The sequence below is a fragment of the Notamacropus eugenii genome, chromosome 5, assembly GCF_028372415.1.
Source record: "Notamacropus eugenii isolate mMacEug1 chromosome 5, mMacEug1.pri_v2, whole genome shotgun sequence".
Taxonomy (NCBI): domain Eukaryota; kingdom Metazoa; phylum Chordata; class Mammalia; order Diprotodontia; family Macropodidae; genus Notamacropus; species Notamacropus eugenii.
The window spans coordinates 318,527,934-318,816,291 of NC_092876.1; the positions used below are offsets into that span (position 1 = coordinate 318,527,934).

At 39.4% G+C, this 288,358-nt stretch overlaps 1 protein-coding gene across 5 annotated transcripts; it reads left to right on the forward strand.

Moving 5' to 3' along the window:
- The first annotated feature begins 214,465 nt into the window (after positions 1-214,465).
- TEX51 (testis expressed 51) lies at positions 214,466-218,873 on the forward strand. Of its 5 annotated transcripts, none has more exons than XM_072613416.1 (7): positions 214,466-214,694; positions 214,796-214,870; positions 215,265-215,354; positions 217,807-217,824; positions 217,907-218,008; positions 218,180-218,261; positions 218,396-218,873. In XM_072613416.1, exons 1-7 carry the CDS (start codon positions 214,496-214,498, stop codon positions 218,748-218,750), a joined length of 921 nt encoding a protein of 306 aa, XP_072469517.1. In that variant the 5' UTR covers positions 214,466-214,495; the 3' UTR covers positions 218,751-218,873. The 5 variants fall into 5 exon arrangements, with proteins under 5 accessions (XP_072469517.1, XP_072469519.1, XP_072469520.1 ...); XM_072613417.1 differs by having other exon boundaries at positions 214,467-214,694; positions 217,925-218,008; XM_072613418.1 differs by lacking the exon at positions 215,265-215,354.
- The last annotated feature ends 69,485 nt before the right edge of the window (positions 218,874-288,358 follow it).

The window sequence follows — 288,358 nt, forward strand, 5'->3', positions numbered from 1 at the left end:
TGCATTACATCTCTAAAGCCAGGAATGTATTTGTTACCTTTCTTGATATCCCCCAACTGCTAGTGCCTCTCCCTTGGAAAAAAAAACTTCTTTGAATCTATTGTGTGTGTGTGTGTGTGTGTGTGTGTGTCTGCATGTCTGTGTGTATAATTTCTGAACTGACTACACCGGTAGCTCCTCAGGGGAGGGGCAGGGACTATTTCACTTTTTTCTTTCTATCCTCAGTACCCTCCACAATTCCTGATACATAGTAGGTACTTAATAAATGCTTGCTGATTGATTCTCTCACTTACTACTCATCATCTCATACTTGGACTATTGAAATAGCCAGCTGGTTGGTCTTCCTGCCTCAGTTCTCTCCCTAGTCCAGTCAATCCTCCATTCAGATATCAAATAAATCTTTCCGAACCATATGTCTGATCATGTTAATCTCCCCAGCATTCATTAAGTTTCAGTGGCCCCATATTATCTCTAGGATCAAATATAGAATCCTTTTGACATTCAAAACCTTTAAAACCTGGCCCCCTCTTATCTTTACAGTACTCTTACAACTTATCCCCACATGCTCTATGATCCATATCCATATACTATATGGTCTCCTTGCTGTTCTCCCAACAAAGCACGCCATTTCCCTACTCTGAACATTTTCACTGGCAATCCCCAATGCCTGGAATTTTCCCACTTGTAACATTTACCTCTTGATTTACTTGACTTCCTTCAAGTCCTAGCTAAAAACTCTTCCACAGGAAGCCTTTCCTATCCCCCTTAATGTAACCACCTTCTTTTTGTTGATTATCTCTAATTTATCCTGCATATGACTTATTTTACATAATTGTTTTCATATTGTCTCCTCCATGAGACTGTGACCTCTTTGAGGTCAGGAATTGTCTGTTGTTTTTCTTTTCTATTCTCATTGCTTAGTACAATGCATGGTACATAGTTGGCACTTAATAAATGCTTGTTGACGACTTGAATGAAATAAATAGGTAAGATTCCTGGATTTCCCTTACTTTTAAATCTATATTTATCCCCTTTAAAAAGAGAGCAACAGAGTGAATCTTTTTACTCCAATATTCAATTTAAGAAATGCTGGGAGGGTGTCACAAATGATATTCCTTCAAGTAAACCATTCACCTCCAGCCAATGTAAGCCTGCAGATGCCTGACACAGCAATCACCAAAGCACAATTTTCCCATCTTCCAAAGCATTCCCCAATGAGCCAGGAATAGTCCAGGAACCAGGGGTCTCAATGCCATTAATGTGACTCAAGCAAGGAAATGGTGAGTTGCCAGCCAGTCTACTGAGCATCATTGCCAAAAACAGCAGCCCTGAGGTTCTGGGCCACAGGAAACCAGATTAAAGAAGTGAACACACCCCTATACTCTCTGGGGGGAAAATAACTCTACTCAGAAACAGGATCCCAGGAGAAGCAGTGTAAATCTTGCTCACTGACTTGTTCTGGTCATTTCACAACCAGGCAAGGAAAACTCCTGCGGTGATGACAGGAGGATGTCATTGGGCATTTCTGGGCGTGCCTGGAGGAGGAGATCAGCACCAATGTGCTTTTTCTGGCTTTTATTGCATTGATTCAAGTATATTACAAACATTTTTTTAGTGAAACTCCTAAACCCATGCAAGCATTTTACTTCCTGAAGGTAAAACTTAAAAGGTTGTAGAATTGAACTTAATCAGACTGCTCTCCTCTTAGCCAAGATCAACCAAACTGAAAAATATTTCCATCACTTATGAGGCAGGGAACAGGAGTAAGGGGTAAGTGGAGAACAAAGCATATGGGATACAGAGGACAGGACAAACCCACATGTAACACCATGGTTCAGGGGCTTTGAGTCATTGAACCATTAAGGCAGAGAGGGACTGCCTGAGTGGGGAAGAGGATTACAGAAAGAGAGGTGGAAACTCATACGACTTTGCTTTCTTCACACATTTTCCCTGGGCCAACACTGCCTCTAGACATAAATTGGACCTTGTGTGTGTATATTGGTAGTGGGGTGAGGGGTACATATTAAAAGATGCTAGGACCCAACCATGCCTCATTGCTCTGCAGGCAGTTTCCCAGGGCAGGAGGCTCTTTGAGGTTATTTATTTGGGAGAGGGTTTACCTAGACACTTTCTTGCTCTCCTTGCTGGTTATTGAACCCCAAAACTCTACTCACTGAGTCATTTGACCTTCCTGAATTCTTGAGTCAGCATCGTCCTCAAACCCTAATAAGCTGCCTTCATGACTCCCCTGCCTTTGCCACTATTTCTGAAACCACTTTCCTGACACCCACTTTCCACATAACTTTCTACCTCTGGTTACCTTTTTACATTTAGTGCCTTTGTACACCCTGGACTATAAGAGGGATGTTTTCCATGGCTTGTTTAGAGGGGGAAAGAGAACATGGAATTTAGAAATAATACAAGGTAAAGTAAAGAAGCACCATATTATAATTAAAAAAAAGTCTGGTTCTGACATCAGAAAGCTCTGGGTTCAAGTAGCAGTTCTGATCCTGGTTTTATGACCATAGCTAAATCACTTAACCTTTCTGTGGTGTCCAAGCAACTCTATAAGACTGCAAATTATGATAGAATAGTGCAAGGATATATTGGTGGATTGTCCGCTGCATAAAGCTTTCCTCACATCCCCATGTACACATACCATTGAAATCAAAGTACAGATTTTAGAAAATGAAAATTAGAAATAAACCTACTTAATTCCGGATCAAACAGTCTTGAATCTCCTAAACTATCCTGTACTTAAGATTCACCAGGCCTTTAGTAGCCAGGTTGATTTCCCCTTAGGAAGAGTGGTGTGTCCCTTCATCCACATCCCTTGGGCCTTTGAATAAGAGTGGCATCTTCTCTTCCAAACACATAAGATCTGAATTTGTGACTTCACTCACCTCTGGTCCAAGATTATGGACCTATGATAGAATCACTGAGTTCAGATTTCCACAGCTATCAGACGTTGCCTGGTCTTGTCAGTATAAATGAGAATCTTGTCTTTGACATCAGAGACAAGTAGTCATCCAAACTTCACTTGAAGAATAAAAGGAAAACATACTACATCTTGAGGCAGTCAATTCCAATTCAGATTATGCCTAATCATTAGAAATTTTCTTTTCATGAAGGCAAAATCTGCATTTCTGCATCTTTCATACTTTACCTGTGTCCAAGAGAAACAAGTTCAACCTGAAAATCTAAGATTGCTCTCAGGAAATTGGGAAGCTTTCTGATTCCAAATCATTTGACTAACTAGATATCCAGATTTATTTTCCTACCAAAGAATAAACTGCTACCATAATGAGGAAGGCAAGGAAATTGATATATAGGGAAGGAAAGAGGCAGGTGTAGTCAATAATAATCCTGAGGGTACCAGGTTCTGAAGCTTCCTGTAACAAAATTATAATAGCAGAGTTACCCTAGGTTTGGGGCTGGTTCTTCTAAATCAAGACCACTAGATGGTGCAGTGACTAGGGTGCTGGGCCTGACATCAGAAGACTGGAGATCCAGCCTTGGCAGGTCTCCTCTCTCTGTCTCAGTTTCCTTAAAAATAAATAAAAGGTAATAATAGCACCTACTTCACAGGGTTATTTTGAGGATCAAAGGAAATTATATTTGTAAAAACATAGCCCAGTACTTGACACCTAGTGCATAGATATTTATTGCCTTCCCTTCATACTACAGAGCTGTGTTGATAAGAGTTAGCAACACAGCCTGGGCATCCCTCTGGGATGCGGAGCAGAGCCAGTCAGCTGAAGGGTGGTGAGGGAGCGAATGTAATTACCTAGACAGTTTTCCAGCATTGTCTGGCTTTGTGCTCCCCTGTGTCATGTGTATCCTGAGGAGGGCAGAGTCATATAGTGAGCTGAAACTTGACCAGCTGCTATGTCAGAGCATACACCAATAGGTCTGTGCACTAACAACGCTGTTATCCAAGGTCAGAAACAATTCCATGACTGAAAATCTCTTCTAAGCTTTCCCCTGTTTTCTCAAGTATTCCTGTGCCTGAGGTCAATGAAGAAATACAAGTAAGTATATAGAATAGTTTGCAACATCAAAATCAAAAAAATTCTACCAACCACATAAGACAATTCTAAAAGTTCAGTAGGAGAGAATTGTCAGCAAGCTCATAGAAATCCAAAATAAGATTGGGGCGGGGGGGAAGATAAAATAAAGAACTCAAGGACTGTGGGTGTCCTGGACATCTGGAGATCTGTTCCTGGTAGTGCTTAATGTTTAAAAAAAAAACCTAAGGACTTGCACTCAAAAACATTTTAGAATATATGGCAACATTTTTAAAATGGAAAATGGGCTTGTTTTTCTGTTATTTACAATTTGCTTTGGCATTTTCATTTACATTTTAAGATTGACATAAAAAGCATTAATACAGCTCTATTTTCAACATAATCAGACCTTGTTAGAGCAGTAAAAGGAAAGCTAGCTTAAGAACATACAAAAATTATATTGATCATAAATTGAATGAAATTATAAATATGAAGTCAAATAAGCAAACGGCAATCATGAAATGAAAAATCTTGACAAAATATTTTCCACATAAGAATATTATCATAAGAATAGCCTCACATAGAAAATATAATGATAACACAAAGAAAAATAGAAAAGAGTAGAAGGAAAAGAGTTATTTCTTGAAGTCATACAAGGACAAACAACAAATATAGATGGAAAATTGAAGTAAGATGGGGTCCCTTACCTTACAGAGTTTATATTCTACTCTCATAGATGAATAACCATAATACAAAATAATTCATTATGTTGTATAAGAGGGATGAGATCAGAAGCTGGAAAAGGTAATTGCCCATTGAAGGGGATGGGTGAAGCCTTCCTTGAAGAGAGAGCACTTGAATTGGGCTCCAAAGGATGGGTAGAAATTAAACCAGCTCTCAGGAGCTGAGGAAGATATTCCACACATGGAAAATTTTGTAAACAAAGGCACACAGTGGCAGGAAACTCAGGGCAGGGAACAAAGAATACTTCTATTTAATTGCAAAGTGTGTTCATCCTTTGTTACCAAAGTAGAGCATGCCATCAGAGAAATAATGACATGACTTGCATTTGACTTTGTTTTGAGTGAGGGAGGGCTGTGCAGGTCACCAGCCTCACTTCTCCTCCAGCGTCATCTGAATCCAGCGACCAGATATTCATCAGGATGACTGGAGATGATCCAGGATGAGGCAATTGGGGTTAAGTGACTTGCCCAAGGTCACACAGCTAGTGAGTGTCAAGTATCTGAGGTGAGATCTGAACTCAGGTCCTCCTGACTCCTGCCCTGGTGCTCTATCCACTGTACCACCTAGCAGCCCTTAATTTCAAAATAGAGAGTATTTGGTGAACCATAAGTTGAACTGATACTAGACATATAGGTAGTAACAGATTTGGGAGTCTATTGAATACCAGGCCAGGGAGTTTGAACTTTACTCAGATGGCAAATAGGGAGTACCTGAAGGATTTTTAGCAGGGGTGTGACATGATCATATCTATATATAAGGAAAACATACTTAGCTTTCATATACAATCCCTTCTTTCCTCTGACACTGCCACCACCATGGTATAGGCCTCATCGCCTTGTGCCTCTACTGTTGCAATAGCCTTCTAGTTGGTTTTCCAGTCTAAAGTCTCTCTCCATTCCACTCAGTCTCCAGCCAGTTATCAAATTAGGCTTCCTAAACCACAGGTCTGACCATGTCACCGAATTCCTCCATTCAATAAACTCTACTGATTCCCTATCACCTCCTAGATCAAATATAAACTACTATTTGGTATTCATAGCCTTTCATAACCTGGCTCCCACCTACTTTTCCTGTCTTGTTATTTCTTACTTCCCTCCAGATATCCCATGATTCAGTGGCACAGGCCTCCTTGCTGTCCTGTGAACAAGACACTCCATCTCCCAGCTCCAGAAATTTTCACTGATTGAATTTCCATGACTGACTTGCTCATCTTCCTCACCTGCCTCTCCTTCCTTCCCTGGCTTCCTTCAACTTTTAACCTTTTTTTCCACTGGAAAACTTTTACCAGTCCTTCTTAATCTAAATGCCTTTCCTCTGTTAATTATTTCTAATTCATTCTGTTAAAAAGCTTGTTTTATCTGGTTGTTTGCATGTTTTCTCCCATTAAACTATAAGATCCTTTAAGAACAGACTGTCTTTTGGCATATAGCAGGTTCTTAATAATTAATTCTTGACTGCCTGACTGAAAGATCATAGGGAGAGGAAAGTGGAGGGAGAAAGACCCATTAGCAGTAAAATGTGGCCTAGAAGCTAAAAATTTGGGTTTACATGGCCTGGGTTCAATCTTGGAGACTTTATTAATAATCTTGTCCTTTGGGGGTTCATGGCCCTATCCATGTTGTCCCTGAGAACATTAGAATTTGGTTAGTGTCTAGGTCTCTACATATCAGGCTTGCCAAAACAGGATAGAACCAGGGGTGAGAAATATGTATATTGCTATACATAAAGGCAAAAATGCTGAGGAAACATTGTATCAGGCCAACAATAATTTCACCATTCTTGGTATTATACCACCTAGATCTGCTTCATGACTTGAAATTTCTCTCAACACCCAACCACCTGCTTTTGTAGCAGTGTCTTAGACTTCATTATTTCCCAGAAACACAGGTTCTTCAACAAACCTCACCTTTCATTTAGATTCATAGATTTAGAGCTAGAAGGGACCTGAAGGGTCCATTTCATAAAGGAGAAAACTGAGACACAATAGGTTAGTTGATTTGGCCAAGTTCATACAGCTAGTAAAGAGCTGAGGTAGGATTTGAACCATTTCTCTGACTCCAGAGACAGAATTCTCTGTTATTCTATACTGCCTTCAGGTTTATAGAAATTAGGACTTAGATTCATGTCTTTTCCCCCAGAAGGGATTTCTTTCATTCCCAGTGATGATCCTGATCACCTGGACATCAGCCCCCACAAGGGGAATAGAGAGCTAAAAGAAAAAAAGGGAAAGAAGAGAGAAGAGAACCTGCATAGGTGGGAGGGGGGTGTGGGGGTAGAGAACAGAATGGGAGGACTCTTTAGAGGGATGATTTACAGTATGGATCCACTAACTAAAGGGAGGAGAACAGCTGCCTAGCAAGAGCATGTGGTAGATGTTGTTGGGTAATTCGATTGGGATGAGCCCGAGGGACATAATTACTACAAGTTTCAGGAAGCAAAGAAATTAATGTAAGTTTCGAATCAGCAAAAATTAGTCAAGTTTAATAGCCTTCTACCAGCACTTCTATTCCTCCACCTCTCTTCAGCATTTCTTACTAGTATTACCACTCTCCCCCCTTGGCTTTCGTAATAATAGCTCACATTTCTATACTTTAAGGTTTACAAAATGCATTCCTCCTTGACATTACACTCTTGCCTCCTCGTTGTCCTCCTCCTGTCCTCCTCCTCCTCCTTCTTCTTCCTCTTCTTCTTCTTCTTCCTCTCCTTCTCTCTCTGCCTCTGTCTGTCTCTGCCTCTGAATCTGTCTTCTCTCTGTGTCTGTCTCTGCTTCTCTGTCTCTGTCTGTCTGTCTCTTTCTCTCTCTCCTTCCCTCCCTCCTCACCCCCATACCCCCCTTGCTGGCTCCTCTTCTTCCCCCTGTCCCTGAAAATTAGGCATCCATTATCCCTACCCATGAGTTCCTCTCATGTCTGTCATACCTTCTATGGGTTGTTCCTTGAGAACCCCATATCTCTCTATAGCTTCAACTGTCTCATCTATGCAGCTAGCTATAGATACTAATAACTAACATTGATATAGTGTTCACTATGTTCCAGGCACTTTGTATGGTAAGTGCTTTTTGATTATTTTCTCATATGATCCTCAAAACAACCCTTGAAGGAAGGTGCTATTGTTATCCCCATCTTACAGATGAGGGAAGTGAGACAAACAGAGGTTCAGTGACTTGCTCAAGGTCACGTTGCTCCTATGTGTCTGAAACTGGATTTGAACTCGTCTTCCTGACTCCTGTCTCAGCACTCTATTCACTGAACCACCTAGCTGCCTTGATATTTATTAAATACTGGTTGATGGATTTCATCTGTTTTTGGAGAACTAAACTGTGATTTATGGAGAACTGAGGTATCTATGGAATTTCTTTTTCTTTCTTCTTTAGTGTTTGCTTGCTGGTTTGGGAAGTTGCACATAGATGATGTATTTAATTCTTCTTGAAATAAGAGAACCCATAAGGTTCAAATGAGTCCCTTGTCCTCTTCAAAAGAATGAAGTTATACCCAAAGGTGAAGCATTAAGTAAAAAGGGACAAGAGCTTTCAAACTTTTCAAGAGATTGTACTGCATTGTGAAGGCACAGTGACAAGAACCGAAGGCAGAGAGTGAATGAAAAAGTGAAACTTAGAAAGGGGGGATGGAGAAAAGCAGACACAGAGTTCATTAACACTCTAGCCTAAGGCCAAATGTATTATTGGCCTAGCCTAATTTCTTCCATGCCTTAGTGTAGGACTTCCTAACCTATTTTGTGTAATGAGCATTTCAGTAGTGTCATGAAGCCTATGGACCTCTTCTCAAAATCATGTTTCTAAAAGCATTTTTTAAAAATGCATAGAATTACAAAGAAAACTAAAAGTTAGTGAAAATAAAATGCCACTTCTTTCCCTGCCCAAATTCCTGGACTCCCTGAAATCTATTCACAGTCTTCTTTAGGGTTGATGGGCCCCAAATTAAGAGCTCATACCTTCACATATAGTCTCGTAGAATTTGGAACTGAAAAAGACATTGGCAACCATCAAGTCTCATCCTATCATTTTTATTCTCAGGGAGGGCAATTGACTTACCCAAGGTCACATAGCTAGTTAGTGACAAAGCTAGAACTAGAACAACAAGGTATGTTCTTCTTTCTCTTGCCTAACGCTGCACATATTAAAAAGGATTTTCTTAGAGAGAGTTAGGTGGCACGGTGCATAGAATGCTGGACTTCAGACACTTGCTAGCTGTGTGATCCTGAACAAGTCACTCAACCTCTGTGTACCTTAGTTTCCTCACCTGAAAAATGGAGATAATAATAACACCTTCCTGGATGCTGTGAGGATCAAATGAGATAATACTTGTAAAGCATTTAACACAGTGCCTGTCTACCAAAGGAGCTTAAAAACATTTCTTTTTCTTAACTGAATTAATAAACAATTATTAAGCACCTACATAATCCAGGCACTATGCAAAAAACCAGGACTACAAAAAAAGGCAAAAGACAGTCCCTGTCCTCAAGGAGCTTGCAATTTAAGGAACGAAACAAAATGCAAAAAAAGCAAGTTACATACTAGATAAATAGGAAATAATTAACAGAGGGAAGGCACTAAAATCAAGGAGACTGCAGAAAATTCCCAGTAAAAGATAAAATCTTAGGATTTAAAAGAATTCAGGGAGGTCAGTAGGTGGAGGGGAAGAGAAAAGGCACCTCAGGCATAGGAAACTAAGGGAATGTTACAGGTAGAAAGGAGGAGAAAGTAATCAGTAATAAAAACCAATGACTAGTTCTCCCTACCTGAAACAACACAATGTAATGGAAACAGCATTAGATTTAGAGATCAAGTCCCTTGCCCAAACACTTAGTAGGTCTATATTTTCTCCTTCTCCTTGACCTCTGTGCAACTTTTGACACTATTGATCAGTCTCTCCTCCTTGGCACTCTATTCTGTCTAGATTTTCAGATCACTCTCACCTGCTTCTCCTCTTACTTATCTGACTGTTCCTTCTCTGTCCCCTTTGCTGGGTTCTCCTCCAGACTGTATGTACCCTCTAACCACCAGTGCCCAGCAGGTTTCTGTTCTGGACCCTCTTCTTGTCTCCCTCTATACCAGTGCTTCTTAAACTTTTTCTATTTATGACCCCTTTTCATGTTTAAGCAGCATTAGCTGGCATCATGCGTCCTGAGAGCATGCACAGTGCAAAGTGTGTATGCTTTGTGTTCAGAATCAAGGCTACAGTGAAGTTACATGATACAACATGGAAAAGTGCTGTCAGAAACACCTCAGATTCACTATGTGTATGATTTTTTTTTATTAATTTTTTGGTCATTGCATGTTCAGAAACCTTGTACTGTTGCCAAATATTTCTCCATCCCATATGGGGTCAAGACTCAAAGTTTAAGAAATGATGCCTTATATTACTTCACTTGGTGATCTCATTAGCTCTCATAGATTTAATTATAACCTCCATGGCACCTAGGTGGTGCAATAGATAAAGAAGTCAGGGAGACCAAATCCAGAAGTTCAGATCCAGCCTTAGACAGTTACTGTGTGACCCTGGGCAAGTCATATAACTCTGTTTACCTCAGTTTCCTCATTTGTTACATAAGCTAAAGAAGGAAGTGACAAATCATTCCAGTATCTTTCCCAAGAGAACCCCAAATGAGATCACAAAGAGTTGGATATGAGTGAACAAAAACAAAAACATGCAGACCTATCTACCCTGTCCCAGATTTTCTGCTGGCCTCCAATCTCTCATCTCCAACTACCTTTTAGACATCTCAAACTGGTTTTCCAGTATACATCTTAAAGTCAATATATCCAAAATGGGAACTTGTCTTTCCCCTTAAGCTTTCCCCCAACCTTCCCTATTATTGTAGAGAGCAATATTATATTTCCTGTCCCTCAATCTCACAACCTACAAGTCATTGTGGATTCTTTACCATCCCTCAGTCCCTGCCCCCTTGTCTTATCCGCTCCCAAGGTCTGTTAATTTCACCTTCACAACATTTTTCCAATATGTCCCTTTCTCTCCTCTGATGCTACTGTTCCTTTGTTACAGGTCTTCATTATCTCACTCCTGGACTATTGTAATAGACTGCAGATGGGTCTATCTGCCTCGGGTCTCTTCCCTCTCCAATCCATCCTGCCAATCCATCAGTCACTAACATGATTTTCCTAAGGCGCAGATCCAATCATGTCACTCCTATTCAATAAACTCCAGTGACTTCCTTTTGCCTCCAGAAGCAAATCCAAATGTTCTGTCTAGCATTCAAAGCCCTTCATAACCTAACCCCCCTCCTACCTTTCCAGTCTTCTTACACCTCATTCCCTTACACATCGTCTTCCAGTGATGCTGGGCACCTGACCATTTCACAAATATGACACTTCATGTCTCCACTCCAATCATTTTCCGTGGCTATCCTTCATACCTGGAATACTCTCCCTTCTCTGTTCCAACTACTGATCTCCTTTAAATTTCAACTAAAATCCCACCTTCTACAGGAAGCCTTCCCCAAGCTCTCTTAATTCTTAATTACCTTCCTTCTGTACATAACTTACTTTGTATATATTTGATTTCAAGTTGTCTCATCCATTAGACTTCAAGTTCCTTGAGGGCAAGGACTTTCTTTTGCCTCTTTTTGTATCACCAGCACTCTTAGCACAGTGCCTGGCACACAGTAGGTGCTTAATAAATGTTTATTGATAGATTGATTGATTTTGCCAAGTCATTACTTTCTCTAGGCAATTAGGTTACACACTGAATAAAGCACAGACTTGGAGTCAAGAAGAACTTCGTTTAAATCAGCCTTGGACACTCATTAACCACACAGCCTCAGTATCCTCATGTGTAAAATAAAGATAGTAGCACCTCCTTTGATGTAAGGATAAAATGCAATAATATTTATAAAGTGCTTTGCAAACCTTAAAACACTATATAAATGCTAGCTATTATTATTTTCCTTGGACCTGTGTTTCATTATGAATTCAAGTCACCTTGTTCCCTTTCCCAGGGACATCTGCATTTTATGTCATTAATTAAATCTAGCAAATATTTATTAGCACCTACTATAGTTTTTCCTATAAAAAGTAGGGGGGGGGGAATAAATTAGGAAAGATCTCTAGGTCCCTTACTGCTCTAACACTCTAAAATATAATGATCTATTTTCATTTTCTATCTCTCTACCACCTTGATCCAAGGAATGGGTCCTATAAACCATCTTTGCTATCTCTGCTCCAGGTTCTTAAGATATTCAAACCATCCTGCCTTTCCTAACCTAGAAGAAAACCAATCTCCTTTCATTATAGTTCAGTCCAAGATTATAATCTTGGTCCCTTGCAAAATGTAAGCTCCTTAGGGGAAGGGACAGTTGAATTCTGTTCTTTCTGTACCCAAAGCACATAAATGGCAGTTAATGAATGGAATTTTAGTGGAATTGAAAAGGATCTTTCTTAGGAAAACCAAGGGGGAGGGCAGAAATTATAAGATAAAGGGGGGCAAATTTGCAGAGTCTAAGGACCCTATAATAACTGAATTCTACCCATGGATTGGTTGACCCTGTTAGAGTCATACAGATAGCTCAGCCAAGTGTTTTTCCTTCCCTCAGTCCTAACTGAGTTTAATGTTACACAGAGTTCTCAGCCTCCAAGCTAGAGAGGATAAAGGTAGATGTGGATGCTAAAACCGTCCTCCTAGTTTTTCCTACAGGTGTGGGCTCCCAGGACACATCCTTCTGACCCTTAGCTAAATTAGACTTCTACTGTGCACCAGCCATTGCTCCTGTGACCACTTTAAGGTCCCTGGAGGATGACGAAGGTGCTTAACCCACAGAGTGAGGCACGTACTATATAGAACACTATTTCTTCCTGTTTATTGTCATTATTATCATTACTGTTACCAACGTGGGAGTCATTTCAGAATCAATTGCCCATATACACTCATATCATTGACTGTTCAAGCAGAGGTCAAAAGTAAAAACTAATTAGGGAAAAATGCATAAAGATGGAAAGATGTTGGGCAAAATTAAAACAGATCTACCCTGAGCTATTTCAATAAGCTATTGACCCTGAAAAGTGGATAAAGGCATTTATAGGACAAGAATATTTAGAGCTGTAAAAACTTTAGTAATTATCAAGTTCAAATCTCCACTGTTACTAATAAGGAAATAAATAGCCCCAGAGAAATTATGTACAATGTTAAGTAGTCAAGTTTAGATTTGATCTTCTGAATATAAATCCATAGAACACTATTACTTAGTGGAGATTGACTCTTATTATGCCCTCTACAATCCAGCCAAGGTAGACAATTAGTTGTGCCCTAAACTTGACATCTCCAATCTCTGTGCTAGTGAACAAGCCACCCAAACCTCATCCTGTGGCTGGAATGTATTCTGTCTTCTTCCTCACCTTTCAAATGGAAGGCTTAGATCAAATTCCACCACTTCAGAGAGCCATTCCTCGCTGCAGGAGTTATTCATGTTCTCTCCCTCCTCAATCTGCCCTGTATTTATTTATTTGCATATACATCATAACCCAAGGTAGAATTTAAGCTTCTTGAGGGTAGGGACTATTTTGTTTTTGTCTTTATATATCAATCATACAGTACCGTGTTCATAGGAAATGTACAATAATTTGTTTTCTTCTAATTCAGTTGAAGACTGGTAGTGCCAATTCCTCTGAGAAAGGGCAACTTCTATATGCAGCAAACCTTTTCTGAAAACAGGTTTAGAAAGTTTATATGGAGGAATAAGGAAGAGGATCCCAGAAGTAAGAGAAGAGTTTGTTGCAGCAAAGAAGGAGGAAAGAGATGCAGAAAGGGAGGTTTAGATGTAGAGTGTGGTAAAGATCACCTTATCCCACTTTACAACATCCTCATGGGTCAGTTCTACCTTGGGCCACGTATCCATCTTCCTATTCTTTCAGCCCAGGACTTCCCTGCATGGCCTTATGCTTTCTACTCAAGCTGCATTCAATCTCCACCAAAGTTTAACCATGTAAAAGTTCTTAAATCCTCATCCCTTAGGGTCTGTTGCTCTCTTCCAGCAGCCAGCTGACTCACTGAATCAATTGGATCACCACAAAGTGAAGATTTATGCCCCAGACTGCCTGAAAACCTTTCCCTGAGACAATGGCTTCTTTTCACTTAAGACAGACACTGCTTTAAATCTATGCCACTACGCTTTATTAAGGGCCAGGTTTGCTGTGCCATTAAAGGGGGAAAAAGAGAGAGCATTTTAAATGGAGTGTGAAATAAGGTAAAGAAAAGTTTAATGGGGCTAAAATCAATTCAGCGAAGTACCTTTATTAATAGTTATTTTATTCGTCGTCACATTGCTTATTAAATACCGTGCAGCTCAAAAACCTGGCCGCTCATGGCTGCAGGATGATTGCTCCCTATCTGGTGACTAAAGGGCTATTTGCTTCCAATTACGAGCTGAATCCAACAGTACCAGCCTAGACTTTGTTTTCTCTTTTCCTGTGGCTTCGCTTCTCATTCACCAGGTTGTTGAATCAAGTCACTTCCTATGCCTCCTTTTCTCTGTTTCTCAGTAATGGCTGGCTTACCACCCACATGCAATGGTACAGTGGGATCTTTCTATAGTATATACATGTATATATATGTATGTGTGTGTATGTATATGTACATACATATGTGTATGTATATATATGTATATGTATGTGTATTTATGTATATGTGTATATATATACATATAACAATCAACTTGTTAGATGGATATAGATAAAAAAGTAGACGTATATGTATACATATGGTATGTATGTATAGTTGGTTGGTTGTTGTCCTTTGCTCTTGAAGAGGACCAAAATGACATCACCATGATGAACTGAAGTTTCAGTGTGTCCAACTGGCTGATCAGACCAATATGAGCTCGAAATGCTCTACCACAGGTTGGGCACAGATAGTCCGTGTGAATATGTGAGGTGGACACTCCAAATTTGCACATCTTATGTTTCCTTTGTGCTGTCTCAATTCTGCTTTGCTCATAGAGCACAGCACCTCTTCTGATGTGGGCATAGCATGCTGAGCAGTCCTATGCCAGTGTATGTCACATCACACAGTCAGATCCAAAGTTCTTGAGAGAGACCTTGAGAGTATCCTTGTATCACTTCTTCTGACCAACATGTGATCACCTGCCCCATGCGAGTTCTCCATAAAAATAGTCTTTTTGGCAAGTGTGAATTTTGCGTTCAAACAACATGGCCAGCCCATCGAGTTATGCTCTCTGAAGCATAGTTTGAATGCTTGGCAGTTCAGTTCAAGCAGGGACTTCAGTGTCTAGTACCTTGTCCTGACAGGTGATCCTCAGAATCTTCCAAAGACAGTTCAAATGGAAGTGATTCAGTTTCCTGGCATGGTGCTGGTAGACCAGGCAGCACAACGGCTCTGTAGACCTTCAGTTTGGTAGTCAGTCTAATATCTCTTCTCTTCCAAACTTTTCTTCAGAGCCTCCCAAACACTGAGTTAGCTCTGGCAATGCATGTGTCAACCTCATTGTCAATGTGTACATCCCTGGAAAGTACTACTAAGGTAGGTGAACTTATCCACAGTCTTCAAAACTTCTTCATTTATTATAACCTATGGTTCCACATATGGATGGTGTGGTGGTGGCTGATGGAGCAACTGTGTTTTCTTGGTGTTAATTGTTTGGCCAAAATTGGAACAGGCAGCAGAGAATTGGTCCATACTTTATTGCATCTCAGCTTCAGAGGCTTCATTGAATGCACAATCATCTGCAGATAGACAATCATGCACCAACACTCCCTCCACTTTGGTCTTGGCCTTTTCAAATTGAAGAACTTACCATAAGTGGGGTAGTTGACCTTGATTCCGTGTTCATCCTCACTGAAAGCATTTGACAAGATGGCTGAAAACATCATGCTAAAAAGCATGGGAGTACACATACAGCCCTGTTTCACTCCGCTGGTGACTGGGAAGACACGAGAGCATTGCCCACTACCCAGAACTCAGGCAAACATCCTATCGTGAAACTGATGTACGATACTGATGAACTTCTCTGGGCAACCAAATTGACATAATTTTCCACAACTCCTCACAACTAATGGTGTCAAAGGCCTTGGTCAGATCTACAAACTTGTATACAGACCTCGGTTCTGCTTCTGGCATTTCTCCTGGAGCTGTTGGGCAGTAAACACCATATTGATTATTCCTCAGCCCTTTCTGAAGTCACACTGGCTCTCAGGTAGATAACCATTCTTGCACGTGAAGGATCAGCCTATTAAGGAGGATTCTAGCAAGAATTTTGCCAGCAATGATGAAGAGAGAGACCCCCTGTGATTGTCTCAGCACACACATGCACACACACACACACACACACACACACATATATAATGATAGACATATATTGTAATGTGGATTGTTAATGTATTTTCATATATGAGATTTTAATTTTACACAGACACATATCACATATATCTCTATATAACAGAAAGGCAGTGTGTTGTAGTAGAGAGCTGACCTCAAAGCTAGGAAAACCTAAGTTCAAGTTCCACTTCTAACACATTCTATGTGACCCTGGATAACTCACTAAACCTTTCAGTGTTCTAAGCAACTCTCTAAAACTGTGAGTTGAAGAGAAACTGCCAACATATATTGTGGAAGAAGTTTCCTCATCCAGTAGTTCCCTGTATCAATGAAATCACAGATCTATTTATCTCCTATCCTTTTCTATGTGACACCCACAAACTGGATCTCCAGAGGCCATGTCTAAGTTCTCCTCCCTATGTAAGTTGATTCACTCACTAAGTTCAAACTCACCATCCATCATATCTAGCAGGTCCCAGACTATTCTTCACATCCCATGCATCTAGCACAGCCTAGACTTCAGCCCACATTTCTCCTACCCCTTTCTGTCTCTTGTGAAAGAAAGAAAAGAAAGGAAGGAAGGAAGGGAGGAAGGAAGGAAGGAGAAAAAAAGAAAAAGGTCACCATTGCTTATGAAATGTCATGACACTAGCTGTTCATGGGTTTACTCACCATCTCTGTGACTGTCAAGGCTAAAACTCCCTTCCCTAGCCACTAACCCCCAGAGGTGTGAGTACTTTTGTATTTACACACACACATACACACACACACACACACAAATAAATCTACCTAGCACAGCACCTATTACATAGTATACTGGTACTTAATATCCAGTCTTTGGCAGGAAGAAGAGTTGTGAAATGAGGCCTCCCCTCTCACCATCTGATCTTGTGCCTCCTGTTTCATATTGCACCTGCCTCCAGTCTGATATCCAACCTCTAGCCCTCCACTCATTGATGAACATTCTCACACCTGGTCATCCTTTCACATCATAGTGATTCTGAATTCACATATCTCATCATCCAAACCCATTCCCCACCCCCACCACCCAATTCCTCATTTTCATCCCCCTCTGCCTTCCCACCCCAAAGTATCAATCAAACATCATCCAGCCCTTACACAATGCCCTCTGGAATTTCTGTTCCAACAGCAACAAACTTCACATCATCTTCCTCTCCACTCTTTCCATCTACTAGCTATTACTGAAACCTGGCTTTCACCCAATAGCATAGCTTCCCTAGCTTTAAAAAAAGTAACACTTTCTAGTACTGGCTGCAACATCACTAATTCTCCCCAGTCCAGTTGTTGAGATGGGGGAATTGGAATACTCATTGCTCCCCATTGTCACTTTCAGGATCCCGCCCCCAACCTCCATCACTCAGTAACCTCTTTTCCTCTGAGGTTCCTACTATTCATATCTTCTACCCAGTCAAAATCTCAGTAATTGTTGTTCACAGATACACATAGACACCCAGGACATCTTCTTTTTCCCTCAGTGACTTCAGTGTCTAACCCAATTTTTCTCTCCTCCAGAATCCTTGCCCTCATACTAGGGGACTTCAATATATATATATATATATTCTCTCCTAAACAGTCTAATCACTTAGTTCTTCAGCCTGCTCACTTCCTATGAGCTACTCCTCCATCCATCTCAACCACACACAAAGATGATCAGACCCTTGATTTTACCATCATCCACAGATATGTCATCTTTATGTTCAAGAATTCTGAAATTCCCTTATCCAACCATAGTCTGTTGGCTTTTCACTTTTCCCTCTGATTCCCTTACAGTACCTTGTTCTTTAACCATTTTATGATCTCTGATTCCCTGACCCCCTCATTTCTCTCCCAAACCATCTCCCCTACTTTGCATTTTTGACTAGCTCCTCTCTCTTCTCCTCATTTTGACCATTTGGTGAACCAATTCAATTCTACACTATCCGCCTCTCTTGAATCCCTAGTCCCCTTATATCACCAATTGTGTCCAGACAAGTCTCAGTCTTGGACAACTCCCACAATTCACTGCCTTCATTCCTACTTACTTGCTGCTAAACAAAGATAGGGAAATCATTCAACTGCTCTTATTGGGTCCACTACAAATTTTTGTTACTCAGCCTCAACTGGGTCCTTTCTGCTGCTAGACATTTCTACTATACTTCTCTAACCAATTCCACAGCAACTCTTCCAAATCTTTTCATCCCTCCTCTGACCTTCCATGGCTCTCTCTCCCCCCTACTCTCTCCACTTAGAATCTTGCATCATGTTTCACAGGGGAAAATTAAAGCTATTTGCTAGGATCTCTCTTCTCCCTTCTTCATCTCATCACTCAGAGGCTTTCTGCCACTATCTTCTTTTTCATCCATCTCTGATGGTCTTACTCTTTTCCTAGTCTAACCCCTCTACTTGTTCAAACTATCTTATTCCATCCCATCTGCTCCAACAGAATGCCCCACTTGGTCATCCCTATTCTTCCACTTATTTTCAATCTTTCCCTATCTAATGAGTCATTCTCTATTGCTTATATGCAAACCCCAAAAAAGTGATTTTCCTGAAGTGCAGACCTGAACATGTCACTCTCCTAGTCAACCTTTCACTTAACCCTTCTAGTCCTTCTATCATCTTATATCACCTTCTGCCCTTTATATCTAAACTCCCTGAAAAGGCTATATAATAGATGGCTCCACTTTTTTCCTCTCACTCTCTTATAACCCCTTAAAATCTGGTTTTCAATCTTATCCTTCTACTGAAATTTTTCTCTCCAAAGTTACTAATGTTCTTTTTATTGCCAAATCCAATTGCCTTTTCTCAAGCCTCATTCTCCTTGAAATTTCTGCAGCTTTTGACACCTTTGCCCACTCTCTTCTCCCTGATATTTTCTTCTCCCTAGGTTTTCAGGACACCACTCTCCTTTGTTCTCCTTTTACCTATATGACTATTCCTTCTCTGTCTCCTTTTCTGGATCCTCTTCCACACCATGCTCCATAACTGCACGTGTCTGGGACCCTCTTCTCTCCATACATTACTTCACTTGGTAATCTCAATAATTCTGATAGATAGAGATGATAATGATTCTTAAATCCACCTATCCTGTACCAAACTCTCTGCTGACCTTCAGTTTCACACTTCCAACTGCTTTTCAGACATCTCAAGCTGGATATCCATTAGACATCTCAAACTCCACACATCTAAAACAAAATTCATCATCTTTCTTCCTAAACCCTCCCAATCTCTCTACCTTCCCTGTTGATATGAAGGGTAACACCATCCTCCAAGTCCCTCAGGTTCACATCCTAGAAGTCATCTTTGACTCTTTGCTAACTCTCACTATCCCACCTCACCCCCCCATCCAATCTATCACCAAGACCTGTTGATTTCACCTTTGCACCATGTCTTCAATACAACCCTTTCTCTCCTCTGACATTGCTACCACTCTAGTGCAAAGGCTTGTGCCTGAATTATTGCAATAACCTGCAGGTAGGTCTGTCTGCCTCAAGTCTCTCTCCTCTCCTATCTATCCTCCTTTCAACCATTAAAGTGATCTTCCTGAAGCACGTATCTAACCATGTCACACACACACTGCCTCCCACTCCATTCAATAAACTCCAGTGGCTCCCTATTGCCTTCAGGACCAAATTCAAAATGCTGTTTAACCTAACCTCTTTCCAGGCTTTGGGACTGGATTAGAATAGATTATAAACTCCTTGAGGGCAGGGACCATATTTTGTCTCATTTGTATCCTTAGTAATTAGCAGAGTACCTGACACATTGTAGGCATTTCATGTTTATTGAATGATTGATTACTTTTGTATCTGTATCCTAACACTTGGCATAATGCCTATCACATAATATGTTTAATGATTTTTAATTAATTCTTGGTTATATATAACTCCAAATTCATGCAACAAGGCACCATAATTGGTGTGTGTATATACACACATGCATGAACATATTACATGTTTGTGTATGTATAAGGGGTAGTGCTGCATAATGTTCAGACAGTCTTAAAGTAAAGAAGTCTCAAGTTCATGTCCAGTTCATGTAATGTACAAGCTATATGACTATAGCAAGTCATTTCACATCTCAGGGCTCCCTGCCAACACATCTAAGACTACAAGTTCAAGAAAAGTTGGTACTCTATTTGGTGAATGAAGTAAATAGAGCAGGAAGAATCCTATTAATGACTATTTATTGAAGGACTACTGTGTGTTCATCCTCATATTAGGCATGATAGTAATAATAACTTATTCTTATATATGGCCTTAAAATTTCCAGAACACCTAGTGAACCAGTTCTAACTGGAATTTAACTTAAAGCAGTTGGGTGGTAGAGTGGATAGAGAAATTAAGTTAGAATTGGGAGAACCTGCCTCAGACATTCACTATGAGACATATGATCAAAATGTTTGGAGAGATTTGAAGAGGGAAAAGTCACTATCTCCCAGAAGAGTCAATAAACGCGTTGTAGAGAAGGTATCATTTAAGATGTACCTAGAAGTGAGAGAAAGACACCAATTATCAGACATGGAGATAAGAGTCTGATATAAAGATGAAAGACATGACAGAAGAAAAAAATGGAAAGGAGATGGAGCAAGATAAGAATAGGGGACAGAGAAAAGTCTGATTTGCCTAGAATGTAGAATATATGAGAGAGAATAATAATAATAGATAAGATGGAATAAGAAAAGTAAAGCCAAATTGTCTTGGTTTTACTTTGGAGGGCTTTGAATGTCAGGATCAGAAGCTTAAATGTTATGCCATAAGTAAAAGACAGTCACTGAAGGTTTTTGAGTAGAGGAGTGACATAAAAATTTACTTCACAGAGTTGTTATGAGCATCAATTTGATGGAAGAAAAAAATAGTATTTGACTTGATATGGGAATGTTTACTTCATTTTATTATTTGTGACTTAGGTCATTTCTCCGGCAAATTTTGGATATTCATCTTCTACAGCCAAAACCTGTCCCATGGGATGAAAAATTTTATTTAGCATCTCAAATATTTTTAGCTAAGAAGCCAAAGAAAGAATTTCAATTGTTTCTGCCTCCTTGGTAACATGTAAATCTTCCTCCTCAATCACTCTGTTTTTGAATTCTTTAAATGTAGTTTAATCTGTAACCTGACAATTTACCTGTAGAGTTTGTTTGATGACATGTATTTCCTTTAGGGATGTATGAGATTATGACTATGTTTAACTAAATTTTTTCAACTTTTATCACATGGAAGGAAGTATAAGATTATAGATCTATCTCTAACTATTATGGCCTAAGAGGGATGTACAAGATTGCAATGTGTAAAAGAATTATTCCTCTGTCATTCAGACCTAATTTTGCCTATAAGAGGATTTGTGAAAGTCTTAATCAGGGTTCAGAATTTCTCTGAAGGCTTAATCTATGCTTGGGCATAATAATAAAACCTAGGGTTTTATCTCTATAATTTCTGTATTGCAGCACATATAAATTTGGCAGCAGTTAGCTACTACATATAAACTCAGAGAGGAGATATTTCTCCCATAACAATATTATGGACTAATTCTTAATATTCATTGTTAAATATATAGCAAGTGAATGCACAAAAGTTGACTCTGCAAGTTTATAAGAATACAAGTCATTTTCCAATTGTTAAATGGTCAAAGGACATGAATAGACATTAGAGGAGATTGAGAAGGCTTCTTGTAGAAAATGGGAATTGCAGCCAGGGCTTGAAGGAATCCAGTGTGTGGGGATGAAGAGGGAGAAAATTCTGGAGATGGAGGACATCAAATGAAAATCTATAGAGTTGGAAGATGGAGTATCTTGTGCAAAGAATAACAAGGAGGCCAGTATTACTTAACAAACCAAAGGGACTATAAGTATCACATACATGTCTCGACTGCTAGATCAGTGCTCTTTCCACTATACCAAGAATTTCCAGGAAAATCTAATGAAATCAAGCCAATCAGGGCTGTGGGCTATAACTCCAAAAAGGGCAAGAAAATCTAACTTTTAGGACCAAGAAAGAATGGCTTTAGAAATGCCTCAAAGTTATTTAGTTTTTATACATCTCTCTACCTAAAGACTGTGCTTAGAGTTGGCCAGATAAGAAAGTCCCATCAGTCCCATCACCCTACATTCGATAGTACTGTTGTTTCTCTCTCCCTCCCTCCCTCTCTCTCTCTCTGTCTCTCTCTCTTTTTCTCTCTGTCTCTCTGTCTCTCTCTGTCTGTCTGTCTGTCTGTCTCTCTCTCTCTCTCTCCCTCTCTCCCTCTCTCTCACCTTCCTTCATCCCTCCCTCCCTCCTGACTTCTCTCCCTCCATCCCTCCCCTAACCTTATGGTAAACTACCTCAGAAGACAGAGAAAAATGGCACAGTTTTAATGAAGAAGAAGAAGAGAGCACAAAGCAGTTTAGTAAATTTCAGGCTGGCATTTAAACCTACTCGTGTGGTTCAAACTCATTTACTTCCTCTGAAGTTTGGTGACAAGAACATATATTTTCCCCAAAATGTAGCCCATGAAAACCATTGTAAATAAGCAGTATGAAAAATAGCACTTTTATTTACATGAAGATTTACCAGGTTCCTAGTCTTTCACCTTGGTTGGCTGAGTCCTTCGCTCATTGTGGGACTTGGTGTGAAGGAGTCATTCAACCCTATCTTTGACCAACCCTCAGCTCACACATCTCCCTTCTAGATCTGAAGACAGATAGTAAACCACCTCCTTTATGTTTGGTTTATATCTGATCCTTATGGGGGAGGGGGGGGTAAAAAAAAAAAAAGAGGTTGACAATAGCTCCTGGGAAATTTTGAGAACTTCTAAAATATCCAAGGGGGTATCAAGGCCATGTGGTGTAGTGCAAAGGGAGCTGGACCAGGTGACAGAAAATTGGAATTCTATTCTTAGTCCTACCACTATACCAGATGTATGACCTTGGCCATGTTATTTTACTTCTTTGTGACTCAGGTTTCTCACCTGTAAATGGAGATAAGAACACTGACCATTTCTACCTCAGCAACATCTCACAGAGCTTAAATAAGATCATGGATATAAAAAGATGTTAAGTATAAAGATGTTCTACAAAAGTTAGCTATTAATAATAAATATTACATTAAAAAAATAAGCCAGGAAATTCCTAAGGGATGGACACTGGCTTATTTTCTGTATAATATTGTCTGCACATACATATATACATGTATGTGCAGATAATATTATAGAAAAAGTAGGATTTGTGTGTGGACCCCCACAAGACAACCTGAGAAAAAACATAATGCAACATATCAACAAATACCTAACAATCTACTGCCTGTTGAATATGTGAATACTGACAAGATGCAGAATAAAGACATTATCGTGGTTGTGACGAACATGGCCAGTTCAGAAGAGTTTTCCAGAGAAGGTGTATCAATAATTAGTTATTGCTGGGGCTCCTAACTTTATCCCTTCTTTATCATTCCCCCTCCACTCCAGATTCTGGTCTCCAAGAACCAGGAGAGTGTCCAGGGAACAGGACAATAAATTGCTAGGCACAGAACATATTCTTCCTTATCACTCTAGAAAATATGGACTTCAGTATAAAATGTTGACTCCTTTAGCATTTAAAACCCTTCATAAGCTGACTCCAACTGACCTATCCAGGCTTATTATATATTTCTTTTCACAAACTTGACATCCCAGGAAATTGGCTTACTTGTTATTTCTCATACATAAAATTCCACCTCCAATCTCTGGACCTTTGCACAGACTTTCCCACATATCTAGAATGCACTCCCACTTTACCTACCTCTTAAAATCTTTAGCTTCCCCTTTGACCTAACAATATTGTTTCTCGGGCTGTATCCCAAAGACATCATAAAAATGGGAAAAGGTCCCACATGTACAAAAATATTTACAGCATCTCTTTTTGTGGTGGCCAAGAACTGGAAATCAAGGGAACGTCCATCAATTGGGAATGGCTGAACAAGTTATGGTATATGAATGTGATGGCATACTATTGTACTATAAGAAATGATGAACAGACTTCAGAAAAACATGGAAAGACTTATATGAACTAATGCTGAGTGAAATGAGCAGAACCAGGAGAACATTATACACAGTAACAGCCACAGTGTTTGAGGACTGTTTCTGATAGACTTAGCCCTTCACAACAAAGCAGGGACCTAAAATATCCCCAAAGGACTCTTGAAGAAAAATGCCATTCACATCCAGAGAAATAGCTATGGAATCAGAATGCAGAATGAGGCAGACTCTTTTCTCATCTGCTATGTTTCATTTTGTTTTGTTTTGTGTCATGGTTTCTCCCATTCATTTTAATTATTCTATGCAATATGACCAATTTGAAAATGTGTTTAATAAGAATGTATGTGTTGAACCCATATAAGATTGCATGCCATCTTGGGGAGGGAGAGGAGAGAGAGGGAGAGAAAATTTAAGACTTATGGAAGTGATTGTTGAAAACTGAAAACAAATACAGTAATTAATTTTTTTTTAATCTTTAGCTTCCTTTAAAGTTCAGCACATAGTCTCTGAGATCTTTCCTGGAAGGACAATCTTAGTCAAAGTTTCATGAGAAATCTGGATCCCCTGTTCACTAGCTCCCACCTATTGGCTACCCTAAATCTTCAAGTCATTTTCCCTCCTTTTACCCCTTTTTATAGATTTGGAACCTGAGGCCCAGAAAATTTAAATGATTTTTCAAGGTCACACAGTAAGTTATTGAATGAGAAGCACGATAGAATCTAGGTCTCCTCAGCACCAATTTCTTTCCTGTAAAACACTGGCTGATGGTGGTCCAAGGGTTTTGTGTGTGTGTGAACATATTTGCACATATTATATATAAAATATGCATGCGTATATATGTATAAATGTATATGTGTATACACATACATACATATATGCATATGTGTATGTATATGTGTGTATATGCATACATATGTATGCATACATATATAATGGCACCTTAAGCTAGAAAAAAATTGCCCAATCATGTTACAAATATATTTCTCTCTGTGACAACAAACATGTGCATATTTAAAACAATGTAGGTTTGTTTCTGCAGTAAAATGTCATGATCATGTGCACAAAAATTTTGGCCTTTCTTTTAAAGCAAATTCTGACCCCTATTAAGTGCAAGATATTCTTGTAGTTCTTCAACCTGTCTTCAAATTGTTTCCAAACCACAAAGGTTGGACATTTGAGCACAAACCAGTTCTCAAGGGATGGTTACATACTTTCATTTGTGTTCTGTAGGCAGCACTAGAGTAGCTCCTTCTTTCTATACTATTACCCTGAAATTGTACCTCATCAACTATGTTATCATGTGACAAGCTGTTATAAAAATATGTATTCATGCAGCACAAATGTCAGGCTAGATGAAAACCACAATCACTGGGTATGTGCATTATAAGTCATCCTGATACCATCCTGGACCATCACAAATGTTTTACAGAAACAAATCTGATATTGCCTCTCACTGTAGTATTAAAGCTATTTTATGATTTAATCTTATGCTCCACTTATGTGACTCTTCTTCTATCTGGCAAATTTTCAAATGAACTGGTTGACAATACTAGTTATTTGTTCAATAGAATTCCTGTGAAAGTGTGCCAATTTTAGAAGAGAAAAGGTAACATTTGAAGATACCTCTTTCCTTATAAAGACCAGTTTATGTATAAATGTTAAAATGAAGCAATATACATAATTGAAATCTAAGTACACGGCTCATTTAATGTAGAACTTATCATTAGCTATTAGGAAATGAAACATTTTGTATTGTAACTAGTTATTCATTTTTGCCAATTGCCTAGGTAGGTAAATATTTTTAAAAAAGTAATTTCTGTCTCTCAAGAAGAGAACTTATAAAATTCTCCTATCATTTGCTCCCACATATTTGTGTGAGGGAGGATTTTCATTCTATTCTTGTTTTAAATCAAAATACATAAATAAACATGATGAAGAACTAAGTTTAAGACTGTATTTATCTGAAGTTGAGTCAAATATTACAAACCTTTGTTCAACTAAAATAGTCCACCCTCAAAATTAAGTTTATATATGATTATATAAAACATCTTCCAAGTTGTAACTTAGTTCATTAAAATGTCATTATTTTCAACAAAATTTTTAAAATGAAAATATCATATGAAGTTTTTGAGATAATAGTAAGTACATGAAATCTTGCTGGATTATTTCTTTTACTTCTTAGAGAATATCCCACATAAAATATTTATAATTATTTTTATAGTTAGAGTATTATAATTTCATATTTAGAGTTTTCATAATCATAGGTAGAATAAATATCTATTTAAATTTTAATTCAGAGTTTCTTTGGGCAAAATTTTTCATTGTAGTTATTGTTGGTGCTTAAGGACTAAATCTAAAAGACTATCATGAGTAGTATATTAAAATATCCTGGAGGTTCACAACACATTTTGTGATTGTTGTTGAAAGGGGTTCAAGAAATAAAAAATGCTGGCAACCACTTCTCTATGGCAATATGGCGTTGCCTAAGTTCATCATCTCTTAGTAATAGTTTGACTCTTTACAAAGCTTCTTCCTCAATATACCATTGAAGTATATACCAATATACCTCAACATGCCATTGAGGCAGGTAGTACAGGTATCATCATCCCTATTTTACAAATGAAGAAAATGATACTATGAAATATGATATGACCTCTCCTAGTTTAGTTTTACTAAGATGATTTTGGTCCAAAGCATTTCTGACCCAAGTCATTTCCTTAAGTCAGTACACTCTGGTGGCAGCTTATCGCCTCTAGGATAAAAAGTAAACTTCTCTGCTTGACTCTTAAATCTATTCATGACTTGGCTCCAACCTATCTTTGGATTATTCTACTTCCTACAATCTACAATCCAACTAAATCTCTGTGGGGCATGTGCAGCACTATATCTCCCATCTCCATACCTTAGTATTGGCCATTCCCCTGCCTAGAATATACTTCCTCTCCACCTACACCTCATAGAAGTCCTAACTTCATAATTCAAGAGCTATCTTCAACATAATACCTTTCCTGATCCACCCAACTGCTAGTGCTCTCCCTCACTAACTGTATTCTATTTACCTTATATTTGTTCTGTACATATTTCATTTGCATATACTTATCTCCCCTGGCAGAATGTAAGCTTATCAAGAGCTGAGACTGCTTTATGTTTATCTGTGAGATGCATTGTTTAGCATAGTACCTGGTGCTTAACACATGCTTTATGGTAGGTTAATGGGTTGGTTATTTAGAATTCAATTCTGATTCCAAGTCTAGTGTTCAAGTCACTGTATCATATTACGTCTTTTTTGTTTCATTCCTGATGGGACATCCATTTAAGATGGTGAGGGGGAGTGGAGTAAAACATGCCAGATATTAGCATCTACAATAATCATATAAAAGTCTGGTCTTTGGCTCCCAAGTCAATTGTGTTCCTATGGATAATACAAAGTCTTTGCTTATAGCTACAGGTTGGCTAAGGACCAAATTCTATCTAATGTCCAAAACTGGGCAAGACAATGTAACAGCAAGGACTCCAGCATACACAGGAGGACCTGCTATGTATGTTCTTAGATGTTTTTCTAAAAGAAAAGCAACTTTTTGGGGAGGTCAATAATCTACTTTAATCAAACACATATATCATTCACTTAGTTCAGGAGAAAAAGTCAGCATGCTGAACTTCAGAGAAAATACAAACAGAGAAATAAAAACCAACAGACAAGGCTTCCAACTGTCTGAACATAAGCAATACATACATCACAGATCAACAGACAGATCAACAATTATCTGGTCATTATATGCATACATAGTTACCAGAGGGAGAAGTAACAACATCTGGGTTTTCAAAGCTGGGGGGGAGGGTGCTCCTTAGCAGCTTCCCAGAATCTCCTGGCACACAAAGCTTCTTCCAAAAACTAAGCCTCAGAGTCTTTATGCACTTTTTAGAGCCATGGGGCATCATATCCCTTGAGAACCAATGCCTCATTAACAAAAGGTGTGGATCTTCCTACAAATCTTCCCAAGCCCAACAATGGGTGGGAAAGATCCTCGTCAATCACATTAGTTAGAGGCATTATACTTCTTGGTATAAATAAAAACAGCAAAAGATCCTACTTTGCTTGCCCTCACAAATGCAAACATACTACAGGGAAGACAGGGCTACTTGAGTATTTAGCCTAGCAATCTAGGGGATGTTTTAGCCTACAAAGTCATATCACAGTTGAGGAGTGATTCTCTGCCATCATCTCTACCACTTGAACCAAATACTTACATCTTATTTCATGGGCAGGTGGCAGAGTATGTATAAAGATTCCCTAAACTTAGAGTTGGGGCAATTAGATGGCACAGTGGATAAAGTGCCAGTTACAAGGACCCGAGTTCAAATATAGTCTCATACACTTACTAGTAATGTGACTGGGCAAGTCACTTAACCTTATTAGCCTCAGTTTCCTTATTTGTAAATGCACTGGAGAAAAAAATGGCAAACCACTGTGGTATCTTTGCTAGGAAACCCCAAATGGGTCATGGAGAGTCAGACATAACTGAACAACAACAAAATTAAAACATAAGGGAAGTAGATTCTTCCAGTCACAATGTAATCTTAGGCAAGTCCCTTCACCTCTAGAGTGTCCGTTTCCTTATCTATAAAATAAGAAGGAAATAGTATACTATCAAGGGTTCTCATCCTGGAGTTTGCTAACTTGGAATTTCAATATCACTGGTTTTCCTTCTAATCCTAGGTATTTTATTTTATACATTTAAAATAATTATTCTGAGATGGAGTTCATAGGCTTTACCAACCTTCCAAAGGTTCCATGACACAAACAAAGTTAAGAACCCCTATGCCAGATGATCTCTAAGTTTCCTTGCAGTCCTATTATTTATGACTAGGACTTACTTCAATGTCAAGTACACATAAGATCCCAAGGGAGCCAAATGTCACTATATAAATGAGACAATTCTAATTCCTAATTCCCATTCATCATTAATATCCACAGTATACAAACATACACACACAGCAGGTCTAATAACAAATTCATTAACCACTGGTCAATAAAGACCTAAAATGAAAGCACGAATCTCAAGTAAATAAAGAGGGGGCAGTCTGGCCAATCTGTTCCTTCCATCCTAACTTAATTGACTGCATCTGTATATATTAGTTAATTGTTGAAATGAATCTGAGCTGTGCTTCTTCATTTCCAAGAAATAGAAAGAACTTTAGACTTGGAGTCAGAGGGCATGAGTTCGTCCTCTGGCTCAACTGCTAAATTGATAATGTGATCTTAGACAAGTCGTTTAGAATCACAAAAAAACAGGGGAAAGAGGTAGAAACACTACTAAGGTCAATAACAATACCACATGCACAAATACACATACACACGCACATCACGCACACCATACACACAGAGCTGATGGAAGAACAATTTCACTTCCTAATTGTCAATAAAGGCAAATAATTAATCAATAATTAATTTGTCTGATGAATAACTGAAGGGAATTCCTTTTAATCTAATCTAAAGGTCTTCTAATCTATGACCCTAATTTTAAAGATGAGGAAACTGAGGCTCAGAAAGAGAGAAGTGAAGTTCTAAAAGCCTGGGTTGCCTCATCTATGTGATGAGAGGGTTTGGTCTAGATGCGCTCCAATATCCCTTCCTCCTGCACTTTGTTGGGATGCCCCTTGCTCCCTTTCATTTCTTCCCTTTCTCAGTTAGGTGTGGTGGTGCCTAATGGTTTTTCTGGGAAGAAACAAGCTTGTGTACCCTTGCTCACTTCAGGAGATGTTTCTGGTAGGCAGGCCTACGTTCTTGCTCAACCCTTCTGAGTCTACTGCATTATTAGACATTTCCAACTGTCCTTTTGGTGGATTTTTGCTTAATTAGAAAATAGATGATTTTTGGATAGCATGATGGTGTTAGGCTGGCTGGCTTCTGCTTTTCCATCCTTCACAATGTAACCATGAGGTTTGAGTAAAAACTTATGGACAAAATCTTGGAGCATAGCGATTCCTTCTGATACCTGCCTGTTCACCACAATTCCAAAGTCATTCTTTGCACATAAATCAGCTCTGACCACACTTCCCCCAATAGCATCACCTCCCTCAATCCCAATTATGTATTCAGATGTTTATATGTTGTCTTTTCCATTAGAATATACACTCACTGAGGGCAAGAACCATGTTTTTGTCTCTCTGTCCCCAGTGCTTAAAACACTGCCCAACCTATAAATGCTTGTTGAGTCCTTCTATACCTTTTCATTGTATTGGTATAGAAATTGGGATTTGGAGTCAGAAGACCTGGATTTAACATTCTACTCAACCACTAATCTTCTTGGGATCTTGGGACAGTTGTTGATTGGGAAACCAGCAATCTTTGGGGAAACTGACTTGACTTTAGTGGGTCTTGATTTCATCACCTGCAAAATGTAGATAATGGTAGACGATCTACATAATAAGCATGTAACAAAGACCAAATGTTATCAGGGACATAGGAGCAGTCTGGAAACTTAGAAGAACTATGCCAAAGTAAGAGAGGACTCAACTGTAAACCTATTCAACGCTCTGTCCCATTTGTTGATGTGTCCAGGACCTGAAGCTACAGAAGCAATGGAGGCTGAAATGAGGAGAGGAACTTCAGAATACTTTCAGTTCTCTATTCAGAGCAGGGGAAACCACATCAATTCTCCTCCCCTAGAGAGAAACTTCAAGTTTAAAATTGGGTGAATATCCGCATTTCATGGTCTGTAACCCTGCTAAAGATGGAGAGGCAAGTGAAAAGAGAGCAGGTCTCCATTCAGGCAAGAGAACTGGTTGAGGTTTAGGACAGGGGAAGTGGGACAGATAGCATAGATGGGAAAGGTTGGAAAATTGTCCACACTCTGTTTATTGACGCAATAAGGGCATGAATCCAATATGATGAATTATTCCCTTTATCTATATAGACATGAAAAGAATAATAGGATTGAGTCCTATATTTTGAAACTATGATAGCTGGGTTCATATCACACCTCTAACACGAGTTCCAGGGACAAATCATTTCACTTCTCTGAGTTTCAGTAAAGTCTTTACTACTTATACACTAATTTACACATGAATTATCATCTATGATCTATGGGGATAAATATCAGGATCCAAGAAGCCTCAGAATAGAGTCTAGTTTGAACCTGATCCTACCCTTTTCCTCTCTATTCTTGATTTTTTTTATAGAAATCTAAATATTGATAAGGAAAATTTTCCATTTCATCTTAGCCCAGAATACATGGTGGCATAGTCCATGCAATAAGACTAGAATCGGTGTCTAGTTGGACTTCAGGGTTCTGTAGTCCTTATCTTTACTCATCAATCAACCAAAAAGCATCTTTTTGAATGCCTAGTGCATATTCAAATTTGTTTTTGATATTGTGGGGGATAAAGAAGAGTACAAGTCCTATCTTCAAAGGGCTAACTGTCTTTTCTGAGAGAACAAATGGAGTAACAGGAAATCTAACAATACAAATAGAGTTTGCCCCCTCAGATCTCATCCAACACTGTTTTGCCTAGTGCCCTGCACATAGTAAGTGCTTAATACATGTCTGTTGAATTAAAGTGAATTGAATGACATAGAATACTTCTATAGATCTTTAGTAGAGGGAGGGATTGCCATGGACTGGGGTGGACGATTCAGGTTTCATAGAAAGTAAGATCTGATCTGAGTCTTGAGGGACTGATAGAATTCTGACTAAGAGAAAGGAGTTTGTAGGGTGTTCGAGGCAAGAGAAACAGCATGAGCAAAGGTATTAAGGCAACGATACAGAAGGTATACTGGTTGAGGAGGTGGACAGGAGATCAGGCTGGTGGGAGCAAAGGTTTCCCTTAGGGAATTTTCAAAGTATAATTCTCAATTAATAGAGAGGCTAAAGCTGGTAGCTCTCTGGACCTCAGTGAGTTACTATGGGCTACACTGATCAGGTGTCCACACAAAGTTTGCCATGCATATAGTGAGTACCCAAAAGTAGAGGCTGCCTAAGGAGGGGTGAATTGGCCCCACTTAGAAACTCCCTGCTTAGAAACAGAGCTAGTCAGAGTCAGCTGCTAAATGGGATGCGATTAAGTTGAATATCCACTGAACTTTTGACCCAAATGACATCAAGAGATGGTCTCCCTTTTTTTTTTTAATCAATTAAGAAAGGAGAGGAAGTTAGAGCCACGTTTGTAGCCCATCTTGAATGCCAATCCAGGGAATTTCACAAAGTGATCAACAATCCTCAGTTGGGAGAAACTACAGAAGGAAAGATTATTACAATGTTATGAAAGTTCATAATTCAACCAGAGTTGCAAATTACAACTTAATCGCATCATCAATCATCCGCCACAGCAGAGAGAAAGCAGCTTCCTCACTTCCTTGAGGGTTTTCTTTCTCCCAAGAGACAGGGATGGGAGACCAGAGCCCCTTCTGACAGAACACCTCTGCTGAGGAGCATACAATACCAGAACGCATTGTTCCTCTTCCATCAGGGCTCCTAAAGGATTTTAGGAACAGCTGGCTCCTTGCCCTCCTAGAGGTTTGTACATCTGGACTGAGCATCACCACCAGCAGGGAGGAGCATCTCTGCTGACCTCACTGTCATGAGTTTGGGATCTGTTCAGGAACATGCAACTGAATCATCCATTTCTCTGGCTGGACTTTTAGATGTTTGATTGGTTTCAGAAAATCAAGTATTTATTGAGCACTTACTACAAGTTAAGAGCTGTGATAGATACCAAATATCTTTTTCTGTGAATTGTTTATGAATGTGTGAGTGTGTGTGTGAGTGTGTGTGTGTGTGTGTGTGTGTGTGTGTGTGTGTGTGTAAGTTAGACAGTCCTTGCTTTACTATATCATTAGGGAAAAAGACTAATATAAATAGAACGTCTAATACTACCAAGTGTTGTGTGCTAAGGGCTGACTGATTACGATAGATCATAAGTATTAAAGGATTTTGTTGTTGTTCAATCTGTCATGACCAGCTCTCCATGGCTGCATTTGAAGTTTTCTTGGCAAAGATACTGGAATTGTTTGCCATTTCCTTCTTCAGCTTATTTTACATATGAGGAAATTGAGGAAAACAGGGTTAAGTGACTTGCCCAGGGTCACACAGCTAGTAAGTGTCTGAGACCAGATTTGAACTCACAAAGATGAGTCTTACTGGTTCCAAGCCCTGTGCTTTATCCACTGTCATATAGCTACCCCAATGAGATTTCAGAGAAATGCAAGTTTGCAAGGGGAAACATCTGGAGTCCAAAAAATTACAGGGAGTTACACAAACTCCCATGTGAGAAAAGGTAGATACAGAAATGTGGGACTATTGTGTAGGCAGAACTCCCCTAATACATGTTAATTGCTGTGCATAAAATGAAATCCAGTGATTTTCTTCTATCTCTGCTCTGGCTCTTCCAAACTGAATTTGCTCTCTAAACCTAACTGAGAGCATTAGTAAACATTTTAACTTTTTCTTACATTTGTTTTCAGTTGCTTCACAGATGCAGTAATTGCATATAGCTATACTGGGCAGCTGCCTGAGCTTCTGACACACTTGGGCACTGGATTTGTACATTGGCAATTTCATAGTTTGAGTAGATCCTATGCAAAGACAGTTCTCTCTTCCATTCCCCACCCCACCCCCAGCTTGTCTACCTGAGCCATTAATAGGGATGGGATCCATTTGTAAAGACTATGAACTTGTATTTACTAAACAGATATAGAAGTATGCTTAAATCCTCTTTTTAGTTTAAGTGAAAATATGAATACATATTTGTCCTGTTTAAATTCCTTTCCAGACTGAGCTGAAGAAGCCAATTTTATTAGTACTTAGCCAAACTTCTCAGGAAACAACTTGCTCTGCTAAATCTTGTTTGTATATAATTGTTTGAATGTGGGTTCCCCCATTAAACTATGAACTTCTTGAGATCAAGAGATTGTCTTTTGCCTCTCTTTGTATCCCTAGGACTTAGCACATTGCCTTGTATTGAATAGGCACTTAATAAATGCTTGTTGACCGCCTGAGACTTTCTTTTAGAAAAGTGATTAAAAAGTAAAAAATGAAAGCTAAGAGCCCAGAAAATGAACTGTGAGTGGTAACCAGCCTTAGAATGAGGAATACCTCATGTCTCCTAAAGATATGGTCTTCTCCCAATCTTTTAAGGGATGAGAGTTATTTGATAATTTCAGGCCCAGTGACCAGTTGGGCAGAGAACCCTGGAGAGGAGAGGTCAAAGGACAATGATTCTTTAAGGGTTTTCATGAAAGATTAAGAGACTATTATTCCAACAACATCATCAGTTTTTAAAGTTTTTTGTCTCAGGACCTTTTAACACTGAAAAGTTATTGAGAATACTTACAAAGTGCTTTAATTTCTATGGGTTAAATCTGTTAGCATTTATTTTATTAGAAATTAAAATGTCTTAGTATTCTTATGAAAACAGAGGCAACGAAGTAGCACAATGGATCAAGTACTGGGCCTAAAGTCAGGAAGACCTGAGTTCAAATCCAACCTAAGAATTTACTAACTGTATGACCATGAGCAAGTCACTTAACTTCTGTCTGCCTCAGTTTCCTCATCTGTAAAATGAGGATAATATTACCTACCTCTCAGAGTAAGCATGAAGATAAAATGAGATATTTGTGAAGTGAAGGGAAAACCTTAAAGCTCTATATAAATGTTACCTATTGTTATTATGACTGCTAAAATGGTTTTGCTGTGGTGGACTCTCAAAGGTTCCTTTACCATACTTTTTTTAAGCTCTTAGCAAAGACACTTACTAATAAGGTATAGTAGAAAACAGAAGTCATAAAACATTCCTTCCCCTCAAAACCCAGAGTGAACTGTCTCAAAAATACACATGGCATCTGTAAGAAAAGCAGGCAAGAATACAATAGCAGGCAGGCACACACAGAAGGAACACATGCCAGAGGAAGTCACAACTCTGCATTTTTCCTCTTCCTCTTTCTCTCTTTACATAATTCATTTTCTCTCCCAACATCTGACTGCCAGAATTAGTTGTACTACGGGCCATAGCTAATTTGCCTCTATACTGTCAGGAGATCAACTCTTTTTTCTTTGTAATCTGTCAATTACTTTCTTTTTTTATTTTTATTGTCAGTTACAAATTCTCTTCCTCATTTAAGTTCCTCCCCCATTCATTGAGGAGGCAAGAAATACAATAACTATTATACATGTGAAGTCATGCAAAGCATTTCCTTGTTAGCTATTTTAAGAAAAGAAGAAAAAGAAAGTGAAAAATATTCTCCAATCTACACTCAGAGTTCATCTGTTCTCTCTCTGGAGGTCAATAGTATTTTTCAGCATGAGTCTTTTGGTATTCTTATGGATCATTTTATTGATCAGAGTAGCTAAATGTTTTACAGTTGATTCTTATTACAATATTATTCTTACTGTGTACAGTATTCTCCTGGTTCTGCTCATTTCACTTTGCACCAATTCGTAGAAGTGTTTCCAGGTTTTTCTAAAACTATCTCTTTAGTCATTTCTTATAACACAATAGTCACAAAAGTATTACATCACAATTCTATACTGCAACCTATTCAGCCGTTCCCCAACTGATGAGCATCCCTTCTATTTCCAAGTCTTTGCTACTATTAGAAGAACTGCTATAAATATTTTTTACATATAGGTCCTATTCCTTTTTCTTTACTCTCTTTTGAATACATACTTAATACCATTATTGCTGGGTCAAAGGTATACAGAGTTTTGTAGTCCTTTGGGCAGAGCTCCAAATTGTTCTCTAGAATGGTTAGACCAGTTCACAGCTCCACCAACAGTGCATCAGTGTATCTATTTTTCTACATTCCTCCCAATATTTGTCATTTTCCTTTTCTGTCATGTTAGCCAACATGATAAGTGTGAGGTGCTCCTTGACCATACTTTAAGAACTTCAGTATTAAAGGAAGTAGAACATTAGCCCTGTATAACCATATTTTATCATATTCCAAAATTTTCCTCATTCAAGATTCCTATAAATTCTTGTCTTATCACAAATAAAACAGAAAGTCAGAGTTTGACTCTTTTGGCTTAGACACTTCTCTATCAAGACTTATGCTTGGATATTTAATGAAAACCATTTCTGGCAGATATGTGACTATTATTCAAAGGTCAATATTATTAGATTTTCATCAATACTGGGTAACTGAAGCAGTGAGGCTAGAACCCTGAAAATGGCTACCTTTCTCTTTTAAAAACATACATGAGTATGTATATTTGTTATTATTTTTGGTAGTGGTGATGATTATGAGGTATAAGTCAAACAGAGACATGAGGTAAATAAATGACATGATCTTCTCATTCCAAGGCTCCAATGGATTTTGTCAAAGTCAAGATGATTTGAACTCTGAGGCCTCTCCCATACCTGTTAATCCCATTTAGTTTCACATTTAGTAAGGAAGGAAGAAGTAGCATTTGTATAATTCTCCTTATGTACCAGGCCCTGTGTTAGGGACTTTATAATAATATATTAATTTATCCAATAATAGTAAACAAAAATCAAAGAAGATATACAAATAAGACTATATACCTGATATTGTATTCATCCTTCATTGCCGAAGAAGACCATGCCATCTGAGAAATGATGACATGACTTGCACTTCACTTTGTTTTGAGTGAGGGAGGGCTGTGCTGGTCACCAGCCTCACTTCTCCTTCAGAGCCATCTGAAGCCAGTGACCAGATATTCATCAGGATGACTGGAGATGGCCCAGGATGCACTGGAATACCTTGGACCCTTTAGGCCAATGTCTATTCAGGTTCTCACTTAGGGTGAGGCAACACCCATTTATTGAATAGGCCTGTTTCAGAAGTAGCCAGGGCATGGCCCCTTTAATGAGGCCAGGAAAAAGGAAGACATCAGGCTGGGAAGGAAACAGCAACAGTTACTATTGATAATACATAGAGTGAATAAAACATTAGAACTGACAGAGCACATTGTAGCAGTTGACATTATGGAGCATTTTGTAGCTTGCAATGCCCTTCCCTTACATCTTATGAGCAAAGTAATGTAAATACAGTAAAATCTTAGTTTGTAAGTAATTTGGTTTATGTATGCTTCATTGGATGAGGAAAAATCTTTCGCAAAATTTGTCTTGTAGGACAAACAAAAATTTGCAGTACCAACATCATGTTTAGACTTGAACAACTCATGAAGGAATGATGCTCAACTAGGGCAATGGTTTGGTTTTTTTTTGAACCCATATAAGATTGCATGCCATCTTGGGGAAAGAGGGGGAGAAAATTTAAAACTTATTGAAGTGATTGTTGAAAACTGAAAACAAATAAATTATTTTTTTTTAAAGTCAAAAACAGAGGGGCGGAGCCAAGATGGCGGAGTAGAAAGATGCACATACACATAGCTCCGAACCCACAACCCATAGAACAGCTACAGGGAAATAACTCACGACGAATTCTGCACCCAGAGGCCACGGAATATTGGAGCGAGGGAGATTTCTGTTCCAGAGAGACCTGCAAACCTCTCGCGGGGGGTCCTTCGCGCTGCGGACTGGGCGCTGGGACTGGGAGCTGAGTGCAGCCCTGCCGCAGCCGCGGCACTGAGAGGAAAAGATCTGAGCGGGCTTCAGGGATGGGATCTCCAGCTGCCACGCGGGTCCCTCCACCCACAGAGGGACCTGCAAACCTCTCACAAAAGGTCCGTCGCGCTGCAGACACGGAGCAAAGCCCAGACCTGCTGCGGCCGCGGCCGTGGCACTGAGAGATACAGATCCGAGCAGGCTTCAGGGACGGGTTATCCAGCGGCCCCACAAGTCCCTCCACCCACAGGTGACGGGGGTAGGTGAGAGAGTCTCTTTAGTGGGTCGAGAGGGGAGTGGGGTGCCCCCATAATTCAGGCCCCCCCGGGAGGTAGAAGCTGAGAGGCTGCTGCAGACAGGGGCTCCCCAAGCGGGCGGGAACCTGGATCCATTGTGGAAGGTATGTGCATAAACCCCCTGAGGGAACTGAGCCTGAGAGGAGGCCCTACCCCGACCTGACCACCTGAACTTAATCTGACACTGAATAGCAGCCCTGCCCCCGCCAAAAGCCCTAAGGCTGGAAGCAGCATTTGAATCTCAGACCCCAAACGCTGCCTGGGAGGATCAGGAGGCAAGGTGGGTGTGAGGAGAATAGTCAGAGGTCAAGTCACTGGCTGGGAAAATGCTCAGAAAAGGGAAAAGAAATAGGACTATAGAAGGCTACTTTCTTGGAGAACAGGCATTTCCTCCCTTCCTTTCTGATGAGGAAGAACAATGCTTACCATCAGGCAAAGACACAGAAATCAAGGCTTCTGTGTCCCAGCCCACCCAATGGGCTCAGGCCATGGAAGAGCTCAAAAAGAATTTTGAAAATCAAGTTAGAGAGGTGGAGGAAAAACTGGGAAGAGAAATGAGAGAGATGAAAGAAAAGCATGAAAAGCAGATCAGCTCCCTGCTAAAGGAGACCCAAAAAAATGTTGAAGAAATTAACACCTTGAAAACTAGCCTAACTCAATTGGCAAAAGAGGTTCAAAAAGCCAATGAGGAGAAGAATGCTTTCAAAAGCAGAATTAGCCAAATGGAAAAGGAGATTCAAAAGCTCACTGAAGAAAATAGTTCTTTCAAAATTAGAAGGGCACAGATGGAGGCTAATGACTTTTTTCAAAACCAAGAAATCACAGAACAAAGACAGAAGAATGGAAAAATGGAAGATAATGTGAAATATCTCATTGGAAAAACAACAGACCTGGAAAATAGATCCAGGAGAGACAATTTAAAAATTATGGGACTACCTGAAAGCCATGATCAAAAGAAGAGCCTAGACATCATCTTTCATGAAATTATCAAGGAAAACTGCCCTGAGATTCTAGAACACGGGCAAAATAAATATTCAAGGAATCCACAGAACACCGCCTGAAAGAGATCCAAAAAGAGAAACTCCTAGGAACATTGTGGCCAAATTCCAGAGTTCCCAGGTCAAGGAGAAAATATTGCAAACAGCTAGAAAGAAACAATTCAAGTATTGTGGAAATACAATCAGGATAACACAAGATCTAGCAGCCTCTACATTAAGGGATCGAAGGGAATGGAATAGGATATTCCAGAAGTCAAAGGAACTAGGACTAAAACCAAGAATCACCTACCCAGCAAAACTGAGTATAATACTTCAGGGGAAAAATTGGTCTTTCAATGAAATAGAGGATTTTCAAGTATTCTTGATGAAAAGACCAGAGCTGAAAAGAAAATTTGACTTTCAAACACAAGAATGAAGAGAACCATGAAAAGGTGAACAGCAAAGAGAAGTCATAAGGGACTTACTAAAGATGAACTGTTTACATTCCTACATGGAAAGACAATATTTGTAACTCTTGAAACATTTCAGTATCTGGGTACTGGGTGGGAGTACACACACACACATGCACACACGCACACATATATAGAGACAGAGTGCACAGAGTGAATTGAAGAGGATGGGATCATATCTTAAAAAAAAAATGAAATCAAGCAGTGAGAGAGAAATATATTGGGAAGAGAAAGGGAGAAATTGAATGGAGCAAATTATCTCTCACAAAAGAGGCAAGCAGAAGACTCATTAGTGGAGGGATAATGAGGGGAGGTGAGAGAAAAACATGAAGTCTACTCTCATCACATTCCACTAAAGGAAAGAATAAAATGCACACTCATTTTGGTAGGAAAACCTATCTCACAATACAAGAAAGTGGGGGATAAGGGGACAAACAGGGTGGGGGGAATGATAGAAGGGAGGGCATGGGGAGGAGAGGCAATTCGAGGTCAACACTCATGGGGAGGGATAGGATCAAAAGAGAATAGAAGTAATGGGGGACAGGATAGGATGGAGGGAAATATAGTTAGTCCTATACAACACAACTATTATGGAAGTCATTTGCAAAATCACACAGATTTGGCCTATATTGAATTGCTTGCCTTCCAAAAGGAAGGGGTGGAGAAGGAGGGAGGTAAAGAAGTTGGAACTCAAAGTGTTAGGATCAACTGTTGAGTAATGTTCTTGCCACTAGGAAATAAGAAATACAGGTAAAGGGGTATAGAAAGCTATCTGGCCCTACAGGACAAAAGAGAAGATGGAGACAAGGGCAGAGAGGGATGATAGAAGAGAGAGCAGATTGGTCATAGGGGTAATTAGAATGCTTGGTGTTTGGGGGGGGGGGGGAGGGTATAAAAGGGGAGAAAATTTGTAACCCAAAATTTTGTGAAAATGAATGTTAAAAGTTAAATAAATAAATTTTTTAAAAAAGTCAGAAACAAGTGTGGTCAGATTCCTAGTCGGAAGCAAACATAAAGAAAAAAACCAGCAAGTCAAAACATGAAACAGACTCTAAAAACTAAAAAATAAGTGAAGGCAGTAGTGTTGGTCTTAGTGAAAGCATAAGAGAGAACACTCCCAACACTGAAATCCCTGTTGTTCTCATAGAAAGAGATTGTCCTTCCCAGCAATAACCCTTCCTCCTCCTCCTCCTCCTCATCTCCCTCACACCAGCCATGACTCTTCTCAAAGGTAAAATGCAGGCTAATTTATTTTATTTTCAGTTTATATTGTGTACTAATCATTGCTACTGTACTTCAGGCACATTAAGGACAAAAAATTTACTTAAAATTATAATTATTTTTATATGAATATTTTGGGGGAAGTGGTACCAATCATCCAACTTTACATTATTTCCTATGGGAAATTTCACTTTGCAATGCAAATAAATAATATGACAAACAGAATCTTGGAAGAAATTAAATTCATAAAACAATGTTCTACTGTACTATCTTGATTTTATAAATAAGGAAATTAAGGCTTATAGAGATTACATGATTCACCCAAGATTACTCAGCTAGTAAGGGGTAAAGGTGAGACTCAAACCCAGGTTTTATAAGTACTGGGTACGCATTTTGTTTTGTCTGTGAAAGGTTGTGTGTCTACACAGGTTTGTCCACATGTGGTTCAAAGGGACACAGAAACAGATATCTCTAGAGTCTGTGCCACCCACTCTTCTCTAAAGGAGACGTCAATTCCTGACAGTAGGAGATTGAGGCTAGAGGTTGGTCACTCTGTTCTCCTCAGAGGAAGGAAGAAGAGGTACCAGTCTAGATTTATATCTATCTGCCCCCTAAATATTATTAGCCTAGTGGAAAAGTTTTCTAGGTTTATGATGAGCTCTCTATCACTTTCTCATAATGCAGAGGGTGTGTCCCAAGTTAAATATCCCTTCCCACCAAATGCTAGTTCTATAATGGAAGAAAGAAGGAGGAAGAAGAAAAGAGGAGGAATGAGGAAAAAGGAGGAAGGAGAGAGAAAGAAAAGGGGGGAGGAGGAAGGAGGAAGAGGAGAAGAAGACAAAGATCATCATCATCATGCCAACTGCTCTACACGTCAGGTTCTTCCCAGAGTCTTTCTCTGCCTTCGAGCATCCAAAGAAAGTCTGGAAGTTTTTCATCTTTCTCAAAACTGGAAACCAGAAGACCAGGGTCTCTTCTCTTCCAAGTTACTACCAAATCTTTCCCACATTCAGGGTTGGGCACTGAATCATAGTAAGTTGTAAGCAACTGCTCTTGAAACTGATGAAGCGTGATCACCCATTTACATAGTCCATGATTAATATCCTCTGAAGTGCATTTATAAACTATTGTGATTTGCTAACTCACAAAAGCACAGCATCTGACTCTTCAACCAGATCCTCCCTGCTTAGAACCAGTTTAATAATCATGTCAGTTTTTCCACCAACAAGTGTGATCACTTGTTCAAGGTTAGCCACTTATTAAATCTTTCCAAATTTACCACCATGAAAGAAAAAATCCATCTCAGGACTTAGGTGAATCTGTCCGCCTTTAGCCTTTCTCCTCTCCAACCCATCCTCTATTCAATCACCAAAGTGATTTTTCTAAAGCATAAGTATAACCATGTCACACACACACACCCTCCTCAATAAACTTCAGTGGCTCCCTATCATCTGACGGAATAGGTACAGAATCCTCTATTCATAACCAAGCCCTTCACTAGCCTTTCCCAGGCTTACACCTTACTCTCCCCTTTGTACTATTCAATATAGTAATGCTGGCTTCCTTTTTATCTTAAAAAACATCATCTCAGCTTCAGGCATTTCTTCTACCTGTGTTTCATGACTGGAACATTTTCCTTCCTCATCCCCGCCTTCTGGATTCCCTGGCTCCCTACAAACCCCAACAAGAACGATTTCTACAAGAAGCCTTTCCCAACACTTCTCAATCCTAATGCCTTCCTTCTGTTAGGTATTTCTTATTAATCCTGTAGATGGAATATTTGTAAATATTTGCTTGCTTGTGAAGTTGTAGGCTTTTTGTTCGCTTGTTTTCTCCCCCATTAGATCGTGAGCTTCTTGAGGGAGGGACTACCTCTTTTTGTATGCCAGAACTTCACACAGTGTGTGGCACATTGTAGGTGCTTAGTAAATGTTTATTGACTGACTAAGTAGTAAATAATAGTAAATACTAAATAGTAATTGTTTCTCTTTTACCCAGGAATCCTGAGGATCTTCTCCTCTCAGTTTTCTTTTTGTTAAAGGAGCCATCCCTTGAGTAACTACTTAAAGAAGCCTATTCATTGAATGGGTGTATCTCACTCAAAGTGAGAATATGATAAGACCTTAGCCTAAAATGGCCAGGGTACCACATTGCATCCTAGGCCATCTCCAGTCATCCTGATGACTATCAGGCCACTGGACCCAGATGGCTCTGGAGAAGCACAGCCCTCATTCACTCAAATCAAAGTCAACTGCAAGTCATGTCATCTTCTTGATGTCATGGGCCTCTCTGAGAACAAATGACAAACACAACAGCAACAACTGACTAATTGAATTAATTTAGACTCTTCTTCTGGAGGGTCCTGGTAGAGATGATGTTCAGTTCCTTTTAGTATATATAACTTTTCTAGGATCAAGACCCATCACAGTAGAGTTTTATGATGCTAATCGACCCATCCCCAGTTTGAGAAGCAGGACAGTTGAAAAGGAAAAGGAAAGATTAAGGAGAGCTTGGAGCTGAAAAATTCCAACCTAGGTAGGAATCAAAACCAAAATGTTTTAACAATCCAAGATCAAGAAGAAAGCAGAAATCATTCTGGTAAATCATCAGGAATTATACTAGGAAGGTAATGCATATCCTTTGATGCAGTGATATTATGCTCAGGTGCATACTGCCAAGGTCAAAGACAGAGGTAAAGTTTTCATACATGCAAAAAGTATTTAGAGAAACACTTTGCAGTAGCAAAGAAATGGAAGGAAAGCAGGTGCTCATTTACTGAAGAATGGTTGAACAAATTATGGTATGTGAATGTGACTTAAAAAAAGCAGCTATTACACCATAAAAGACCATGAAATAAAAAGAATTTAGAGAATTTGGGGAAGACTTTTATGAAGCTGTTCCTAAGCAGAATTGTGGTAAGCAGAACCAGGAGAACAATTTACACAATAACCATAAAAATGTAAAGTACTATGTTTTATCATAAGGAAGGGTTCTTTAGGAATGAGAGTGGGAAATGCCAAAATTTTTTTAAAACGAAAGAAAGAATGTCATTAAAACCAGAATAACAACCAGACAGACGTCATGGAATTGAAAAGGCCAGATAAAGGACAAAGTATCTAAAGCAACTAGGGGATACCGTGGAAAGAGTGCTGAGCCTGAAGTCAAGAAGACTCACCTTCCTGAGTTCAAATCTGGCCTCAGATTTGAGACCTGTGTGACCCTGGGCAAACCACTTTGCCCTGTTTGCCTCAGTTTCCTCCTCTATAAAATGGCAAAAGGTAAATCACTTTAATATCTTTGCCAAGAAAACCCCAAATGGAGTCACAAAGAATCAGACATGACCAAAATGACTGAACTATAAGAAGAAGGCACCAGGGTTCAGGATGAGCTAGTGCAATACCAAGAAAGTGACAGCATCAGGTTATACAAAGAATCCTTCAATTTTCTATACTTGGTTTGTGGGTGTGCTCTTATTTTTAATTCCTCATCTTGTGTGGCCAAACCCAACATTTAGCTTCTTTTCAAGTCCCTTTGGCTAGAGTCTCCCCCTGTTGTTACCTTCTTTGCTCTTCAAGAAAACAGCCAAGTTCAGACAGGATAAGACAATTAGTTATATGCTAAATGATCATCTGTGTTTTCCCCTCACAAGTCCCTCATTGTAGTCTGTAGTTATCCTGTGAGGTGACAGAGGCTTCACAATTTATTAGAGAGGTAAAGGATTATGGCACAGTACCAAGGGCAACATCCTAATTGGAGTTTGAACTGTGCTCTGAACAATCCTTCATGGGCAGTTAGGTGACATAATGGATAGAACACTGACTTGGTATCTGGTATCAGGTATTCCTGATTTTTTTTCCTGATTTCAAAACCAGCCTCAGACACTAGCTTTGTGACCCCAGGCAAGTCACTTAACCCTGTTTGCCTCAGTTTCCTCATCTGTAAAATGAGCTGGAGAAGGAAATGGAAAACCAGTCCAGTATCTTTGCCAAGGAAACTCCAAATGGGGTCACAAAGAGTCAGAAATGACTGCAAAACAACTGAACAACAACATTCCTTCATACATAAAGGAATGACCAACACCATGATATGAACTTTGACTGTTTTCCTATATGAGGTATGGACTGAACATATATACTCTCATATATACCCTTCCTTCTGTACATCACCACGTATTGGGGAAATGGTTGGCCAGTGTAGGAGTCAATCTACATTCCAAGTCTGTGACCCATGGCAAGGGATCATTCTGTAGACACATTTGGGTATCAACATTTGGCAGTGGAGCAGCAAACCTAACTAGTCCATATGGGAACTAATGTCATGCATGACCTTGGTCTCAGCTCTGTGTTCTAGCCAATGGAGTCGGCTAGCCTCCTATCATATCATAACTAAGGGTTAACCTTTGGGTCCCCAGGAGACCCAGCAGATGGTATATAGAGGAAGTTCTGGAGTTTTCTCTGAGCCCTGCTGAATTTGAGACTATACAGAGTTCTGTAGTATAGAGAACTGACATCACATGTCCTGATACCTCACGCCTTGCGGCTGTTGGAAGCTCACTTCCTCTGGGCAATCTAGTAGGAATTGTTCTGCAAAGAATTCCAGAGACAATCCCAGAATAGTCTCAAGATGATCTAGTTAAGATAAAGATTCTTTTGTATAGTACTTTAAATTCCCTTCTATTTATATCTCATACAGTAAAGCATGTTGGTCTAAGAAGTAGGGAGACATGGGTTCAAATCATTCAGGATCATTTAGGATTATAGGTTAAATGAGTAGTAACTTGCAGAACTGAATTCTCAATCTTAGTCATAAGATTGTGGCATCATAGGAACTGGAGAAGATTTTAGAAGTCATCGAGTGTAATCCCTTCATTCTGCAAATGAGAAAAACAACGCTTGGAGAGGTTGTGTGATTACCCCATAGTCATACAGTTAGAAAGTAGCAGAGTTGGGATTTCACAGCATGAGCTTGAAATTCAAATCAAGTTCTTTTCCCACTGTGCCACACTGGTATTTTTTCAACTGCATGTGGTTCAGGCAACCCCCAAGACTTTTCTTCTAAGCAACAGACTCACTTGATATGTGTTAATGAGGAAAATACCCACAGCAGGAATTTCCTATACTGACAAAATCACATAATTTTAGTATTAGATTTTCTTAATAAGCCTGGGAGGTAAATAGATCCAAGATCACTAGGCCCATTTTTACAAATTTGAAAATCCAAGATCAGAGAAATGAAGTGACTTACCAGTGGCCAAACATATAGTCAGAATATAAAGTACAAAAGCTTCGATTAAAACCCAGCTCTCTTGACTCCTATTCATAACTTGTAAGTTCTACCCACCACTGCACCCTCACCTTCTAACTATATTCACCAGAAGGCAAGATTTTTGCCTCACCTTCATCTTCCCCAGAAGAAAGGGAACATCGCAGTCTCTCCAGGGCAGCCATTTCATCCCCTTCTAGCATCAACTCTGGCCGCCTCCAACTCCTCATAAGTTACCTTGCCTACCTAAGAAGGAAGGGAAACTCATACCCTCCCTGGGGCCAACCATTCCATTTGAATCCCATTTCCATTTACATAGTTCTGTCTGTGGTCTTGGAACAACTCTACTCTTGAGGACAAACTTGTAAGGACCATGATAACCTACCTGAATTCATTCCTGAACACACTCTGATGTCATGCTACTCTCCCCATCCCAGTGATTCTGAATTTCTGTCATTGTTCAAACCTCGTTCTCCATTCTCGTGCTTCTGGCCTAGCCCTATGACCATCATCCAGGGAAGCAACTTCTATGGTGAAGGGACTAACTCTCCCCACCAAATGTCAGCCCACTGTCACACACAGAGAAGGCAAACCATCATAGCTGAAGCAGCAAAGCAACCTGAGGGAGAAATAGAAGGCAGCTTAGTCCTGGCAAGTCAAAGCACCACCACTACTGCCTTGACCACCATCTCTCCACAGACTCTGGTGAAGACAGCCTAGGTCCCTGAACCCAGCAACATTGGGAAGAGCATTGCTTCCAGCCCACTGCCTCAGCCTTAATCCTAGGAAGCAATAACTATGAACACACAGCCTAGCAACTGCTCTTTAAGGTGTTGTAGCCATAGCTACTATATATCCAGAAAATAAAAGTCTTTCAGCCCAAGTCATTGTCAAATGACTCAGCATTTGGAGCTAACAGGATTTTATCAGTAGAAATTACATTAAGCAAAGGCATTACCATCTGCTTTACAACTATACTCTAAGGACCACAGGACAGTTCCATATGTGTTGTCCCCACCCCCATCCCCTTAAATTGTGAACTGCTTGACAACAGGGACTATTCCAATACTGATACCACTTTCAGTCCTACCCCAAACTCACTGGTAGTGGTAAAGAAGTTAGAATAGGGGCAGCTAGGTGGCATAGTGGATAGAGTATCAACCCTGGGAGTCAGGAGGACCTGAGTTCAAATCTGGTCTCAGACACTTGACACTTACTAGCTGTATGATCCTGGACAAGCCACTTAACCCCAATTGCCTCATCAAAAAAAATTAGAATATTCCTTCTTCCCCATTGCCACTTCCAGATTCTCCCTCTACCACTATCACTCAATAAGTAACCTTTCCTCTTTTGAAGTTTATTCAATCCAAATTTATGAATCACCATTGTGCTATTGTTTTCTACTCACCTCCAGGACACTTTCTTTCCTTTCTCAATGAGCTCAGCATCTAGCTCACACACTTTCTCTCCTCCTCAACTTCTGCCCTCCTACTAGAGGGCTTCAATATACATATTCATATTCCCTCAAACATCCTTACTTTCCAGGACTTATTCATTTTCCATCACCTCCCCTCCAACCAAATCATCTACAGATGGAGATGGCCATAACCTTGACCTTGCCATCACCCATCATTGTTCTTCCATGTACATGACCTCTAACCTTTTTTATCATAATATTTTGCCATTCCATCTCTCCCTCTAGATTATAATTTCTTACCTTGTTCTTCATCTTCACCATGATCTCCAGGCCTTCTACCCCTCAATTCTTTCCCAGGCCATCACCATGCACTGACTGTACTGTCCTCCCATTACCACCTTGACCCTTTGGTGAACCAATTCAACTCTATAGTGTTTTCTTCTCTTGAGTCTCTTTTCCTTTTATCCTACTGCTAATACTCAGCATTGTATGACTCCCATCATTCCCTGTTTTTACTCTTATCCAGGTGTTGCTGAACAAAGCTGGGAAAATATCACAAAACTGTACTTACTGGGTCCCACTACAGATTTTTGTTACATTATCTCAGTTGGACCCTCACTACAAGAAGATGATCTTTTTAAACCTCTCTGACATATTTACTTTTCCACTGGGGCAGCTAGGTGGTGCAGTGGATAGAGCACCAGTACAGGAGTCAGGAGGACCTGAGTTCAAATCTCACCTCAGACACTTGACACTCACTAGCTGTGTGACTTTGGGCAAGTCACTTAACCCCAATTGCCTCATCCTGGGTCACCTCCAGTCACCTTGATGAATATCTGGTCACCGGATTCAGATGACTCTGGAGGAGAAGTGAGGCTGGTGACCTGCACAGCCCTTCCTCACTCAAGCCAAAGTCAAATGCAAGTCATGTCACGATTTCTTTGGTGGCATGGTCTTCTTTGACAACAAAGGATGAACACACTTTTCCACTGATCATAGTAGCTTATTCAAACCTATTCATCCCTTCTTAAATGTCTCAACAATCCCTCTCCCCTCACGCTCTCAGCTGAAAATCTTGCCTCATGTTTCATTTGCTGAGAGTTCCTTTTTCTTCCCTTCTCTCATTTCACATTATTCAAATGACTTCTACCACTATCTTCCCCTTCACCCTTGTCTCCCATGAAGAGGTGATCCTTCTCCTTGCCAAGCAAGTTCCTCCACATGTTCAAGAGATTCCATTCCATCCCACCTTCTCCAACAGAATTCACCATTCATCCCTACTCTCACTAATCTGCAAGCTTTCTCAGTCCATGGCCATTTCCCTGCTACTTACAAACACCCCTATTTCCCCCCATCCTGAAAAAATCCTCAGATGTTCTGTCCACCACCACTTGCTATCATCCTGTATCTCTTTCCTTTCTGTGACTAAACTCCTTGAGAAGGTCATCTGTAATAGATGTCTTTGCTTCCTTTGCTCTCACTCTCTTTACTTTCTACTTTCTGACTTCTGACCTCACCATTCAATTCTAGTGCCCCTCTTCAAAGTCGTAAATGATCCCTTAGCTCCCTAACATAAGGACCTCTCAATCTTTTTTTTAGACCTCCTGTAGCCCAGTAACCATGGATGCCCCTCCATGCTTCTACCTCAAACCCTGTTCTCTTCTTCTTCTATACTATTTCACTTGGTAATCTTTTCAGCATCCATAATTCCATCATCATCTCTATGTGGATGATTCTCAGATCCATCTATCCAGTCTTAGCTTCTCTCCCAACTTCTAGTCTCCCATATTTGACCGTCTATTGTAATCTTGAATTCAATATCCTATAGATTAGTGGTGTCAAACTAAAATAGAAACAGGGCCATAAAACTGAGCATAATGATTCCTGAGAGCAGCATATGGATTTAGAAAACCACATATTAATATTATCTATGTTTCATTATATTTTATTTTGTTAACTATTTCTCAATTACATTTATTGTGGTTTAGGCAGCACTTGGGAATATTATGAGCCACAGGTCATATGTTTGACACCTCTGCTGTAGATGTCCTAAACTCAACAAATCCAAAACTGAGCTCATTATCTTTCCCCCAAAATCCTCCCTTATTCCTAACTTCCTTATTACTGTCAGGGGCACCACCCTCCTCCTTCCAATTACTCAGGCCTGCAAGCTTGATGTCATCCTCAGTTTCACAATTTCATGCTTCCATATCCAATCAGTTGACAAAACCTGTTGATTTTACCTTGTGACATCATACACACACACACACACACACACACATCCCCTTTTCCCCTTCTGTCCTATAACACTGCCACCACTCTGGTGTAGGTACTCATCTCCTTTTGCCTGGATTATTACAACAGATTTCTGAATAAAGCCCCTACTTCAAGTCTCTTCCCACTCTCATCCATCCTCCATTAAAATACCAGATTGATTCTCTTAAATTGTAAGTCTGCTCATGTCACTATTCTATTCAATAAATACCTCCCTATTACTTCCCAGATGAAATATAAAATCTTCCATCTAATTTTTAACGTTCCCCATAACTTAGCCTACCTACCTTTCCAGTCTTATGCCTTACTTAGTGATCCAATGATACTGACATCTATAGTTCCTTATACATGACATTCTATCGCCTGATTCCATGCATTTTCCTCATGCCTAGAATTCTCTCCCTCCTCACTTCCATCTCTTGGCTTCCTGGGATTTGTACATTCTTGTTGTTTAGTCATTTTCAGTTGTGTCCAATTCTTCCGGACACCATTTGAGGTTTTCTTGGAGGAGGCAGTGGAGTGATTTGCCATTTCCTTCTCCAGCTCATTTTACAGATGAGGAAAATGAGGTAAGCAGGGTTAAGTGACTTGCCCATGGTCACATAGCTAGTAAGTATCTGAGGCCAAATTTGAACTCAGGAAGTGAAACTTCCTGACTTTAGGTCCAATGCTCTACCTGGTTATTCAAGTCCCTGCTAAAACCTACCTTTCTCAAGAAGCTTTTCCCAATCACCCTTAATACTAGTACTTTACTCTGAGATTAGCTCCAGTTACTCCTCTATATATCTTGTTTTTCATAGTTCTTTATATATTGTTTTCTCCGTAATTTGTGAATTCCTTAAAAGCAGGGATTGGTTTCTTTTTTGGTCTTTCTTGTATCCCCAGAACTTAATACAGTGCCCAGCATATAATAGGAATTTAATAAACATTTATAGAATTGACAACCAGGTAACACTCATAGAATCATAGACTGAAAGACAAAAAGGATAATAAGGTTATCTAGTTATAGGATCAAATATCTAGATTAAACTTCAGAGTTTAGCTAGTTCAATGCTCTCATTTCCAAATGGGGAGCCTGAGGCTGGGTAAGGTTACACAGGTAGTGAGTGGCAGAGCAAGGATTGGCTCCTGAACCAACATTCTTTCCATATGGCAAACATGCTGCCTCTCAGCAAACAAGGCAGTTTGATGGCTGTTTTAATATAGTGCCCTCCCCCTACCTCAACCACCTTCTCTTTGTTTTAAATTGTGGGAAGAGTGCAGATGAGATGAGCTTAGGGAGCCCCCAAATCCCCACTGTGTATGAGTGACCTAATTTTCACAACAGGTAATTTTCATTAAAGGTAAGATTCTCTCCTTTTAGGGGACCAGAGTTTGACCCACATATATATATATATATATTTTGTTAATGATAACTCAGCAGGGATCATCATCTTTTCTCCCACTATTTTATTAAAACAATTAGTCACAAGCCTGTTGCTGGCAGATATCTTTGGTTCACAGGTCTGCATGGTCCTCTTCAGTTCCCTACCTTAGCTAGCCTGAGAGGCTGTGACCAGATGGGGCCCAAACAGAAGGTGCCTAATGAAACTCTCCATTCCAGATTTCTGCCTGCAGTACCAGCTCTGTTAGATTGAGGAAATAAATAAGAAGGACATGTTGAGTTGTAAGTAATCTCCTTGATAAACAAATATAGGAGTTAGGACTGGCACAGGAAGATCCCTGTTCTCCAAATGAAAATCTGGTCAAGTAACTCATTTATCAAACATCGTCTGAAATGAAATCTTCACCAAAAAATTCTTTCACTGTGAAATGGGGAAAAGATGATGGGGAGGGAGCAGAAACAAAGGAGATTGTCTTTAAGGTATATGGTAAGAAAAGCATCATGGAAAGTGGGAAGGACTTTAATAAACTGGGAATACCCAAAGGAGGTCATGGTGACTCGTTGTGTGTGTAGACTGGTTGAAAAAAAAATGGGAGGTTTAGAATGGAGAAGTATTTGCAAGGGATAGAGAGGAATGAAAGGTTTCTTCAAGTATATTAGGGCCAGTTTCCTACAAGAAAGATTAGATTGGTTTTAATTCCAAGGAAAAAGCAGAACTGAGAGTAATTGGTAGAAGGTGAAGAGGCAAATTTAGGATAGAAAGAAAAACTTAGAGGCTTTTCAAATTCAGAACTTGTTATCCTCCAGATAGACACACCTCTACCCCCACTCTCCTTCACTGGAGGTCTTCAAGCTGTAACAGGACTTTTCACATCCCCAGATCACCTAAGAGGGAGGCACCTATGTGGGAGACACTAGAGATCTGCTTCTAGGAGACTTCCTATGTTACCGTACCCCATGGGTAGTGGATGCTTAGCCAGAACAGTTGATATCTTAAAAACTAGCATACTGGAACAGTCAGTCTCCTTTTCATTAGTGTCCAGGGGTCTGAAAGTCCTATTCACTCAAAGCATGGGCACCATGCACTGAACTGGATGTGGGAGACATTTTCTCTTCCCCTTCTCCCCTTTAGTCCCTGGATTCTCAAGAATTGGACTTGGGGATTTGGTCTGTTTCATTTGCTATTTATAGTCCTGGGCACAGGCTTTTTGCTACCTCTTCCCAAGAAGGTTTCCTATAATGACAGTTTGTGTAACAGTTCACTTTATGCTCTCCATGAGCCCTCCTTCCTCAGCTGCGTCTGTACTGTTGAAAACCTAAGCTTGAAAACCTAAGTTCCATCCAGCCCTGCTCTCAGGAAAAGTTCTAATCAACTCAGACAAATTGAGGCATTCAGGGTTCTCTCTTCCAGGAAGATGGTTATCTTATCAAAAAATAATACCTTTTAGAATGCAGATACCAGCAAGTGTATGAGACATCTTCTTTTGATGAGAACAGTCTTGCCCTCTGTCCCTTAAATGGCTCAGTTACAATGGTGCTACCCCACACATCCTCCCAGCCTGCCTGATTTACCTCATTATTCTATGCCTGTAAACCTGAACAGTACACCAACACCATGCCAAGAAACTGAACCGCTTCCCTTTGAATTGTCTTAGGAAGATTCTGAAGATCACCCGGAAGGAGAAGGTACCAGACACTGAGGTCCTGCCTTGAACTAAACTGCCAAGCATTCAAACTCTACTGTAGAGAATGCAACTCTGATGAATTGGCCACATTGTTCAAATGCCAGATGTGTTTACCTAAAAGATTTTTCTACGGAGAATTCATGCAAGGAATGATTTCACAGTGGGCTCAGATGTGATACAAGGATACTCTCAAGGTCTCTCTGAAGAACTTTGGAACTGATTGTGTGATATGGGAGATGCTGGCCAAGGTCCACTCAACATGGCTTGCCCACATCAAAGAAAGCATTGTGTTCTATGAGCAAAGCAGAATTGCAGTAGCTCATAAGAAATGTGAGACACACAAATTTAGAGAATTTACTCCAAATGTTCACATAGACTATTTGTGCCCCACCTCTGTGGTAGAGCATTCCAAGTTCATATTGGTCTGATCAGCCACAGTCTGACACACTATAACTTAACTCTATGTCATTTTAATCCTCTTTTAGAACAAAGGACAACTGATCTTTTTCTCAACATTCTGACCCATTCTCCTTCAGTCCTAAAACTTTTTGAGTATTCCAGGAGGGAGGGTCAATTTTCTAAAGAGCAAAGGGTTCTCACCAGCAAATGTATATCTTATATGTAAGATGTATATTTTATATATATGTGTGTGTGTGTGTATGATGTCTATTATTATATAGAAGATATGTCTTATATAAGATATGTATCTTAGAGGAAAGAAGGGAGGGAGGGAGGAACCCTGGGAAGGCTATCAGCATCTCTGAAACAACATATAAATCCTAGCTCAGTACTTTAGAAAGGACCTGGTGCCCATGCATCTTGTCTTCCTTTTGCTCCCCATACCTACATAAATGATCATCTCATTACTATGGCAATCTTACAACAGAAAGCAAAGTCTCTCTCTTCTCTGAGTTAATTCTAATCATTTGGGGTATTCCATATTTCTAGGAGTCTCTAAGCTCCTCCAAGTAATGATAATCCTTCACATCTCGCAAGGACTCCAGTCTTCAAAAGTTTAATAAGAGTTTTAGCTGGAGGATACCCTAACAATCCAATTCAGGCCCCCATTTCACAGATGGAGCAGCAGAGGCCCAGAGAGGGAAAGTGATTTGCCCAGGATTTGTCCAGAAAAATAGAGCTAACTAATCCCCTTGATTTTCATTCTAATAATCTTTCTGTTAGAGTATTCTTTCTATTATATCACAGTTGTTAAAAAAAAAATACTTTCTTGACTTGGCTTCTCACACCTAATTCAATTTCACTCCACTTAGCAAGTAAATATTAAGCACCCCTCTACATGTATGGCACTGTGGTAGGCTCTGAAGTCACAGAGACAAACAATGAAATACCCTTCAAGGAGCTGAGTGAATATGACATGAAGCGATGGGCTGCGGACCAAGAAAGCAGAAAGACAGACTCAAAGGAATTTAAAGCTGAAGGGGCCCTCAGAGGTCATCTTCATCACACAGATGAGGGAACTGAGGTCCAGTGAGATGATTTATCTGCTGCCATATAATTAGCAAATAGTAAAGCCTAATTTTGAGCTCAGATCCTCTAAAGGTAAATCAGTGGGGGGGTTTTCCACTCTACCACACTTGTTCATATATGTTAATTGAAACTTGAAGCATTTTTTGTGCTATAAGAAAGGCTATTTACCATAAAACATTACAATTCTTTTTCCCACCACCATCACTTCTCCATCCTCATTTTAAATACCCAATCTTATCCCAGTTCTCTATTAACACAATGAACTGAGATGAATTCTTCAGTTCCAAGTTTTGTATACAAGCTGTTTCTGGTCTCCTTCCTCACTGTGACATTGCAGTGTAGAAAGATTTGGTGCCACACTGGGATCCCCCAAACCACTCCAATAGAAATTAGTCTGACTTCCAAGCCTTGAAACATCAGGTTATAATTATGCCAAGTTGACATTGGGTGGATGTTGGGGGTGCTCTGAATTTTTTTTGTAACTTCCCACCCCCAGCACCTTCCAAAGCTCACATCTAATTAATTTCCAAGGTTGAATCTCATTTTATTGTTTTTGGCCCATTTTCATAACCTCCGAGATTCAACTGAATATTTCTTTATTCTCGCTGGTGTTTATGCTATCTCCTGATTTAATATCTTCTCTGAATTTAATTAGCATTCTATTTATCCAAATCATTAAAAAGGATGAGAGCAAAAGCTGTCAGCAAATACCAGGAGACCCCTTCCTACCATCACCCCAGTTTGTTCATTACTATTTCTTTTTTGTCCCCTAGGAAACTCCTCAGGTTGGACTTCTGACCTCCTTACTTTGTTCCTACCGGTCCCATGACTTGGTTTCCTCACTGTTGATTTTCTCGGATGAGGCAAGCATTACAGCTAAGGTACAGTCATCTCCAACTCTCTCTATATCTAGCTCTGTCGGTGCTATAATGAGCAATGTGGGCACTGCTCTGAGCCTTAGTTTCTTCTCATGGAAAATCAGAATATTAAAGGACATGACCACTAAGATCTTGTCCAGTTCTAATGTTCTAGAATATACCTTCCTTTCGGCTCTTCAGTTTGAAGCTGGAAGGGACCTTAGAGGTCATCTAGGCCAACACTCTTATTTTATAAATGAGGAAGCTGAGGCACAGAGAGGTCATATAGGTCAAAATGGCAAAGCCAGAAAATGAACTCAGGTCCTCTGATACCAAATCTATCAATTCTTTCCACTATTTCTACAATACCACCTCCCTGTATCATGTTAGAAAGGGGTATGTTCATCCTTCATTGCCAAAGAAGACCATGCCATCAGAGAAATGATGAAATGACTTGCACTTGACTTTGTTTTTGAGTGAAGGAGGGCTGTGCAGGTCACCAGCCTCACTTCTCCTCCAGAGCCATCTGAATCCAGTGACTAGATGTTCATCAGGATGACTGGAGATGACCCAGGATGAGGCAGTTGGGGTTAGGTGACTTGCCCAAGGTCACACAGCTAGTGAGTATCAAGTATCTGAGGTGAGATTTGAACTCAAGTCTTCCTGACTCCTGTACTGGTGTTCTATCCACTGCACCACTTAGCTTCCTGTTAGAAAGGTAAGACTACAAAAGTCAGAAGACATTAGCAAGTCCGGTTCACCTTCTGGGCATAGGCATGCTTAGTGCATGATGGGGTGTACTGGCCCACAGACCATGTCTCCGGGCCTCAGTTTCTTCATTTGTCAAATGGGCATAATAACTTACTCTGTCAGGTCCAAGGTCCTGAAAAAGTTGTTAAAATAATAAATGTAAACATTTCAAGGTTTTTTAAGTATAAAGTAAAAACAATTGTTATAAGGATGACTTTCTGCAAGGGGAGGAGAGGGAAACAAAAAGAAATATAGGCAGTATAGAAACAAGATATGTTAATACAATTCAATTTTAATTTAATTTAAAATAAAACAATTTTAAACATAAATTATCTCTCTTTGACATCTGATCACATCCAGAAGAATACCTGGGGGAAGTCAAGGTCAGATAGAAATTCTGGAACTTAAAGACAAACTTTATCAATCCTTTTCTAGAAGGAATGTGCATATGAAAGGAGAGCTCATAAAGTACCTAAAGGAATGAGTCTTTAGTGGTACACTTTCAGACACTGTAGCACACCTCTGGAGACTTAGCATATTTGGGGTAAGGTGCTCGAATAGTTCCTTTCCAGCTCTCCTCAAATTCATCAGCCAACAAATATTTATTGAAGACTTTGGGCATGCCCAGACCTCTGCTAGACCAATAAGGAATAGAAAAAGTAAAGGTTTACCTGCCCTCAAGAGGTCTATAGTCTAAGTGTGAAAGGCTAACATACACAAAAAGGTAATGCTAAGGTCCAAATATAGAGTCCAGGCAGTTAGTACTTTTAAAAAACAAAAAGGCAGAGAAGGGAGAGATTTCCATGAACTGAGGAGGTCAAGGAAGACTTTATGGATGAGGTAGTCTGGGAACTGATCCAGAATTAGATAGGCAGACAGCATGAGGGAAGGTAGCTCAGGATGAGCAAAGACAGGAAACCTAGAATTGGGAAAGTATGCTGTAAGCATAAATACCCTCATTAAATGGATATCCCTGAGATATTACAAGAACTAGAGAGGACTCTATAGGACATTAGCTGGACATAAAGCTTCATTTAGAGTTCAAGATTTGTTAAGTACCTACTACATGCCATCTACCATGTTAAATATTGGGAATATAAAGACAGAAAAAAGGAAACAGGCTTTGATCTCAAAGAACTTACATTGTTTTAGGGGGAAACGACATATATACAGAAAATCGAATACAAAATATATAAAGAGTAGATGCAAAGTGATTTCTAGGGGATGTTACAGGCAACTTCCAATTCATTTGCAAGTCCTAACATCACCTTATAATGTCACCATCCTCTTTGAAAACAAGGACAAACAATTGGAAACTAAAGGCATTATGATGTAGAATATGGAGACAAAATTTGTTGGAAGTACCAATCTTCTATGGAAGATTTATGGAAAGATGTGGGCAAGAATATACAAATTTGACAATGTAAGTGGAAAGAGGCCCATGTAATTGAGATCATGGTACCATCAACATATCTAAGAATACAGCATGTGAGTAGGGAAAGGGAAAAGGAGAGAGAAAGGACAGGTGAAAGAGGAAGAGAGAGGAGAGAAACAGAAGAGAGGGGAAGAGAAGGCAGAGGAAAAGAGGAGAGGGGAGGGGAGGACAGAAGAGAAGAGACTTCCCCACTCAAACTAGGAAAACATGAGCCTATTGTACTAGAAAGGCATCTAGCCTTTTCCCATCATTTGCTACTCTAGCTGGTTTTTATTATTATCATCCTTATCGGCATCATTATTTTTATTGATGTGTTAATTTTAATCTTCCTAAGTGCTTAATGGGACACCCCTGGCTTTTCGTTTGCTGGCAGGAGGTGACTTAATTTTATTAAAGACATTGGTTTTTGTCAGTGCTCCTTGCAAACCCTAAACCAAGGCAATCTCCCTTGGTGAGGGAGTCCTCCTATCTAAGGAATGTCTAAGTGTAATCTGTTTGAACCACAATTCTGTTCTACCAGGAACCCAGGAAGAGACAGAAAAATTTCAGCACAATCCAAATAGGAGACCCTTTTCTCTTCAGTTCTTTTCCTAAAAGTCATACAGTTGACTGAGCAATCTCCTTACACAGATTTGCACCAACAGAAATAAGCCATCTATCTCTATAATAGATGTATCCTAGCAGATCAGCACAGTAGAAAATGCATAAATACATAAACCTAGCATTTTTAAATCGTTATAAATATCTCAGTGAGTTGTACATCATAACCTACTATTGCCCTGCTCTGGGATTCTTTGACTGATTCTAATCATGTTGAGAAAGAGTCCTCCAATGCACCGCAGCTCAGATAACTGTATTTATCTCTTCCCAACAAGTACAGTTTGCGTCAATCAGAGTCAGTGCTGAGTATGACTGTCAAATACATGAGGCTGTCTTTTTTTTTTTTTTTTGTATTCCCAGGCTCTCTACACCATTACCCATTTTCCCCTTTCCATGTCATTCCTGCAGGTTCTAGGGCTCCCTTATCTTCTCTTATCTGCACTTGCATTCAGATCATGTCTCTCAGAATCAAAGAGATCGCAGAGTCTCAGAGTTGGAAGAGACCTCATAGGCTGTCTGGTCTGGCCAGTACTCATACAACAGTACCCCCTGTATCAGGATTTCTTAACTTTTTTTTTACTCCTTTAGCAGTCTGGTTAGGGATCCCTTCTTGGAAAAACATCTTTAAATAACAAAACATAAAATACAGACAGTTCTAAAAGAATTCAATTTTATTAAAATTGTTATCAAAATATTATTTTAAAAAAAACAAATTACCCCAAATTATAAATTCCTGCTTTACAATATCCTTGATAAATGCTCATCTTACCTTTTACTTGAAGACCCTGTGGAGAGGGTGAGGGGATTGGAGTGTAAGTAATTTCCTGAGGTAGCTCATTCCACTTTGGGATAGATGTAACCAAAATCCACCTGTCTGAGCTTCTATTTATCACATCTAATTCTGCATTTTTAGGCCAAAGAGAATAAGTTTAATCTCTCTTCCACATGATAGCCTTTCAGATACTTGGAGACAGCTGTTATGTCATTTCCTCACTGTCCCCACCATCTCCTCTTCTCCAGGCTGAACACCATTAACTTGTTCATTAACTAAGGACTGGCTTGTTTTCAGATAGCAAGATCTTGAGACCCTTTACAAATCTGGTTGCTCTCTTCTGTGCATTCTGCAGTTTAGCAGTGCCCTTCTTGAAATGCATCATGCAGACCAGGATCCAATACATGGATATGGCAGGGCACAACAGAGCAGGCATCCCTAGTACTCAACACTAAGGCTCTCAATTCAGCCTAAGATCACTTTCACTTTTTTGGCTGCCATATCACATTGCTGACTCATACTGAGCTTTATTTATTTTGAAAGACCAAGGACTGATCATTCTCAAAGAGAAATGTATTTTAATAGGTGCAAAGATGATCTAAGCAAATGCAGCTCTAGAGGAATGTCAGGTTTTAGGTGATGGGGTATGGGAGAGAGAGCTGGGCTAGGCTATGTTGTCATTCTAGTTCCCTAAAAATCATACCATTGGAGAGTGGCCTGGTAACAATACCACTTATTTTATGTGAAAGTTTATGATTTACAAAGGTCTTGTTTGGCTTAGTATATATGTGGTCTGAAGGGAGAGGGAGTAGTCAGTTGAGAAGAATACTAATGAGAATTCAAGGGAGTAAATAAAATCTTCTTTGTGAAATCAGAATGTCAATGAAAGCTTCTTATGTCTAGCCAATAGGAAAAATATTTCCTCAAAGAAGGCCGGAAAACTGCTTCTTTTTTGAATGAGACTAAAAACTGATGTATAGACCTGTATCCTAAAGGTCCTCAAGCTAAGAGAACAGCTTTCTGTTCAGTCATGTCTACTCTTCATGAGCCCATTTGGGATTTTCTTGCAAAAATACTGGAGTAGATTGCCATTTCCTTCTTCATTTCATTTTACAGATGAGGAAACTGAGTCAAATAGGGTTAAGTGACTTGCCCAGAGTCACACAACTAGTACCTGTGCCCATATTTGAAAACAGGTCTTCATGATTCCAGGCCCAGAACTCTATGCACTGTGCCACCTACTATCCAAGAGGTTAGCTAACAGATCTCAAAGGTCTCTTTTAACCTAAGATTTTACAGTTGTATTATTTGATAATGTACTTTGCACTGATCTGTGACTACAGTTTTATCTCCTAATCCTAGTCACAAAGTGAACTCTAATTCTAGTCACAGCCTGACACCTAACCATAGAAAGAAGGTGATCTTTAAATTTAGCCATTAGCTAATCCCAGGCTCAGATCGATTTTCTTCCAACCACAAAATGACCTCTAGCTTCAGACACAGCCTGACCCCTAACTACAGCTTTGGATCAACCCAGAATGACCCTCAAACTCAACATTACGCTACACACCCCAACTGACTTGTTGGTGACAAGGACGCTTAGGGAGAAAATTTGAATGGCTCAAGGCAATCTAATCTCATTTGTAAGGGAAATAATTCTTTCTAAATATGCAATCTCTGAGATCCTTTTCAGCTCTAGGATTCAATGGTTCTTTTATACCACACTGCCTTTCAGTGGTAATGGTTCCCCATCACTAGAGGACCTAAGTGGAAGCTTATTGATAACTTATTACAACTATCATAGACATCATGAAAAACATGAGGAAGAGTTGGGCTAGTTTACACCTGAGGACCCTTCTGTCCTGATCTCTCCTATCACTCGACCCATCTTGGGTTAATAAGTGGCATGACATAAGCCAGCATTTCACCAGCTGTGCTAAATCCCTCAGGTTTAAACTCTTGTTACAAACATCTTGTCTACCTCCTATCTATCCCTTGGATTTTGTTACCCTGGCAACTCTAGCTAGACCCAACACAATTTTCCTTTTCTCTCTCTCTCACTCTTTCTATCATGCACCTTTTACCCAAGAGATTTCTTTCAAGCAATGAATCAATCCATTGGCAAACATTTATTAAGTACCTACTATGTGCCAGTGTGTTCAGGGAGGACCAGTACCTTTGGTGTGATGGTTGCTAACCCTTTTTCAGGGCTCTTTCCACCTTTGGTGACCACGTGTTCCACCTAACTCTCACCTGTGACTCCAAGAAGCTGCAGCATGCACAGCAGCCACACCCCAGTAAACTATTTCAGCAGACAGGCCAAACCAGGATGAGGGTAACCAAGGGTTCTCAAACCCATTGTTGAGTTAGGGGGATGTCCACCCCAAGCATGTGAAGACTCCATCTGGAGGAATGGGAGAATGAGAACAATTTGTTCCAGTGACCATGAAGGCAGATGAAGCAGGCGATGTGGAGCACTTAGAGCTTGGTTAGACACCAAAGATGCCAAGGTCATCCACTGCGTCCTGAGCCATCGCCAGCCATCTTGACTCTGTCCTGCACTGGACTATGATGACTCTGGAGGAGAGAGTGAGGCTAACGACTTCGTGCAACTCTGCCTCACTTAAATCCAATTTACATACGAATCAAAAGATGTGCCAAGCACTAGGGTTACAAAGATAAAAATGAAAAAGGTCTAGCCTTCAAGGAGCTTATTATTCCCTGACTTCCCTATTGTCAATTGGATCAAATTATCTACTCCTCTGATTGATATTTAAATAACTTCACAACTGGTGCTGATCTACCTTTCCAGTCTTCTTATGTATTATTCCTTTCTTTAAACTCTGCAATCCAGCAACATTAACCTATTAACTGTTCATTAACCAACTGACTATTTAGCACAAATGACACTCCACTACTATGTGCCTTTAAACCAGCTGTCACCCATTTTCAGGATACTTTCTCTCCTTTCTTCTACCTCTAAGCTTAAAAAAAAAACCCAGTGAAGTCAGAGGAATTAAAAAGAAAAAACATTTCTCATATAGGCAAAGAGAAAAGGACTGGTCTGGGGACAGGCTGGACAAAGACACTGAGCACTCAGATATTCACTTGTATCCTAAGCAGATAAAGTTGCACCACATAGCTCCTATGTACACCTGGAATTGCTTACCTCTATTCAATCTGTGCCCTTTTCAATCCTCAATCTGGGAGTAAAGGAGTATTTGCTGTCTCAAAGACGACTCTTGTGTCTGTTGTAATGATGAAGGGGAAGGAGAGATAAAGAGGGGCTATATCCCTAAAGTCATGGCCCCCCCAAGTTTTCTGGGGTTGATAATGAAGTCAGAAAACTTTGCATTTCATCACATTTGCAAAAATATAATAAATATGGTAGAAATGTGAGTCAATGAATTATACTGTCCACCCCACTATCATTATCCACACCAACAACCAGGTTTTGATAACTCTTTTTCTCACCATTTCTATAGATCTTCCCTCTGTCCTATTTGACCCAAGGGTAGCAATGTAAATATAGCATAGAAAAAACATAAATATCAGCATTCAAGGTGAGAGAGTAGATGACTAAACATCTGGACAAGGACGCTCCAATGACAAGAACCCCTGAACGCTGAGGCAACGTCTGCCCCAGCCAAGAAGCCCCTTATATGCTCCTACTTCAAGGGAAGCTAACCAGTAACTGACTTCCTCAAAATATACCTGGCCAGTAGCTGGGAGAGGGTAATAGGTACATTAAGTTAGAGAGATAGATAAGTAGTTTAAGTTGGCTCAAGTGGGAAATGGATGGTCAGAGTTAAAGAGAGGTTCTGATATCTCTCCCCTGTCCCCCCACCCAGCCATCCCAGGAGAGAACGAATCCCTTCTGCCTTTCCTCAGTCACCTATACCTTCTCCTATTCATTGGCCAGCACAATAGGATGAACAGGCCAGGAATGTCATTGTGTAGTCACATGAGTCAGCCAAAGGGAAGAAGACCCTCAAAAAATTCTATTAAAAGGTTATCATTAAGTCAATGCTGCCCTATTCACCCACTTGTCAAAGAGAGTATCAGTAGCAAATTTGTGATGTATGACATTTCCAACAGGGACAAATTACCATCAGGGAGATCTGGGTGCAAAGGTCCCATTGTGTTGTCACTGTTCAGAGCAGCCTTGTGACTCATACAGGGTCTAGAAACAATTCGCCAGTTCCCTTTAAAAGAGCAATTTCCCTCTTTGAGTGATTAATGACCAGCCACAAACCAATCTTATTTAGCCCCCTTCATGCTGCCGAAACACTCCAGGCCTTTACAGCAAATTAATCAAGGATTGAGTGCAGGCCAAAGAGGGGACCCAGAAGGCAAATGCCACCCCAAACTTCCTGAATTAAAGAAGGCAAGACCAATCAAATCTCATTGGCTTTGGCTACCACCCTACTGTCTCCTCATTCTAGATACAGTCATGGGAAAAGCAAGAGGAGGGGAGACATCAGAAAAGGTCATTCATTTAAACTTCATGAATTTCAGGGTTTAGTGTCAATTGAAAGGAGGCTGGGTGACCTTTGCAGTTCTTTAAAAGGATCTTTGCTAAGAAAATAGCATAAATGCAATTATGAAAGGGACATTTTACTCTAAAATGGGGGTCTTAACCTTTTTGTATCATCTAGAGGCTGCTCGATGGCTTAGTGGTTATTGCAATGGACCTGGAGTGAGGAAGACCTGAGTGCAAATCCAGTCTCAGACACTTGCTAGTTTTGTGACCCTATGCTTACCTCAGTTTCCTCAAAGGTAAAATGGAGATAATAATAACACCTACCTCCCAGGATTGTCCTGAGGATCAAATGAGATAATATTTGTAAAGTGCTTAGCACAGTGCCTGGCATATAGTAAGTGCTATATCATTATTATCATTCATACACCGTTTTGACAGCCCAGTGAATCCGATGGATCCTTTTCAGAATAATGTTTATAAATGCATAGAATAAAATGCATAAGGTTATTTCAAAACATTTTTTCAAAAATTCATGCACCTTATCTTAAGGAGGCCTGCTATAAAAGGAAAAATTCTTACTAAGAGCTTTGGAGGCCCCCATGATAATCAGATAATTACACTAATTATTAATTTTGTCTAAATATATTTCAAAGTCATTTGCAGAAAGGGCTCTCTTGGGCAATACTTTTTTTAGACAAGGTAAGTTACTGTATTCATTTCAACAGGTATGTGTATACGTATATGTGTGAGTGTATGTGCGTTTGTGTGTGTATGTAATACGGGAAAACAAATTTTAAAATTTGAAAGCCCCTGCCCTCAAGAAGCTTATTTCTATTTTATTAAGTGATTCAGTATAAAAAAATAAATAAATACAGGGTATTTTGAAAAGGCATAATGCATTAACAACAGGTTAGAGCAGGAAGAGGAGGAAACATACCCCTGGCTCTCTGATCCCATTTTTGGACCCTTCTTTCTGCCTTATTACCCAGCAACTTCTTCTCTTTTGAGGTTTGTTTCATTTGGATGAAGCATATTATCACTTTCATTCCACTGCAAACACAGGCCACATTACTACCCAAGTTGTTCTACTTCCACAGTGAAAGTTTTGGAAGTTCCTCTGTCTGACCATAATTTCCTCTGGCAGCAGTATCTACTGTCTCCCACACCTCTCTTCCTCTAAGTATCTGGTTCAAAGTTTTCTTTTACACCTCAAACATTGACCTTTTTTAGACATGATGAATTTAAGAGAGAGAGAGAGAGAGAGAGAGACAGAGAGAGAGACAGAGAGAGAGACAGAGAGAGAGAGAGAAATGATATAGACATAGACCAAGGTATAGGCATAGGCATGGGCATAGACATAGACATGACATAGACATAGACATAGATATAGTTATAGATGTCTCTTCAAGCAACCCTAGCCTCACAGTTTATGGGCCTTCTTAATTCCCATGGTCTACACTTTCATTCCACTTCTAACAGAGGCCTCATCACCACTCAGAATTGTTCTATTTCCATAAAGAAAACTGTGGAAATTCCTCTATCTGACCATAATTTCCTCTTTCTCTGACCATAATTTCATCTCTTCCTGTGACTCATACTTCCCAAACCTATTCTTCACCCTCACGATGACCTCCAATCCACCTGTTACTTGATGTTTTCCTAGGTGATCATCCTTGCACAAATTTCACTTTCCTTCCTTTCCAATTTCAAATGTAAGTCTCATCATTTCAACTATAAACCTTTTTGGGGTTTTTTTGTTTATGTACTAGAAACTCCGTCCCCCTCTTCGCCCCTTGACCCGTTCCTGCTCGTCCATTTCCAAATTCCACCACTGGATCATCTCACAGTCAGTAAACTTTCTTATTCTTACTCACGTGCAGCTAAATGGTAGTAGAGGAGGCCACACAATCATGCTGACTGGGTTTCCTAGTAATTTATGTTGTCTAATCTCAGTTAGGCCTTCAAGGCAGCAAAGCAAACTTTTAATCTTCCCCAATTAACTCCCCATCACACTTCTTATCATGGAGATCCAAAAACCCTTCCTTCTTTTTTTAAGCCTCTGGTACCAGTCCTCCTTCCAGCTCAGCAGAGAAAATATAAAGATCATTCACTTAATCTGCCTTTCCTCCCCTTTTCTACCTCTCAAAATCCCTGGACATCATTACCAACTGTTTCATCCTTTACTCTTCTGATCTTGGATGAAGAGGTAGCCCTTTTCCTTGCTAAGGCAATCCCTTGCATAAAACTATCCCTGGTTCCTACCATGCACTCCCCTTTCATCCTTGCCCATACATTCCTCAACTTACTTCAAGGTTCAGCCTCAAGTGCTGCCTCCTATAGGAAGCCTAGCTGCATCCTATCCTCCAGGTGTTAATGCATTCTTCTCCAAAACTTACTTTGTATATGTTTTGTATTGACTTAGATGCTATTGGACACAACTCCTTCAAAAAAGCAGATAATAAGTTCCTTGAGGGCAGGAATTGCTTCATTTTTGTCTCAGTATTCCCAGTACCTAGTACATAGTAGATGTTCAATAGATGCTTGTAGAAAGAATGAATAACCAGGAAATTCATTTTAGAAGGTTTCATGGAAGATATAATACCTGAACTTATTTTGAAGGAAGATGAGGATTCTAAGAGAGAGAAATAAGGAAGCTGTGCATTCCAGGTCATGACACATTTGTGTGAATGCAGCACAACAGGAATTAGGATGCCTAGATCAAGGAACAACTAGTGGTCCAGTTTTCTAGAAATATAGAGTACATGAAGAGAAATAATATTTTAAAAGGCTTGAAAAGTAGTTGGGAAGCCTTAGTAGTCAAGCTGAGAAGTTGGTATTTTATTGTTGAGATAACATGGAATGACTGAAAGTGGTGATATAATTAGATAATGCCTTAGGAAGGTGATTTTGACAGTTGTGTGGAGGATGAGTTAATTGAAAAGAGGAAAAACTAGAAATAAAGAGATCGATTTTCAGTCTATGACTGATCATTCAAAATATAATGAAGATTTGCTTTAAGGAGGTGGCCATGTAGAGAGAAGGTAGGAGTAGAGAGAAGGGGACTGATGGAATTGCAGTTGTATTTGTAGAATCAATTTATTGTTGTTGTTCAGTTGTTTCATCCAACTCTTTGTGACCCCATTTGAGGGTTTTCTTGGCAAAGATACCAGAATGGTTTGTCATTTCCTTCTTCAGTTCATTTCACAGATGAGAAAACTGAGGCACACAGGACTAAGTGATTTCCCCAAGGTCACACAGATAGAAAGTGTCTGAGGTCAGATTTGAACTCAGAAAGATGAGTCTTCCTGACTTCAGGTCCAGCACTCCATCTACCTAGTTTCCCTGTACAATTGATGGGACTTAATTGGATAATAGGAGTAAGGGAAAAGAAAACACAAAGCATGACTCCAAGACCACAAACTTGGGTGACTGGGAGAATGGTGATATCCCTAAAAGAAATAGGAAATTTTGAAGGAGTGGGATTGACTGAATATGTAGATTTGGGAAGCATCTGCAAAGAGATAATAATTGAACTCCTAGGAGATTTTCAAGTGAAAGAGCATAGAGACAGACAAAGGGGGGGGAGGGGGCAGTTAGGCATATTTGTGGTTAGGAGGTGGGGCTTGAATGATGATAAAAAGAAGAATTATAAGGAACTGTCAGACAACCCACAGGACCACAGATTGAGATCAAGAAAGGAACTAGTGATCATCTAGTCCAAATCCTTCATTTTACAGATGAGAAAACTGAGACCCAAAGAGTTAAGTGATTTGTCCAAGATTCTATAGATAGTGTCAGAAGTGGAATTTCATTTCATGACTTCTAACTCTAAGGATAAAGCAGAATTGAAATGTCAGAGAGGAAAAGAGGAGGAGGAGGAAGAAAAAGGAGGAAGAGGAGAAGGAGAAGATGGAGGAGGAAGATGAGGAGGAGGAGGAGGAGAAAAGATAAAGAAGGAAATGAAGAAAAAGGAGGAGGAGATGAAGAAGAAGTAGGAGAAGGAAGAGAAAGAAGAGGAGAGTGAGGGGGAAGAGGGGGAAGAAAAAGAAGTAGAGGAGAAGAGAGGAAGGAAGGAGGAAGAAGGGAAGAGACAGAAAGACACAAATAAAGATAAATAGAGGATTATCTAGGAGGAGGGCTTAACATATAGTGCAAAAAACAAAACAAAACTGTCAGAGTATCAAAGACTTGAGAGCCTGAACAAAAGACCAGCAAATTGAGCAGTTGAGATATTATACGTAACCTTTGGTTAGCTTCAAGAGTGTTGGCATTAAAAAAAAAAAAACCAGTTGAAAGGGATTGAGGCATGAGTGGGTTAAGAGAAAATAATGGCAGCAGGTACACACAATTTTCTATGGAGTCTGGCTCTAAAAAAGAGGAGAGATACAGAACAGTGGCTTAAAGTAATGTTCGGGCCAAATGAAGGTTTTCTCAAAGATGGAGTAGACCTGAACTTAGTTTCAGACAGTGGAAAGGGAACCAATCCATAGTGCAAGAATGAAGATGAGAGAGGAAGGGGAGAAGTATGCTTGGACATGCTCCCTGAGATGATGGAAAGAGGTCAGAGCAAAAGAACAAGAAGAGTTGGACAAGGCCAAGAGAGTCTTTTCCTCAAAGATTGGAGCAGAAAAGAAGATACAAAAGGGTTGGGTGTGGAGGTACCTGAAAACATTTTAAAGATGTTTCTCTCATACAGATATTCCATAATTAAGACTTTTTTCCTAACTCAGACTAGCTCTTCTTGATGATTAGTCTCAATTAGTAAGATTTGATTGCAAAGGAGTGGAATCAGCTGAGTGTGGCATTAGTCTGGACATGATGGAGACCTTTTCAGGGCTAACTCCAGCTGGAACTTCCAAATTAGCAAAGCTCATCCTTACCAGATCTCACCATTCCTATCTGAAACTATTTCTTCCTTCGAGGGAGATCCAGCCTCCTTCCTGCCTACTTCTTTCCTATGGTCCATTCTAATGAAAGGAGAAGGAGATAAAGGAGAAAGGAGAAGGAATAAGACTTCAGGAAGAGGAAGACAAAGACCGTGAAAGTAAGTAAAACAAACTGCTGAGGTAAATTGGCAAGACAAGGTAAGGAAGTTGAATGTAGCCAACAAAGTAGAATACTGTCAAGCTAAAAAACTTGACAAGCAATTGGCTACAGCCATTTTCTAGGAGAGCAATCAGCAAAACTTACAGAGGACCAAAGTTCTAACTTTCAGAAGTTATGAAGAGCAGAACTTTGCAATGACACACAATGGGTAAGTAAAGCTTGTATTTCTGGCTCAGTCAAGTGACTGCTATTCTAGAAAAGAAGATAAAAGGGTGTGAGGCTCACCTCTCTACTCTCCAAGTTATCAAAGATAATGTACAATTCTTTTTTTAATGGCAATTTTCTTGTGAAAACAAAAAAAAGTCTCTGAAAAAGCAGAGAGGGTGGTACAGTAGTTCTGGAGTCAGAAAGATCTTAGTTCAAATCCAGCCTTTGTGACCCCAGGCAAGTCACTCTGCCTCAGTTTCCTTAACTGTAAAATGGGGATAATAATAGTACCTATCTCACGGGATTGTTATGAGACTCAAATGAGATGATGTTTATAAAAAGTGCTTACCCAATTGTATTATAAAGTAACAATAATCAAAACCACTTGGTACTGGCTAAGAAATAGAGGGGAAGATCAGTGGAATATGTTAGGTTCACAAGTCAATGATTAGAGCAGTCTACTGTTTGATAAACCCAAGGACCCTAGCTTCTGGGATAAGAACTCACTGTTTTAGACAAACTGCTGGGAAAACTGGATAATAGCGTGGCAGAAACTGGGCACAGACCAATGCCTGACACCATATACCAGAATAAAGTCCAAAAGGGTACATGATTTAGGTATAAAGGCTGATACTATAAAAAAAAAAATTAGGAGAACAAGGAATAGTTTGTCAGATTTACGGAGAATGGAGAAATTTATGACCAAACAAGTGATAGAGAACGTTATGAAATGCAAAGTGGATAATTTTGATTACATTAAATTGAAAAGGTTTTGCACAAACAAAGACAATGAAAACAAGATTAGGAGGGAAGCAGAAAACTGAGAAAGAATTTTTACAACTAGTGTCTCTGATAGAGGCCTCATTTCTAAAATACAGAGAGAACTGAGTCAAATTTACAAGACCACAAGTCATTCCCCATTTGATAAATGGTCAAAGGATATGAACAGGCAGTTTTCAGGGGAAGAAATTAAAGGTATCTATAGTCATATAGATAAAATGCTCTAAATCACTATTGATTAGAGAGATACAATTAAAGCAACTCTGAGGTACCGCATCACCCCTATCAGGTTGGCTAACATGACAAAACAGGAATATAATAAATGTTGGAGAAAATGTGGGAGACTTGGAACATTAATTCATTCACTGTTGGTGGAGCTGTGAGCTGATCCAACCATTCTGGAGAGTATTTTGGAACTATGCCCAAAGGACTATAAAAATGTGAATACCCTTTGACCGAGCAATGTATCAGGGCTGAATCCCAAAGAAATCATAAATATGGGAAAAAGAACCACATACACAAAAATATTTATATTTATGGCAGCTCTTTCTGTGATGGTCAAGAATTGGAAATCAATTGGAGAATGACCGAACAAGTTGTGGTATATGAATATAATGGAATACTATTGTGTTATAAGAAATGACAGTCGCATTTCAGAAAAACCTAGAAACACTTATATGAACTGATGCTGAGTGAAATAAGCAGGACCAGGAGAACATTTACAGTAACAGCCACAGTGTGCAGGGACTGTTTCTGATAGACTTAGCCCTTCACAGCAATGTAAGGACCTAAAACATTTCCAAAGGACTCGATGCAAAATGCCATCTACATCCAGAGAAAGAACTATGGAATTGGAATGCAGAACGAAGCAGATTATTTTCTCTTTTGTTATGTTTTTTTTTGGTTTGGTTTTTCTCATGGTTTTTCTCATTTGTTCTAATTCTTCTAGGCAACATGACTAATGTGAAAATGTGTTTAAGAAGAATATAAGTATAGAATCCATATAAGACTGTATGCCATCTTGGGGAAGCAATCTGGGGAGAAAATTTAAGACTTATAGAAGTGATTGTTGAAAGCTGAAAACAAATAAGTTAATAAAAAATGAAAAAGTGCTTACCCCAGTAACTAGCACATAGTAGGAGTTTCATACATGCTTCTTTCTTCTTTCCCTTTCCTTCCACAGGGTAATTCTGACTTCTATCAGGGAGTGAGAGTAGAAGAATGTCACAAGGGAAGAAAGACTATCGAATACCTGGAGCCAAGGAACAGGTAGGGGATTTTTACCCAAGAGGAAGTTAGACCTTTGGAGGAAGAAGCAGTTCCTTTTCGTTTAATGAATGATGGTATAGATTTGCAGGTACTATCAAGTGAGAGAAAGAGATCACCCAGTAAGGCTAAGAAGAACAAGGGATGAATAGTGGTTGTTGATGAGTTACTGACAGGTAACATTGAATCAATGAGTTGTCACCCTCATAATACTAGTAACTCTGCTGTTTTCCTGTGGTACATGTCTAAAATACATTATAGTGATAGTGAAACTCAGAAGACTTGTTAAACCAGACAACTACTATCTACTTCTGGTAATCCTGGTGACATAAATTATACTGCCAAAAGGAACCTAGAAAGCACTGTTAAAGATTTTGAAGTCTTGGGCAAGAAACATAACCTCTTAGGGACATAGGTGGTGTTTCCATGACTACTGCTGATTAAGGACACCAGATTCAGAAGACAAAGACAAATCTGAAAAGTGAGTGGCTAGCAATAATTAAGATGGTATCTGAGAATTAGATTGGATTTCTAGACTATGGCTTAAAATATAGACATGATGGGATCCTGGCTGGGGATGAGATGTACCTAGCAGGGACTGGTAAAAAACATTTTTTTCTGGGATCATGAATATCTAAACAAAAGAGCTTTAAACTGACAAGGAAGAAGGAGAGAGAAAGCCACTTTTGAATATCTACCAAGTCAAACACAGAGAATAACTACAATGTGGTGGGGGAGATGGTAGAAGTGGGGAAGGGGCAGGGGACTGAAATAACAAAAAGGTTGGAAAATTCAGAAGAGAAAAATGCAAGAGAAGAACCAGACTTTGTTACATACATTCTATTCCTAGCCAAGAGTCTATCATGTCTGTATTTTAAGCCATAGTCAACAAATCCAAATCCCATCCTCAGATATCATATTCTTAACTAGATACAGCATGATAAAACCTATGACCTACAACTTCTCTACATAAATGCAGCAAGTTAGAGTAACAATCAAGTGATCCTAATGCAAGGAGATGAATTTGATAATATAAATATTAATAAGATTTGTTGGGAAGAGATTCATGTGTAGAATTGGCTTCTTTATTGGCTCAATAAAGAAACCTCTATTGAAAAAAACAGGACAGTTAAATGGAGTAGTAAGTATTGGATATAAAGAAGATATACTTATGTTAGGAAATTCAGTAACCAGATGGTGGAGAACACTTGAGTAATATCAATACAGGCAGAAAGAGATGCAAAAACTTACCTTGCCCAAACAGTCATTTTATCCCTCTTAAGGTGGAGAACAAACAACGACAATTTCAATTCTGGATCTGACTCTCACCAACAAGGAGGAACTGATTATTAAAGTGGTAATAGAACCTTTGCTGGGGTAGGGAGGGAGGGAGTAATTACCACTTGGGATCTGAAAATTTAAGAAGCCATTTAGATTCATTCTGGTGGGAATCTTAGATTTTAGAAGGAAAGATTTAAAAGAGTTCAGAAAAAGGAAAAGGACTCTCAAAAGCCCAAAAAACTTGCAAAGGAAGTCTGATTAGGAGGTATAAATGACTCTCAAGAATGAATTTCTGAGGTCACAAGGAGAAAATTACAGTGGTGGGGAAAATAAGAGCTGTCAAAAGAAAATAATGTGGATGCAAAGAAAATTCACTGAACATTCTAGAAGATAAAAATAAGGGCAAACAGAAGACAATGGTGCTGGCAAAGTTAAAATTCATAAAGATCTGGTCGTGAGGAAGCTAAGGAAAACAAAAAGCTCAGAGTGAATGAGACACTGATGATTTATGAAAGAAAGAATAGCTGTTCAACTCTTATCTTGCTTGTTGTCTTTGCCAAGGAGAATGACTTTTGGACTGGGAAGGACAGAGCAAATATGACCAATAAGGAACTGAAATACAAGAAGAGCAAGGAGGTAACAAGAGAATACCTTGCTGCCTCTGATAAATTCAAGATAATTCCCAGATAATGTCATCCTCTGTCAGCTGTCATGCAGGACTTAATGGGTTGTTTTAGTTGGCTCCAGAGGGCAAAAGCATAACAATGAGTCAAAGTGGCAGAGGCTGCTTTCAATTCAATGCAAAGCAAACTTGGGAACAATTTGAGCTATCCAAAAGTGGAATGGGCTACCCTGGTGAGCAGTTAGTACTCCTTCTCCAGAATTCTTTGAGAAAAGAGCAGATGATGACTTGTCTGAGATGTTATAGAGAGCATTTCTATTTAGATATAGATTGGACAAGCAACCCTGAGGTTTTGTGATTCTAATTCTGTAGTACTTAATGTGTGTTCTGACCAAGACTTAAAATATCTTACCACTCTCAGATGTTTTTTGAATTGTTTTTAACCTTTTAAAATTTCAATTTAATTTTTTTCAATTAATAAGCATTTATTCTCTCTTTGTCCCACCACAGAGAGAGTCAGAGAGACAGAGAGAGACAGAGAAACAGAGAGAGAGAGAGAGAGAGAGAGAGAGAGAGAGAGAGAGAGAACTCTTGTAAGAAAGAATCAAGGAAACAGTTTAACTGAAAGGAAGAGAGCGAGAACATCTCAGCAGCAAGTCTCTCTAAGAAAAATGTGTTCCAGTTTTAACAGAGTATTCTTAAAGCTGGAAACAATAAACTTTCAAGATTTTAATGGTCTAGCTATCCCTGACCCACCACAAACCACACTACATAGCAGGCATCTTGCTTCACTACTCATCAGGCCAGTTCCATCCTTATACTTGACCCATACCACCATAGTTCCAACTAAAGTTTAGGAGAATGCTTTGGATCTAAATAAAGTTGGGCCTCATTATAATGGTGAAACTACATGTGATGGTATCTAAGGCACAAGAATAGCAGCTAGGTTCTAGACTGTCCATATTGCAATGGGAAATTATATCCTCCCTTGCCAGGGAGTTAGACCAAATGACCTTTCGGGGATGTCCAAAGAAAGCAGAGCACACTAGGAGATCCAGACAGAGTTGGCCTTTGACAAAATTGTGATATTGGTAGAATTTGCTTTGAGTTTCAAGTTGTCCCTTTCTGCAAACTAGGCTCTGTTTTCAGTAACCTCTTCTCTATTTCCCTCTAATCCAGTGGTTGTAGTCTCTCTGGGCATTCCTATTAGGAAGAAAAGTTACTTGAGAAACTAATTCCCCCTGAGATGCTAAGAATTAACAGGTAAATTTGTAAATGCACTCAAGGTGATTTTTAAGGAATGAATCTTTAATGGTACAAATTCAGATATTAATGGGGAGATGTATTGAGGAAAGAAGACCTTAAAAATTAAGACATAAGTAATCCATGGGTGTGAGAAGAGCATTACATGGTTTGTACAGTCTGGGTTTGCTTCTCTTTATAAGGGTAAGGAAGCTGTTCTGGAGAATTTCTTGGTCCATGGGATTGAGGCTTCCTTATCACCTGAGTCATAAAGAAGTAGTCCTTTGGGGAGCTGACATTCCTAAGGATTTGTAGAGTTCCAACTATACTGAGAGACATCCTTCTAATCCATTATTTCTATTCTGGTAAAGAACCTTCTATTTTTAATTAATAACATCATTTTAACTCTATTGTAAGTATATTTATTATTATTGAATTTTTCATCGATGAGTTTTTCATTGCATTCCAGTCCTCTCTCTGACTTGCTTTACTGGACTGAGCTTGATCTGTTCCAGAAAAATGGATCGTTACCTATTCTACCAATGCATAAGGTCAGTTCTACCCAGAAATAGCAGACTAAACCCATTGACTTTTTTGACAGGGTTAATGAACTGGCAGATCAGGGGAATGCCATATGCCTAGTGGACACCTGGATTTCAGCAAAACATCTGGCAAGGTCATTTACAGTTTAAATCTGGAGATGGGAAGGTAGGACTAGAATGACAAGCCTGCTCAGTGAATCATTTACTGGAGAAACAATAATTCCCATGAGTGTTGATTAGGGATTCTGTAATATGGAGGGATAGCTCTGATAGAATGCCCTAGGTAGAACCTAGTTCTGGTTTAATGACCCAATTCCAATGATTTAGAGGAAAACATAGACTGAAAACAACAAATTTGGAGACATGAAAATGAAAGAATGAGGGACTTCAGAATTAAAAAGAATTCAATAGTCTGCAATGTTGGACCAAACCTAATACAGTAAAATTTAACAGGAACACTATAGAAGTAAACATTTACACATGGGTTCAAAAAATTAACTGCACAAATATAGGATGTGGGACTTTGGTTTATGAAATTCATACAAAAAAGACAAAGGAATTTTAGTGCCCTGCAAACTCAGTATGAGTCAACTATGTTATGGTCAAATTACAAAACACTTCACACAAACAAACTCAGATCTAAATAATTGAAAAAAACATCAATTACTCAAGGGTAGACCAAGCTAATGTGATAAAAATGACAATTCTACCTAAATTAATTTACTTATTCAGTGCCATATCAGTCAAACTACCAAAATATTATTGTATAGAGCTAGAAAAAATAGTATCAAAATTCATCTGGAAAAACAAAAGGTCCAAAATATCAAGGGAACTAATTAAAAGAAATGCTAGGGAAGGTGACCTAACCATACCAGATCTTAAATTGTGTTATAAATCGGCAATAATCAAAACTACTTGGTACTGGCTAAGAAATAAAGGCATAGATCAGTGGAATAGGTTAGGTACACCAGACACAGTAGTTGATGATTGTAGCAATCTGCTGTTTGATAAACCCAAAGTCCCCAGTTTCTGGGATAAGAACTCACTATGTGACAAAAACTGCTGGGAAAAATGGAAAATAGTATGACAGAAACTAGACACAGAGCAACATCTGACAAACATATGCCAAAATAAAGTCCAAATGGGAACCTAATTTAGAAATAAAGGCTGATACTATAAACAAATTAGGGGAGCAAGGAATAATTTGTCAGATTTATGGAGAATGGAGGAATTTATGACTAAGCAAGAGAGAGAACATTATGAAATGCAAAGTGGATAATTTTGACTGCATTAAATTGAAAAAATTTTTTGCACAAACCAAGCCAATGAAACCAACATTAGCAGGGAAGCAGAAAACTAAGAAAGAATTTTTACAACTAGCATCTCTGATAGAGGCCTTATTTCTAAAATGTAGAGAGAATTAAGTCAAATTTACAAGACTACAAGTCATTCCCCAATTGCTAAATGCTCAAAGAATATGAACAGGCAGTTTTCAGAGGAAGAAATTAAAGCTATCTATAGTCATATAGAAAAAATACTCTAAATCACTATTGATTAGAGAGATGCAAATCAAAACAACTCTGAGGTACCACATCACACCTATAAGATTGAATAACATGACAAAACAGGAAATTGATAAATATTCAAGAAGATGTGGGAGAGTTGGAACACTAATTCATTGTTGGTGGAGCTATGAGCTGATCCAACCACTCTGGAGAGCATTTTGGAACTATGCCCAAAGGGTTATAAAAATGTGCATACACTTTGACCCAGAAATAACACTTTCAAGACTGTATCCCAAAGAGATCATAAAAATGAGAAAAGGATCCACATGTACAGAATATTTATAACAGTTCTTTTTGTGGTGGCCAAGAACTGGAAACTGAGGGAATGCTCATCAATTGGGGAATGACTGAACAAGTTGTTGTATATAAATGTAAAGGAATACTATTGTGCTATAAGAAATAATGAACAGGCAGACTACAGAAAAGCCTAGAAAGATTCATATTAACTGATGCTGAGAGAAGTGAGTTGAAACATGAGAACATTGTACACAGTAACAGCCACAGTGTGCAATGACTGACTTTGATAGATTTAGCCCTTCTCAGCAATGCAGGGACCTAAAACAATTCCAAAAGACTCTTGATGAACAATGCCATCCATATCCAGAGAAAGAACTATAGAGTCAGAATGCAGAGCTAAGTAGACTACTTCCTTTTTGTTTTGTTTTGTGTTTTTCTTTCCCATGGTTCCTCCCATTCATTCTAACTCTTTTATACTACATCACTAATGTGAAAATATGTTTAATAGGAATGTATATGTAGAACCTATATCAGATTGCATGCCATCTTGGGGAGGGAGGAGGGGAAGGAGGGGGAGAAAATATAAAACTTATGGAAGTGGATGTTGAAAACTAAAAATAAATAAACTTTAAAAAATAATGTTATGTTCAAAATGGGGGGGAAAAATTCTACCACAATCTTGTCAACATTTAAATGAATCAGTGATACCTTTGACCTTGAGGTTCCCCTCAGAATTGCAGATTACAACCCTTCTATGCCTTCTTATCCTGTGTGATGGCAACATTACCATAAATGCTTCATAGAGAGGTAACCCAACAAACTAGTAGTCACTCTAATATTTTGTAGGTCCCAACCCAAAACTGGCTCAGTTATGTTCAACAAAACAGAGTCAAAATTGTATGATGACTGGAAATCTGGCTTCAGAAATTTTGGCTTGTTTGTTGAATCATTTCAGTTGCATCTGACTCTTTGTGAACTCACTTGGGTCTTCTTGCAAAGATACTGGAATGGTTTTCCATTTCCTTCAGTTTATTTTACAGATGAGGAAACTGAGGCAAACAGGGTTAAGTGACTTGCCCAGGATCACACAGCTGGTAACCGTCTGAGGTTGGATTTGAATTCATAAAGATGAGTCTACCTGATTCCAAGTACTCTATCTACTGAGCCATCTAGCTGCCCAGTCAAGGATACACAGGTTCAAATCCAATTTGTGACAAGTGCTAATTGGATGACCCTGGACAAGTCACTTAAACTCTCAGTACTCCAGACAACTCTTGAAGATTATACATTGTGGATCAATTGCCAGTTTGTGTTGGTAGGGGGAATTTCTTCAAAAGAAGCTCCATATACCAATGAAATCATAGCTCTAGATCAAAAAATTAAAAATTGAGACTTGGATTGTTACTTCTTTTCTTACTCCAAAACCAACCCACTCACTTTTCTGGTCATTCATGTCCTTGATGATGTGTTTTACATCATTTTTCACACATATCATCAATATACAATGGACTAATAATCAATTAATCTACGCTTAACCATCACGTATCTTTCTGCTGCTCTTTAGGTGATCAGGAGTGTGATTCTTCTGAAATTGTGGTGTTCCATGACTCAGTCATACAGATTCATCAAAAGATTGGTAATTTTTTTAAACTGGCTTTTGTAACTGAGCATTTGAGGAATCACTGAAAAGGCTGCAGAATTTCTCAAATGCAACCCAGCCTTATCTCCTCCTCCTATTCAATTCTGAACACAAACTCAGATGTCCATCTGCAACCTACATTCACACTATATATATATATATATATATATATATATATATATATATATATATATATATATATATATATATATATATATCAATAAATTAATTCAAAAAGTCACTTTCCAGATATATGTTATAATCCAGATTATATTTCTTTTTCATCCACTTCTTCTATTGCAGATGGTTAGGTCTTTCTTTGAAATTTATATAGATTTCACCGAAGATGTTTCATGGGATTATATGGGGTTGATGCATTTATTATGACATCATCTGCCATCTTAAATTGCATTAATAAATATACAGAGTGAAGAACAAAAAAGGTTATGATCCTGCCCTGCCCTAGACAGACCACATACAGAATAACAGGCTCATTTCTGGGTGCCACATTTGAGAGGGAATATTGGTAAACTGGAGCCCAGCCAGATCAGGGAAATCAGAATGATGAGGGAAATGGAAGATATGTTCATTGCACACAGGATCTTGGAATGTTTAACCTGGAGAAGATAAGACTTAGGGGAAAGATAAAAGATTTAGAAGTGGACTAGATCATGGGTGTTTACTCTGGGGTCTATGGGGTAATTATGCTGCTGGCCTGGCAATTGGACAAGGACATCTGGACCACTTGGCAACGTGTGGACCATACCGTTTTCTGGTTTCCCAGGTGTCACCACTGGCTCCTCTTGTGGTTCTATAGCTAACTGATGATGAGCAAATCACATTACCATTTGGCTCAGTTTTCTTCCCTTCAAAATAAAGAGATTGAATTAGAGAACCTGTAAATTCCAGTTCCAAATCCTATAATCTCTCCACAATATACCCCCAAAATTGGTCATCTAGCCATTGCTTAAAGGTCTTTTTTAGTTCTAAGATTCTATGATTGTATTATTCTCTTTCCCACTTTTGAAATGTCTTTAAATAATCACTTCCCTGGGTTCATATCAAATGAATGAAACTAGAGCCCAAATAAAACTAGAGCAATTTTAATTTGAAAAGCCCAACTGCCAGGCCAGTAGCATAATTACCCCGTAACCAGCGGCGGTAATTAACATGCATTTTGAAAAGTGATAACAGAGAAAATATTGCTGGGTAATTGCATGGCTGTTTCCAATCTGGAAAACACAATGAAACTTTTTCAAAGAACAGAAAGGTGGACCTCCCTGGAATTGTAGTAGGCAAAGTTAAAATAATAATCCTTCACATTTATATCAGACCTTGGACTTTTCAAAGCATTTTCACATCCATTATCTCATTTGATGCTCATAACAGCCTTGAAAAGCAGGTAGCATTGAAGGCCACATGCCCCATGAGGCAGGTATCCAATTAGCTCCACCATTTAGCAAGCAGCAATGGCAAATGAACAATATGAAATCAAGGGCAGGAGAGATTAAGACAAACATCAGTGGACATGGAATTTCAATTTTAAGAGAGACGGTGATCACAAAGTTTCACTTACCAGAAAATCATCCCCGCAAGTGAACTCCCATGCACATACATGCGTAGTTAACAGTTTTTGAGGGTGAGGAAGCAGAATTGATCTCTTTGAATCTGGAATTTCAGCCTTTACCTGAATAGAAAACCACAGAATATTTCCTTGAGGATATTTTTTACATCTCTATGTTCTAATTGTCTCTACTTTTTAACATAGGACTAAGTAGGTTATTTACAAAGAAAGGAAAGAGGGACTAAAATGCTATATGGATCTCATTTCAAGTCTATTGCCTTATTCCTTATTAAACATACACAAAGTACAGCTAGACAGAACTTTAGCTGAAAAGGATCAGGGAGTCTTACTGGAATGTAAGCCCAGTATAGGTCAAGAGCATATAATGGCAGCCAGGAAAGTTAAAGCAATCTTGGGCTGCATTAAGAGAGGGATTGTGGCAAAAAACTGTGGAGGTAATAAACATACTTTCCTCTACCCTAACTTGTTCTCACCTAAATTGAGCTATGTTTAGTTGTGAACATAGAATTTTAGGAAGGACATCGATAAAGCATCCAAAAGAGAGTAATTGGGATGGTTAAAAGCCTTAAAATCATGCCATATAATGATGGCGTTTTTTTCTAAATGAGGGTGTTTATCCTACAGAAGAAAAAACTCAGGGGGAAATGATGGTTCTCTTTAAGTGTTTGAAGGATGGTCACTTGGAAGAGGGATACAATTTATTCTATTTGGCCCCATGAGACAGAGCTTAAAGTTGCAAAGAAGCAAATTTAGTCTCATTACAAGGAAAAACTTCCTGTCAATTAGAACTGTCCAGAAGTAAAACTCTTTGCTTTGTGAAGCAATGAGTTTCCCTTCTTTCAAGATCTTTAAGAAAAAGCTACATGACCACTTGTTGAAGATCACCATTACGTTGCATTATATTACATTACATTAAAATGTAAAAGTGATTCTTCCTTAGATTTTTCCTTGGAAGGGACTAGAAGCCCACCAAGTTCTCCTCCGACTCTCAGGATCTATGAATCTATAGGCAAAGAATACAAGTTTCAGAATTCAGCATTCCTGACTTAGGAACGTAGGCTAAATTTTTCGGTAGAATATGACTACCCCTGCAAGCCTTGACTTGTTGACAGCTGTGATTGTACAGTTCAGAAGGTTGGGAATCTGCTAATAAAATTCAAAAATTGATGACTAATGGATCCATGTGAGCTTAAAAGACAGCCTCTAGTGATGTGCCCCGAAACTCTTTCCTTAGCCCTGCTTTGGTCAGTGTTTTTCTCCATGGCTTAGAAAAAATATATATATACATATATATCTGTCACATTTATTTGCAGAACACACAAAGCTAGGGAAGGTAGCTAATGGACCAACTGACAATTGCAGTCTAAAAACATCATGACAAGCTAGAAGAGTAGGATAAAGCTAACGGAATGGAATTTAATAGGAATCAAAGAAAAGTCTTCAACCTCAGGTTTTGTTTCGTTTTCTTTTAAATATCAATTGTGTAAGTAGAAAGGGGAGACAAAGCAGGAAGCTATTGTCTTTTAAAAAAATATTTTAGACATTTAAAGAACCACATGCTCAATAAGAATTAGTCTTGTGAGTTAATAGCTCCCACCTCCCAAAAAAGCAAATGTTAATAAAGCTACAGTATGCAAAGGAAGAGAGGTGAGAGTGTGTCTGCATTTGGCCCCATTTAGACCACATTTGGACTACTGTATCCAGTTCTGGATGCTAAATTTTAGAAAACACTTTGACCATCTGGACCATGTCCTAAGAAAGGTAAGGAGGGGTATAAAGGATCCTTGAAACTGTCCTAGGAGGAGCAGCAAAAGAAATTCTGGGTATTTAACTTGGAAAAGAGAAGACAATGGAGAAAGGCTGCTGGTCAAGTTTTAGAAGGGTTATCATATGCAACCCAGTCCCAGAACCCACTGGTATAGGACACTCTTTTTATTGGTGGAGATCAATGATGGAATCACATCTTTGTGAGCAGCAGAGTACAATTGGAGAGTAAGAGAGCCCCAAACTATTTGGGTTCTTCAGTCTTGAGTTTTCTTCTAATCAGTTTGGTTTCTGCAGTTGCTTCAGGTACTTCTGGCTTCTAGTTTCAAGAGAGAAGATCAAAGATGCCAACTTCACTTCAGATTTTTGAAGGAAAAGACTGTGGGAAGAAGTCAATGTGAGAGGAGCCAGCCATCTCCAAAATGTCCCTGTTACTAGCTTGCTACACTAGATACTTTGGGGACCTTCGCCTTGGGTGAAACTCTGTCTTGGTTGAACAAAACTTCAATGTGTGGCAAGTACCACATGTAGCAAGGGCTGTCCCAGGCATGTGGCATGGATGTATCATTGTATGACTCAAAGAGCAACATAATAGGTACCTCCAACCTCTTCTCTCCCACCTTTTTCCAACAGAGGCTTCCATTCCAACCAGGAGAGAAAGCAAGAAGTTGAGCCTGGAGTCCACTCTGTTCTCAGACAAAGGGAGCTACCACACTAGAAGTATGTCTCTCTAATCCCATAAATGTTGTTAGTCTATGGGATGTGATTTTCAGGTTCAATCTAACTTCTTTTATTCATTGTTGGGGAAGACAGAATCTTCCAGGCTTTGAATTGAAAACCCCCTTACCACTAAATACCACTTCCTCAATGAAACCCATAGCAAATAACAAGGAAATCCATTTATCCAAATAGCAAAACAGAATCAGAGAATATATGAGAATATATACAGGCAATACAGAGTGAAAGAGTTCTCTCATTGGGAGCAAAGTAACTCAGCTCAACCAAGAGAGAATATCCTCAATCCTACCCAAGGGGAAGTTCACTAAAATTTCTAATGCAGCAAGCTAGAGACAGATACATAATGGAAACTGTCAGTTCCTCTCTGTCCATTCTGGCTTATTCCCAGAGTCTTTTCTCTCAGTAATTTAAAGTGGGATTGACGTTATCTATCTTCTCATAATTCGAAGAAGACTCAGAGAGAGTAGAAAAGTGTGGAGTTCTCCCTCTCTCCAACTCTCCTCTGGCCCTCACACAAGCACAAGATATTGATCTCCACCAATAAAGAGAGTCCCATACCAGTCAGTGCACTTTGGGATTGGGGTTACACATACTTATGACAGATATGATTCAGGTTCTGCTCTGCATTTGTAAAATGTCTTCATGTGGGAGTTCCCCATACCAGCAAAATCCCAGGCCCACTCCCTGGTACAGTGAATAGAGCACCAGATGTGGGGTTAAGACCTGAGTTCAGATCCTACCTGAGACACTCACTAGATGTGTGAGTGACCCTGGGTAACACATATCACCTCTGATGGCCTCAATTTCCTCAAATGTAAGTATCAAAATGTTGTGAGGATCAAATGAGATATTTGTAAAGTACTTAGTATCATGTCTGACACATAACTGTTTGATAACTGCTTGTTTCCTTTCTCCCTGTCTCCATCCCTATCTTATGGACTATTATTTGTGCCTGGCTTGTGGTAGAGCCTTCTGAACTCATATTGGTCAGATTAGTCATAATGAGACACCTTGTACCTTGACTTCAACATAATGATGTCATTTTGGTCCTCTTCAAGAACAAAGGACAACATCCAGTTCTCTATCATATCATATTTATGATATATGTTATCTTGAACACATTACTTAACTTTCCTCATTTCATGATCTGATAAATGAAGGGACTGAGCTACATAGCCCCTAAGGTTCTTTCTTCATGATCCTATGATCCTGTGTGGAAGAAAGATTAATGTTATTTTCCCTGATACTGGAGAGCAAAATTGGGAAGAATAAATGGAAATTACTGAGAGGTCAATTTCAGCTTTGCATAAGAAATACTTCCCAACAATTAGAGTTGTCCCTAAATGTAATGTTTTTTCTCAGAATGTAATGAGATTCTTCTAATTAGACTTCTTTAGGGAAAGAAGCCAGATGGACATTTGTTGGGGATAGTCTAGATATGTCTTGATTGGTGTTGTAGCTGGACTGGATCAGGGACCACAAACTACGTCCCACAGGTCAAATCCAGTCCTCTACTTGGTATCTTAGCCTTCAAGCTAAGAATTTGTTTTAATTTGTAAATAAAGTTTTATTGTATTTAAAATGGCAAAAATGGCAATTTGTATTTAAAATGGCAAAAAAAAAAAAAAATGGCAGCTGATGCAATTGACCCTTAGGCTGTAGTTTGCCAGCCCCTGGACTACATGGCCATTGCTGAGGCCTTTTCGATATTAAATTGCTATGATTCTAGGTTACTGGTATTGCAGTTTCCAAAAGATCTGCATATGCCCAATATTAGTGTCCAAGACAAAGCATTTTGATGGATGTTCTAAATGCTACTTGGACAAGTACAATATCGCATAAGCTTTAACTTCTGTAACTTCCCACATCTCCCATATAACACTGAAGCATTTCACCACGTGTTCACATTAAGTTCCACGCTCTTCCTAATGTAAGTCTGAAGGATTAGCTTCATTGCTCTTATGTTTTTAACCATTCCACCTTTTTACGTTGTTTTCTATAATTCAAATCTTGAGGGGCACCATGGGCAGATACAGTGGAAAAAGAGCTGGACTAAATAAAAAAAAAAAGTTCAAATCTTGCCTCTGGCAGATACTGGCCCTAAGCAAGCTCAGTTGCCCCAGGTAACTTTCCAAAACTATGTATTCCAGAGTGGCTGCTGGTCTATGTTAGTAGATTGATTATATGTAATTTACACACACACACACACACACACACACACACACACACACACTCACACATTATATACTTGCTTGCACATTGTCTTCCCCATTAGATTGTGAGCTCCTTGAAAACTGGAACTGTTTTGGGTTTGGAATTTTTGCCTTTCTTTTCATCCCCAGCACTTAGCATAGTGCTGGGCACATAGTGGACACTTAGTAAATGTTTCCTGACTTGGCCAGAACGAATGTCTGCTAGGAACTCTCTGCACCTATGAAATCAGAGTTCCAGTTCAGATCTTCGACATAAGAGTAATCACTTCTGGGGCTTTTCACATTGATCTAACGTGGCTCAGTGACAGTAGTCAGCACAGGGTGGATGAAACACATGTTTGTGTCACTGTATTCTTCTCCATCTGTCAAAAACTCACATCACACAGAGATTTCTTCTAAATAAACCTCTGACTCTCTTTCATGAAATAATTTCCCCCCAAACTCCCCCTATTTTCTTTCTCAGTCAGTAACACATACCTAGTATAATGGAAAGAGAGATACCTTAGAGAAAGGTGAGAACTAGGTTCACATTTCAGCTCAGTTCAAAAAATTTAACAAATATGTACTAGGAAGAAGGCATTGTGCTCAAAGTAGCACTACAAAGACAAAAAAGAAACAGGCTCTGGCCTCAGGAATGTTACATTCTACTGGGGTGATACAAGATGTACATGGGTAAGTAAATTTTAGGGAATTTGTTATTAGTGGTGGTGGTGGTGTTTGTCCTTCAAAGAGAACCATGACATCAGGGAAGTGATGCCATGACATGCAGGTGAACTGGATTTAAGTGAGAGAGGACTGTGCAAAGTCACCAGCCTTGATTTCTCCTCCAGAGGGAATTTAAGGATAGATAGAATACTAACAATGTGGAATAGCAGGAAAGATATAAAGGAAGATGGAGATTCTGAGAGGGGGAAGTGAGGAGGTAACCCATTCCAATCATGGGGAATAGGAGACTTGTGCCAATGCAAAAAGGCAGAGGTTAGTATATCAAGGTTAAGTAACAGAAAGTTGTACAGATTGGCTAGAATACAAAGTTCATAAAGGAGAGTAATCAGAAATCAGTACGGAAAGTAGATGGGCATTTGATTAAGGAAAGTTTTAATATTTTTATCCTAAAGGAAAGAAGGAGCCACTGAGGATTTTTGAGGGAAGTAGCATAGTGACTGTCAGAACTATGCTCTACGATGATAATTTTGGAAGCTGTGTTGGATTAATCAATTAATATTTATTAAGCATATACTATGTATCAAACACTGTTCTGTGTACTGGGATACCAAAAAAAAAGTCCCTCCTTTCAGGGACACAATGTGTACATAAATAAATGTATCCCAGGACAAATAACCAGTAAATGAAATGGGGTGTAGCATAGCACCTGGGGAGAACAGATAAATCTTCATATAGAAAGTGGCACGTAAGCAAAGCTTTGAAAGAAACAAATATTCTAAGTGACAAACGTGAAAAAAGGTGTACACTCCAGGTCAGGGAAGTAGTTATTAACAGAGATGTGGAGATGGAATGTGATTAAAATAAGAAAAGGCCAGAAAGTCAGTTAGACTGGACAATCATGTGCACAAGAGGAGTTATATTTAAGAAGGTTGGAAAGCTAATTTGGAGCCAGGTTGTGAAGGGCTTTAAAAAACAAAAAGAGGCAATAGGGAGCCATTGCAGTTTATTGAGGAGGAAACAGTTTAACAAAAAAAGATGAAGAATCTAGTTTTGAACTTTCTTAATATAAGATATGTCAGGACATCCAAGTAGAGATGTCTAGTAAGCCACTGGTGATGTAGGTCTTCATTTTGGGAGAGAAATTAGGACTGGATACATTGATTTGGGAGATAGCTATGTAGAGACGATAAATGAGTCAATGAGGAGGGACAGGGTCATTGAAGACAACCTAAAGAGAGGAGTTCCCAGACTAAGAAAGCCTTGACTAGGACAGGGTGGACCTGGATTATAGAATCATGGACTGAGAGTTGGAATGGACCTTAGAGATCACTGAGTCCTACACTCTCATTTTACAGCCAAGGAAATTAAGGCCCAAGAGGTTAAGAAACTTCCCCAGACACAGCCGGTGCTTGAGGTAGGATTTGAGCCTAGATCTTCCTAATTCCCAATCCAGCATTCTGTCTGCTGCTTCGTGACCATAAGTGAGAAAGAGCCAATAGTACTTAAGACTCTCTTAGCAGTGTAGAAACAAGTCAACTTGGCCCTTGCTCAGAGAGACCTCATTAGCCCATGGTAACGCTCTGAAGGAAATTCTCTCTCTATGGGCCCCAATTCCCTTCCCCCTTTTAAAGCCAGACTCTATACTACTGGTTTCCAAAGATGACAGAACCTATAGAAAAGATCTTAGGAACTTTCCTTTTTATCTACAATAATACATAACAATTTAAGGGTTGCAAAGCACTTTACAAATATCTCATTTTTATCCTCACAATAACCCTGAGTAGGTGCTGTTGATCCTCATTTTACAGAGGAGGGAATTGAGGCAGAGGTCACACAACTAGTACATTTCTGAGGCTAGATTTTAATTTAGTTGATTTAATTCCAAATCCAGCACTCTATCCCCTCTATTACCTAGCTGACAAGTAAATTACTAAGAACCCACCAAAACAGTGAAACTCTGAGCTGGAATAGGTTGAGGATGGAGGGAGGATAGTGCTTTTTGAAAGAGATAGAGTTAGAATGGATAAATTTACAAAAGAAAACCAAATCCAAAGTTGCTTGCATATCTGATTTGTAAGGGCCTCCCTTGAGAAAAAAAAAAAAAAGGGCTGTTTGACTTTTATCTATTTGTATCCTAGGGCTTAACACAAAGTAAACAGTTAATAAGAGTTGGTTTGGTTTTGGTTTTTTTTGTTATTCACTCATTCATTTTCTTAGAAGTCCAACTCAAAATCTCTCTTCTATGAGTTGTCTCTGCTTAGCAAAAAGTCACAAAGTATTAAAAGGTAGCCCAGACCTTTAGGGCCCAATATAGACTCTTAATTTTGGGAGAGAAATTATGACTGAATATATTGATTTGGGAGATATCTATGTAAAGATGATAAATGAGTCAACGAGAAGGGATAAGATCATTGAGGATAATGTAAAGAGAGGAGGTCTTGGATGAACCTGGATGAACCCCTGTTCTAGATGCCACATGTGAGTAATCACCATTTCTACTGGGGTGCTGGGGTGCAGAAATCCAAAAGAGAGTTCAACACCATACATTCTGTTAGGATGAGAAATAAAGCATACCAGAAATTAGTCATTCCTTTTCAGGACTACTGAATAAGAGGTCTTCCTATAGTCAATCCTGTTTCTTTAACCACAACCTGCTTCCACCCATCATGTTGGAACCAAGACCAACCTAAATCCCAAATCCATCAACATTAATTTGTATGTATGACCCACAGAAATAGCCAAGGCAAATGTGTCACCCCAAGGACCCCAGCTCTATAGAGAGAGCCCTATGCTCTACAGGGCAATCAGCCAGAGCTGATTAAGGGAAGATTCCCCTCAATGTAATCATTACAAAAGCATTTTAACATAGGTCCTGTTTCCTACAGTTCTCTATGAGGCCCTAGATATTTGACCCTACTGTGGATGGCAAATTAAGGTGGGCCATAAAAAATAAAGGCTCTTCAAAATGGAAGCTGCTGAATAGACTCTTACTCAAATATCAAAATACTACAAGAACCCACATATCTAAGCTGCTGTCAATTTGATATTGCTCTGAGGCTGGGAAATAGATGAAAGGAGATCCAGAAGGCTCTTCTGACTCAGTGCTTACATGGGACATTAGGCTTGATATCCAGCACTCTCCAGGGAAACAGAAGTAGATGAACTAGTTCAAGGAAAATAGAACTGGGAGTTTCAAGAGAGCATCCCCAGTAAGACATCCCAAAGTCATCATGTGTGTTTTTCTTACCAAGGCTACTTATGGCTGACAGAAAACAAATACACAAAAGAGTTTTTCAAAGAATAAGAAATGCAATTAACTTTTCAACACATTTTAGTAATTTTAACCCAGTGGAAAAAATAATTCATTATTTTGTTAAATTTAATTAATTTACTAAACTCCTCATGGTTCGTTGAATTCAATCCTATATCTGTGATCTTTCTAGGTCCATTACGCTCATGGGATTCAACTTCATCTCTTCTAACTCATAAAAATCTCATCAAAATGGAAATAAAATGCAATTTTGAACTTGCTAATGAAAGAAAACACGTTAACTTCCCAGCACTCTTGAATTAATGGCTTCTCTTCATCAGCCCACTCTATAGAAAAAACTTCTTTTTTTCTTTTTTTGCACCAGGACAAGCAGGGGGAGGGGAGGTGATCATTTATATAAGAGGTTTTGCCTTTACTGTCACTTCTCATACTGAGAGGAAACTGAAGTTAGTGGCTATCCCAGCTGCTCAACTATCTCCACTACCTTCCCCAAAGTGATTTCTATATATTAGAAACTAAGAGGATCCCCAGAGATCTTTTGAATCTCTGGAATCCAATAAATTGTCATACATTTGGAATACAGGAACCAGAAAATCCTCTTCAAATTAGAGGAAAATATCTAATTATTCTAATAATTATCAGTTCAAAGATTGGTGTATCAATCAATTGGTGTATAGGATAGATAGTCCTTACACTGACATAAACCATAACCTAAACTTGCCCATGAGCTAGCTGGCTGGTCCCTTTAAGCTGTTAGGACTAGAAAAGTCCATCACCAGTAGCCAAGTCTTCAGCAGTGAGAATAATATCATTAGCCAAACTTTTCCTTTCTTCCTTCCTCTTCCTCTTCCTCCTCCTCTTCCTCCTCGTCCTTCTCCTCTCTCTCTCTATCTGTCTTTCTCTCTCTCTCTATCTGTCTCTCTCTGTGTCTCTCTGTCCCTCTCTGTGTGTCTTTCCATATATATGCTTTATATGTGTATATGGGTGTGTGCATACAAATATACTATACGTATATATATACACACACACACACATACTTAGGTTTACAAAATTTACCTCAACAATACTGTGAAATAGCTAGTGCAAACATTATTATCCCTATCTTACCTATGAAGGAACTGAAGCTCAGACAGTATAAATGACTTGTTCAGATTCATGCCACTAGTAAATCACACAGAGACACAGGATGATATATAATCAGAGATGACACAGCCCAATCCCTGTATGAGGAACCAGAGAATGATGTGCCTATGGTCACACAACCAATTAGTGTCAAAATTAAGACTCAGATCCGGGTCTTCAATCAATCAATCAATCACCAAGTACTTATTAAACATTTACAATGTACCAATCACAGTGCTGGGGATACAAATAAAAAGAATGAAACAATTACCGTTCACAAACCTTCTAGTGGAGGAGATCTAGTGGACCTTCTAGTGGAGGAGAAAACGAATACATATAGAAATATAAATAACGTAACGTTAAACTAAACAACTATACAAAGTCGTTTGGAAGGGAGAGCACCAGCTGTTGGGGACATCAGGAAAAGCTTCACCCAAATGCTGCCTTTTTTGTATCACTATCAATCAGCAAACCGTAAGAACTTAATAAATGCTTGTTGATTGCCAGCGCCAGCCTGAGTTGAATCTTCAAGGCAGAAATGAGTGGACTCTATGAGGAGAAGGTAAGAAGGGACATTTTACACAATGAGGCACACAAGGCCCAGAGAAGTTCAATCTCACACAGCCAAGAAGCAGAGCCCAGACTAGAACCCAGAGCCTCCAGTTCCTAGTCAAATATTCTTTTTCGACTAAAGCACTATCTCTATTCTGAGATGCAGCTTTACCACTTTCAGTGGAATGTATATTATAAACTTAAGTAATTAAGCAACACTGAATAAAATAAGGGTGGTTAATGAGACGATGACAATTCAGCATAAGAAGACATAAGGCAAGCCTTACACCACAGACTGTAACCATCCAAGTGCTGAACTCTACCACTTGTCCAAATTGTTTTACACATCCCAGACCCTAGCAAACACCCCTCAGTCATCAATAATCAGGGTCCAACATTAAAAAGATTTTTTTCTGTAGATGAAATCAGCAGTTCCTGTCCCCAGCCTTGGAGAGTCATGTTCTAGACTTTCCAAAGCAGCCAGAGAGAAAGGAGTCATATAATTGGAAAGGAACACTCTAGAATCTATCATAAGCATGACCCCCACCGAATGCAAAGTGAGACTCACTGGAGAGGAAGAAGACTGTTGAATATGTTCAAGAAAACCTGGATACAAATCCTACCTCATAAATTTCCTAGGTTTTTGTTCCTAGACAAGTCACTTAAGTTCACTGGGCCTCAGTTTACTGAGCTATAAAATGACAGAGTTGGACCAGAGTCTGACTCTAAGATTCCTTTGAGCTTGAAACGCATGATCCTCTGATCCAAAGACCCTAAGAACTGTGTTGGTCGTTCATAGACTGTTGTGAGTCTTTTTTGGTATTTGCTGCTTTCCTTAGGGGCCTCTGTAAGTCTCTTTTTTCGTCTCCTATAAGATAGAATAGAAGCTGTCCTGTACGCTAAAAAAAAATGGCACTTCAACGATGAACTAAACTCTAACCCCTGAGATTCTACCAACTCTAATATTCTGCAATTCTACTGGACTGGGGCAGAGGGATTTAATTTGCTATGCTTGGTCCCAGAAAACTCTGAGGTCCGTCCCAGCTCTAGGACTGCATAATTCTATTAGCTGCTTGTGTCCTTTCCACACCATACATCGTTCAACAAATATTTATTTAACACCTGTTGTGGAGAAGGCACTGAGCCAAGTGCTGGGAATAGGAAGGAAAAAAGCATAATAACAATAATTAATAATAATAATAAATTAATAAGAATTAGCATTTACATAGCACCATAAGCTATGCAAAGTATTTTGCAAATATTATGACATTTTATCCTCACTATAACCCTGGGACATATTATGATTACCTCTATTTTACAGATAAGGAAACCAAGGCAGACAGAGGGCAAGTGACTTGCCCAGGGCCACATTAGCTAATTATATCTGAGATCATCATTGAACTCAGGTCTCCTTGGCTCGAAGTCCAGAGCTCTCAGGGAGATGAGACATATACACACATGACAAATTAAGTCAGAAAACAGGAGGGCATAAGATGAAAGTGCCAAATGAGAAGTACAGAGAGCAAATCTTATCAACTGCTGAGAAACAACCAGAGACCTTGCTGGCTGGCAGCAATCCTGTGACTGCTCATTTAATGAGCCACTGAAGGTCTTTAATGGTGGCCATATTGTCTTACACAGATAACTATTAGCAAACAGTTTCCATGATGTTGAATTAGAAGGTCCCAGCTGGGCTATCATTCAGTACTCTGAAGTTTGTTTGTTTGGTCTTTTTTATTTGTTTGTTTTTTGCATAGGAAGAGGGGGGAGAAATATCTCTTATTCCTCCAAGTCAAAAAGATGATATGAAAATCCTGAGCTACTGGAGATAAGGGAGAAAGAGAAAGAAACTGGAGAAATGGTTATACTATGAAACTTCTGAAACAAGTTGGGGCAGGGGGGGATGGAAGGAGTCCTGGGCCTCTTGAGGAGTGACTTAAAAAAAAAAAAACACAATGTGCAGCATGTAGGGGTTGGGAGAAATCTAAAGCACGCATTGGTAAACTCTGTGTCCCATAGACTGTCCTGAACATGTCTTTTCAAGTTTGCTGGTTGAATGCTTTTCTGAGGGAAGTAGAAATTACAATTTTAAAAGGCAAGATTACATCTCTAATGCATCATGTACTCACTCCTATGATGTCAAACGCAAATAAAAATGAGAGCCACTAAAGAGTACATAAGGATACCTGGAATCAGCATATTGACTTAGAAAACCACATGTTAACATTATCTATGTTCCATCGTAGTTTTATTTATTTTTGTCAAATACTTCCCAATTACATTCAAATCTGGTTCTGTTCTTATTGCTATGAGTAGGGGGAGAAACATGTTTGACACCTCTGATCCACTCCCTCTGAACTCTAGTTCCTTGCCCTCACCTCACTGCTAAGTCTGGAAGAGGAGTTAAGACATCTGGGGGAGAGAGAACACAGGGAGACCCAAAAGATAGGTTACAGCAGGAATGGAGAACCTGCAACCTCAAGGCCATACGTAGCCTTGGGTACAGCTTTTTGACTGAGTCCAAGTTTTACAAAACAAATCTTTTTATTAAAGGGATTTGTTCTGTGAAGCTTGGATTCAGTCAAAGGGCTGCACTTGAGGATCTAGAGGGCCACATGTGGTCTTAAGGCTGCAGGTTCCCCTCCTCCCATCCACCCACCCCCCACCCCTCCCCCACCCCCGTTAGAGGTAGACAGAGAGCTGGGTTTCAAAAAGAGAAGCTATGATTCTGCAGTTACTGATACACGCATTTACACTGGGGGCAGGGTGGATACCCAAGCAAATATCCCACACATCTAATTCAAAGTTGGCAATGGCAGACTATGTATACATCATATGCTAGGAGATGGAGAGTGGGGCCAGTCCTCAGACAATGGTTACCTAATAGTCACTCCACTCAGCTAGTGAGGTTTGAAGGTTCTAAGGAAAGAGAAGGTATCATTGATAACAGAAAGAACTGGAAATCATGGGACCATCAAGATATTGCCAAAATTCCCTTCTTGATAAGGGTGGTTATCTAACAAAATTGGGGCTTTCCCAGCTTTATTTATACGGGAAGGAAGTGGTCAACTAGATGTTCAAGAACACCAGTGAAGTCTCCTTACCTCCCCGCCCCCAAATATCTCCCCACAGGCTGTCACCTTGCTTCAAATTCCACTGTTAAAGAAATTTGAGCACTGATGAATTGTCGGTCTCCAAGAATCCAGTATTAAGATGCAAAAGAGGGAAGCAGTCAGTTAATAAGCATTTATATTATATATTAATAATATATATTTATATTAAATCTAGAAGGATCAGGTGCATCAGATGATGCAAAATTGTTTTAGGGGGATAATTTTAAATTCCTTAAATGTCCTAATTAAGCACTTATTATGTGCCAGGTACTGTGCAAAGAACTGGAAAAACTAAGAAAAAAGAGGGGAATTTCCTGCTTTCAAGAAACTCATATCCTAATGAGAGAAACAGCATACAAACAACATAGAAACAAGCTACATTAATGTGTAAATGGGAGGTAATCTCAGGAGAAAGGCACTAGAGGTAGAAGAGGAAACGAGGGAAACTAGAAAAGGCTTCCTGCAGAAGGTAGGTTTAGGGCTGAATCTTAAAGGAGGCCAAGAAAGCCAGGAGGCAGAAGTGAGGAGGGAGAGCATTCTAGACCTGGGGGACAGATAGTGCAAAGTGACAGAATTGGGAGGTAGTGTCATGCACCAGGAACAGTACGCAGGACAATGTCATTAGATCACAAAGTATGTAAAAGAGTGTGAGAAAACTGGAAAGGTGGCTAGGGACCAAGCCAGAGGATCTTATATTTGATCCTGAAGGTAATAGGCGCTGCTGGAGTTTATTGAGTGTGTTGGGGAGGGATGGAGTGGCAAGGAAATGAGCGGAGTGGGTGGTTCAATGTGGCTTTAGAAAAATCACTTTGGCAGCTAAGTGAGAGATGGAATGAAGTGAAAAGAGATTGGGGACAGGTAGACCAATCTGCTTCTCAAGTCTATCTGTCCTGTCCCAGCATCTCTGCTGACCTCCAATCTTGCATCTCCAACGCCCTTTCAGATATCTCTGACTGGATCTCAACATGTCCAAAACAGAACTCATTATCTTTCCCCCTAAATGCTACACACACACACACACACACACACACACACACACACACACACACACACACACACACACAAACACATATACACACACATGCACACAGCAACACCATACTCCCAGTCCCTCAGTCTTGCAACTCATGAGTCACCCTGGACTCTTCACTATTTCTTACTCTGCCCCTCATTTCCAAGCTATTGCCAAGGCCTCTCTATTTCACCTTTGCAACACTTCTTCTATACACCCCTTCTCTCTTCTGTCACTGTCATTCCTCTAGTGCAGACCCTCATCACCTCATGCTTGTATCATTGCAATAATCTGCTAGCAGGTCTGCCTGCTTCAAGTCTCTCCCCTTTCCAATCCATCCTCCATTCAGCCACCAAAGTGATTTTCCTAAAGCACAGGTTCAGTTATGTCTCATACACACATACATATGCGCGTGCATACATACACACATTCATGCACACACATACCCCACTCAATAAACTCCAGTGACTCCCTATTGCCTCCAGAGTCAAATGCAAAATGCTCTGAATGTCATTAAAGGCCCTTCGTAACCAACTTCCTCCTACCTTTCCCGTCTTCTTACACTGTACTCCCCAACACATACTCTTCAATCCAGTAACATCGACCATTCTACAGATAAGACACTCCATCCCTTGGCTCTGGGCGTTTTCTCTGTCTATCCCCCATGCTTGAAATGTTCTCCCTCCTCAACTCCTCCTACTGACTTACCTAGCTCCCATTAAGTCCCAACTAAAATCTCATCTTTTATAAAAAGCCTTTACCAATCCCTTTTAATTCTAGTGCTTTCTCTTTTTCAATTACTTTCTATTTATCCTGTATATAGCGTGTTTGTATATAATGCTTAAGTCACAAAAAACTCATAAGTCTGCATTAACCAATACTTTAAAAAACTCTCTGTGGGACTCGTGAACAGGAATTTCATTTTCATCCTTGACCTATGCTGACTGCATAACTCACAAGTCCAGCTCTACTGTCAAGTCAGGGCATGTCTTATACTGCTGCCCTTTCACTGTACCATCTAGGTGATGGTATTCGTCTTCCATGCACTGCAAGAATCACCTCCTGCTGTCAGTCAGTGCTCGACCCTGGAACTTTAGAATTCTTGTAAAGTGGCTGCTAAGGTTAGAAACATCCATCTTAGGATTCACATGTTGTCACCTATTTTCCAAGGAAGAAATGCAAAGCAAAAATGGCACTCAAAGGCTTGAGGTCCAGTACCAAGTTTGCCTAGGCAAGTACATGTTCTTGCTTTCATGTGTGTATGTGATCTTGTTTTCATGTGTCTGCTGCAGGGCTGGGGGCCAGGGGTGGGGAGGAGCAGGGCCAGGAGAGAGGAAAAATCCCCTCCCCATTAGAAACTTAAAGGAGAACTGGAATTGACTATGTCCCAACAAAGAAGTCATCTTGAAAGAAAGCAAAAGCCATCTTTCCCTTCTCCTTCTAAGTCCAGAGTCCTGGCTTAGCTGCCAATCATCTTTGACAGAGGACCCTCTCACTTCAATCATGAAGGGGACACAGTGGCCAATCAGGAATCTCTACTCCATTAGATTTTAAGCTCCTTGAGGGCAGGGAATGTCTTTCTTTCTATTAATTATATTTCAGCACTTAGAATGGTGCCTAGCACAGAGTGGGCACTTAACAAATATTTACTGGATCAGATTGGCTCTCTATCTTTTAATAAAAGATCAGAGCACATGTCTCCCCCTAGTATATACCCAGCTCTATAGGAAGTACTCCAGTCTAAATCCCTGCTATACATATCCAAGAGCTGAGTTTGTGTTTTTATTCTAAAAGCAAGATGGATCCACTGAAGCTTCTTCAGCAGGTAAGTGATATGATCAAACTTGTGTTTTAGAGGCACCAATTTGAGAGCGAAGTGGAAGACGTTAAGGTTAAGAATGGAAGCAGAAAAAAAAAACCCGATAAGAAGGCTATTGAAATACTCCAGGTGAAAAGTAATGAGAGCATGAATTAGGAGTAGGAAGAAGGAGACATGCTAGAGAAGGAAAAAAAAGTAGAAACACAAGATTTGGCTACTGATTGGGTGTGGGTGCTGAGAGGAAATGAAAAGTCAAGGATATCTCTTGGGTTGCCGACCTTGTGGCCAGAACAATGGTAGTGTTAGTGACAGAAACAACAAAGGTAGGAGGAGGCTTAAATATAGGGGGATGATAGTGCATTCTGTTTGGAATATCCTGAGTTTGAGATGCTTATGGGACACACAGAGGGAGATGTCATTCGGGAACTGCAGGAGATGCAGGACTGAACTAACTAAGGAGCCAATAACATCGCTAAGTATAGAGATAAGACTCTAAGAAAGAGAACTGGTGTTTATACAGGTATCATGGACATGAGTGATGACTTTTCAAGGAAAGAGGTTAGAAAAGTGGCAAGAAAACAAAAGAGGGTAGTATCATGAAAACACAGACTAAGAGACTATTTAAAAGAAAAGAATTATCAGTATTGCCAAACACTGCTGTGAAATAAAAAAAAAAAGGACTGAGAAAGGATCATTGGATTTAGGAATTAAGAGATCATTGATAACCATGAGGAGAGCAGTTTCATTTTGTGGTGGAGTCTGAAATCTGACTGCAGGAGACTGAGGAATGAATGGGAGGCAAGGAAGTAGAAGTAGCAAGTATAGTTGTTGGGTTTTTCCCCCTAGGAATTTGACTATGAAAGGGAGAAAAAATACAAGACAATAGTTTGAGGATATGAGACAGTCAGAGGTTAAGTACAGGAGGGTTTGGAGAATGTTTGTAGATAGCAAAGAAGTGAACAAAAGTATGAGGAAAGATGGAAAATGGAGGGAGGGGGAGGTGAAGAAATGATCAAAGGATCAATATCCTCCAGGAGACTGGAGGAGACGGGATCAAAGATACAAGTTGAGGATTTGCCCTTGGCAGAGAGAAATCTACCTCTTACTTTGAGACTGGAGCAAAAGAATGGAATGTGGGAAAATGATGTTCAAGAAATCAAAGCACAGAATTTGGAAGAAGAGGGATCTTACAACAAAGGGATTTGTGGTGGTTGTTTTTTTTTTCAGTAAAGTATGAGGCAAAGTCTTTTACTAAGAAAGAGGTGAAGGGTGGTATAGGTGGGAAGAGTAAAGGAAAGAAGAGAAGAGAAGAGGAGGAGAGGGGAGGGGAGGGAAAGGGAGTAGAGGGAGGTGAGGGGAGAGAACTGTGGGACTTTTATAGAAATTCAATCAAGGAAGAGGAAAAGGATTAGTGTTCAGTGAGGGTTTACTGAGATTAAATAAAATAATTTTGTAGTGAACCCAAAGTCTGTGCATATGACTAATCGCTTTGTAAACCAGAGGAGAAATGTGTATTGGATGACAGTAGTCAGGCAGATCCAATCAGGGAGCTGGTTGAACAAGTAGACCCAAAGAATGTTGAATGATGACTGGATCATGATCAGCCTAGAAAGGGCTCTCTGTTTGGGGGATGCTGGCTTTATCTTCAACAATCTTGTCCTATGGCTGTGTGACTTTCAACTGCTGAATTCAACAGTATGGAAGTAGGAACAGAGAACAAAGATGATGGGAATCATATAGGGGAGGGGTTTAGGAAACATTCATTCTGAACTCTGTCATTCTTATAGTATGCAGTGTACTTGGCCTCCTCATAGTGTTATACATGGGAGTGAATTATGTCAACTCCACCCCTTAAGCCCCATTTTATACATGGGGAAAATGAGGCAGAAAGAGCAATTTTCCCAACGTCACCCAGAACAAGGGAAAGGGCAATATCTGGATGAAGACAAGAGATTCCTGAATTCCTTTTGCATGAAACAATACTGCCCCCTAAAGCTACAGAGGACAGAATGGAACATGCATACAGGAACACCAGTAGAGAATGACTTACTCTATTTCAACGTCCAGGTGTGAGCTCTTGCCCCTGCTGTAGGGAACATATAGGAGGGCTAGAATGGGGAGAAAGAGAAGGACAGCCTTCCAGCAAAACCCCAATGTTTCCAGAGTTGCCAAATCAAATAAAGATAAGTAAATGGCATTACCTTGAGTGGCTTAATTCCTATTAGCAAGTGCACTCAAGCTCAAAAACTTCTTTTCTGTCAGTAATAAAAATAATAAATCCGCAGCTCGGTCTTCCTCTCCTCGCAAGCTCAGATCCGTATGTTAATGGCCCCAGTTCTCATGGCACAGGAAACAGGAAAGCAATCAGCAGCATATTTAGGGGGAAAACTGCAGGAGAGCATTTTCACTTGAATTATTTCTCCTCTGATGCTTGGATTCTGGCACACAATTGGCTGCAGTTTAAGGGTATTTTCACTTCAGAGTTTCAGGGCTGTTTTCTTGGGGAGTTTTTTGTTTTGTTTTGTTTAAAGAAAGAGAAATTTGAGGGGCATAGGATAGAGATGAGGTAATTAATTGTCTCCCTTGGAGAGCTCTTCCACTCCCAGTTTCAATTATCACCTCTGTAGTGGTGACTCTCAAATCTGTTTTTAGCCCATTTCAGTTCATGCCCAGGCTCCAGTTGCACTGTTCCAGCTACCTATAGAATGTAGGACTTGTTGAATTTGAAATGACAGTGAGATGTCACTTTCCAAAACCAAACTTACCTATCCTCCTGCAAGGAGGGTCACAGAGCCAGTGAGGCTAGATTTGAACTCAGGAAGATGAGTAATTGCTAAATCACTGTTATGGAAACTGAGAGAGATGTCACAAAACAGGAGATACGTGAATGGTTTTCAAAAGGGGGTGGGGGGAGAAGGTGCATTTCACACTTGAAGACCGCAGAGTTGGTTTTGATTCCAGGTATACAAAATGAATACTATGAACATTTAGAAAGGGAAGCAGAGATCAATAGAAGTCAGTTTCTTTGAGACTTCAAAGGATATGTGATCCTAGTAAACTTGGGCAACAACCCATCTCCCTAATACGCAGAACTTCTCATCTTATATTCATAGAACAAATTATTTTATAAACAAGGTGGAGAAATGGGCACTGGATAACTTTGGTTAGAAAAATTCACAGTTACTTGAGCAAGCATGCCCCAAAAATATTAAGAATGACATGTAAACCTGGAGAGCTGCTACTTTCCATCTTCAGTCCTAACTCATTCAATATTTTTATCGGTGATTTAGAGACACTTCAATTTTACTTACTAAATTTACATATCCAGAAAAACTGCCAGGGAAGCTCCGACACTGGGTAACAAGATAAGAATTAAAAATAAGATGAAATGAAGAACTCAGGAGATTAAATTTTATCATATAAATGTAAAGTCCCACTCTTAGGTTCAAAAAACCATTGCATATAGAATGAGGGAAGTGTGACTTAACAGTAATAAATATGAAGAAGATTTGGAAATTTAAGTTGATTGCATTCTCATATCAGCCAAAGATGTGACAAGGTTGCTAAATAGGTATATGCATATAAGTATACATGTATATATATATATATATATATGTATATGTATATGTATATGCTGATAAGATCTTAAGTTGCTTTGATATATGTATTATATCCACATTAAAGGAGTTATTAGGCTTTTCGGACCCTGCACTGCTCAGACCACATTTAAAACATTGTGTGCAACTCTACCTGCCACACTTTAAAAAGGCAAATTAGCAAACTAGAACGTTCTAGAAGACAAAATCAAGTAATCAACAAGCATTTATTGTGTCTGCCATGTTTCAGACGCTGTACTATAAGCTGAATGATGAAGGATCTAGAAGTTGCTATTTAAGGAAAAGATTAGACAATCAGAGATAGTTCTCCTGGAGAAGACACAATTTGAGGGGGATACGTCAAGTCTTTAAATATTTGAAGGACTGTCCTGTGGAAAATACTTGCTGGAAAATACTAGAACCAATGGAAGGAAGATACAGGAAGGTAAATTTCATCTTAACAAAGGGAAAAAAATCCTAACTTTCCTACAATGGAGTGATCTGCTTTGTAAAGTACTAAGATCACTGTCCATGGAATTGTTCAGGCAAATGCTAGATTTCTACATGCCAGGGATGTTGTCCCAGAGGTTTGTGCATTGCAAGGGAATTTGGACTAGATGCTCTCTATGGTCTTCTCTAGCTCCCAGATTCTACTATTTTACATAACTAAATACCAAAATGAACTCCATGGATAGGTAGTGCTAAGGGAGGTCAGGAGAATGACCAAACCCATAAGAGGATAGGAATGTTCAGGAGATGACTCATGAAGGATGGAGTCTTTCTTGGAAGATGAGGATGATTTGGCCAATCAGAAAAGGAAGCAACTAGGGGAGCTTGTTTTAAATGAAGGCAACAGAATGACCAGAGAGAGTTTGTTTTTTAAAAAAATGCTTTGGGCTTTGGACTTTGTGTCAGCTTTCCAGGACCCTAGACCCTCCTTTGGAGTCACTGCAGGGGACTTTGCCACTTGCTCCAAGACTTTTGCATTTCACTCATCACTAAATTCCACCCATCCTTACTCATTACTTAAACTCTACTCATCACTCAGCTGCATCTTGATGCACTGAGGTTCCTGGTCTCTGACCCCACTTGGCTGAATTCTAGCAGGTCCCACCAAATACTAAGACTTTAAGTAGGGGTTGGCTACCTGATCTCTGAAGAGGCAGCCGGATGATGCAGTGGAGCCTGGAGTCAGGAAGACTCATCTTCCTGAATTCAAATCTGGCCTCAGACACTTGCTAACTGTGTAATCCTGAGCAAGTCATTTAACCATGTTTGCCTCAGTTTCTCTTCTGTAGCATGAGTTGAAGAAGGAAAAGGCAAACCACTCCAGTATCTTGGCCAAGAAAAACACAAGCCAGGTGATGAAGCATCAGACACAACTGAAGTGACTGAACGACAACAGCGACGTGTGTTGGTAAAACAAGTAGTTACCCCACTGGAATCACAGACCCTTTTAATTTTCAGGCATTTGCAGGGGGGATAACACTATAATAAGCAGATTCAGAAATACTAAACACAGGAATGGTGACATAGGGGAGCATTGAGCTTAGAGTGTAGAATACGTGGGTTTGAATCTTGCCTCCGACACTTCCTAGGTGCATGACCACTTAACCTCTCTAGGTCTGACTCCTCATCTGTGATATGGTAATAACAATGAAAATATGTTGCATTTAAGGTTTGCAAAGTACTTTACAAATATTATCTCATTTTTATTCTTACAACAACCCAGTGACATAGGTGCTATCATTATTTCCATTTTATAAATGAGGAAGTTGAAGCAAATAGAGGTGACATGACTTTCCCAAAGTCCTAAATGTCATCTAGCCCAACCTCTCACCCCATTCAGGAATCAGAGAGAAAAAGCTACTTACTGGCCAAACCTGATTGAAAGTCTTTTATGTCCTCCTTTTTACTGATGAGGAAAATAAGTCACACATAGGTAGTATGATTTGTCCAAATTTGAACACAGATCTTCTTGACTTTAGGTCCAGCCTTCTATCCACTAAGATAGAGATTATTGTATTAATGTGATGGCATCATGGTGTGAATCAACAAGCATTATTTATTAATCCTCACTTGCCAATTTGAGATTCATCTAGCTAGGTGTTTATCAAGCACCTATTATGTTTCAGGCACTCTGCTAGGCACTGGAAATACAAATACAAAATTAAATAGTTCTTCTCAAGTCCAACTCAAAAACTGTTCTACCTACAGCATTCTACTGAGACAATATATCTAAAGCATTTTGCAAATTTTAAAGTGCTATAAAAATGTCAGTTGATATGATTATATAAAATAATATTGTGCTGTTGGATAGCACTTAACTTCTAAGTTATTTCATCAAGCTGTTCATTTGTTCCACCATGATTTTTTCTGAGCTGAGAACATTTGTAGCCCTAATGCATCAACTAAATAATGGTGTCTTCTATAGAAGAATGCTCCCATGCCCATTTGAGACTCATCTATGTGGGCATACTAGAGCAAACTCATTTACCCATTTTACAATCCCAGATTCACTCTGAGCACAGCAGAAAGCCTCCTGACTTTAAGTCAGGGTTGGTCTCATCACCTCAAAAATAAAATGGAGAAACAAAATCCACTATAGAAAAACAAAATGTGATACTACCTATGTGCTTATTTTCCTCATCAGTAAAAAGGAAGAAATAAAAGACTTTCAATCAGGCTTGGTCAGTAAGCACCTTTTTCTCTCTGATTCCTGAACAGGGTGAGAAGTTGGGCTAGATGACATGTAGGGTTCCTTCCAACTTTAAGATCCTGTCTTCCTGAACTTTTCCTTGTAGATTCCTACCACTCTTTTTTCTATTTACCCCTAAGTATGTACATTTTCTTTAATTTCTTAAAAATGCAAATCTATTTTTCAGTTGAGATTTCATAGATCAGCTGAATGCCTTAAAGGACCTCTAAGGACCCTTACAGATCTAGAGATGCTATGAGGATGTTGTATGACATTGAACAAATCACTTAATTTCTCTGGTCTCATTTTATTCTCTTATAAAATGATGATCTTTAAGGACCCCTCCAAAAGTCTGTGATTTCCAGAAGTCTTTGCCAGAGGTCCAGGGATTCTTCACTGTCATAAGACAGATAAAAATTTAAGTAAATCAGTGAAGGAGGGGGGAAAAGTCAGCCAACCTAGGAGCAGGAAGTCTCTTAATCCAGGTGACCATCTGATCCACCAATTGATTTTACCACTTTTCAATTGGTTCTATTGTTGTCATGGAGACACTTCCAAAGTTAGTGCAGGGAACAACAGAAAATCCAAAGCAAGATGCAGCATTGAGATTGTTAACCCACCAGCACAGAACTGATGATGGGTGCCATAGCTAGAGGCTGCTCTCAGCAAAACTGGGAAAACAGCAAAATTTGGCCTTCCTTTTCTGGGCTCTTCTCCCCTCCTGGAACCTGGACCCTTGCAGGTTTCAACTGAGGTCCTGCCTGTCTATCCTGTCCAGGGTTATACATCCTTTATGTCATACACATATTTAATTGTTGAACATGTACCCCCAAAGTGAGTATATTTGCTTTTTTATAAATTGCATGGATGTACTATGTACTGATAGTTACATATTTTAAAATGTATGGAAAAATACAGAGTAAAAAGGATGAAATAATATTTATGCCTAGAGGAAAACTGGAGTCACTAGAGTTTTTTGGGTACAGGAGTAACATGGAACTCTAGAAACATCAATTGAGCAGTTCTGTGGGTTGTGGGCCAGAGTTGGGAAGGATTTGAGGCAGGAAGTCCAAATAAAAAGATATTATAACAAGCTAGGCATGAGCTGGGGGAGGTGTCTGAAGAAAGAAGGAGGCAGATGCCTGAGATGTGGTGGCAGCGGTAGAAACAATAAGAGTTGGCACCTGACTAGATAAGTGAAGTTGAAGATGTCACTGAGGCTATCCATCTGAGTGCCTAAAAGGATGGTAGTGAACTGCAAAAAAAGAGATGTGTTTGGGGGGAAAAAATAATGTCCTGAGATTTTCAATGCACATTGCAAAGCATCCATGCCTGCTCACCCTGTGCTATTCACTTTCCCACTGAAAAATGAAAAGCATGGTTTGTTTGTGGGGAAGAGAAAGCTCCTACTCACCCATTCCAGCCTGAAGTATAGAGTATACCCACAGTCTGAGGCAGCCATGAGGTACTCTGTAAGGCAGAGTATGAAGATTCTAGGTGTAGGAAGTTGGTTGGGGAATCTTGCCTGCAGGTACTTGGGTTAAAATTGGTTATAACCACTCTGAGCATCCAAAGTCCTGTTCAGTCACTCACCATAGTAGTCCAACTCAAAACCTGTTCTACCTACAGCTAAGAGTGACTTTTTTTGATCAGTCCTTCAACAAGCATTTATTAAGTTCCAGGCAATGTGTTACTCACTGGGAATATGAATGCAAGTAAAAAGAAAATCTTACAGACAGAGCTTACATGAGGGATGATGATACATAAAAAGAAGCTTGAGGGCAGGTTAGGAGGGGAAGGCGGAGCTGTAGGTTAAAGGAAACCATGGTACCTGGTACAGGAGCATGGTAGAAAGAGTACTGAGTACAGGAGAGGAATGTGGCACGAATGACCAGGGCATCCTCCTTAAATAGAAATTCAAAGAGCCATCCAATCAAAGGAAGAGGACCCGGGGCCAGAGAGAATTTCCAATATGTGAATTCCAGGGCTAGAATGAGGTTTCAGGATGAAGGTCTGAGGCATAATAGAGGAAGATGAATTCAGCCTGGAGAGGAAAAGAAAGGGGAGGGAGGAAGAAAGAATGCCAAGGAAATGTGTCCCAAGCCCAACCACTGTGATTTGCTTGATTCCCAAGATGGCTACACATTACTATCAGACAATCCTGGACTTCCAAGCAGGCTTGGCTAATAAGGGTCTTTTTCTCTTTGATTCCTGAATAGGGTGAGAGGTTGGGCTAGATGACATTTAAGATTCCTTCCAACTTTAAGATCCTGTCTTCTTGAGCTTTTCCTAATAGATTCCTACCACTCTTTTTCTATTTACCCCTAAGTATATACACTTTCTTTCATTTTTTAAAGGTACAAATCTATTTTTCAGTTGAGATATCATAGATCAGCTGAATGCAACTGATATATCCACATCAGTTTCTTTGAATGTCAACCTCTTTTCTCCTTCATGCCATCATTTCTCATTGAAATGACTGTATCATTTATTCTTTTGAGTTAAGGTACTGTCCTCTAGTATTGTGTATGTAGACACAGAGAGCTACAGATGGATAGATATAGACATTTATAAAATAATACATTAAGTTGTCATTTACAACTTTGTGTAGATTCATTTTTCAGAGTCTTCTCAAAGGCAAGAGCTGATAGATGATTGAAAACAGGATTTTTTTATAGGAAGAAAGACAAAGGGAGAGACCTAGAGCCTGTTGATCTACAAAGTGACAGAGGGTCAGGCTAGGGACTCTAAATATTCCAAGGTCAATATATGGACCCTGGACACCAGTGACAGAGAGAGGCCCTGAAAAATAAACCTCACCAGTTTTACAGTCTGGTCAGTCCTGACTTTTAGGGTCACAGCTTCAAAATGTCTTTCCTTCCTGCCTCCAGCCTATAGTCCAATCAATCCCAAAGGTGTCTTCAGCCTCCCTCCTATCCCAGTCCTCCTGTTTCCCTACCTCACATCTCTGACTTTCCTCACCATAGCCACTCACATTTCAATCACATCTGTTATCTATTCATGATTTCATTAGAAATAGCCCATATGCATAGAGAATTTTATCAAATACTATTCTCCCAACATCCCCACAAGACAAGCAGTGGCAATATTGTCATTCCCACCAAAGACGAGAAAATTGAAGCTCCGGGAAGCAAAGGGTGTTGTCCATGTTCACACAACCTAGACTCAATCTCAGGATTCCCAGTTCAATGTCCTTTGCACTACAATAGACCACCCCATCTGGATACATGCAGATGCAAACTGTTCTAACAGTGGCTATTTCTTCCAGGCTCCAGTAGTCTCCCTGGCAGAATGATGGGTGTGATCAGCCAATTTAATAACATTCATCACTCTCCAATTCAATAAACTCAGTCTCAATAATGTGTCTCAGGGCATTTTATCCATCTAATGTCCTTAACACAGCTATTGACCCCTTCTTTATGTTTAATTCCATGGAGCTCCAGACATCCTTAGGTCCATGAAAAATGAGTAATCCAGATGTGAAGAAAGGTGAGTCCCTCCTCCTTTCCTCCATTAGTAAATAAACTGCTAATTTAAAGGCAAATTAAATTACAGAGGCAGGAACGGTAAGAGGGAGAGAGTCATACATATTCTCATTCTCACTTTCTCACCACATGGGGCTTTCTTCAGAACCCCATGAGCAAAGATCCTGGCAAGGGTACCATTAGGAGTCAGCTTTGTTGAGTGTGACACTAATTGTAAAACAATCAACAATCACTTTAAAGTATCTACAAAGATTCTCATGCCACTGAAATGGGATCCTGAGGCAAAGAGCCATACCTACTCCAGGAAAAATTATTATGGAATTACAAAATTCTTCAGTTGAAGGCATTCATCTAGCATAACCTAATACCCAACCACCACCACCAAAGTCCCTTCTACAATGTACCCAAAAGGTCAACCTAGTCTCTATGCAAAGACCTGCAAGGAGAGGAAAGTCCTGCTTCTCAAGGCAGACCACTCCACTTATGAGATTTTTCCTGACCTCAGAACCAAAATCTGCAATTTCCACACAGTATTCTTAGTCCTATCCTCTGGGGATAAATAGAACATGTTTGAATCTTTTGAAGATAACCATAATTTCTGCCTTAAGTATTCTCTTTCCCTCTCTCTTTTCTTCTCTAGGGAAAACATTCCCAGGTCCTTTATATGACAATCTTCATATGACATGAACTCCAGGCCTTTTACAAATCTGGTTGTACTTCTTTGATGATTATCAATGTCCATCATAAAATGTGGCATCCAGATCTGAATATAATAATCCAGATATGATCTGACCAAGGCAGAGTTTGGCAGGACAGTCATCTCTTATGAATACAGCCAAGAACCTGTTAGCTTTTTTTTATAATTTTTGCTGTCATATTACATTACTGACTCACAATTAGTTACACCTTATAAAAACCCTAAGGTGTTATTCAAACAAATCACTGTCTGACCATGACTTGACTATCTTGTGTTTTTGTAAAGCTGATTTTTGGACCCAAATATAAATTTTTTCATTTATCCTATTAAATTTCATCATCTGCCTTGGAAAACCTCCTTAGAGGTCTTCACATAAAAGCTAAATGACCCTTTGGATATGTTGCAGAAGGGATTTTGGAGGTGAGGGGATAGGTTATACTAGATGAATGCTTCCAATTCTGGAATTCATCCCCTAATACGATTTTTTAATATTGCTACTATTATCCAATACCTTAGTTATCCCTCCCACCTTTCTGCCAACTGAAAATTTATGTCTTCAACTAAGTGACTATTTAAAATGTTAAATAACACAAAGTCAAGTGGGTTGGGTGCCCTCTAGGGCACTATCCCAGAGAGCTCCTTCTAAGTTGGTTGCATCCTTTTTCTATACAGGTTTGGTTTTTTTTTACACAATTTTTTTATTTTTAATTTGTGGACTAAAACAAGTATGTCAATAACATAAAATTAAAAAGATGATTACACACAAAAATGCAAATCTACCATGCACAACTTGCTATTCCTTGGCTTTTTAAAAATCTAAGTTGGTTGGTGAGATCCTTCTGCATCCACAGAGGCCTCTTCAGACAGCCCCTCTTTCTTCCTCATCAGAATCTTTATATCACATCCTTTCTATTATTGGTCTTCATAGAAGACTTGAAATCAGGCAGGAGTTTCCAAAAATGCCTTTGCCAATTAAGGTCTACGTAATGGCAATTTAAATGAAAAGATCTTTCCCATTCATTAATAGGTCCATGTGACCTGCTTAAATAACCTGGAAGCCTAGGTCATATGTGGTGGGAAAAGCTTGCTGAATAGGTGGAACAGAAATGGTGGAGCAGAACCAGAAGGAAGCGAGTGAGAGTGGTCTGGAAGGAGGAGAGAGGACATATGTCCAGCAGGCATAGCAAAGTTCCTGAGTGTTTGCTTGTGGGAAGGCCCTGGTGGAGAGAGGGGGTGGGGCTTGGGAATGCCTTTATCGCCAGAAGTGCTAATGTGTATTGACTTCTTGGCTACTATGATGTATTTGGCTTTCTGGTTCTGGGATTTGGTTTTCTGGTGTCTGAATAAATGTTTTTCTTCTGCTTTCTATATGGAGAGTCTTTTATACTTTATGATTGAGAACTATGCCAGCATATTCACAGCTGTCCTCACTGCTGTATTGCCTGGGTAATACAGTCTATAAGTAGCCTCCTGCTTAACATGATTACTGTAAGACAACTTATATCAGTGTGAAATTCTTCATTCATGACCAAGGTGAGGAAAGTCCTTTACATCTGACAGTTACATCATGCCAGTGGATAGAGAGCTATCTTCAGGAATCAAGAACACCTAGATTCAGGTCCCACTTCTGACACATACAAGCTGTGTGACCATGGGTAAATCACTTCATGTCCTAGTGCCCCAGCCAACTCTCTAAGACTGTAAGTCATAGAGCAGATGTTGATCTGCATTGAGAGAGGGAGTTCACCAAGAACTGAAGAAATCACAGCTCAGGTACGAAAATAATTAATAATTAACAAGTACAATCACAATTGGTGACAACAACAAAAATTATCAAGGATGTTAAATTGTTTTGGGTGCTTTCAGCCTCCTTTTCAAAGTCATTTCCCTATTTGGTGAGACTAAGACGCGAGCTGGAAGTAACTCTATGCCCACACAGACTTACTTACTTGATAAAGCAGACATCAAGTATTGGTGCAGGGATTCAGGAGTATTTAATGCTGTTCCAGCAATTCCAGAACAATAGAGTACATTTTCTATCCTGAGACTACTGTTGCCTAGAAACTTCCCTGGCTGAATCCATGGAGGGAAAGGGAAAGAAAAGATCATTGGATAACAGGGATAAGGAGTAGGGAAGAGGAAAGAAGGAATCTGCATAAATCCTCTGCTCCAGTCAAATCACTTTATTGAGCTTAGTATAATGGAAAGAGCACTGAAAACAAAATGACTTCATTGCTCAAAGTTGTTCTTAAAACAATATCACTATTCCTGTATACAATGTTCTTTTGCTCTGTTAATTTTGCTCTTCATTATTTTGTGCAAATCTATCCATAGTTTTCTAAGATCATCAAGCTCATAGTATTCCATCACAATTATATACCATGACTTGTTCAGCCATTCCCCAACTGATGGGCATTTCTGCAATTTCCAGTTCTTTGCTACCACAAAAAAGATCTGCAATAAATATTTTAGAATATGTTTTTAAAATATTCTATTTTAAATATTAAATATTTACATAAGTATTATATTTATTTATATATGAATATATATTTAATATGTATTTAATATTTTAATTTAATTATTATAATATATTTAATTAAATTATTTTATTTTCAAGTTTAATTTTAATTTAATTTAAATTTAAATAAGTTATTTAATATTTAATATATATTTAATAAATATAAATAAAAACATTAAAATATTTTAGAATATTTAGAAAAGGTTGTTTTCCTTTTTTCCCTACTCATCTTTGGAAATCCCATATCAACTAATTAATACATGCATGTCCTTGGGCAAGTCATTTGGGCTTAAGTATCCTTACCTATAAAATGAGGGGGCTGAATTTGATCATCAATAAAGCACTTCTCAAAATCCTAAAATCCTGCTCACTTTTCCTGAAATGCAACTTGTACTGTCCTTATTTCAAACCTTTTCTCATGCCATGCCATATACCACAGCCATAACTAGGTCAGGGCAATCAAGACTTTGCCCAAGAGCACTAAATTGTAGAAAGCACACAATTTTAACACATGATGACAATTTTAACAGTAGATTCAGTCATTAAGCATTTATCAATTGCCACCTATGTGCCAGGAACTGTAGTAAAATTCTATCTTTTACAGGAAACCTTTCCCAATCCTTCTAAATTCTAGTTCCTTCAACTCTTAGCTATTTCCTATTTATCCTATGTATAGCTTGCTTTATCCATATTTGTTTGCTTGTTTTCTGCCCTGTTAGACTGTGAACTCCTCAACCCAGGGCCTGGCTTTTGCCCTTTTTTTGTATCCCCAGTATGTAACCAAGGCCTAGCACATACTAGCGACTTAATAAATATTTATCAACTTACAAACTATACACTGGGGATAAAAAAGCAAAAAACAGTACCTTCTCTCAAGGAATCACAATCTAGTGGGAGTAGAAGAAAGAAAAGTAGAAAGAAGGAAAATACCTGCTTTAGGTGGAAAACTTAGTCTCCTACAGGTAGACTCCTTCAGACTCTTCCACTGAGTGCCCAGCCTAAAGCACTTTTGCAGAATCAGCAAAAAAAATAGATTCAGCTGTAGAGACAGTGAGCTGTAAACTGTTCTCTCTTGCCCTCTCCCATTAATAAATTCCAAACCCAACCCACTCTCTCCTCCAGGGTTTGCCTGTCTTTTGGTCTTTTCCAAGCAGGGCAATGTCATTCCCACGACTCCTCCATGAACCACCAAAATTCTTGACATTAAGGGTGATGCTGGTGCTTTCTTCCCTCTCCTTCCATGTCAGAGGAAGGTTCACTGAGGCCTCTGTGATGGAGTAGAAAGAGCACGAAACCCCAAGTCCCATGATTTGCATCAGATGACCTTGAAGATTCTTTCATACTTTGAAATTCTAATGTGTAACCCCTGGGAGTAAAGAATTCTCCCTCCTACTCGAGTCAATTTGCCTTAATTACTCATATTATTTTCATATCATAGATTTAAAAGTTGGTTCTCTATCTTTTGCTCCAAAGGGCCCTTTATCCTCTATATTTTTTACATCTTTCCCCCATCCATCAAGGCCGAGCTCAATCATAGGGTTAGAGCTAAAAGGACCTCAGAGGCCATCAGAGTATTAGTTTCATTGTTGTTAAGACAATAAGCATTTATTAAGCACTCACCATGTGCCAGGCATGTGTCTTCCCTATTAGAATGTGAGCTCCTTTAGGAAAGGAAGCCTTTTTGACCTTTCTTTGTGTACCTAGCATGTAGCACACTGCCTGGCACATGGTGAGCTGTTAGCAAATGCTTATCGACTTAATAACAATAGGTATAAAACCCTGGTGGTTTCTACAATACCTTTGACTCTAAATCTATCATCCCACAATAGTAACTTATACCTGTAGATGTAAGGCAATCAGAAATTCAGCCTTTGGCATTCTAAAGCATCTCCTGCTTTATGTCATAAGTTGTCTTTTCATGTGTGTGTGTGTTCTGTCTCCTGACAAGACCACAAACTACCTAAAGGCAAAAATATGTCTTATACCTCTGTGTATCCCCCATAGGCAACTTCATGCCTGGATCAGGCACTCAGTATTTGTTGTTTGAATAGAGAGATCATAGAAGGATCACAGAATGTTAGAGCTGGAAAAGACCTCAGAGCTTAACTACAGTTATGCCTTCCACACTGAGACTTCTCCATCACAGTTTGGCTATATCACAGGTGGGCATAAGAAATTAAGTGGAAATTTGGGGATTTTTTCAGAAGCCACAGATGACACAGAAAAAGCTTAGAAACTCAGAAATTCATATATACATGTGTATGTATGTATGTATATATATATATGTATGTATGCATATTTGTGTATATATGTGTGTGTGTATAGTATTATGTAATATCAACCCAAGTTTTAAAATAAGGTACTGTAAACACCCCATAAAAGAAAATAAAAGATTCAGTTTTCGATGGCACAAAGAGAGGGCCAAAATATTTTAAGCAGATTTTCTTCCTGGCTGCTTGTAGTATTTTCTCCTTCACTTGATAGTTCTGGAAATTAGCAACAACATTTTTGGGGGGTTTTAGTTTGGGATCCCTTTTGGGAAGTGAACGGTGGATTCTTTTGATGATTATTTTGCCCCCTGGGTCTAGCACTTCTGGGCAGTTTTCCTTGATGATTTCTTGGAAGATATTGTTCAGACACTTTTTTTCCTTGTGCCTTTCTGGCAGGCCAATAATTCTTAAATTTTCTCTCCTGGATCTATTTTCCAGGACAATTTTTTTTCCAATTAGATATTTTATCTTTTCTTCTATCTTTTCATTCTTTAGATTTTGTTTGACTGATTCTTGATGTCTTATAGAGTCATTAGTTTCTACTTGCCCAATTCTAATTTTTATCAAATTGTTTTCTTCAGTTAACTTTTGCATCTCCTTTTCCATCTGTCCAGTTATTCTTTTTAAAGAATTATTTTTGGGGGGCGGAGCCAAGATGGCGGAGTAGAAAGATGCACATACACATAGCTCCGAACCCACAACCCACAGAACGGCTAGAGGGGACCAACTCACGGTGAATTCTGCACCCAGAGGCCACGGAATATTGGAGCGAGGGAGATTTCTGTTCCAGAGAGACCTGCAAACCTCTCGCGGGGGGTCCTTCGCACTGCAGACTGGGCGCCGGGACTGGGAGCAGAGGGCAGCCCTTCAGCGGCCGTGGCACCGAGAGGAAAAGATCCGAGCGGGCTACGGAGACGGGATCTCGAGCGGCCACGCAGGTCCCTCCACCCACAGAGGGACCTGCAAACCTCTCGCAAAGGGTCCGTCACGCTGCAGACGCGGAGCCCAGCCCAGACCTGCGGCGGCCACGGCTCCGAGAGGTACAGATCCGAGCGGGCTTCAGGGACGGGATCTCCAGTGGCCGCACAAGCCCCTCCACCCACAGGTGATGGGGGTTGGTGAGAGAGTCTCTTTGGAGGGTCAAGAGGGGAGTGGGGTGCCCCCATGGCTTGGGCCCCCCTGGGAGATAGAAGCTGAGAGGCGGCTGCAGACAGGGGCTCCCCAAGCGGGCAGGAGCCTGGATCCATTGTGGAAGGTCTGTACATAAACCCCCTGAGGGAACTGAGCCTGAGAGGTGGCCCTGCCCCTGACCACCTGAACTTAATTCTCACACTGAATAGCAGCCCTGCTCCCTCCAAAAGCCCTAAGGCAGGAAGCAGCATTTGAATCTCAGTCCCCAAACGCTGGCTGGGAGGACCAGGAGGCAAGGTGGGTGTGAAGAGAATATTCAGAGGTCAAGTCACTGGCTGGGGAGAATGCCCAGAAAAGGGAAAAGAAATAAAACTATTGAAGGCTACTTTCTTGGAGAACAGACATTTCCTCCCTTCCTTTCTGATGAGGAAGAACAATGCTTACCATCAGGCAAAGACACAGAAATCAAGGATTCTGTGTCCCAGCGACCCAATGGGCTCAGGCCATGGAAGAGCTCAAAAAGAATTTTGAAAATCAAGTTAGAGAGGTGGAGGAAAAACTGGGAAGAGAAATGAGAGAGATGAAAGAGAAGCATGAAAAGCAGATCAGCTCCCTGCTAAAGGAGAACCAAAAAAATGTTGAAGAAATTAACACCTTGAAAACTAGCCTAACTCAATTGGCAAAAGAGGTTCAAAAAGCCAATGAGGAGCAGAATGCTTTCAAAAGCAGAATTAGCCAAATGGAAAAGGAGATTCAAAAGCTCACTGAAGAAAATAGTTCTTTCAAAACTAGAATGGCACAGATGGAGGCTAAGGACTTTGTGAGAAAGCATGATATCACAGAACAAACAGAGAAGAATGGAAAAATGGAAGATAATGTGAAATATCTCATTGGAAAAACAACTGACCTGGAAAATAGATTCAGGAGAGACAATGTAAAAATTCTGGGACTACCTGAAAACCATGATCAAAAGAAGAGCTTAGACATCATCTTCCGTGAAATTATCAAGGAAAACTGCCCTGAGATTCTAGAACCAGAGGGCAAAATAAATATTCAAGGAATCCACAGAACACTGCATGAAAGAGATCCAAAAAGAGAAACTCCTAGGAACATTGTGGCCAAATTCCAGAATTCCCAGATGAAAGAGAAAATATTGCAAGCAGCTAGAAAGAAACAATTCAAGTATTGTGGAAATACAAACAAGATAACACAAGATCTAGCACCCTCTACATTAAGGGATCGAAGGGCATGGAATAGGATATTCCAGAAGTCAAAGGAACTAGGACTAAAACCAAGAATCACCTACCCAGCAAAACTGAGTATAATACTTCAGGAGAAAAAATGGTCTTTCAATGAAATAGAGGATTTTCAAATTTTCTTGATGAAAAGACCAGAGCTGAAAAGAAAATTTGACTTTCAAACACAAGAATGAAGAGAACCATGAAAAGGTGAACAGCAAAGAGAAGTCATAAGGGACTTACTAAAGTTGAACTGTTTACATTCCTACATGGAAAGACAATATTTGTAACTCTTGAAACATTTCAGTATCTGGGTACTGGGTGGGAGTACACACACACACATGCACACACGCACACATACATAGAGACAGAGTGCACAGAGTGAATTGAAGAGGATGGGATCATATCTTAAAAAAAAATGAAATCAAGCAGTGAGAGAGAAATATTGGGAGGAGAAAGGGAGAAGTTGAGTGGGGCAAACTATCTCTCATAAAAGAGGCAAGCAAAAGACTTATTAGTGGAGGGATAAAGAGGGGAGGCAAGAGAAAAACATGAGGTCTACTCTCATCACATTCCACTAAAGGAAAGAATAAAATGCACACTCATTTTGATAGGAACACCTATCTCACAATACAGGAGAGTGGGGGACAAGGGCACAAGCAGGGTGGGGGGGAGGATAGAGGGGAGGGCATGGGGAGGAGAATGCAATTCGAGGTCGACACTCATGGGGAGGGAAAGGATCATAAGAGAATAGAAGTAATGGGGGACAGGATAGGATGGAGGGAAATATAGTTAGTCCTATACAACACAACTAGTATGGAAATCATTTGCAAAACTACACAGATTTGGCCTATATTGAATTGCTTGTCTTCCAAACGGAAGGGGTGGAGAGGGAGGGAGCTAAAGAAGTTGGAACTCAAAGTGTTAGGATCAACTGTAATGTTCTTACCACTAGGAAATAAGAAATACAGGTTAAGGGGTAAAGAAAGCTATCTGGCCCTACAGGACAAAAGAGAAGATGGAGACAAGGGCAGAGAGGGAGGATAGAAGAGAGAGCAGATTGGTCACAGGGGCAATTAGAATGCTTGGGTTTGGGGGGGGGAGGGTATAAAAGGGGAGAAAATTTGTAACCCAAAATTTTGTGAAAATAAATGTTAAAAGTTAAATTAAAAAAAAATTAAAAAAAAAGAATTATTTTCTCCAGTTAGTTTTTGTACTTCCTTTTCCATTTGTCCAGTTTTCCCAGTTTAGGTTTTGTGCTTCCTTTTCTGTTTGTTCAATTCTCCTTTTTAAAGAGATGTTCTCATCAGTGAATTCTTTTTTCATACTTTTAAAATCATTGGCCAGTTTTTCTTCTATTTCCTTCTTCAACTGTTCCAGAAGAGCTGTTTGTGCATGCAAGCAGTTCGTGGTCCCTTCTGAACTTTCACATGGAAGTACAGTCTCACTACTGACCTCTTTGGCATTTGTGTTTTGGTCTTTGTCCCTGTAGAAAGATTCTATGGTTTTTTTCACCCTTGTTTTGCTTTTTCTTGCTCATGATGGTGATTGTGCATTGTGGCTTCTGGTTCTTTCAGTTAGAAGCTGCAGAACTTGTTGTTGAGCTGACTGGTGTAAAAAAACTAAGGGCAGATGCCTTTTTATCTTTTTTTTTTGTGTGTTTCCCGGATCAACCCTGGGGTTAGCTTGTTAAGTGTGGGAGAGGTGTGGTCTGGTCCTGGGAGATCTCCTCTGATGAACTGAGGCAAAGGCAAGCTCAGGGGTTGGTGATCCTGGCTTCCGTATCATCTTCTCGTTTCCCCTGGAGCACTGAGGCATGCCTGGGTCCTAGTGCTAGTTTCTACCCCTCCTGGGACTCCTCTCCTAGTGCTGAGGCACATCTGGGTCCTAGTGTGAGTTTCCACTGCCCTAGGGTCCCTTTCCTTCCAGTTTGTCTCTGCCATAGTAAGAGGAATCCCTCTTAGCTATTTTCCTAGCCTCAGGTGTTATGAGACTGTTTGCCCCTTCACTGTGCCCACTGATCCAGGATTTTTCTGGGGAAATATTTTATGGTTTTTTCAAGGTCAACAAGGGGGGAGGAAAGAGAGTTTACCAATCACTCTGCCATTTTAGCTCCCAGAAGTTCTAGTAGATGACTTACAGACTTTTAATCTGTGGGCTCAAAGTCTCAGGAGAAGCTGTGGTTGATATCTAGGGCTCAGAAGCTGTCACTCACTAGGCTCTGTTGGTCTCTCACCCTGGGAGCTCCACCATTCAGCCTGCTGCTGCCTCAGGCCTCCCCGGGGCTTTCCTGCTCTGCTGCACTGGACATGCTGCACTGTGTGCTATGGGCTCTCCCCATGGAACAGCTTAAGCAGATTTTCCAGATGAAAAGGGCACCATACTCATAATCCCCACAATGTGGAAGGGATGACTGTATTTGAACACTTTCATCTTGCAGGTAAGGAATTTTAGTCCCTTCCCCCAAAAAATTGTTTCTTTCTCCTTTAACAGACTGCTTTTGGCATCAACCACCCCCCCTTCCTTCTGTTCTCCTGTTTATAGTAATCAGTAACATTTATTTAGTGTTTTAAGATGTAGTAGACAGAACCCTGGAATGGAAGTCAGGGAAGCTGATCATGTTCTCATCTTTGATATTCACTAGCTGTGTGACCTTGGTCTAGTCACTTAATCATTATGGATCTGTCAAAATAGATATGGAGATGTTTAAATGAGTTTAAATTCTGTCTCATACATTTAACAACTGTATGCTGCTGAGCAAGTCACAACCTCTGGTTGCCAAACTGCTGTATAGATGCTAACCAAATCTCTTTTCTCCTCATCTGTAAGATAGGGATATTAATAGCACACACCTCACATGGTTGCTGTGAAAGAAAATGAGATAATATTTGCAAAGCAATATAAAATATTTATTAAGTTTTTGCAAACCTTAAAGCACTATATTTTGTTTGTCCTCATTCTCAAAGAGGAATATCGATGTCAGGAAGGTGATGTCTTGACTTGTAAGTGAACTGAATGTAAGCGAGACAGAGCTGTGCAAAATCATCAGCCTCCCTCTCTACTCCAGGGTCATCAGAGACCAGTGGCAGGACAGAACTCTAGATGACTGATGATGGCCCCAAAGCACTGGATAAATGCTAACTAAATCTATTTCCTTATCTGTAAAGTGAGGAGACTGGATTAGAACTATCAGTACAGTTCTTTTCAACTCTAAAATCCAAAGATACAAAAGACTTTCCTTATAACAGCCTGTGAGGTAGCAAGTATTATTATCAGTCCCATCTTACAGATAAGAAAGTTGACTCACTGTCATAATGGCCTGTCCACAGTCAAAGCACTAAAAAATTTTGAAACTGAAATATAAATCTGGATATTCTGATTCTAGATGCAATGTTCTTTCCACTACAAAATGCCAGATCTCATTTAGCTTAACTTTCAAGTGATATTAAATATCTAGTTTCTCACAAGCTAGCCCAACTTCACCCTTAATGCCATTTTATCATTGTGTGTGTGTGTGTGTGTACATATATGTATGGATATGTGTGTGTGTATAATGCATGTATATACACAAATGTACATATAATTATTTTGTATTCTAATCAGCAGTCAACCATTCAAAATATTATTCACTGTCCCTCTGACCTTGGTGCCTCTGGGAAGGTTGAACTTCTGCTCTCCAAGTTGGGAAGATTTACTTACCTACATAAACGCTTACAGACCCTCCACAATCTAAAGAATGAAATGAGTTGGGGGGTGGAGCCAAGATGGAAAAGTAGAAAGACAGACTTGTAGAAGCGCTCCTTCATAGCCCATAAAATATCTGTAAAAAAAATGACTCTAAACAAATTCTAGAGCAGCAGAAACCACAAAAGGACAGAGTGAAAGAGATTTCCAGACCAAGACAGCCGGAAGGCCGACAGGAAAGGTCTATCACTTTAGGTGCAGAGTAGAGCACAGCCCAGTGTGGGCCATGCAGCAAGGGCAGGGATAGGATCTGGAATAGGCTTCAGGGTGCCACCAGCAGCAGCAGTTCCCAAATTGCTCAACCCACAAATGACAAAGACAGCTTCAAAGGTCAGTGAAAAAGCTCTTTCACCAGAGTGAGAAGGGAACGCAGACTGGACTACCAGCAGCAGCCACTGCAGCAGCAGTGTCCATTCTTGGAGCCCTCTGCCTAAAGACCCTGGGGGAATTGAGATGCTGATCTGAATCTCACCCCTGAGTGGCTCTCCTAGGTTGAGGAAGAGTTCTGACAGTGGAACTGGTGGAGGCTCTGGAGAGGTAACCCTGCAGGAAGATCCTGAGCAGAATAGAGTGCCTGTGGTTGCTCCCAGACCAGAGTTCAGGCCAGGAAAGCAGTAAACTCCTCTCCCTTGATTGTGCCACCTTGAAGGAACTGAGAACTTACAGGCCCCCAGAGTATACTCTCCTCTTGACAAAAGAATGAAATGAGTTTTACCTTGAGTAAGACTATACATCATTTCCCTGAAATAATGGCAGCCACACTGTACCGGGATGACTAAGACCCACAAGTATTGGTAAATGTTTCACAACTTGCCATAGGACAGAGAGTTTTAAGTTTAATCTGTATTATGAACATTTTCTCCAACATTTTCTTAAACCAAGACAAGCAATAAAACAATACACCAAGCTCTGATCCATAGTGTTTGCTGATTTCTGAGGTTCAAATGCCCCCACTGAAAATTTAGCCATTAGTTGACAAGCCAGTAAGAACTGATTCCAGTATATCTCTGAGGCCATGGGCAAACTATTAAATGAGCCCCAAATCATGGAAAGTTTGAACAGCTCATCAGCAAATTCAGGTGAGCATTCCTGTACAAGAAGTCTCCTTTAGAATTCCTACAGATATTTATTTTATAAATATTACACTATGCCTTACAACTTAAACAGCTTTACTGTGTCTGATATCACTGCAAAAAAAACCCTATCCCCTCCAAAAAAAGTAAATTTTGCCAAGGCCATATAAACCTAGGCTATGTGCCAAATGGACAAGATCTGACCATGTCAGTCACCTTCTCAATAAATTTCAATGGCTTCTGATTGTCTCTTGGATGAAATATAAACTCCAATTAGCTTTTAAAGCCCTTAATAATCTGACCACAACCTCATTCCCTTTACTGCACTCTACAATCAGGTCAAAGTAGCCTCTCTGTTCCTCATATATCACACTCTGTCTCCCATCTCCATGCTTTGCAATGACCATCTGCCATCCTCTTTGCATAGAAGGTACTTCCTCTTCCCCCTCATAGATTTCCTCTCTTCCTTTAAGATTCAGTCAAAGCACCTTTTTCTGACTTTTTCTGACCTCCCCACCAACTTACTTGTGTGATGTCTGGTATATTTTGGATGCTCAATAAACGTTTGTTGATTGATTGATTGGCTCCCATAAGGTAAGGCCATAATGAATCAGAAGCCAAAAAAAAAAAGCATCCTTTTTTTTTTTATTTTATTTTTATTGCATTTTAAGTTCTGAACTGCTTCTTTCCCTGCTTCTGCACCCCACACTAAAGAAGGCCACTATTTGACACAGATGTGTATTTGTGTATATATATATGTGTGTATGTATAAGTACATACACACACATATATACACACATATGTGTGTGTATAAGTACATATACACACATATATACACATGTGTGTATATACGTACATATACACACATATACACACACATGTGTGTGTAAGTACATATACATACACACATATGTGTGTGTATATATATACATAATATAAATGTAAAACTATACTATTCATACTTCTATTTATCAATTCTTCCTCTGGAGGTGGATAGCATCTTCCTGCATAGGTCCTGCATAGTTGATTGGAGTATTTATAATACTCAGAATTGAACAATATTGATGTTAACTGAATATAATGTTTTCTCAGTTCTGCTTATTTTACTCATTATTTCACTCAAGACTTTCCATGTTTTTCTAAAAATCAACCTGCTCATTATTTCTTACAGCACAGTTGTTTTCCCTCACAATCACATACCATAACTTGTTTATGCATTCCTCAACTGATGGGCATCTCCTCAGTTTCCAGTTCTTTGTCAACACAAAAAGAACTGCTAGAAATATTTTAGAACATATAATTTCTTTTTCTTTTACCCTGAGCACTTTGGGAAACATACCTAATAGTGAAATTGGTGAGTCAAAGGGTAGACACAGTTTTATAACTCTTTGGCCATAATTTCAGATTGCTCTAAAGAAAAGTCTTAAAGCTAATATCTAGATGCTAAGAACAAGAAGAAAATGGAAAGCTTAAAGTAGAGACTGAGAAGCAGGGAGCAAATATACTATCATATTCAAGGTGCAATTCTAAGTAACAGAGGTGGATAATTAGACTAGTGCTACACAAAGAGGGAACCACATATCAACATGCATCTATATAGGTCAGAAAATGTGACCGCCTGGGGAACTGAACTGGGATATGGAATGATAAAGTCAGTCAACCATATCTTACCTTGGCCACAACTAGCCAAATCCAGAATGTGTACCCTCATGGGTACCATTAAATCAATGTGGAAACAAGGACACATGAATGTGTGCTCAGTATAATTTCTATGCTAAGGGATGGATTCTACAATTCACTACTGAGCACACCTTGGAGATGGGAGGAACTAATGACCTCCACTAAACTTGGCAATGCTTGACATAACACTTGTCTAATTCCAGGTGCCATAAACTATACTCTTATCAATCCCAAATACAAACTGCTTCAGAAATTGCTTGGGACAAATAAGTTGAGGGTTCAAAAGTAGCTAAGAAAGAGTGAGCTCAGCTAAGATAGAGGAAAAAATACAGACTGGTCCAAGTCAGACAAAAGGCTTGAACTAAGAATAGTGGGGAACTTCTATCTGAACTGTCTTTGAGGGAAGCTAGGTGGCTAGGCCTGGAATCAAGAAGACCTGACTTCAAATTTGTTCCATTAGCTGTGTGACCCTGGGCAGGTCATTTAACCTCTGTTCATCTCAGTTTCGTCATCTGTAAAATGGGATAATAATAACAATATCTAACTGGAAGAGTTGCTGTAAGGATCAAATGACATAATAACTGTAAAGTACTTAGTACAGTGCCTGATGTGTGTGTGTGTGTGTGTTTATGAGTGTGTGCGTTAGCTATTATTCAAAGTTTGGTTCTGTCCCATAGATATGCGATTTCCTATCTTATAAACAATCTGTGCCAAAATTCTCTTTCCTGTCTACTTTAAATCAGATGCTATTACATTATATCCAAGAACTCTGGCCTAAAAAGACCAATGTCGATCAAACCAATGAATATTTACTGAGCCCAAAGGAGTGAGAGATGGAAACAGATCGGAGAAGGCTTAATTCCCAAGGCTGTAGCTATAGTCACAAGCCACATAGTCATAAGAGAGAGACTGAAAGATCTAGGCAGGGTTGGGGAACCTGCAGCTTCAAGGCCACATGTGGCCTTCTAGGTCCTTGGTTGCCACCTTTTGACTGAGTCCAAATTTTACAGCACTAATCCTTTTATTAAGGGAATTTGTTCTATGAAGTTTGGATTTTGTCAAAGAGGTACACTTGAGGACCTTGAGGGTCCCCAGATTCCCCATTTCCAAGTTTAGGGCCTATGGGACCTTTGAGATCATTCAGCCCAGTCACTCTTATTCTACAGATGTAGCAAGTATCTCTGGCCTCAGTCTCCTAGAACAAAGCCAGTTTTATCTCCCTATCAGGGTTCTAGGGATTCTTCTCAGAGACTGGAGTGTCTCCCCTACATAGAACTAAAGGCTCATCATAGTGTTTCCTCCTCGACCCTTAACTTCAAATGATTAACACTTCTGGTTTCACTTATCCAATTAACATCAATTGGCTTGGACAAATAGATAACACCTTGAACATAAAGCAAGAACAGAAGTACAAACAAACATCCCCCCCAAAAAAAAAGAAACCTTTAGGGGTACATTATATCCTACTTCAGTCCATGGGGAGAGTTTGTGTATTCACACTTAACACAATTTTGACATAGCATTGGTCCCAATAAGTTAATGTCCAAATGTAGCATTGCTGCTGGATGAGCCCTTGTCTCAACTATTGCTGGGTTGGGTTCTGAAGGTTGCTGGTTGCTTCTCACTCCCCTGAGTCTCAAAGTTGAACCAACTGGCTGCAAACCCCAGCATGGATTTGACTTCCAGATGTTTCAAAACTCATTTCACCTGAAATGAAAGAACAAGCACCAACAAAACAAAACAAAACACACAGTCCCTAATTCACAAGTCATGTCAGTCTTGGATGGAGGGGGATATAAGATCTTTCCCTTTTGACCTTTGTCTCTTTTCTCTCACCAGGATGCCCACAGACAAGGAAGAAATCACAGGAAGAGAGCAGCTGAATCATAGAAAAGTAATGCCTTTTGAATCCTCCCTCCACCCAGTTCTGCTACAGTCAATCAAAGAGGCCCCTATGATGATCACACCAGAATGAATAATAGAATGTCCACAAAGTCCTACGAGAATTGTATCCACTGAAAATTCTGAACATGATTAAAGGACTGAGTTCACTGGCTGACTAAGGATGAGAGGGGTCCATTCTCCCATTAAACAGATGAGGAAAACAAGGCCCAAAGGCCTTTGTCCAGAATCAAATATACATTCATTGTAGGTGATAAGTAGCAGAATTCAGATACCAAAGCCAGAATTTCATCCATCACATCATACTGTCTACAAGTTGGCAGGGAGAGAAGCAGATAAGGCACAAGGCTGTTACGCAGCCAAAGGAGCTGGTTAGAAAAATAGAGGAACCTCTCTTGGGTCTTATCCGGCTAATGGAATCAGAACCTGGACTAGAGAATCAAGCCTAGAAGGAGAAAGCAAAAAGAAAGGAAATTTCTTGGAAAGTCTGAGGAAGCTGAGGCTCCATTCCACTGTTCTCCAATCAAGTGTGACTGGGATGGGGGGAGGGAGGGAGTGTCAACCATTTGGGAGTGACCTACCTCTCCACATAATCCAGACTTGCCCCTGGAGAGAGAGAAATCCACCTGGTGATAGGTAAATTAATCAAGATGGCTAATGACAGTAAAGTGCCTTTAAAAAATGGGAAGCTAACTCCCAGAGCAGCAAGGTGGCTGTTTTTTTTATTATTACTTTCCTTAAATGCTTTTTTATTTTTATTTATTTATATTTTATTACTTTCCTTAAATGCTGGTCAGATTATCCAATAGTTGATTATCATGTGGATATCCCCAATCTTCCAAGGCTGAGCAGATGATGACCCTGCTGCCCTGGTTGCAGAGTCTCACCCTGCACCCACACATGGCAAGTTCAACTGAGCCTTTCCCTGAGTCACCTGTTGGAAAAAAGAGAAGCCAGACAATGTGGTGTGCTGAAGTAAATGCCAGAACTGAGTTTCAAAAGTCCCTTAGTTTCATGGATGGTGGAGAACAACAGTGTGAAAGTATTTTGTAAAGTATAAAAGGGGCATTCATAAATTATGAGGAAAAAGTGCTGCACATATAACAGGCACTTAATAAATGTTTGTTGAATTAAACCAGATTATTGTTTCTTCAGCACAAAGTCTGTGTCTATAATGGCATCTGTTCCAGACAAATGGCAGTACAATTAGACACTGAAAATCTCCACAGCTCTGTGTACTGTACAGAAGAGTCTCATGGGATTTAGGGCTAGAAGGGACCATAGAGACCATCCACCTCAACTCCCTCAGTTTGTAGTTAAGGAATTGAGACCCCGAAGGATAAAGTGGTTTGTAGGATAAAGTGGTTTGTCCAAGGTCACACAGGTAGAAAATAAGTGGCAAGGTTTGGACTTGAACCCAGATCCTCTGATTTTATATTCAGGACTCTTGAAGGAGGTTAAAAGGATTAGAGAACAGCAGATTAGGGCCATAGAAAAATAATTTGTGGAGTCATTTTTCAGTCATATCCAACTCCTGGTGACCCCATTTGGGCGTTTTTTTGGCAAGGATACTGGAATGATTCACCATTTCCTTCTCCAGCTCATTTTTACAGATGAGCAAACTGAGGTAAACAGGGTTAAGTGACTTGCCCAAGGTCACATAGCTAGTAAGTGTCTGAAGCTAGATTTGAACTCATGAAGATGAGTCTCCATAACTCCAGGCTAGCTGCTCTACTCACTGTGCCACTTAGTTGCCCCAGAATAATAACAGCTAGTTTTTCTAGTGTTTTAGTGTTGGGAAAGCACCTTACAAATATTATCTCACTTTATCCTCACAATGACCTTGTGACTAGGCATCATTATTATCCTTGTTTTACAATTAAGGAAACTGAGGCATAGAGAGATTAAATGACTTGCCCAGGGTCCCACACCTAGTGGATGTACACCTCTATCCTCTGTATCACCTGGGGGAGGGGGAGAGAAGGAGCAGGGAGGCACTAACATCTGAGTGGACCACAAAAGGCCTCATGCAAGAGGGAGCTGGAGTGAAGCTTTGAAGAAATCTCAGGATTCTAAGAGGAAAAGAAATGAGTTAAGAGAGCGTTCCAGGACAGAGGGCATTGAACAAGGAAATCCTGAACAAAGGCACACAGATGGGAGATGGAATACTGTTTTTCTTTCTTCCCATTCCTGCAGACAAGTAGGATCTAGAAGTCAGAAAGGAGCTCAAAGGTCACTTCATTCTATTTCTACCTGAACAGGAATCCTTTCTAAAATCTCCCCAAAAGAGTCATTTGCACTCCACTTGAAGACAGTCAGGGGTGGAAAACTCCCAGCTTCCTATAGCTGCCCATTCCTCTTTGAGACAGCTCTAATTATTGGAAATTCTTTTACTTAAATCAAGGCTAATTTTGCCCCTCTGCAACATCTGCCATAATTCTACCAAGTTCTGTCTTCTTCTTGGGAGATGGTAGTCTAATTTCTTTTCTTATATGTTCTAATACTTAAAGATACCTGTTTAGTATATTACTGTCAAAGGAGCACTGGATTTGAAGACCAAAGACCTGACTTTGAATCCCAACTTTGTTGCTTACCACTTGTGTGATGATGGGAAAGATATTTTACAGAATCCTACAATGGTAGATTTATAGCTGGAAGGGTCCTTAGAGGCCATGTTATCCAACATAGGGAGAAACTGAGACTCAGAGTGGTGAAATGATCCAAAGTCAGTCTCCTGGCTTATTCTACAGCAGTATAACAGAAAAGACACTGGAGTCCAAGGAATTGAATTCTGTCTAGCTCTATCACTTTGACCTGTGTGACCTTGGAACCATTTCCACTGTACCATAGAAGAATAGATGAGGAGACCTATAATCTTAGACAAGTAATTTTATTTCCTCAGTTTCCCTAGCTGTAAAATGAAAATGTCGGGCTAGACATCCCTTCCATTGCTAGATTAAGATCTTATGTATGTCCCCTTCTTCACTCCAGACTTGAGATGACTAGTTGCTTCAACTAATCCTTATTTTAGGGGAAGGGCATCTGCAAAATGTCCCATCATTGGCACCATGCTACAGCCTATTGGCATTAACCATGCATCATTTCTTTGGTCTTCTTAAAAAACTAATTCTTCTAAGATTCTGGTCTTGTAGCCACAAGGAAGGAGATTTTTGGTTGTTAACAAAGATGGACTTGGACAGCAAGGAGCAGTTCAGAACTATTGAAAACACTGCTCAATTTCCTAATTATGATTCCTTCTCATCCCTAACCTCTAATCACTGATATGCCCAGTTTCTGATCTAATTATAGCCTCTGTTCATGATAAATGTAGTTTTACAAGGATTTAATTCAGTAAGTCTTGATGGAATGCCTACATGGCTCAATGCACAGGACACTGAACCTGGATCAGGAAGATCTGATTTCTAATTCTGCTTTAAGCTGTTTGACCCTAAGCAAGTCACTTAACCTCTGCTATCTTATCTGTAAAATGGCAAGAATCACAACACTTACCTCCCAGGTTTGGTAGTTGTGAAATTCAAGGGTCTCTTCCTCCTGGCTGAAGTCTAACAACCACACTGATCTCTCCTTCTCTCAGCTCTTCTGGAAAGACTATTACATGAGAAACAACTTACTACATTCTGTCCCACTGTCTTTATTATATAAAGATACAAGATGCCTCAAAAGTCTTAGAATAAGTATGAGATTTATAAACTTAAACTTGCACTAAAACTTAGGAGAAATTCCATACAATACTGCTTCATGTAATGCAACCTTATTAAAGAAGGGATTGCATATAATCATCTAATGGAAGAACCACCTTAGAGATGACCCAGTCCAAGTCTGTCATTTTACAGATGATCCTAACTGAGGCTCATTGCCCAAAGTCACATTACTAGCAGATTGTACACCAGAAACTGGAGATCAGAATCACTAAGTCCCAATCCAAGGCTATTTCCATAACACTATATTATCTTCCTAAATTTAATACATGGAGACAGGCTCCTAGGATCATGGATTTTAGAGCATGGAAGGGGATTTAGAGGCCCTTAAATCCCACACCCACATTTTACAGATGAGAAAAGTGAGGCTCAAATTCCAAAAAGTTGTTCAGGGTCAGACAGCTAATAAATGTTTGAGGCAGGATTCAAAGAGTCTTCCAATCACCCAAGCCCAGCATTCTATCCAGGCTACCCCTCAATATTGTTGAATCTTACACATTCATTCATTCAATGAATAATTGTTAGTATTAATATTAGTTCAAATGGAAATAGCGCTTTAAGGTTTGCAAAGCTTTTTGCATACATTGGTCAGCTAGATGGCTAGAGTGCTGGGTCTGGAGACAGGATGAGCAGAGCTCAAACCCAATCACAGACACTTACTAGCTGTGTGACTATGGGCAAGTCACTAACCTCTATTTGCCTCAATCTATTGGAGAAGGAAAAGGAAAACCATTCCAGTATCTTTGCCAAGAAAACACCATAGAGAATTATTGGCATGCTATGGGCTACAGGGTGAGAGAAAGCTGGACACAACTTGAATGACAAAAATAATTACATGCATAATCTATTTAATTCTTGCAACAATCCTAGGATGTAGATACTAATTATTATACCCACTTTACTTATGAGGAAAATGAGGCAGACAAGAGTTAAGTAACTTACCCAGGGTTATACAGCTAATAAGTATCTAAGATTGGATTTAAACTATGATCTCTCTGACTCCAAATCCCTGACTTTACCCACCGTAGTGTCACAAGGCTGCCTGCATTGCGAGTCCTGTGGTAGGATCTGGGAGAAACACAAATGTAGCCCTTCTGTAATCATGCAAAGAACCCCAGTCCTCTCTTGGTTCCTAGTTTCTGCCCAGAAAACCAAGAAAAGGGCAAAGCATGGATAACATCACTCCTGCCCATACCAAACCTGACTTCTGTTATAAGCACAGAGCTCACAATATTATAGAAGAAAGTTTTATTAAGAGGAGGAAAATAAAGTAGAAATCCCTTAATGAGAAGCCACTTGGCCTAAAGATATGTGCAAATTCCTGCAGTCATTTACAGGTCCCAAAATAGCCTCACTTCAAAGTCCTGACTTGGTTTTTTAATTCCTTCATCTTGGGGGGAAAGTGGTACAAAGGAGGAGAAGAAGAGAGAGAAGTTGCCAATATTTTCATCTCTCTTCTAAATTCCTTTCTTTTTGTTATGGTTTCCTTACAGACCCCTCTACCAGATTATCAAATATAACAAAGGCAATCAGAGTTTTCCAATCTTTCAAAGCCACCTCCCAAAATGAGAACAAAGCTCCTAGAGAGCTCCTCTTCTCCCTTTGACTGACACTGTTCTGGTTCTTATCTTCCTTTTCTTCCCCTATCAGTACCAGTTACCATGCCCCCCTCCCCCCAAGAACATGGACACTTTCAGACAAGAATACCATCCATTTTAGAAAAGAAGAGTTAAGTGGCACCATTACCACCTATACAAAGGTAAGGTAAACATAGTCCCTGGCCTCAAGAAGCCCAGGTCTACTAGAAATCACCAAAGGAAATGTACTTTTTCATTTTTGTCTTTGTGTTCTCAGAACTTACTATATAAAGCCTCCAACATTGTTTCATGCACTATTATTTTATCACTATAGGGAAGTCCCAAAAAGAAAATTCCCTCCAATAATGCAGATCTTAAAAATATTCTATGACAGGAAAGAATACCTGTTCTTGTATCAAAAAGTTCCTACATTTTAATCCCATCTCTGATTCTTACCATCTCTATGACCTTAGGCATTTAATCTCCCTGGACCTCTGTTTCCTCATTTGAAAAACAAGGGGGCTGGACCAGGAGGCCTCTGAGATCCTTTGTATTTCTAGATCTATAATTCTGAATTTTGGACAGTCACCAGTGGTACTAGAAAATTTAATCACTTGCATACTGTCTCACAGTCAGTATTTGTCGGGCAGAACTTGAACTCAGGTCTCCCCAATTTTAAATCTGTGCTCTATCCATTATAACAAACTCTGTTACCTTATACATAGTAGGTGCTTCATAAATGATTACTGAATTGAAATTAATTGAAACTGACAGTCAAGCCCCAACTTCCTACCTGACTACAAGCTTAAAAGCAGAGATCATGCTGAACTATGTTGTGTCCCACTCCTCACCCCACCAAAGATGAAAAGCTGAGTACCAGAGAAAGTAAGTATAAACAGAAATTATCCTCTTACCCCCCTCAAATTTGGGACTAATTCTGTCCCTGTGTTGGAAAAAACAATGAAGAAGACTGAAAAAGACAATGCCAATCTCCATTTGCAGTTGAACCATGGACAGCTCCTCCTGCAATTTACTAGAGGACAGTCATTCCTTCTCTCCTGGGGTTGTGATCTCCAAGAAAGCTAAGTCTCCTAAGTCTCTGGAAGCCTGGCTCCCAGGAAGCACCTTGCTTGTGTAATGTCTCTCCAAGGTGTTGTATTTCTTTAATGAGCACTAGTTAAGTGTGAGCCAGAGACGTGTACAACTTTCCCCTCAAAATTAATTGTTTCCTTTTGCCAATTCGACACCTATTCCCTTCTGGAAGATTTACACAGTTGCTTTTCAAATCACTTTAAATAACATCAGGTAATTAAGAAGGGACCCTATAGGTTGGCGTTTGTTCCAAGGACTTGATTTGATTTTAGAAATGAATTAGCGAACAAAGCCTCCAGTGCCCAAGACATGGAAAGAGCTCAAGCAAGAGAGCTGAAATTAAGTCTGAGAGCCGGACCATGGGAGGGTTGCCCTGAGAACTGGCTGGAGCAGGAAATGAAAAGAGGACAGAAGAGTTCAGTGGGTAAATTAGTCACTCAGATTGAAGCAAAGGAATTAAATGGGCTTTTCTTTGAGACAGGCTTAACTGAGTATTACATTTCTTCCATCTGCCCTGGCCCCATTGAAGATACAGCTGGAGGCCCTGCCTGCTTTAAGCAAAATTACTATGTGGAATTGGACTTTGAGAAAGGCTGGGCTGTTATCTTCTAAGGTGCATGGTACAAAAGGCCTTGCTTCTTCCCTGGGCCACTATATCAGAGAATTTAGACCTGGAGGCAGACTTAAAGATCATTGAAGATGATTGTTACTGTTGCTATTGCTGCTGCTGCTACTGCTGCTGACGGATGAGGAGGAGGAGGAGGATTTCAGTCGTGTCCCATTCTTCAGGACCATATTTGAGATTTTCTTGGCAAAGATACTGGAGTTATTTGCCATTTCCTTCTGCAGTTCATTTTACAGATAAGGAAACTGAGTCAAACAAGGTTAAGTGACTTGCTCGGGGTCACACAGCTAAAGATGATTCTTCTGGACTTCAGGTCTGGCACTTTATGCTCAGCAGCACCTAACTGCCCTTTGGCAGATTGGTGAAACCTAAAGTCTCTTCAGAATAATAATTTTAAACAAACAATCTAAAATACATTGAATTACAAGGAGAACCAAAAATTAGCAAAAATTAAAGTGTATTTTTTTCCCATCCAAGATTACAGACCCATGAAACCTATCTATTTACATACCCTTTAGAGGGTCCAAAGACTATAGGCAAAGGACTGAAGCACAGAAAAATTTTTGCCCATTGTCCTACCGATAAGTGACAGAGCTGGGATTTGAACCCAGATTTTGTGCCTCCAGATCCATTTCTCTCTCCAGTACCCCTACAATGTCACTCAATCTTCTTTCTACTGGGTACAGGCCTAGTTTTCTATGCTAGAAAGAAAAGAAATGGATTTAAACCCCTTAACTTTCTTAAGAAAACTGGGCTTAAGTTCCAATTCTATCATGTAGGATACTGGGCAAATCACTCAGCTACTCTTTGCCTCAGTTTCTTCATCTGTAAAATGGGGAGAATGCACCTAGGTATTTCATAGGATTGTTGCAAGTACCAAATGGCATAATGGAGAAAGAAGTGCTATATTAGTAGCTACATAAATGTTGTCTAAGATCTGCTTCTTTCTTCACCCTCAACAATAGATCAACAGGTGCATGTAAGCATTTATAGACCAGAGCAGGCAATATGAATAGTGAGAATAGTGAGAGCCCCTACCTTTTTCCCTACTCTGTCTTCCTCAGAGTTGCTTGTCTGCTTGCTTGCTGATATTCGAAATCCCTCTAACAGAGAATAGGTCTTTTCTCATTTGGGTTTCACCTGGGAGATGTAACAAAGTCAATGATGTAAATGCACTCTAAGGTTTAAGTAAATGACATAATATTCATCAATAGACAAAGAAGAAGGAAACATCTACTATGTGTAAGACACATAGGAAGGAAGATACAAAGGTACGATATACACAGTATTGGATCTCAAGGAGTTTAGAGATTTATTTGGAGAGATCATGAGACTGTGTCCATTTGTGCCCCACACAAAAGAACGTCAGTCTTATCACTTCATGTTCACAGAATGTATCATAAATAATAAATGTTGGATTAGTGAGAACTGACAATAATGTAGGACTTCAGAGGAATGAGGAATGACTATGGGCTAGGGTGCTTAGAATTCATGGAGAAGTAAAGTTTGAACTGAATCTACCACACTAGGAGGATTTGGCAGGGTGGGGGGTGACAGTAATACAAATGTATAGAGGGTGAATGTTGGAGTTTTGGATGAGCCATAATGAGACATTCAGATTGAATCAAAGGAGTCAAACGGGCTCAGGGGGAACAAGATGGCTCAATGGATAGAGGATTAGGCCTAGAGTCAGCAATACCTGAATTCAAACCCTGTCTCAGACTCTTACTAGCTGTGTAACCTTGCTCAAGTCACCTAGCCTCTATTTGCCTTAATCCACTGGAGAATGAAATGGCAAAACACTCCAGTATCTTTACAATGAAAATCTCACAGATAGTATGGTCCATGGCATCACAAAACAGATTCAGATACAACTGAAAACAACAATGGAACATGAGGTTAGACAGAGAAACTGGGACCAGTTTATCAATAGCCTTGGATGCCAGGTAAAAGAGTTTGGACTTTATCTTGTAAGTAATAAAGAGACATTGGAGAGTTTATTTTTCTTTTGTTTTGTTCTATTTTTTAACAATGACATTCTACAAACACATTTTTCACTGGCTGTATGCCAAGCACTATACTAGATGCTAAGAGAGAGAGACAAGAGAAATGGTCTCTACCCCAACAAGATTAAAGTCTGATTAGGGAGATAAAATGAATACAAATGAAATAAAAGAACAATATGAAACAGTAGGCAATTAGACTGCATGGAACAAGAAACCAAGAAAGCTGAGAGCTAGTGTTCAAGGAAGGCTTAATGAGAATAGTAGGACTTGAGCTAGGCTTTGAAGAAGAGGTAGATATTAAATAGGTGAAAGGAAGGGATGGGATATTACAGGTGGGGGAATAACATAAGGCTAGACCAAGTTGCTCAGTGACAACAGTGAGGACATCCACCAAGTTTGAAGGGAACCAGACCCATGTGGATGAGACCCCTTGGTGACCAGAAAGCCAAGTCAACACAGCCAAAGGCCTCTGGGAAACTACGCAAAGAAAGACACAACTTGGGCTTTGTTCCACCCTCAGGATAATCAAGAGTATGAAAGGGAAATCTGGTAGATATTTGTCTTATCACAGGGGCCAAAGTGATCTTCCAAAAGTGCAGGTCTGATCATGTCACCCCCTTTACTCTAATGGCTCCCTATTATCTCCAGGATTAATTACAAAATCATCTGTTTATCTGTGACAATGAGGTTAAGTGACTTGTCTAGGGTCACACAGCTAGTGAGTGTCTGAGGCCGGATTTGAACTCAGGTCCTCCTGACTACAAGGCTAGTGCTCTGTCCACAGGGCTACCTAGCTGCTTCGAAAAATTAAAATTAAAAATGTTTTAAATGCTCTGTTTGGCTTTTAAAGGCCTTCATAAGCCCAGTCACTTTCCTAACTTCCCATTTCTCTTACACTTTACCCTCCCCCACTTGTACCACTCTGACTGTCCCAATCTTCCCCATAGCTTAGGACACGGGTTGAATCCTACTTCCTCCTTAAATGACTTCTCCCTGATGGTTCCAGTCCACAATGATCTTTCCCAAATTCTAACACTTGAAGTTCATGCCCCTCACTTTGGCACTGGGAGGAGTAGTCCTCTCACACTGTGTATCCTTCCTGCCTGAGGTTGGGTTAGCTTCTTAGCAGGAACTCCCTATAAAAGACTGGCCAAAGTTGAAAGTTGTATGGGGTCCCCAAAGACTTCATCCTCCAGGAAACCTTTCCATGTGCCCTCCCATAGGTAATAAATATTTCCTCTCATCTCTCACATGACACTGTTTTGAACCTTGTACCCTTATCATGTATTGTTATATACTATAGCGATGTATGTTTGTATATTCATTCCATAAGGGCAGGAACAATACCTGACTTTATCTCTGTATCTCTCCTGGCATGGAATTCAACACATCATAGGCATTTAATAAATATATTGTTTTTAATAGTATTTTATTTTCTCCAATTATATGTAAAAACAATTTTAACCTTTTTTTTAAATTTTGAGATCCAAAGTTTCTCCTTCCTTCCCTCACCACCCCCTCCCTAAAATGGTAAGCAATTTGTTATAGGTTACATATGTGCAGTCATGTAAAACATATTTCTATAGCAGTCATATTGTGAAAGAAGAAACAGGCCAAAAGAAAAAAACATGAAAAAAAATAAAGGAAGTTAAAATAGTATGCTTCAATCTGCATTCAGAATCTGTCAGTTCTTTCTCTGGATGTGGATAGCATTTTCCACCATGTTCCCTTTAGAATTGTCTTGGATAATTGTATTGCTGAGAAGAGCTAAGTCATTCATAGTTGAATATCACACAATGTTGCTGATACTGTGTACAATGTTCTTCTGGTTCTGTAAAAAATATATTGTTTAATTGAACTGGATCATAGTATCAGAGGCAGCATGACATAGTGGGGAAGGAACCTGCCTTGGAATCAGGAAGACTTGTGTGTTAAGCTCTCCTTCTGCCACATTCAGTCTGTGTGACCCTAGACAAGTCACTTAACTTCTCAGTGCTCTAGGCAACTCTCTAAGACTCATAAATTGCAGATGAAGTATTGACCTCATTTGATAGGAGAAATCTCCTCATCTGGGAGTTATATATGGCAGAGGTGTTGAACTCATGCCCATGGGGCCAGCAAAACGTTAAAGTGCAACCCGAATCATTAAAATGTAATCTGAAAGAAATCTACACCCTCTGATACTTGAGAGATGAGAAGTAGGATCATAGATTTAGAGGGTGAAGAAAAACTCAATAAAAATACAATAAAAAATACAATCCAACAGAAAGAAAAATACAAGATAGATAATGTTAATTTGTGGTTTTCTAGGTCAATATCTGCCCATGCTGCCATTTCTGTTTTGGCACCTCTGCTCTATACCAATAAAACCACAAGTCTATTTCCTACTTTGAGCCCTGAGATCACAGATTCAGTCAGAATGCACTTCAGAAGTTAGGTAAATCAATACTCTCATACCATATATGAGGAAATTAAGGTCCAGGGATATTAGTATCTAGTCTTCATCACACAATTCCCAGTTCCTCTAACTCCAGAGATGGCCACTTCACTTACATGCTACCAATATAGTGAATTTCTCTATTTCTTCTAAGATAATATTGATTTTCTACCAAGACTATAAATACGGATTATAAATTGAGAATTCAAAGTAATTTTTGGGTCCAGCTAGTCCAACTAACTAACTCTCTCTCTGTCTCTGTCTCTGTCTCTGTCTCTGTCTCTGTCTCTCTCTCTCTCTGTCTCTCTCTCTCTCTCTCTCTCTCTTTCTCTCCCTCTCCCTCTCCCTCTCTCCATGAGATAAGACTCAGAAAAGCCTATAGGTGAGTTAAGTGACTAGCCCAAGTTAACACAGATAATATGACCAAGGCAAGATTTGAACCCACATTCTCAGATTCCAGATCCAGAACTCTTTCCACTGCCCCTCATCCCATTCCAATTCTCCATTTTTGTATAAGAATGGTGGGGGTCCCTGGCCATTGTTACATTAGGCCTCAGAAAGATTTGAAGACCTTGCCTGTAGCTACAGGAAAGTACCCTTTATTAAAAAGCCTACTACCACTAAGATTCCTATAATATATAAATTCTCCCCTCAAGGAGTTTTCCATGCCAAGAAAAATACAATGGTTCTCTCTTATTTGGGCACAAATGTCAGAAGTACAAGGAATCCATGGTTGACCACACGCAGATGTTGATAGAACTGGATATAGTGCTTACCCGCTAACAAGGTATTATCAAGTAGTCACTCAATGCTCCCCCCGCAAAAATAAAGCATTCTCACTGAAATAGTTGACAGTGTGTGAGGCACAGTTGGGGCATCTGGGGAACACAGTGGATAGAGTGCCAGGCCTAGAGTCACAAAGATTCCTCTTTCTGAGTTCAAACCCAGCCTCAGACACTTACTAGCTATGTAAGCTAAGCAGATCACTTAACCATGTTTGGCTCAGTAAAATGAGCTGGAGAAGGAAATGGCAAAGCACTCCAGTATCTCTGTCTGTATCTCTGGGACTTCCAGGAGCCAAGATGGTGGAGTGAGTAGTAAATCACTGTAACTCTCCCTCCAAACAACCATGAAGTAGCACCCTAAAACACATCCTGGAAAAATAGATCCAGCAAAAAGATGGGGTGAAACAATCTTTTAGCCCCCAAAAATTTGGAAGATCTGCATGAAAGATCTGTCTCACTTGGGTAAAAGAGGATTGCAACCCAGGACCCCAGCAAGTCAGCACTAAACCCCACCTCAGCAAACCAATGGGAGATCCCGAGCCCGTGGGTGGTGGAGCAGGCAAATGTCAATACCAAAACCTCCCACATGCCTCAGCATAGTCAAGGGAAGGGGCAGATTCCAACTCCAAGAACCACAAGTATGTCAGCATAGCCCTGATCAAACAGGTAGACCCTAACTCTATGGATACCTAATTAAACAGACAGTCATACCCTGTGCTTCAGTTTAGCCCTGGGCAAAGAGGTAACTTCAATACAGCTTAGGAAAATGCAGAAACACCCACCAGCCTCAGCACACATTAGACACCAGCACTAGAACTCTGACTCAATACCAGGGAAGCTGCCAGATGTCTATGGCCTCCAGTAGTGCCAGCCATCCTCCACCTCCTTTTTGCAGCACCAAACACAAGGGTGCACCATGGTCTTCAGGGCAACATCAGTACAGCATCAGGTAAACAGTCCCCAGCCCCTATCACTAGAAGCCTGAGACAGTGCCCTAGGAGCAGAACTCAAATTTTTTCTTTAAAAACAGTCTAAAAAAGATGAGAAAGGAAAAAATTTTAAGAATTTGACCACAGAAAGTTATTACAGTGACAGGGAAGATCAAAACACAAACTCAGAAGAGGACAACAATATCAAAACATCTATGGGCAAAGCCCCAAAGAAAATTGGGAAGTGGTCTCAAGACCAGAAGGAACTCATGGAAGACTTTAAAAAGAAGCATAAGAATCATAGAAGAGGGGCAGAAGAAAAATTGGGAAAAGAAATGACAATGATGGAAGAGAATTATGAAAAAAGAGTCAACAGCTTGAAAAAAGAAAACAACTGCTTAAAAAGTAGAATTGACCAAATGGAAAATGAGGTTCAAGAACTCACTAAAGAAACCAATTCCTTCAAAATTAGAATGGAGCAAATGGAAGCTAATGCCTTTATGAGAAATCAAGAAATTGTAAAACAGAACCAAAAGAATGAAAAAATAGACCACGTAAAATATTTTATTGGCAAAACCACAGATCTGTAAAATAGATCTAGGAGAAATAATTTTAAAATTATTGAACTACCTGCAAGCCATGATCAGAAAAAGATCCTAGACATCATCTTTCAAGAAATTATCAGGGGTGGAGCCAAGATAGCAGAGTAGAAAGACACATATACTCTAGTGCTTCCCCTACATCCCACAAAATACCTGTAAAAAATGATTCTCAACAAATTCTAGAGCAACAGAAGCCATAGAATAACACAGCAAAAGAGGTTTCTAGCCAAAGGTAACCTGGAAGGCCAACAGGAAAAGTCTATCTCACAGGACACTGAGCAGAGTGGAGCCTAGCCCTGGCCACATGGCATGGGGAGGAACAGGACTGAAGTAGGCTTCCAGAGCAGAATCCCCAGCAGGGAGGGTCCCAGATACCTCAACCCACAAGGGACAAAGAAAGCTCCAAAGGTCAGTGTGGGAGGGCTTTTCCAGCTGGGTGAGAGGGGAAGGGGTTCCTCCAGCAATAGCCCCAGGCAACAGCAGAGGCCAAGGTTGCAGATTGTAGGCAGCTACAGAGGCCAGGAAGCAAGTTGGATCCATTGTCCAAGCAGCTCAGCTTAAAGCCTCTGGCAGTAGGGAAAAGCTGATCTAAATTTCAACCCTGAGTGACAGCCCTGCCCCCAACCAAAGCCCAGAGGAACCGAGCAGCTGAGTCGAATCTCTTGCAAAGGATTCAGAAGTCAAATAACTAGCTGGGAAAATGCCCAAAAAAAGGAAAAAAATAAAACCATAGAAGGTTACTTTCTTGGTGAACAGGTGTCTCCTTCCAACCTTTCAGATGAGGAAGAACAAGGCATACTGTCACAGGAAGTCAAGGCCCCTGCCTCTAGGGCCTCCAAAGGGAACTTAAACTGGTCTCAGGCAATAGAAGAGATTGAAAAACATGTTAGCAGCTTGCTAAAGGAGAACCAAAAAATGTTGAGGAAAGTAACACCTTTAAAAAGAGGCTAACTCAATTGGAAAAAGAGGTCCAAAAAGTCAATGAGGAGAAGGAGGCTTTAAAAAGCAGAATTAGCCAAATGGAGGGGAAGGTTCAAAAGCTCACTGAACAAAATAGTTCATTGAAAAAGAGAACTGAGTTCAGGGAAATGAATGACTATGAGATAAACCAAGCAGTTAAAAAACAAAACCAAAAGTTTGAAAAAATAGAAGATAATCTGAAACATCTTGTTGGAAAAACAACTGAACTGGAAAATAGATCCGGGGAGACAATTTTAAAATTATGGGACTACCTGAAAGCCATAATCAGAAAAAGAGCCTAGACATTATCTTCCATGAAATTATCAAGGAAAACTGTCCTAATATTCTAGAACCAGAGGGCAAAATAAATATTGAAAGAATCCACTGATCACCTCCTGAAAGAGACCCGAAAAGAGAAACTCTTAGGAATATTATGACCAAATTTCAGAGTTCCCAGGTCAAGGAGAAAACACTGCAAGCAGCTAGAAAGAAACAATTTGAATATTGCGGAAATTCAATCAGGATAACACAGGATCTGGTAGCTTCAATATTAAGGGATCAAAGGGCTTAGAATAGGATATTCCAGAAGTCAAAGGAACTAGGATTAAAACCAAGAATCACCTACCCAGCAAAACTGAATATAATACTTCAGGAGAATAAATGGTCATTAATGATATAGAGGACTTTCAAATATTCATGATGAAAAGACCAGAACTGAAGAGAAATACAAGAATCAAGAGAAGCATGAAAAGGTAAACAGAAAAGAGAAATCATAAAAGACTTTCTAAAGTTGAACTGTTTATATTCCTACATGGAAAGAAAATATTTATAACTTGAGACTTTTCTCCATATTTGGGTAGGTGGAGGGAGTGTACATACACACACTCACACACATATAAACAGAGAGTACAGGCTGTGTTGAGTCAGAAGAAATGATATCCACAAAAAATAAAATAAAAATTAAGGGGTGAGGGAGGAAAATACTTGGAGGAGAAAGGGAGAAATGGAATAGGACAGGCTATAACTCATAAGAGAGATAAAGAAAAATCTTGTTCAATGGAGGAGAAAAGGGAGAAGGGGAGAGGGGGAAAATCAAGCTACTCTCTGCATCTGTGGCTTAAGAAGGGAATAACATGCTCACTAAATTTGGTATGAAATTCTATCTTACACTACAGGAAAGTAGGGGAGGAGGTGACAAGTGGGGTGAGGGGAATGATAGAAGGGAGGGCAAATGGGAGAAGGGAGTAACTAGAAATAAACACTTTTAGGAAGGGACAAGGTCAAATGAGGGAATAAAAAAATAAGGGGGGATAGAGTAGGATAGAGGGCAATATAGTTAGTATTACACAACATGATTATCATGGAAGTCTTTTGAAAACAGCACATATTTAGTCTGTATTAAATTTTTTTCCCTTTCAATGGGGATGGGTAGGGAGGTGGAGAAGTTGGAATCCAAAGTATTAGAAACTAATGTTGAGAATTATTATTGCATGTAACCAGGAAACAAGAAACACAGGTAATGGGGCATAGAAATTTATCTTGCCCTACAAGAAAAGACAGAAGATGGGGATAAGGGAAGGGTGGGGTGTGACAGAAGGGAGGGCTCATTGAGAGGAGGGGTCATCAGAATACAAGGTAATAGGGGGTGGGGGTAGGGGAGAGATGGGGAGAAAAATTGGACATGTTACAAAGTGATGCAAAAGCAATTAGTATTAAAACAATTGGCTGAATTAATTACTGAGAATAAATCAAAGACATTTTTAGCTTGGGGAAAAGAATTTTAGTTTAAGTTTCCTAGAGACAGGTAACCTCAGGTAAAATTTGACACTGATGGAAAAGTTAAGGTTTTAAAGGTAAATTTGATTTAATGATTGTTATTTAATCAGGAACTAGAACAGGTATAGAAAGGCATGTAAGCCACTTAAGACTTGCCTCAAAAGATGTTCCTTAGCCAACATGAAATTATAATCATATCTGAAACCTGGTTATTAGAACTTGCTATTTTAAGATTCTATGTGACTATTAAGTGACTGTTCTTCTGAGTCTAACTCCAGGTATGGATAGCAAGAAAGGCAGTCTGAGCCTCCAATCCATGATGCCAGTAAGCCTGTGAGATGCTGGTATGAACTGAAAAAGGTGATCTCATGGGAAGGGTGGGAGAGCGGCTGTTCAGCCTAGGCTGAGGTAGGATTCTCCTGACTCAATTTCCCCACTGACACCTGGCAGACTTTAAACCTGACTAAATACAAACCAACAATCTACTCCTGCCTGGAACTGACATGAAGGTAGGGAGATATTGTTTTCCTGCAATGTCCTTACTCTTAGTGGCAATTTCCTATAGTCAAAAGGTTTGTAAGTTTAATACCAGATCTATTAAATTATAGATTGTTGGTAGGGGAACATCCGAGGTTAAATCTAAAATTCAGCTATTAGGCTTAGGACTTTAGACCAACAACAATAAGTTAGTGTCCTTTAATTCTTAGTAATAGTGTGGAGACAATTAGATCAAGGGCTTATGAAGTTAACATACAAAGTTATTATTTGTGTCTCAGTTGCTTAATGTTAAAAAAAAAAATTCCTTTATGGTCTATATTGTAAATGCTTCAAAAGAAGTATCATCTGACCAAAAGTTGGAATTGTTTCATGTGATATGAAATGTGCTAAAAATTAAAAAAAAAAAAAGAAATTATCCAGGAAAACTGCCCTGATATTCTAGAATCAGAAGGTAAAATAGAAATTGAAAGAATCCATCAAATCGTCTCTGGAAAGAGCCGCTAAAAGGAAATCTAGAAATATTGTAGCCAAATTCTAGAGTTGAGAGGTCAAAGAAAAAATATTGCAAGTAGCCAGAAAGAAACAATTCAAGTATTGTGGAAATACAATCAGGATAACACAAGATGTTACAGCTTCTACAGTAAGGGATCAAAGGGCTTGGAATATGATATTCCAGAGGTCAGGGGAGCTAGGATTAAAACTAAGAATCACCTACCCAGTACATCTGAGTCTAATCTTTCACAAGAAAGAAAATTAACATTCAATGAAATAGAGGACTTTCAAGCACTCATGATGAAAGGACTAGTGCTAAATAGAAAATTTAACTTTCAGATACAAGAATCAAGAGAAGCATGAAAAGGTAAACAGGAAACAGAAATTATAAGAGATTTATTAAAGTTGAACTATTTACATTCCTATATGGAAAGGTGATATTTGTAACTCATAAGACCTTTCTCAGTATTAGGGTAGTTGGAGGAGATACATAGATAGATAGATAGATAGATAGATAGATAGATAGATAGATAGATAGATAGATAGATAGATAGACAGACAGACAGACAGACAGACAGACAGACAGACAGACAGACAGACAGACAGATAGATAGATAGATAGATAGATAGATAGATAGATAGATAGCTGATAGATAGATAGATAGATAGATAGATAGATAGATAGATAGATAGATAGATGGATGGATGGATGGATGGATGGATGGAAGGAAGAAGGGAAGAAAGGAAGAAAGACAGACAGACGGATAGATAGATAGATAGATAGACAGACAGACAGACAGACAGACAGACAGACAGACAGACAGATAGATAGATAGATAGATAGATAGATAGATAGATAGATAGATAGATAGATAGATAGATAGACAGATGGCACAGGGTGAGTTGAATATGAAGGGATGATATCTAAAAAATAAAATTAAGAAGTGAGAGGGGAATATATTTGGAGGAGAAAGGGAGAGATAGAATGGGGTAAATTATCTCATGTAAAAGAGTCAAAATAAAAGTTTTACTATGGAGGGGAGGGGGAGGTAGGCAGGAAAAAGGAACCTTACTCCCATCAGATTTGGTTTAAGGAGGCAATAACATACACACTGAATTGGGTATCTTACCCTACAGAAAAGTAGGGGGGAGGGGATAAGAGGAGGAATGAAATAAGGGAGGGCAAATTGGAGGAGGGGGTAGTCAGAAGCAAACTCTTTAGAAAGGGAGAGGAGGGAAGTAAAGTTAGTCTTTCACAGCATGACTATTATGGAGGTGTTTCGCATAACTATACATGTATAGCCTATGCTGAATTGCTTGCCTTCTCAATGGGGGTGGATGGAGAAGGAAGAAGGGGGAGAATTTGGAACTCAAAGTTTTAAATGTTAAAATGTTAAAAAATGTTAAAATGTTAAATGTTAAAAAAATGTTTTTACATGCAACTGGGAAATAAGGGTAATAGGGTATAGAAATCTATCTTGACATTCAAGAAAGTAAAGGTGAAAGGGATAATAAGGGGGAAGATGAAAAAAGAGGGCAGACTGGGCAGAGGGGTAATCAGAATGCATGCCATCTTGGAGTGGGGAGGAGGAGAAAGATGAAGACAAAATTTGGAACTCAAAATCTTATGGAAATAAATCTTGAAAACTAAAAATTAATTAATTAAAAATAAAAATTAGAACTAATAATAATAATAATAAACATTTTACATAGTAAAAAAAAAAAAGTGCAATTGGCCAAATGGAAAAGTTAGTACAAAAGCTAACTGAGGAAAATACCTCCTTAAAAGTTAGAATTTGACTCTATGAAGCATCAAAAATCAAACATTCAAAAGAATAAAAAAATAGAAGAAAATATAAAATACCTCATTGGAAAAACAACTGATCTGGAAAATAGATCCAAGAGAGAGAATGTCAAAATCATTGAACTACTTGAAAGCCATAATCAAAAGGAAGACCTGGAGAGCATCTTTCAAGAAATTATCAAGGAAAAGTGCCCCGATATCCTGGAACCAGGGGCAAAATAGTCATTGAAAAAATCCACCAATCACCTCAGGAAAGAGATTCCCAAATAAAAACTCCAAGGAACATTATAGCCAAATTTCAGAACTATCAGGTCAAAAGGAAAAATTCCACAAGTGGCCAGAACAAAATAATTCAAATATCATAGAGACACAATCAGGATTACTCAGGATTTAGCAACTGCAATATTAAAGGATCAAAGATTATAGAATATTATATTTCAGAAGGTAAAAAAATCTAGAACTGCAACCAAGTATCACCTGCCTGGTGAAATTAAGCATAATACTTCAAGGGAAAAAATGATCAATCAATGAAATAGAAGAATTTCAAGCTTTCACAAGGAGAAGACCAGACTTGAACAAAAAATTTAATCTTCAATATCAGGACCCAAGAGAAGCCTAAAAAGGGGAAAGGGGAAAAGAAAACATAAGGGTTTCGATGGAGCTGGATTGTTCACATCCCTATATGGGAAGATGATACTTGTAATTTTTTAAAAATGTACCACTAATAGTACAACTAGAAGAAATATACATAGACAGAGGGTATAGGTATAAGGTGAATTCAAGGGAATGACATAAAAAATTAAGGTTTGAGAAAGAGAAGTATATTGTGTGTGGAAGAAAGGGAGAGACAGAATGAGGTAAATTTATTTCACATGAAGAAGTGGGAAAAACAGTGTAGGGAAGGAAGGAAGGGTGGGCACTGAGCATTGCTTGAATCTTAATCTCATCAGTATTGGCTCAAAGAAGCTAAAAGTATAGATATATGTGTGTATATGTATATACACATTCATACACATAATGTACACAATCAGTTGAATATAGAAATCTATCTTACTGGGCAGAAAAGTAAGAAGGAGGGAGATTAAATAAAGGGGAGGGGAGGGAACTGCTAGAAGAAGGAGCAGACCAGGGGAGGCAGTAGACAGAAACAAAACACTATTGAGGAAGTAAAGGGTGAAAGGAGAGAGAGGACAAACAGGAGAAAAAATAGGATGAAGGGAAAAACACAATTGGTAGTCATAACTGTGAATGTGAATAGGATGAACACTCCTACAAAATAAAAACAGATAGCAGAATGGATCAAAAGTCAGACTCCAACAATATGTTGTTTACAAGAAGCATACTTGATGCAAAGAGACACATACAGAGTAAAAGTTATGGTAAACCCAAAGACCGCAGCCTTTGGGATAAGAACTCACTATTTGACAAAAACTACTAGGGAAAGTGGGAAACAACAGGGCCCAAATTAGGTATACACCAACATCTCACATCATATCCAAGATAAGGTTAAAATGAGTACATGATTTAGACATAAAGGGTGACACCATAAGCAAATTAGAAGAGCAAGGAATAGTCTACCTGTTAGATTTATGGGCAGGAGAGGAATTCATGACCAACCAAAAGATAGAGAACATTACAAAACGTAAAATAGATAATTTTGATTATATTAAATAAAAAAGCTTTTGCACAAGCAAAACCAATTAATCTTTATAGCAAGTGTCTCTAATAATGGACTCCTTTCTCCAATATATAGAGAACTGAGACAAATTTATAAGAATAAAAGCCATTCCCCAACTGATAAATGTCAAAGGATATGAACAGGTGGTTTTCAGATGAAGGAATAAAAGGTGTCTATAGGCATATGAAGAAGTGCTCTAAATCACTTTTGATCACAAATTAAAACAACTCTGAGGCACCACCTCACACATATCAGATTGGCTAATATGACAAAAAATAATAATAAATGTTAGAGAAGATGTGAGAAAATTGGGACACTAGAACACTGTTGGTGGAGTTGTGAACTGATCCAACCATGCTGGAAAGTAATTTGGAACTATGCCCAAAGGGCAACCAAACTGTGCATACCCTTTGATCCAAGAAATACTACAACTAGGCCTATATCCCAAAGAGTTCATAAAAAAGAGAAAAGGACCTACATGTGCAAAAATATAGTAGCCCTTCTCATGGTGACAAAATATTAGAAATTGAAGGGATGCCTATCAATTGGGGAATGATTGAACAAGTTGTGGTATATAAATGTAATGTAATACTATTGTGCAATAAGAAATGATGAACAGGCAGATTTCAGAAAAAACTAAAAAGGCTTGTACAAACTGAAGCAAAATGAAATGAGCAGAACCAGGAAAGCACTGTACACAGTATCAGCAACATAGTTTGATGATCAGCTATGAATGACTCAGCTCTTCTTAACAATACAATGATCCAAGACAAATTCAAAGGACTCATGAAAAAAATATGCCACCCACATCCAGATAAAGAACTAATGGACTGTGAGTGCACATCAAAGCATACCTTTTTCACTTACCTTATTCTTCTTTTGTGCTTTTTTCTTTGATGTGTTTCTTCTTTCTCAACTGTGATAACTAATATGGAAATGTTTTACATGACAACACATGAATCGCCTATATCAAGTTGCCTACCATTTTAGGAAGAGGGGAGGGAGAAAAATTTAGAACTCAAAATCTTGTAAAAATGAATGCTAAAAATTGTCTTGACATGTAATTGGGGAAAAAATAAAATACTATTAAAAAAATAAAACTCCCAATGGGGTCACAAAGAGTCAGATATGAATGAAAAACAACTAAACAACAGTAAAAATAAACACAGATAGGCATTCAATAGACACTTGTTGAAGGGCTGTGTTGTTCACCCCCCTTAACATAAACTCTTTGAGGACAAGGATTGTTTCATTGATGCCTTTGCATCCCCAACATCTTGCATAGGCCATGCATCTAGTTAATGGCAGAGTCAGGACTAGAATCCAAGTCTGAAGTCAGTCAGGTAATCACTACCATAGAACTTGGCTCACAGTAGGACAAATCATATGTTGATGGATTAACTGATGAATTGATGTTGAGTTGATATTCATCTTGTCTCTTGCCTTCAATTGCAGAAAACCTTGGAAACTAGAGAGCCTAACATATGTAGCCTACACAATCATCCCTTGATGCTGGCAAGGGAGCACAAAGTGTTTGTAAATGGGATTGACAATAAAATGTACCTTTATGGGCCTGATCAATTACATTCTGTCAAACATGAACGGACCATGTTAACAGATGATTTCATTGCAGGGTTCAACAATGAGTATTCCTGGGATGGCTATACAGCAATCCCTGGAAAATCACCGGATTGATAAATGAGGCTGCAACTCCTTTCCCCAGATGGTCATTCTGGCAGCTGATTCAGCTGAGCAAGAAGTTGCTTAGGCAGAAACTTTTTTTTAAGTGAAGAAAATAATAAGAGAGTAATTCCATTTATGCAAAAACATGGGCATGGGAGAAATTCAAGGATGCTGGACTTGCCAGAATGAGAAGAAAACCAGAGCAGCTTGGATCTTATCCCACCAAGCCCTCACCCCACCTTGTGGAGGAGAGGAGTAACATGCAGAAAGGGGCAGAGTTTGAGAGTATTGAAGAATCTAGTTCTTCTTGGTAGGTAAAGAAGGGCAGGCTTGACCCTAAGCTAATTTATGAGGAATATAAAAACTGTCTGGAGCATCCTCATTCCACCTTTATCCATAGTCTCCTCCCCATTCTTAGCCTCCTCCACCCTTTAGATGTCCAGTGCCCTTATGTTGCCCCATCCCTATTTGCTGAGGAGCTGCCCACTATGGTACCCCACCTGCATGGGAAATGCCCCATTCATACTCTCCTCTTCACCTGTCTCTGCTGCTACCTTTCCACAAAACAACTCCCTTCTACTGGAAGCTTGACAGAGATTTGTCAGTAGGGGCTTCCTATCTAAAAACCTTCTCAGGATGTTGTCAGAGAGTTCCCTTGAGAGTTGTCATGAGTCCAGAGACAGCAGATTGGCAGTTTCAAGACTTTTCCATTGGATCAAAAGATTTTGATTCCTTAGATCCTAGATAGAAGTATAGTCTGCTGGGGTCTAGTCCTAAAATGGCATGGTCAATGGTAAGGAGGAGGGGGGATATGAAATTCACTCTGGACTCACACCTCACAATCACTCCTTGCCTTATCATCCTCTGATTACAGTCATTAGGAGTCTAACTTAATGAGCTTCCAAAATTTAACCTTTAGTTGTTAGAATGTCCCTGCTAGAAACCCAGAGGTGTGTCCCATTCTTATCAACTGACCATGGGAATCCAACATTCAGTAAAGAACAGGGCAAATTGCTCCTTTGGTGTGTTCTGGGATCATCAATTCATAGGAGGAAAAACAGTCTGTCCCCCACCACCCTTTAAGAAGGGCTTGTGAGCCCAGGAACAGCCTGATGGAGGATTCTCCACCTTGAGTATCCATCTGAAGTAGTACAGTAAATGTAGCACTTAGTTTGGAGTGAGGAGTCTCAGTTCAACTTCTGCCTCAAATACACACTAACTGTCTGACCCCTAGCAAGTCACTTAATTTCTCTCAGAATCAGATGCAAAATGAGATGAAGAAACTCAGATCTAAGAAAAGGACACATCACTCCACAGGTCACACAGCTGGTTAATAGCAGTCTGAAGATAATCAGTCAATCATGACCCCTTGCTTTTAACCCAGAATGGAGATAGGGAGAAGAGGAGAACCTGTAGCCCAATGGTTTTCTGGATCATCTGCCTAGGCCCCACAGCTCAGTTCTGACCTGGCATCAATTTATGTAGCTCATGTCCCAGACATTACCAGGACAGCCATATGTCACTGACTGTATGACTAATGGAAAGGGGTCCACAAAGGCTGTTTAAATTTAGTTTAACCTTTCCTTCCATGGGGGCTGGAGAAGAATCAACTTAATTAAAATTGAATTACAGGTAAGTTTTGGCACTGGCAGATTCCAGCTCATTGTCCATAGGATAGAGCCTCCAGACACTTCTCTTTCCTGCTAAAAGGTATCTTTAGACACTAAACTACAGAACACCAAACAAGGAGTCAAGAGCCTGAGTTCTGGTATTGGCTCTGCCCAGAAGTGATGGTGTAAACTTGGATAAATATGAGCCTTAGATTCCTCTTCCGTAAAATGAGGGGGTTAGAGTAGATGTTCTCTAAGGTCCCTCCCAGTTCTAAATTCTACAATTACAATTTCCTCACCTGTAAAATAATGGAGTTGAACAAAATGCCATCGATGCTAACTGCATGGATGATTCCATGACTCAGTGGATGACAAAAGCTGTTTCCTCCTCTGTAAGAAGTCATGATAATCCTCACCCGCCTTTGTTATGAGAGTACAGCAGGAAAGAGATATGAAAATGTTTGGAAAACACAAGGCAAGATAACTAGAAACTGGGCCTTGGGAAGAAGATAAAGAAATAGCAACCACAAATTTAATTCAAATAAGGCCACGATCTTTTCATTATATCCAAGATACCTGGGAAGCAAAAATCAGGGAATAAATTCAATAGTCATAGGACTTCAGGCAATTCAATTTCCCTCTCTAAGGCTCAGTTGACTCAGTTTACTGTAAAATGGGGACCAAGATGATTATATTATATTGTATTATATTATATTAATTATATTATATTATATTTATTATATTTTATATTATGGATTCCTTTCATATTTAGGCTGGACGAGATGTCCACTGATGTCCCCTCCAACTCTCAAACTCTGTGACTCTATGTCCACTGCCTGACCACCTGTCCTATTTCCCATTCCCTAAATATCCTCAGCTGTCTTGCCAAAAGCAACCTTACCAACTAATTCATGCTGTATCATCTATGACATCCTAATCTGTAAAATAATGTAAAATATTAACTTAATAAATAATGCTATCCCTGGTTGGCAAAGAATATTTGCATTTTAACAGGAAACGGTACCTTAACACAAAGGAATTCATCTTCAATCGTGGAATTTCAGGCACTTGCAATAGACAGATAAGGGATATATTTTTTAGCAATGCATCCTTCCTTGGGTTCCTCACACACTATATACATGATATGTATGATTGGGACACAAATCAAGGGGCTTGACTAGAAAATGTTCTTTCCCATTAGTGGTCTCTCTCCTTACTTCCTTAATTGTAGATGACTAATGATCTGTATAAATGTTCAAGTTTCTAGGTTCTTTACTAGGGGAGGGCGCTATAGGAAAGAATGAGGACAGTATGATATAAAGGGAAAAGCTCAGAACTTGGAGTCAAGGCGCCAGGGTCAAACCCTGGCTCTGTTACATACTGCTGTATGACCTGAAGCAAGATATTTCAACTCTCTGGATCTCCTCTTCCTCATACACAAGAAGAAAGTGGTAGATCTGGTGATCTCGAAGTTTCCTTCTAACTTTAAATCCTGTGATCTCATCACTGCTGCTTTGAAGGGGAGGAAGAGAGTCACTGAAACAGAGATTAATAATAACACTTGGCACTTATATGTTGCTTTAAGGTTTAAAAGGCGCACATATATTAGCACATTTGATCCTCATAACAACCACGTGAGGTAGAAAGGGCAAGCATCGTTACTGACATCATGCAGACGAGGAAACTTAGGTTCTAAAAGGTTAATTTACCTGCCCAAGGTCAAAGAGTGGGGGACTAAGGGCAAATGCTTTCACCCATCTGCCCAGACAGTTTTATTGACTGCTGTGGTGCTACACCCTCTTGGACCCACAGGTAAGAAGTGGAATAGCAGGTGGACACCAAAGGAGGATAAGCTGCAAAGGAAAGGGCTAAGCAAGTCCTCACATCAGAGGTGCTAGTCCTTGAACATCTCACACAGAAGCAGGTCTCAAACTAGTAGGTGAGTTAGGAGGATGTCTACCCCAACCACACGAAGAATTCCCCAGGCAGAATGGGTGAATGAGAACAATTTGTCCCAACAGCCAGGGAGGTGGTTGAAACAGGCCATTTACAGCTTGATCTGACATCAAAGGCACCAAGGCCATCCACTGCATCCTGAGCCATCACCAGACATTTTGACTTTTGTCCCACCACTGGACTTGGATGACTCTGGAAAAGACTGAGGCTGAGGACTTTGTACAATTCTGCCCCACTTAGATGCAACTCATCCACAAATCAAGACATCACCCATGACATCACTGGTCCTCTTCAAAAATGAAGGATGAACATCAAGGGCAAATGACTGTAAATAAATCTTAGAAGAAGGAAGTTTTGCTCAGATTCCCTCAGTCAAGGAACTTTCTTAAAGGAGATGGAAATTGAGTGAGTCTTGGGACCTCCAGGCTTTTACTCTAAGTTCTTTACCCTCACTTCTAGAGTAATGGTGGAAAAAAAAAGTGGTCTTTGACAACTTAACTTAGGTATGAAATATCCTGGTGGAAGCAGAGAAAGAAAGAGAATACAACTCAAGGAAAAACTCCAGCCAGAGGGAAAGGGAGAGAGAGAGAAAGAGACTGTAGGCCTTAACTGTATAAGTAAAATTGTAAATGAAGCATCATTATGTAAGACGAGTAAGGGATTTTCAGCATAATTAAGATGGATCACTTTAATAATCCTTTAGGGCTCGATTCAGAGTAGCGTTACAAACCATTTATGTGGAGTTTTTGTGCACTTTGCTTTGTCAAGGACTGGAACCCATTAAAGGAAAAACGGAAAAGGTTTTGGATTTTTTCAACTCAGCTGCCCTGGACAGAAGCCAACTCATGGATGCCTTAATTCAAGACACTGAAAGGAATAGGTTATGGGCCCTGGAAAGTCATCATAATCTCTCACATGGTAAGGTGCTTCTCATTTTCCCAAGTGCTCTTCCATCCATTACCCCATTTATCCTCCCATCACCATTGTGAGGCAGATGGGACTGGTGCTATTATCTCTACTTGACAGGTGAGGCAGCTGAGGCAAAAGAAAGGTTAAATGCCTCAGTCAAAGTCATGTGGCAAGGAATTTGCCAAGTCACAGACTCTTAAAGTTGGGAGGGACCTCGGAGATCAACTATAGTCCAATCCAAATCCAATGCAGAAATCCCTTCTACAATTTACAATGCATATTTTAACTAGGGGATAATAGTCACAGTGCTTTAAGTCAGAAAAGTGACTTAACATTAGAATCCCAGGCATCACAGCAGGCTGATGAAATAGAAATTTCAGGGCAAGGGGAGAAGCACAGCACTTGGACAGCCTGTAGACACAGTGAGCCAGCCCCACTCAGGTCATAATCACGAATCACTAACATTTACATAGTGTTTATTATGTGCCAGGCTCTGTGTTAGGAAATTTACAATTATTATGTCATTTGATCTTCACAACAACTTTGGAAGGTAGGTGCTGTTACTATTCCCATTTTACAGATAAGGAAACTGAAGTAAGCAGGTTAAGAGTCATACAGCTAGAAAGTGTCTGAGGCTGGATTTTAACTCGAGTCTTCCTACCTCCAAGAACAGCGCTCTAACCACTGATTTCCAAGCTTTTGAACAAGGGAAGAGTCTGAGAATCCTTTGTCCATTGCCATGTTGTTGTTCCTAATTGTCTCACACCCACTCGTTTTTTCTCCAAAGATATAGAGCGTTCACAGAATTTAGGGCTAGAAAGAACCTTGGCGATCATCTGCTTCATCCTTTTCATTTTACAACAGTAGAAGTTGTAGCCCAGTGAGGAGAAGTGAATGTGACTTACCCATGTCACACACGTAGTAATTCATAGGATCATAGATTCAGAGCTGGAAGGAAATTCAGAGGTCCATCTCATTGCACAAATGATGAAACTGAGGCCCAGAAGTAGTAACTTTATGAGCCAGGATCCAAACCCAGGTCTTGTCACTCCAAATGCAATGCTCATTCCACTGGCCCACACTGCCTCCAAGTTTCCAGTAATCACACTGGGGAGGACTGGAGGAACACAATGTGCCTAGGGAAGAAAAAAAGATACCTTAGCTCCATGGAACTCACCAGAGAAATTACAATAAATCCAGACACTGATACAGTCTTAGAGACTGAGTTGGACTAAGAAAGTTCTGGGAAAAAGCTGGGTGGGTTGGGTAATGGAGGGGTGGGGGGGAGTTGAGAGAGGTTGCAACTTTTTAATCACTATTAAATTTCCTTGGGGCCTGATTCTGATTGATCGAGCTTCCTCCTTTCTCCAGATGGAGCCATTAGGCAGCAGGGCCTGAATCCAAAAACTGGGCCTGGGGAATTCCAATTCAAGAGTCTTCACTGAGTCAGCATGGCCCAGAACAGCCTCCAACCACTGAGGAGAGAGGCCTGGGAACTTTAGAATCTGCATTCTGGAAAGCTCGCCCATCATCCCATGATCTTCCAAGCACTCAGAAGATTCGGATTTTCCAAATGTTACAACCCTCCACTCGAATGACCCTGCGGCCATCACAACCAAAGTTCAGAAATAGGAAGGCATTCATTGTAGGCATGAAAGACCAACTGAGCAGGGCCTGGGTTCGCCATACCCTGAGTCCCTTTACACAAAGAATATTAATTTTCCTCACATTTCAGTAAATACAAAGGAGAAAAGATATATGGTGTTTTGAAAACTATAAAGCATGATACAAATCAATGGTACTATTTTAATTATTGCCTTTTTATTGGATGCCTACCAGCACTTACGTAAGCCCTTTCCATTCTCTTGGACATCTCTTTTTCCCCCAAGTAACAAATAATTTTCTCTCACCCCAACCTCAGTCGGCCTCTCTGCAATTCGTAGAATCATGGAATTAAAAGTTGAAAAAGACTCTGGAGATCCTGTCCTCTAGAAGTTCTTTACCTGAGATTTGTGAACTTGATTTTTTTTTTTTTTTGGAAATTATGTTTTAATAAAATTGGCTTTCCTTGCAATCCTGTCTATTTTATGCATTTATGAACATTTTTCTGATAAGAGAGAGGTATATAGGCTCCCCTAGACTGCCAAAAGGATTTTATTGTTATTTTTCAGTCCCCATTTGGAACTTTCTTGGCAGAGATATTGGAGTGGTTTTCCATTTCCTTCCGGCTTATTTTATAGATGAGGAAAGTGAAGCAAACAAGGTTAAGTGACTTGCCCAGGGTCACATAGCTAATAAGTATCTGAAGCTGGATTTGAACTCATGAAGATGAGTCACAGTCTTCCTGACTCCAAGCCTGAAGCTCTATCCACTGTTCTGCTTAGCTGCCAAAAGGGTACTTGAAACAAAAAAGACACTCTACTCCTGTCCAACGTCCTAATTTCATAGGTGTGGGAACAGAGACCCAAAGAGAATAAGTGAACTTGGACCATAGATTTAGAGTTGGATAGGACCCAAGAAGTCATCTCATCCACTTTAAAGATAAGGAGTTCAGACCCTGCTTGCCCAAGGTCACAAAGGTAGTAAGTTAGGTGGCAGGGTCAGGATTCCAACTTAGGTCCTCTGGCTCCAAATCCAGGAGTCTTTCCACTGCACCAGAAGTGACACAGGAAATAAATAGCAAAGCAAAGATTTCAGACCTACTCCTACCTAGATGAAGTGTGGCACAGAGGAAAGTATACTCGATACAAGTCATAGATATCAGGTTCAAATCTCATCTCTGCCATTTATTAGCTGTGTGACCTTGGGCAATTCTCTCAGAGCCTCAGTTTCCTCATCTGTAAAATGAGAGGATTGGATTAGATGTCCTACAAGGGCCCTTTCCATTCTATTACCCTACCTCTCTTATTTCTAAAACGCTTAATTCTTCTGCTTGCTCAAAGGCCTTTAAGGGCTTCCCAGTGCCCACAGAATAAAGTCCAATTTATTTAGCCTGGCATTTGGAACCTTCTACAGTCAGGCCTCTGTCTACCTCTCATAACTCACTGAATGCTAGAACTAAAAGGAACCTGGGAGGTTCTTTAGCCCACTGAATGAATTCCCCCTTTAACATCTCTGACAGTCATCCTAGCTCTGCCTAAATATTTCCAGTTATAGGAAACCCTCTAACTCACAATTCCATCTTTTTTGACATCTCTATCTGTGATATAGTTCACTGGTGTATATACCTATGAAAGGCAAGGGATGTAGCTGGGTAGAAAACAGACCATGATTTTGCTCTCTGGACTTTGGTTTTGACTTGTTTAGATTTGTTTGAATAGCAGAGCCAAGCACATTGGGTTCCTAAAGAGACTTCAACAAGTCAAATGCACTCAGCTCTTTGAAGTTTCTTTGACAAAAGCTCCCCACTAAAATGAAGTCATATAGATATTCTAGTCCTAAACTAGAGAAAGGTCTCCTTGAAAAAAAAATTAATTTTGAAGCTTCAGCCTGACCCTGCCCACTAGGGATTTTCCTCCAGAATCTCCATTTTGAGCAAGTGCTGGGGGCCAGCCATCCTTTACTCATCCTTTGCATCCATGAAAGGGAGTAGTGGGAGGTAAGGTAGACACATCAGTACTGCAAAGATCCTTGAATGTCAGTCTAAGGAATTTATACTTTAGTCTGTAGACAACAGTGAGGGCATTCAACATTTTTGAACAGAATGACAGGGAGTGGGTCATTTTAAAGATTACTTTGACCATGATGTGAAGCATGTGCCAAAGCAGGACTGGCAACAAGCAAGGTACAAGGTTACCACATGGATACTATTATAGAAATATAGGCAAGAAGTGAGAAAGAGCTGAACCAGAATGGTTACAGTAGAAATGCAGAGGAGGAGATGTGAAAGGTACTGTGGAGGAGGATCAACAGGCCTCCAAAACCATCTACGTGTGCTCTCCAAGCAGATGTGCCATCAGCAAAGCTGACGTCTCCACAGTGACTAACTAAATTATATTCACACATGCCCAGTAAGAATTTGTTACTTATATAGCCCAGTTGCAGCCAGCAATGTGGTGCATTAGACATCATGCTGGACTTCCCATCACAAAGACCTGGGTTCAAATTCTGCTTTTAATTCTTACTAGTATGAGCAAGTCTATTTACCTCCCTGAACCTTAGCTTCTTCATCTGTAAAATTATTAGAATAGCAATAGTCCTGATTACCCAGGGTTGTGATGAGGTTCAAAGGAGATAACACACATAAAGCCACACATACACATAAATGGAGCTATATTCCAATTAGTGCGAATAATGAATTACATGCTCACCTCTGCCACTAGTGTGACCTCAGTCAAGTCTATCTGACCGAGCTTTCTAGCTCTCAGATTTTTCAGTTACCAATTATGTGCCTGGACAAGATGATCACTAAGGTACCTTCTAAGTCCAAAATCTATAACTCCATGACTTCCCTTTATCAGTTCACTTCCTCCTCCCTAAGTTTCAGTTTCCTAAAATGAAAAAGCTGGAAGAAACCTTCTCTAAGGACTCTTCTAGCCCAAATATTCTATGAATACTGCCCGCACCATGCAGAGAAGGGAAATAGAAGTCAGGATTTTAGATAAGACCAAAGCTTTCAGCTGCGGAGGGGCCTTATTAGTCCAATAGAATGCATAACTGGATTTAGTCTGGCTTTCAAAGTAGGATACAAGTAACTTTTGTCTGGACACCACTGTTAACATTACAAAGCAATTCCACATTACTCTGTCCTCATATCCCATTCCCCATAAGGAAGGTAGAGTAAATATTTTTCCTTGTTTTACATATAAGGACACTGAAGCCCAGATAAATTAATGGATTCCTCTAAGTCAAAAGAGAGACATTGGTGGAGGCTGAAAGAACTGTTTCTAGGAATTCTTGTAGCCAGGGTACATTCCATTGAGAAAGGGAGGGATACAGAAGATAACAGACCCCAAACACAGTCAGTCCAGGAGATGAGACAGCCATTCCTTCAGAGAGGAAACATATAAAGCAACTGAGGGCTCCTATACCCCTCAAACTCTGGGAGGAAGTAGGCAGGGAGGAGATTCAGGGAAAAAGATACCACCCAGGGAAAAGATGGATTGGAGGAAAGAATGGAGTGAAGGAGAAGAAAGTCCCCTTCCAATTGTTGGTACTTTTGAGATAAAGCCTTATTGTTCCACCTTAATTATAGTTCTGGTGCCAGAACAAGACCCCAACGGTTCTGTGGACCCCATCTTAAGAACCCCTTGAACATGTTTTCATTCTTAAGTAGGACAAACACAATAAAAATCAATTATTTAGTGAACTAGAACCCAATTTTCCTGATTCTCAATCCCAGTTCCTTCCATTACATTGAAGTGTTAAAGGACCAAAATGGTTCTATAGTTAAAATAGCCCTCTCCAATAATCTGTAGATCTTTATTATAATGTTGATCTGAGGGTGGGGGGAAACCACCATAAAGATAATTGCAGTTTATGCACTAGCATCTTTAATAAAGAATGATGAGTTGGAAAAATGTTATAAGAACTTGACAAGATTACAACTTTGTAAAACCTGTCTGTGCACATTCATTTACTTTATGTTCACAACAACCTCCTTGTGTGAATTCTACAGAGGAGGTATCATCCCCAAAGTAAGTCAGTGTTTACTTGACACTGGTGATTTTGATATTTTTCTGGTTATGTATGATGGCTATGAATCATGGAATACCACAATCTCAGAAGAATCAAAATTGCAGGAAACTCCAAGGACAACAGAAAGATGAGAGGTGGGTGTGAATGTTATATTACTTTACCTGTATGACTTATACACAAGAACTGGGGTAAGAGACATTGTCAAGGACATGGATGATTAAAAAAGGAAGTAGAACAGTCACGTAGTGAGTGAGAACTGGGGATAACAGATGGGCAGCCAGCCGCCTGAGTGCTATATTGGTACCACTGATATTAAAAGCATCCAAGAAAAATCTTCAGAATATTGGGTGAAGGGTCTCTAGGGAGGATTAATGGGAATATATGTGTAAGAATCTCATTTGATGAAAAGTTAGGAAAAGATTGCACTCTGCACTGGTGAAGGGTATACCAGAGATCACAAAGTCATTCATCAAAACATTCCCCACCCACACCCAACACCCCACTATTAGAGACTTTCACTAATACATTTTCTTAAATGGGAGAGAAGGGAATAACATCAACTATTTTCCAAACACTGTGCTAAGCTCTTTATTAATGACATCTCATTGGATCTTCACAACCATCCTGCGAAGTAGGTGCTATTATTATTCCTGTTTTGTAGGTTAAGAAACTGAAGCAAACAGAGGTCAAGTGACTTGCTCCGAGTCACACAGCCAGAAGTGTTGGAGGCTAGATTTGAAGTCAGGTTTTCCTGGCTCCAGATCCACCTAGCTGCCACAAGATATACTTTGTAAAGGTGAGTGAGGAGTTGTGATTTGATCCTTTTTCTATCATATCCCTTGGTCTAAGATGTGACTTCCAATGGGACCTTGTATTGTCATCTAAATCAGAAGTTAACCTCTTTGGTCACATGAACCCCTTTGATAGACTCATGAAACCCAGGGACCTATCCTTGGTCCTAGCCTTCTTTTAAGGACATAAAATAAAATACATGGGATTACAAAGGAAACCAAATGTTAGTGAAAATGAAACTGTGATTTTCCCATGCAAATTCACAAACCCCACTAAAATCTATCTATGGATCCCCACAGAGGTCCATGGAACCCAAACCCAAATTAAGAACCTCTGAAGAGGTTTTCATTCGTACACAGGACAAACATAACAAGAATCAATTAATCCATGAATTATTTTGTTGAAGATCCACTATGAAATCAGTAAAATCTCTCTTCAGTGTACTCTGTCCTCTCATTCAATATCCCCTCTTCAGACCTGTCTCTAGAGTACTTGAGACAGAAACAGCTTTGTCTCAAAAGAGAATGAGGAAAGGAATTGAATTCTGATTGATCCTGAGAGCTGTCAGTCTGAGCTCCTGCAAAGAGCCCTCAGCAATCACTCTGGCTGGTTTCTCTCTGGATTTCCTGGTGATGACAGTATTTTCTGGGTCAGGATTGGGTGACTTTCTGAAATGGAATTTCCTCTAAATGAGTTGTTAAAAGAAATACTGGCAGGCAGAGGGGGAGAGAAATAGAAAGGAAAGATAAATATATGAGCAAAATATAGCTTATGAAAAGAGAGAAGTGAAAGAAACCAAGACGGAAAGATGGACAGAAACAGGAGAAAAGACACAAATAGAGCAAGAGACAGAAAGATAGAAAAGAAAGTTAATTACAGAATTTAGAATTCAAAGAGACCTCAGAAGTCATCTAGTCAATACATCCTTGAACAAAACTCTCCTCTAAAACAGACTTTATCAGTGGTCTTCTGGCTTCTTTGCTGGAAGAACTCTTGTATGGAGTGTGATGACAATCAAATTAGCATCTTTTGCTGTTTTAGTTTTACTAAAAGTTCTGCTGATTGAATAATGTGATTAGGGAGGATCTTTTCCACCAGTTTATGGGCCTGCCCATTGTGGGAAGTTTGATTAGAGGAGCTGTTTTGTAGGAGGGCCCTAAGTACCTTTTATTTTTTCTGTTGCAGCACTGGGTCAGAGAGTTATGCCCTCTGGCTCTAAAAAGTGTATAAATATGCTGAGGGTGAGGTTTTTCTCTGGGGTAGTTTTTGTAAGAAGGTTTGAGTACCAGATGAGGACTCTGAGAAGTCATTTTAAGGAGCTCCCCAGTTTTGAAAATCCAGATGTCAGTGCTTCCTTCTCTGATAACTATGGTCAGACAGTTGGGGTCCAACTGTCTGTTGAATTCAGACAGAAGAACCCATTGATCTTTTGATTTCTCTGGATTTTCTTTGAAATTCAGGGTGCTGACTCCCCTGAACTAACTGAATGATATGTGATCTTGGCTAAAGGAATAATGCATGTGTTTGATTAAAGTGATTGTTAACCTCTTGAAAGTTGCTTTCCTTTTCTGAATGTAGATCTAAGAACCTGTGATAGCAGATCCCCCTGCGTATGTTAAGGTGCTTATTGATACATGGAGGTACCCATTGCCTACCAGAGAAGACTGAAGTCTTCACCTGAGGTACAGAGACTGAAACAAAGAGAGATATAGTGCATTTGGTCATAGAAAATGTTGCCTACTGATTATGATCCTTATTTTATTGGCCTGAGAAGTTAAGACAAGAAACGATTAAAATCTAGAGACCTAGGGAATGGGCAGAAGATAGTGTAGGAGCTGTATAGCCATCCAGAAGTTCTTTATCAACTTCATCATCCCAGTTGTGACAGTAAAGGTGAGATGACATTTCAAGAAAAGATCTGAAAAAAGATCAACTATCATAGACCAATTCTACCACAGCTACTTGATTTTCACCTCCCTGGGTATCAGGTTACCATCTTTACTCTCCTGGTGAAAGAAGGGACCTGACTTTATACAAGAGTCAGGCTCCTACAAAGCTGTGTATTAATCAAATATCTGGAAATTTGATTTTATCTCCTTGTTGACTTAACATTCTCATTTCAGAAATCTTTTCCTCATTCTCAGACTGATCCTCAATGACCAGCAGCTGCTGACATTTTATTTTTCTTAGTCTGCCTCTCTCCAGTCTCTCTATCAAGCATTTAGGGACCTAAAAACAATCATCTAAATGCAACAGAAGAGCTATTATTTCAATCAAAAAAATATCTTTTAAAATTTTACCTTATTAAATAGTCTCATATTTCCATCCTCTTGAGGTTTTAGATCCTGATTCATTCATAGTCTCTCCTAGCTTCATGTCTTCCATACATTAGTTTGGCATGTCCCCTATGCCAACATTCAAGAAATGAATAAAAAATCTTGGAGATCAAGTCCTGCAGCATATCAGTAGAGACAACTCTCCAAGTTGACATCAATCTCCTCATTAACTATCACTCTTTGGGTTCATTCATTCAACTGGTTGTGAATACAGGTAAAAGACCTGTCATCCAACCCATTCTTTTCTATCTTATCCTCAATAGATATTAAAACAGATTTTGTCACATGTCCTGATAAAATTCAAGGTAACATATGTCTATGGCATTCCTATGACTAGTCACTACACCTCTACCTAATCTGACCTTTTGTGAAAGCCCAGATTTCCATGTGGTTGATTTACTGAAATTGGGGCAATTACCTTGTAAATTATACCCTCTTGGCTTCTCTACAAGTTGAACTTACTGGGAGTGGCAGGAGATTTTAGTAGAAGAGTACCTGAAGTCAGGAGATACTTTGCTCTGCCATTTGCTAGTTGTGTAAATTACTATCTCTGAGCCTGTTTCCTCAAACTTATTACACCAATAATATCTATCTCACAAGATTTTTGTGAAAAACAAATGAGGGATTTATGTAGAATAGTTTGCAATATATGATACCACCTACCTCGAAGGGTTTTTTTTTTGTGGAGAAAGTGTTTTTTAAACCTTAAAATACTATATAATGCACATAGGGCTCCACCCTCATATGTTTTACCTCTGAATCCTAAACCTGACTTGAAGCAAGTTGTGTGGGGATCAGCATCAAGTCAAATCTACCTTTTATTTTTTTTAAACAGATCACTCGTCTAGTTTACTTTTTAAAACATATTTCCATAGTAGTCATGATATAAAAAAAGAAACAGAACAAAAGGGGAAAAAAAGCATGCACACACAAGAAAAAAAAAGAAAATGAAAATTATATCTTTTGATCTGTATTCAGACTTCATAGTTCTTTCTTTTGATGTGGAGAGCATTTTCCATCATGAGTCTTTTGGAATTATCTTAAATCAGGGATGGGGAACCTGTAGCCAGAAGGCCACATGTAGCTCTCTAGGTCCTCAAGTGTGGCCCTTTGACTGAATCCAAACTTCACAGAACAAATTCCCTCCATAAAAGAATTTGTTCTGTAAAACTTGAGGCCCAACCCAAGGATCCAGACAGTCACATATGGCCTAGAGTCTGCAGGTTCCTTCATCCTGTTGGATCTTTGTATTGCTGAGAATTAAGTCTAGGTTAGTTGATCATTGCACAATGTTGCTATTACCATGTCCAATGTTCTCCTGGTTCTTCTCACTTCACTCAACATCATTTCATATAAGTCTTTCCAGGTTTTTCTGAAGTCTGCCTGCTCACCATTTTCTATAGCACAATTGTACTGCATTAAATTCATATACCACAACTTGTTCAGCCATTCCCCAATGAATGGACATTCCCCCAGTTTCCAATTCTTTGCCACCACAAAAAGAGCTGCCATAGGTATTTTTGTGCATGTATGATCTATTTGTATGATCTCTTTGGGACACAGACCCAGTAGTCACACTGCTGCATCAAAGAGTATGCATCATTCCGAATTGCTGTCCAGCATGGTTGGATCCATAAAACCATCTTTTATAAGCCCCTGCTATGTATATAATACTAATGTACTTCTGTTTGCTAGGACAAACAGAGCACACTTTATTTCTTTTTATTATTATTACTGTGAACTTCACATTGAGATATACCAACATTTCAAAAACACATTTCCCAGCAAAAGTCATTTAACCAAAGAGAGAGTAAAATAAGTGCATGTGTTGGGCTCAGCTCTCCTCTAGGTGACCACACAACCAGCAGGGGAAAAGACATGTGTCTAGAACACATATGTAAGGAACACATGAAGCTAAGTCATATGCATGAAGCATACACACATAGGGAACATCACTCCTCTGACAGTGCAGAACCCGCTGTGTTCTCTGTTGATGTCCCTGGGAGATGCTATATGTGATGTGATGATATGACTGGGCAAGCTATTTTATCCACTGATTTATAAGTTGTTTCACTGCTCTCTTCTCTCTGTTTCGAAACTACCATGTGGCTTCTTTCCACAGAAGGATAGGGCAGCCAAGGCTTTAGATTACTAGCCCCAGGGCCCAACTTTACTACTTCAGTGATACAAACTCAAGTGGCTAAAAGAAATCCTAAGGTATTTTAATGTCTTTCAAAATTAGTTGTTTGGTTTTTTTTTTTCCTGAGTTGTTTCCTAAATTACTTGGGCTAACTCATTCTAAACTCTTAATTATATTATGGAATTCCTCTGAATGCTCATCTTTTTCCTGAGTCCTGAATCCCTTCACCTCATTAAGAGCATACCACTTGGCAAAAACTCAACAATGCTGACTAGAATGCAGAAAGGGCCACCTAGGTGGAATAGTAGATAAGAGTTCAGGGTCTGGAGTTAGGAGGACTCATCTTCCTGAGTTCAAGTCTGACTTCATTTACTAGCTACGTAGCCCTGGGCAAGTCACTTAACTGTTTGCCTCAGTTTCCTGATCTGTAAAATGAGTAGGAGAAAGAAATAGTAAATCACTCCAGTATTCTTGCCAAGAAAATCCCCAATGAGGTCAAGAAGTAATTGTACATGACTGATCATGACTTTTGATCTCAGATACCTCTGGATGTCATGCAAATTAACAAGGAAGTGTGACTAAAAGGGATCAGGTGGGGCTAATTACATTTGTCATACTTCCTACTAGCAACCAAAATCTCCGTATTATTTGCACTCACTAATATAAATGTCAGTTATTATAATGTGTTCTTCATTCTCTTGTTCTCAATTTACTAGATCATAACAAAAAAACTGATAAACTCATTCATACTAAGGAGGAGTAAATGTCTAATAAGGGATCAGTAATATATGAGAATGGTGATGTTCCATTTTATCAAGCTAAAAGGTCTGAAATCAATTTCTAATAAAGGAATTATAGGCATTTGTGATAGACCAGTGGTGGTGGTATAGGGAAAGGAAACTTTTGATATCTCTGAAATAATACTATACAAGTATACTTATTCTAGCTATATATAAACTTAATCTTACTTCTTAAGAAAGAACTTTGGCCTTAGAAAATTGAAACAAATTCCTAAACTTTACTAATTCTCCTAAAGTTAAGAGAGTGCTAACCTTAGTGCTAACTAAAGGTTCAGAGAGTTCTAATTGTACTAACTAACATGGCTAATATAGAAATATACTTTATATGACTTCATATTGCTTGCCTTCTCAACGGGTGGCAGAGAAGCTAGAAAGAGAGAGATTTAGAGTTCAAAATTTTAAAAATAAATAAAGGAGATATAGTGTTAAAAAATAAATGAATGAGGGACAGTTAGATGGCACAGTGGATAGAGTACTGGCCTTTGGGTAAGAAGGACTTTAGTTCAAATCTGCCCTCACTTATTAGTTGTATCACCCTAGGCAAGTGACAACCCCAATTGCCTAAAAAAGTGATTGAATGAATGAACAAATGAGTAGATAAATAAATGGGTGAATGAATGAGAGATAAGTAACAGCATGGAGAAAAAAATAGTTTAACTATTCTACTGTGTTACTGAAATACAGGCCTTGCAAAGACCTAGGAGGGACTCCATCCCAGAACCAGATGGTCACTTTGCCTACCTCCAAGAAAATATAAGTTCTGTGAGGGTAGATCCAGTTTTGTACTGTTTCCTTATACATTATTTAACACAGTTCTTTGTACTTGCTTCAGTAATTTCATGGAGCACCTACCTCTCAAGCATCTATCTTATCAAAGGGATAAGATATTTGTAAAGCACCTAGCACAGTACCTGGCACATTGGGGGTACTTCTTCAACTTCCCTTCCCTTCCTTCCTTGAGCTGGATCACAACCCACCCTTGCTTTCTCATCCTATGCAACTTCTGTCTATTAATCCCAAGGAATTAGGAGGACTGTCCTTCACTTATCCCAACTCTTGCTTTAAGACCAAGACTCTTGGTCTTCTTCCAGGTGTGTATGGATCTGATGACAGACACCTTTTATGCCACTTCTATGCAGTTCTTCATTGAGCACAAGCTGTAGCCCATTCATAATCACCACACACCTATTTCCCTTCGGTGGACCTGTAACAGTAAGTAACTCTTTATAGACGGTGGCATTGCATGACTCTAAATGAGTTCCACAATCACTCAAAGAATTTACCCCAACTAAGGAAAAATCAAGAGGATGAAAAATAACTATTATATAGATTTGGGGGGAGGGTGTTCAGTGCTGAGAACCTTCCTCAGTCTTTTGGCTACCAAAGTCAGGATGTGACTGTTGCTTTTGCATTCAGTGAAAAACTTGGTATGAACCACCCCTCTTCCTCATAGTATGCATCCTTGTTTCTAGTTCCCCAAAACTTACCACAAAAGGCCATTGTTCAACAAGGACATACTTGGAAGAGCAATGGCATATACCCTTTAGTATGAAGTCATTCGGAGTGCTTTGACTGGAACATGAGATACTTCCAGTTTGGACCAATGGCCAACATGCCACCATAAAATGTTTGGACTCTGGGGAACCACTATATGCATTCTTGTTCTTATCTCCTTTCTCCTATAGGTCACCCACTGAATTCTTTGTGAAGTAATTGAAGCCTAGATTCCATCCTGAGGTAGAGCCGAATGGGAACATGACTGGAACTCCACACAAAAATGTAAACTAACTTAAGTAAATGTAAACAGCATAAGAAGCTTAAACTATCCCATGGGAAGACTTGCATGTGACCCTGGGCCATCCTTGACACTATAGCTTCTTTGTTATATTTCTGTATAATACCTAGCCTGGCCTGAGGTTGGTGCAGGCCATAACTGGCCTCTTATGAGCAAACTCCATTAAACAACTCTATCAACCTAATTAACCCTAATAAACCTCAATAGCTAAACTGGTATGAGCCCCTCTTTCTTTGGTGTCTCGGTATTCACTCCCCTATGGGATGCCACTCAACAACTGGCATAGTTAGTGTAAAATTCTCTGCCCCCTTACAGATTCTGCATAAGATTATCATATATCATTAGACAGACAATCCATAGAGATTGTCCATTGGTACATATATCTTGGACAGATATTACAAAATAGACAATGAACTTTGGGGAACTGTGTAGAATTTTCAATGACTCAAGTTTTTCCCTGAAACAGACTCATATTTCTAATATCAATATTCTTACAGTGATGATATATACCTGTGAGTCAAGGAATAGTGCAGTCTACAAATAAAAATTCTCTTTCATGTAGTAGGCACTTAATAAAAATCTGTTTAATTGAACAGAATTACATCTGCCATGGTTTTCCTGAGAATGCAATTAAGAAATGCTCTAGAAACAAAGCTCCTATACCATCCCTCAGTTGAAGAAAGAAAAAGACAATAGTACATTGAAAACAGTTCATTAGCAAAAACATCATAAATCAAGGTATAAATAACATTTTGCAATTTCTTCAAACTAATGAAAAATGGACCCCAATACCCATTATGTTTTATGCAAAAATGGCAGAAAATCGGTTTTTAAAAGACTCCTTTTTAATAATTCAAACTAAAAAAAAAACTAAACAAAAAACCTTTAATAAAATATGTCAACAAACTAAAAATTGTAAATGGCTCCCAAAAGCTGCCGTATGAAGCAGGGATGTTGTGAAAGGGGATGGTTAAGCAGTCATGTTGAAATGGTAGTGGTGAAGAAGGGAATTTCCATTGGCTTCTCAGAATCAATGAGGGCACAGGGACAATAAAGAGTCCCAACTCCTCTTCAAAATATGTGTTAAATCGATATGGCCACGAACTTATAGAGAACATGTGATCTAGAGCTTGAAGAATCTCACAAACCATCTAGTCCAGCTGCCTCATTGTATGAATAAGGAATTGGAGGCACAGAGAGGGTAAGTGACTTGTTCAAAGTCATATAGGCAGTAAGAAGAAGAAATGGGATTTGAATCCAGATCCTCTGACTTCATAAACACCTTAGAATAAGAAACCTCTACTGTCAGAGTTCTGTCATGTGCAGGGACACAAAAGAGGGCCTACCCCTTTTCCCTTAGGAAAACCCAGTCTGAGGAGAAAACTGAAAGAATATCACAAAAAGATGGGACAGATGTACGATGCATTTACGCTTAGTATATCCATAGGCAGGGCAAAGCCAAGAATCTAAGTGAGTCACTCACAAAGAAAGGGATTTCCTCAATACAGGAAAAGCTTTCTTCACAAATAAAACTTTAAGTCAACAGAATATTTGGTTCATCAAAATGACAAACCACAATTCAGTTGTTTATACTATAGGGATGATTACGTAAGGAAATCAGTACTGTTAATATTAATAAGAAAAGAATGCACAAACCTTTCAGAGATTGCTAGAATCAAAGTTTTGTGCTGTTGAAACCAAATGTAAAAAATACTTCTAAGCATGGTTTCCACTTGTCCCAATCCACCTGAGGTAAACCTGACAACCTTCAGCTAAAAAGTGTGAAGTTGAAGATTGATTTTTTTTGTCCCATGCTTCTCAATAAATTCCATCATTTTATGGATCCTTTGTACAACTTTTGACCCTCCATTCACTACCTACATTTAGGCCATGTGTGTTCCTACCCCTTAATCTTTTTTCTGGCTCCCATAAAAACATGAAAGGATGTGACATTAGGACGGGTGTTACAATGATGACTACAACATGATCATCATTGTCATAGATTGCTTTTTTTAATTTTATTTTTCTATTAATGGATATTTACCTTCTCTCCCTCTCACCTCCCCTTGCTTAAAAGAAAAATTAAGGGGGCAGAGCCAAGATGGCAGAGTAGAAGGACGACCTGTAAGAGCTCTCCCCCCACAGCCCACAAAATACCTGTAAAAAATGACTCTAAACAAATTCTATAGCAGCAGAAGCCACAAAACAACAGAATGAAAGAGATTTCCAGCCCAAGGCAGCCTGGAAGGTTGACAGGAAAGGTCTATTGCACCATACTCAAGGCAGAGCACAGTCCAGCCTTGGCCACACAGCACAGCAGGGCTAGGACCAGAGAAGGCTTCAGGGCACCAGCAGCAGCAGCTGCGGTTCCCAGATCCCTCAATCCACAAACAGAGACAGCTTCAAAGGTCAGTGAGAAAGCTCCTTCACCTGGGTGAGAAGGGAGCAAGGTCCTCTTGTGCTAGCCCTAGACGGCAGCAGCATCCATTTTTGGAGTCATCAGCCTAAAGACCCTGGGGGAATCAAGCTGCTGATCTGTATCTCAGCCCTGAATGGTAGACCTGGGGTGAGGAGGAGTGCTGGCCTGGTGGAGCTGGTGGAGGCTCTAGAGAGTGAATTCTACTCACAGATCCTGGGCAGAAAAGCTTGTGGTAGCTCCCGGAGCAGAGCACAGGCCAGGAGAGGAGTAAACTTCTTTCTCTTGATTATGCCACCTTGGAAGAACTGAGAACTTACAGGTCCCCAAAGTATACCCTCCTCTTGACAAAGGACTCAAAAGGGAGTATGAATATTACCCCCATCTACAGATGAAAAAACTAAGGTTCAAGAAAACAAAGTGACTTAATTCAGGGTTACATAGCTAGGAAGTGTTAGCACCAAAATGGGCTTTCTATTACCAAATCCAAAATTCTCCCCACTCTCCCTCATACCTAATTTACGACTAATTTATAATGAGACAAGACTGTAAGATTCTTCCTTAGTCCCTGCAATTGCCGAAGCCTTCCATTCTCAGGTGATTTTCCAATTACTCTGTATATATCTTGTGTTTACCTAGTTATTTACAGGCTTTTTCTCCCCCACCCCATGAGAGCAGAGACTGTTTCTGCCTTTTTTGCTATCCCTAAAGCTCATTACATTGGCATTAAATAAGTATTTAATAAATGCATATAGACTGAATAGCATGGCTAAAAATACAAAAGTCCTTGGGAGAGAAAAATGAGTAATTCAAATTCACAGTAAGGTACAAAGAAATATTTTTAAGTGTCATCTTGTGTTCTGTGTGATGACTATTCTTATGACTTAGTTACCTATGGTCTCAGAATCGACCTTGTCCTCAGGGATGTTGCTATACACACAAGCTCCAGAAAAAAAAGGCATAGAGAGTTTGCTAAAAGCAATGGTGGAGCCATTTTCTCAACCTCCTGGAACCATTTTCTCCAAAAATAAGACTTCAACTATGTGTCCAGTCTCTTTTATACTGATCTTCTAAACACCTGCCTGGAGGAATAGTTCCAAGTAAGCATGAAAGAGTCATTATGCTATCCAAAAAGGATATATCAATAGAACACCTCAATGAGAAGGCTTAGTTAGTTTAACTAATTAGTCCTTTCATTCTCTGGGCTGTGAAATTGATGAGGACTAGAAGGGGGGTGAGACCCCCACAAAGGCCAGATGGATTTGCAGACTCAAGCATTATTGAGGTCAAGGTGTTATACTTTTCAGCAGGCAAGAGTTCTTAGGGAACCTGCAATTTGAATGCGGTACAGATGAAGCTTATGTAGAATATTCTATAGTAAAACATGTGCCAAATATGATAACTAGGTGATTCAAGATGGGATTAGGGGATGGTTAAGGAGCAGTTAGTTCTTAAAGGAATGTGTACTTTTTATATCTACTGTGCAGGTATTTTACCAGAGTTCATCAGGAAATAGGCCAAGGGAGGAGGCTACATGGAGGTGTGATTTTAGGCCTGAAATGTCACTAAGTGAACTAACAACCAGGTCTAAGTAAGGAATACCAGGCTGCTCTCATTAATGTCTTGTTAGGCAAGATAAATGTGAGGGAGTATATGTATGTCTAAGTCTAGGATATATAGGATTGGTCAGTGAGTAGAAAATGTTGTTATGACCCAGTACACAGTCCGTTCAGCCAGTACACAGCTGGTTCAGACTAATAAGTTCTATAGGTGCAGCTGGCTACTGTAGCAGGAAGGTAGATAATGGTTGTTGCTGGGGCAGTCTATGTCCTTGGACTGAGGAGAAACTGCTTGAGATGGTGTTTTGAGGCTAGGGAGAAATGTGATTTTTAAAGAGAAAAGTAATTTTAGAATTGGGGTTCAAGCACATGCACCCAAGCACCCCATCAAAATCATGAGATGCTGTGGAAATATTGGGAATTAGAAGACCTGGGTTTGAATTCTGATTCTGCTACTTAGTACCTTTGACTTTGGGCAAACCACTGACCTCTCTGTTCCTCTGTTCCTTATTTGCAAAATGAAGAGGTTGTACCAGATGCCCTTTAAAGTTCCTTGTAATTCTAAATCTTTGAAGCTCTGATCTCATAACATGGCTCAGAATCCCTCCCTGGGAAGGCCAGGTCTAAAGATACATAGGCCAAATATATTACCATTCTTGGGAGATCACATTGGTTCAGGCAGTAGCAAATTAGGTGGTTATCTTTTCAGTCAGGAGACACTAACACAGGATGTTATTTTCTACATAGCACACACCTCATTTTCTTCCATTAGGAGCCATTCTTATCATTGGCTAAGGTGCTGTATTTCGTGTGCTGTAGCCCATTATGAATATAAAGGCCAAGTTTCCACTAGGACACTGTGAGATAAATTAAAGCATTTATCTCTGGGAAACACACAATTGTAATTGAAGATCATTACTCCTACCCCCAAAATAGGAACAATAAATTTATTCTCTACTTCTAGATGTCCAAGAGAATACCTAGAATCCAGATTCTGAATACGTAAAGTGACAACAATCCCAAGCCCAGTAACAAGCTTCTCCTAGATCCTAGAATGGGAGATGGAAAGCCTACAGTGATCATCAGGTGAAAACTCTCAAGGGAAATGATGAAAAAATAAGGAAAAAAGGGTGCTAGTAGGGCTAGATCTCAAATTATCCTACAAAGCAATAATCGTCAAAACATTTTTTGTTTTGAATACAATATAGAGAGGACAATCAACGGAAAAGATTAGGTACACAGTATAAGAAAACAGAGTGTTCCATAAAACCAAAACCCCTAGCTACTGCAGTAAGAACATGATATCTGAGAAAATCTTCTGGGGGTACAGGACAGCAGTTTGGTATAAATTAAATTTATACCAATACCTTATACCATGTGTTTAGATAAACTCCAAATGGATACAAGATCTACATATAAAAGATCATATCATCAACTAATTAGAAGCATAAATAAGGACTTTTCTTTCAGATCTATGGTTAGGGGATACATTCATGACCAAAATAACAAAAAGAAGAGATCACAAAAGATTAAGTGGAAAACTTTGATATGAAGTTGATTAAAAAAAAAAACAAATCTGACACAAATAAGACTAGAAGAGAAAGTGTCTAGGGGAAAAAAAGTTGTTGCAAGTTCCTCTGATAAAGGTTTCCTTTCAAGACATATAAGAAATTGATTCAAATGTATAAGAATAAAAACCATTCCCTTAGTTGATAAATGGTAAAGAATATGACCAGGCCAGCAGTTCTCAAGGGAAGAAAGCCAAACTATCTTCCCTTGAGAAGTCATATGAAAAAATACTTCAGATCGCTATAAAAATGCAAATTGAAGCAGCTCTCTGGTTCCGCTCAGACTCACCAGATTGGCAAAGCTGACAAAAAGGGAACATAATAAATGGTGGGGGAGCTGTGGGAAAAACAGGCACATGGATATAATGTTAGTGAAACAGTGAATTCGTCTAGCCATTTTGGAAAGTAATTTGACCGAAAAGTTATTAAATTGTGCATATTCTTTAACCCAATAATACCTTTACTAGGCGTATACCCTCAAAGACATCAAAGAAAAAGAAAAAAACATATGCACAAGATCTTTATAGCAGCTCTTTTTTGTATAATAAAGAACTGGAAACCAAATGAGCATCTAACAATTGGAGATTGGTCAAACACATTATTGTACATGATGAATGTAATGAAATACTATCATGCTAAAAGAAATGAAGAAAGAAGATTTAAGAGAATTTTAGGAAGGCTTATATCTACTGAAATGGATTGAAATGAGCAGAACCAGGAGACTGATTTATATTATAATATCAATATTGTAAAAATGAACAATGATCAATCATGATTCCAAGGACTGATGAAGAAGAATGCTAGCCCCCTCCTGAAAGAGAGGCTATCACTTTGCAGATCACTTTGGGGATATGAACAATGCTGGAATTTGTTTTGCTTCACTAGGGTTTAATTATTTCAACTTGCTGCAGTTTTTCCCCCAGGACTGCTTGTTGGGGGAGCGGGGGGGAAGGGAGGAAGAAGGGATAGGAGGTCAAGAAAAAAAATAAATGCTGGATAATTGGAATATATATTTTTAAATGAAAAATAAATTTGAAAAACATTTAAAGTGTCTCTGACCTATAAAAAAGGGAAAGAGAATGTGTAAAATGATTTATCCTCACAGTCAAAAACCACCAGTCTTCTACATAATATTCCATTCCCCATCTCTGTGCCTTTACAAATATTGACCCCCATAACTGGAATACACACCCTCATTTCCACCTCTTACAATTCTTAGCTTCCTGAAAATCTGATTTCAAATGCTACCTTCTGATGTTTTGGATTGAATTACCAATTATCTCTCCCAACAGAATAGAAGCTCACTGAGGACATGAACAGTTTTGTTTTGTTCTGTTTTTTGTATCCCCAAAGCTTAGCACATAGTAAGCATTTAGTAAATAATTTTAGACTGACAAAAAGTGGAGAGAAAGGGATGAATGTGATAGCTATTGTGGAGACAGAACCACCAGGACTTGGCAATGCATTGGATACGGGGCGGGAGACAAAGATAACTAGCTACGTAATGTCCCGCCTCATTGTCAGGGAGGATGGTGATAATCATAGAAAGTTTGAAGGACGGACAAGTGAAGGAGAAGAAAAGCATTGATTCGTTTTGAACATGTTGATTTCTTTGCCTTCATAAACTCTCTCTTTTGGTCATGAAAAAGTCATCTATATGACCCTGGGCTCCCAGACAACTCTGTCACCCCCAGTTTCAGATGTTTCTTTTTTTTTTCCTTCCATCATCTGTTTCAACCCTGTAGCCATTTATTTCCAAACTCCTGCTGACAAGAATGCTTAAATGACAGTTTCCTAGATACAAATGCCAATAGCAATGAGCTCCAATTATCAGCCCTGGCAGACCATTAGCAGATAAAGGAAATCCAAATGATATATGTAGATGTGTGCGGGTAACAGAGACACAAGCCACTTAACAGGGCTATGCATACAGCGGCTGCTTTCATGTGAGGCCTTAGTGCTACTGGCATGGAGCTCATTATTGTTAGCTTTCCAGCTGGAGTCCAGTTAACTTTGGATGGTGACAAACATGAAACATTTTAGATTTCCTCATTAGTCTGATATTGGCATGACACCAAAAAGTGGCCACCTACAGTTAACTCCAGGCACTTGGTTGACAATCTGACGTGGAGGAGTGGTTATTGGAGTCTGAACTGGTGCCCAGCTGTCTCCTTCTAGAGTGCTTGGTGGGGGGTGAAATGGGGTGGAGAGTACCACGGATTCAGGGGTCAACACCCTTTGGAGCTTGAATCAGCTAGACCCGACCTTTAGGGAGGAAATTATGTCAACTGGATATATAAACCAACACTGGACTGAACTGACATGAGTGAGTTGTACAATCTGAACTGACCCCATCTTTCTGGCCTTATCTTTCATGTGGGTCCATTACCTAAACTTTCATCTCTCAGCCCAGATTGGTCTTCTCCCTGACTCCAAAGACTTCCTTGTTTTGACAGGACCTCTGAGTCGATGTTCACAATGCTCATTCACCTTCACAGAATCAAAGAATATTTGAAGTGGAAGAGGCCTTATAAGACTTCTAACACAACCTCTCCTTTTAAGGAAAGTGAAGCTTGAATTGGGGAGCTAGGGACAGGTCAGCTAAAGCCAAAAAGAACATGGATGCTTCAGAAGTTGAAAGGTCCTCCACTCCCATTGGCTTTTGAGAATGAGATTCCATCCAAAAGGAAGCAAATGAGGATATGTCACACAGGTTTCTGTTCTGTCTGAGAGAAGCAGTAGAGGGAGAAAGGGTAAGGTTAGAACTCATCTTCCCCTTTCCAACTCCCTCCCCAACCCAGGACTCTGTGTTGATGATCAAGAGCTAAAGAACAAAGCATAACTGATGGCTATCAGGCACTAACCAGATACAAGCCTGAGATTGCTAAGAGCTGATGGGCATGTAGATAGGTATGTAGTATGAGAAGCCTTCCTCTGCTTCTTAACAAGAGCCAGCCACTATAAAAGCTGCCATCCAATCTCCATCACTTGCTGGCCTGCCTCTTTCCCACTTTTCCCTCTAAGAACACGGAGGAAGGCAGAAGAAAGGACAAAGGGGACTCCCCAGTACCCTTCTCTCTTGTTACTACAGCCTAGAGTTGGAAGCTTATTGTTTTAAATGTCAGTCCACAAAGTCTATGCTTCTTAATACCACAATGAACATCTTGGTTATTTGTATGGTTTGTATCCAAGTTTTTGGAGTAATAACCCCTTAAAGATTTTCATTCTTTCTCTCTCCCCTCCCCCTACCACACACACACACACACACACACACACACACACACACACACACGGGTGAGGGTTGGAAATAAGAAATAGCCTTTGCTAAAATAAATAGGTAAGAAGAATTTTCCCAAATATAAGAACACATATATACTTTCCCTGTAACATTCTCCTTTTTAAACCCAGTATGAAAAAAATTATTAACAGCAGGGTATAATGGGAAGAAGATCAGTGCAGTTGACCTAAGGGTATCTTTTGGCATTTCATACTCAGGTGGCTGTGCCTTCTAATGTTATCCTTGACACCACAAGATCCTGGGTGTCTACTTCTTCAAGGTGCTCCCAGGTAGCTGAAGCGTAATCAGGGAACTGTTACCCCAACATAATGAAGCCAAACATACACTCCTTTATGCCAGTTACAGAACTAATATGTGACATGAGCTGGAAGATAAACCTAGAATTTAGGACACCAGCTCTATTGTTTCATCCACTCTATAAAATGTGGTCACCTTCTTCTACTTATTCAAATCCTATGCTCTCAGTATTGTGTATGTTAACTTAAAATAATAAATAAAAATGTTTAAAACTGGGTGAAAATATATTATGTATCTATTATAGGTTGGCATAAGGAGAGTATGAAAGGAATGGAAGCCTGCTGAGGGAGAAAAGGAGGAGGAGGCATGATAGCAGAGGAGTGGGAAGGAAATGGAACAGAAATTATGAAGGAAACAGGCCTGAAGATAAATCAGCCTTCTTAAGTTTGCCCATGACTACCCTAGGTACAGATTGCACCAACACTTTGTGAGGCACTGGGAGGGATTCACCAGTTATGGGTCGATAATATCCAAAGCCTTCTAGCCTCTTATGGCAAATTTTTTTTTATAAGAAGATTGTGCTCAAATTTGCCTTCCTGGAGGCTTTACAGACTATGTGGGGCAGCTAGGTGGTGCAGTGGATAGTGCAGGAGTCAGGAGGACCTGAGTTCAAATCTTACCTCAGACACTTGACACTCACTAGCTGTGTGACCTTGGGCAAGTCACCTAACCCCAATTGCCTCATCCGGGGTCATCTCCAGTCATCCTGATGAATATCTAGTCACTGGATTCAGATGGCTCTGGAGGAGAAGTGAGGCTGGTGAACTGCACAGCCCCCTCTCAATCAAAAAAAAAAAAAAGTCAAGTTCAAGTCATGTCATTTCTCTGATGGCATGGTCTTCTTCGGCAAAGAAGGATGAATACACATACAGACTATGCACAGATATTCTCTACTGACATCCAATTAACAATGTGGAAGTTTTAAGGAAAATTATTTCCAGCTACATGGAGACTCATTTCTGAAAGGACTTGGCATTCTAATATGATATGAAAGAACCTGACTAATCTTGTGATTATCTCTCTCCCATTCTACCTACCCCATAACAACAGGCAGGAGGCAGGGTACCACAGCAGTTAAAAGAAAAGGCAGTTTCTGGCTGACATCCACTTTGCTTCTACACTCTGGATTAGGCAGCAAGATAGGACTCCAGTGAAGGACGGGGAGACAGGATCCTTCCCTATTGTGTTATGTCAATCCCATCAAGGAAGGAGCTCAGGTATTTAACCAGGCAATCCTGCACCAGATTCACTGGCTGCCTTTGTCTCTGTTTTGTGTTTCTTTTCTCTATGTAACCCATGCCTCAAAGACTATCTGCATGGAACTCTCTTCATTGGTGGAAGGTAATTATTCAATAGTCAATGGCTGCATGAGGGATGGAGTTGGTAAAAGCTTGGGAGAAGCTCTCTTCAGCTTCCAGCTTCAAGAAAAGATAGGTTTCAGACAATCTTCAGGTCCCTAAAGGGAGAGACTGGGGAGAAGCAGATATGAAAGGAGCTGATAGTCCCCATCGTGTCCTTATCCCCAACTTGTAATACTAGAGACTTAGAGAAATTTCCCTAGGGTAAGATCTGATAACACTCTTGTTTGAGCAGAGACATTTCATTCCCAATGGAAGAGTTCATTTCCTCTTCATATTGTCTGGTATATATTCTCATCTGTATACTTTCTCTGATTTCTATTTGCCATCAACTGGCATTTTGGTGGGATGGGGATCAGTCTTTGGATATATATAATCAGAGGCACTCCTTTCCCATCCATAAAGAGTATTAATCAAGAGCTCAGCTTGAAACTAAAAATTATTTTCCTGAGACTAACAATAATTAGGGAAGGCAAATAGATATAATTCTAGCTTGATATCTCCTCTCTCTGAGGAAGATGTAAGTTGTCTGCCTCTGGTCCCAACCTCCTTCTTCCCTTCCTGGCATGAATCAGTCTCCCTCTGAGAAAGGTGGGTGGAAGAGACTCTAGAGATATTTATTCATGCCTCCCTTTGAGTCACATCTAGATAGTCTAATGTAGATACCCATAACCTAAAAGGGCAAAACACAGCATGTGCACACATGCATGCACACACACACACACACACACACACACACACACACACAGTCCCCTTATGCTTAGAGGGTTTTGTGAGTACTTGAAAGGGCTTACCAGGACAGCAACTACAATGGAAGTAGCTGGGTTCTTTTTACCCCAGGATCTCTGAGTACCTCAAAGGCCAATATAGGGGAACAATAGAGGTGATAATGGTAGCAGCAGCAAATGAGGAGCATCCAGAAAAAAAAAATGGGGAATCAAAAGGATAGACGCTATCCCTGCTTGTGGAAATTTTCTAGTCTATGACTTATGATCTTCAATAAACACCTGCAGAGAGAGCAAGGAAACAAACAAACATTTAGATAGCTCCTACAATGCAGCAAGTACTGTGTGCTAAGTGCTTTACAAAAATTATCTCACTTGATCTTCACAATAACTCTGGGAGGTAGGTGCTATTATGACCCCCATTTTATAAACGGGGAAACTGAGGCAGACAGTGCTTAAGTGACTTACCCATGGTCACAAAGCTAGTGAGTGTCTGAGGTCACATTTGAACTCATGTCTTTCTGACTCCAGATTCAGCACTCTATCCTTATCTGCCTTTAGATAGAACTGAAAACCCACTCCAAGGAGTTGAAAAAAGACAATCAGGTCTTTTTCTCCCACCTTATTTTATTCATTCCCCTCTTCTACATGCTTATTGATTAAAGGTGCTCCTGTTTTATTATTCTATCTTATTTTTTCTCCACAGAAAAAGCATTTGTGGTCGACTTAGACATTTGCCTTTCCTTGCGTATGTTTTGGTTGTGGTCAGTGGGTGCTATTGTGTGAAAAGACTGATTTTCTAACTACACAGCAGGAAACTGACTAGAAAGTTTCCTCCCTAATTTAGGGCAGAGATCACTCTTCCTAAGCAATGATGAAAGGAGAGAAATCTCTAACTTGGGGGCTAAGTGAGTTGATATTGATTTATTTTATTTTTTGTTAATAACCTGATAAATTACCTAACAGAGAATTTTAAAATGGAGTCCAGGATTTCTATCTCCCTCTAGATATAGATGAGCCACAAACCCATCCTTTTCAGTTCCTGACATAGGTGAGAGAAGAGGAGAAGTCAGAGAAAAAGAATGTGGCTGAGAGAGAAGATCTTGATCCAAAATGGCCCCAGTAAGCAGAGGCAGACATGGTCTATGAGGATGTCTACTCTTCTCTCTTTCTAAAAAGAGGGGAAAGGAGGAGCACCCAGGTGACTGCTCACTATACCTTCATGGTTACACATTTTCCTAGAAAAAAAAATAATAACAGGAGCCACCATTCACCTGGGAGACAATGAGTTCCCCTTTCAGAAACCTCTGCAAGAATCCCAGTGCAAGGCTGCTTTGGGCGTACATCCTGAAAGTTGGCAGTTATCACAAGGGGCTTTCCCTTGTGATATCTTCCCAAAGTCTACTCTGCACAGATTCAGGCTTCTCACCATCTATGCAAATAGGAATATTCATAAAATGGGGTACAAATCTCTTTCAATCTCTGCTAGGAAGCACTAGCTTCCTGATCACAGATCATCAGCTCCATAATCTCTAAGGTCACTTCTAGCTATCATGTTCAAGTGATTCTAGAAAACTTACTACAGGCAGGGGGAGGGGGCAGAACCCAACATAATAAACCAGGGTCTTTACTTCAACTACCATGTCTTTGGTGTAAGGATCTGCAAGAGACTACCCCTATAATGCCGTCATTTCCATTGGCAGTCTTGGAATCCATCACTATAATAGGTTCAGTCAAATAGCTACATGTGCCATCATAGAACCTTGGAACATTAGCTCAAGAAAGGACCTTATATGTCATCTACTCCAACCTTTTCTCCTCACAATGAAAACACTGGAACCCAGCTAGGTCTCACAGTGAATAGAGCACTGAGCCAGGAATCAGAAAGACCTGAAGTTAAATCCAACCTGACACATTTATTTAGCTTTGTAAACCTAGGCAGATAAATTACTCTCTTTGCCTCAGTTTCCTCAATTGTAAAATGGGGATAATAATAAGACCTACCTCTCATAGTTGTGAGGATCAAATGAAATATTTGTAAAGTGCTTAGTGCAGTGCCTGGAACATAAATGCTACCTCTTACTATTATTGGGCAGCTAGGTGGAGCAGTGGATATAATGCCAGCTCTGAACTTGGGATGACCTGAGTTCAAATCCAGTCTCAGAAACTTACCAACTATGTGACCTTGGGCAAATTACTTACTCCTGTTTACCTCAGTTCCTCATCTGAAAAATGGGCTGGAAAAGGAAATAGCAAATCACTCCAGTATCTTTGCCAAGAAAATCCCCAGTGGGGTCGGCGAGAGTCAGATATGACTGAAACGACTCAACAACAAAATTATTATTAAAATGACTTCTCTGAAATCATAGATTTCCAAATAGAATGTGAGCGTATGTCTCCAGTGTTCAAAGGCGAAAAGATACAAAAGTGTGCCTGGAGAGAGAAAATGCATAAACAAGAAAAAGCCTTAAGTTGCAGAATGAATGATTCTGATTTAATTAACAAGCAGAATTTTCTAACTAGATGAACCACTGAACACTATAAAATACTGAAACTGCCTTCCCTGAAAGTCTTTAAAAACACTCTCCCTACTCTCACCCACACAATCACACTGGGTAATGAATGAGATGACCTCTGAAGAGCGGTCATTTACTATGTTGTCTATGAAAAATAAGAAGGGGATAGGCTAGCATATAATGTCTGTATTTGTCTAACAGAAGTAATGCTTGATACCCAATTTCCCTTAATTCTACTAACAAACAGCTCAACTATAGGGCATAATTGGATTAAAGTTCGTCCTTGGTAACATGAAAAGGGTTAGTCTCTTTTATATGCCTAACTTCCCCCAAACACCCAGTACTCCCATGGTACCCAGCAACCCCACTGTAGCATCCTTACAACCCTAGTTGCTATTCCTTAGGAAGTGTCTTCTAATCTAGAATTTAAAATTTTGCTTTTGTGTGTCTAATCCCTGAGGAAACGGCTCTCACCTTCCTGAAGTGACAATGAGCTAATCTGATAAACTCTTTTGTTTTGAAACTGTTACCCTTCTCCAGATCTGTATAAGGAGCAGTACTGCATATTTCATATAGCCTGGGCTGGTTTCCTTTTCAAAGACCAAAGAAGTCCTTAGGACATTATTAATCCAAAGGGCTGGAGTCCAAGATATTGCCATGGCTTTCTGATCACCAAAGGCAAAAAAAATCCAGCCTCCTCAGATTTGACAGAATCCCCATTGCCTTGCAAATCTAACAGGTACAAAGACAATGGATACCCATATCCACCTAAATCCATGTTGATTACTTATTGAATCTCCCATTTATTGCTGAAAAAACTCAACTTTGCTCAATATTATATGGCCCACAAGAGTTTCATTGCATTCTAGTCCACATCTCCTGAATGGCTTGTGTTGGGCCTAGCTTAAAATAGGGTATTTGCATTTTAACAAGGGAAAATGACAAGGATAACAACGTTCAAATGATGAAATTTCAGGCACTGTGATAGGGAGGGCACTGGGGGAGGTATTTGGAGGCTATGTGGCCTCTGTTGTGCTTCTCGAATCATACTACATAGACGTCCAGCCATTCCTAACTTGGTATTAATTTCTATGCTTTTGTCTGGCCTGGGCAGAGATCACAAGCCATTTCTGCTACGCTGGGAGCTTGGTGTGTGCCTCTAATGACCGTTCCAACTTTGAGGTTCTGTGATTCTGCAGACCACTGGGGTCCAAGATCAGAATGGCCAATCTAGCAGCTGGCTAGGTGATAGTAAGGTACAGCAAGGGCAGCAAGAGGCTGGGCTATAGGCCTGGGACTTTGCTGTTCCCATGACAGGGAAATATCTAGATGGAGGTTGGGGAATAGATGGCATAGACCTTGAAACCAACCCATAGGTTCTAAACAGTGGTACCAAATACACTGAAAGTCAGTGAGAATGGCAAGAGTGTTGGATTTGGGAATTAGATCTTCATTTGACTCCCAGTACTGATACTTACTTGATGGGTGGCCTTGGCCAAGGCACTTGACCCCTTTCAGTTTTCTCAACTAAATAAGTGAGTAAAATAAAGTTTTCACTATCTACCTTACAGCATTGTGGGGAGAGTGAACCTTTGTAAACCTCAAAATGCTATATAAGAATGAGTTATTATTACATTCCAGTTGAAAGGTGATGTTAAAGAAAGAATATTGAGCTGTCTAGGCTGGGCCTCACAGGGTACCAACCAGTACTTTGGGAAAGTGAACAAGTTTCTAGAGTCTAGCCTTCAATCCTAAAGGCTCAGAAACTCAATTTTATCAATTTACCCAGAGGTAATCAGGCAGTAAAAAAAATCAATTACGCTAACCAAACTCACAAGAGACTGACTTATTGACTTGAATAAGTGTATTACCTCAAAATGCTAGGCATATGTGCCCTAAGACCTAGTTCCAAACACTGGCACCAGTAATAATTATTACAGTGTCATCACAACCACCCCCAAACCCTGAGATGAGAGGCCAAGAGGAGGGAGGGGAGTTTTTCAAGGCATTAAATTCTGTAACCCAACATTTCCATGATAAATGTGGAATCAGAAAAAGAGAGATTAATTCTGGTCCAGTCCTATGATTTAGATCATGAGGAGAACTCTAGACGTGGAAACTCTTTCCCCAGATACAAATCCAAGCTTTCAGTCTTGGGAATTCCCTGGCCTCACTGAAGGTTAAGCAATTTGTTCATGTCCACCCCACTAATATATTGGCCATTCTAACTCTCTAGCCTGATGTTAATAAGGGCTAATTTTATCAAGCCTGATAAACAGTTCCTCTCTATTCTAGGGACCTTTCTGTCAAAAGAATCAAGTCTAGTGGCCCCAAATCAGACCCAGAGGGGCCTTTCTCTTGGACAAGGCCAAAGACACACTGATAAATTCTTACTCTCCAACATTACAATTTTGGTATTCCTGCTTTTGCACCAAAAATTTCTGTCTTAACTGGGCTTTTTCATAACATATTAGAATTTCCTAAATTACAGTTTTACTGTTGCTTTTACCTTTCAAATCAAGGCTTCCTTTTTAGGGGAGTCTTACTGGTCCATTCTGCAGAAATTAAGAAACAAAACATTTTAAAAAAACATCTCCATCTGGGTTATTTCTGCAGATGATTAATCCTATTCCTTTTAGCTTTCAAAGCATGTAGAACTGAAAGGGAACTAGTCCATTCAATTCTTCCACAGAAATGAAGAGACTTGTTGAAGGTCACTAAAGCAGTCAAAAAGCAAAGCTGGTATTCAAACCTCAGATCCTTTGATTCTTAATCGAATGGTTTTTCTGTGATGCATGAGAACCCCTCTGGATTCAGTTATATAAAGCTGACCCTTGAACAGTAATACGTTCTAATGTGGTCCTTTGATTGTAGAAGTTTACACTTTTCAGAGACTAAAAAGCATCTTATGTACTCACACATATCATAGCAGTGTTTGTGAGATCTGGAGACCTGAGCAGGGCCAGGCCTACACCAAAGTGGTCTTTTATAAGTGGCCAACTACACAGAAACCTTGGGGAATTACCCATGAGATAAAAAAAAAATCCTCCTCTACTGTCTAGCCACTCACTGGTTCCTGAAATTCCTTTCACAAGGATCAAAGACTTTCATTTCCACACTCAGATAAGGCTTATATTTGATAGAATAAAGGCCTCTTAAGCACATTTGGGACTTTATTATTATAACAATATTAAGATCTTAAACTTGGATGAACATAGAAAAAAATTTTTAATGAGAGGTACATCCAAACATAGAGTAAAAACTCATCATTAACTGCTGTAGGCTTCACCTTTACAGGAAGCCTAGATATAAATGTTACTCTCCCAAATAGGAAAAGAGAAATGTATCATAGATAACCAGTATGCCCTGACTGACTAGGAATTACATTTCCCCCAAATAATTTGACCATACTCCCCTGCTGCAGATTTGGTACTGCAGCTTTACAATGATGGTAGATAAAAAGACAGAAACAAGGCAGAGAAGAGAATGAGGGAAAGGAAAAAATCTTAATAAATATTTGTTCCTTGATGGATGGATAGATGGATTGATTTGTAAAAAATCCAAGGCCACTGCCAGAGCTGAGTTGGGTTTTAAGGTAAGCATTGTCCTTTTTTACCCTGTGATTACGTACTAGGGAGTAAAATATTTATGTGAGCTGAACTCACATAGGGAAAGCTGCTTCAGTATTGAGATATTTTATGAGTCAACATCCATGAAAAGCAACAGCTCATGAGCCCCCACCGATGTATTTGATTTTACTATGCCAACTAGAGTTCAAAGGAAAAGGCATCTATTACTGGTAGTAATAACGATAGTAATACATGTCCTTAAATCTCATTATTAATAACAACATTAGCTCACATGATCTCATTTTATTCTCAATATCCCTTTCATGAAAATGATATTATTATATTATCATGTAAATGATAATATCATTATTCTCATTTTATAAAATCATAGAATGAGGCTCAGAGAGATTAAGTGACTTACCTGGAGTCACATAGCTTGTGTATAAAGAAACATTCCAACAGATCTTTCTCAGGGTCCTATACTCTGTTTACTATATCACTGTGTCTTAATAGCAGAACAGAACAAATGACATGAAAGTTCCAATTCAATAGACATTTCTTAAATACATACTATGTGCCAAGCACTGGGGATGCAAATAAGACAGTCCCTAACATGAAGAAGTTTATAATCTAATCTGAATGATTTACAGAGAGAGAGAGGGGGGAAGAAAGAGGGGGAGAAGTGGGAAGGGAGGGAGAAGGGAGGGGGCAGGAAGGAAATAGCCTCCCATGTTTCCACATAAATATGGGAACACATTTCAGAGAACACCCATGGAAGGGCACATTTTCACAACCAGAGAACACCAATGGTTGGGGTAACTACACCCAGTAGTGAAAATTGTCAACATTCTCATAATACCATCACACTCCTTTCTATTTGTTCCTTCCTCTCTCCTCTAATTAATTATCTCTCCTGAGCTGCTATTACAGTTCATGTAGCTAGTCATCATCTAGTTGGTTCAATAAGTTTTTATTTCAAGTTTCTATTATGTGTCAGGTCTCTATACTATTCTAGGAGGAATATATACATATGTACATATATATACATATATTCATGTATCTGTGTATCTGTGTATATGTATGTCTGTGTGTGTGTGTGTGTGTATACAAAACTTCTTCCACACATAGATTCTACCAGCTCTTAAACTTGGTGACCTCCAGAGAAATCATTAGCTTTTTTTGCAATATCACCTTTAGGTATTTGTGAATCTGTTTTTTGAACTTCTTTTCTCCTATTGCTGCTTTGGTTCCCTTAAGTCTAAACTCATGTATGGGTTATGTTCCAAAATTCCTTCTAACTCCTCTCACATCCCTGGATCACTAACTTGTATCCCTTTCAAGTTATCCCTAAGATATCATTTAACAAAACTGCAAAGGAGCCAAGTAAAACCAGGGTTGAAGGGATTCCTTTCAAATCCCCGTAATAGCCCTTGTTCTCAAAAAATTAACTTGAAAGCAAAACTGAAAAGGGCTAGCCAATGAGAACTAGTGGGCTGCTGACCACTACCATATTTCCTAGGAGTAATCAGACTCATTGTAGTCATCATACATATATCAAGAGTCATCCAAATTTCTGTGCATCTCCTGGAGCTGTGATTATAATGCTAGATAGTAAGGAATGTGCACTAGTAGCTTGGAATGAGAATTCCCAAGCCAAGCAGAAAAGAATGAGTGAACACAATAAGGTAGAAGTGACAGCACTCTTTCTTGGGAGAAGTTTGGCATAAGTGAGGAAAAAGGAACTCAAAGTGGAAGGCTGGTTGGGTCAACTCATCACATCATAATTTTTCTAAAATCTTACATTGGACTCCTTATTATGTTATTGGTATTTCCTCTGTGAAATGTAATATCTTCAGTATCTCTTAACTATTAAAATTGATGTAGTAATATGAGGCAGCTTTCTTCAGGCCACAGTTGTGTTTCTGAAAAGCTAGGTAAAAGTGCAATTTTTTTGTAAACTAAATCCCATTTTCGCCAAGAATTTGGCCCAAATAAGGTCTCTTTCTGTCTCTAACACTAGGATTCCATAAGATTCATGAAATACCAGTTGATTTAAGATTCTGGTCAGAGAATATTTTGCTACTTTAATCTATAGATCTGATTCCTAATTTACTTCACGTGATTTCTTTCTTAAAAGAATCTGATTCATCAAGACAGTAAAAGGAGAAATGAAGATTTATATTTATTCTGATTTGAGAATAAGGAAATTAATGTTGGTGAACTAGGAGCAACACCCACTACCAGTCTGGTCAGGAGCCATGACATGAAAGCCCATCATGCAAATACGAACTCTCTAAGCATAATCAGGCAAACTGGAAAGCCCTAGCCACAAAGGCTAAATTTTTCTTAAAAGGCAATGAAACCATCCACAAGATTTAATTGGTGTAGAGCAGGGGTGGCAAACCTGTGGCCTCCAGACCACATGTAACCTTCACCTCTTTTCTAGAGGACTATGACTTGAACCTTTGAAACAGCTTTCCTGTAATCTATGGCATAAAAGCTCAAAGCATGAATGGCCAAGGCTCCTTGGGATTGACAGACTCTGCAAGGCCATGTGAGTCAACACACCCTCTTGACTGAGCATGCCTCTGTGAAGGAATGGGAGTCCAGGGAGCTTCATTCATCTGAAACAATGCTGTATGTTTAAGTATCATTTCTGTACTATTCATTTCCTTCTGATCCTGAACCTGAACTGCCAGACTGCCCCTGGAGGGCCCAGCCCTGGTTGGGGCTCTTAGTTTTACTTTCTGCTGAAATCCCCAATTTCAAATGTACAAAAGGAGATCTTTATTTTTATTGTGAATACTCAAAAGAACCTTGGAGAAATTTGCTCCAGCTCCATCATGTTACCAAGAGGAAAACTGAAAACCAGAGGACAGATCTTAATGTCACATGATTATTTAGTAGCAGAACTGATCCAATCCAATAAGTATTTATTAAGCACCAACTATGTATGTGACACTGGAGATACAAAAAAATAAAATGCAGCTTCTACTCAAGCTACTACATTGTACTACCAGGATACAATATGTAAATAGATTTTATATATATATATATAAATTATTTGAGAAGAAGCAAAAGAATATTTAACAATTAAAAGGACCAGGAAAACTTAATAGATGGTACATGACATGAGCCTTGAAAGAAACTGGGACTCTGAGACCTTACTGTGACTTGCCCATAGTCCCATTGCTAGTGAATTATCAGAGATGAGATTCAAACCCAGGTCTCTCCAAACTACAAGTATAGCAGCCTTTCCACACTGCACTTTCGAAACTGAGGAGTAAGATATGACCCCCTGATCTCAAGGGGTTTACATCTACTTGAAGACACAAGGTATTAACATATGAAAAGCTGAATAACAATACATGATTTCAATAATGGTTTTAAACTGACAGAACAGTCTGTGATTAATTTCTAAATGAATGCTGCACACTAAGTGATATCCTGTGATCTGGTAGGCTCAGAAAACAGCACATAATCCTTATTTAGTTGTTTGGAGGATTTTTGTTGGTTTTTTGTTTTTTCCCTTAAGATTTGCTACCACACAATACAGGAAAGAATATTTAAGGAGGCTCATGTGCTAATTCTGGCTCTCTGTGCCAATTATAAAAAACCAGTCCTTACACTTTCGTAGGTTCTCCTTCCTTTATGTCCCCTTTCTGTCAGGCCTTCTATATCACATCAGTCTCTATGTCTCTAGCTGCTGGATTCAGTTGGGAAAATTACAAGTGGTGCCACTGCCTTTCAGAATCTGCTGTCCCTCTCCCTTGGTAGAAATCTAGGGCCTGATCCTTCCCCTCAAAGTACATGGAGGAGAAAGTGAGGCTGGTAACTTTGCACAGCTCTGCCTCACTTAAATTCAATTCACTTACAAGTCAAGACATCACCTTCCCGGTGTCACTGGTTCTCTTAAAGAATGAAGGACCATCACCAACAACCCTCCCACACATACAAATCCTTTCTTCTGGGCTTCAGACATTCTTCCCCAACTTTGAAGTCATTCTCTTCACTCTCCTCTGTAAATCTTGATGCTTCTGAACTTCTGAAAACTCATTTCTATCCACCACAATTCACAATCTCCATGATGGTTGATTTGCCAATTCACTATTGAACAATTATCCCATATTTATTAATGCTTAATGTGTAATTGGGATACAAGTACAAAAAGGAGATTGCCCCCTGCCCTCAAGAAACATATTCTACTGGGTGGATGCAAAATTTTCATGGATAAATACAGTATTTCACAAAATAAATACAAAAGAATTAGGGAAATGAAGAAAGGTCTCTTAAACAAGGTGATATTGAGTTGAGACTTCAGAGGGTTCAGGAGGTGAAGGTGAGCTAGATTGCTCCAGACATGGCAAAAAGGCTTTGAAGAGGTACAGAGGTAAAAGATAAAAAATATCTGTATTAAAGTGGCTGGCTGAAGCCCTAGGTGAAATTTCCTTTTCTATCCCCTGCCTTAGACTATTATCTAAGTCCCCTTGTAATCTAGGAGGCCAGACCTTGATAATACCTTCTGTGAGCCATATTGCCCCCATGCTGCTACTAGAACCTTCTTTTTTTTGTTGCAAAGCTAATCTTCTGCATTGGTTCAGATACTATACTTATTGGCCCATCTCTGACTCTCAGTTTCCTGACAGAGTTGAAGAGAGAAAAACCTTAGGTTCAATGACACTGGAAGGTCCTCCCACTCACCCTCTATCTCCTAGAGAATTATTTACTGAAATCTAGACTGGCAATTACAACTGTAGTAACTGAATGTCCCATTGAACTCACAGAGAAGATACTCCAGAAAAAATTATCCCAGGTTCAAGATACTCTTGGATCCATCATCTCTACAACTCATGAGCCCTCTCTTACATGTTAGTCAACCAGAGGGGACAAGTAATTCAAAGCAAAGGCATTTAATGAAAAACTACATTAAGAAGAATAATAGTAAACCATTTTCTCCTTAAACCTGGGCCACATTTTCTCCAGAAAAACAAATACTCATCACTGGAAAGGGTGGATACTCCTAGGACACATATATGGCCAACGTACATATGAATGAGCAATTCATCTCCAACAGTCTTGTTATGTTCTAGTAATATCATTATTTTCCTCCTACCAGAAATTACTCTTGATGGATACACTATCTCTGCCATGAACTACCCCACTAAATGCATAATCTCTATGGAACGATGTTTTGTTAGACATATCTCCTCTGGATACTGCTACTTCATCACATGTAGTCTCTAATGGACCCTGCCAAGCATGGCTCCACTAGACAAATCACCACATGTCTAGAAAAAAGCAAAGTTTTTCTCTTTTTAACTTTCTACTGAGATCCTGTCTATACATTCTCCTTGAGAAGAGTAGCCTCTGCCATGCTGTAGCAGTAAGCATCCTGGCACATCCAAGATGGCGGGCTGGCACAGGTTCTTAGATCTGCTTTTCTAAAAGGAAAGCAACTTTTTGAGGGGTCAACAGTCTTCTTTAATCCCATATACCAACAGAGAAAACACAAACAGAGAAATAAAGACCAATAGACAGGTCTTCAAACTGTCTGACCATAAGCAATACATATGTCACAGATCAACAAACAGATTCAACTGTCTGACTTTTACATACATATATACGTAGTTACCACAGAGAGAAGCACCAACATGGGGGAGGGTTCCTTAACAGCTACCCAGAGTCTCATCTGGCACACAAACCTTCTTCCAAAGAATAAGCCCGCAAAGCAAAAACCTCACCTCAGAGTATATATAAACTTTTCAGAGCTGGAGGGCACAACTTTCCTCACTCGGTGCCTCATTACCAATTAACAAAAAGTGTCGACTTTCCTACAAAACAAGCCTCCACTACTCCAGCTTCCCTTAATGGGCTCTACCTAAGACCTATTAATGGTGGGGGGTGAAGTTGGGGGAGAGAGCTTTAACTAGCTTTACATATGCCCACTGAGAGCACTACCTATTTAGCTTTTAGATTAATACCCCAAGGTTTTAGAAAGTCAGTGACCTTTAGTTGTGGACCAGCAAAAGTCCTTTCTTGGAATAATAATGAAAACCTTCCCAGCTTTGTTTCCCTTTATATGACCTATCTTCTTCCTTTCAAAAACTTAGCTAGAACAGGTGTTCATCTCCAGCAGGAGATACTTTGCTCCAGGCATTAAGCTCTTTAGGACACTAAAGATATACTTCTAGCTAAGTAGCTAGTGCCCCAGGCTTGAGCAGATCTTTTAAACTAATTTTTTTTTTTTTTTTTTGGTCTGAGGCTCAGAGCATTCTGTCAGACTCCCCTCTGGCTTCAGAAGACAAACCATATGCCTCCACATTTTAACCTGCAATGGCTAGATTTTATCTAGTCTTCATCACCATGCAGGGGCTACTGTTCAAATTGCCAAGAACCTTCAGGTCCCCCAATTCCAAAATTCATTATACTCTTTTGTGCACATTATTGGAGGTGGGGGTAGGAAGAAGATAAAACTAAGTCCAGGGGCTTCCCCTTTCTTGGGCCTGCACCTACAGAACAAATCCTTTAAATATACAGATCAATAGAATATTATGGTCCACCCAGGATGGCAAGGCAGCAAATTCTGTGAAGTTAAGACCTTGAAGTGTAGCAAAGTAAGCATCCCATTGTACTATGAATAACTCTTCCATTCTTCATCCCACACAAATCTACAGAGCCCCACATACACAGGGGAAAAAGGACACATTATTCAGGTGGTAAGTCAAAATATTGGGGCAGCTAGTTGGCACAGTGGAAAGAGAGCCAGGCCTGGAATCCAGAAGTCGTTTATTCATTTCAGTCACGTCCAACTCTTTGTGATTCCATTTGGAATTTTCTTGGCAAAAATACTGGAGTGGTTTGCCATTTCCTTCTCCAGGGAAGTTGGGAGTCAGGAAGACCTAAGTTCAAATTCATCTTCAGACACTTATTAGCAGTATGACCCTGGACAAGTTATTTAACCCTATTTGCCTATTTCCTCATTTGTAAAATGAGGTGGAGAAGGAAATGGCAAACCACTCTAGTATCTTAGCAAATGGAGGGGGGGAGGGGGAGGCGGAGTCACAAAGAGTTGGACACAACTGAAAATGACTTAAACAAGAACACAAGTCTAGATATTCATATACACTGTTCTCTTAAATTAGTGCTCATCCACACTAAGGTAATAGATTATCCTAAAAACAGGCAGTCTAAGAATATGAGTCCCAGATTTTGCTTCTGTGACATTACCCATCCAACTACCTTATTTCATAGAAATATTGGATCCAGAATAGCTTGTTAGAAAGACTAACATCTATGCAGGGCAGAAAGCTTTCGAAAAAAAACATTGTCATATATCTTTAACACTGCATCTTGGAGCACGTCCTGTATGGTCCTTGTAGGGTCAGGCTCAATACAATATTATGTCAACTTTTCCTAGCAAAAGTGTCCTGAGTTTAAATTCTTTCCAGTCTAAGACTAAATTCTTTTGATAGCCATTAAAATTATATGAGTGACTTCATGCAATTTTAATGTCCTCTTCCACAGGATTCCACTGGAGAAATCTTCCCCTGGAGGGCATCATTGATCATCCTAAGTAGATACAACAAAGCATTTCAAGACACAAGTTTAACCAGAAAGAAAATGAAATGAATATTTCATTAATGTTAGGTCACCTGGTGGGAATTTTTTTAATGATTTAAAAAACCAACCCAACATATTCTGTCCTTGCAAATAGCATTGACCAAATGATAATCACTTAGATTTTTTCAGGCAGTTTTCTTGTGAGGATTGGAAGTTCAATTCCGTGTGGACGGTCTCGGGCAGGTAAAAGTGGGACTTCTAAATCTTAGAGTTCCTACGAGGCCCTCCAAAAACAGTAGGGAATCGAGAAGGTCAGACCAAGCTAGCTCGGCTAGCTCGGGTATTTCCGCCTCTTCCCGGGAGATACGTGATGGGTGGAGCCTCCCTGCTCTCGAGGTTGTCCCGGATTGGACACACCTGTTGTCTCCTAACAGGCTCGGTATTGACATGTAAACTACACTGCAGAGGGCTTAAGTAGGTTCAGGAAAGCCGGAAAAGCCTCTTGGGCTGAGGGGCCACGTGTGAGCTTACTAGGCTCCTCACTTTCCTTCTCTTCTCTCCCCTCCCCCTCTCTCCCCACTTGTACTTCTACTTCCAATCTCTTATTGTAAGATCTTTGCCTCCTTGGGAGATTCTTCTATCCCTCCTAAGGAAGAATCCCCTGCACTTGTAACTAGACCCTGAAATAAAGCTCAACCCTTGTTCGACTCTGGAACGTCCTTTCTCTCATACGAGCATCCGGTTTGGCCAACCGAAGACCTCGGGAGGTGAGGTAAGAAGACTCGGGTAGCCCACAGGCCTCTAGGCCTGGCATTTTCTCATAAAGATGCTGGGTAGGCTCCTTATAAACCAATGACTTCAAGATATATTCCAGTTCCAGGGAGATTGTTAAGGTCAATGGTTCTATTATCTTAAAAGTCCAGGTTCCCTTCCTTTCAGCCTCAAAAATTCCTATCAGACAACAATCATATGTTAAAGGTCTTCACTCATTGAGGTACAATTAAACAATCAGCAAGTAAGTATGCATTTAGGCAGGTAGGTAGCATAGTGGATAGAGCAATGGACCTGGAGTCAGGAAGACTTGAGTTCAAGTCTACTTTATAAACCTAAGTAGGAACAGCTAAGTGGCACAGTTGATAGAACACTAGTTTTGGAATCAGGAAGACTCATCTTCTTGAGTTGAAGTATGACCTCAGACACTTACTAGTTGTGTGACCCTGGCCATGTCACTTAACCCTGTTTGCCTCAGTTCCTCGTCCATCAGTAAAATGAGCTGAAGAAGGAAATGGCAAACCAGCCAGCTACCTTTCCCAAGAAAATCCCAAATAGGGTCACAAAAAGTCAGAGTGTCTTACCAATGTTAGTATAATTCTTCACAAATTTCCTAGAATAACTACCAAATCCTAAAAGTCTTTACTTATAAAGGAAGTCCTTTGGATGTGGCCAGCTGTTGAGTGCTTCCATCTTCAATGAATCAATCAGTACTCACTTCTCATTGAGGTGGTTTTGTGGCACAGTGAGTGGAGTGCTGGATCTGACATCAGGAAAACATACGTTCAAATCCAGTCTCAGACGCTTACTAGCTGTATGTCCTTGGGCAAGTCACTTAACCTTTACTTGTCTCAGTTTCCTCATTTGTAAGATGAGGATAATAATAGCACCAAACTCCATGGTTGTTGAGAGGATCAAATGAGATAATAAATGTGGAGCACTTAGCACAACATCTGATATATAGTAAGCACTATATGAAAGTTAGTTATTGTTATTGAGATCCTCTATGACTATACTTGACAGAGACTGAAAAATTGGTAATTATCAGTTCACAGCTTCAGAATAGCTTCTTTTAGCTTCAATTACTCTTTCCTTGTGGAATAGAAAGACATTTATTAAGTACTTACTATGTGCCAAGCACTGCGCTAAGTGATGGGGATAAAAATGGAGAACTGAGATAGTGGCTTATATTTTAATGGGGGAGATAGCATATGAATTAGGGTTCAGTTCATGGCACATGTAAGGGACAGGGGCTTCTTAGGCTCTGGTAGGGAAATTTTCAGTGTAGCTAGCCAGGCTTTAAGGACCTTAAGCCCATTGGTTGAGTAGATGGGGAACGGAAAGGCCCTCTTTAGTTGAATATGGCAAGGTTCCTGGTCTGGCTGGGGCTTGTGTTCCCTTATTAAAATGCAACCTTCTTGGCATCAAGAACTAACTTTCTTTTTATATTTTTATCCCAAGCACTTAGTAGAGTACCTGATACATATTAAATACTTATAAATTTTTTTAAACTTGTTCATTCATTCATATTTAAGGTATTTAACCTTGTCAACAGCACACAATGAGTTTGGACACAGATGGAGAGAAGGCACAATTATTAAAAAATAGATTTTTCTGGCTCCAAATATCAATGAATGAAACTTGTGCATGATGTGTTCAGAGAAAAGTATTGCAAAATCATGCTACATTTTTGAAAAGTATAAACACCAGTAAATTTGTGGAACTTTTGTGTATAGATTTTTTTTATCTCTCCAAAAGGATAAAGGGGGATGCATATGCAACATCCTAGGAATGATTGTCCATTTCATCCAGGATGCATAAGATTAAGCACCTGCTATGTTGTGGGTAGGACAGATAAGTGGCACAGTGGATAGAGTGCTGAGCCTGAATTCAGGAAAACTCATCTTCTCAAGTTCAAATCTTGCCTCAGATACCTACTAACTGTGTGACCCTGGGCAAATCACTTAATCCTGTTTGCCCCAGTTCCTCATCTGTAAACCACTCCAGTATCTTTGCCAAGAAAATTCCCAAAATGGGTCACAAATAGTCAGACACTACTGGAACAAGTAAACAACAGCACATTCTAGGGGAAGGAAGGAAGGAAGGAAGGAAGGAAGGAAGGAAGGAAGGAAGGAAGGAAGGAAGGAAGGAAGGAAGGAAGGAAGGAAGGAAGGAAGGAAGGAAGGAAGGAAGGAAGGATCCTCCCAAGGAGTCTACATTCTATACCTAACTAGGAATCAGAAACCTTCAAAGGTTGTAAAAGTTCTTCAGGACAAGTGTTTCTCTGTTTTTTGCTTCCTTGACTGGACTCAATTCAGGCCCTCTGGGATTTTGAAAGTAAACCACCTAAAGAGGTCTTGGCTTTGGCAGGAGTAAGAAATTCTAGAACTTAGCACTCTTTTCTGAGAGTTTTCCTAGACTCATAATCTGAATTTTCCAGTCAAATATTACTGAATGTAATGGGTACCTTGAAGGTTGAAAAGAAGGCTTAGTGACATTTCTAGTATATGTATATAATATAGAAGGAATGAGGCTTCATGCTTTACACAATGTCACTGCTTTGGGCACAAGAGCCACTTTTGTCAATCAACTTGACCTGTTGAATATGAAGATGCAGAGAAGACACTCGGAAACCCACAACCGCTGAAACAATCAGTATATCTCTTGGGTAAAAGAGACCTTCCACCAGGTCATGTGGCATCTCAGAGGAACCAACTGTCAAATTTTCAATATGAACACTTACACCTCAGAAATAAGCAAACTCTATAATTAGGACTTGATGTATTGTTTTGTTGATTGCCTAGACTTAAGAAAGAGATAGAAAAAAATGTTAATGATGCACATTAAATTTAAAATGTGCAGTGGGTGCTTTGTTTTTTTTAGAGAATAAAATTTTATGAGTATGCCACTTCCTACTACCCAGCTGTGATCTTAGCTTAGAAAAGCTCTGATAGAGCTTGATGCTAAAGTTCACTGTTGAGGTTTTCAGTGAGTTGACAGGATTCTGTAAAAGAAAAAAAATTCAGTGTGGAACAAACACACAAGGTAAGCAGGCCGATGGGAAGCAATCCCCTGTCCAGCAGCTGAAAGACTACTTGACAACCTGCCAGTTTATAAGATAGCCCCAGAGAATGGCCAGGGTTCTGTTAAGATAATACATCAAAATCACCTATCGTCTGTTGGAAAGTTAGTCCAACTCTCTCATGAGCAGGAACAAAAGAGTGATGGACAGTCAGCAAAGCAGACCTTGAGATAAAAAACTGTTTCACCAATTGTAGAGAAATTATCATAACTAGATTTTGCCAAATAGTCAAATTATTGAGGCATCTAAGGAACAGAGGGAAACCACAGAACCTGGCAACAATGACAGTCAGACTTCTAGTTTCCAGGTTCCAACAAGCTGAAAGATTTGAAATTTTCATCAGTTACCACTCAGTCTCAAGATAAAAAGGATAATTACACAAACGAGGCAGAGCAATTAGAGCTGACTGTATGCAGAGCGGGGAAAAAGTAAGAAATCTAATAAGATAACAGCATTAGGAATTAATACTAGAGAACATTAATCTTTAATGTGATACCTCATTACATTTCCCCCTCGCATTTCTGCACTCCCACAGGGAGCACACTGACCCGTGTTAGTTGGTGCATTTGAAATCATACAGGGATTCACTCCACGTTGCAGAGACTCTGTCAGCATACTTCATCCCTACATGACCCTGACCTTAGAGCAACAAGCAGCAGATATTGACTGCCAACTCATGTAAAGAGGAGGAAAAGAAATCAGACTTCTTTTTGCCTGAGGTAGCCCTCAGGATAGTAAACCCCAGGTTGCAGAAACTCTTAACTCAGCTCTGTCAGGAAAGAACTAGGCTGAATGCCCAGCATGCTTGATTTCACCAAGCCTGAAGAAAAGAGGATGGAAATCCTATATCTGTATCTATATCCTCTCTTGGTTACCCTTTTTTTTCTTCTATTTTTACTTTCTCACTCTTTTAGGTTCTAGTTGCCCCCAGGCGTTCCAACTCTGTCCTTCCCAAAGTAGGACCCAGTCCTGTGCTCCAAAAAGCTACTTGAGGCAAGAACCAGGTTAATGAAAAGTACCTTCTCACAGAGCTTTCAAAATCCCAAAATGGTCAGAGAGGAACTTTTCAGGGAAACAAAGTATAGAGAAACACCTGTCCCACAGCCCCTTTGTAATTATAAAAACTTTCTGGTTCCTGATTAGGTATAGAATGCAAACTCCTTGAGAGTAGACCTTGTTTCTTTTTTCCTTCTTTTTTTCTCTTTGTTTATTTTTTGGGGGTTTTCTTTTTTTTTGTTCTTGGTATTCATGGTACCTGGAACAGAGTACATGCTTAATGATTGAATTATCTTATACATCCCCCAGTCTGGGAAGAGACTGAGGCCACATTACTATAAAGCCCCAAAGGAATGTCCCCATGAAGAGAGAAACAGAAAATGAGAGATAGGAGAATATTTTTTTAAAAAAATTAATATCCAACGATCTCAAGAAGAAAAAAAATCAATTAAAATCCTAGAGCACAAGTGACGAATCAGCAAAGAAGATACTAAAATCAGAAGTTCAAAGGAAAGGACATTTGAATGGACAAGACTATTCTAAACACGCTAGGAAAAACAGGAGGGAATGGATAATGTTCTCTGAAGAGCAAAGGAACTCAGGATGCAGAACAGGGTTATCTACCCTGTAAATCTGAGCTTAACCATGCAGGGGAAAGATCGATTTTAATAATAAAGAAGAGTTGGAAACACTTTTTAGAAAGAAAACCAAAACTGAAAAGATTATTTGCTTTGCAAACACCCCAGAAAACAAAAATACAGGAGTGAATAAATGCAGCAAAGACAGCAACCTGGTGAATAAAGAGATTTCTTTCTAAATGCACACAAGGAGAGAGAGGTGAAGGCAGAAGTCTGGGAAGGTAACAGTGAAGAGGACAAGGGGAATTATTCAACACCCTGACTATAGGGGAAGCAATAGTGTTGTTTTTAGTGGGACTACTTTACAATGGAAGGGGAGAAGGGAAATAGAGCAGTATGTAGCATGCTGGAATCAAACCAAGGGCTAGTAATGAAAGGGAGGTGATGTCTGCTGTCTCAGAAGAGTCTACAGGGGAGTAGATGAGGAAGAGTGGGGAAAGGCCAAAAAAAGAGAAAGGAAGGAAGCCTTATTTTGGTGGTAGAAGGAAATTCCTTTTGTCTATATTCCTATGATTGAAGAAGGATGGTCTTTGATGGAGATGAGGATCTTATATTGGGTGTGGCCTGGGGGATTTGATGCTTGAAAAGTCTACATGTCCTACTTTGGGAAGGATAGAGTTGGAATGCCTGGGGGCAATTAGAAGCTAAAAGAGTGAGAAAGTAAAAATAGAAGAAAAAAAAGGTAACCAAGAGAGGATATAGATATAGATATAGCCATGTTATGCAGTGGGCTGTATAATCAGCAAAGTGTTAGGGGAGGTGACATACTATGAGGAAGTGTCCTTTCTGATACTTGCAATAATTAGCATTATTCTGGGAATGAGGCACAATGGAAAAGGGAAGCCTTACATGAAGCAAGCCCTACAAGACAGTGTCAGAAAGTATATAACAGGGAGAAAGACTAATGAATACCTTGGGTGGTTTGATTGCATTAGGAAGAAGGAAAAAAGAGAGAGACCAGATAAATTATCAGGGTCATAAATCAGAGAACAAGAATCTGAAGTAAACAAAAAGAGAGGATATATAATGAAGAGGGTGAGAGAAATATTTTTGGGAAAGAGGCACAAAAAAAGGAAATTAAAAAAAGTAATGAATAGGACAAGTCAAAGGAGAGGAGGTAAAGAGAATAACTACTTGACTAACTGAGAGGCAAAAGGGGACAGGCAAAGAATTATGAAACTGCATAAAAGCAAGAGAAAAAAGGAACTAATAAATGAAAACCCAAAAGGAAAGAGGTAACAAGTGAGAAGAAGAAACAGGAGTGAAGGGACAAGAGCTAGTGGGAACACAGGCTCTTAAAAAAAATTAAAACAGAAGACTGATACTATTGTATCAGTATACTGATACTGTAACCAAATTAGGGAAACAAGGAATCGTTTATTTGTTAGATTTATATAGAATGGAGGAATTTGTGACCAAAAGAGATAGAGAGCATTATGAAATACAAAATGGATAATTTTGATTACATTAAATTGAAAAGGTTTTCACAAACAATGCCAATGCAACCAAGATTAGGAGGGAAGCAGAAAACTAAGAAAGAATGTTTACAGCTAGTGTCTGTGATAAAGGCCTCATTTCTAAAATATATAGAGAACTGAGTCAAATTCACAAAAATACAAGTCATTCCCCAATTTATTGATGGTCAAAGGATATGAACAGGCAGTTTGCAAAGGAAAAAATTAAAGCTAGCTATTATCCTATGAAAAATTGCTCTAAATCACTACTGATTACAGAGATACAAATCAAAACAACTCTGAGGTACCACATCACACCTATCGGATTAACTAACATGACAAAACAGGAAAATGATACATGTTGAAGAAGATGTGGGAGAGTTGGAACACTAATTCATTGTTGGTGGGGCTGTGAGCTGATCCAACCATTCTGGAGAGTAATTTGGAACTATGCCCAAAGGGCAATAAAAATGTACATACTGTTTGACCCAGCAATACCATTTCTAGCTGTATCCCAAACAGAACATAGAAATGGGAAAAGGTCCCACATACACAAAAAATATTTATAGCAGCTCTTTTTGTGGTGGCCAAAAACTGGAAATCAAGGGAATGCCCAGCAACTGGGGAATGAGTGAACAAGTTGTGGTATATGAATGTAGTGGAATATTACTGTGCTATAAGAAATGATGAACAGGAGGACTTCAGAAAAACCTGGAGAGATTTATATGAACTGATGCTGAGTGAAATGAGCAGAACCAGAAGAACATTATACACAGTAAGAGCCACTGTATGTGATGACGGACTTTGATAGACTTAGCCCTTCACAGCAATGCAAGGACCTAAAATATTTCTAAAGGACTCATGATGCAAAATGTCATCTACATCCAGAGAAAGAACTACAGAATCAGATACAGAATGAAGCAGACTATTTTCTCTTTTGTTATGTTTTCTTTTGGTTTGGTTTTTCTCATATTTTCTCCCATTCATTTAAATTCTTTTATGCAACATGACTAATGTGAAAATGTGTTTAATAAGAATGTATGTGTAGAACCCATATAAGATTTCATGCCATCTTGGGTAGAGAGGGAGGAGGAGGAGAAAATTTAAAACTTATGGAAGTGATTGTTGAAAACTAAAAACAAATAAATTAATTACGAAAAAATTTTAAATAAAAAAGATCAAAGTAACTGAAGGAACATAATGTTGTGTTTAGAGCAGATGGGGTAGTCATAAACTCAAAACAATTAATTTTAGAGACAGAAGAAAATAAAACCTAACTCATACCTTCAAGTGTGAATGGATTAAATAATCCAATAAAACAAAGAAGAGTGAAAACCTGAATTAAAAAATCTACAATCTGTTGCTTACAATAAACATTTTTTTAAAAAAGACATAAAATTGAGGAGACAGACAAATCACTATGCATCAAACAAATATTTTAAAAATATAAAAAGGAAAGTATATTATGTTGAAAGAAACCATAAACAATAAACCAATGTCAAAAATAAATTTATATGCTCTAAATGCCTTAGCATCCAAACTTATAAAAGAAATTTTATGTGAGCTTTAAGAAGACATAGACAGTGATACAAATAGTGACAGGAGACTTTAATACCTCTTTCCCAGCTTAGGATAAGCCTAATAAAAAAGATAAACAAAAAGAAAAATATAAAACTGAATAAATTTCTGGAGAGATGAGAATTTTAAATCTTATCAAGTCTTCTAAATGGGACATCAAAAGATTATACATATTTCTCAACACCGTATGAAACTTTTGCAAAAATTGACCATGTACTAGGGCATAGAGAGATTATAAGCAAATGAAAAAAGGTAGAAATAGTAAACGTATGCTTTACAAATCTAAAGCAATAGAAGTAGAAATTTGTTCAGGCTCTAATGAAGCTACTTCACTAGTCATAGCTGCTTATATTCCAACAGCCTTGAACAAATTTTTATAATGGCACCTGAGATGGATCAGGAAAGACACAGCTAATGAAGGAAGTCTTATTTTACCTTGGTCCCTACTTCTCTTGCTGGAAAGTCAATTGCTGTACTAGCTCTAGAGGTTTACTCTTAGAGTCAATAAAACCAAATAGATCTCTACCAAAGGTAACTAGGATCCTTCCTTCCACTGGGAAACCCAGCACACAGACAGGAATTGAGGATTTTTTGGTACCGTTAAAAGCATCATTTATAGAAGAAATAATGCTGAATTTGGAATCAAAGGATCTCACTTCTAAATTTGACTTATATGTAAAGGGAAGGACCTCAGTTTCTTCACTTATAATACTGTATTGACCTAGAAGACCTCGATGGTCCATTTCAGCTCAATTTATGAATATTTAGTTCCTGAATACTTTGAATTCTAGGCTTGTGCTAATGAGTGAAGATAAATTTTTAAAAAGCTAGATTTCACCTCAGAGAAGCTTGTATTCATGGCCCCTCCTCCCAAAATATTTCAGACCATTAATTTATTCTCTTCCCTCCCTCAACCCTTATATCCAGTCAAAATTCTTCCCATCCTTCAAGATTCCAGCTCAAAATTCCTTCTCCTATGAGCCATCTGTTTGTCCTACACCAAAATGCTCTCACTGCCTTTGAATTCAGACAGCAATCCCTAGCTACAGCACATCTGATACTTTCTATAGACTGAATATTTACCTCTTACTTTAACTGTGAACTAAATTTTCATGTGTTTATGATTGTCTAATTAAATAAATGTTGTGTATGCTACACTAACAAAGCAAATATTTATTCTGGAATGATTAAACAAAACATGGTGACTTAATATAACGGAAATATTTGTGCATCATGAGAATCAATGAATTAGAAGACTTCTGAGTCTTGGGAAGACTTCTATAAACTAATACAAAACAAAGAAGTAGAACGAGGAAATAACGTGCAGTGTCTAAAATATGCAATTGGAAAGAATAATGAAACAAAGCAGACTACCATGTAGTTTTAATAATAATCAAGCCTGGCCCTGGAGAAGAGTTAAGAAAATAGAAGTTCCTTCTTTTTTTGTTAAGGTGGGAATATTGCACTACACTATTAAGACACAATAGATGTGATGGCTCATTTTTCATTGTTATTGTTCAGTCCAGCTCTTCATGACCCCACTTGGGGTTTTCTTGTCAAAGATATTAGAGTGCTTTGCCGTTTCCTTCTCCAGTCCCTTTTTACAGATTAGGAAACCGAGGCAAACAGGGTTAATTGATTTGCCCAGTGTCACATAGCTAGTAAGTGTCTGAGGCCAGAGTTGAACCCAGGAAGATTTGTCTTCTTGACTCCAGGCGTGGTATTATATCCACTGCACCACCAAGCTTCCCCGATGGCTCATTTTGCTGATCTACTTTTTCTTTCTTTACAAGGGATGGCTCACTAGAGGGGAAAGGAAGTAGAGATATATTTAGAAATATTTAGAAATAAATATGATATAAAAACAAGAATAAATATTTTTATAAAAAGAAAAGAGCCATCTTATCTCCTCTACTAGATTATAAAATAAATGAGAGCAGTCTCCTATCATCAGTTCTTGTGAGTGGTCAGACAAGACCATGGATAAATGAAATCCTCAGTAATACATAAAATCTCCAGCTGCTTTGAAGTGAAAGTCACAGGGATACATGTTGATGACCTCCAGGGAAGGTGTCAGCAAATCTTCCTCAACATTTCAAGGAGGGGGCTCAGGAGTTCAACTCTTTAATTCCCTTAATGTTCACAAGTAGCCCAAGTTTCCAGACATCCACGGTTGTCTTCAAAAGTCATTGGGCAGCTCTGGCAAATTAGATAATTATATTTCATATTATTTATGTTCATTGGTCTTCTAATTATTACATCTTGTCTGCTTCAGTATGTTAATAAATTAAACTTGTCTGTCCCCAGTATAAGCAGAGAGCCCAATAATAAGCAAAGCAGAGGAAATTATATAGAGATCAGTGGTTTAGATAAATAAGGCAGATTGCCTTCATTAGTCAACTGGGATGTCATTTTGTGTCATCAGGTTGTACTTGTTTATATGTCTAGTCTGTTTTTGTCTGCTAAATAAAACTGGTAATGTTGTATACAAGAGTCGTGCTTAAATCTGAATCCCAGCTCTGACACTTATTACCTTAAGCAAGTCAACTTAATTTCCCAGGACTCACTTTTTTCATCTATAAAATGGGCTTGGAATTAGATGAGCTCGAAAGTCACAGCCAGTTCCCAGTCTGTGAGCAAGTATTTGTCAAATGCCTTTTAGGAAACCAGTAGAGAACATAAGAGCTAGAGAATTCATGTTCTCTACCTTCAAGGGCCTCCTTTTAATGATGCTAGTAAGTTGGAGAGAGTCTAAAAGATGTCAACCAATATGGCAAAAGAGTTTGAGTCTGTTTCACATAAGGGTCATTTGAAGGAGCTGGGAAGTTTGTCTCAGAGAAAAGGAGAATCACAAGGGATATTATCATGTTCTTCTAACATTTTAAGGATTGTAAAGTAGAGGAAAAATTAAATTTGTTCTATTTGGACCCAGAGGAGAAAACTAGTAGACATACATTCCAAAGGGGTGAATTTGGGGTTGATTAGCAGAAATAATCCTGACAAATTGAGCTGTCTCAGAGTGGAATAGGCTTCCTCAAGAGGTGGTATGTTGCCCCTTTTGGGAAGTCTTCAAGCAGAGGCCAGATACAGGAAGGATTCCTTCTATATAAGGTTAGACCGGCTGCTGAGCTTCCCACCCACTCTGGAACTAGGATTCTTGGGCCATCTTGCATGTGATGTTTTAAAGCATGAGTTTGTTCAGTACTCAACTTTGGCCAACTTACACATGAAAAAACCCTAAATAACCTTCAAGTTCCCAACTCACATGTTCCCTCCTTTTCAGAAAAGTCTTCTCTGACAATATTAGCTCACTATATATCACTTTCTCTTCAACCTGAAAAAGGTTTACTATAGATACCATACATGTAATACCACCTGCTGTGGTATGTCTATGATGTCTCATCCTGTTCAACTATGTCATTGTTTGCCTCATTTACTGTTCTCTTGCAAAGGTTTCTCTCTTATCAAAATTATTTTTAAAAAGATTTGGATGTGTTACACTCAAGAATAGCATATTTGTGCAAACTGTCTTATTTTACCCCAATAACTGTAAGCTCAATGAAGGTAGATTCTCATCAACAACTCTTATGACCAGCCTTTAAGATGCTTTAGATTACTAAGGAATCCAAGGGAGTAGGCCAGTCTCTTTTCAGGCTAATTTTTGCTGAGATACTAATTCATGTTAATGGCTTAATTATCTCCATGCCAGAAAAAAATATTCTGTTCTGAATAAAGATCCTCAAGCTGATTGGAAAGATATTTGGGGACATGTGGACTTTTTCTGGCATGCTCTAAATAATATATAAAAGGGTGAAAACTTTGGATTGGGGTCTTAAGACCTCATTCTAACGCAATAACTGTATGAACTCCATTTTAATTTTCTTTTCATCTGTAAAGGCTTCTTGTCTATAAAAGGAGATCCACATTTTCATCACTACCTGCCTCACAGTGTAATATCTTATTTCTCACGATTGCTCCATATTCAATTCTTACTAGTCTCTACATTTTCCTGTATGTCCCAAGTTTACATAGCAGGGTTGATTTTACCTCCACACTTGTATTTATAGGCCTTGGGAAGAAATGACCCTACTCTTGCTAAGGTGTGTCAGGTCTCAGACTCTAGGTTCCAGGACCTGCTCAGAAGGAGTTCCTAAGTCATCTTAGATGCTGAGCCTCAGGACATGTCAGGTAATGGTATTACCTCTATATCCAGTGACTCATAGGTCAGTATCTGATATTTTGGTTATGTCTCATCTGCTATGATCTTGGGATGAAACTCCAGGAAGGACAGGTAGAGCATGAGTTCATTTCAGCTCCCATGGACCTAATCACCATTTTATCTTTCTTCTATCACCTGGATCTCAAAATGACTAACAAAGCTGGCCTTCTAAGAATCAGATGTGGTGAAGACCTAAACTGAGTCCATGCTCAAGTAATGACATGACCCCAATCAAAAGGTATAGTGTCAGCAGTCCCCATGCTTAAGAGTCAGCATCTGCAAAAGTAGAAATCCTGTCCCACCTTTTTGTATATTCCCATTCTCTTATCCCTATCCTCATTAGCCCCCATAACCACCACAATCTATATCCTCCTCTGAATTTCCATCCCCCTCATTGTGGCCTCTGGAATCTTCAATTTATAGTTACCAAATTCCCCTTTGAGCTAGGCTTATTCAATTCAAATTCTATCTTTTCCGTTGATAGAAACATGAGTCTCTCCAGAAAGTACTTAATCCCTGGCCACCCCTCTGGAAATGGGTGTCTCTAATATCACTGAAATTAAAGGTCAGGAAGTGTCAAGTCAAGTAAATAAGCACTGATTGAGCACCTACTACACACCAAACACCATGTTTATCATCGAGGTTACAAAGAAAGGGGGAGAAAACAGTGCCTGCTCTCAAGGAGCTTGAAGTCTAGTGGGGGAGACAACTGTGTATAAGCAACATATAGACAGGATAAGTTCTATATAATTAATAAAGTGAAGGCACTAGCAGGGGATTGGGAAAGGCTTTTTATAGAAGGTGGGACTTGAGGTGGGACTTAAAGGAAGTCAGAGAACCCAAGAGAGAGAGGTAAAGAGGGAGAGAATTCTAAACATAAGGACCAACCAATTGAAATGCACAGTTTGGAGATGGAAGGTTTTCTTCAAGGAAGAGAAAGAAAACCAAGGTCACTGGATCACAGAGTACCTGGGAAAATGTAACATATAAGAAGTCTGGAAAGGTGGAAGGTCGCCAAGTCATGAAGGGCTTTGAGCATCAAATAGGATTTTACATTTATCTAGGAGGTAATATGAAATTTCCAGAGTTTACTTAATAAAGAGTGACATGGTCAGACCAACACTTTAGAAAGATAAATTTGACTCAGAGTGGAAGATGGACTAAAGTTGGGAAGGGCTTGAGGGATACTAACCAGAAGGCCATAGTTCTAGGCAAGAGGTAATGAGAGCTTTACCAGGGTAGTGGCAGTGTCAGAAAAGAGAAGCATATGAGTGATGTTATACAAAGACAGAATTGACAGGACCTGGCAGAAAACTAGACATATGGGATGGGGAGGGGGAATTTACGATGAGAAAGAGTGAAGAGTTGAGAATAACACAGTAAAAGGTAATTCAGGAAGAAGGGAGGGCTTATGGAGGAAGGAGAAAGAAAGAGGAAAGAAACATGTTAAGCTTAAGATGTCCATGAGACATTTTGTTCAAGGAGTCTATTAAGTGCTTAGAGGTGTGAGACTGGAGATTAGAAGGAGTCTCACTCCTTCCCCTCACTCCCACAATTTCAGACCATCCCTTTGCCACCACCATTCAGCAGCCCTTCTCTTCCTTTCAGGTTCAGTCCTTCCATCTTTACCAGTCAGTGAAAGCTCTTTATCGAAGTCATCTAATGGCTTCCAATCATTCTCTCTTTTTCTGGGAATCCTGTTATAGCTCTGTCTCTAAGAGAATCCAAGAAACCTGGCTACAAAGGGATCACATTTTGCAGAGAGCAAGTGTTCCATGGATGTTTCCTCACTGAGATTGACCCCTCAACTAACCCAGTCCTCAGAAGACAAATCCATGAAGCCTCAAGGGTCAACACACTCTCTCATTGCTTTGAAATGGAGATCTTGGAGATTCATATTGAATGGTCACCAGAGAAGTTATCATCAATACGTTCCTTGTTATCTCTAGCATAAAACTATGGAGATCAGCCCTATGGATATTATCACAAATCTCTGAATAGAGAGAGGATGAACAGATGTAGTTGAAAGAACCTCACTAAATGAAGAGTCAGTAGGCCAGGGTTCTTGTCTTAGCTATACCACTAATGCTAGGTGATGTTAAGGAAATAATTTCCCTTTTTTGAACCTCATTTTTCTCATCTGTCAAATGATTAGAATAGACAAGATAGTCCCTAAAGACTTTTGCAGCTGTAACATTCAAGTATCAGGGTAAATGTTGATATGTGTCACATTCGTTCAAAAATAGGAAGACTGTAAAATAATGCAGTTCACCTTTAATCCAGAGGTTTTCCCTTCCCCCTGCCCAGCACCTGCCTTAGATGTATCACTGCAATATAAAGTTCTTTTTCCTCTGCTGCCACGATCCAAGGTCTAGGGTACTGAGTGAGGAGGTGTAAATTGTTCCTGGCATCATGAAGTGTGCTGGTGAGCAATTTGGAAAAACAAATCTAAGTCATTTTCTCAACTGCCATTGAAAAGTATTATCTTGGCTCCCTTTTGTGGATTTTCACCCTTCCATCTGAGCACCCAAGGGGAATTTCCTGAATGTGGAGAATGGTCAATTAGTTTCCCCACCAAAGAGCATAGTACTTGTCACTATCTTAACACCTTCTCCTCCCATCATCTTACCCTCTTCTAAACTATGGTGAGATAGACTATATGATTTTATCTCAAGAGGGAAAAAACCCACACCCAACAATATGGGGAAAATTCAATCAACTTCTCTCTCCTTCCTTCCCCTGACTACCACTTGCCTCCCTTTTATTTCCTCGAGCATTCACCCTGACATCTAAACAGTGAAGGGTAATTGTCAAGCTCTATAAAACAATCAGTCTGCTTTCCAATAAAACCGACACCATCACCTTATCTCCTAGTGAGGTTTTTGGTGACCAAGAAAAAGTCTGTGTTTTTGGTTCTCTCCAAATCCTCCACAATCTTACCTAAAATAATTCATGTCTCTATAGTGCTTCAAGGTTTAGAAGAACTTTTCCTCATAACAAATCTGTGAAAAAGCTATTGTAGAAACTTGCCTAATGTCTTACAGCTAGTGTCAGAGATGGGATTAGACAACTCCAAGACCAACCATCCTGCAAATTAATAGTCAGTCAATGCACTTACTGTGTCACAAACTTTCTTTGTTAGCTCAATTTAATTATAAGTTATGTTCCAGAACTTTACCAGGAAGAAAAGTTAAGCACTGTGGCCTATACAGTTTGCAGACTTCACTCTCCTTTTTGAAAATCAGGATACTTGTCCTTTTCTCCTAAGGCATATCTCCCAATCTTTTTTTTACTGTTATAATCCTTTTGACTTAACATACACTTATTTTCTCTTCCACTAGTCTCCAATGTAAAACAAAAAGAGAAAAACTCTTGTAACCAATATGTACAGTCAAGCTATGCAAACCCCCACATTGGCCATGCCAAGATACTGAGGTCTCATTCTACATTTTGAAGCCATTACTACTTTGTCAAGGGGTGGATAATATACTTCTTCAGTGGTCCTCTAGAATTGTTGGTCACTAAATAGTTGGCCACTGCATCAATCAAAAATGTAAGCCTTTCAGAAGTGGTTTATTGTTTTTATTGTATATCTCATCCCCTTGGCTCTGCTTATTTCACTCTGCATCAATTCACATAAGTCTTAACCCATCCCTTGGGTCAGAGGTGGGGAACCTGAGGCCTCAAAATCATATGTAACCCTCTAGGTCTTCAAGAGCAGCTCTTTGGCTGAATCCAGACTTCACAGAACAAATCCTCTTAATAAAAGGATTTGTTCTATAAAACTTAGGTTCGGTCAAAAGGCTATACCCAAGGACCTAGACAGCAACATATGGCCTTGAGGCCACAGGTTTCCTACCACTGCCTTAGGTCATTTCTTATGACATAATAATATTCCATTAAATTAATATGCTCTTCTCAAATTGATATTTTTAAAGATCATTGTCACTCATTAATTATATTCACCAGTTATTTCAGTATCCTGGACTGTAATTCACTCAACCTAGCAACAAACTCACTGAGAGCAACTAGCTATTCTACTATCTCTTTGCCTTAGTTTCAACTATTAATTCTCCTTATTTATTGTCCTTTCCAATCCAATAACTATTAGAGAAATAAAAAAGAGGTCAATAGGTCTACCTTTGTTCCTCCTCAAGCAGCAAAGCTGTATTTTCAGTGATTTTTGTCTTTTCTCCAACAGACACAAAAAACATCCTTCTTATTTATAGTTCCTCGTGTTCCTCACCAATCTGCTCATTAATTACTTTAACACTCTTGGATGCCATTCTTACAAGCTCATATTATGCTTTCGGATTCAGCCTCCATTACCTCCATTTGCTTTCATCTTTTGCATATGTCTTTATTAAATCTAAGTTAATCCAAGATTTTCTGTGTAACTACACTGATCTTTTGAAATAACTCCCCCACTTCTCCCTCACTAAAAATGTTTCTTTTGGGGGTTCCAGAATTTCATTCATGAGAACTATCCATTCTATGCTGGCTTTAGACATGGAGTTGGTGGAACCAATGCTATATAGGAACCAAGTTACACTGTGAGCAAAACTTCTCTCCCTCCCACAGGTGGTGCAGGAGTGATCGTAGCCCTGATATATTGAAAAAAAATACTTACACATCTGCTCTTGCTATATTAGCTTTGAAATAAACCTCTGGAAAAGATAATCATTGCTAACCAATTAAAGAGAACTGGAGCATTACTCACTGGGGTACAAAAATTTGGTGGAACACAACAAGTCAGCATTAATGGCAGAGAAAAGAGACACTTCAATCTCCCTGGCGTACCTGAGAACGCTGAAGAGGGGATTTAACAGACTTGGTTCTGAGAGATTGGGGCCAGAAATATCCATGCTATGCTACTTGTGGTTCCATATACCACAAAACGATCTGAGGAGAGATATTCTTAGATCTACAGTAACAAAGAAAGGGAATCTGCCAACAATTAGTTTGAAAAATGTAAAGATATATATTTGCTGAGAATGATGTGACTTGATTTTGGACAGTATCAACACATACCCATATCTAGTGGGAATGTGGTTATGGGTGATATACTAACTAATTAAAAACCCATTAGTCACCAAAAAAAAAAAAAGCATTAGTCATTCCTTTCCAAAATTCTGTTCTTCAACCTGCTGTCTCTGCCTTCTCCAACAGAACCACATAACTGCAAAAATAATTTTGTCTTAGCATAAGTCTGAATATATCACTCCCCTACTCAAAAAAAAAAAATCTTCTGTGGCTCCCCATTGCTTTTGAAGTATACTATAAACTCATTTACTAGCCATTTAAGGCCCTCTAGAGTCTAGTTCCCACCTACCTTCCTAGACTTATTTCATACTACTCTCCACTTCACCAGCTCAACTTTCACTATACACAAGTAACTATTGCTCCAGTCTGACACTATCTCATAAAGTCTATCTCATAATCACATGCAGTGTGATTCTTCATCCCAACCTCTCAGAATACTTCTGTGAAAGATTCACTTTTGACAGTTGACTTGTCTGGAGCATGTCTTCTGAGAAATTTAGTTGCTTACTTACATTTGCCTTGAGAGTTCAGTTGTACATGGTATAGGTCTGCTCAGATTTCTAATGATATTAGCTACTGAAGTTAAGTTGATATGTGACAAGCTTTGGTAACTGAAATATATGGAAAACAGACTATTCTCTAGTGACTGGGATATGAAGAATTTAATAACTTTGAGCTTAATAACTTGGAAAATATGGATACAAAATGGTTCAATGATTATGAAATTCAATTTACATGATTACATATTGAAGATGAAAACTAAATTATTAACCACAAATTAAGGTGGAGCCATTCCTAGAGAGAACCCAGAGTCTGAACCCAGAGAGATAAGAGGTGAAAGAACAGATTTCCAAACTCTTATCTAGTCAGTCTAAAACTAGACATGATGAGTGTACCAAGTTGCTGTTGAGGATTAAGTTCAACTGAGCAAAGGAATGGCTTGGAAGCAGAGAATCAGAAAAGTCCCCCATTAGACTGACTAATCTGGCTGACACCATACTCAGTAAGTTATTTATCAAGTACAGAATAGATCAACTTAGCAGGAGAAGCATACATTCAACACAGAAGCTATGTTCATCAAAGAACTTGTCTTGAAAAAGAACAGTTCCATCAACTTTTAATTTCTATCAAGAAACAAGACAATGAGATACATAGTTCCAGAGGTGCAAGTTACCCTAAAGACCTAGATTTTCCTAACAAATACGCTTCCTTGCCAGGTTTCTATATGATCTCACTCTTCCCCATAGATTCTAAATGCATTCATAGTGATTCAATTGTATGTGTGGACTATAATGTATTTTTTTATTTTTACATTTATTTTAACATGAGCAGTTGTGGCTTTTTTCTTTGGCTTTATTTCTTTTTCTTCTTTTGCTATTTCTTTTGTTTTATTGCTAAGTAAATGGTTATATTTAAGATGTGTTTCATTGTGAGTAGCTTTTGTTTGTATAAATGGAAATATGTCTGTGGGAACTCAAGAACTATAGTCATGAATCGGAAGAGTGTATTCCCCTGCAACAAGGGTGCTCATAGGACTCTGAGAGATTTTGGTCATAAACATGTGGTAGCAGTCTTTATCTTTTGTTTTTGGTTTTTTTTTCTTTTTTGAATGTGATTTTTATTTCACTGTGATACCAAATGGTTACATTTAAAATGTCTATTTTCCTGCATTTGTTTGTGAGACTTTTATACCCTAATATATGGTCAGTTTTTGTGAAGGTACTATGTACAGCTAAGAAAAAAACATGCTCCTTTCTATTCCTATGTAATTTCCTTCATAGTTCTATCCTATCAAACTTTTGTAAAATTGCATTTATCTCCTTAACTTCTTATTTATTTATAGTTAGATTTATCTAATTCTGAGAGAGGTAACCCAAGATCCCCATTAGTATAATTTTACTGGCTATTCCTGCACTTCATTTAATTTTTCCTTTAAGAATTTAGATATTATGCCATTTGGTATATATATGTTTAATATTTTTATTACTTTATTGCGTGTAGTTCCTTTTAGCAAAAAGATCATTTCCCTAGTGATTTCTTTTCATTTTTTTCTGTTCTCTATTTGTTCTTTTGCTTTGTCTGAAATCATGATTGTTAATTCCACCTTTTTTAACTTAAGTTGAAGCATAATAGATTTTGTTCCAGCCCCTTATTTTAACTCTGTGTGTGTTTCAATTGTGTCTTTTTGTAAACAACATATTGTTGGATTCTGGTTATTAATTGATTCTATTATTTGTTTTCATTTTATAGGTGAGTTCTTCCCTTTCACATTCCCAGTCATTTTTGCTGTGTATTTCACTCCATCCTATTTTCTTCTGTTTATCCTTCTCTCTTTTTTTATCCTGTCATTCCTCAAAAGTCTGTTTTGTTTCTGATCACTTCCTCCCTTCATCTGCCCTCTGTCTTATCACTCCTCCACCCTTTCTTTTATCCGTTTTTCCTCTTAGTTCCCTATTGGTTTATATGGATTTCTATACTCAACTCAGTGTGTATATACATTCTTCCCTCTTTAAACTAGTTCAGATGAGAGTGAGTTTCAAGCATTGCCCATTCCCCCTCATTTTCCCCTCCATTGCAAAACCTTTTCCTCCTGTGCCTCTTTTACATGAAACAATTTTTCATATCCTTCTTCCCCCTTCCCCCTTTTACCAGTGCTTCCCTCTTTCTCAGTCTTCCATTTTTCTTTTGAGATCATCCCAACCTATAAGATCATATCCATTCCCTCTAAGTAAACTCCTTCTAAGTGTCTTAATAATGACAGAGTTCTTGGAGGTCATTAGCCTCTTCCCATTTAGGAATATAAAAAGTTTCATCTTATCAAGTCCCTCATGATTTCTTGCTCACGTTTGCCATTTTATGCCTCTCTAGAGTCTTGGGTTTGACTGTCAATTTTTTTATTCAGTTATGGTATCAGGAATTCTCGGAAGTCCTCTGTATCATTAAATGTCCATTTTTTCCCCTGTATGATTATACTTTGTTTTGCTGGGTATTGTTGATTGTAATCTTAACTCCTTTTCCTTCTAGAATATCATGTTTTAAACCCTCCACTCCTTTACAATAGTAGCTCCTAAATCTTGCATGATCCTGACTATAGTTCTATAAAATTTGAATGGTTTCTTTCTGCCTACTTTTAGTATTTTCTCTTGGACCTGAGAGCTCTGGATTTTAGCTGTGTTAGTGGAAGTTTTCATTTTAGTATATCTTCCAAAGGTGATAAGTAGATTCTTTCTGTTTCTATTTTTCCCTCTTGTTCTAAGATAGTTGGACACTATTCCTTTATAATTTCTTGAAATATAATTCCTGGGCCCTTTTTTGATTATGGCTTTCAGATAGTCCTATAATCCTTAAATTATTTCTCCTTGATCAATTTTCCAGGTCCCTTTTTCCCCTGATGAGATATTTCACATTTTCTTCTATTTTTTTCATTCTTTTCTCTTTGTTTTATTGTTTCCTGACGTCTTATGGAGTAATTAGCTTCCACTTCACCAGTTCTAATTTGCCCCAAGCTTCAGGCTTTCTTGCCATGCTGTTTTCACAGCCTGTAAGTTTTCAATGCCTCCAAGTTGGTGTGGTCAAAAGAGAGGCATAGTCACTACTCTCCTGATCTTCATGCTAGTCTTTGCCCAGGAAGGACCCCTGCTTCTTTGTAACCACAAGTTCTAGACCTCCCTTATGCCATGGAGGCATATTCCTTGGTTCTGGAACCCAAAACCAGATAATGGGCAACAGAATGTCCAAATGTTCCTAGTCGTTTGCCCTGTGCTAGAATAGGAATCCCCTATAATCTGTTTCTGACCAGTCTTTCAGCAGTAGAGCTCCTGGTACTACTACTGCTGCAGTTACTGCAATAGTTGCCTCCAAGGCCAACACCTGGTGTTGTCACCACCCTGTGCTCCCAGTCAGTCCCCACCCCAGCACCACAGACCTCTCCTTCTAACCTCTCAAGTTATCTTGGACTGGAAAAATGTTTCATCTTGTGCTGATCCAGAATTCCATTTGATGAATTATTTTAAAGTTGTTTAGAGAGGAATATTGTGAGAGTTCAGCTAGAATGCTCCCTCTGTCTCATCATCTTGGTTCCACCTCGGATGGTCCTCATCTGAGATCCTAAACCTTCCTGTAAACAAGCAAGTTAGAACATGGAGACAGACCAGAGAGCACTATCTACCCTCTTTATGTGAAAGGTACAAAAGGTGTATGACCACACATAGTGTGGGAGGCCACTCCAAATATCCATTACACTTGTCTTTAGATCGCTGTAGTTGCTAAGGTTCTCTTCTTAATTTTCCTTACACTATACTTATTTGTGTATGTGCTATATTAACTGTAGTAAAATAAGCTAGACAGTTGGTTTGTTTTTGTCTTTTTACACCCTGCCTAACACAGTGCTTTGCATGGAGTGGCCATTAATGAGTCTTTGTTCAAATGAACTGAAATATATCTTTAGCTGAGAATCTTCACCCAATATCCTGAGAAAATGTCTACCTAACAGCTCAGTGTTAGCCTTCTGAGCATCTGACCCCAAGACATGACAGGGAATCTCATCATGCAAACATAGAAAGAACAACGAAGGAAACTTTTAGATGGTTTCTGTAACATCTGAGTTCTGCTTAGCAAATGAACATCTTGGTATCTCAGTGGTGCCACTATACTGGGGCTCATTCTAGCTAAGGATGTCATCACTTAGGATAAATTGTGAGTTACTTTGAGCACTTAGATTTTCCTTACTTGTGTGTTTCCCTGACAGGTTTCTATGTGAACTCACTTCCCCACAAATTTTAAGTATGCATTCAAATGATGGAAAAGTGATTCAGATTTATGTGTAAACTATAACATATTTGTCATACTTGCATTGACTTTTATGGCTCCAGATTATCAATTTAGAGCTATACAGGACCTTAAATGTCATCATTTTATAAATGAGGAAACTGAGTCTTGGAGAGAATAAGTGATTTGTTTATGCAGGTATTAAATAAATCCAGATTCTCTGACTCCAATAGCAATGCTCAAATGTCCATTGTGCAATGCTCTCTGGGACTCATATCAACACTTTCTGTGTTTGCACTAATAAGAATGGCAGCCCCCAACTTCCAGATGTCGTAATTCACTTTTTAAATGTTTAAGAGAAGTCTCTAACAATTCTAATTAGATTTTTCAACAGCCAAATCATTTTGAACTAGTTGAAAAATGGTTAATTTAATAATGTTTTTAAAAGTATAAGTTAAAAGTTGAAAAAAAATTTAAACCATATTTCCCAGGGTTTTTTCCTGATATAGCCCTTCTCTAGTCCTGTCTATGGAACAATAATTCTCCATTAAAAGTCTACGATTTATTAGCTGAGAAAGAGAGTAGAGTGCTTATCTTTGAGATATACTCTGGCAAGAGCTATAAAGTTCAGAGTTCACTGTTTCATGGGTTAACCCTTACTCTTCATATGAGCAAAGTTCATTCATTCATCTTCTTTGGTGGTCATATTGGGCCAAAAAAACATAAATTGAAGACTGCTGCTGCTGCTATTTTCAACCTTAACACAGCATTTTGCACAAGTGGACTGGCAGTTCTCAACCAAGAGAAAACATCACAAGATTATTAGAGCTGAATAAACCTTAGGAATCTGGTAGTACAATACTTCTCCTACACACAAAGAAACAGAGCCTCAGAGAGGTGAAGTAACTTATCCAAGATTATGTGGCCAGTAAATTGTAGAACTGAGCCACAAACCGAGGTCTTTTGGCTTTGTGGACAGCACTCTTCTGTGCCACACCTCTGCCCTGATAGTTTAAGGAACTACTAAGACCCACCTTCTGTTGCTGTTCAGTACTTTTCAGTTAAGTCGGACTTTTCTTGCTCCTATTTAGAGTTGTCTTCTCTAAAATACTAAGATCCACCTACTCAATAGCAACTTGGCAGATATGCAAAATTAAGCTTAGAATAATCTCATTTGGATTCTCATAGTTCATTACAAAGACAAAAGCATCAACTGAGCCTACAGTAAATGATTTCTCAGCTCTTCCAACCCCTTGATCATCTATTGAAAAATGTCTTCTTACAGGAGAGTTGGAGAGCAGCCTTGTCCTGAGTTAGAATAACCACAGCTCTGGAACCTCAGAAGCCAACCCACTCATTTTACACATGAGAAAATTTACTTGACCAAGGTCAGAGGTAGTAAATGGAAGAGGTGGGATTTGAACCCAGTTTTTTCTATTCTAGAACCCAGTCATAGGATATAAAGATGGAAGTAACCTTATAAATTACTCATCCCAATCCTACATTTTTCCTCTTTTATAACATCCTCTAACTACCATCTGAGGGGCTGCTCAAAATTTGTACCTGGTCTTCTCTCCAACATTTGAGCATTAAAACAGGGAGCAACACCAAGAATCATTTGGGAAGCTGGTCTTTGCAGCTCTTTCAGCTGGAGCAGCCTGGAAAACTCACTCCACTGGTTCATTATCTGACCAATAGCGTCCCAGGTAGACAGCAAAACTTCACAGGACCTCCAATGGGCTCCTAGGACTCTGTTCTATCACCTTTCAAGTTTTTAGGCAAACTTGGCTATTCCTCATGCAGGAAACTCTAGGTCTTGTGGGATTATTTCAGAAAATCAAAGTGAATGACCATAGTCATACCAGATCCTACAGTTCCCACATTCAAAAGAGCTGAAAGGGACCTTAGAATTTAGTCAGTTAATAAACAAGGAGTTATTTATTAAGAACTTTACTATAGTTCCAGGACACCAAGAAAGACAAAAACTAAAGGACTGTAGTGTAGTAGGATATAAGCTTTCTATGACTATGCTCTATGCACTCTATGCAGGGGCCAAATTGATCTACTCTCTGTTCCCTCCCACCAGGCATTCAAGCCCCCTGACCACTCTCTCTTTCTTCAACTGCTGGATTCCCATTCATGTAAAGCCCAGCTCAACTGTTAAATCTTTTAGGAAGGCTTCCGCGCCATCTTCATTGGCTAAGACCTTCTGCCTCAGTCTTCATTTAGTACTTGGTGATGGACTTCTCTGGTGAACTTATCCGATAAAATCAAGGGGAGAGTAAATGCCAAAGTAAAATCATCCATGCTTATTTGGGACTCTAATTTCTCCTAAGGGAAGTCCATATATTCATCATTTCATCCTACCACAAGGCAGTGCTGAATCATTATACAGTTTTTCAGCATTACCTTTACATTTGCTTTGCTTGCACCCTCTAAAAAGCCTCCCTCAGATGAAAGTTTCTCACTCTGTAATAAATTCCATGGCTGTTTGTTTTAATTCTTACCTTCAGCACACCTCCATCAGCCTGAGTCATCAGTGAGACCCTTCAAAAGAACAATAATTCACTGCTTTTAATATAATTCTATCATTTACAAAGTACTTTCACCTCAACAACAAATAGTAGTTTTAGTATTATTATCCACATCTAACAGAGGAGGAAACTGAGGCTCAGAAAGGTGTTTGAGTGATTTTTCTCTAGCCATGTAATTCCAAAACTGCAACATGAACCCAGTTCTTCTAACACTAAGTCCAGAGCTTCTACTACTATACCAAAAGTGACATTTCTCCCATTCCATTCCCTTCAACAAAGGTGCCAAGCCACTGCTTGGCTAGCAAAATAAGTGAGGCCAGAACTGCATTAAAATGTAATTGGTTCATGGTTTTTCCCATTTGTTATAAGTTTTCTATGCAACATGACCAATGTAAAAATGTGTTTGATAGGAATGTATGTGTAGAGCATGCCATATCAGATTGCATGCCATCTTGGGAAGGGAGAGGAAAGGGAGGGGGAGAAAATTTAAAACTTATGGAAGTGAATGATGAAAATTAAAAATAAATAAATTGAACATTATAAAAAGTAATTGGGAAATGTTTAACAAAATAAATAAATATAGATGCATAGATGATGTCAATTTGTGATTTTCTAAGTCAAGGGATTCATTTCTACTTGAATTTGACATCAGTGCTCTACAGGATAGGGAGGCAATGGGCCTATGCTAGAAATTATTAAATAATTAAGAAGGTCAAGTAGCCATAAGAAAATGAAGCAGATATGGTTGAAGAACTCGATTCATTTAGCACTAAAAGTGACCAATTAACATCTGTCAAAAAAATTTTTTTTCCCCAACCATAGGAGTCACTAAAAATTTTAAATTTGGATATGGATTCTAAATCTATAAAAAAAATAAGTCAGGTTGGTATGGAGGCTCTTTATATAGAAGAGTGTAGCACAATAAATGTTTCTTTTCACAGAGATTCTATCTGTAGCTATCCCCTGACATAGATATGAAAACAGCAAACAATAATCTCAACAGAGACTTTCTTGGTCTGACTCGGGAAACAATGGATCCAAAGCCAATTAGCTTAGGCACAGATCAGCGTGGGACAGGAGAAAAACATGGAGGCTTGAAATAAGGATCAGCCTGAGGTCTGTGATAGCAGACAGTAAACTAATCATCCCCTCCCCACACAGTCTTGCTTAGCTCTAGGCACTCATAGGCTCTCACAATTAAGAGCCAATTCTCTCATACTTAAGTATGCTATAATGCTGGATTATTGCTACTAAAATGATTCTGTACTACCTTATTTTTATTGCTTACCTTCCCAAGGCAAGACCACAATGTGATGAATTGGGGGTCTAAAGGAAAACTAGGTTGTAAAAGGATTGGTCTCAATCTGCCTTTGTGTAGGGAATGCCTTCATCATGAAATGAAGGATGAATGAATGAATAAAAATTGTTTAAGGGCTTACTACCTGCTAAGGCACGGTGCTAACCAGTGAGGACAGAAAAACAAAATAAGATCAATCCCTGCCCTCAAGTTGCTTATGTCCTAATGAGGAAGACAAGATAACTGTGATGTAGTAGATATTATATGTGCTGAAATTAAGAAAAAATATACCATTCCTTAACAAATTGTGCTTATAGAATCACAGAGTTGGAACCACCTTGGTAGCCATCTACTCCAACCCTTCATTTAGCATGTGAATTAACTAAAACCAAGAAAGGTTAAATGACTTTCCCAAGGTCACATAAAGAATAAGCGTAAGAGACAGTATTTGAATTCAGCTCTTAACTCCAGAGCCAATTGTCTGATAGATCTATACACATGCTGACCCCTGTCCTGGACTGTTTTGTTCTGATACGAGAGCGCTACGATCTTGAGACCCAAGGTAAAGACTGTATCAAGCCTTCTCATGGTGTTCTGAGATGTTTTTCTGGAAATCCCTGGAAAAGTGAGCATTGATTTTAGGTAAAGCAGGGCGGGGTCAGAGAAATGAGTATGTCTCCCTGGACTTTCCAAAAGGAAACACTCATTCCATTTGAAAGCCATAAATAAATAAATGTATGAATGAATGAAGAAGTAAATAAATATAAATAATTAAGCAAACAAACAAATAAGTGCATAAATGAACAAATAAATAAAGTGAATAAATAAATGAATGAGTGAATGAATTAAACATTGATAGGCTGTTCTATACCTAGAATCCTTCCCAAAGCCAACTTAACATTATAGAAAGACTCATCTCTATTTAAGGAGGTACAAATAAAATTTAAATTAACTCATGCTAATGTTAGAGGGTGCTAAAATTTCATTCTAAATAGTTTTCAGTGACTTTTACATGAACCCCACGGTAAAGGCACCAGAGGGAATCCCAAACTGTCCCTACACAGTGCATACCCTCTGCCACAACTTGATCAGTCTATCGCTCCGTCTACTCTGCTACCCTTCCTCTCTTCTATCCTAAATCCTTCTAGTCTTAATCCACCCCCCAAGTATTTGTACCCAGGGTCTCACACTCCTTTTATTCCTTCGGCTTTTACCAGGCCCAGTGAGAGAACCTGGTATCTGGGAAGGCAAATGCTCGGGTTCCAGGTGGAATGCCATGGGAGGTGATTGTCAAGGTCACAGAAGGGCATTGGCCTGACTGGTGTGACTTCTCTCGATGTTCTTTCTTCTGCTTAGCTCCCTCTTTCCCTCCTTAGGGGAAGGCTCCTGTCTCCGATGCTGGTCAGATCTGCTCCCCCTAGTACAATATGATTTAGAGGTACTCTGGGGCTCCCGTCAGCCACCCTTATATCTTTCTACCTGCCTTCGCGTCCTACTCTTCAAGAAGAACGTCCCAGTCAATCCCCAATTCCTTGGTGAGAGAGGGAAAAGAAAAATTATTCCCTGCCCCCAATTCTTTCGATCTTGGAATCTTGAAGGTCTCCTAACTCAACACCCTTCACAACCTTCCCCTCAGATCGTGCCCATCTAGAAGAGGAAGCTGCCATATTCTTCAGTCACCTAGATGTTGCAATTAAAGAATGGCGGTCTGGTGAGGGAAATTTGATGCTTGGGTTTCCTAGAGTTGGACTAAGGGTGGGGAGGCAAGGTCTGGAGCTCAAGAGGAAAGAACTTGACCATTCATTATTCATGTGGGGAAGGGCTAGGAGGCAGGGATGGCCCAGGGCCAGCTCAAACCTGCTCACCAACTAATAAATTTTCAATGAGCATTTCTATCATAGGACTCCACAAATGTTACAAATTAGAGCTTCATTTATTGTTCTGTTAATTGTCTAGACTTAAGGAAAAGATGGAGAAATGCTAATAATTCAGAGTTGCCTTAAAAGTGTCAAAAGTACTTTTTTTTGTTCAGAGAGTAGATTGTTAAACAGTTATCAGTTTACCACTGATACGTGTCTCTCTTTCCCAAACTCTTCTCCACCCAGATAAGATCAGGCTCTTGAACAAAATTCAGATCCATGGGAAAGGATTTCTTCAGGGGCTGCAGAAGGCAGCTCGAGAGCTGAAGGACAAGGGTGAGGGGTCAGGACTAACATTCTGGCCTCATATCCAGCCTCCCACTCTTCTCAGACACAGGAATCAAGAGCCTAAATCACACATCTTGTTCACCCCTTTTTTTCTGCCGCTTCACATACCTCCTCAGCATCTCCACTTTATTCCTCTTCCTTCCTCATATTCCATGGCATAGACATTTGATTTAGCAATCATTTAAGGGCCTACATTCAGAAATAACTATAGTCCAAGGAAAATTGAAGAGGAACAGAGCACTCACGATTGGGGGAATCAGGGAAAGCTAACTAGAAGAAAAATAGTACTTGAGTTGAACTTTAAGGATACACAAGTATTCTCAGGGACAGAGGTAAAAAGAATGCATTGTTCCAGGCTTTGGAGATGGGCTGATGGGAATGCACACAGGTGGGATTTGTAGTAAAAGTCTGGGAAACAGCAAGGACCAGTGGGGCTTGAGTTTGTGAGGGGAAAAGTATAAAACAAGACTGAAAATCAGATTGTAGAGAGCCTTAAACACCAGATTAAGGAGTTTATGCAGGGGAGTGGCATAGTCAAATTTCTTTCTCAGAAAACTGCTAACAGCTGTGTGGAGGCAGATGGACCAGATAATGGAGAGGCTGAGATCAGAGAGAATGACTAAAAAGCATGTTTGTTAGACAGTTGTCCAAGAGAGGGGATAAGAACCTGAAGAAGGTTGGAACAGAGGGTAAGAAAAGAAGACAGATGGTAGAGATGCTATGGAGGAGAGACAGCAAGACTTGGCAATTGATTGGATGTAGAAGGAGTGAGAAAGTGGAAAGATTTTCAGATGACTTTGAGGAAGGTTGTCTGCCTGCCTAACAGGCATCTGGGCTGGTGATATCCAAGGGTGTGCTGGTAAATGTTTAACCAGATCTCAAAAAAAAAAAGAAAGACATACTTTAGAGTTGAATCTACAATTTAGTGGTAATAAACTTAAATGGAAATAAAACCACAAATTAACATTATGTTGTATTTTCATTTATTTTGTTAAACATTCCCCATTATCTGCAAGATTTGTAGATGTACTTGATACCTCCGATTCTGCAGTATTAACATTCTCTCCATTACTCTCTTAAGTCTAGACAATCAACAAAACAATAAATCGATTCATGATTTGTGGTATTTGCCAATTTGTTCAGACCCAAAATTTAACAATCAATAAAAGTTGGTTCCAGCACACTCCTAGTGGTACCCTGAACAGAAATAGGAAATTTTGAAGGAGAAACTTGAGAAGGAAGATAATGAATTCCACATAGTTTGAGAGTCTTATCATCTACCTAGGAAATATTTGGTAAACAGTTGTAAATTGTGATTGAAGTACAGAATGAGAAGGAGGGAGACAGAGGGAAGGAAGGAAGGAAGGAAGGAAGGAAGGAAGGAAGGAAGGAAGGAAGGAAGGAAGGAAGGAAGGAAGGAAGGAAGGAAGGCAGGCAGGCAGGCAGGAAGGAAGGAAGGAAGGAAGGAAGGAAGGAAGGAAGGAAGGAAGGAAGGAAGGAAGGAAGGAAGGAAAGGAAGGAAGGAAAGGAAGGAAAGGAAGGAAGGAGCGATAGATAGATAGATAGATAGATAGATAGATAGATAGATAGATGATAGATAGATAGATAGATAGATAGATAGATAGATAGATAGATAGATAGATAGATGTAGTAGTAATAATAGTAGTGGTAGTGGTGGTGGTAGTAGTAGTAGTAGTAGTAGTAGTAGTAGTAGTAGTAGTAGTAGTAGTAGTAGTAGTTGTAGTTGTAGTGGTAGTAGAAGTAGTAGTAGATAGGTGGAGATTTGGGAGTAGTTCTGTAAACCCATGGGAGCTAATGGGATCTCCAAGACAGTGAGCATAAGAAGAAAAAAAGAGGATCCAGAAGAGAGCCCTGAAGACATTCATGCTAATCAGGTAGGAAATGAATAATGATCCAGTAAAGAGGGAGAGTCATCAGAAAGGTAGGAGAACCTGATGAGAGCAATATCATGGAAGCCAAAGGGAAAGTATACAGGAAGAGGGTATGGTCAAAATATCCTAACCTGAAGAGTGGTTAAGAAGGACTAAGAAAAACCAGAAGACCTAGATTTGAATTCTGATTCTGCTACTTTATCTATGCCATCTTAGCAAGTTACTTAACCCCTCAGAGTCTCAGTTTCCTTATTTGTAAAATGAGGGAAATGTAACAGATGATCTCCTAGGATCTTGTAACTTTGGGTGCTATGATCCTAAAAATTATACACACACACACGCACACACGCACGCACGCACACACACGCAAGCAAGCAGGCACGCACTTCCCCTTGACTTATTTTGCTTTTACCTGCATATCCCCAGAGCCTTTCCCTAATCCCTCCCCTCAGTCCTTTTCCCCAATTCTGCCATCCACAAACCTACCCCCCCATCCCACCCACACTCCAGCAATGGCAGTTTTCCTAACATCTTGCTTTTCTCTGCAGTTTGCAGTGAATCCTGTAGTAAGTATATTTGGTGGTCTGGGTGTGGGTAGGTAAGGGGCTGGTGTGGGAAACTCCCTTCTAAGCGTAAGTCTAAACCTAGCTCACACATATTCACCAGTCACAGGACCTTCCACAGAGGTAGCTAACTGTATCAACTGTAAGAAGTACTATTTGACCTGCAAGGACCCTGTTCTTTGTAATGGTAAGTGATCCCTTGGTCTCTGACTCCAAATGCCACTAACTGACTTCTGCCAGCAATGACTGAGCTCAGAATTCACATGACTGCTGAACTCACACTGTTCATCTAGCTCTGCTTTCACCTCAAATTGACCTTATGCTGACCTCTGGGGCCATACTGGCCAATGTTCCCTAGAAGCCCTCCTGCCACGGACCATTTGGATTGGAAGTACCATCATCCTCATCCTCTGTGTGTTTGTATCAACATTTGGATCTGTGTGAGTAGTTAATTGAATGAGAACCATCCCCAGATACTAACTACTGACCACTACCCCCTATCTTCTTCACACTTACACCTATTGCCCCAGTCTCCTTAAACAGACACATTTATTTTCCTGTTTCTTAATCCCAGGTTATACTACTTTTGGTGGAGGCCCCTGCAGCTTGCGAAGGATTCTGTATGGTGGAGGCCCCTGCAGTTTTGGAAGGATTCTGTATGGTGGAGGCCCCTGCAGCTTGGGAAGGATTCTGTAGAGCTGAATAAACCAGAACCAGAACCAGGTCTAGCACCAACACAGTCACCATCACCACCACCACCACCACCACCACCACCGCCATTATTGCCACCCCCAAAGACTGTATCAGAACAACCACTGGCACCTGTACCAGTAAAATCAATGGAAGTGATTATCCCAGTAAAAGAACTATATTTTGAATCACCACATCTTTCAGGGTCACTGAACGAGATGACCAACAAAAGGGAATAATATTAGAAGACAAACCACCAGGAACTAGAACCCATCATGTCAAGAAGTCTGTGAACAAGACAGAGAAAGAATTCTTGCTGAAAGTGATATAGCAAAAGAAATAAATCATTTTGTTGAGAATAACCCATCTAGGCTCTGCCATCATTGAGAACATTGGGACTGGAGTCTGGATGCTCTGGGTCCCAAGGGAAACACATTTTGTTAGTTTCAGCCCATCACTCCAACCTATATTGATCTTTCTGGATCCCAATTCAGTCATCTAAGGCATGAGTTATGCCTCCAAGATTCTAGTCTGAATCCTAGTTCTGCTCCTGGGAACAAATGACTTAGAAAGGAACTGGAAACAAGTCATTTAAACTCTCTATAAACCTTAAAATAAGAGGGTTACACTAGATAACGTGTAAGCATGCTACAGTGTTTAAATTTAGTCACACTAACATAGCAAGATATGATATTTGTGTGCCATTGTTGCGGATGGGGCAAGTTGTTAAGGATTGTGGGCCAGTCTTAGCTGGGGGATCATTTCATAAGGGTAGGGAAAGAACCTCAGATAGAAAGTATTCACGAAGTCCAAACTATCACCTGTCAATAGAAGATATGTGTCTCAAATAGCACAGGAAAGAAACAGGCAAGAACTATTGAGAAAAATACAAACCAAGGTTAGAACTTTATTACCCAAGGGAAGGATAGAGGAGGAAACGAGAGTTCAACTGAATCCTACAGAGGTGACAGGAGAGATATAACATCCTGAATTTTTCCAGAATAACAAGCGGCCTGTTTTTCCAAGTCTGCTCCACCTACACAATGCATTCTTCCAATGAGCATTAACTAGCACTGACATACGTCTTCATCCAAGTCACTGTTAAAAATATTTCACTGAATAAAACTGAGAACAGAGACCTCCAGAATGCCATTAGAGAGCTCTCTCCTAGTTACTATTCTAGAGTCATTCATTAGGTTGCTATTGAACCAGATCTAGATTAACCAAATTTGTAAACCCATCCAACCCATTTCTCTTTATCTAATCTTTAGAACTGATAGCTTTGAAAGGACTCTGTTGTATTTTGTGACCATATGCTTTTAAGCTTTTAACTCATGGTAGGCAGAGTCAAGATGTTGGAGAAAAGCCAGGAAGTTACCTGAGCTCTCCTTAGTTTCTCTTGGAAGCAATGTAAAACAGATTCTGGAGCAACAGAACCTATAAAAAGATGGAGTGAAACAATTTTACAGCTTAAGATAACTTAGAAGTACTTTAGGAAAGGGCTGTTGCACTTGGGTAAAGGGGAGTACAACTCAGTACAGCAGTACAGATGACATCAGCAGAAGGCTCTTAACCACAGCACCAATCAGCAAACCAGACCACTTGGTCCTGGCTCAACAAGCCAGTGATACAGCAGACTATCTGTGAGGCCTCTAGCCAGAAAGCAAAAAACAAATTGCCAGAACCAGAACCTAGGACACAATGGATGTGAGCAGGCCAGGTCATCCCATCACAGTGGGCAGGACACTAGCACCTGAGGCCCCTTCATAAAAAGCCAGTGACTAAGCCCCTGGCTTCTAGCACAAGAAGCTTAGGACAGTGGCCTCTGCCCCCCAGGAGCAGAGCTCAACTTTAAAAGCTACTAAATAGGCTAAAAATGAGCAAAACACAGAAAGGAGTCCTGAACATAGAAAGCTACTATAGTGACAGGGGAGATCAAAATACAAACTCAGAAGAGGAGAATAATGCCAAAATACCTACATGTGAAACTTCAAAGGAGAATATGAATTGGTGTCAAGCCCAAAAAACCTTCTTGGAAGAGCTCAAATAGGATATTTCAAAGTCAAATGAGAGAGGTAGAAGAAAAATTGGGGAAAGAAATTAGAGGTATGCAAGAGAGTCACCAGCTTGGAAAAGGAAGTAAAACAAATTGAATGAAGAAAAAATTCCTTTAAAAATGCAGTTCGCCAAATTTAGGGGGCAGGGGGGAATCCGCTGAAGAAAACAAATTCTTTAAAAGTAGAACTGACCAATGGAAAAGGAGGTAGAAAAGCTAACTGAGGAAAATAACTCCTTAAATGTTAGAACTGGGCAAGTGGAAGCTAATGACTCTATGATACATGAAGAATCAATCAAACAAAATCAAAAGAATAAAAAAATAAAATGTAAAATATCTCACTGCAAAAACAACTGACCTGGAAAATAGATCCAGGAGAGATAATTTAAGAATTATTGGACTACTTGAAAGTCATGATCAAAAAAAGAGCCTAGACAGCATCGTTCAAGAAATTATCAAGGAAAACCTCCCTGATATCCTAGAACCAGAGGGTAAAATAGTCCTTGAAAGAATCCACCTGATTCTTCCACCCAATGCCTCCTGAAAGAGATCCCAAAATGAAAACTCCAAGGAATACTGTGGCTAAATTCCAGAATTATTAGGTCAAGGAGAAAATACTGCAAGCAGCCAGAAAGATTTTAACTCATTCTGGGATTAACCTTACTTGACACCATTATATCTCAATTTCAGGTTCATATTTTCTCTTGGTCACATTTCTGTGTTTTCCCATTGCTTGTGTCTTTTTGCAATCTGAGTTTCAGGTTTCCCTCAACAAAGAGCTCACCTACAAACACTCTAGTCTCCTTAAATGCTTCCCCCTCCTCCACTGCCCCTTTTTGTCATTCATCAGAATTATTCATCATCGTGTCATGGGAGTTTCATTCCTGAGAACTTCCTATCCTTTGTGAGTCAATTTCCCTTTAGGAGTCTCAATCCATTCTTCTCTTTTCTTCCCAACTTTTAAAAATTTATTTAAAAGATAAAATACACTTTAGACAAGTCTCAGTGCTTCTCTATGTATCATGAACTCTAAAAAAAAGATTACTGTGTCCATTGCTAGAATTTAAAGGAATTTCACAGGAAAACCAAATGAACTAGTCACTGAAAAAAAGCAATAAGCCCTTTTCATGTGCCATGTTTAAGAGAAGGCTTGATTGGAGGTTTAAGGTGTAGCTTAAATAAAGACATTCAAGGTACCACAGAAAATACAGGGGCAACTTGGAAATAGCATTTGAGTATCATCATCCTCCCCATTAAAGCAGCAGCCAACACCTCCAAAACTAAGGCACTGCAATGACTACTCCACTTCCCCACATTTATACATACACTAGGGTCAGGATCAATGCCTCCAAGGCAGGATGAGGAAGAAATTGGAAAGAATAAAACCAAGTATATCAGAAATACTTGGGCATAAAAAAAGGTCAGAAAGACCATCTGGAATTAAGTAATGCTAATAATTCATATTTACATGCCTCTTTAAAGTTTACAAAGTGCTTTCTTCACAATAACCCTATGAAGTAGGTGACATAAACATTATTGTCCCCATTTTATAGATGAGACAACAGACACAGGGACATAGTAACTTAGGTGGATTCATAGACTAGTAAATATTAGAGCCAAGACTCATACCAGGTCTTCTCAGGCTAATACCAATCATCTTTCCCCTGTATCAAGATGACAATAAGCTAACTTCACAATTCTGCTATGGTCTGTTGCCCAAGCCCAAAGGACATATCAGATTTCTTCCTGCCATGCTCTTGTGCTCAAATACAACTATCTTGGCTCCCTGAGTGGCAAAAGCAAACAAACGCTTCTAGTTCATTGTTTCTACACTTGATCTTAGCATTATTGAAGGCAGTCAGCTGGGGAACTGACTGGACTGGCAGTCAACCAGTGCCATTTGGAATAGCATGTGATTTATTCAGTTTGACTGTGATGCCCCTAAGGACTAGGCATTCCATAGCTCTTATTGATTGAGGGCACTGAATGTTTTATGACAAGAAGCTGCCCCCTGGTGCTTTCCAAGCAGGTGATTGATCAGGGCTGCTTAAGATGTCAGGTTCAGTAAGCTTTTTTGGCACCATGGAGCACATGTGCTGGAGCGCATGCATGTGAATTTAGTGAATAGATTCCCAGCATGGCCTGCCCTTCTCTTCTGTGAATTTCGGAATCCAGCTCCAGTAACCACCATGTTACTGCTTGTCCTTTTTATTCCTCATGGGTAACAGGTGGTTTTTTGTTTGTTTTTCCTTTTTCCCTAAGATTATGGACTTCTTTCAATGTCCGCAGAAATATATAAACTACTCAAAACAAATCAGCTAAGTCCACACTCCTTAGCCAGACATCCAAGGGACTCAATGGCCTGCCTGACTTTTCCAATCTTTCCTCAATCTTCTCCCTAACCCATAGCTTTGGTTCTAATCAAATACATTTTCATCATCTCATGAATGTGTCATGCTCATTCCCACCTCCCTAGCTTTACTCCCATTGTTTCTCATACCTGGTACATCTTTCCCAGAACTAACTATCAAAATCCAGAATTTCAGCATCTTTGGTAAAATGAAATGTTTCAACATCAGAAAGTAACATGGCTTTATAAATGAATAAAGATACCAAGAAGATGCATTAGCACTTGCCTTGCCACCATAACTTAACCCATCTGACTCCCAGCTAAAACCTCCTCTATGCATTGACTCTCTTTATCACAATATCACCTTCTTGAGAGCAGGAACCTTCTTTGCTACGTGGGATTCCCATCACCTGGCAAAGTGCTTTGCACATGATAAGTATTTAATCAATTTGTTATTTGTTGATTCAAATCCCTTAATCAAATCTCTGCTCCTCCTTCTCTTGGCCACTCCATCCCACAATGATCTCTCCCACTCCAAATGTCTATCGTATTTTGATACATTTGTCCTTTGTATTACCACTTTTTATTACTCATTTTTCCTTTTTAATGTCTTTTTCTACCAATCATGCAACAAGAATTTATTAAATAGCTACTGTATGTCAGGTACTGTGCTAGGAACTGGGAGGGAAAACGAAAAAAAATGAAACAATACCTACTAAGAAATTTGTCATGCGTGTATGTCTTTATTTCCCAATCTAGTTTTCAAACTCAAGCTGATCAGAGATTCTGCTCTGTATTTTCAGTCAATCAATAAACATCAAGTGGCAACTCTGTGTCAGGCACTATATTAAGGGCTGGAATACAAAAACAAACAAAAGAAAATCTTTACCCTCAAGGAGCTCACAATCTAAGAGCCTAGGTTGCATAAATACTTGTTCCATGTTCTTTGATTGATGAATTGACCCATCACTTCAATCAAGTAAGTCATCGGTTTTGACTGGTCAGTTTAATCATGTGGTCAAAAGAGTGAAAGTATTCATCAAGATATGTATGTCCAATAGTGACATATAGTGCCACTAATATCTGAATAATAATCCCCTATAACACATCCCCCCACATGTGCTTCTCCAGTATCTTTTTGAAGACCTCCAAGTGACAGATAACTCACTATTCCGTGAGTCAACCCATTTTGCTTCTTAATAGGTCAATTAGGAAATTCTTCTTAAGCCAAAATTTCTTCTTCCAATATTTACCTCTCTGTAACTTCCATCAATTAGTCCTCTGGGGTGAAGAAGACCAAGTTGGGGGGTTTTTTCCACAAAATAGGCCTTCAAATACTTGAATTATTTCCTCTCAGTTTTCTCTTCTCCAGAATAAACACCTTCAAGTTCCTCCATCTGATCTTTGCATGGAATTGTCCTCATTCTCCTCACTATCTTCATCACTTCCCCCTTGTTAATGGGTTTAGTGTAGTTCATAGTTTCTTGCTTTGGTCATTAGGTTTAATTAATAAAACCCAGGATCCTTTCTGCTCCCCCTTTTGGCTTGCCACATCGAAATGCTGACTCTGAATGAAAGTACAATAAAATACAAGTACATTTTTCCATATGAACTATGAGGATCCTTGGGGGTCAGATAAGTTAAATAACCTGTTCAAGGCCACATAGCAAATAAGTATAAATGGTGGATCTAGGCCAGGAGTTCATATCTTCTGACTCCTAGCTCAGTGTTCCTTGCAGGAACAGTTATCCCTTTCACATCTCTGGAGTTAGGTGTGTGGCACCCCTGTGATCTGGAAAATCTATGTAAAAATTCCCCACCCCACCATCCCAGAGAAGAAGTCTGTGTTATTATGGTATTAAAAGATAAAATATATTGTGATGTTATATAATACTATACATATATTTTGTGGATTTCTGATTTTCTAAACTTTTCTTTGTCAACTGCTGGCCTCTGTGTGTTGTCTGCAGCTTCCACAAATCTCCCAAAAACTCCCCATCTAATTCCTTATGCCTACCCTCGATATATCAAAAAGTTGTAATGTGGAAGGGATAACTGCAATAACATTTCAGGAGGCTGTTACTCTTAACTCTACATCCTGGTGCCAACACTGTTTGCCATGACGCATGTTTGGTTAATTGGAAGTTCAGTAAGTTAGAATGTACTAGGATCTTATACCTAATATTTCTATAAGGCTGACATTAACATGCAAAACATGTCAAGCCCCATTAGAAGTACAGTGGTTAAAGGAAATCAGTCAGTTGCATTGCTGGGGCTAGATGGGTTTAATCAAATTTTAGAGTTAATGGTTATCACTTTGATTGTTATGGTTAGCAAAATTTAAATACCCATCCTTTTATCCATGCCTAATGAGTATTGAATGAGCTGCTGCCCAGGAAGACAAAAGATCAGAGTGCTGAAAAGCCTATACAGAATAAAAAAGAGGAACCCACTAAAGCCTAACCTGGCTTTCCATGTCCTAAATTACTCAAAGTAAATAAACTAAGTAAGATTTTCCAGTCACCACCTCAAAGTCTGGGCAGTGTCAGTCAATCACTGGTGCTTAGGATATTTTTTGGTCCCTAAAAATTTTTTAATTTTGTTATTTTTACCCTTTTTTTTTTTTACTTCTGTGAGAGAAAAGCAGTTTGAATCTATACAACAATCACATTGTTGATTTTAGGCCAAATGTACTATTTTAATTAAAATTATTAGCGTAAGCAAAATGGGTGCTCAGCTGGGAAATGTCCGGACAACTATGGCACGTAAATATAAATAAAGATTATTTTATCATTAAATTAATGAAAAGAAACCTGGGAAGATTCTTATGAACTGATACAAAATGAAAAGAGGCAGAATCAGGAGAATAGCTTATACAACAACTACAATGGTATAAAGGGAAATTATTTTGAAAGACTCCAGGACGCCGATCAATGCAGTGCTCCAGCACTGAGAGTGATGCAAAGAGGAAAAAGCAAATCAGTATTTTAAAAACATACAGAAGGAAATTCAAATTTAAAAAGATAAGCAGGGCAACTTTGATGCTAACATGTTAAATTTGGAACATATATTTTTTTTTAATACGTGCACACATCAGAGAATGATAGTTTATTCTATAATCACTTCTCTGCTCTTTGATTGTGAAAATGGTCATGTCTGTGGATGCTTGGTCAGTTCATAATAAAAACAATTTTTAAATCATAAGTGCCCATGATTATATGAAAATGCACTTCAATTTCCATGAACATATTTGGATTTTTCCCATTTTGCCTTTCTTATCAGGGGTCCAGGGTAAGCAGCTACACTATTATTGGGCTAACACGTGTAATGAAAGCATGGGTTTATTTTAAAAAGTAAAGTATCTGTCACAATTGAAATGTAAATAAAAGATTAATTCATGGCTTTACCAATCTACCGTACACATCAGCCAGCCTGTAATCCTTAGCAATGAGATGTGTACTCTAATTGTGTCAGGATGGTGTAGGGGACAGCACACAGTACTTACAGATTCAGGGGAGATCGAGTCCAGTACTGGAAAGTACTAAAATTTACAAGCTCTGTGAAACCAGGTAGGGCAAGTCATTTTGTCTCAGGGTCTCTGTTTCCTTGTCTGTAAAATAGGATTAATAAAACCTAAACTAATTTTCTCACAGGGTGGTTGTGAGTAAAATGCTTGATAAAATTTATAGACCTATGTAAATGTTACTTATTATACTAACAATAACAATGAAATCAGTTTAGAAGTAGATATTTAAATGATCAGCTATGTTCTACTTATAGAGCACCTTAGTGCATCAACAAACACTCAATGAATGTTTGCACTTTGTGTGCTAGGTAGTAAAGATACAAGTACAAAGAAGCAAATAGTTCCAACTTTCAAAGGAGCTTATATTCTAATGGGGAAAACAACAGATACATATATAAGTACCTGTAGGATAAATATAAAGAGAATAAATCCAAATATAAAGTCATTTGGGAGAGAGGGCATTAGCAGTTGGAGTGCTCAGGAAAGCCTTCATGTAGAAGGCAGGGCATGAGCTATAATCTGAAGGAAGAGAGAGATGATGCAACGTGGAGGTAAAGGAATGCATTCCCAGCATGGAAAACAGCCATGGCAAAGGCACAGAGCCAAGAATGGGGCACTAAGTATTAAGTAGAGAGAGAAGGACAGTTTAACTGGATTATAGAATGTAAAAGGGATGATAACTGCACACCAACAATACAAGGACAGAAATAAAGCAAGCCCTGCCTTCAAGGAGGTGACATTCACTAGGTAACATGTTTGACAAAGTTTGTTATGAAGAATTCACTAAATTAGTATGGTTATTTTGGCAATGTTTAGACCAGTGTCTTCCAGACTGTGTTCATGCACCTAGCTTTGCATGTGTGGGTTTGGGAAAAAATATTAAATATAGCCTTTTATGTTCAATGTCAGATGCAGAAATTTAACAGTATGAAAATAGACTTAATTTCCTCTATTTTATTCCCCAATTTCCACATTCTTTAAACTAAGGCTATTTTATACTCCCCAATCCTTCCCCCAACTGATATTTGTGGGTCTTGTCAATATATTTAAAGCCTAGAAGTGTTCTGTCACCAAATTAGACTGGTAAACATTAGAGCATAGTCACAGCCTCAGAAGAAGCAGGATGGGATGGAGGAGTAAGGTGAAGTGAGAATGAAGGACAAAAACAGAGGGGAAGGATTGTCTCTCAGACTGGATATTTAAGGTATCCGTTTTAATTGTTAAAGTAAAGGCAAAAGCAATAACGTGCCATATTACTTCAAGTACAACCAAGTATTTCTGAAGGAAATGAGAAAAACAACAAGAAATCCAAATCTGAAAAGCTAGAAATAAATGCCACACAGAGGTTATTAGAGAGGCTCATTGTGGGTACAGAGAGGCTCATTGCAGGTACGGAAAGGCTGCAATTTATAATTAAACAGAAACAGGAATTTAAAAAATAACAGGCAAATTACAGGAAGAAAAGATGGGATGATCACATGACAGGGAGGGGAAGGGATGACAAATGGAGATTTTGAATTTTCCTGTTTTCTCCTCTATGTCAAGAGAAATTTTAAAAAGGCCTCCAACCTATTAGATGGACTCCATCTAGGAACTTATGAGAGGACATGCACAAAAGTCACATGGCACAGATAGGTATGGATGGATTGCAATCTGCATCACTGGATGGAACAATCCAATTATTGAAATCACATATCCACTTGAGCATGGGAAAAGACCCAGCACTTTTAAAAGACATTATTTCTGACATAAGAAAGGCTTGGACTTTGGGTTGGACTTACATTGAGACTTCTATATCTTCTGTCTACCATTCTTTGAGCCCAGAATTACATCTACAAGATGAACGAGAGTGACTCTGTGGCCATGGGAAAAAGCAAATCTAATTGGCCATGTGACCCTGTCCTCAGTGGCATTAAACTCAAGCCACTGAACAAACTGAGGATGTTTACAGTCTACAGAAGTCAGCCGCTGTTTCTGACCTCCCTAACTAAAGATAAAATCGGTAATTGTCATTGTTCAGTTGTTTTTCCATCACATGTGACTCTTCATGAACTCATTTGAGGTTTTCTTGGCAACAAGCATGGAGTGATTTGCCATTTCATTGTCCAGCTCATTTTACAGATGTAGAAACTGGGGCAGACAAGGTTAAGTGACTTGTCCAGGGTCATATGGCTAGTAGACATCTACTAGGATTTGAACTCAGGAAGAGGAGTCCTCCTGACTCCAGACCAGCACTCTATCCACTGCATTACCTAGCTGCCTAAATCAGGAATTATCAATTATCTTCTCTACACCCAACTCTGAAACCATGGTAGACACAAGGAAGCACAGGACCCTATCTTCAAAGATCTTATACAGCTTAGTTAGGCAGAAAACTGTCATACCTGATGGTCATACGGATAATAAGCATTCTAAGAGTTCAGAGGAAAAAAATAGCACTTCCATTTGGGATAGCCAGAGACTCTTCATGGAGACAGTGAGGTTTAACTGAATAAAACATCGACCTCAGGACAACCTTTTGGGTTTAGCCTCTTGGTTTTCACAACCACTAGAAACCAGAAGCACCCCCCAAAATTTGCCTGGTTCTCTGTCTTTCTTTCTGGCTAAGAGAGAGTAAGACCAGCCTAAGAGATTCAGGAATCAGAAATAGGTGGGGCAAATCTTTTGAAAAGGTAGATAGTCTACAATAGGACTGGACTTAGAATCCAAAGGATCCAGGTTCAAATCTCACCTCAGACACTAGCCATTTGAGTCCAGTTAAATCACTTAACTTCTCAGGTCTTCGGTTTTCTCCTCTATAGAATGAAGAGATAAGACTCATCTTCTGAGGTCCGTTCCAGCTCTGCGATCCTACTGTATGGGTCTATGATCCAACTTCTTCCTTGTTACAGAAATCACATACACTTTCTCCTGGCCCTTCAACTCAGTCACCTACCTCTAAGGTAATTAAATACAAACTGGCTTGACAAGGTTTTTTTTGTTTTTTTTGTTTTTGCTTTGTTATGTTTTGGGGTTAGCAATGCAGACTCCACAATATAGGACTTCATTCTAAGAGGCTTTATTATGAGTGTGTGCTTTAATAGTTGAAAGCCAATTTCACATTCTTCCTATCCCATGGTAAAATCGCTGTGCTTTGTGCTAAAAAGAAAAAAAAAAACAGCCAGGAATGGGGAAACAAAGGGTAATCTGAGGAAGCAAAGACTTTGGACTTACAATGAAATAAAAAATTAGACTCATGATCTAACAAGGAAAACACATTAGCTTTAAATAGTACTAACTAATAGGAGCTTCCTAAATAAGAGGCTATTTCTTTGGGGAGAGAAATATGTGAGCCAATAGAAACATACATTTGTCTGAAGTTATAGGTTCTTCACATGTCATATGTTAGGAAATTCAGGAAGGGGCTAGAGATGCTTATTTTTAAAGAAAGCAATAGTCTCCATTAAAACTTCTGTGTGCAGTAGGGGATACAATTCGACATTTCTGGAGACTAATCTCCTGCTCTCCAAACAAATAAAGTTTTACACCAAATGGAATTATCCATCTCCATAGCTGGGAGCTCTCTGGTAGGAACAGCATCTGACATCAAGAAAGAGATTGATAACTTAATCATCCTCTCCTATTGCTTTCTCAGTGGAATCGTTCAGAGCTCATCGCCATTCTAGGTTATGAAATCAGCCTCACAACTACCATATTTTACTTAAAAACAAGCATATTCACACCTGCAAAAATCCTAGTCTTGGCTTGCTCTGCCCTACCCTTACTTGACCTGTCCAGGTCTATCTCCTGAAGAAAGATTATCTCTATCTAATTTTCCTTTCTCTGAGCAAAGAGAATCAGCTTATTCTTCTTTATCCTATCCTCGCTAGAGATGCAACAAAGTCTTTCCAGAGAGGGGACAAAGAAATCCTTCCTATATTTGGAAAGAAAGAGAAAGTCTCTCTGTACTTCGGAAGGAGAGAGAAGAATGCAATGGTAGAGCCCTGCACCAAACTTTAAAAGACCTAGGTTCCACTCTTGGTTCAGCACTAATTAACTGATTGACCTACTTCATCCTTCCCTGGGTATTAGTTTCCTCATCTGTACGATGAAGTAGGGGCAGGTAATGGTGCAGCAGATAGAACCTCAAACACTTAATACCTGTGTGACCCTGGGCAAGTCAATTAACCTTGCTTGCCTCAGTTCCTCATCTGTAAAATGAGCTGGAGAAGGAAATGGCAAACCCCTACAGTATCTTTGCCAAGAAAATCCAAGATGGGGCCACCTCTCTTTTTTTTAAGTATTTTTAATTTTTTTCACAGTGGGAACAAAGCCTAGCTTTATTGAATCAATCAGTCATTTACTCGAAGATATAAACTAGGTGTGGTTAAATTCTTAATCAGTTTATGAGGAAGTTTTGAACCATTGGATGAATTCAAATAACAATACACAGGAAGTATTTTGTAACTGGCTGAAAGAACTAGACAGTCCACTGGGCCTATTATGTATGTTAGAGAAGGTATCTCAGCAGGGGGAGAAGTCAAGTTTTGGGAACACCTTCAGGAGGTACTTAAGTAGCAATAAATCTATTTTTCAGTATTTGGAGGGCTGTCACCCAAGAGAAAACAGACTTACTGGACTTGGCTACAGAGGGCAGAAATAGGAACAACGGGTTGAAAAGTAGTGGATTTTTACTTGATAACTTCATTTCCCTTCATACTGGACTCATCATGTTCTGTCTGGATACTTTCCTTCTCCTCCTCTTTTCAGCTTCCTTTTCTGGGTTGTCTTCTCCTATGGGATTATGGGCTTTTTAAAGTATTTTTAAAGGGATTACCACTAAACACTATGAAAAAATACAAGAGATACAAAAATAAGTAACAGGAGAAAATGATAGTTAAAATATTACATTATTATAATATCATGTATATAATATATGATATAATATTTATAACATCATATATTATTATAATATATAATATCTGATATTATATTATATATAATAATAGTTTCAGCTAATCCCAGTATTGCAGAAACGAATAGAGTAATTAGGCCCAGCTGTTACTTAGCCCCTCTTCCTCTCTCCTTGATCCCCTGCTTTTCTTGGATCTTACTAAAGAACTAACCAGCTTGAATATTATTTTAATTCTGGGTCTCTAACCAAAAAATTCAGTTTGGTCTGGTAGGTGACTTGTTGGACTCTTCCAGGGTTAACTGCTCTAGATTAAAACCGGAACTAAAGCCTTGGTCTCTACAAACACTCTATCTATAGTCCTCTCTCCTGTCCACAAACCCAAAATAATCTTATCTTACTCTTCTAGCACCCTTGAAAAACTTTTTTAGTCTCTAGAAAAGAAATCACCTTACTTTTCTGATTGCACATTAGAAATCTCTCCCTTGGACCTTAGGCTTTCCATGTCTTTAGACCTATCTCACTCCTTTTTCTTAGGACATCTTAGGGCTCAAGTCTTCTCTGGATCAAAACAACAGACTCTAGAGGACTGGAAAAGACCTTTCAGGCCATTGGATATAGCTCCTTTTATTTTGTAGCTAAAGAAATAGAGTTGAGAGTGGTAATGTAACTTGCCCTAAAGTCACACATGGTAGCAAAGTCAAGATTCAAACCCAAGTCTTTGTAAATTCTTCTCTTGCCTTTGGCCCCAACTTGTTCCTTTTAAGGAATTCCTCTAAGTGCCTGAACAGATTAGCACTAAAATTGGCTTTTTCTCCCCACTTTAGGCTTTATTGTATTTCAATACTTGTTTGGTGTGAGGCAGCTAAATGGCATAGTAGATAGAGTACTGGGCCCAGAGTTAGGAAGGCCTAAATTTTAATACAATCTCAGGCACTCACTAGTGGTATGACTCTGGGTAAGTCACTTAACTCTCTTTGCCTCAGTTTCCTCATCTGTAAAATGAGAAGGAAATGACATACCACGCCAGTATCCTTGCCAAGAAAACCCCAAATGAGGCCAGGAAAAATCAGACATGACTCAACAACATAATTATTGGCATAATTAGAGGTTTGGTGATTTTGCCAACGTACTTGTACTCTCTCCACCAATACAAATCACATACTTTCCATACTTCAGCAGACAATCTGAAGGAATTTCTATTAACAAAAAAATATACTACCACCGTGCTAGGCCTGGAGACAGAAAGACTGAGTGCAGATTTGCATGTAAACACTTACTGGCTGTGTAATCCTGGGCAAGGCACTTAGCCCTATTGGCCTCAGTTTCCTCAGCTGTAAAATGGTGATAACCTGTCTCACAGGGTGCTATATAAATCCTAATTCCCTTCTTCCTTGTTGATCTTATCAGCTTCCCTTAATTCAATTGTCACTGCTATGCATATCTATTTGTCAAGTCTTACTCTCACTTCTGAACATTAGACACACATAACCAACAAACAGCTAGTGAGTATCAAGATCTCTAGAATCCAAGTAGGGGGCTTTGTCTGTTACCCTAGAAAAAGTAGCTTCTCTATCACAAAAAAAGTCCCTTTTCCTTTCCCCATAGATGAAAGCATTTCACCATCGCTTGAAGAGCACTTATGGATAACATTCACGCTTTTCCTTGCTAGTAGATCCTACTACCTAGATTCACAAAGGGAATGCCTTCCCTTTCATTTAAGGCATATTTCTTAAGAGAGGGAGAAAAAAGCTAAATGTATATTTCAAAATAAATTTTAATTGAAAGAAGAAAGGAGGATTTCTCTTTTTCATTTCATGGAATCGCTAGTTATACAGTTATATACTAACAATCAATAAGTAGTTTTTAAACACTTACTATGTGCTTAGAACTGTGCAAGGCACCGAGCGTTAATTAAAAGACAAAATTGAAGCAGTCACTGCCCTCAAGGAGGGCTTTTACACTCATAACTGTGGGTGTATACATATATATGTGTATATGCACACATGAGTACTTATAAGTACACACATAAGTATATGTACTTATGTGTGTAGGGATAGAGAGATAGATAGATAAATAGATAGTTATACACGTATAAGACCAGATAAGTCAGTGAGAAGGCAGAAAGAACGAACCCTTTGTCATTAACCGCTTCTCTGACTCCAGATGAGATCTTGATGCTATGTGCCTTTTAGGCTCTCAATGCTGCCAGTCCCCACCCCCACACTCACCCCCACACACACCCACACACACACTGGTTTATTAGTCTCTGGAGTTCCATAAAGTAGTATTCAAATCCACCCACCTGAATTCCCCCCACTCCCACAACCATACCATATATATGCAGATGAGCTGCTGCAAATTCCGGGCTTTTCAAGCTTAAAAATTAAAATGTGCATCTGAAGCAAAGACTGGAAAGAAAGGCTAGGCGTGATCCTGAGCATTGTTGATTCAAAAATAAGTTTCTTGAGGTGCCACAGATGCACAGAATGTTAGTCAGAAATGGTTTAATATATCCACCTTATTTGACAGGTGAGAAAACTGTAACCCAGAGCAGAAGTGACTTGATCAAGGTCACACAGCCATGTTTCCTGACTACCAAGTTCATTGATTTTTCTATGCTGTCATCATCCAGAAGCATTTTACTGAGTACATACACTAAGCTCCTGTCACTGAACCGAGACACAGTCAGTCCATTTCCAGATGTTATTGATCAACTCCATATCTCTCACAGAGATCCCCTTCTCTCTACTCACATGGCCACCACTCTCATCGAGACACTCATTCACCTCCTGCCTGGATTATTTCAATAACCTCTTAATTGGTATCTTAGCCTCCAGTTTCTCTCCAATCCAAGCTCCACAAAGCCGACAAAAGGTGCACTTCTGACTGTTCGACTCCCCTTCTCAGTAAACCGGTGGTTTCCTATTAGTTATAGGATCACATACAAACTCCTCTGGCATTTAAAGTCCTTCGCTTTAAACTTCAACATATCTTTCTAGCCTGATTATATAATATTCGCCTTCATCTGCTTTTCAATCCAGCCACACTGTCTTGCTCTTCCTCACACATGATATTATATGCCCCAACTCCTTGCCTTTGCATTTTCTGTCCCCATGCCTACAATAAATAAACTCTGTCCTCACTTCTTTCTTTTAGAATCCCTAGGTTTCTTAAAAGCTGATCTCAGATGCTCCCTTTTATATGAAATCTTTACTTAAGGGTATAAAAGAGCCAGTTCCTTCACAGACTCTATTGTTAAATTTCCATTTACATCTCAGAAATCACCAAATGCCACAAATCAGGGTTTGCTTTATGGTCTTGTTGATTATCTAGATGTAAGAAAGTGATGGCAAAAAAAATTTTAATAATGCAGATTAAATTCAAAACTGTCATCTGAGTATTTTGGGTGGGGGGAGATCGGCAACCTTTCCTCCCATACCAGATAGCAGAAAAAGTGCTGCATTCAAAGTCAAAAGACCTAGTTTCAAATTCAGACCTGCTAAGAAATTGTCAGATTCTTGGGCAAGTCAGTTTCCCTCTATATGACCCATTTTCCTCAACTAGATTAGATAATTTCTAAAATCTGAGCTCTAAATCTGTGATTCCTTCCACCGTGTGTGTGTGTATGGGTGTATGTGTCTGTGTGTGTGTGTGTGTGTGTGTGTGTGTATGTGAAGACAACTGACCTAGAAAACAGATCAAGGAGAAAAAAAATTGGAAACTAATAAACTATCTCGAAGCTATGACTATAAAAGGAACCTACACATCCTATTTCAAGAAATCTTAAAAGTACTCATAGGGCAGGACAAAGAGGACAAAGTAAAGACAGAATCCACCAATCACCTCCTGAAAGAAATCCCAAAATGAAAATTCCCAGGAACATCACAGCCAAAATCCAGAGCCTCAGATCAAAGAAAAAATGCTGCAAGTAGCCAGAAAGAAAGAATTTAAGTACTGAGGAGCCATAGTAAGGATCACACATGATTTAGCAACTGCCACTACAAAGGAACAGAGAGCTTAGAATAGGATAGTTCAGAAAACAAAGGATTTATATAGGTATGCACCCAAGAAAAACTTACCTAGAAAAAAAAATGTATCTCACATAAGGTTAAGTTGGAGGAAAACAGACCTTTAACAAAAGAGAGAATCTCCAAGCATTCCTGAGTGAATTTTGGAGAAACCTTGAAGTTCAAACATAAGAATGAGGAAAAATATAAAAAGGTAAACATGAATAAACAAAGATAAAGAACTAAACACAGATTAACCGCTTTCATTCAACTATGGGGAGATGATACCTATCCTGTGATAAAATCTCATCTTGTTCTCGTCCCCCTGGCCACTACCTTCTCCCCCTCTACTTAGGGCAGCTAGGTAGGGCAGCATATAGAGCATCAGTGCAGGAGTCAGGAGGATCTGAGTTCAAATCTCACCTCAGACACTTGACACTCACTAGCTGTGTGACCTTGGACAAGTCACATAACCCCAACTGCCTCATCCTGGATCCTCTCCAGTCATCCTGATGAATATCTGGTCACTGGACTCAGATGGCTCTGGAGGAGAAGTGAGGCTGGTGACCTGCACAGCCCTCCCTCTCTCAAAACAAAGTCAAGTACAAGTCATGTCATCATTTCTCTGATGACATGGTCTTCTTCGGCAACAAAGGACAAACACACACAGTATAGTAAATATATTAGCAGCAGTATAAGATAACAATAAAAGGAAGATTGCCAAGAGGAACCTAGAAGCCACTTCCAGACTATCTTGTAGATCCAAGATAACTCCTAGGTGGTGAGCGTGGGGGCTGGGAGCAGGGTACGGCCCTCAACAATAATGGGGAGAGGGAAGAGGGGTGAAGTGTACCAGAAAAAGATTTAGGAGGAAAGATAAGGAGTTGTATTTTGCATGTGTTCAGTGTAAGATGTCTACTAGACATCCATTTCAAGAGTTTGGGACAGAATGGGCAGATTTGAGAGCAATCAGAGTAAAGATAATTAAATCCATGGGAACTGATGAGATCATCAAGTGAAGTAGCATAGAGGGAGAAAAGAAGAGGGCCCAGGACAGAACCCTGAGGGACACCTATGGTTAGAGGTCATGATCATAGAGGACAGAGGAGTGGGCAGACAGTTAGGAGGAGAACTAGGTTGAGAGCAGGGTCCTAAAAACCCAGAGAGAAGAGAGTGTCAAGGAGGAGACAGTGATCAACAGTGTCAAAGACTACAGGGAAGTCCAGGAGAATGAGAATTGAGAAAAAGCCATTGGATGTGGCAACTAAGAGATTATGAGTAACTTTGGAAAGTGCAGGTTTTGTGAAATGATAAGGTAGGAAGCCAAACCGTAAGGGCTTAAGAAAATAGTGAGAGGAGAAAAAGTAGAAGCACTTGTTGTAGACTGTCTTTTCAGGGAATTTAACTACAAAAGGGCAGAAGAGAAATAAAATGATAATAGGGATGGAAGGATCAAGTGAGGATTTTTTCAGGATAAGGGGAAACATGGACCTCTTTGAAAGTGGTAGGAAATGAATCAGTAGGGAAGGAGATATTGAAAATAAGTAGAAGAGTGAGAATGATCTGGTGGAGGAGATGGGATTGAATGGGATCATTTGAATAGGGAGAGGGGTTAGCCTTGGTGGTCATCTCCAGTCATCCTGATGAATATCAGGCCACTGGACCCAGATGGCTCTAGAAAAGAGAATGAGGCTGGTGACTTTGCACAGCCCTCCCTCACCTAAATCCAGTTTACTTGCTAGTCAAGACATCACCCTTCTGATGTCATTGGCCCTCTTCAAGAATGAAGGACAAGAAACAATAAAACACATTTCACTGAGGAGGTAGCTCCTGGACTGGACCTGGAAGAAAGAGATGGATTGTAAGGGGCAGAGGTAACAGGGTTAACTCACATTTATATCCCACCTTCTTTTCAACATCACTGTAAGGTAGGTGAGCAAACAGATTCAGAGAAGAGAAGAGAACTGTTTATAGTTTCACAGCTAGGAAGTATCAGAATTGGGCTTTGGAACCAGGTCTCCTACCCCAGGGCCAGCCCTTTGTTGCCTCTTACCATCCATCTCTTTCTTCCAAGACCAATCCAGGAGTCATCTTCTCAGTGAAATATCTGATTCTTCTGTGGAAATACACACTTCTTCCCCAAATTTTCTTGGAGTGCTTTTTCTGGAGCCCTTCTTTGCCCTTATATTCTACCTTATGTAAATGGATAGACTACTGGACTTTGAGGCAGGAAGACCAGAGTTCAAATTCTACCTCTGGCAATTTACTATCAGTTTCCTCATCCGTAAAGGGGTGGGATTGGACTAGATGATTTTGTCCCTTCTGGTCCTATATCTATGATCCTCTGATAAAGATGTCATTTTTCACCTACTGTAATATAATCTCAGGTGCTTATATATAGCTGGCACTTAATAAATGTCAAATTGAATTATGGGTCAACTATACATATATATGTGTGTGTGTACATATACATATATACATACATGTGTGTGTGTGTATATACACATATATATAGCAATTATTATTTACCAGGCACTGTGCTAAATGCTAGGGATACACATATAAGCAAAAAGACAGTCCATGCCCTTCTTAAAAGGGAAACTGAAAAGGTACCAGTGGGGTGAGGAGAGAACTTACTCATACCTGATGGCTAAGTACTGAGAATTAAAACTAGCTAATCTGGACCTTGGGCAGCTAGATGGCACAATAGATAGAGTACTGAACCAGGAATAAGGAAGACTTGAGTTCAAATCCAGCCTCAGACACTTAGAAACTGTGGGACCCTAGTCAAGTCACTTAACCCTGTTTGCCTCTATTTGCTCATCTATAAAGTGAGCCAGGGAAGGAAATGGAAAACCAAACCAAACCCCAAATGGGGTCACAAAGAGTTGGACACAAGTGAACAACTCTACACTGAGGTAAAATTAGCAGTGGGCTTCATGCCCTACATGTCTTGAAATTCCCACCAGTCCTCCTCCTTTGAGGTCAGACAGCAAAGTCTGTCCCTATTAAGGTCCCTATTAAAATATTCCCATTTCTTGGAAAAGGAGAGAGCACTCTGGAAACCTCCTAATAGGATCATACATTCAAAACCAGAAAGGACCTTAGAGACATCTTGTCGAACATTATTGTTTTACAGATGAGGAAACTGAGGCCATGAGAGGTCTGGTGACTTATACAAGGTCACACCGAAACTCTGGCTTTCCATGCAGTATACCATCAACATTACGTTGCTCTCTTCCTCATCACCACATCACTGTGAATTTATCCATTGACTTTGCTTGGGATGGGGAGAAGATACTAGATTTAGAGGTGCTGACTTTGAGCGAGTGGTCAAGCCATCAAAGACAGGCTTCAGCTCCCTTTAATTTGGCGAATGTTTATTAAGCTCTTACAGTGAGCAGGTGAACAGAGGAAGCCTCTCACCTTCACACCCCCACAAAACTGCTGCCACAACCCACTGAGAGCATGAGAGCATTTGCGTCTGCAGAAGGTTGGGGTTGCTCCTGCTGGCAGACAGGTTGGGCGCCCCCGCTGTGAGGGACCCTGGGCAGCTCATCTCAGTGTGGCTTCTTTGTAAATAAATGCAAGTCTCCCGTTTCCATAACAACCAGCCCCACAATCTCGATGAAGGTATGAAGCTTGTGAGCAAATTAAATTCCAAATAATACTGAAAAAGGGAAGAGGAAAAAAGGGTTGGAGGACAGTTTTGGAGGGGGGAAACAGAACCAAAGTTCAGTCAGTTCCCCCATTTCTAGCTAATTTAAATGTTTGGTAGATATCTGAGTGGGGGAAGGACTTTCAAGTTCAGAGCTTTGTAACCGAATTAATAAAAGGAAATTTAAGCACTTCAGGGCTGCTGGATGCGTGCTGTGGTTGTTGATGGGAAATTCTGTTTGAGGCACCTAATGAAGTACCTGAAGCTGAATAGAAACTCTTCTCTCTTCTCCTTCCTTCTACATATGGCATTTTAATCATTGGACAAAAACCATCAGAGATTCCACTCACAGGCAACAGCACCCATACCTGAGCTTAGTACCCTGTAGAGGAGAGGTCAGAGGGAAAAAGGTATCCTGAGGATCAGTCACACATACATACACACACACACACACACACACACGCACACTCCACAGCAAGTCCCTGGAGTACTGTAGGGGGCACGTGGAAAAAAGATTTATTTAGGAAGGGAAATAGTATCACTTGGCAGTTCTCAAGCAGGGAGATCCACAGGAAATTACAGGATCACAAGATTTAGAGATGGGACCCCAATGTTATTGAGCCTGTTTGCACCCCAGACCTCTTGAAGTCCAATACTCTTAAGATCTTCTAACACATTGATGGTTAGGGTTTCTGAAAGCTGAACCCCACCAAAGAAGGCACAATTTTATTCAAGAGAAGATGAGAAGAAAAAGGGGGAGAGAGAGAGAGGGAGAGACAGAGAGAAACAGAAAAAGAGAGAGAGAGAGAGAAAGAGAGAGAGAGAGAGAAACTTAATGGCAACTATAAGGGGCATGACTTATAGAGGAATTTCTTAGCTCAATAAAATGATCCTAAAAATCCAATATAAATTGAGCCCTATCAAGCACATGGGCTACCAAGGGAAATTCCTATCGCAGTACAAACATACAACTCTATCAAAAATAGTTCCTATATAATAAAAAATGAAAACTTAACAGTAATCCTAAAAACACAAGACATACAATTATTCCTAAAAAAGATATGGCAGTAGGTTAATATTTGATAACTGTCCTAGCCCTATAGCTACTTGCCTTGACATAAGGCCATGTGGACTTCCTAGCATAGAGACAGGAAAAAAAAAACCAACAAAAGCTTGCTGCTCCTTCCTCTGCCCTCCACAAGAGTAACATTTGTTCAAACATCTGATCAGCTTACATTTGACATGTCTTACAGAGAGATAGGGAATGACAGAGATAGAGAAACAGAGAGAAACACAGAGACAGACAGATGGAGACGGGGGCAAGGAGTGGAGGAGATGGGGATGCTTACAACATATATACAAATAAACACAAGATAGTTTGGGAGTGGGGTAGTCAAGAAAGGCTTCATAATGGAGTTGACACCAGAAGCAAGTCTCAAAGGAAGCCTAAAGATTCTGAGTGGTGGAAGTTAAAAAGGGGGTCCTTTCTACACACTGGGGATAACCTCAGCAGCAGCAGGCACTGTAAGCCGCATTGGCTGAAAGATATTGAGTAGGAAAACAAGTAATATGAAATATATGGAAAGGCAGGTAAGTACAAGGTTACAGAAAGTTTTTAATGCTAGGAGGATGAATTTATGTTTTATACTAGAGACAGTTGAGGGTCAGTGAAGTTTTTTGAGTAGGGGGTGTGACCTAGTCAAACCTACCTGCTTCATAGACAGATGAGGGAGAACTGGTAATAGAAAAACCAGTTAGGAGATTATTACAACAGTTTTTGCTAAAGATGCTAAGATCAAGGGATTCTCTGAGTCAGTCAGTAGTTAATAAACATTTATTAAATGCCTATTATATGTCAGGCACTGTGCTAAGCACCTGGTGATACAAATATGAAAAAGAGAGATGGGTTTACCATCTAATGGGGAAAGACAGTGCACAAAAGAAAGATGAAAAGGGGGATGAGGAAAAGGAGTGGGAGAGTTATTAGGGAAAAGTCAAAGAAATCCAAAATGAGTACAGACAGTAGGCAATGGAGGAAATGGAGGTGTGGAGGAGTGAAGGTGAAAGTGACTTGAGATCTGACTGAGGTGGGATTGGGTTTGGGGGGGGAAGTGTGGAAAGGAGAAGGAAGAGCCAATGGTGACTCTGAGGGTGTAAATTTGGGTGAATAGAAAGTCTGTTGGTGGTACCCTCAACAGAAAGGAGAAAATTTTGAAAAAGGATTGGCTTGAAGAGAGATAATAATGAGCTCTGTTTGGGCACAAAGAATACCTAGATAAAACAAAGTCAGTTCAGCCAAAAAGTCAATTTAGTACAGACTTCATTCAGAGCAGCTATTTGACTGAATGGACAGGTTAATTCAGTCAAGATGCCATTAGCACATAAAAATGGATTAATTTATTATAACGATGAGTTGCCTCCTCCAGGTACAGAATGTAAGATGAGAAAATTTCAGTGAGTGGAACATTATAGAGACAAGCACCAATTTCACACTGGAGCTGTTAGTGGCCACCAAGCCTGGGAACAAGCAGGAACACCCACCAGGAAAATCAAGAGAAGGTCTTAGGACAATAAACAGATATTATGGTGTAGTCACAGGGGACACCCAAAGTCCAGATAAGCTGGTTCTGTAAGCAGATGGGCAGATTCAAGAACACCAGACATTTGAGACAGCAAGTCAGAAAAGGTTTAGGATGATAAGACGAGGTTTGAGAAATAGGCAATCACCAGGTCACTGTGAAAGAGGACCTTGGGAATACAAGCAGACAGTAGAGAGGTCAAGAAATACAATTACTGGTGATCAGGGTGAAGCAAAGACTCTTAACAGATAGATATAAAAGCTATTATGAGGCATGAAAGCTAGAATGAAGGGATGGATATACAAAAAAGCTTCTATTGATCCTTTACTATGTGCCAAGCACTGGGCTAAATGCTGGGGATACCTAAACAAGTGAAGCCTCTTATTAACGGAGAGTACTCAAGGAGAATGGGGTGCTCAATTCAATGCAAACTGATAAAGCATATATTGCCTATCTAATAAGCATAAGGCTTTGTGCTGGACCCAAACTGTGCTTGACCTATTCCCTTTCAGTAGTAACTTGGTGAAAATGCCCCCAGAGAAGGCATTAGTCAGAGTCCCAAGGGCTGCCTTAGTATTTTCTCTGCACCAGTAAGGGTGCAGGGAGTAGTCAATCAGTGGTTGTTTGTCCTTTGTTTTCAAAAAGGACCAGTGACATCATGGGGTGATGTCTTGACTTGTGCATGAATTGAATTTAAGCGAGGTAAAGTTGTACAAAGTTGTCAAGCTCACTCTGTCTTTCAGAGTCATTGAAGTCTAGTGGTAAGACAAAAGTCAAGAAGACTGGGGAGGGTCCTGCATGTAGTGGATAAGCTTGGCACCTTGGATGTCTGACCAAGCTCTCATACCAAAGGTATTATTCCTCCTTGAACATTTATTAAGTGCCTACTATTTGCCAGGCTCTGTGCTAAGTGCTATGGATACAAAGAAAGGGAAAAAATGGTTCCTGCCTCAAGGAATTTGCAATGTAATGGCTAAAACAGCATTTTTTTTTAAAAGCTGAAAGGGAGGGGTGAGGAAGTTTTTGTGGGCAGGAGAATAATACACTCCAGAGTGAAGCCAGGTGGGAAATAATGAGATGGCTACCCTGGGACCCCTGCTCAAATGGAGGATCTGGGAGCTCTCCACTGTCCACCGATCCACTCATTCCAATCAGAGGGAAGGAGGGGCCCCAGGGACAGGGGATACTGATGAGGTATGAATTACAGTGCTGATAGGATGGTGAGATTCTGTAAAGCATGATGAAATCCAAAAGGACAGCCAGGTGGGAAATGATGAGGTAGTGCCCTAGGTGCCTTCCTTTAATAGAATCTCTTAGAGATGAGATATTCCTGGAAGGAAATTGTGAACACCTACAGTGTTCATCTGTCTCTAGGGTTCCTGGAAGGTTGTGCCAGACAGATTAATCTACCCTGAAAGAGCACATTACCATTGGTCCTCCTCTTCCATACAATAGTGATGCACCGGTGATTCAGCAGGCGTATACAGTCCCTTTTTAGGCACAACTATGCTGTCTATACCTCTCATCTAAAACATACCATCTATTATACTGAGAGAAATGACTGTTTCTTTCATGTATATTGATAACCAATTATTGAATTAGGACTAAAGGGTTTTCTACTTCCTCATCCAGATATCAACCATTAGAGGAAATCTTGGGCAAGACTTATCCAGTCAGGAAGGCTGAGATCTAATCAAAGAGAGTAAAGGAATTCTAAGTTTAGGCAAATAGGTGGATTCCTGATCACTGTGTTTACTCAGACAGGTGTGGGAAAACATGGATTCTCCCTTTTGTAGGATGGATGATATGGATATTGATAAGTCTCTTTGACTGAGAGTAGGGCTCAATGTCTCATACTCTAAAACCCTCACTGGAATAAGCCCACCTCTCATTATAATATTCATTCTCTCATTACTTGTTGACTAATCAAAGTTGATTGCCACCCTCATGAACACTCACCCTTCCAATAGCATATAAGCATTTATGGGTTGCATGAGTTGTCTTTATCATTCAAGAGTGTCAATGACCATCCTTTTATTAATAATATGCTAACAGTATTAATAAAATTATTAATTACCCAGAAACTATGCCTTTAATTTTTTTAAATCATCACAACACTGTAGTGTGACAATTGAAGTATGTCTACCTAGTTAGATCTTATTCCCTATCCTATTAGCTTCTTGTGGGAGGACATTACCTTCTATATTCCTTCATATCCCCCAGAGAACCTAACAGCACTGAGTACCTAGTAGATACTTATCTATGGAATTCACAATCCATTAAAATGTGCCATGAGTCAGTAGACTAACAGCTGCTTGTACCAGGCTGACTGTCTAGCTCATTATCATGGAAGGGAAAGGAAAGGAATTCTTGAAAATATTCATGTCAGCACAAATAGACTCACTAAGCTTTGTGCCCTTGCTAAAGTTCTTGAGCAGCAAGGGGACTTGGGTCTACCTTAGTGAGATTTAGAAGACAAAAGCAGGCACTGGAATTAATTATTCCATTACTATGGCCCCATCTGCCCTCCCTCTTCCCCTGCCCATCTCCAGTCACAGCCTTTGAGACTATTTACATTAAACATCAGGTTAACAAACATATGGATTGCTGACTCCCAAGTTGGGCCTAATTACCCAGTCTTGTAGAGGTGAATATCACAAAGAACTCTGGCTTTGCTTTTCTTTTGGAAATCCAAAGCATGCAAACGTGCCCAGGAAGAAAAGTTAGGGTTCTTTCTGGAGTGTTTGACTGAATCATCCCATTTCTGAGCAACTCGGGCTTCCAAGCATATATGTAATGAGCCAAAGACATGAAAAAATGCCCCCAGAGACAGCCCTTAAATCTCTCCAGACCATCCTAGAAAGATCAATTGGAAGAATTGAAAATGTTGAGTTGCAGGATGAAAAGGCTTAGAGGACAATATGATAGGTTGCAAGTGTTGCAAGGACTGCTTCCAGGGAGAGGAATCAGTCACTCTCTCTGTTTCAGTTCTTGAAACAAATTGTGCAAAAATGCGGCGCTCCCTCTCCTACAACTGTTAATTTCCCAGTCACTGGAGACCATGGGTAGGGGATTCTGTAGAGGGGGGTTGCTATTCAGGTCAGGGTTAGAGTAGAAAATTTCTGGAGTCCTATCATCCTATGAGATACTATGATCCTATCATTCAGTATCCAACAAAGACACCATCCCACATTATAGGCACATCCCAGATATAACCAGCTTCCCTTCTATAACCCATTCCGGCTCTACCTATTCTTATCTACATGTTCTTCAATGGTTTCACCACTACAATTTTTTTAAGGCAAAAAATTCCATATGTATATTCCCAGCTTTGTGAAAAAGAGAACTCAACTTGCTTTATCAGTCCCAAGACTACCTTCTTCCAGATTCAAATTCTGACATTCTGGAGTTGGGTGAACAAATTCACATACAAATTAAACTAATATTAAACTGAACAATTTCAGTAGAAGTGAATCAAATTGAATGAAAGAAATATTTATTGGGGAAAATGCTATGTTTAGCTCTGTGCTGGGTAGTATGGTAAAAGAAGAGCAAAAGGAAACAACAATCTTGCCTGAGGTCTAGTTTGGGAAATACAGTATAGACACATGAAAAAAGCTAGGGAACAGTACAAGTTGTCCCTATGAGTCCCCTCCAACTCACAAGTCTCCTAGGAAATGGCTAGCCCCAATTCAGGCTACCCCGTAGTTCCACATCCCCTAAATCCCCCATAGATCATGAGCCACTGCTCACATGTTTTTCTTTAACAGTCACCAAAGACACAACTAGTTAAAAGCAAACTCATTTAATATAATGGCATAACTTTTTCTTTAAGTAGCAACAAAACATTTCTGTCATAATGCTGGAATGCATATTCCCACACATACAAACACCATCATAAGTAGGACACATAGAGGATATAAATGGAAGCAGACACATGCCAGGAGCTCATGTAGAAGGAGCATATGTGTAGAGAGGAGCACAATAGGGAGTGTGTGTGGTCAGTGAAAACTGTTGCCTCCAGCAGGGGTGCTGATGGTTCGTAGTTATCTCATCAAGCTTTGTGCTGCAGGCCTAGCACCCTGCTGCTCTTCTAGTGTTTGGCCCACACTGCTCTGCTCTGCCCCTAGGCTCAAACTCATCTAAAATCCTTGAGGATTAAGGCTAGGTACTGCTGTGCTTATTAGCTCAATACCCATGGGGTTTTCCTTGCTACAGCTCTCTTCTTCTTCTTCTTCTTCTCCTTCCCCTTCTTCTCTTTCTCCTCCTCCTCCTCCTCCTCCTTCTTCTCCTTCTTCTCCTTCTCCTTCTTCTTCTCCTTCTTCTCCTTCTTCTCCTTCTTCTTCTTCCCTTCTTCACAACAACAACAGCAACTACAACAACCAACAGGTCTTTTAGAAAAAGCAGAACCCTTACCTTGAACTAGAAAAAAAGTCTTTTCTGGACTCCTCCTGTTTTGTGCCCTCTGGAATCTTAGCTAATTCTCTCATTTTCATTGGAAGTCTTCTACCCAGGCTCATAGAGAGACTAACTAGACTAACTAGACATTACCTAGCTAGGTTCTCCTAGCTAGTTAGTGCTCTCAGGATTAATCTGGTTTTTTTTTTTCCTGATCCAAAGGTTTTGGTCCTTCTGTTTATCATCCTGTTCTATGGTGATTATACTATATATTTCCCAATTTTAATCTCTTGAAAGCTAAATTGTAAAGCAACTAATGGTCATTTGCCCAATAACCACCATACAGCTGTACAGTCTGGGGATTCCCTAGTTCTCCAGGCTCTTCTCTTCTTCCATGTAGATCAGTGGGAGAGGTGAAAAACACAATGATGAAGGTAAACCCAAGGTAGAAGGCCAATATCTCTTCTACCTGCTTAACCACATTCCTGTCATTTTCATATGTAGAGACAGTCAACCAAAGCCTGTGAGAAGCTTTGCAGTACATTCTTGAATGTATAACTAAGGATTAAATTGTGGGGCTTATAATGTCAACTCTATAGAAATAAAGATTATCATGGGTCAGAGCAGTCAGAGAAATGGAGTAGAAATAAATTTAACCTTGATGGATAGGGAAAATTTGGACAGATAGAGAAGAGGTAGGAAGCATAGGTAACATCATTTTCTTTTTTCCCTACCCCAAATGAATTTTATAGACTTTGATCATATCTTCTCCAAGTCTTTATCTTTCTGGACTAAGGAGTGCTCATCTTTTTTTTTCAGAGTTATAGATAGAATGCTGGTTAATATTCACAATAGGTAGAATAGCTAATAAATTCATAAGTTAAGGTCTTGTTTATATTTCTATTGTCGCCTTATCATTTGTTTAAGTAAGATCTTCTACCTTGAGTAACATCAGTGATAGCCTTGAATAAATGAACGTGCATAAATATATTTGAATTTCACAACAGGGAGAAGGCATAAAAAAACTTCATATGATAACACCTGAGGTCAAGATATAGGTCTTTGTGAAACTAACAAATGACCATCCTCTACAAGTTTCAGGTTTGTTTCATTTAACCAGCAGGATATATTGGTGTAATATAATAACTGCTAGAGAGAAAATGACAGACATGAAAAAGGAAGTATTTTTAATTTTTCTAAGGCAACTTTCAACACTTTTTTTAAAAAACAGCTTTCATTCAATTAATTTTCTGGGAAAAGAGAAAAAAATAAGCCCCTTTAACTTGAATTTTATTTAAATATTGTATCTGGTATAAGATTTAATGAGGACATTTTAGTAAAGTATTTAAAAATATCATCAGAGTTAAAGGAACATTTGTTGAGGTCTAATAAATCTGTTGGTTTGAGTTGTGCTTATTTTTTTAAAGATAAATCAAGTCCTTACTTCAGTAGCTCAAAAATAATGTCAGTAATAAATGTTTGATTGCATATTTAATGGAGACAGTAATGGAGACGGTATACAGAGCCTGTGTTAAAATGCTTCCAGTTAACAACATAGCCCCTAGTTAGTGTAAGCTGATCAGGGAAGGAAAATCTTTATCGTTCTTGTAATTGAAAGCAGCAAGTTAAAATCCATCTTCATTTAAAGAAAATGATCCTGTTAAGATACTTAATGTGAATGCATCACCCTTTTATCACCCCTCTTTTTTTAAATTCTTGAACAACGTTAGGCTTACTCAGGAGGAATTATACAGCCCTCCTAAAGAAGGAACAGCTTCTGGAGTCATGAAAAATCTTTCAGTTTGTGTCAGAATTGGAGTGTGGCTAATGAGAGCTCCAGAAAGGAGGTTATGAAGTACCAGTTCAATGGGAAGAAGTCTCTCTGGTGTGGGATTAGAGGGCCTAGATCAAAGCCCTGTTCTGCCACTCACTGTATGATCTTGGGCAAATAATCACTCTCCTTCTCTGGGCCATAGTTTCCCCATTTATAAAAGATGGGGTTGGGACTAAATGAAGTCTAAATTTTCTTGTAGCACCAGCTTTATGATCCTATGATTTGGAGTCATGGGACCTGAGTTCAAAATTCAGCTTTACCATTTACTGTCTATGTGACATTACACAAGTCACTTTCTCTTTCTGGGACTCAGTTTTATTGTCTGTAAAATTAGGTGGTTGGACTAAATGTCCTCTAAGGTTGCTTCTAGTTCTAAATCTATGATTCTATATACAGATCATTTCCTGACCCTTCTTTCTTTACCCACATTCAGTTTTACATACTTTATAAGGTATTACCCCCAGCAAGTAAGCATTTAATCTGGGAAAGTAGGCAAGAATACTGACGTTTTCTTTCTTCTTACTACTTCCACTCCCCCTAAAGGAAAAGACAATATGGTCAGAAATGTTTATGGAATGATTGGTGTTCGGGGCATAATTGCAACTCATTTCCTAGAACAGGAGCCCTCCAGAAAGAGGCCTAGAAACTGAATTGCTATGAATCAAATTGTCATTGGCTGTACTGTCACTGACTTCCATTATAAAATTGGAGCCAGGTTTCTTGGAAATGGATCGGTTACATAGATGCTGGGAGAGAAAGTCATAAATATTGCCAAATACAACAGGCCTTTTGGAGTAGTTAGAGAATTAAAAAGGATAATTATCATTTTCCAAAAATGAATTAATAGTAATACCTTAAATCATCACATTGGGACACTGAAACTACTCAATATAAAAATGATAACTTCCCTGAATAAGCCACATTATCCTAAAAAGTTCCGTAGGGGGTCCTAAACTCTCTCCCAGCAGAAGAATATGAAGCCCTGTTTGGTGAGTCTACGCATCCTACTTATCCCCTGGTTCTTCATCAGAAGTGCTGGCTCCTCCAAATGTTGATTTCTTCCTAAAGTCTTTCTATCCCCCTTAAGGGACATCTTTGGGAAAATAGCCTGGTACTGTATGTGTCCTCCCTCAAAGCCAGAAGTCTCTTTTTTCCCAACCTCTTGAGAACTCTACCTTTCACTCAAACACAAAACATCAAGTAATCATTCTCTCTACCAAGGAGGAGAGTCTTATGCAAATATCCACACTTGAGCCCTGGGTAACATTTGCATGACTCTTTATGCCTTCATCAATGTATATGCTCAGGAACATCCAACTTGGAAATTAACTTTCCTTCTATTCCTTCATAAATCTCTGGGAAGCCCATTTGTACTAGAAACAGTTCTAGATGTCTAGAGCTAGAATATACCTCAGCCATGATCTAAACTGATTATGACAGCAAGTGCTAGAGCCATAGACTACTCAGTCTAGAGAAGACTGAATCACAGTTTTTGTTAGACACAATTTTTAAGCCTATTATGCCTTCTAGTAGATCCTATGGGTGATACAAAATGAATATACCACAATAAGCTCCAAATAGATTCTTGACCTAGAAACAAACGGTCACATCATAGACAGATTAGAGGAGCAGAGAAAGAAATACCTTTCACATCTACAGATGAGTAACCAAACAAGGGATAGAGAGGATCACAGAATATAAATGGAATATCCTGACTATTCAAAGTTTTTGCCACAAACAAAATCAATGCAATGGAATTAAAAGGGAAAGGGTTAACTGAGAAAAAATAAAGAGTCTTGGATAAAGGTGTAATATCCAAGATATATAGAAAACTAATTCATATATACAAAAATTCCCTACAAAAGAATAATAGTCGTTTCCTAATGAATATATGTCAAAGAATATGAACAGGCTATTCTCAGAAAAAAGAAAAAAAAAGGAAATATAAGCTATTAACAATCACATGGGAAAGAATGCTCCACTAATCATGAAAAATGAGAGAGATGAAAATTAAAACAATTCTGAGATTCCATTTCACATTCATTGGATTGGCAAAGATGGCAGGAAGAAGGAAGGGAGGGAGGCAGAGAAGGAGGGAGGGAGAGAAGGAAGGAAGGAAGGAAGGAAGGAAGGAAGGAAGGAAGGAAGGAAGGAAGGAAGGAAGGAAGGAAGGAAGGAAAAAGGAAAATGATCATTGTTTAGGGACTCTCAGAAAATAGATTCATTGAAAACAATGTTCATGGGGCTGTGAACTGATCTAGCCCAGGGATGGAGAACCTGCAGCCTCGAGGCCACATGTGGCCCTCGAAGTTCTCAAGTGTGGCCCTTTGACTGAATCTAAACTTTGCAGAACAAATTCCTGTAATGAACGGATTTGTTCTGTAAAACTTGGACTCAGTCGAAAGACCACTTTTGACCTAGAAGCCTACATGTGGCTTCAAAACCACAGGTTCTCCACCCCTGAGCTAGACTCTGGCCATTGTTGTTATTGTTATTCCATAACTCCTCTGTTTTCAACTCTTCATGATCCCAAGGACCATAGCACACTAAGCCCTTCTATCCTGCACTATCTCTTGAAGTCTGTTCAAGTTCATGTTCACTTTTTCCATGACACTATCCATCTCATGCTCTGCCATCCCCTTTTCTTTTGGTCTTCAATTGTTCCCAGCATCCCAAAAGGATCTTTTCCAATGGGTCTGGTCTTCACATTAGCTGACCAAAGTACTGACTATAGTTAATACATTGGATGACAGAGAAGATCTTGAAAGATTATGACAGAATTTATGCCAAATGAAATATGAGGAAGCTGACTAGGTATACTTACATTCAAAAAGTCAGCTTCACAGGTTCAATATGTGAGAGATGTGGCAAGAGAGAATTCATCTGGAAAAGATATGAGGGTTTCGTTTTTATTGTACTATAGGCTCCATCTGAATGAAGCATGTGAAAGGGAAGTCAAATAAATCTAATGTGCATTGAAAGGCAGAGCGTCTAGAATTTCTGTTGAGAGATCATAGGATAATAGAGATAGAATTTATCAGAACCTTAGAGTTCATTTAATCCAATCCTCTGATTTTACAGATTAAAAAACTGAGACCCAAAGAGAACAAGTGGCTTGCCCAAGGTCACACATGCTAGCAGAAGAAGGATTTGAACCCAGATCCTTGGACTCCAGACATAGTGCTATTTCTCTTGCATGAGGCTGGGAATCACTTCTCTGAATCATCCAAATTCAGACTATCGATACTACTCCCCTTCACCCCACATCCAGTTAGTTGCCAAATGCCACCTCCTCTGCAATTTCTCACATCCATCCCTTTATCTGTATTCAATCTTACTAATTTAGGCTTTCATTACCACTTGTTAGATGACTTCCCAAGCTCAGTAAGACAATGTGTTCTCCTTTGTCTCTCTGTCTTTCCCATAGCTGCCTAAGTAATCTTACTAGAGCACAAACCTAATTGTATCAACTATCATCTCTATCTTTATTATTTCTGATTTTATAGGCTTGTAGATCTAACCTTGGAAAGGACCTCAAATGCTATCTCCCATCAAGGCCCTACTCAGATACTAGTTCCCCCATATTTAGCCTTTGCTAACGTAGAGTTATAACTGTGAGGTAGAGGTGTCAAACACAGGCCCACAACACTCCCCAGGCAGCCAAAACCAGATTAAAATGTAATTGGGAAATACTACGCAAGATAAATAAAACAAAACATAGATAAAATGCTAATATGTTGCTTTCTAAAATCAGTATATAGTTGACAGAGATTCATATGCACAGTTTTTCTTGTTCTGTTTGAGTTTAACACCATGGCTGTAAGGGACCTCAAAGGTCCACTCAAGCAGTCCTTTCATTTTAGAAATGAGGAAGGTCTCGGCCAAGATGGTGGAGTAATAGCATGGATTTGCCAGTGCTCTCCTCTTAAACCAAGTCAAACAGCTGTAAAAAAAAATTACTCTAAATAAATTCTGGACCTGCAAAACCCACAGAATGATGGAGTGAAACAAATCTCCAACTTAAGACAGTCTAGAAGGTCATTAGGAAGTGTTTATCGTGCCATGCTGGGAGCACAGCACAATTCAGTGTGGTTCACACCAGCACAGACATGACATGAACAGGCCTTGAGGGACTGAATCTTGGGCACCTGTGGTGGTTTCCAGACTTTACGACCCCAAAACGCAGGGAACAATTTGGAAGGTCAGTGGAAAAAACCTGTGGGACCTATTTGAGAGAGTAGAGTGATCAGGTCCCAGCCCCAGGGCAGTGGAGGGGTTGGAGGAGCCCACAGAGGAGGATCTGGTGGAAGAGGAGCCCATGGTGACAGCAGCATCAGGGGCAGCTTAACTGTTTCTGGAGCTCTAGGCCAATAGATTGCGGGGGAATTGAGCAGCAAACAGTACACCCCCACTCCCACTGGAAGCAGAGAACTACCTTGACAAAGAGCTCAAAAGTCAAGTAAATGACTGGGGAAATGAGCAAAAACCAAGAAAAAGAATCAGAATATAGAATCTTACTTTGGTGACAAGGAAGATCAAGGTATACAAAGAAAAGACAACAAAGTCAAAGCTCCTGTATCCAAAGCCTCCAAGAAAAATATGAATTGGTCTCAGGCCATGGAAGAGCTCAAAAAGGATTTTGAAAATCAAGTAGAGAAAAAATTGGAAGAGAAATGAGAGTGATGCAAGAAAATCATGAAAAAATTAGTCAATTGCTTGCTAAAGGAGACCAAAAAAAAATGCTGAAGAAAATAACACTTTAAAAAATAGACCAACACAAATGGCAAAAGAAATCAAAAAATCCAACGAGGAGAAGAATGCCCTAAAAAGCAGAATTGGCCATATGGAAAAGGAGGTTCAAAAGTTCACTGAAGAAAATAATTCCTTAAAGATTAGAACGGAGCAGATGAAAGCTAATGACTACATAAAAATCAAGAAATTATAAAACAAAGCCAAAGGAATAAAAAAATAGCAATGTGAAATATCTTATTGGAGAAACAACTGACCTGGAAAATAGATCCAGGAGAGAAAGTTTAAAAATTATGAGACTACCCGAAAACCATGATCAAAAAAAGAGCCTAGATATCATCTTTCAAGAAATTATCAAGGAAAACTGCCCTGATATTGTAGAACCAGAGGGTAAAATAGATATTGCAAGAATCCACTGTTAGCCTCCTGAAAGAGATCACCAAAGGAAAATTCCTAGGAATATTGTAGCCAAATTCCAGAGCTCCTAGGTGAAGGAGAAAATGTTGCAAGCAGCCAGAAAGAAATAATTCAAGTATTGTGGAAATTCAGTCAGGATAACACAAGATCTAGCAGCTTCTTCACTGAGGGATGAGAGGGCTTGGAATATGGTATTCCAGAGGTAAAAGAAACTAGGATTAAGACCAAGAATCATCTACCTGGTAAAACTGAGTATACTACTTCAGCGGGGAAAAATGGTCATTCAGTGAAAGAGAGGACTTTCAAGCACTCTTGTTGAAACAACCCGAGCTGAATAGAAAATTTGACTTTCAAACACAAAAAAGGCAAACAGAAAAGAGAAATCATAAGTGACTTACTTTAGTTGAACTGTTTACATTCCTATATGGAAACATCATATTTGTAACTCTCGAGACTTTTCTCAATATTAGGGTAGTTAGAGGAATTATATATATATATACACAGAGAGCACAGGGTGAGTTGAATAGGTAAGGATGATATTTATTGAAATAAAATTAAGAGGTGAGAGAGGAATATATTGGGAAGAGAAAGGGAGAAATAGAATGGGGCAAATTTCACATAAAAGAGGCAAGAAAAAGCTTTTTTAATGGAGGGGAAGAGGGGGGAAGTGACAGATAAAGAGCAAACCTTACTCTCATAGCATTTGGTTTAAGGAAGGAATAACATGCATACTCAATTTGGTATGAAAATCTATCTTACACTACAGGAAAGTAGGGGAGAAGGATAAGTGGGGGGTGGGGAACGATAGAAGGGAGGGTAAATGGGAGGAGGGGGTAATTAGAAGTAAACACTTTGGAGGAGGGATAGGGTCAAAAGAGAGAATAGAATAAATGGGGGGCAGGATAGGATGGAGGGAAATATAGTCTTTCACATGACTGTTACAGAAGTGTTTTGCATGACTATATATGTAGAACCTATATTGAATTGCTTGCCTTCTCAGTGGGGATGGGTGGGGAGGGAGGCAAGGAGAGTAGTTAGAACTCAAAGTTTTAAAAATAAATGTCAAAAAATTGTTTTTACATGCATTTGGGAAATAAGACATACAGACAATGGGGTATAGAAATCTATCTTTCCCTACAAGAAAACAGAGGGAATGGGGATAAGAGAAGGGAGGGGTTTGATAGAAAGAAGGGCAGATTAAGGGAAGGGGTAATCAGAATGCATGCTGTCTTGGGGCGGGTGGAGGGAAGAGATGGGGAGAAAATTTGGAACTCAAAATCTTGTGGAAGTGTCTGTTGAAAACTAAAAATAAAGAAAGAAATTTAAAAACAAAAAGAAATGAAGAAACACACCCTGCAAGGTTAAATAACTTGCTCCAAATCACACAGGTAACAAGTGGAAGAACTGGCATTTGAACATAAGTCTTAGAGGTAGCCAGATGAGACAGTGGATATAATATTGAGCCTGGAGTTAAGCAGAACTAAGTTCAAATCCAGTTTCAGACACTTACTAGTCACATGACCTTAATTAAGTTATTTAACCTCTATTTGCCTCATTTTCCTCATCTGTAAAATAGAGAGAATAAGAGCACCTAGCTCCCAGGGTCATTGTGAGGATTAAATGAGCTAATACTTGTAAAGTTCTATTTAACACAGTGCCTGTCACATAGAACTTTCTTAAAAATGTTTGTTTCCCTATGTCCAAAAGTCTATAAAACTGTACATACCCTTTGATCCAGTAATACCACTACCAGGTCTGTACCCCAAAAAGATCAAAGGAAAAGGACTCATATGCACAAAAATATTTATAGCAGCTTTTTTCATGGTGCCAAAGAATTAGAAATTGAGGAGATGACTATCAGTTGGAGAATAGCTAAACAAGTTGTCATATATGATTGTGATGGAATATTAGTATGCAATAAGAAATGATGAGTGGAATGGTTTCAGAAAAACCTGAAAGATTTGTATGAGCTCATGCAAAGTTAAATGAGTAAAATGAAAGTCAAAAGAACAATGTACCAGGGATGAGGAACATGTGGCCTTGAGGCTACATGTGGCCCTCTAGGTCCTCAAGTGCAGCCCTGTGACTGAATCCAAACTTCATGGAACAAATCCCTTTAACAAAAGGATTTGTTCTGTAAGATTTGGACTCAGTCAAAAGGCTGAACCCAAGGAGCTAGAAGGTCACATGTGGCCTTGAGGCTACAAGTTCCCCACCCCTGATGTACACAGTAACAGCAAAATTGTTATGATGTTCAACTGTGAAAGACTTAGCTACTCTGATCAATACAATGATCCATGACAACTCTAAAAGATCCGTGATGAAAACTGCTATCCACCTCCAGAGAGAGAACTAATGAACTCTGAGCACAGATTGAAGCATATTTTTTCCTTTTTATTTTTCTTACTTTTTTTGCAACATGGCTAATAGGGAAATATGTTTTCCATGACTTCATATTATAATGGGTGTCATATTTCTTGCCTTCTCAATGTGTGGCAGAGGGGCTGGAGGGCAGGAAAGAATTTGGAAATGAAAAAATTTTAGTATTTCTTGTTTGTTTTCTTTCTCCCTTTTTATTGTAAATTCAGTGCTCTTTCTATTATATTACACCAGGAAAGAACTGCTTACATTGAATTCACAGAATCAGAGAAAACTGGAACTGGAAGAATCATTAGAGGTCACCCAGTCCATCCCATCCTACCTCCCATGATTCTCACCTTTCAAGTGAGGAAACTGAGGCCCTGAGAGGATAAGTAAATTTTACTGAGTCCCAAGGCCATAAGATTGGCTATTGTTCTAGCATGTTTTGGTTAAACCAGATAAGGAAGGAAGGGATAAATAAATAAGTAGGCAGGAGTAAGAAGTGGTTCTACTCCAAGAATGCTTCCTTGGGATAGTCACAGACTGCCAGATAGCTTTAGGGTCCCTGTGGCTTCAGAGCAATTGATTGAAGAAGTGATAGCACCTTAGTCCTATCAGCAAAGCCCTTTTCTCCTAGAGAAGAATGACCTAGACCTGTGCTTCTCAATCTTTTTGGTCTCAACATCCCTTGATATTCTTAAAAGTTATTGAGGACCTGCCCCCCAAGACCTTTTGCTTATGTAGCTTATATCTACCAATATTTACTGTATTAGAAATTAAACACCTCAGTATTATAGAAATAATTTTGACCTCAAAAAGACCCTGAAAGGTTCAGGGGAGCAGTGGTGGCCGAAACCACACTTGGAGAACCACTGACCTAAAGCCTCATGACACTTGCCTAGTAAAGAGAATCAACCATCTTTCCATAGGTTACATCAGCCCCCAGAATCAGATACTGGGTCTGATGCTGGACTTGGAGTGAAGAAGGGCAAGTTTCTATGCCCAAAGGGCTATAAAATTGTGCATACCCTTTGATCCAGCAATACCCCTACTAGGTCTGTGTCCCAAAGAGATCAAAAAAGGGTGGAAGGGAGAGGACCTATTTGTACAAAAATATTCTTGGCAACTATTTTTGTGGTGACAAGAACTGGAAATTGAGGGACTGGCCATCAGTTGCGGAAGGGCTGAACAAGCTGTGGCATATGATTGTGATAGAATAATACTATGCTATAAGAAATGATGGGCAGGATGATTTCAGAAAAACCTGGAAAGACTTATATGAACTGATGCGAAGTAAAGGAAGCAGAACCAGGGGAACATTATATATAGTAACAGCAATACTGTATAATGATCAACTATGAATGACTTAGATATTCTCAGCAATACAATGACAATCCCAAAGGATTCATGATAAAAAAAAATGCTATCCACATCTAGAGAAAGAACTGATAGAGCTGAATGCAGATCAAAGCATACTATTTTTCACTTTCTGTATTGTGTGTGTGTGTTTTTTCCCCTTTGGGTCTGTGTCTTCTTTCACAACATGTCTAATATGGTCATGTGTTTTGCATGATTGAACATGTATAATCTATAACAAATTGCTTACTATCTCAGGGATGGGAGAGGTCAGGGAAGAAGAGAGAACATTTGGAACTTGTGATGTTTAAAAATTTTGAGACATAGTTTCTGGGTAACTAATTGTTTATTTGATAAAAAAACAGTTATTTGCCCATCTCTCTCTCGGACCAAAGACCCATCATGGGCATGGGCTCACAGTTTACATGCCCTTGGAAGAGTGGGTGTTCCTGAGAGGAGCAATCAACTCTGATTGGTAAACAATTAATTAAGAGAAAAATAAGAGAAAATTCTCTGAAATAGGTATTACAGGTATTATTATTTCAATTACATAGATTAGTTCAATTACAAATATTATTTCCATTACATATATAACAAGAGGTGGACCTATTCTAATGAGTGACTAGGGGCCATGACTTTACTTCCAAATCATCCCCAGTCTTGGGTAGATCTAGACAAAGGATCTATATTGCCCCCCCACCCTCAAGCCTGAGTAGAACACAATGGGCAGGGAATTTCACCTTAGATTAAACTCCTTGTAAGGTGGAGGGGAATAGCAACACCTAGACTGAGGAGAATGCTGTCATTAGTCTTGTCCTTCAGAGGCTGAGCCTTCAAATGAGGGCTTTCGAGAAAGGGGAAGAACTCTGGATCTCCTCAAAGCATTAAGAATCATTTCTCTCAAACTCAGTTTTTTAAAAGTTGTCTTTACATGTGACTGGAGAAAAAATAAAATATCATTTTTTTTTTAAAAAGGCTAAACTTTACATCCACATATGGCATTTACCATGTGATACTCCATGCCTATTGGCAGGTCATTTAATGTCTCTGAGTCTCAGTTTCCTCATCTTTGTAACTGAAATAATAATACCTGTAGTACCTATTTCAGAGGGTTGTTGTGAGGCTTACATGAGATAATACATGCAAAGAGCTTTGTAAATTTTACAATTCTAAACAAATATCAGATATTATTACAGTATTCTCTCCCCCCACCCCACCATTTTCCACTTCTGCGCACAGTCCAAAAGGGATAGATCCAGGGAAGGGTATTAAAATGTTTGGTAATGAGTTCTTCCCCCAGGTCAGCACTGGGGAGTTGGCAAAATGTTGAACCTCAGCAGAGAGTTCCCAGAGCTGGTTCCCATCCAAGGGGAACTAGAGAGCTCTAGAGAAAGGAGGGCAGCCAGGTACCAGTAAACAGAAGGGCTTTACAGCAAGGAGAGAAGGAACAGCCCAGGGGGCATCCACCGGGCCACAGTGGAAAGGAAAGAGTACAAGCTAAAGACTCAGACCTATAACTGGGCACTTTTGCAAAAGGTCAAGGATCATAACTCTCTTCCCTCTTCCCTACTCCACCCCCATCTCAGGGCAAGTGGAATAAAAAGGTCTCTCACTTGTGGAAGGAGGGGGAGCTGCAGGGAAAGCATCCCATAATGAGGAGCTGCTCCTGGAGAAGATGTCCTCCATCCCACCCAGAGAATATGTCCTCTCTGTGACACCAGCTGTGGGACCTTGGGCAAGTAGGATCCTAGGTCACCTCTCCTCTAGTGCCTTAGTTTTCTCATCATATTATTATATCTCAAGTCAAATGGATAAGATAATAGTTCACCACTGACCTCAGTGGGATGTTCAGAGAAAAGTACTTTGCAAAACTGAAGGCATCATAAAAGTATGAGGGTTTCTTTTGTGTTTTTTTCTTTTACGTCTTTGATTTCACTGGAACAGGGGCACCCTGTCTAAGAACACTTATAATACCAATACATTTGGAAAGAGTTTTAGAGAGTTGTCTAGAACATCGGAAAGTGAATAGCTACCATTTATATACAGCTTTAAGGTTTGCAAAGTGTTTTACATACTGTATCATATTTGATCTGCAAAACAACCTTGGGAGGAAGGTGCCATTACTATTCCCATTTTACAGATGTGGAAAGTGAGTCTCAGAAAAGTCAATTGACAACCATTGATATATAGCTTGTGCATGTCGGAGGAGGGATGTAAATCAATGGCTTCCTGTCTCCAAATTCAGTGTTCCATCCACTACACAATTATGAAAATCTTAAAATGCTTTGTAAGTATAAGCTCTCATTGCCCAATTAAGTTGGACCATAGAATTTAGAGTTGGAAAAGAACTTAGAGAACATCTGCCAGAGGTTTTATTCCTAAGGTATATGAGCTTGGTTTTATTTTCCCCAATATTGTAATAGCTATATTCTATTACAATTGATTTTCTTTGTAATCCTACATGGTATTTTATGTATTTAATGATCTTACTCTGAGAAGGGTTCCTTAGATTTTACCAGACTACCAAACATAGTACTACCACAGCATCAAAAAGGTTAAAAATCCCTGATCTCATCCAGGTCTCTTTTTTTATTCTGAGCATAAGAAATAAAACAAGCATTTCCATAACATACTAGAATAGGGAAAAAAAAAGATGAAACTGTAAATCTATTTATGTACAACTTGCTATTTCTTTTAAATATATATTAAATTTATCATGTAACTTTATTTCTTTTTTTTATTTTTTAAGAAAATAAGACCAGAGGTATTCAGTGATTTACTAGAAATCCCACAGATAGTAAACAGCACACCCTGGAGTTGAACCCAGGTCTTCTGATTCCTGAGACCTCAGAATAATAATTTTGTCTCTCTTAGCATTCAAGCTCACTTAGAGGGTCAGCTCTAGGTGGCACAGTGAATACAGCACCAGCCCTGGAGGTAGGAGGACCTGAGTTCAAATATGACCTCAGACACTTACTAGCTGTGTGACCTTGGGCAAGTCACTTAACCCTGATGGAAGGAAGGAAAGAGGGAAAAGAAACAGCAGGACCACGGATGGACTAGTGGAATAAGGGATACCAATAACTTATAAGACACAATTCACACAGTATTTGTTATAGACACCACCACAACATCAGCAATGGCTGGCATATGGCTGCCTTGTTTACCTTCTTCTGCAACAGAATCATATGTCTGCTATCACAGGATTTCCCTGGTGCAAGCAAGAGAGAAGGCAAGGCAATGGATGAATAGAAACATGTCTATCTGACCCTATAAGTAGAAAGAGAAAGCAGATGCACACGATGCTGTGGTTTCATGGACTCCTGGCCTCAAAAATATCTCCCACTCCATACTAGGAGATAAGACTTAAAATGTAGAGACTCCTAAGAGAAAAGATAGAGGAAGGAAAGCTCATTTACTTTAAGTACAAGAGTTATATCAAATGCTTTCCTGAGAGTGGGATTAGACAGGATGGAAGAGTAGGTATGAGAGCTCTGGACCCTGAAGATGGGGAATGAGTCAGTTAGTATCACAGAGAGGTGAGGAAAGGTCACTGAAAGGGGTTACTAAAAGCCCAAATGTGTCTGAGAATACAAGTTTGGCAATATCTGGTTCCTCCAGAAAAGGCAACAGCTTCCTATATCTTTCAGGCTTTTGGGAGAGATTTTAGACATCACCTAGTCCAACACTGTCTCAAGAGGCACAATGAGGAACAATGTTTAGAGACTTGGCTGGTTGAAAGCAAATCCAAAGGGCCTGCCTCAACGAGGCATAAATAAACATTAACAGCTTACAGTGGAAAGCTACCACAGAGGTCTTTTAACTTTTGTTGTCGTGTCAAGTCTGATTCTTCACGACCCCTTTTTGGTGTTTTCTTGGCAAAGATACTGGAGTGCTCTGCCATTTTCTTCTCCAATTCATTTTAGAGATGAGGAAACTGAGGCCAACTCAAGTGACTTGCCCAGGGTCACACAACTGGTAAGTATCTGAGGCCAGATTCTTGAACTTGAGAAGAAGAGTCTTCCTGACCCCAGGCCTAGCACTCCATCCACTGTACCACCCAGCTGACCCTCTTTTCACTTGAAAAGACAGTTCCAAATCAATGGAATAATTATCCATTGGTGGAGGTAGAGGCATCAGTCATTAATAGGATAAGTATCTTTTGGCAAGGGGTCCTCAGTGCTCCCCAAACCACATCCTTGAGGTAGCCACCTATTCTGCCTTCTGGTAAGGCTAGCCCTGTTTCAGACTAATCCCTTCCTTACCTCAAAAGCCTCATGTATTATCCTTGACTGTTATTCACAATTTGCTTCATTAGTATCCATTACAGTGAGGAATCTGGTGACAAGCAGAATAGACTTAATTTTTAGTTGTAGTTTGGGGACAAGGAAAAAAATCATTAGTGTTAAAATTCCCAATGAGGCAGAATATACATTTCACATCTACTCTAGATTCTCCTTGCTGGAACTGCTGATTAATATTTATCAGAATAAATACGCTCTTTTAGCAAGCATCACAGCAAGTATAAAAGATGGCATTTCTCTGCGTTGATGAAGAAGGAGAATACAGCCATAGAGTCAAATGGAACTGTGGAGAAACTCCTTTATACCTCCATCTGAAACCTGGTTGAGTTTTAGTTAAGGAAGTTTTTTAAATGTATTTTTAAAAAATGAGGTCCCTTTAAAGGGGGACAGGCTCTAAAAGTCGCAGAGGAGATAACTAAAAAGTATAATCACTAGGCATCCCCTCCCCCAGACAAGGCTACCCCAAGTACAAGGTTCTCTGTAGGTCTTTCAGATTCCCTTAAAACATAGCTCCCAAGCTACCCACTAATGTGTTCTCATTGAACAGACAAAGGGTATACTTAATCAAAGCAAAGGCATTTAGTGATACATTAGAAATAGATACATTACTATTAGAAAAGTAGTAATAAAACTTTTCTCCTATAATAAACTTGGGTCAGCGCAAATAGACACTGTAGCACAGGAAGAAGAAACAAATGCTCACTTTGAAAATTTAACAATCAGATCTCAGGGGCCTGTTTGATCTGGCTCCAACATATCCCTGACTGTGTCACATATGGTACAGTGAAAGCCTCAAGCCTTCAGTAAACAGTAATGCCCAGGAAACCAATTTGCAAACTTTTGTCTAGGGTATACAAATGCCTGCTCTGAACTCTAGCTCATGATGGCTCTCTGAAGAACCTAAAAGTCTCCCATAGCCACATAGTTATCCATCCTACTGTGCGGAGATAGATCTTATAGCCCACCTACTCCCACTGGACTGTCAGAAGCAGCATGGGGCTGATTATACAAGTGGTAATTAACTGATAGGCTGGTGCTTTTAATTAAATCTGGAAGAAATTAATCAATTCCTGTCATCTTAGGCACATAGGCTATTCTTCTCTGGGGGAGGAGAACCAGCTTAAGTTAATCCTTAATACCAAAACCCAGAAGAGTAATTAAAAATCAAAAAGCAGAAGATGAGGTTAGAAAGATGGGTAGGACAAAAGCCCATTTGTGTACAGCCCACGTGTTTACACGTTTCTGTGTGCAACCACTTCCTTCTGATAACAGCAAATAAAGATAGTAGATAATTGATTTCATTTATTTATTGTTAATTAGATACCACATTAGATGTTTTCCAAGAGGATGAACCCAGTTTTGGGGGAAGAAGATGCTGAACTTTACCTAATGCATCATGGTACAGTGGAATGATGCCTAAATTTGGAAAGCCTGGGTTCCAGTACTGACTTCTGATACTTATTGCCTGACACTTAACCTGTCTGGGTCTCATTTGTAAACTGAAAATCAAACTGAAGATTTGTAGGACTCCTGTGTCTTGGTCGTATGAGACAGGGACAGCTCTACGATCATATGATCCTAAAATTGTCCTATGTTCTTGGTTCCCAGCATCTTCAGAGGCCTCTTAGATGTCCCCTAAGGGCCTTTCCACCTCTCAGTCTGTGATTCTACTTAGCCTCATTCCACAGAATCCAGCACTACATAGCACCTACCAATAGCATTTCATTTGATCTTCCCAACAACCAAGAAAGGCAGGTGCTATTTTTACCTCTAATTTACAATTGAGAAGTTGAGGCAAACAGGTTAAGTGACTTGCCAGGGTCACACAGCTAGTATCTGGGGCAACATTTTAATTCAGATCTGCCTGACAATAGACTCAAACGCTCTGTGTATTATGGCACCACCTAGCTACCATTTACTTCCTCTCCTGCCTATGAACTCATATCAGCACATATATATAACATAGATATTATGGCCCCTGACCTGGACATAATGATATAGGTTTATTTTCCCCCTGAAATATGTAGCACCTAAAGAAAAATAAATGGAGGAAAGTGACATCAGGCAGAGAAGTATGTGTGAGTTTTGGAAACTGAAAGGGAATAAGGAAGGCACAAGAGAGGTCAAGGTCCATCTATTCCCCTACCAATTAGGGTTAAATTCATATCCACTTTCATTAAGTATCATCATTTATATACATAGTTTAATTAGATGAGTGCTCAAATACTAAAAGGAGACACATTAACTTCATTTAACAGACTTTACATTCCTTTCAGTCCTATGATCTAGTCCCTCCCCTCACAAAAAACAAAAAAACAAAAAAAAAACCTTTGTAGGTTGGAGTCTATCTCCCCTTTCCAACCAAAAGACAGGAGCAGGAGAGCTACCCAGAGGGTCAGAATCTCAGAACAGACTACTTGTCTCCCTGAAACAGGAGGCAATTAAATCATGATTTGATTAGAAAACACTATAAAAACTTTGGTGATTCTCCAATAAGCTCTAAATGTATACACAGCCTAAATATTAATGATCATACTACCAAAATTTAGAAGAGAACTAAATCAGATACCTTTCAGACACCCAGGGGGAAAATTTCTAAACAAATATGGGTTAGAAGTGATTACAAAAGATAAAAGAGATAATTTTGATTGCATGAATTTAAAAAACTTTAGCATAAGAAGAGAAATTAAAAACTGGTGGGAAAAATCTTAACATCAAATGTCTTTGATAAGGATTTGATAGCCAGGATAGCAGAGGAGAACTAACTGACCAGAATGGACACAGGACTACCCTGGGTTCAAGTCCCATTTCTGACATATTGGCTATGTCACCGAGGGCAAGTTATTTAACCTCTAAATACCCCCTAGACAACTCTCTAAAATTATAAATGATGGAGAGAGTGCAAGTCTTCATTAGTTAAGGGAGTTTCCTAATCAGGAATTTGGTGTACCTATGAAATCATCCAAGATATATAAGGAACCAACAATCATATAAAACTAAAAGCTGTTCTCCAATGGATAAGTAGTTGAAGTCTATGAACAACAACAAAAAAAAAATTATCAAATAATTGCAAACTATTAACAGCCACATGAAATATTGCTACAAATTGCCAACAGAGAAATATAAGCAAAACTTATCTGAGGTTTCATATCATACCCAACAAGTTGGTAAAAAACAACAAAAGATAGGAATAGTAGATGTTGGAGGGGTTGTAGAAAGGCAGGCATATTAATACATTGTTGATAGAACTGTGAATAGACTGGATCAATCTGGAAAGCAATTTGGAATTAGGCTAAGAAAGTGACTAAGATATCCATCCATACCCTTTTACCCAGAGATTCCAATGACAGGCATATGTTCCTAGAAAGTCAAAAACAGAAAGGTCCCATAAGCACTGAAATATTTTATAGTAGCATTTTTAGTAATGAAAAACTGAAAACAAATAGTTGCTATTACTCATCCTTCATTTTTTGTTTCTTTTATTTTTGAAGAGTGTTTCTTGCTCTTTAATATACCCCACTGTAGCATTATGACAATTCTGGAAGTGTGCAAAGAAAGGGCCATATTTATCTATATCTGAGGAAGTCTTTTGTATTTCAAGGCATTGGGTATATATTTTTCATGGTTCTCTTTCCCCTTTCTGCCACTTTCTTTTTTAAAATTTATTTATTTATTTGTAGTTTTCAGCATTCAGTTCCACAACATTTTGAGTTCTAAATTTTCTCTCCTTACTTTCCCTCCCCTCTCCCCAAGAAAGCGTGTAATCTTAAAAAGCCTATATATAGATATATATATACATATATACACACATTCATATTAAGCATATTTTCACATTAATCATATTGTAAACAAGAATTAGAACCAACGGGAGAAAGAAGAAATAAAAGAAAGAAATAATATACAAGAAATACACAAAACACAAAATCCATAATACACAAGAAAGAAGAAATAAAAAAAGGAGAGCAAATAATATGCTTCAATCTGCATTCACACTCAGTAGTTCTTTTTCTGGATGTGGATAGCATTTTCTATCATGAATCTTTTGTCATCCTTCCTTTTTAAAGCAGATAGAAAGATAGAAAGGTCCCATACGTACTGAAACATTTATATCAGCATATTTTTCTTAGTAGCAAAGAACTGAAAATAAATTAGATATCCATTAATTGGGGAATGGCTAAACACATAGTGGTAAATTAATGTAATGGAATATTACTGGGCCATAATAAACAGCAAATATGAAGAATACAGGGAGACTTGGGAGCACTTAAACAAATTAATGAGAAGTGAGGTAAGCAGAACCAGGAAAATAATATACACAGTGATTATAACAATGTTTATGGAAAAAACAACAGCAAAATGGAAACGGAATGCCATATAATTAGGATGATCAAGCTTTGCCCTAAAGAAGACATATGAGAATGCATCTCCTTCCCTTTTAAGCCAACGAGGGAGACTGTGGAGGTGGGAACTATTCTCTACTGTTGGACTTCATTGATATGTTTTGCTGAACTACTTTTTCCCCTCTTTCTTATTCTCTGTTAAAAGAATGACCAAGTGGAAGAAGGGAAGGAATATATTAAGAAACAGAAGTGACATAAAACAAAAGATATAAACATCTTGTAAAGAAACTTAAGTGATTCTCCTGCTCATAGCTTCATCAGAAAACAGGAACACAGAATTACTTCTTTAAAATCCAGGAACTCTCCCAGATCTTCAAACTCTCTTCTGAGATCTGCTCATCTTCCTATCTATCCTTGTAGCCCAGGTAGATTGCCCCAGCAGCTAATGCCCACAGGGCAGTGCCTTCCTATTAAAAATCTAACAAGAGCAATGATGAGGCAACCTAGCTGCTATATCCTTTCTCTCAGTCCCTCTCTTTCACCTTTTAAAGCTTACACCATTCTGGGTCTGATATCATCCCTCTCCTTCAGGTACTATGCTCAAAAAGCAAACTGGGCAGACAAATCTATGTCAGGATACCATAGCCCTAGTAAGGCTTCACAGAATCCCATGTTTAGTATCTAATCTCATTTTATGGACAAGGATGCAGAGACCCAGAGAAGTTAAATTACTTATCTATAATTGCGTAGTTAGTAAGTGGTAAATTTGAGATTTGAACCCAGGTCATCCAGCTCCAAATTCCACATGTTTTCCTACTGTACGAAATAACCGTCACTCATACCTGCTGGCATTCAGAGAGCTCTAAAGCTTTCTCATTCTATGGAGACTGGGTCAGGTTCATCTTCCTCTGTAAACCTTTTCTAACCATTCCATCCCACTCAGATCTTTCCTTTTATCTCATCTCTGGAACTTCTAGTCTGAACCATTCATTTGTCACTTAAATTACTATCTCTAAGGCCCCTCGCTGCCTTAAATTCTATAATCCTACACTGCCAAGTATTGTTAGTTAACTTATGGGTGTTAACCTGAACTTCCCAACCAGACTGTAACCATCTAGATCTTATCTCCCTGAAGCTATCTTTTCCTTCTTATCAACAATGGGTCCAGACTAAAACATATCAGCCTTTCTGTGTATCACTAACAAATCTAGTACCAGGAAATAGAAAAAGTAATTCCATTCAAAATGGCTACAAAACACATAAAATGTCCAGGAGCCATCCTACCGAGTTACACTCATGTCACATACAAATGCACCCACAAAACACTCGCAGATGTAGATGGATTTTGGAACTTTTCCAATGAAGCTGGGTTCTACTTGGTCTAATGGTTCCTGTGACAGCAGTATGGTAGATGTGGGGGATACATCAAAGATGCTTGGTGGCTAAGGCAAGATCTGATCACTCTTTGGGCCATAAATATCAAGAAAAGACAGTTCTAGATCTTTTTTCAAGGTGACCTCTTCATTGAGTCATAGCTAGTGTTAGCTGTACTTTATTTATAGAGTGAGGAGGATAGAAGCAACATCTTCCTATTCAACAAAAACTGTTGAAAAAAACTGCAAAGCCATCTGGTAGAAATTAGGTTTAGACTGACATTTATATCATATACCATAACAAGTTCCAAATGAAAAAAATCTAATTATTAAAAACCAAATAGTAAAAAATAGAGCTAAATGGAAGGGGTCCCCCTTTTCAATGAAGACTAGAGGAAGAATTATTAACAAGATAAACGATAGGGGGGATCATAAAACAGCTAATTTTGATCAAGCAAAATTGAACCAGTTCAGCACAAACAAAATCAATGCAACTAGAATTTAAATAAAGGCCACTAATTAATAGGGGAAAAAATTATCAGCATATACCCCTGATGAAGATCTGATATACAAGATATATAAAGAAATAATAAAATTACATTTTAAAATGTAGCATCACCTTTGGGCTTCTCTCCCTACTTCACTTATAGGTTGGATCCCCAGAGGAATGACTACCTTAAGTCCAAGTTCAAAATTATAGCTTACAAACCCCTATCAATGTGGTTACCTTCAATAATCAGCCAAAGGAGTCAATTAGCTTAAAGCAAAGACATGCACAGAAAAGTCAAAATAAGGACAAGAACAACATGATGTGTCCACTTCATAACCTGGGACACCATATCTCACAAATACACTCATCACTGGCAATGAAAGTAGACAAAGCTTGAGGTCATGAGTAGAAGGGCACATATATAGGGAACACATACAACCAAAGCATATGGAAGGTGGGCAACTCATGCCTCTGATTCTGTAAAGATTCAAGAACACTGAGATTCTCACACTGCTTGGCCTCACGCTAACCTTGGTCTCAAAGTCTCTAATGGATCTTTTCCACTAGTTAATAATTAGGCACCTTGGCTATAAGCTCCACCACCTCCATCTTCCAGCTCCGCTGACATCCCAGCTTAGGATATTACTGCTTTATACTATCAAAAAAAATAAGAACCTATACTCAAGGACCTTTAGGGAGTCAGGTCTGCCATCTGCTGAGCAGGATCTTTAGACACCAGCCTTAACTGTACTCAACTCTACATCTGGATCCCTTTCACTAGATGTTTCAGGATTATTCTGTAAGGGACCTATGGACTTTGATGGGGACCCTTGCTGTGCTCTTCAAGACAAAAACAGGAGATGGTGAAGAACAAACTCAAAACAGGTTTCTTCAAAACAAGACTTTAACAAGTCTCCTCAGCTCTCCTCCATAGCTCAGTTGAGTGCAGGGTGAGCTCTTCTGATTTTAAACTCTCAGTTACTCCACTTCCATTTACCCATGTCAGTGAGTGGGCAAAGAGAAGGAATCAGAGCAGACCCATTGTCTTCAGCAAACTTCAATACCATTTCATGGCCCTTTCACATACACATAAGCCACTAAATGTCTGAAATGGTCATACACTTAGACTCTGCAAACGGCCTCTTAGAGTCTGAAATAGGAGCCTCCTTACATCTCATTATCTCTGTCATCTGCTTCTTAAATAGGGTAATTTCATCAAGTTTATAGAGGGAGTCATTTGATCAAGGATCACCTATTGAACCCTCCCTTAAAAACAATAAACATTACCCAGGATATAAATAGTCAGGTTTTCAAAGAACTATAAACTATCAATAATTATATGGAAAAAATGTTTTATATTACTAATAATAAGGGAAATGCAAATTAAAGCAATTCTGAAGTTTCACCTCACATCAGATTGGCAATGACAAATGAAAAACATGGCAGATGTTGGAAAAGTTGTGGAGAGACAGGTACGTTAGTGTACTATTAGTACAGCTGAGAATTCACATAGCTATTTTGGCTAACAATTTAGAATTATGCTTTTTTTAAAAAAGTCACTAAACTATATTCATATTTTGACCAAGCAATACCACCATAGACATATTCCCCAAGCAGAAAATATTTATAACATCACATTTGTGTTAGAAAAAAACTGGAAGGAAAATCGGTGCCCATCAATTGGGGAACAGATAAATTATTACATATTAATTTAATATAACATTATTTCAAAGGAATAATAAACATAAAGAATTTAGAGAAAAACAGATTTGTAGGAAATAATGCAAAAATATATAAATAAACAGAATCAGGAGAATAAGGTACACGATGACTACACTAATGAAAACAACATTGAAAGATTTCAGAACTCTGATCAACACAGCATCCACTTGTGATTTCAGGAACCAATGGTGAATCACACTATAATAAGAAAAGTATTTCCCTTACATGACTTCATTCTTCCCATCCACAATATAGAAAGACAAAACTTCTCCTGGAAACCAATTGGTTCCAGCTTCCCTGATACAACTTCCTTCACTGCTCCCCAACTCACAAGTCTGCTTGGGATAGGCTCAGGACAAAGTAGCCCCAGTACCTGATTGGCCCTGATGTCCCTGACACAGCATCCTGATCATGTAGGGATGTAAAAAGTCCCAGCCACATAAGAGTCTATGCCTCTCAGATCTAGTTGATACATAAGACCATGTGAGTCACTATACATGATCACATAGTGCCTTTCCAAATGGAGAGTAGGGGAGTTGAAGTGCCACCATCCTTGTTGCATGCCCTTGCCATGTTAGGGTAAGGTAAACTTTTTGTAAATGCCCAGTGACTTGCAAGTGCTTCGTTGCATACCAACACTGAACATAAATTTTCAAGAGGACAATGGCATTAGAGTCACACCTCTGACACATAGTTTTCTTAGTCTTAGTACAGTGGTGGTGGCCTGTAGGTATAGAATGAGACATGCATTTTCAGATATGGCTCTGGTATTTTTTTTTTTTTTGCTTGACTATGCTGATTGAGAGTTCTATGGGGGAAAAGATATATTGGGAAGTGACAGCGATATAAAAAAAGAAATGAATGATTAAAAAACAATTAAGAGAGGAGGAAAAAAGAGCTGGGCAAGGGTCAGATCATATAGCTACAGCAAGCAGACATGCTTTGGGAAGAGTGAAGGGATGGTCCAATTCAAAGCCTCAGTTTAGCTTTGGGGATTGGGGAAGGTGTCGTTGTTTGGGGGTTTTTTTGTTTTGTTTTTCTTGTTTTTGTTTTGTTTTTTTCCTCAAAGGAAGTCAGTCTGAGGAAGTCAGGGTTAGAAATTGCTGGAAAAGTTACCAGAAATTATTCACCAGGGAATCATACTGGGGCTCAGCACCTACAAGGAGTCAGCAAACACCAGAGAGTCTATGAGAGCCCAGATGGTTTCTCAGGGGAGTTGGCAGTAGTTGTGACACCACGTATTTGTTCACGGACCTATGCTCTCTTTCTGCATTTAAGCATACTCTGCCTAGATAAAGCTGATCTCCATAAAGACCTGGGGCTGCAGCTGGATCTGAACATCTCCTAGGAACTCTTATCCCAGACATGGGGCTGAGCCACTGTCCATGGTCACTGAGTATTCACTGTTTGAGCCAGTCACTTAATGTCTCTAGCTCTTGTCTTCCTCCTCTGTAAAATGAGAGGGCTGTGTTCCCTTTGGAGCACCACATTTTAAGAAGGACCTAACAAAATAGAAATTAATGAGAATGATAATAATAACACTTGGAAATATTTTTAAAAACACTTTTACACATATCACCTCATTTAGTCCTTACAACAATTCTGTGAAGCGAGTGCTCTCTTTATTCCCATTTTACAGCTGAGAAAAGTGAGGGTTGACCTGACCATCCAATCAATGATCCAATAAATAAGCAGTTATCTACATAGGAAAAACCAATTGAATGAAGAATGTCTATTACCCAGAATTGTGAAATGCACTTAAATGGACGACCTATAGACCTGATTCATCAGTGTGTATGTATACATGCTTACAAGTGTATATATATATATGCACATGTGTGTGTACACACACATATGTGTATGTAAATGTATAAATACATATGTGTGTGTGTTTGGGACAGACAGTACAAGTGGACAATGAGTTGCACCCAAAATTAAAGAGAAGGAGGAGGAGAGAGGGCTGGATTGTCTTCAGGGCATTGCAAAGCTTTTAAGGACCCAAAAATTCTACTAGGAACAGACCTCTCTTTTTAATATCCATGTTCTACCAGAGTTGCTGTAGGGCTATGAGTCATAGAACACTACAATTTCAGAAGAATTAAAAATAATTATCACCTAGAAAGCAGGTGGCGGGTGTGAACAGGCTGCAACATATAAAAATTTTGTAGGAAAAATGGAGTAAATAATGTCACCTGAGAAATTGTGAGTGAAAAAGAAAGTGCTGGTCATGTGGTGAAAGCACTGGGGCAACCAGGCAGGAAGCCTGATGGGTCCACTCCTATTTGTGCAATATTAGATAAAAGCAAGATAGACACCCCCCCCCCCCTCACTTCCCAAACAGGGAGGACAATGGACAAGAATCCTGCAGGACCAGGCTGCATGCATGATTTCTAACTGCATCATTGAAAGAAATATTCATATTTATGAGATCAGAAATCCATTTGAGTCATGTAGAATGGGGACCTAGATAATACAATGAATAGTATACCCCTGGGTATTGAGAGAAATGTTCATACCTCTGTTTTTACTTTATCTTCTTGGTAAGTATCCCTTTGTAAAAGCTAATTGATGTATTTGGTTAAATGATACTGGGGTGCTTATCATTGGTAGTTAATACTGAGGAAAACACCCCAGAAGGGGAGCTTGAGCTGATAGCATCAGAAAGATATCCTGGACCCCTTAGGGAGTACTTCTAGAATGGCAATGGAGAAATGTAACCTTGTTCTAGGAGAACTAGCTCATCACTGCTAATGGGAATTGGGATAAGGACATCTCAGAGCTTATAAAGCACATAAGACAGCATCAGAAGCATCAGGAGTGGGTTCCAAGTTGATACAGTTAATACAAATCATTCACTCCACCAAGTTCACTTCTGAATGAAAAGGAACTGACAGGTAAAGTCACTTAAGAAAATGGCATCACAGTGGCTACTGAGTTTGGGCCCAGTCATTCCTTAGGACTGTACTAACAGACCAAAACTTCTGGCTTAGGCTCTGGCTGCCAGACCTGCGGAGGCTCACTCTCACAACTTTCCAAGGCTCATGAGGTGACAGCCTAGTCTGATACTCTTTCACTTAAAATCAAGAAAATATAATCATAAAGAGGCTAAAACAAAAAAAAAACCCAGAAGCCTCTTATAACCAGCCACATATGAGCCCCAGTGGGACGAGTGTGAGGCTTCTCCCCATCCAGAGTCTTACAACACATTCCTCTTTTCCTGCACCTTGGCCAGTTAGAGCCTTTTGAACGAGTCTTAATTCTGATTCAGCAGCCAATCAAATGACTCTTTTTCACATGGTAAAAGACAAAAAAAAAACCAGCAGAGTCTCTTCTTAGTCATTTTTTCATGGGAATACACCCTTTCTCTCTAATATATCTGTAAACTCCCTAAGGGCTGAGACTGTCTTATATTACCTTGTATCTTTCCCTGCACCTAGCACAGTACCCAAGCTCCACTTAAAGGCTGTTTTCTGGACCCTCCTGGCTTAAGAGTGATTATCAATAGTAACTGTTCTGTTTCCCTTCCAACTTGATTTAGTTATTTTTAGTTTGGCTCATTAAAGGGGCCACCCACTGACTACATCTTAAACAGGCTTCTTTACTGAATGGGCATTACCTCACACTAAAGAGGCCAAGGTCTCTCATTACATCCTGGGTCATCTCCAGTCATCCTGATAAATATCTGGTCACTGGATTCAGATGGCTCTGGAGGAGAAGTGAGGCTGGTGACCTGCACAGCCCTCCCTCACTCAAAGCAAAGTCAAGTGCAAGTCATGTCATTATTTCTCTGATGACATGGCCTTCTTCAGCAACAAAGGATGAACATAACAACAACCCCTAGTCACCAAATTCAGTCACTAGAAATTCTTTTCAATCTCATCCTCAATCTCTCTGAAACACTGATTAATATTGACTATTCCTCTCCTTCTGGATGTGCTTGACTCACTCTACTCACACAGAATTTCCTAAGTCTCCTCCCACCTCTCTGGCCACTTTTTTTCTACCTCCTTCACCATTTCCTTATCCTCATCCTGACCCCTTAAAGTACCCACCCTTAACATAGATATTCCCCAAAGTTCTCTCCTCAATTCTTTACCCATCACTCTCTACACTCTCTCCCTTGACAACCTCATTCACTCCCAAAAGTTTCCTCTCTCACCTCTACATAGATGGTCCCCAAACCTTCCTCTCCCATCATGACATTTCTAATCCATGCTCTTTGCATGCCTATGTCATATACTCTGAGGAATCTTGGCTCAGTAGCTAAATCTCACTAGGCTTCATCTGAAAAATCTGAGCTACACGATCCCTAATGTATTTTCCATTTCTAATATTCCATGATTCTATGGTCTCTAAATTCCATCTTCTTCATTCTCACTGACTTTTGACTCCTTACTCATCTTTAACCTTCTCTATTATATCCAGTCAGCTAAAATCAGCCAGGCAAGGTATAACATCCAAGTTGCTTGTCAGTCAAGAGTAAATATTTACTAGTGGGGGAGCCGAATGCTAGAACAAAGGGAAAACTGCAAAACAGTGGTCAAAGCACAAGTCTGAAGGTCAAATGTAGAGACAGGGAGAGGGAGATATCCTTAGATTCTCCTTGTCTTAAGTTCAAGATCTGTGTGTGTGTTCATCTTTTGTTGCCAGAGAAGACCATACCATCAGAAAAATGATGACATGACTTGCACTTGACTTTGTTTTGAGGGAGGGAGGGCTGTGCAGGTCATCAGTCTCACTTCTCCTCCATAGCCATCTGAATCCAGTGACCTGATATTCATCAGGATGACTGGAGATGACCCAGGATGAGGCAATTGGGGTTAAGTGACTTGTCCAAGGTCACAGAGCTAGTGAGTGTCAAGTGTCTGAGGTAAGATTTGAACTCAAGTCCTCCTAACTCCTGCACTGGTGCTCTATCCACTGCATCACCTAGCTGCCCCTAAGCTCAAGATCTCTATCTTTGATCACCTGCTATCCTCAGCAACTTACCCAGGAGAAGATGCCATGGAGAGCAGACAGAAGTCTAGAGAAAACTATTCCTGGAAAATCATTGAACTACTGAAAGGCATAAGTTCACATAGCTCGGATGAGCCACTTGCCCATCAAAGATAGACTACCTAAAGAGGACATTGGGTTCCTACAGTACCAGAGGTGTAACTAACCTTTGATACTTGTTCCCTACGTGTGTCCCTCTCTAATAGTGCGTTTTATATCTTTATCTACTTTTCCCGTTGATGCTACAGGAATTCATTCAAGAGTGTCCTCCCAGGTTTGTGAGACTTTCATGTTATTCCTCCAGCAAATGCCTTTGTCTTTAACAATTTGTGTGAAATGGCTAACTCTTAAAAGTGAATGCACCTGAGTAAACTTGTGAGTTATAGCTTTAGGACTATAGTCCCACAGAGCACCTTGTAATTGGGATAGTCACTCCCCTGGGAGACCCAGACTGCAAATGTAACTCTGAGTGGGGAGGGAAAGTTGTTGCTTAGGGAGAAGTTTGGTTGAATCACAGAATATTTGAGGGTGTATAATGTATAATGAGGCTGAAAAGATAGATTGGGACCAGATTGTGAAGAGCTTTAACAGCTAAACAGAAGAATTTATATTTGATCTTAGAGGCAATAAGAAGCCATTGGAGTTTTTTAAGTAGGGAATAACATGGTAAGATCTGCGTTTAAGTAAAATCATTTTGGCAGCTATGTAGACAACAGCCTGGCACAGCTAGGGATGCAAGGAAGGGACATCAGTTAGAAGGCTGTTGCAAGAATCTGAATGAAGTGAAAAGGACACTGGCTGTATGAGTAGAACTAAAGGGTCAAGTGCAAGAAATGTTGTGGAGATAAAAATGTTAAAATATGGCAGCCAACTGGACATGTTGAGTAAGTGATAGTAAGGAGTTAAGTTTATGCCAAAGTTATAAAATGGAGACATTAGAAGGATGGTGTTACCTTCAATAGAAATAGGAAAGTTTGAAAGAAGGGTGAGTATGGAGACCAGAATCATAAATTGTATTTTGAAGTGTTGCATTCTAGATTGCACTGGGATATCCAGTTTGTAATGTCCAATAGGTAGTTGGAGATTCAGGACTAAAGCTCAGAGAAAAGACTTTAATTGGTTTTATAGATCTATGAACCATTCTTATAAAGATGTGGCCCATAAGAGCTGATAATGTCATCAAGAGAGACAAAGACCATAAAAAGAAAAGAGGGACCAGCACAGAGCCTTGAAGGATAGCCATAGTTAGGAAGAATAAATAGATGATAGCATAGAAGGGCTAAGCATTCCCTGGTCTGACTGAGTCATATTCTGAAAAATATAGATACCCAGTAAAGGGTCTTATTTGCTTCTCTCCAATGGGTAGCTGCCCTGTAATGGTCCTTAACCTTCAGGAAACAACCTTGAAGCTAGGCTCCAGGTCCTTCTGAGGGGTCTGCTAGCTTTGGAGAGAACCAGCCAATAGGGCCTTCCCAATGTCATCATACCAGATCCAGTGCCATATGGGCAACTCTTGCCCCTTACACTTTATGTTTCAGTTAGAGCCCAAGGGGGAGGAAGGCTGTGAATTTATTAAGAACGAAGTTGCAGAGTTTCTTTATTTTTAGAAATTCTCTCTCTTTCCTTCTCCTACAGCTGGTCCTGTCACTGAAGGATAGAAGTAAAGAAAGCCATGTGGGAGGGATGCAGGCCATAATAAATCCTTAATTAGTTGTTAAATCAGTCACTGCAACTCAATAGGATTTATTTGGTTAGGAAATGGGATTCTAGGTCTCTGTACTCCAGGTTTATGATTTTCAGCATAAAGTAGGAGGAACAGAATCACTGAAAGCACGAGCTAAAATAAATTAAAACTAACACCTTTCCCACTCACAAATTTCAGGGAAGGCTTGGTAATCACAGAATCATAGAATGTTCTAATTGAAAGGGACCTCAAAGGCCACCTAGTGCAGTCAATACCCTGTGTAGGAATTTTCTCTACATTGACACTTATAAAAGATCATTCAGTCACTGCCTGGATAGTTCCAATAATGGGGAACTCATACTCTCACAAGGTAACCCATTTCACTACTGGTTAGATGCTTGTCAAGTTTTTCATTATATAGAATGGAAATCTGCCTCAACAGCTTCCTTCACTGCTCTAAGCTCTGCCCTCTGGGAACAAATATAACATATTTAATTGCTCCTCCAAAGGACAATTCTTCAAATACTTGAACGCAACTGCCATATACTTCCTAAGCTTTCTCTTCTCCAATATTGGACATCCCCAACTTGTTCAGATGATTCTTACATGACATGGTCACATTCCCAAAACTTTTCAGTTTCATTCTCAACATTCTGCCTCTCATAATGCAGCCTAAGGTTACACTGTCTTTTGTCAGTTGCCACACCATTGACTCATATTGAAATTGCAGTTTACTAAAACCCTCCAGGTCTAATTCATACACACACAAAAAATGTGGTCTCATCACATCTCAGCTATCCTTTATTTGTACAACTTTGTTGTGGAACCCAAGTGTCAGACTTTACTTTTGTGCCTTTTAAATTTCACCTTATTAAGATTCATGTCGTTATTCTAGCCCTTTGAGATCTCTTGGGATCAAAAATCTGCCCTCCACAGTGTTGGCTATGCCTTTCAGATTTGTGCCTCTTATTCCTTTATCCAAGTCATTTTTAAGAGTTCTGAGCTCTACAGTGAACCTGAAATTCCCAGATTAAGCATGGAATCCTCAGGCTCCCCTAATACCAATGGTGTCCACCTCTTTAATGGTCAAGAGAGGACAGTACAAGATGTTTGAAAGCAGAAGGGAATAAGATGGAGGTGATATATAGTCAAGAGAAAAATATAGCTATGAATTTGTCCAACGGGGAAAACAGATGATAGGACAGTAGCAACTGTTGCAGTATCAGTAGGGACTTCAACTGGTAGTACAAGATGTCTTCTCTCAGAATTTCTGCAGTACAATAGATTCCAAGGTGGCAAGGGAAGCAGTTGTGACTTTAACATTCAATTAAGAACCAGTAAGATTCTAGAGTTTGCAGAATAATGCCTTCCATAAAATTTTTTTATATTATGACCAACATGCTTGAAGTAGGGAGTTGGTATGAGTCCTGAACTGACCAGGGCAAAAGATGTCCTTAGGTTTCTGGAAAGGTAGGTGAGGATAGTATTAGGATAAAAGTATTGAATCAAGAGAAATGTGACTGGTTTTCCACCTACCTCTCTGACCTTCTCAATCTCCTTTTCAGGATCTTCATCCAGGTTGTGTCTGCTAACTATAGGTGTCCCCTAAGGCCCTGTCATAGACCGTCTTTATCAGCTCCCATAGAATCAGTTATTATCTCTGTACAGATGAGTCTCAATTTTGTTTTGTTTTGGGGTTTAGCGTTGGGTTTTTTTGGACCAGTTCTTACCTTTCTTCTGAACTTGAATCTCCCATATTCAACTGCCTATTGGACATCTTGAAGTGGATATCCTATGCATATCTTAACTTCAACATTTCCAAACTGAACTCATTTTTTTTCTCCCAAACTTTCCTCTCTTGCTTATTTTCCTATTTCTGTCAAGGGTACAACCATTCTCTCATTATCCAAGCCCAATTAGGCATCATATTCAATTCTTCACTTTCTCTCAATTCCCCCAATATCCAATCACATGCCAAGTCCTGTTGATTCTACCCTTACAATATCTCTTGTATATGACCCCTTCTGTCTGCTGACACTGTCAAAACCTCAGTCCAGACTCTCATCACTTCCTGATTGAACCACTGCAGTAGCCTTCTTGTTGGTCTCCACGTCTGAAGTCTCATCCTCCACTCAGCTATGATTGTGATCTTCCTGAAACAAGGACCTGACCCTGTCATCTCGCCTTCCCACATTCAGTAAACTCCAATGGCTCCCTGTTATTTCCAAGATCGAATATAAAATCCTTCTTGGCTTTTAAAACCTTCATAATCTGCCTCCATCCTACTTTTCCAGTCTTCTTACACCTTATTTCCCCTCTGCATACTCTACATCCCAGCAATACTGGTCTCCTTACTGTTCCTCACACAAAATATCCCACATCTCACTTCCAAGTATGCTCACTGACTGTCTCCCATCCTTGCAATGCTCTCCTTTCTTATTTCCACTTCCTGACTTCCCTGGCTTCCTTCAGGTCCCACCAAAAATCTGCCTTCTACCAAAAGCCTTTCTCAACCCCCTTTAACACTAGTACCTTCCCTTTACTGGTTATTTTCAGTTTATCCTGTCTATGTTCTGTTTGTACATAGTTGTTTGCATTTTGTCTCCCCTCTTTATGAGCTCCTTGAAAACAATGACTGCCTTCTGCCTGTGTTGTATCCCCAAAACTTTTTGTACTACTTGGTGCTTAATAAATGTTTATTGACTTGGCTCAACTTCACACCAATGTACTTGGCAAAAGAATCTACTTGGATGAAAATATTGATGAAGCTTTCATCAATTTGCAGATGACAAAAAGCTAGTATGGAATAGTGAGTATGATGAATGACGAAACCAGGAACTCATGGTTCCCTATAAGCTGGAGTGATCAGTCCTTGGTGAAATTTAATGGAGATAATTCAGGTAATTCACCTGCATAAAGGCCTACTCCAGTGTCTCTTCATACTATAAATATAACCCCAGGTTCTTAAAGTCCATGCCAGTGGAATATAAGCTCTGAAATCTTCTACTGTCTTAGAAAAGTTCCAAGTATGGTCCTGACAAGATTATTTCTATTTTCCAAGTGCTAGCCTAGATAAGTATGGCAAACAGCCCCAAGAAGCTGCCCACTTGGTGATGACTTCTTTGGCAACACATAAAACAAAGAAAAATATAAGAGGGCCTTCAGTTCTATATCACCTCCTTCTGCCTCTTCAGTGATGGTGGCAGAGTAACAGCATGGAGAATAAAGGATGCTTAGAATAATTGTATTTAGACCATCTACAAAACCTTAACTTAGCTGTTAATAGTCTAAATGGAAGCCACTTGTCCTTTGGACATATATTCCTGCAGGAAACAAATCGTATCGATCTTGACATTTTCTCTGTAAATTACATCAGAAGACAAAAGGAAGTTGCAGCAAAATGGAAGAAAGAATGACTCACTGGTTCTCCATAGAGAGTCAAAAAAAAAAAAAAAAAGATGGCAAAGTTGGTTCTGTCTGGCATCCAGGGTATGGCAGCCCTAAGGCAATAGTGGTTTCAAGTATGTAAGATTTTATGGAGGAAGATGATAGAAGACTCTAAGAAGTATCTCCTAATAAAACACTGAGAAGCAGTATAGAAAATCAAGTTTTAAAAAACTTGAGCATAGATTCAACCAAACAAAGTCATTCCAAGGACATTTAAGAATGAAACCAAAAGGACAATGTAATGGGCGTCTGGCACATGCATAGAAAGCCTTGGACTGAGTCTCCCCACATGCAGAAACCAAGAAGCTTGCTTCCTGGAGTAGTGATGACATGTAAGGAAAGAGTCTTGTAGAAATTGTGCAGCATGCATAGACACTGTACATAGGGTTCTCATCTGCTCCTGATGAGTGATAAGCTCGTTAGCTGCAGTTATTCAAAAATGCTTTCCTGCCTCAGTTTTTCCAATTTCCCTTTTTTGGACTCTTGCATGAATGGCATCTAATGAGAAAATGTTTCAAGTGGAGAAACCTTGAGGCCTTCTGCCCATTAAAGCCATGTGGCCCTGAGAAACAGGTCTCAGTCCTTGGTCTCTGCATTTGCTCTTTTCTGTTACAGATGAAGGGAGTGAAGTCTTTGACCTTTTTGTCAGCAGAATGAGCCACAGAAATCTGAAAGTCAAAGTCTAGGCTGGGTTTTGCAGGCAACCTAGCATCAACGTTATGAGGAACAAGGATCCACCTTCAGGAGTGACCTTCTAGATCCAAGACATCAGAAGCTGAGATGAAGATTCATCTGGCAATCATGCCACATCTATACATGAATTTGGTAGAACCCTGCTATGTAGCAACTGAGCTAAGTTTTGAGCCTACTACTCTAAACAAGTGGCATAAGGAAGAATATGCCCCCAAAGTTCTGGAGGCAGGGGGACATTTGTAAGTTATTCTTGCTATATCTTTGAAGCAAATATCCTTTCTAAAGACTCGTTGAATCTAGAGAAAGAACTATGAAGTCTGAATACAGATTGAAACATATTATTTTCACTTTGCTTTTGTTTTTGTGGGGTTTTTTTCCATTTTGTTCTGTTTCTTCTTTCACAATGTCACTAATGTGGAAATATGTTTAACATGACTGCCCATGTATAACCTATATCAGATTTCTTGCTGTCTTAGGGAAGGGGGAGGGAAAAATTTGGAACTCAAAATCTTATAAAAATGAATGTTGAAAACTATCTTTACATGTAATTGGAAAAAATAAAATACTGTTTATAAAACAAAAAGCAAGGTGAGGTTAAATAGAATTGAGACGCTAATCACTGGAACCTTACAATGGAGGGAATATAGTTATTTGGGCCTTGAGTAAATGATAATAGAGAAAAGAAACTCCCATCAACCCTGCAGAGTACCCTCGAGCCTTAAGGGGTTAATGTAGAGAACGTGGCTGTAGGAGAGTCCACCAGAGCATGCTCGTTACAACAACAAACCAAAATATGGAAAATAAATGTGAAGTGGGTTCTTTTCAAAATGAACATTCAACATCAGTCACAGCATCCCCATTTGGAATCTAGCATCCTGATGTGCTACATGAACAAGCTAAAATTCCAGTAAGGAAGCAAAGACAGGAAGGACAGTTACATTAGATCGAACGTACACAGAGGGACTCATGCTGAAGATATGATTTTGAGGATGCTGAAGGATCAAGGTATCTTAAAGAAAGCAGGATAACAAAGGTTTGTATAAATCTCAAAATTTATTATTATTATTTTTAAAATGATAGAGAGAATTATTAACAACTACCAAACACTTTATACTTACTCTCCGATCACTACAAAAATTGTAGAAGAGTAATCCACATATGCATAGAAGGCATCCTTGATGAAGGTCTAAAAAGATAAAAGGCAGATTTTCTCAAATGATTCTCTAACCAAACTACATCTGTATAGGCTTATGATTGATTGAAAGGTAAAAAGATAAAACACTGTGTTTATCATTTGGGGAATACACAAAAGCATTTGATTCAGTAGAGCAAAATATCACCTTAGGTTCTATTTCAACAAGAAAACTCCTGTGCATGTGTCAAAATAATGAACAATTCCTTGAAAATACAACAACAGAGACAACTTTGTTTGACAACCCTCTGATTAGCAATATCAAATGAGGCAAAAACTAGGAAGATGTATATTCACCAAAAGGATTTGCTGCCATCATGAGGATGCCCAGTGCAGATTCCAAATGGGAGAGAGATTTCCTATATGTGATGAGACTCCAGATATTCCTCTTTAAGGATGATATAATTATTTAACTAAGCCCCAGAACATTGTATAGCCTTCTAAGTGATTTTCATAATCATTAAAGAATTTAACCTGTTTATGTAACCTAACTATCCACAAAAACCAAATATCTCAATCAATCAACTAGCGTTTATTAAGTACCCACCATGCGCTAGGTACTGTGCTGAATGCTGGGAGATACAGTAACAAAGGAGACATAGCATGTGCATCTATAGATATATACAAGATATATACAATGTAAGGGCAAGGTCAACCGAACCAACAAATGAAGGACCCCACCACTTTTAATGTAACTAATAAGATGCTGATGCCTTTATCAGATCAGAAACACCTCTTTTGAATTATCAATCCAAAGCATTAAGTCCTTCATCAACTTGGGAGGAACAATAGCCATTGGATCAAATGAAAGGATGCTACACAGGTTGTATATTAAGATTGTCTCTCTCAAGAACTTTGGATTTGACTGTATAACATGGGAGACATTGGCACAGGACCGCTCAGCATGGCATGCCCACATCAGAAAGGGTACTGTGTTCTTTGAGCAAAGCAAAATTAATATAGCACAAAGTAAATGTAGGATGTGCAAATTTGAAATATCCACCCCAAATATTCACATGGACTATCTGTGGCCAACCTGTGGTAGAGCATTCCAAGCTTGTATTAGGACTAAATCATCCCTAAGGTCCCATCTACAGGAGATGGTCTAATCAGCCACAGTCAGACACACTGAAATTTCACTTTATCATGATGATGTCATTTTGGTCCTCTTCAAAGACGAAGGACAGCAACCAACCATTAAGACTGGCTGAAGAGAAGCAGTCCTAAACTGGGGGGTCCAGACATTTGAGTGGAAGGCAAGCTAATGGAAAGAGCAGTCCAGCCAAGCTCCTGAGATGGTTTGTTGAGGAGGAAGAAAAGGAGGAAAAGTGGAAAAGCCTCTGTCTCTTCCCTACCTTGACCAGAGTGTGGCCTAGTGAACTTAGAAAGATTGCGATACTTTGGACTTCCTTTTCAATGTTCCAGTAGTTTTCCTAAAACAGTGTTGACTAAAAGCGATTTCATCAGAAGCTGATTGCAAACTAAACACCCCAGAGAAAGGCCTCTTCAAGACCTCTACAAGTAGCTCTGTCATTCCTATGGAAGGCATCAAGTGACACAGTGGTTAGGATGTTGGGCCTGGAGTCAGGAAGGCCTGAATTCAAATCTAGCCCTAGACGCTTACTAGCTCTGTGACCAAGGGCAAGTCACTTAACTTCCATTTGCCTCAGTTTCCTCAACTGTAAAATGGAGATAATAATACCTACCTCCCAGGTGGTTGGGAGGAGACAGCACTTGTAAAATGCTTAGCACAGTGACAGCAAGAGTTAGGTGCTGTATAAATGCTAGCTAAGGGAGACTATCAGATAATGAAAGGAACTGTCTTTGAAAGTCATGTTCCCCATTCCTAGAGGCCTTTGTTGAGGATGAGATCACCAGTTGTCAGGTGGTTGTAGGAAGTATAACTGCACTGAATGAGAGATTGGACCAGGGTGATTGATCTCTGCAGTGCTTTTGATTCTAGAATGCTTTTATGCTTGGCTAGACCTGTGCTTTCACTATTGGAGGGATCTCAGGGTGAGTCATCTGAGAAGCTGAGTGACTTGCCAATATGTGGCAAGGGTAGGGCTTAAATCCAGGTCTTCCTGTCTCAAAGAGCAGATCTCTGCCAGTTGTGCTACATAGTCTTTCTCTATGACTTTACATCTGATTGAAAGACTGAAATTTCTTTGAGTTGATATTTCCCTTCCTATTTATGTAGCAAGGTTCAACAGAATAATTCTTTCTTTGGTGAAAAAAGTCCTGACCGGAGAACCAGGATACTTAGGTTTGAGTCCCAGATCTGCCACATACTAATTATATGACCTTGGCTAAAATGTTTCCTTTTAAAATTTCAGCTTTCTTACCTGTCAAGTGTGGGGTAGGACTAAATCATTCCTAAGGTCCCATCTACAGGAGATGGCCTATGAACTGTGACATTGATAGTGGTATCATTGTTGTCCTCCATTCTCCAAGAGGACCAAAATGACATCACTATGTTGGGGTCAAGGTACAGTGTGTTCTCCTGTGACTGATCAGACCAATACAAGCTCAGAAGGCTCTACCACAGGTCAGGCACAAAAAGTCCATGTGAACAGTTGGAGTGGAGATCGCATTTATACAGAGCTTTATAGAGGACAATTACATCCATTTTTTTCATTTAATCCACACAGCTCCCAGTCCCCATGAAATAGATCTGGCAAGTGTCTGACCAATGAAACTAGAGAGTCCAAAGTCAGCATGTCCCAAGGAGAGTTCAAGAAACAGCTTTGAAAAGTGGAAGGGTTCCACTTGGACTGAAATGTTTGGACCAGTAAAGGCAATAGAAGTGTTAGCTTCTTTCCCTTAGACAATCACCTTCTAGCCTCTCTTCCCCCCCAACACACATACACACACACATACACACACACACACACACACACACACACACACACACACACACACACACACACACACACACACACTGCTCCACCCCCAGCTTTCCTAGAGGGCAGAGATCAGTTATAACTGGTGGGACCAAATAAAAGCACTGGGAGGTGGGGAGAAAGGACATGTAAAGTATCTTCAAATATAAGAGGACCTCAAGAAAAATAACTCCAATGAAAATACCCCCAATGTCTGGAACTGTTGGTTTAACTGTTGTTCATTTGGATTTTACTTTAAATTTCAGAGATCACTGGCATAATGGAAAAATATCTCCCTTAAAATTCACCTACTTTATATGGTCCAAAAAATTATCCCTTGAGAGGCGTCATGTCCCAAATCTGGGGGTTCAGTTCATTTTGTGACAAACTCTTCACCTGGGTCTTCCTCCTCTCTCTCTCTCTCTCTCTCTCTCTCTCTCTCTCTCTCTCTCTCTCTCTCTCTCTCTCTCTTTCTCTCTCTTCTCCCCTCTATTCTCTGTATTTCTCTTTCTGCTTCTTCTTCTTTTCCCTCCCTTTCTACTCTTTCATTTTCTTTCTCCTCTTTCCTTGTTCTGCCTCAGCTCATCTCCCTGATTTTTCACTTTTTGCCTCAATGGTTTTCATCTGCCCCTTCCCACATGCTTCTAGGAAAAATGAACTCAGATGAAGTTTATTCTGAGGATTTTATTAATAATGTTGGGGCCTAGGATCAGATTTGAGCAAAACTATGAAGTTGGAAAAGTTTGTCTTTGGTATTCCTCTGTGTCCTTTTTTCCTGTTTTCAGTAGCCCCCGCACCACTGACTTCCAACTGTTCAACACTTTAAGGCTGCCCTGGTCACTCCTATTAGAGAAGTAACATAGAATAAATTCATTTACCCTGAGAAGATGATGACTCTCTCAGATCTCTCTCAGGTCCCTTTTTCTCCAAAAGTCTGTGATCCTGTGATGGAGATATTTGTATTTTAAGAGAGGAATCCATAAGAGACCAAGACTTTAATCCAAAGGAATGAAGCTCTAACAGTAGAATTCAGACCTCAGCAATAGCCCAGTGAAAGACACGTTTCTGAGCAAGGAAAAAGAAAACCATTCAAATCATACCAGTAGGGTACCACCTTCACTGCCTGTATGTCAGGACAGCGTTTTGGGGGATTGCCCTGTATTCATGAGAAGCTAAGGTTGTCTATCCTAGGCACAGATCTGCTCATAGGTCTGTCCTCTCACTGCTGCTTTAGCCAAATCTTAGAAGACGTGAATCTGCTGGCATTGGAGGGAGAAGGCACGCAGGTGGGACGGAGAGAGGCAATGAGGAACAAATTAAGGCTGTGCTAGCACCACATCCAGGGCTAACAGTCATTTTACAGCTCGTCGGTGTGTCCGGGTTTCAGCGAGCTGGAGTTAGGCACAGACGCAATTTCCTCACATAATAGAGCCCAGGACAGCTCCCGGGCCCACCAGGGGCATTTTATGGTTCTGTGTTAATTACCTTTCCCTTCATTCCCCTTTCAATTAATTTCTGCTCGGTGACTATGCCGGCAGCAGCCTGCATGGGGAGCCAAGCGGCATTGCTTTGTCCCCAATCAAAGATGGCTTGGAATGGGCCAAAAACCATGCAGAAAAGGAGCCCCATAGCTTCTCTTTTGCCTGACAGAGGCACTAACAGTGCGTCCTCAGCTCCCCTCACATTCCATCCCACTTCTCCCATGGCTCCAGTCACTGTGGAGGGAGACAGGGAGCCAGAGACCACAAGGAACTCCCCATCTTCAAGCTGACAGAGCCCTGAATCATCCTTGATCTCCCCTGGCTTCCCTCTCACAGCAAAAGAAAAAAAGGGAAGGCCTGGGAACATAGCTTTTTCACTTCTTTCTCCTTTTTCTGTTTTTCTCTTCTCCATCCCCTCTCTCTTTCCTTCTTTGTCCCCTTTGTTTCACTCTTCTCTTTCCCCAAAGTTGACCCTTGGTCAGTGGAATTGAAAAGCCAACCTCCTGCTCACTGCCCTTTTTTATATCCCTGATTCTTGATGATCCTACCACCCCAGCTGCCTGTCATGTGTGATACTCCCACAGGGCTTTGTGATCAGAGGGCCATCGGGTTATCCCTGTTAAGGTGCCAACTGAAAGCAGGTTGGTTTTGTTGGATTTTTTGTTTGTTTGTTTTTGCATTCTAATAGGGGACTTAGGAGCCAAGAAACCTTCAGGATGCAAAGGAATGAATGTCTGATGGAGAAATTTTAGGCACCATAAAATTTCCACCTATAAATCACCCTACATTGGTAGCTGCCTTCTTATGAGGCCAGCTGTCAGAGCAGGCATGAGCCAGTGACAGAGCATTAAGCAGAGAAGAAATCATGGTATGCTTGTGCCCTGCTCATACACACTGACCCCGCTATCTAGGGAAAGAGCCAGTCGGAGCATCAGGCCTGGCAGATATAAACCCCTGGATCTCTTCCTTCTGATCCTCACTCTCAATTCAGTTAAATTTCCTAGAAATGGATTCTGTGCACATCTCTATCTTCATGGATCCATCATCTATCCATCCATCCATCCATTCAACAACCATATATTAAGAGCCAGGTATTTTGCTAAATGCAGAGATGTGTACACACACACACACACACACACAAACAGATACGTACATACACATACATACACGCATATATATACACATATATGTATATAATATATGTGTGTACATATTATATGTATATATATAAAATGTACATATATACACACACAAATATATATGTGTATATATATATATATATATATAAAAAAATGAAAAAAGAAAAAAGAAACAATGTCCATCTACCAAAAGCTTATAACCACTGGGGAAAAGCATTACTTATGTGGATAAGGAAACACAAAATATGTAAAACAAGTAGAAAGTCACCATGGCATAGTGGTTAGAGGCCTGAACTTAAACCAGGAAGACCTGGGTTCAAGTCTTACCTCTCATTATTGTTGTTCATCTTTGTTTTTTAAGAGGATCAATGACATCACAGAGTGATGACTTACAAATAAATTGACTTTAAGTGAGGCAGAGGTGCACAAAGTTATCAGCCTCATTCTCTGGGGTCATTGAAGTCCAGTGGCAAGACAAAAGTGCAGACCACTGATTGGTAATGGCCCAGGATGCAGTGGATGACCTTGACATCTTCAATGTCAGACCAAGCTCTAAGCGCTCCACAGTACCTGATTCAACTGCCTTCATGACCATTGGAACAAACTGTTCTCATCAGCCCACTCCTTTGGGGGAAGTCTTCACATGGTTGGGATGGACATCCCCCTAACTCATGGATAGGTTTGAGGTCTATCAGTTATGCTTAGTGTGATTTAGCCTATCTGCTGAGATCGTTGTGACTGCTATGCATGCTACAGTTTCTTGGAGCCACAGGTGAGAATTGGGTGACAGGTGGATACCAAAAGTGGATGAGCAGCCCAGAAAAGGGTGCAGCAAGCCCTCACACTAAGTGTGTTAGTTCTCTCTGAACACCCTCTACACCCTTACTTCTCACACATAATGATTGTGTGACCTTGAGCAAGTCTCTCAATCTCTAGCCATCTCTCAAGACTATTAGCTGAAAATAAAAAGTGCTGACTTCCATTGGTAGGTAGGTAAATGAAGGGAGTTTGTTCATCCAGGACTTCAACATAACAATGAAATCCCAGGTCTAGTCCGTATCTATTAACAAGGTGAGTTCAGAAAGAGTGGATCACTAACACCTGAGGGGATATGGAAGAGCCTCTTGTAGGAGGGAGCACCTTAATGAAATCTTATGGGCAGTGAGGGGTTCCAAGAGGTAGAGGTAAGCAGGGAGAGCATTCTAGGTGTGGGAGACAGTCTGTGCAAAAGCAGGAAGATGAGAGATAGTGGGCTATGGACAAGGAAACCCTGAAAGGCAATGTGCATATGGGGGAATTGTGTAAAACCAACCTGGAACCAGAGGCTTAGAAGCAACAGAGAGTCAAAGAAGCTTCTTGAACAGAGGAGCGACCTGGAGTGTCCAAGGCTTTAGAATATTAACTTGACTGCTGTGTGAAGGATGGATTGGGAAAGGGAGAGATGATGCAGGAAGATGAGTTGGAAAATTACTACAATAGTCCAAGCAAGAGATGAGGAGGAACTGAGTTAAGGGAGTTGTGGGTGGGTGAGTAGAGACCCAGTGACTGAGCAGAGATGTTAAGGAGGTAAAAATGGCAACACTTGGCAAGTGATGGATATGGGGTGGAGGAAGGAGCAGAATAAGGAAGAGTGGAGGATTGCTTCTTGTGGGTTGGGCCTCCCTGCCACATGCCTGAGCACCCTTTCCTAGGAACAAGAAACAAGAACTCATATTAATAGCTCACATAAGGTTTACGTAGTGCTTCCTCAGACCAACCCTGGTAAAGCAAATGTTATTACCTCCATTTTACAGATGAGAAAACTAAGACTCTGTGAGGTCAAGTGGTTAGATAGAATTAGAATCAGGATGGGGGAAAACTCAGGTGTGATAGCCTAACTACAAAGGGAATTTGACCCATGGTCTAGGAAGAATTGGGACC

Coding starts and splice junctions, on each gene's coding strand:
- TEX51 (XM_072613416.1), top strand. CDS start 214,496: ATGTTCTTTCTTCTGCTTAGCTCCCTCTTTCCCTCCTTAGGGGAAGGC. Junction 214,871..215,264: donor AATTAAAGAATGGCGGTCTG/GTGAGGGAAATT, acceptor TTCTCCACCCAG/ATAAGATCAGGCTCTTGAAC. Junction 218,009..218,179: donor GGACCCTGTTCTTTGTAATG/GTAAGTGATCCC, acceptor AATGTTCCCTAG/AAGCCCTCCTGCCACGGACC.